General features: G+C 43.5%; 3 protein-coding genes across 7 annotated transcripts; 2 read left to right on the top strand and 1 right to left on the bottom strand.

Annotated features, from left to right (window-relative positions):
- Positions 1-37,815: 37,815 nt before the first annotated feature.
- Positions 37,816-47,146, top strand: LOC147461407 (respiratory burst oxidase homolog protein B-like). 3 transcript variants are annotated; one of them, XM_086508973.1, is made up of 14 exons: positions 37,819-38,817; positions 38,921-39,080; positions 39,188-39,236; positions 39,316-39,429; positions 39,594-40,040; positions 40,216-40,599; positions 41,600-41,695; positions 42,559-42,674; positions 43,183-43,285; positions 44,485-44,718; positions 45,516-45,647; positions 45,784-45,912; positions 46,159-46,237; positions 46,438-47,146. In XM_086508973.1, exons 1-14 carry the CDS (start codon positions 38,043-38,045, stop codon positions 46,557-46,559), a joined length of 2,940 nt encoding a protein of 979 aa, XP_086365099.1. In that variant the 5' UTR covers positions 37,819-38,042; the 3' UTR covers positions 46,560-47,146. The 3 variants fall into 3 exon arrangements, 2 of the variants coding, with proteins under 2 accessions (XP_086365100.1, XP_086365099.1); XR_015187592.1 differs by lacking the exon at positions 46,438-47,146 and having other exon boundaries at positions 37,816-38,817; positions 45,584-45,647; positions 46,159-46,178; XM_086508974.1 differs by lacking the exons at positions 42,559-42,674; positions 43,183-43,285 and having other exon boundaries at positions 37,818-38,817.
- Positions 47,147-98,701: 51,555 nt separating this feature from the next.
- On the top strand, positions 98,702-207,138 carry LOC147461406 (protein SEMI-ROLLED LEAF 2-like). Of its 3 annotated transcripts, none has more exons than XM_086508972.1 (17): positions 98,702-98,958; positions 163,828-163,902; positions 163,980-164,095; positions 164,212-164,326; positions 164,423-164,551; positions 164,667-164,714; positions 165,126-165,381; positions 165,482-165,915; positions 166,001-166,252; positions 171,700-171,849; positions 172,194-172,266; positions 172,719-172,846; positions 205,297-205,485; positions 205,558-205,698; positions 205,785-205,910; positions 206,050-206,241; positions 206,340-207,138. In XM_086508972.1, exons 1-17 carry the CDS (start codon positions 98,833-98,835, stop codon positions 206,481-206,483), a joined length of 2,694 nt encoding a protein of 897 aa, XP_086365098.1. In that variant the 5' UTR covers positions 98,702-98,832; the 3' UTR covers positions 206,484-207,138. The 3 variants fall into 3 exon arrangements, with proteins under 3 accessions (XP_086365098.1, XP_086365095.1, XP_086365096.1); XM_086508969.1 differs by having other exon boundaries at positions 98,821-98,958; positions 163,781-163,902; XM_086508970.1 differs by lacking the exons at positions 98,702-98,958; positions 163,828-163,902 and having other exon boundaries at positions 163,980-164,117.
- Positions 207,139-216,917: 9,779 nt separating this feature from the next.
- On the bottom strand, positions 216,918-252,082 carry WEE1 (WEE1-like kinase). The gene is made up of 10 exons (XM_086508968.1): positions 251,834-252,082; positions 251,694-251,754; positions 251,518-251,584; positions 251,187-251,441; positions 218,798-218,865; positions 218,614-218,723; positions 218,355-218,395; positions 218,069-218,220; positions 217,408-217,761; positions 216,918-217,324 (listed from the first exon to the last, which is right to left on the bottom strand). The coding sequence occupies exons 1-10, from the start codon at positions 251,974-251,976 to the stop codon at positions 217,226-217,228; spliced, it is 1,350 nt and encodes a 449-aa protein (XP_086365094.1). The 5' UTR covers positions 251,977-252,082; the 3' UTR covers positions 216,918-217,225.
- Between the last annotated feature and the right edge of the window lie 36,276 nt (positions 252,083-288,358).

The following is a 288,358-nucleotide window of genomic DNA, read 5'->3' as shown; positions in this document are numbered from 1 at the left end:
TCCATAGGGTAATAGGAAAAGTGAAAGGAGGCATCCGCCTATTGTTAAGGCTTTAGCAAAGGCGTGCCAAGGACATATTGGTGATTGGCCTAAGCTGCTACCTTTTTCTTTATGGGTTGATCGCACTACACATAGTTCAGTTACAGGTTATATGCCATTTGAATTTATGTATGGATAGAAAACCATTATGCCTACAGAGGAGGCAATTATGTCTTGGACTATAATGCCATGGGAAGTAGATATGTCTACAAAAGATTTGATTGCTTTACATATTTTCCAACTTGAGAGGATTCAAGAAGATATTGAGCACGCCTTAGAAAAGCTCAAGGAGGCAAGGTTCAAGAATAAAGCAGCATTTGATGAGAAGCATGGGCTATGGCCTTATACTATCAAAGATGGATATTGGGTACTTTTTTATGGCAGTAGCTTGGAAAACCAATACTCTGCTATGCAGAAGATGGTCAAGTGGTGGTTTGGACCATATGTTGTACTTCATGTTTATGAGACAATGCAACATAAAAATTATGTGAGCTCGATGGCACTGAGTTTAGAGTGCCTATTGTAGGGAAAAGGATCAAACTATTCAAGAAATTGGTAGGTGAGTTTAATTTTGAGGATCAAATATTATATTAGCGGCCAAGGAATGATGATGATATGTATGCATCGGATGGTTAGCACATGCCGGAGGATGTGCAGGTTCAGCGGGGGTGGATGTCATGCCGCTCCACTTCCATGATGGGAAAAAGAGAAAATAAATGCAACCTAATCTTCTTGAAGCCTACACATTTATTGAGCAGCAATCAGGGCTTGTTAACAGGCCTTGCAAGTTTAATGCTAAATGTATGCCAGATGCGGCTTTAAGGGGCCGTAACTTATGTTTTTTATGCCAAAAGTGGGTATGGATGAGGTGACTAAAAATGGAAGTTTATGGGCTAGAACTATAGTGCTTGAGGTGCTCTACGATCCTTTCTTTACGGTTCATCAATTGGAGATATGATGAGGAAGTTATGTCAGCTTGAAGTTTGAATTGATGCAGATCCATACCAGATTGGGCAACTACATATGAGGGGACAGAAAAGGAGTGATTGCATGGGCCTAAAGTGCTCACTTTGTAGAGCACGTTGGTCTTTTCAAATCAACAATCAGAGATCTAGTCGCCAAGTTATTACCGGTTTAAGTTTCCCCGAGGGCCAATTTTGTGCCAAGTTGGTCACCTCGATCGGTGTGCCATCTGGGAATTTTACAGCCTTAGCAAGGCTTGTATGCGTTCTATCAAGTTGAGAAGCCTATAGGAATTTATGGCTTGTCAGACAGAGTCCGGGTTGATGAGATAATATTGCTTGAGGCCGGTGTCAGTTGCCAGCACAGCTGAGCTGGATAATTTTTGGCATCCGAAATAAACAATCAAGTGCAAAGGGAATGACTTCTAGTAAATGCAATCACCTATATGTGCATCTTAAAAGCATGTGGAATTATCTGAGATGCTGATATGGGCAGTAGAATTCATGATGATATTGTCATTAAAGGACAAATGTTGTGCTTAGCCATGCTTTGCTCGATCAGTATACCAAATGTAGTACCTTACAAATGCACAAGAAGTTCTTGAAGGCTTCTTGTCCAAAATGTCTTCATTTAGAATGTGTTCACTGTTGCAAGGTCTGTATTGTTGTGGCAAGCAAGCACTGATCCCTTTTCACTAGTTGCATAGAGAAGGCCTCTCACAAGGCTTTGCTTTGGTTGATGTGTATAACTAAATGCGGTGCCCTTTACTTCAGGCGCCCAAGGAGTTTGGAGCAATGGCCACTCGTGTCAAAAGGCAATGTCCACCCAAGATAAATCCCATGGGACGGCCACCCACTTAATTAAATCAAGATGAAGTGTGAAGGAAAGAAAAAAAGGGCATGGCGATGGCGTGCCGGCAGCAACGAGTAGCGAGGGAGGAGAGAGAAGGACACGCTGGACCGTGCAGAGCTCGGACGAGGTCGAGCGTGTAGGGAGATCTCACCCGCTTGCCAAGGCCCTTGCATTCGGTACCACTGTCATCAAAAGTGTTCCTACATCCCTAGCAACAACGGCACCGTCATTGCTTAAGGGAGAAGGAGTTTTTTTTTGTTTTTTAATATTATAGTGAAGAAAAAGGATAGAGAGGAGGGATAAGAAGTGGAATAAAAGTGAAGGAAAGAGGGAGGAGCTCGGGCTATCGCGGGAGTTGGATCTCGGCAAGGAGAAGCAGGAGAAGTGGAGAAAGAGGAGCTTGGGGAGTCAAATCTCAGCAAGGAAGGGAAGGAGAAGAGAAGAAGGGATAACGAGAGGGGAATTGGAGCTCAGAGGAGGAAGAAGCCGGTCTCTTGGCTTAGGAGTCTTGGCAAAGAAGCAAGCAAGCAAAGGATCTCAATGCTCTCTTTGTCTCTCTCTCTCTCTCTCTCTCTCTCTCTCTCTCTCTCTCTCTCTCTCTCTCTCTCTCTCTCTCTCTCTCTCTCTCTCTCTCTCTCTCTCCCCCCCCCCGGCATTATCATGAATGGCATGAAGCAAGATAAGGAGGCTCATCCGATTAAGTAAAGCACGGCTAAAGATATCTCCCTTGGACTCGGCTTCGGCAAAGGACGAGATTGAAGCAGAATAAGAAGCTTTGCAAGGGAAGGAGATTAGGAGAGTCGAGGGCAACAGACATCCTCATAGCCAGTTTAAAGGTCTAATTGCAGGCATAAGCAGGAGATCAATCAATTTGTGAGGGTTAAGCTCCATAAGCTCAAGATTTGCTCTAGTAGGCTGCTAATGGTAGGAATTGTAATTTGGAAGCAAGCAAAAGAGCAATAAGGCAAGAAGGGGAGAAGATGACGTCTCTCTACTGTATTTGGGAGATACAAGGACATCAAGCAGGGAAATTTAACTAGATACTTGCATCCTAATTAGCTTCAAAAAGCTCTAATGGATAGGCATAAGTGGAAAATTTAAAGTCTTTATTGAATTTGAGAGCATTAAACTCTCTTAACTCTATCAGTGCTGTTAATGGCAAACATTTGTAATCAAATTCCATTGTGGCTAATTATTAGCAGCTTAAAGCATTCAAGTTGTCATTGTAAGCATTTATGATTCCATCGGTGTCTTTTGCTTTGTGTCGTGCATCTTGTCTCTCTTATTTTCTACAACGAGCAGCCTGGAGCTGGCCTGGCTCACCTCGTGAACCCATTAACCCCAACAACGTACATGATTTTTGTCAAAGAGTCCCTAAAAGGTCCTAATGTTTCATCAAGTGTAAATGGTAGGAATCAAGAAGAGTTAGACTTGTCTAATTTTCTAAAAGGATTCCAAGATGTGTTCATCGATAATATCCCTATGGACTTACCTCCAAAATGAGGGGATGACGACTATCGAATTGAGCTTCTACCAGGAAGCTCACCGCCTAACAAGCCTCCTTATCGAGTTTCCCAAGCTCAACAAGAGGAGATCATGAGGCAAGTACAAGAATTGGTAGACAAAGGGATGGTAAGGCCTAGCTCCTCTCCCTTTTGTTGTCCAGTCCTTTTAGTTCAAAAGAAAGATGGTAAATACCGTATGTGTGTGGACTATCCAACACTAAACCATATCACTATCAAAAAAAAAATTATCGTACCTCGGATAGAAGATCTATTTGTGATAAGCTACAAGGATCTACCTAATTCAGTAGGATTGACCTTAAAAGTGGCTATCATCAAATAAGGATAGTGAATGAAGATATCCTAAAGATCACGTTTCGTACAATGTTCGGTCTCTATGAATATCTAGTCATGCCTTTTGGCTTGACTAATGCACTAGCCACATTCAATCGTTTAATGGAGAAAATATTTAGACCCTACCGCAAATTCATTGGAGTGTTCTTTGATGATATCATCATCTACTCCAAGTCCTTGGAGAAACACAAGCAATATCTTCAGGTGATTTTTCAAGCATTGAGGGATTTTTCAAGCATTGAGGGAGAACAATCTTTTTATCAATCAAAAGAAAAATGAATTTTTCCTTCAAGAGATTCAATACTTAGGTCATATTATCTCTCAAGATGGTATTCATATAGATCCATCAAAGTTGGAGGTAATAAAAGCATGGCCTAATCCAAGGAATCTACATGAGCTAAGAAGCTTTATTGGTATGTGTGTATACTATAGATGCTTCATAGCAAACTTCTCTCAAATAACAGGACCATTACATGACTTAACAAAGGAGAACGTTAAATACTCATGGACTGCTAATGAGCAAAATGCTTTTAACCTCAAAGAGAAGCTTACCTCCCAACTAGTCCTTATGCTTTCGGATCTCTAAAAGTTATTTGAGGTCCAATGTGATGCATGTGGTGATTGCCTTGGATCAGTCTTGCTTCAAGAAGGGCATGGCATAGCATATGAGAGCCAAAAGTGCAATATGGATGAACGATTCTTGGGCATTTATGAGAAAGAGCTTTTAGCTGTTCTACATGCCCTATACACATGGAAGCACTATCTATTGGGGACTCCATTTTTTTAAAGAACGGACCACCAAAGTCTCAAAAAATTCATGACACAAACCAAGCTTTCCGACAAACAAATGAGGTGGGAAAATTTTCTTTCACAATTTTATTTTCATATTTCTCACATTGCTGGTAAGCACGTCAAGTGACAGATGCACTTTCACAACGACCAAAAGTTAATGCGGTGTCTATAGCAACTCACAATGATCTATCTTCTATGATAGATGAGTATGCTATTGACCCTGGCTTTAAAGCATAATGTCAGTCGTTGCTTTGGGGAAGAAAGAAGAACCATTCACCTTGCAGGATAGTTATCTTCTCCATGGAAATAGGCTATGTGTTGCCCACTCCCTTCGTGAGAAAGCTATGTATGAATCCCATGCTCTTCCCTATGCGGGGAATCATTAGGGAAAATATGAACCCTCTAGGGGCCCTTCGGGATTAATGTTAATTAGAGGCCAGCCAATGAGAAGAGGGTTGTGGACACACTCTATGCCCTCAAAAAAGTAGGGGGACAAAGTAGTTTTACACTTCTTAATAGCCTCTTACCTAGTGAGAAGGTGGGTAGGGAGGGCGTGTGGTGGGCCACATGGAACCTCCAACTTCCCTCCTTTTTTATCTGGTTTTGAAAAAATCCCAAAATTTTAAAAATTTCCAAAACCCAAATCTTATCTTCTTAAAACCTCCCTAAACCTAATTTATGGTCCTCAAAAAGTCAAAACGTGCACCAAAACCCCTAAAATTCAATTTTTTTCAAAAACTTTTGAAACATCAATTTTTACTATCCAAAGCCCCCCCCCAAACTAGTCCTTAGGCAAAAAGCTATTTTCTCACTCTAGAACCCCTTTTCAGACCCCTCTTTGGTTGCAACCATCACACTCACCCTCTAGTCCAACATTCTCTCTCTACACCATCTCCATTGAGCACTGCAACAAGAAAGCTCCTCTCTCCTTCCCTACCACCTCCCATTGCCACACCAAGCAAGGGTTATCCACCTTCTCCTATCACTTACTCCCACCTACATTGTAGCAACACGCAAGGTCCTGCTCCTCCTCCTAATTGTCTTTGTTCAACCATGGCCAACTCTACTCCGCAAAGGCTGCCAAAGGATGAGGTCACAACACTTGCATGCCACAACACAAGAGGTATAGATGATGAGTGGGTGCCACAAGAGTTCACCAAAGGTGTTTGGGTATACATGCAGCCATCTACTATTGGTGTTGACAAGCACACTAGTATGTCAATTTGTTGATCAATCAGATGTAGTCTGATAGTCAGTTGGATAGCTTTGTTGGATTGTAATAGTTCAGATTATGGTCAATTGGATTGTAGTAAATCGGGTATTTAACAGTTAGTGGTATTCCAAGACTGAGGTTGTTATAACCATATTCAGGTGAAGCAAGCATATAAGCTCACTCTACGCATGTAATGGATCCAACTGGAAATGGGTTGAGGTTGTTGTTGTTTCTTGATAAATATAGTGGATCTGAATTCTGTTTTGAGTTATATTTTTTCTCTATTATGTTTCTTCTTTGTATCACTTGCTATATCTGAATATAGTTTGAGTTATGTGAGGTCAGGAATAGTATTCCAGTTGATTTTTCTTTGTGTTGAAGAACCACAACACATTTGGCGATCCTACGGGTTATGTCCCCTTTTTTGAGGTCATAAGCAGTTGTTTGGTATTGTGCTTATGGATGTTTTTTTGGGATGATGCATGTCCGAGAGGGGTAGGATATTCTCTCACATATATACGCGAGGTCTCAAGTCAGAGCAGGCAACATAGATCCATTTCATTATGATGATATTCCTGATGTTGATGGAATTGATCCACCAACTGAATAACTGTTGTTAAATTCTGGTGTGGAGAGTTTTGGCGCAGTAGAGGGAAGGGCAGTGACGAAATTTGTTGGGGCGTTACTCTTGACAGGAGGACCTACGAGAAGTAGAAGACGACTCCACTTTGACCCATTGAGGGTTTCTAACAGGCAAAGACCTACAAGAATCCCAAATCCTATCCCCATGGCCTAGCCACCTCCTAATCCACAGATTAAAGAAGCAAAGTTCAAAGGAAATTCTAAGGAAGATGCAGATTGTCACGTGGTGCAATTTGAAACAAGATGGCAAGCTAGTGGATATCAGGTGATGTACACGAATCCTATCAAATTACAGCAATTTGCAGCTACATTTGAAGGTAAGGCCATGAGTTGGTTTAGCCAATATGGTATGGCTCACTTTGCTTCTTACAATGCACTTAGAGAATCCTTTTTACGAAGGTCCAAAAAGGAGAAAACTCGTACATACATTTTGAGAAAACTGCGTCATATCAAACAAGGTACCATGCTTGTGGAGGATTTGCTAAAAAATTGAGGATTTTTGTTGAAAGATTATAGGGTAATGAAAGACCCACTGATGAGATGCTAGCTGGCTATCTTTTGAAAGGTTTAAGGAGCGGTCTTAAGAATGTTGTGGCCAGTATTGATATTGCAGGTGGTTTTAATAACTTGGTACAGGCTACATCCAGAGTTGAGAAAAGACTTGGCATGACTAAGTCTAGTAAAAGAGGAAGCAAGGATTCTAAATCTGGTTCTGGTTCAGGTACAACTTCTTCTTCTGAATCTAATTTAGAGGATTCATCTGATGAGGAGGATCAAAAGAAGAAGAAATAGCCTTCTGATAAGAAAAAGAAAGATAAGACAAGTGCTAATGTTGATTTGATTCAACAGTTAAAGAGTATCGGATATTCACTAATTGCTCCTAAAGAGAAAAGGTACTATGAAATTTGTGAGAAGGATGGTCATACAACTGCTCAGTGTTGGTATAATCCAAAGCAGAGGAATAAACCACCTTCTAATACTGGGAGAGGTATTGCTTCAGCTGAGGCTAATCAAGTGGCTCCATTCAGAGGCAGACCACCTAGTCAGGGAAATCAGAGAGCACCTGGGAAAAACCAAGACAACAATCAAATAAGACCCCAAGGGGTGATGCCTTGTGTTTACTATGGTGATCCTAATCATTGAGTTGGACTCCGTTGTGCATTATGGGTAAAACATAGAGAAGAAAGAGGTATTCCGGTTGTTCCTTTTTAATCAAGAGAACCAGCAAAAGCAGGTCCTCCACAACCTCCCCAAAATCAGCCTCAGGCACACGCTAATGTCATTATCAATGATATTCCAATAATAAATTGGGTGTAGTCTGATAGTCAGTTGGATATGCTTTGTTGGATTGTAGTAGGTCGGATTATGGTCAGTCGAATTGTAGTAAATTGGATATTTAACAGTTAGTGGTATTCCAAGACTGAGGTTGTTATTACCATATTCAGGTGAAGCAAGCATATAAGCTCACTCTACGCATGTAATGAATCCGACTGGAAATGGGTTGAGGTTGTAGTTCTTTCTTGATGAATATTGTGGATCTGAATTCGGGGATTTGTGAAGACTACCACAATGCTTGTATGTAAAGATGCGCATTATGAAGAATTAGGAAGGCTTTTAGAAGACGACTACAGTTTTTGTGGAGAGCATGCACAATGGGGATAGGTACAGTTGTAAGGTTGGAGCTTCAAGTATGGGGATGTGCTATTTAAAATCCCGCACCTCCTTGTACATACGATTTCACTATGATCGTTGGATGTGCAAGCTTGGAGTGTGGACTCCCTTACAGAGTGTAGACAATGCTATTGCAAGCTTTGACATTGCAGTGAGGATGCCCAAGATGCTTTGGAGGCTGTCCAAGTCAACAAACATTGGACTCTTAGTAATGTGCGAGAACATTTGGCTATTATGGGTTTTGAGACCCTTCAACAAGCACAATTTTGTTTGCAAGGTCACAAGGTGAGAATCCTTCCACCACATTTTCAATACATCATAGTTTGGCGATCATTGGCTACTTATTGTAATGAATGTCCGTAGATTGGGAAGAGAATGGAAGACAAATTGAAGGTCGAGGAGGACCGGGGCATGGATGGAACTATGCTATCACTCTTATAGCTTTGTAACTGTTGCAGTTTTGGAAACAATTCCCAATGTAATCAACATGATTTGCTTTGTGGCAAATTATGACTTTTAATATAATTTTTCACACTGAGATGAAAGTTCATTTTTGGTGAAAGTGCCTTCTTTAAAAAAGGGACCATTATAAAAGGGGGGATGCATAACTCATTCACACTTTTCACTTTCACAACACTTGAGCTCCTCCACTCTCTGCCTGCACCCCAGGCTGGACATGGACACCTCCACAGCCTCTGTATCTGCACCCACATCCACCCCTTTGTCACGCTCATCCTCTTCCTCGAGGACACCAATTACAAAGGGAAGTTGGACCTCCACACCTTCTTTACTCCTCTCCCCGACCTTGACGCCATAATTTCCCTTCACATGGATGCATTCGCTGAGATTTCATTGTTCATGGAGGAGCACATCATAAAATATTCCATATCTAGCTCCTCACATGTAGGGATCTGGGTGCCTTACGATCTTTTGCGCTACATACACAAAGATGATTGCCCATTCTCCAAGCGGTTGAGACGGTTCCAAGAAATTGCCATCGACGCAGGACATTTCTTGGACGAGCAAGCCCCAGGGGTGTCGACACTCAAGAAGTGCAAGTTGGGGGTGGAGTACCTTTCTCGACTGGCAACATTTATCTTCTTTGTGAGCAACGAATGTGATTTGGAGGATCTTCGCCTACCACACCTTCAGGTTGGGTCCTTTATCAAGGACACCAAGGAGCATGAGGTTGTCCCCATGAACCTTGCAGCGGAAGGACAGACACTTTGGCTCGAGTACCCTAGGGGGCTCGAGGAGGTGGTTGAGAAATCGATCGTTGTGGTTGGACCTAGTGACACTCCAGTGCCACTACCATTGACGGCTGAGGCTATCCCAAAGGTAGAAATCAGCGGCTTCTCCTCAGTGGTAGTGGATGGGGAGGAGTATGTGTTTATGCATGACTTAGAGAAAGCATTTGGTCTACACATGGATGAATGCTTGAGCATGCTATGCAGCACAAGCACCAAATTTCCCTTAGACAATGCGTCAATGCCCTTGAAAACAAGCTCTTACCACTTGCCACTTGGGGACTCTATTACAGACACTAGTGCACTTGTTTGTGCGGAGGTCCTAGGGCAGCAGAGCAGTTGCATGTGGATGAGAAAGAATTCCACGCCAGGCAAGCCAAGATTGAGGCTGCTAGGATGCCTACTCCACTGCGTAACACCCCCTCTGATTATCCAAAGCTCGTTGGTGCGGTGCAAGGAAGCATCAACTTGGGTGGAAAGGGCAATAGGGAGGAGGACAACAAGGAGCAAGAGGTAAACTCTATCCTAATTTTTATGTTTTTTTTAACCCTTCATTGTCTTTTTTCTTAACCTCGACTGGTTTATGATAGGACATCCTGGAGGTTGATGAGTTTGCATAAAGGACGGGCGGCAGGAGGACGCGGGCTTTGGACGTCAGTCTTCCCTTGCGCATTACCTAGGACAACTCCCCCATGGCGATGTTGCCATTGTACATAATGAATTTACTTCCCAAGGCCATTTTATGACGCGGTCGTTGAAAGCTTTGAGCAAGGTTTTGTGTTTGTGCACCATTGCTCAAACTGCCCATCTTGTGTTCCTAGTGCGTAGATCCCTTGTATGCACAGCATTTGGCACTGGCTTTCATGGTAAAGTGCTTGCCCAGATAGGGATGCATTCTTTCGTTGTCTCAACTGACCCTGAGGCGATAGCGTAGTCCCTTCTGACTAGGGAGTTGCCTTACGCGCAAGAGAGGCACCAAGAAATGGCCAAGAAAATTATGAGCTCCTCGGATGTATGATGTAAAATCAACTTTTTAGAAGTAATACAATATACTTAATTTGAACGGTTTCTCTATCTTGTACATTCTTTTCAATGTGATCTCTCAATCTTGTAAATTGCTGAAATTGGTGATGTGTTTCAATAAGTTGTGTCTTATTTGCTTAAAGTAACAACACAGTAGAAGTGGATGCACGTGATATCTGCTTTCAACTTACCTTAAATCTGGGGACAATACAAAAAATAACTGAGTGAAAAGAAGTGGAATTTGTACTGTCATGTTGCATTAAAGTTTGCTTTCACTTAATCTAAACTTTTTTTGGTATCTTGGGGGGTAGAGAAGGCCAGATAATGCAAAAAAAAGGGTGGCCACAAGGGCGCACAAATGGCTCATTCAGAATTTTTGGATGGCTGTCCTATGTGCCCCTGTGGCCACCCTTTTTTTTGCATTATCTGGCCTTGTCTGCCCCCCAGGAACCTGGAAAAGGTGAGATGAACATGGGATTAAAATTTTCAAGCACATTATGCCTTCCTTCAACTCAACTTACTAGTTCCCTGCACCAAAAGGACAAATCACATTGGACAGTATAAAAATCTAGTATCATGCATAAACAACTAGTTTGACTATATATCAACAGTTTTGTAACCTAAGGGGCAAACAAAGGTAGAAAATGCAAAAAAAGGGTGGCCACAAGCACGCGCAGGTGAGCCATCCAATAGTTTTGGATGGCTCACCTGCGCGCCCTTGTGGCCACCCTTTTTTTGCATTTGCTAGCTTTGTTTGCCCCTTAGGTTACCAAAAATGTTGATATTTCATTTAAATTTACCTCTTGATGGCCAGAAACACTTAACTTAAGACAGATGGATAGTCCGAAAATCCAAATGACTATGGAGATAGTAGACAAACACAATAGACAACTCATAATCAAAATCAGTGATTACAAAGAGAAGGGTGCTCAATACAAAAGAGGACGTGTAACTTCGGTTAATGCTCAAAGTCTCGTCGTAATCGACGTGCAAGCTGCATATCCTTTAGCTGTATTGTCACTCTCTTTGCATGTATGGCGCATAGGTTGGTATCTTCCAACTACGATATGATGTGGGCCTCTGCAGCTTCTTGAAGAGCCTCCAACGCTATTGCTTGCATCCTATACTGATTTCCATAGCTTTGAAGCACCTCCTTCATCGTGAGAGCAAAGGGGGCATGTTGAATTAAAAGCTCCATAGTCTTCTGGTAGTGCCGGATTTTTGTAAGTGTCCTTGCTATTTTTCGATGCTGTTGAGGTTGCCTTGGGGGCATTTGCACATTTGTTGGTTGGCGGCGTTTAGGCTTCTTGAAAAACTTTGATTTGTGCCTATTTACATGCTTTGGGCTGGATTTGTAGCCTCTTCAGAGTCATCATCTTCCCTTGCCTCCCGATTTTGTGTTGTGGGGAGAGCTCCCTGGCCACGAGGCAATGTCTTCCCCCCAACGAGCACCCGATGTGTACGTGGTATATCAGATCGCTGCCATGGTGGCTCTATCTTTGATTCAATATCTGTATGAACCTCGAGCTCTAGACGGTCCTGCTTGCAAATTGTGGAATGGCGGGTCCTCCCTATCAGACTCTGGTGTTTGTTGGGCCTGCTCTTCTCGCCAATGCTGGGCACGTAGCTTCACTCTACATCGAGGGTTTGTTGTTGAGCAGGTGAAGTATCTTCTACCCTCAATGTCTCTTGGGCCCGACTACCATGCCCACTACTAAAAGAGTTCCTCGAATGGCCAGATATTCGTGGTCGTTTTCTTGTGCCTTTAAGCCTGCCGGCTTCTCACATCCTTGGAGGGTGTTTCTATTGGCAGGCGGATGTTGTTTTGTGGTTTGTTTGGTGCACGCCATTGGGTATAGTAAGAGCTCACCTGTGCTTAAGAAATGAGTGATTTATGAGAGCAAGCAATATTTACAAGGGCCCATTTTAAAAGGGCCCTGTTCACACCAATTTTGGAAAAAAACTATTATTTTTTAAATGGATGCACCAAACTTTTTTTTTAAAACATGTCAAGAGTTGAACCCTGCGTTCACGTGTAGTCACTCGCGTAGAATCCATTTAGAACCTTGTTGCACTCTACATTGGCGCCATGCAGCATGCTTGGTGGGGCCTTGCGACATTTGCCACTTGTTGTTGTGCTCTTGAGGACTCCATTTCCGCACTTCCCTAGCAATCTTGGATTGTCGCGCACGCTTCATTGTGAGATTACAAGAAAATGTTGTGCAAAAAACCCAGTTGAACATCTTCTCCAAATAATTGGATTGCACCATTCCACCACCATGTCGAGTATTTTTGAAGTACACCCCCCTTGCTCGATAATGGTACTTCTACATGCCTTGAGTGCTAAAAATCTCAAGCGAACCATATCTGTGCATAAAAAATGCACCATGTGCAAACAAGATATGTTGTTCACATGAGTAAACGATCCACATTATTTAATGAAAACACTCCCCTTGTAATAAGTTCACCACGTTACATGGCTTACCATGTAATGTGTGATGTTATTTTCACCCCAAGAAAGGGTGAAGACCTTGGTAAAATCCGCCAAGGCTTCTTGAAATGATTGGCGTTGTTCTTCTGTTGTGCTGGTAAGATCCATAAGATTGAACATTTTATGAAAATGTGCCCAAACTTGCTTGCGCTTGTTTGCAAGCTCCTGATTTGAATCATCGTCAGTAGTAGCTTTGCATAACTCCTTCCAAAGTTCCCAAAGGTTACCTGGCTACTGGTTGGAGTTGTTTTGAGTATCACATCGACCTGGCTTTCCTTGGGTTACTTTCTTCAAAAAGTGTCTAGATTTTTTTCCACTCATTGACACTTGTTGGGAAATTTCATGGGCCTCCCCTGTGTTCTTTGCAGCAACGATAGACACATTTCTGCCGTGACAGCCAATGGAATTCAAGAGTGCCTCCACCCTTTCGATCGCTTCCTGGGACTTTTCCAATGGCTTCATTGTGAAAGCATAGTCAATGTGGAGCTTCAATAGCCTATCAAAATTGCACATGAATGCGTGTAATGTACAAAAATTTACATTCAATAGAGAAGGAGTGATGCAGTGAACAAGAGCTGGCACATGAGTAAAGGGAAGTGCCATGTCCTGAGGACATGATCAGTCCACAAAGGGGAGTAAGCCCAAAAATGATCCCCCCTTGGGATAAAACAAGCCAAGATATAAAGTGCCACTAAGGTAGTGGACAATCTTCTTGACAACCTGCCAATGCTTAGACCCTGGGTGATGCATAAATCTGCTCACCTGTGAGATTGAAAATTGAATAACCAGCCTCGTGTTGCATACATAAATGAGACAACGTTACAAGAGGCTCTTCACATTAGCGACGCTCACACAGCGACGCTCAAAAAAAAAATCCCGGCGTCGCTATGAGCGTCGCTATAAGCGTCGCTATGAGCGTCGCAAATTTACAAAGAAATTTGCGACGCTCATAGCGACGCTCATAGCGACGCCAGCTGGGGTAAAAAAAATAACCGAGCACGCCCAAAAACTCAGATCTCAGATCTGAGTTTTTCGGCGCCCTCAAGCAAAGAGCAGGTAACGCTCTCCCTCACTCTCTCTCTCTCTCTCTCTCTCTCTCTCTCTTTTTCTTTTACACACACACACACACACACACACACACACACACACGAGGAGAGGAAGGAGAGCCAGGTATGCTCCTTCCCTCTCCTCATTCTCATGTTCCCTTCCCCTCTTTCTCTCTCCCTCGCTCTCTCTCTCACACACACACACATACACACACACATATAGTGTTTTTGAGAGAGAGAGAGAGAGAGAGAGAGAGAGAGAGAGAGAGAGCGAGAGAGAGTGCAAAAACGCACACACATACATAAACAAAGAATGCACACACACATTGAGAGAGAAAAAGAGAGAGAGAGCATGCATAAACAAAAAACGCACGCATTGAGAGAGGAAAAGAGAGAGAGAACATGCATAAACAAAAAACGCACACATTGAGAGAGGAAAAGAGAAAGAAAACATGCATACGATCCAAAAAAACGCACACACATTGAGAGAGAAAGAAAGAGAAACTAAGGGAGCGTCGTAGGAAACTAATTAAAATTAAAAGACCTAAAGATCTAGCCGACGAGGAGTTGAACTGAAGACCTATTATTCAAGAGAGAAATGGCATAATCAATCTATCATACTTGGCATGGGTGATAGAAAGGTTATACCATTTATCTCTTTTTATTGGCACACACATCCACACACGCGCACACACACAGGAAGAAGAGAGTTATAACGTCGTAGGAAACTATCTTAAAAGACGTTAAAGATTAGGTTATATGTAGACTTACATTAAATTAGATTTAGGTTTATTTTTAACTAGATTTACGTTTATTTAAGCTAGATTTAGATTTATGTTATATTAGATTAGATGCGGGTCTCCATAGACTGCGATGCCTGCATGAAGCGGGTGAAGAAAGCCCTCAATGGAATATAGGGTATTGCTGCCTTCACTCATAGTGGGCTCCGTCGATCCAAAAGTACTGGTGAAATGTCTTCAGAAGATAGGGAAGAAGGTGGATCTTCAGGGCGGCAAGAGTCACTACATCCCCGACACAATGACCATCTAGACAACCTCTAGTCATTAGACTTACGTTAAATTAGATTTAGCTTTATTTTTAGTTAGATTTACGTTTATTTAGATTTACGCTTATTTACGTTAGATCGAGTCCACGCAAGAATTACTTACGGTTTAGGGTTTAGAGTTAGACGAACAGTGAAAAGATCTACTGTGAAAAGATGTTAAGATGAAGTGAAGTGCTACAGCTAGAGAAGAGGCAAAGGGATTTTGTCCACTACATGCAGTATCATGTAGACGTGGGTGTCTAGATTTCTTGTACCCACAAATATAGGTATTGACCAATAAAGACGAGATTATAACCCGGTGGTTCTGATCTCCGTGCACCTCTAGACCGAGGTGTGCGGGGATTGGACATGACTAGAGAATGTGAGGTAAAGAGAGAGAGAGAGAGAGAGACAGAGAGAGAGAGAGAGAGAGATAAGACGAAGAATGCCAATAGAATATTAAATTTGTTGTCTAGGTTATAAGTTTTTTATCCTCATTATGAGTAGCGACGAGGATGTGGGACCGTCCAACCGAAACACCTATCTCTCAACGAGGGTCTTATGTCCTTGTAATCGGCGCGCTCCGAAGCTTCGGCGTCGACGAGACGAGCGTCACACTCGTCTAGACACCGGCGCTCTAGTGGTGGCGGTGGCGGTTGTTGTGGGGATTCCGCCACCGATGCCTCCACACCGCCTCGTGTTCGACGAGGCTCTTTACCCTCCCCTTCTTTGCCCGCCCCCACACCAGCCACAGCATCGCCGTCTACGCCAGGTTTTGCACGGCTGACTGTTCCTAGAAGCTACACACCTCTACCTACTCCGCCAGGAGCCACCCCACTCGACACTCCTCGCTTCGGGGCCCAGACGCCGGTGGAGACACCTGACGTCCGTACCCCCATCGACACGCCGCTAGAGACCCCTGCCGGGACACCCAGGTTCACGCGTCACCGGCCAGAGGGCTTGCCTTACTCCGTCGACATCAGCGGCGGCATCATCATGGATGATGACGGCAAGAAGGTGATCTCGCGCATGCGTGGTCTTTGCTCTCAGCTGTTTAGACACTATATACTAAACAAATGGAGTGAAGTACCAAGTGATTTAAAAAACAGAGTCATCAGCATACTTCATGATGAGTTTCCCGTTCCAACACGGGATCAGCGCTTCAATGAAGACCTGATGAAGATTCGAATGCGCGAATACTGCAAACACAAGCGTTCCGAAGTGCAAAAAGCAATCAAGAATGGGTGGAATAGGCCAGATTGGCTGGCCAAAGAAGATTGGAAGAATGCGAAGAAAGCAGCGCGCGAGAATCCCGACAAGTGGAAGCAACAAAAGGATGCAGCCAGAGCGCGAGTAGAGGCAGGGAGCTCGCACCACTTGGGGAGCGGTGGATGGGCATCATTTGAGGCCGATTTTGTAAGTCTTTTCACATTGCTCTTTATGCATGTTCGATAGTTTAGGGTTTATGAGTTTTTTAGTTCTAACATAATGAAATCTTTGTATGTTTTGACAGTGGTCGATGACAGGACGTGATCCCACACCGTACGAGCGCGAGTACGCAGGCAGGAAGGGCTTAAACGCCCTGATGGACATTCTCAGTTCTCGCGGCGGCATGGTTAGTATTAGGGTTTACTCTTTTTTTATTTTTTGTATTGTTTTATAAATGTCGTTATATGTTTATACTTACTGAAAACTGTCTTAATGTCTTTTTTTGCAGAATCCGACAGATACGCCGCTTGGACGCGATGAGACGTCTGATTAGACGACGTCAGTTTAGCTGTAGCTAGATAGCATTAGTTTAGGGTTTCTCATAGCTTATGTATCATGAGACGGATTTTATACGTCTTTTTAAACCATGTATATTATTACATTTGTCACCGCAATTCCTTTTGCCAATCAATTCTTTATGCCTATGATGTTGTACAATTGTCATTATTACATTTGCCAATCAATTCAGTTTGTCTATGATGTGTACAATTGTCAATTTTGCAAACAATGCGTCTTGTGGGTGACTATTTTGGGTCTATTATTTACCTTTGCACTTTTTTTAAAAAGTGAATCAAGTACAATATGGTTGATGGGTGGCAGGGCATTCAATGCCCTGCCACCAAAAAAATATTCTCTCAGGCGTCGCTATAAGCGTCGCTATTTATGGCTCTGTAGCGTCGCTATATGCGTCGCTATACTCTTCTGTGAGAGCGTCGCTATAAGCGTCGCTATAGGCGTCGCTATGAGCGTCGCTATATAGCGACGCCTATAGCGACGGCTATAGCGACGCATATAGCGACGCTCTCGTAGCGACGCTTTTAGCGACGGTTATAGCGACGCCGGGGGTTATAAAAACCCAGTGTATTTCCGTCGCTAAGAGCGTCACAAGAGCACATAACCTCTTGTGGTTAACCTACAGCAGTTTGGTAGAGACTGACATCAGCAGGATCACTAGCATCATGTAGACTTAACTGCAAACCTGTTTCCATGGGATTGGCAATAGGTTTGCAATCCTCAAGTCCAAACTTACATAGCAATGTCTCTATGTAACTTTTCTGACACAAGGAAATACCACCATCACACTGCTTAAATTGTATGTCCAAGTAATGATACAACAGCCCTAAATCTTTCATCTTGAAAGTAGCATTCAAATCAACCTTAAATTCAGCAATATGTCTCTCATTTGGTCCATGATCAGCAAATCATCTACAAGAACCACAATGAGAAGTACATCACCCTCACGCTTTACATACAATGTGCTTTCTACTGTACTGTATGAAAGCCTTGTTTGACCAAATGAGTGTCAGCTTTCTCATACCAAGCATGAGGAGATTGCTTCAACCCATACAAAGCCTTCTTACATCTACACATTTTTTCCTCTTGTCCTTTCTTCACAAAACCGCGAGGTTGCATTACATAAAATTCCTCAAATGTGTCACCATTCAAGAAAGCAGTATCAATGTCTGATTGATGTACATCCCAACCAAAATGAGCTGCCAATGCACATAGAAAACGCACAGTAGTCATACGACAAGTGGGAGCAAAAGTCTCTTCATACTCTATGCCTTTTTGCTGTGCATAACCCTTTTCAACAAATCAAGACTTATAGCGATCGATCTCACCATCCGGCTTGCGTTTCAACTTGTAAACCCACTTCGTACCAATGGCCTATTTGCCAGAAGCCAAATCACATAAAGTCCATGTGTCATTTTCTATAAGTGCGGCATATTTTGATTGCATGGCAGCCATCCAATTTTTTGAATTGCATGCTTCATCAAAAGACAAAGGTTCCTCAACATCATGTAAGTTGAACACAACCAAAGCATAACAATCTGATGCATAACATGCATGGCCAAAGCCTGAACGAGTGCAACTAGACAAAGGAGCATCAAATTTACTGTCACGCAATGTATGCACCAGCCATTTTGGCATACCTCTAGCCTGCTCATTTTCAGCCCTTTCTTGATCAAGTACATCATGTACATCTGCATCAGTAATAGGCTGATCTGTAACATTTTTAGAAACCCTCATAGACTGTACATTTGCCTTATTGGAATTTACATTTGAACTTCCACCACTGAAAAGAGGCAACAAAGTGTCATATCAGCTTACATTACTGTCTCTAGTACATGATAGCAAGGGCTGAACAGAATCTTCCACAAACACTACATCCCATGAAACCAAAATATGCTTTGTTTGCGGATGATACAACCTGTAACCTTTGCTTTCATCACTATAACCAACAAAAATACATTTGACAGCCTTATCATCCAATTTTTTGCATTGTGTTTGTGGCACCAAAGCATATGCCAAACAGCCAAAAACACGCATGTGCTCAATAGAAGTCTTTCTATTATGCCATGCTTCATATGGAGTAATAGACTGCAAAGCTTTCGGGACACGTGTTAAGTACATAAGTGGCACACATGATGGCCTCAAGCCAAAAAGAATGCGGCAAAGCTTGACTTTTGACCATATATCGTGCCATTTTCGTAGGTGACCTGTTTTTCCTCTCAGCAACACAATTTTGATGAGGTGTATAGGGCACTGTACATTGGTGTTTTATCCCACGACTAGCCAATAAATGCATTAAATTCATGAGACATATACTTCCCCCCTCAATCGGAATGGAGGGTGCCCATTGTACATTTTGAGACATTTTCAGCCATAGCCAGAAATTGTTTGAAGCACATAAAAACTTCGGACTTCGCTTTAAGCGGAAATACCCATGCATGCCTGGAGTAACCATCAATGAAAGTCACAAAGTATAGGTAATTTCTCAATGACGGAGTTTGCACAAGCTGCAACATGCATGTGGCCCTAACTGAACCATCCTTTGGAAACTTAGAACGTTGTATTTCACCCAAAATACAGTCTTCACAAACATGTTTGACAGGTGCTTCAAGAGGCGGCAAAGAAGCAATCATATCAGATTCTGCAAACGCAGCAAACTGGCAAAATTGAGATACCCAAAACGTGCATGCCACAATTTTGCATCTGAAACAACCCTTGAATCTGCAGCTACAGTTTCAAAATTTTGTCCACACTTGTCATACAAAGTGAGCTTATACAACCCATGGCACAAAAGGCCAGATGCAACAATTTCATCACCAAAATTGAGATCATGAATTGTACATCTATCATCCACAAATTGGACTACAAGTCCAAGTCTAGCAAGTGCAGATATAGACAAAAGATTCTTCTTGATCCCATGTACATAAAGTGCATCAATAAGTGTGAAGGAACTTTCATCTGCAGTAGTAAACACAATCTCTCCAACTCTTTGAATCGGATAACAGGCATTGTTGGCACAAGTGACTGAATTCCCATGAGGGACAGACTCAAGAGAGGTGAACAATTCATGATGTGAGGTAATGTGCTTTGTAGCACCAGTATCCAAATACCACACATGTGAAACTGTAGCAACCCACATGTATGCATCATGGACAACAGGATTGTAAGTGCACTCGACACTAAAAGCCCAATCTGCATCAACGTCAGCATCACAGTCTCCTTTCATAGAAGACTCAACAATGGCTACATTTGTAGTGGAACCAGCATTTGCAGTGGAACCACCCTTTTTCTTCTTAGCCTCTTTGGCCTTCAGCTTAGGACAATACTTGATCAAGTGATCATTAGCTTTACAATAATGGCAACGCATCTTCTTTTTGCCCTTATCACCAAAATTTCCAAACGAATTGCTGTCAACAGAAGCATTAGGAACAAAAGTTTTGCCACTCGCAGCAGAACCATAAGAAGTGGTTGTATTGTTATTACCACCCTTTATTTGAGAAGCAAAAGCCTGTTCAATTGCACGCTGGCTAGTCTTGTTTTTTCTGGAAAGTGACTCTTGCAACATCAATGTGCATAATGCATCAAACTTGTGACAACTTCAGGATTTCCTTGGGTCATAAGTCTCTAAGTACTAGCAAAAGTCTCGTAAGAATCTGGTAAGGCATCAAGAATAGTCTGCACAAGGGAACTGTCTGAAATGACTTCACCTGCAGAAATACGTTGGTCATTAATATCCTTGACACCGAAAAGGAAAGTGTCCATATCATCTTTCTCATGCATAATCTTTGATTCCAGATCTTTATGCAGCACAGCAATTTTAGCCTCATTACGGCTTGCATAAAGACAGGCTAGAATATCCCAAGCCTGTTTTGTAGATTTCATTGAACAAATGTGAGGAGTAATGGTGCGCTTCACAAACACGCAGTCAACGCATGAGCCTACGCATCCTTTACATCCCAAAGAGCTTGTTCTGTTGTAGGCAAAACAACTCTAATAGTAGCAATCCTTTCAGCAAGACCTGCAACATCCTCAACATCGCCTACATCCTCAGAACCAGGATGTACATCAATGCCCTACATAACATTCCAGATGCCCTTTGACACAAGAACATGTTGCATCATGTAAGCCCACATAGGGTAATTGTCCCCATCCAATTTGTCCTCAACAGCAAACATCTTGAACACATATGTGTTGTTGTCAGCCATGGTAAATGTTGCACCTGATGTGAAAACTGCACGAAAAGAGGAGAAACAAAGAAAGAACAACACGTGCTATATAGCAGAAACCGTAGAAGACTCTTAGGCACCTGTTATGAAGAAAACGGCACTGACAAAAAATTTGTACAAAATGACAAAATAGCCTGTGCAATACTGCCTGTAGTGGAAATGGAAGCCGAAATGAGCCCAAATCAAAAATCTGAGTAGACTAATCTCTACGACCTTTCCTAAAAATTTTGACCACCTTGAGTAGACTAAGCTCTACGACCTTTCCCAAAAATTTTGACGACCTGCGAACGCTAACCAAAGCTCACTGAAATCGAAGAAAGTGAGCAGGTGTGTCCTGGAGCTACTGGCAACTAAGCAAGGGAGGATGCAACCTACTCTGACACCAATTGTTGGAATTAGGGTTACAAGAAAATACACACAGCTTGGAGAAGATGAAGGAAGCTCAAGGCACACAACTGAGAGTGTGTTACTTAGTGTGCAATGGAAAGATAGATAGCCCTAGAGTATGTTACTTAGTGTGCAATGGAAAGATAGATAGCCCTAGAGTGATGGGCTTATATACAATGCACGGCGGAGAAAACCTCCTATAGAGGGAAAAAATGCGCGGTCCTAGTGTGTTCACACACATCACTACCACATGTATATGGTAACAGGTATGCCCCAATGTGGGAGAACACATCTTTGTTCGTGCACTTCTTTGTAAGGTTGACCTTTTGCGGAATGGAAAATAGGTTTACCACAATGCCACGCTCTTTGAGGGCATCCTTTAGGAGTCGAGAAATAGCATGATAGGCTTTGGTGCTAATCCCTACCTCGTCACAAGCTTGTTGCACGTCATCTTCACTAACCACATCTCTCAATTTGCACATAAGGTCCTTGGTGACTACATCCTTAATGTGCTTACCTCCAGGTGATTGTAAGATAGAAATCACATCATGGGTATTGAGACAACTAGTGAGAAGGTTCCATCATCTTGGCTTGTTCCACCGCATGTCTCTTGGATGAAGTTTCTAGCAACCAAAAAGATAAATGTTAGAAAATAATGTGAAGTAAGAATTATCATTCAAGTAAAGACCAAATCACCTTGTGGCTGTCACTCGTCGTTTGCGTGCTCCATCCCAATATGCAAGGGTTTCAATGGATGAATACGTGCATTTGCGTTCCTTGCACCAAGGGGTGTTTCTTTCAAATATGTGATGGTGTTGGCAAGCTTCATAATGTGGGAATCCTTTTCCTACATTTGTGTTGAAGGGTTTGAACCTCCCTCTCCAAAGAGGCGATACTATCTTGTAATGCCGTCGTCTTGAACTGAAGAGCTTGACATTCGTGCATCCACATATGCAAAGAAGCACCTGCACCCATACACAACCGCTTGCAATAGCCTAACAAGCCTGCTTCTCCCCTCCCAAGATATTGAATAAATATCGAAAGGCTATTAAAGGATGGATGGAAGCGGCTTATAGGATCGTAAGGGTACAAATGGTCGTCCACCCAAATGTCAACATTTGTCTCACCGGTGGTGCGACGTTCTTGTGATGACGTTCGATATGGGGCCTTTGGTGCAAACGCCGTGGGTAAGCGAATATGCATGCTTTTGGTGTACGGAGTACGTGGTGGTGGAAGCAAATGATTTTTGATGTCCATAAGCACCATGGCAGCTGTTGTGTGAGGAAACAAAGGATAAAAGATAGAGGGGGAGGGGGAGGAGAGGGAGGAAGATGGGAGGAGAGAAGGGAGGGAGGGGGCGAGGGAGAGATTGGGGAGGAGGAGGAAGGTAGAGGCCAGGTTCCAAAAGATTAAGGAGGCTATATCCATCTCTCAACAAACGCAAAAAGCTACTGCTAACAAGCACAGAAGGGCCTTAACGTTTAACGGAAATGATTGTGTCTTACTTAAATTTCCCAAGGCTTGATTGAGTCAAACGATGGGCAATAATCCTACGGGCCATCATGAGTATTATTCTAATTTATCAAAAAGATATTATGGTCCTTTTCAAAATTTAAAGCCAATCATTGAGATGGATTATCAACTCAAGCTGCCCAACCATTGGCTCTTACACAATGATTTTCATGTGAGCCTACTTAAGCCCTACAAAGAAGAGCCACCAAGTGAACCAATCATTGAAGACCCTCCCAAAATCAAAGACCAAGGAGAGGTGCTATAACCCAAAGCTATCCTTCGGCATGAAGACAAGGTATTAGGACATGGTAAGATTATCCGACAGTATCTTATTGAGTTCAAACTTTATCCTTTTGAAGATGCTATTTGGATGCAAGGAATACAGCTTAAGGATAGTATGAACCTTGTCACTGCTTACAATGCTACATTAGAGTAAGCAAATGTACAAATTTCTTCTAAATGACCAATTTTTTTCTTATAAGACTAATTCTCTTTTTATTGTGCACAAATTTAAGTAGTATTCATGCTTAGAATCATGTTTGTGATGATGACGTCTCTCAAATACCAAGTAGAATTTGTCACTCTACTTGGGAGAATGAAATGGATAAAGAGCAGACATGCTTGCGGCAGCTACGTCTCCCAAGCACCAAATGGATTATTCATCCATCTTGGAATCATGTCGTAGGGTAAAAAGGGATCCTCTACCCGCTAAGAAACATTGACTAATGACTAAGGCTTTATCTCTTCTACCTTATAGTCGAGGACGTCTATGATTTCAAGAGAGAGGTAATGTCATAAAGTCTAATATCTAGCCAACCCAAATGATTTTCTCATGTTAAACTGATCATTTAATGTGGGAGAATAGATGGAAACAAGGGTTAGAATATAGATATGTGCTTACGGGTCTATCTCAACATGGGGCCAATGGTAAAGGGGTCCAAATGAGAGATGATCTATCAAAGAGAAAGGTTAGCTAAATGAGCTTAAATACCTTAGGGTTAGTTTCATTAAAGACCTCTAATGGTTAGTGTTAAAAGTCCTTTGACCCTAGGCAATTGACCCTAGGCAAGCTAGGGTTGTGCTTGAGGTGAGAACCCAGCCCAAGCTTGAGGTGCTTGTCATGCTTGATGATTGAGATGCTTGAGGTGCTTGATTATTGAGATGCTTGAGGTGCTTGCCATGCTTGAGATGCTAGGGTTGTACTTGAGGTGGGAACCCGGCCCAAGCTTGAGGGCCTTAAGGACCAATCTTGTGGTGGGAACCGGGCCCAAGGTTGAGGGGCTTAAGGTGTCACAAAAGTCAACAAGGATCCCTACAAGGAGGGGGCAAGCCCTACAAGTAGGGGCATGAGAGAGAACACACACACACTCACAAGTAGGTGTCACAAAAGTCAACAAGGATCCCTACAAGGAGGGGGCAAGCCCTACAAGTAGGGGCATGAGAGAGAACACAGACACCCTCACATAAGGCAACCTTGGTAAAAAGAAAGCAGCTAGGACATTTGTCAAGCTCCTCTTCATGTTTCCTTCATGTTGTGCCTAAAGCCTATTGGTTGGGGGTGCACTATGTAATCATGTTAATGTATAATGTCAGTTCAAAAGGAAGGGTTTTAAAATGTAAAAATTTTAGGCAATTTAACAGAGATACGTTAAAATAAGGGGTTTTTATATTCAATTTTAAAATAAAATCCTAAAATAAGGGTCATTTTATTCGAGAGGGGTTTTTAATACCCTGTGGACACACGTTATATAGGGGGTATTGAATGGTGAACCCCACGAGGTTGGCCTCCCAAGGCATCCAATAATAATTTAGTTAATTTAAATTAATTGTTTATGCATTTATCAAGTCCTCTCTCTCAAAGGGGAAAGGGGGACACTTATCGCAAGGCTAGCATGCTTGCTTGATATGCACTCTGCATCTGATTGGCCAGGCTTGCATGGGTCCAATGAGCTTTCATCTTGAGCTAGAAGAGGGGGTCAACCAAAGCAAGGAGGGGGCTAGCTTGGGGGGGTATACTCTCTCCCCCCCCCCCCCCCCCCCCCCCCACACACACACACACACTCATTGTGTAAGTTGCAAAGTGCAAGAGCTTCATCTCCTTCTCCAAGCTAGTAGAGAAGTTGAGAGCCTACACCAACACTCTTGGCTATGAAATGCAAATCCAACCAAGAGCCATGCTTCAATGCTTAATCTTGCCATCTTCTCTATCTTCATTACTATGTTGTTATGTATGCTAAGCAAGAAGAGTGATGATAAGTGAGGAACTATTTTTTTCTCCTACGAATGTCTCTCCTTCCTCTTCCCTACCCTCATTTCCCGCTAGCTCTTTCCACCTTTGAAGGTGTTTGATGCCTTGGGACTGAGGCTGAGGATAGTTAATGATTTTTACAAAGTCTATGTTATGCTCGTGATGTATGAATCTTTCCATATTCATTGCATCACCTAGGTCACAAGGAACACAAAGATTGTATTGTACCAAGTTTCTCTTTATGGGAGAATCTATAATACAAAAACTTATTGGAGGGGGGACTGGCTCCACATAAATCCGATCCTCAACTGTTGTCAAGTTCTCTAAACTCTCTCTCTTGAAAAAATATTGTTCATGCCAAGTTAATTAAGTACTATGGCTATGTTGCTATCACTAATTAACTTCACCCTCTACGTTCTCAAAGTAGTTTCACAAAAATGTTCACTCTAATTCTCCTAAATCCGCTATTTTCAAAGTTCATAGGCCATTTCTATTACATTCTACATCCAAACTTATAGGATTTGAAATAGAAAGCAGATGTTGGATAAGAGTGGTATGATATCAATGAAAATACTATATGGTGTACTTCTCCAATGCACTTTGCAAAAAAGGAATTGAGATCAATTCTTATTGCTATACAATCACCATGTTGTTGTAAAGCTTTGCAAAATGGCTACTTTTGACATGAATGGCTCTAGTGCAAAGAAGCTCTACATTATGTACTCAGCATGTAGTAGACATCTGCATCCACATGAGTTTCCATTTGTTTGGTTTGGCACCGTGACTTCTTTTACGATCGCCTTGTACAGTTTGTAACATGCATGTAATAGTCTTTTTATGTGGCTGCAAATAGACGACTTTGTTAAATTCAATCACAACAATCACTGCATGCAGACCTTATTCCACATAAAACAAATTTCAAAATCTTAATACTCATCGTCTTAATTTTGAATGGATTCCTCAAATTGAGTTGAGAGTCGAGAGTGACTGCCTTGTCAAGCTCAATGCATATGAGGCTCCAATGGTTGTTGCTCTCATATGGAAAAATTATTGTTGTGACTTGGAGCATAGGGTAGTGGGAAAACCACCTCTCTTATGTGCCCTGAGGGGTATTCTTCATTCTGAGAAAGGCAGACATTTGTGGATCCAAGATATATATTTTGCATTGACGTTGTTGGCTCTGGATCAAACTACCAAGCAATTAATGGAAGTTGTTCTCTATTCTAAAGCATGAAGCTAAGTATGCTAAATCTAGTGAATGGGACTTACTTGAGGCATATATACACAATTGAATCTGTTATTTGTGCCTCTTGATCTTGCAATATATTAATATCCACTGAATCAATTTCTAGTCTCCTTGAACTATCTGCTAGTGGTATATCTGTAGGCATTCTATATTTCATTGATGATAAAATTTCATTGTTACTCACATCGATCTCATACGTTACTCTGTCGTAGCTTTTTATCTCTTCTTCCACACCAACTTTGTCTTTTTCTTTCTCTCTTAGTTTCTTGCTCTCCTGTGCACGTCAAATTTCCTGCTCATCTCTAGCTTCTGTTTTGACATAATGGGTGATCTCCATAATTTTCACATCTGACGTGGCCCTGATGGAGGTATGAGCAAAATGCCCATCATTTTCTTGTCTGTAAATTTATTGGGAACAAGCAATTTATCATACCTCCACCTTATTCTCTTTAGTATTTCATTATCCTTGTCCATAATGGTCAACATGAGTGCATGTGCTTCAGCAATAGTTATATCATTAAAGTATTCAAGAAGAAAATCCTTTGGTGCCTCTTGAAGTGCCAAAAGTGCAATGGCCTTCCATCTCATTGTGCAAAAGCATGCCTTTTCACAGATTGACCTGAGCATCTAGAAGGGAAGCTTTGGTACACAAAGCTCGATGCATTTCTGAGCTCTCCTAATCTCCTTAAACAAATTTAAGCTTCTTTGTATCTTTGTCATCCTTGGAGCCTTCAAAATCTTTAATGGCTTTTCAAGTCTCTTCTTCTTGCTAGACGACTTGCCCCCTGCATTAGCAACTAAACCTGGACCTTTGCCAACCTTCCTATAGCATTTGCCTTGGTTCTTGCCATTATCTCTCTCTCTCTCTCTCTCTCTCTCTCTCTCTCTCTCTCTCTCTCTCTCTCTCTCTCTCTCTCTCTCTCTCTCTCTCTCTCTCTCTCTCTCTCTCTCTCTCTCTCTCTCGCCCTAGCCTCTTCTGTCGTGCTAGTGTGAACCCTCCTTGCTCCACTATGGGCGCAAGGGTGGTGCCCTCAGGAGGAGGTAAGATGCAGAGCCACCCCCCCAACCCCTAAGTCAATCTCTTGATATGCTCTATGCACGCAGTAGACAGAGCCGACGGATTGAAATGCACACGCATAGTTTGCAGCACCAATTTGCACACAAGCTACTGTTCATTCTTCTCTGTTGTGTCCGCTGCTACCTACAGTCCTTTGCTCGATGAGCTCGCCACTGCCTGCAGTCCTCTCCTCTGCTCGACACCCCGTGACACAGAGCAATAGCTTTTATTTTTAATTTTACTTAAGTCACTTAAACTAAATGGCTCTGTCATAGCCGGCGTTCATGGCTGCAGCCACTCGAGCCTCTTCTTGAGGCAAGACTTTTGCCTGGGTTGTGGCGGTAGCCCCAAAGTTTGACGGTATTGCCTACCTATAGAATGAACTCAAGAAACTTCGCAAGGAAAATAGAGATTTTAAAGAGAGACTCATTGCGATCAAAGCTCGTCTCACCACAATGGAGGAAGGCAACAAAGAAACATAGCCGATGGAAGCCATTCTCACCGAAGCAAAAGGGGAAGTAGTGACCATGCTCACAAAGGAGTTCAAGAGTCAAGTACATGAGGAGGTCTATCGCAAGATTGAAGACAAGGTGGCATCCACACTACGCAAACAAAAATGGTAAGAAGATATAGCTCTCATTGTCCGCATTGGTGGGCTCCCAAGTGATTGAAAAGGGGAGGGGGACCTCAAGTTTAATGAGTCCCTTGCCCGAATTCAGGCAATAGTCCCTACAGGAGTACATTGGAATCAAGCAACAATCACAACCCTTGCACATGAACATAGCACCAACCATGTGGTCCTCACTTTCAAGACCAAAGTAGATCGAATCAAATTCCTTGAGAAATCGAGGCTTCTCAAAGGCACCACTGTTTGGTTTGCAGAAGATCTTACACCCTCCCAACTCAAGCAGAAGAAGGTAGAACTCCAAAAAGTGCGCACTGCAGGAAAATGGGTAGTTTACTGAGGAGGTAAAGCCATTGTCCAGGAGTTTTAAACTCCAAAACTGGCTACCCCCTCACCGCTCCCTCCTCCTTAGGTTTCATCCTTTTTGCCCTTCTGTGGACCCTTAGTCCTTAACTGAGATGTATTTAACAACCCCTCTCCGTAGACAAAACCCTTTGTAATATTTTGTTTTTCGGTCCCATAGGTCATATCTGACCTCCATGGACAATAATCTCTCTCTCTCTCTCTCTCTCTCTCTCTCTCTCTCTCTCTCTCTCTCTCTCTCTCTCTCTCTCTCTCTCTCTCTCTCTCTCACACACACACACACACACACACACACACACACACACACACAACAAAACATATACCTAAGATTGCACAACGGTGCGCGAGGGAACTTTTACAATGAAATAGTATTACCCGTGCATCGTTCGAAGGTGAAATGGTTTGTACGTTCGATAAAATGGTTTGTACGTGTGTTCAGATAAGGAAACTACAGAAACAAAGTAAAACTGAAGAGATAACATTGCGTTAATGCATGACAGTACATGATGTCTTGCCTCGGTTGAAAACAAAGACAATTGCAAGGCTTTTTGCATGCGATAGCTTCACTGCTTCGGCATTCTGATGGTACTCTCTCTTTTTTTTCCTCTCTTTCTGCCTTTTTGTTTCTCTTTGTGGGTTTGGGATGGTAAACACTACCTGTAGTGCTATGATGAAGCACTCAACTCCCTCCCTTGCTCCTCTCATAGATCAAAAGGCTATATCTAATTGTTCTCTCTCTCTCTCTCTCTCTCTCTCTCTCTCTCTCTCTCTCTCTCTCTCTCTCTCTCTCTCTCTCTCTCTCTCTCTCTCTCTCTCTCTCTCTCTCTCTCTCTCAAGCATATGTGATACATGTACCCAAATGTCCTAAAGTAAGTGGAACACCATATTAGTGAATTTGAGAATTTCCCAATTCCCACTTTTACCAAAAGCTTAAGATGTGACCACCTGGTCAAATCTTAGCCAAAGTTTTGAGAGCATGGCTTGAAAGATCTTTTCAAGTACTACCTTGTGGAAGGCTTTGGTCTTTAAGTACCTTGAATATGAAAGGGATATCATTTTAGTTTGCAACAAAGTAAGATCCGTGAAGATATTGTTGTACTCATCATAAGTTGTACCTTTTCCTTGGCCTTTGTAAGTACCTTGGATATGAAAGGGCTATCAAAGGAAGTTGTTGTGTGTGTTTTTGAGCTAAGATCTTCTCTTTCTAGAAACTTGCTACTATTGGTAGTAGCTTAGACTTTATTCCCTTCTTCACAAATATGGAGGAGATTGTGAATAGATGAATACCCTCCCTTGCTCATGCCAAGTGAGTCAAGTGTGCCCTATATCTCTGTGGCAAGCACTGCATTCTTTGAAATAAAATGGTCTATGAAATCCCACTGCAAAACCTTAAACTTTTTGTCATGGATTATATATTTTGCAAGACTATTGCTTATCAAGGGCTTCAAATGATTTCCTACATTGGCTGTGGAATCAATGTTTTCTTTGTCCGGGTAGACAGCATGTCTACAAAGAAATCAATACATAAGTCAAAGAAACCAATTGGTCTAGTTGAAATATTGAATAAAGATTGAACTCCTCACCTCGGTGCTTGGATTCTTTTTTAAGACCATCAGATCCAGCCTTCAAGGTTTCAAGATTTTGCAGTTTCTTCTTTTTCACACGAGCACCTAACCTCGTGCCTTTCTTTCGTAAGTTCTGTACCTTTTCTTGTAGGACCTATTATTACTGTGTGTGCTGCAATATGGTTTTTTGGTCATTACTATGCAAATGAGAGAGTCATAGAATCTCTTTTGCTTGAGCATGAAGCATGCATATGTGATTTTCGGCTTGGCCATTTAGAGCTTTGCAATAGTCAAGCAAGCCATTTTCTCCATAACCAATAAAGGCCAGTAGACTAGTAGGCTTTGTAAATTATGCAAGAGAGAGGCATTAGTTTTAGGATTAAAAAGATAGAGCTAACCATCCAAATGTCTACATGTTTTTCTCCCTCTGCTCCGAGTCTCTCTTTCTCTGCAACTACCACTTGTCCGTTGGTTTTTCTTGGCTTACATAATGGCTCATATTGAGGATCCAAGTCAATGTGTAGATGATATTTAAGATGTTTGGCAAGGAGGTTTGTGGGAGTGGAGGAGAAGGCCATTAGAACATAGTGCAAGGAAGACAAGAAAGCCATTAAAGATCAATGCAAGAAACGTTGCAAAGAGAAGAAAGCCGAGTGGATGAAACTGTCTCCAAGATGATGAGGCGTATTAAATGTAACTAAAAAGAGACATTCCCTCAATCATCATGGCCGTTATGACCCTAAGGAAGGAATCTACTTGGAAGTAAACTTTTTGAACAGTTGTACTAAGGACACCTTTTGTTGTATCACACCTACTTTCTAGAGAGAGAACACCAATTCTTTTTAATAAAAGGCCCTCCAAATGACCTCCAAAAAATTTTAATGGGGGATTTTACAAAATCTAATCATTTTGAATAATTAGATATTGCACCAAATCCTCATGAAAAAGAGAATCAGATGATACCAACATTGATATTTTTTAGATTTTTTTCCAATGCTCTATTTGGGAAAATTCAATTTTTAGGTATTTTGAAGCATTAGAAACAAGACCTAATAATGGAACAATTTTTAGCAAATCACAACAAGATACATAAGAAAATTTTAAAGAATATGCCAATTTTTTTGTCTCTAATATGTGATAGTGATGTGTGAACACGTTAGGACCGTCGAGGCATTTTTTCACTCACTAGGAGGTTTTTCCCTCGTGCATTGTATATACGTCCATCATTCTAGGGCTAACTTATCTTTCCATTGCACAGTAAGTAATAGTACTCTCTCTTGTGTGCCTTGAGCTTCCTTCATCTTCTCCAAGTTGTGTGTGTTTTTTGCAACCCTATATCCAACAATTGGTATCAGAGCAGGTTGCATCCTCCCGAGCATAGTCGCCAGCATTGCCAGCACACACCTACTCACTCTGGTAGATCTGGGTGAGATTTGGTGAACGTCAGCAAGTCGACAAATATTTTGGGGAAACTTGTAGATTTTCCATTCGGGCTTATATCAGCCCCCGTTTCCACTATAGGCAGTGCTGCACAAGCAATTTTTTCCTTTTTTGCAAAATTTTTGTTAGTGCCGTTTTTTTGCAAAATAGGTCCCTTATTATCTTCTTCGGGTTGTGCAATACAGCACATGTTAGTCCCACTCCGTTTCTCCTCTTTGCGGGGAGTTTTCACATCAGGTACAAACATTCTCCAAAACTGACAACAACACAGATGTGTTCAAGATGTTTGCTGCTAACCTCTAAGGATAGATTGGATGGGGACAATTACCCAATGTCAGATTACATGATGCAACATGTTCTTGTGTCAAAGGGCGTTTGAAATGGTTAGCAGGGCATTCATGTATGTCCTGGTTCTCAGGATGCAGGCATTGTTGAGGATGTTGCAAGTTTTGGTGGCAGAGTTGCTGTTGCAAGAGCCTTTTTTTCCTACAATTGAGCAAGCTTGTTGGGATGTTAGAGATGCAGAAGTTCATGAATTGATTGTGTTATCCATGAAGTGCACTCTTACTTCTCACACTCGTTCAACTAAATCTGCAAAACAAACTTGTGATATTCTGGTTGGTCTTTATGCAAGTCGCAATGAGACTAAAATTGCATTGCTTCGTAAAGAGCTGGAGTCAAAGATTAAGGATGAGGAAGATGAAATGGACACTTTCTTGCTGGTATAAAGAATATTAATGAGCAACTTCTTTTTGCACGCGAAGTCATTTCTGACAGTTTCCTTGTGCAGATTGTTATTGATGCTTTGCAAAATTCTTACCAGACTTTTGCTAGTACTTGGAGACTTATGACCCAAGGAAATCCAAAAGTTGCCAAGTTTGATGCATTATGCACATTGTTGGTTCAAGAGTCACTTAAGAAAAAGCAGGGCTAAACGGCGTGCAATTGAACAAACTTTTATTGCTGCTCAGAGAAAAAGTGGTAACAGTCTTCTGCAAGTGGAAAATCCATGTTCCTAATGCTTCTGTTGGCAGAACTCCGTCTGGAAATTTTGGTGAGAGGGCCAAAAAAATATGCGTTTCCATTATTGTAAAGCTAACGATCACTTGATAAAGTGTGTTCAAAATTGAAGGCAAAAGAGGTTGGTTCCACTACAAGTGCATCAATTGTAGAATCTTCTATGAAAGGAGATTGCGATGCTCATGTAGATGCAGAATGGGATTTTAGTGTAGAGTGCACTTATGATCCTTATGTTCATGATGCATGTATGTCAGTTGTTGCAGATTCTCATGTGTGGCACTTTGATAGTGGTGCTACAAAGCACATTACTTCTCACAGTGACTTGTTTACCACTCTCAAGGAAGTCCCTCATGGGAATGTAGTCACTTGTGCCAACAATGCCTCTTATCCGGTCAAGGGAATTAGAAAGATTGTGTTGATTGCTCCAAATGGCAGTTTTTTCACACTTGTTGATGCACTATATGTACCTGGGATTTTAAAAAAAACTTTTGTCTATATATGCACTTGCTAGATTTGGTCTTGTTGTGAAATTTGTGATGACACATGTACAGTTCATGATCTTGATTTTGGTGATGAAGTTGTTGCATCTAGCATTTTATGTCGTGGGTTGTATAAGCTCACTTTGTATGACAAATGTGGGTAGAATTTTGCAAATGCAATTGTGGATTCAAAGGCTGTTTCAGATGAAAAACTTTGGCATGCATGTTTTGGGCATCTAAATTTTGCCGGTTTGTTGCGATTGCAAAAATATGATATGGTTGCTTCTTTGTTTCCTCTTGAGGCACCTGTGAACCATGTTTGTGAAGGGTGTATTTTGAGTAAGATGTAGCATTCAAAGTTTCCAAGGGATGGTTCAATTAGGGCTACATGCAAGTTGCAGCTTGTACATAGTGATGTTTGTGGGCCTATGCAAACTCTGTCCTTAGGCAATCCTGTACTTCGTGACTTTCATTGATGATTACTCCAAGCATGCATATGGGCACCCTTCGTACAGATCAAGGGGGAAGTGTATGTCTCATGAATTTAATGCATTTTGGGATAAAACACCAATGCATAATGTCGTATACACCTCAACAAAATGGTGTTAATGCTGAAAGGAAAAAAGCGTCGCTTTCGGTGATGGCACGATGTATGATCAAGACACATTCATTTTGGCTTGAAGCCATCATGTGTGCTACTTATGCACTTAACATGTGTCCTACGAAAGCTTTGCAGTCTATGACTCCTTATGAAGCATGGCATGATCGAAAGCCATCTTTTGATCACATGTGTGTTTTTGATTGCTTGGCTTACGCTTTGGTGCCACAAACGCAACACTGAAAATTGGATGATAAGGCTTTCAAATGGATTTTTGTTGGTTATAAAGGTTAAAGGTTAAACCATCCACAAACGAAGCGTATCTTGGTTTCACGTGGCGTTGTGTTTGTGCAAGATTCTGTTCATCCTTTGTTGTCATGTACTAAAGACATTAATGTAAGCTCACATGACATTTATGATAGAGGCTTTTGCCTCTTTTCAGTGGTGGAAGTTCAAATGTAAATTCAAGTGAGGCAAATGTAGCCTATGGGGGTTTCAAAAAATGCTACGGATCAACCCATTACTGATGCAAATATACATGATGTACTTGATGTGGAAAGGGCTGAGAAAAATGAGCAGGCTAGAGGTATGCCCAAATGGTTGGTACATACTTTGCGTGACAGTAAGTTGGATACACGTTTTTCTAGTCGTACTCGTCCAAGTTCTAGCCATGCATCTTATGCATCAAATTGTTATGCTTCGATTGTGTCTAGCTTATGTGATGTAGAGGAACCTCATCTTTTGATGAAGCACAAAATTATCAAAATTGGATGGCTGCTATGCAATCAAAATTTGATGCACTTATAGAAAATGACACATGGACTTTATGTGATTTCCCTCCGGGCAAAAAGGCCATTGGTACGAAGTGGGTTTACAAGTTGAAGTGTAAGCGGGATGGTGAAATTGATCGTTATAAGCCTCGACTTGTTGCAAAAGGCAATGCACAACAAAAAGGCATAGATTATGAAGAGACTTTTGCTCCCACTTGTAATATGACTGCTGTGCATTTTTTATGTGCATTGACAGCTTATTTTGGTTGGGATGTACATCTATAAGACATTGTTACTACTTTCTTAAATGGTGACATATTTGAGGAAGTTTATGTAACGCAGCCTCGCGGTTTTGTCAAGAAAGGACAAGAGGATAAAGTGTGCAAATGTAAGAAAGCTTTGTATGGGTTGAAGCAATCTCCTCGTGCTTGGTATGAGAAAGCTGACACTCATTTGGTTAAATGAGGCTTTCGTACAGAAAGCACTTTGTATGTAAAGCGTGAGGGTGATGCACTTCTCATTGTTGTTCTATATGTGGATGATTTGCCGATCACTAGTCCGAATGAGGCACATATTGTTGAATTTAAGGCTGATTTGAATGCTACTTTCAAGATGAAAAATTTGGGGCTGTTGCATCATTACTTGGACATACAGTTTGAGCAGTGTGATGGTGGTATTGCCTTGTGTCAAACAAGTTACATAGAGACATCGCTATGTAAGTTTGGACTTGAGGATTGCAAACCTATTGCCACTCCCATGGAAATATGTTTGAAATTGAGTCTCCATGATGCTGGCGGTCCTGTCGATGTCATTCTTTAGATGCCTTCTTTATGTATGCAACACGAGGCCCAATATTCAATTTGCAGAATCACAAGTCAACAAAGTTATGCATAGCCCAGAGTCTAAGCATTGGCAGACTGTCAAGTGGATCTTTTGCTACTTGAGTGGCACTTTACATGTTGGGTTGTTTTATCATAAGGGGGATCATTGCCACCAGATTTACATGTTTTTTTAGACTCAGATTGGCACGCTGGTCGTTATCACACGCAAGTGTCCATGAGTGGTTTTTATTTCATGCTCGGCAGTTCATGCATATCTTATGAGCAAGAAGAAACCTACTCTGGCCACTTCCAGTTGTGAGGCTGAGTACAAGGCAATCTTCATAACTTATGGCTCATATGCCTTATGGATGATTTGGGTGTTGGACAGGACACTGCCAACATCATCTACACTGACATATATTCAGAGCGCATTGACAGTTGCGAGAAATCCAAATTTCCATGCTCACACAAAGCACATTGAGGTGCATTACCACTATGTTAGAGAGAGACTCTCAGCAGGAGAGATCAGCTTGCCTTATGTGCCAACACATGACAACCTTGCATATCTTTTCACAAAGGCATCGTCTCGTGAGACGTTCGAAGCTTTCCGCAAAGCTTTGGGCTTACTCCCCTTTGTAGACTGATCCTGCCCTCAGGGCATGGCACTTCTGTATACCCTATGTGCTAGCTCTCGTTCACAACATCACTCCGAGGGGGGATCTGTTACCATATACATGTGGTAGTGATGTGTGTGAACATACTGAGGACCGTCGGGGGATTTTTTCCCTCACTAGGAGGTTTTTTCCCACGTGCATTGTATGTACGTCCATCATTCTAGGACTAACTTATCTTTCCATTGCACACTAAGTAATTCTACTCTCTGTAGTGTGCCTTGATCTTCTTTCGTCTTCTCCAAGCTATGTGTGTTTCGTGAAACCCTATTTCCAACAAGGGTGGATCCGTTCTTAACTTGGGGGGCCAGATTATTTGACTCTAAATTGACTCTTTTATCCTACATGGTTTAATAAGTGTCCCATGGTTGATCCCCCGAAGAAAATAGCGCCCATCACGTAGTCCATAGGCACAACTCTCTACCATCAACAGAAAATAGGAGGTTGTAACACTTAATAGCATAGCATACACGAAACTCTCCAAGTCTAATAAGAGTTACCAATTTGAGGTTAGCAACTTAAGGACTAGCAATGGCAAGTCCTCCCACAATGTACTCGTCATCCCACAACCTACTATCTCACCTTCCCCGCCTTTAGCCCATGCAAGCATAGCATATAACAAATGGTGAATGCTTCTTGATGCTAGATTCTACAATCACAAAGAAACTTTAAGCCTTACCCAAAAACTTCATAAACTTCTTTATCCAAATGGGTTTAAAATGTGAAGAAGACTTTGAAAAAATCTTCGACTTGTCCAAATTTAATTATTGTCTTTTCTAGAAAGAGAAACTTTTCTCAAAAAGTAAAATATTTAGCGCTTGATTTGGAAGAGTATTGAATGTTGTCAATGTTCATTTAGGTATCATTAGAAGCTTGATAGCTCTATTATTCTATTAAAACATGGGTTTCTCATGAAAGAAGTATGAACCTATTCAAATATTAGTTGACTTACGTTTGCGAGAATATTTAAAAATTTTGTGGAAAGGCACCTTTAGTCTTGATTTGCTTTGGTACTATTGTATATCAACTTGTACTATGTGTTGGGCATGTTTCCTTGATGAATGGGTTTTGGATTGAAGTTTGAATCCTTGAGAATTCATAGCAATTTATGTACCATGCATGGGAATAGTGTAGGCTTGCTAGTACAATTGTACAACAATGATCCTATGACCTGCTACATGGACGGGTCACGGAACTCTAAGAATGGTCCGTTGTTAAATAATCTACTTGACAATGCCATAGAGTCAGTGTTCGGGAAAAATGTGTCTCAGCTTAATATCGTGTCGTTTTCTATTTCAAAACTGTTGGTTGAAGGCAAGGGGAAAAGGAGAAATTCCACCCCAAAATAGAGAAAATTAGTGTAAAAACCCCAAAAATAAACCTAATTTTTTAAGATTTCCTCTTGGAAAATTCAAGAAAGGAAATTTTGTATGTTTGGAAAAATGATTTTTCCCAAACATTGCATAGAGTAATTCCTAAGTCAAAAGATAAAACCAGCCTAGTAGGGAACAATGCTTTTTTTGCCAGCCATACTGCCAGTGGTAAAAAGGACACTATCTAAAATCCTCCAAGCTTTGTGTCTAAATATGAAGGATTTGGTGGTTTTTATATTAAAATGTATAAAGTTCAACAAGATGGGATTGAAGTATGCCTGGATTTTGTGATTTAAATCGATAAAAAATACTATAAAGGTGAGTCTATAGTGAACATTGCTAGTGACAAATTCTTGCGTGACACCAAGGTAGCTTGTGGGGGTAAGTATGAGTAATATTCTAGAAGAGAGCAAAGCCTTGGGCATAATGTTTCACCATTTGCATTGTGGCCCACACACTATGGACCTTTGTTGAAATTTACTGTCTTTAGACAGGTTGTTCACACCGTGGAGGAGGGAAAGGTGGAATTCCTTGATAACATCACAAGAAGTTTTGGACAGATTCTCACAATGATTCCCACATTATGACTTAACGGAACATCCTGAGCTTCTGTGAGGGAGGCATGGCATACCTAGCTAGGTATGCATTATATGAAAAACACTGAAAAAGTCTCCCTTTTCCTACATGAGAAAAATTCTAAATCTTCTTGTGCAAGGTTGGGACCTCTAGCCTATATAATCATGATCCCAAACATTATATAATGGGTGGAGGAATTTTCTTAGCCTTTTAAGACAATACTGGTAGAAGCTGGCATGCACGTCGCTGCATTTTGCATGCATTGATTGTTTGACGGCAATGAGGGGAGTCGATTAGCAGCTTGCAGGCAGTAGTAGACCTATGCTTGCCTGCTTGTAAGTCTCTCTCTCTCTCTCTCTCTCTCTCTCTCTCGTCGCGTTACTGCCAAGCGCTCGAACCTACAATGAAGACAGGATCTGGGTTTGGCTCTTTAAGAAGGTTGGGCTCTAATTTATTGAGAAGCCCAAGCTTTGATCATCAGGAAATTAGCACCACCATTACTCTGCCTCCAAGCGATCAACACGTGAATGCTCGCTTCAACCAGGTCCAGCCTGCTGACATAATTAGAGTAGATTGCATGCAGAATACTAACTCTCATCACACAGACCACCTTGATGATGATTATGTTGAGGTCTTGCTCGATGTAGACCTCCCCATCCATGGCTACACTTCTAATTTGCATGATCTGGATCACCCAGAATCCAGGCTCCTCAATCTTCACATCCTCAAAAGCCACTCTCAGAACGGTCGCCGCGACTCATTCCCGCTGGCTTGGGAACGGCCATCTGGCCGTGGCACCGTCGCCCGCACCACTTCCACTCGCATCAGAGCCCTCTCCCAGGACTTCATCACATACTCACATGACCTCAAGAATGAGGCTTTCAAATGCTTCACTGTCAACAGCACCAATGTTAATGCCTCCAACAGCCACATTTTAGGAGAGAAATCAACCAGTGTAAATGTGTCCATTCCTGGCACTCGACCTGCGACGGGGCGAAGGCTAAACCGAACAAAATCTGCTGCTCAGAAAGCACTCTCCCAGCTTCGATTTGTAACAAAAGCTGCAGAGTCTGAGATTTCGGATACCGACTCTCTGTGGAAGGCAGTGGAGACTCGCTTTTTCGAGCTTGCATCCCCTGAAGGCCTCCTTGCACGCGCCGATTTTGCGCAATGCATAGGTAATCTCCTCCGACATTGACAGCATTGTAGCTAATTTGAGCAATATTGCTCTTCTGAATTTGTTTCCAATGCAGCTAATGACTTAAATTGTACTCGCATCAGGTATGAAAGATTCTAGCGAGTTTGCGGGAGAGCTGTTTGATGCACTTGCCCGCAAAAGGGGGCAAAAAGTGCAATGCATCACGCACGATGAACTCCATGATTACTGGCTCGAACTGTCGGATCAGACATTCGATAATCGCCTACAACTCTTCTTTGAAATGTAATTTTGCAGTTTAGCTCTCTTTCATTCTTCTCAAATGGCATTTATTCTTTAAGGTTTACTTCGACTCGTTGATTGTATACCGTATTTCGGGTTTTGCCTACTAGGGTTGACCGTAATGCAGATGGCTACATCACAGAAGACGAGGTCAATGAGGTGTGTCCTTAGCCTAGCAGTGGAATTGTAGCTAGAATTTCAGGCATTAAATGCTGAATTTGAATGCAATTTGTGGCAGCTTATCAGGCTGAGTGCATCCGCCAACAAACTATACAGATTGAAGGAGCAATCAGAGGAGTACGCGGCCTTGATTATGGAAGAGCTCGATCCGGATGCTGTTGGGTATATTGAGGTCATTTGCAAATATTTTGATTTGTTCTCCCCACTCATGCATGCAAGAAAATGAGATCTTTTGCCAACTGAAGCAAAAAATTTGATTATCGGTGTCATGTGATTGACTTCGGCTTCAAGGAAAGTGTGCACACCGTAACACCTTCAATGCTTGTAACACTGCAGATATGGCAACTAGAGTCCTTGCTACTACAAGGACCTCCTGGGTCACAATATGGCATGTTTGTGAGCAACAGCCAAAATATGAACTATAGCCAGGCATTGAGCCAAAACTTAGCATTGACGTCTCGAAGGTCAAGCGCTGTCGCAAGGTGGGCCCGGCGTAATCGCTATCATCTGGCCGAGAACTGGAAGAGAGTATGGGTCTTGCTCCTCTGGATTTCAATCATGATTGGCCTCTTCACTTGGAAGTTCTCGCAGTACAAAAATAAGCGGGGCTATTTTGAAGTGATGGGGTACTGCGTGTGTGTCGCAAAGGGCGCTGGGGAGACATTGAAGCTTAACATGGCTCTCATTCTTCTGCCTGTCTGTAGAAATACATTAACCTGGTTAAGAAGCTCCACTAAATTGGGCAGCATCATCCCATTTGATGACAATCTCAATTTCCACAAGGTAGGCGAGATATGCTCTGGTTTCAGAATTGCAAGACAGTATAACACATAATAACTCTTTTGAAAAGCAAGCATCAACATACTCAGATTTCACATCCGAGGATAGATTCTTGATCGTGAAATCATCCTCTTGTGCCATTCTTCACTAACGTGAGAAACTGGTGTTTATAGTGCAGATGATTGCTGTCGCGATTGCTTTGGCGGTGACTTTGCATGCGGGGCTTCATCTAACATGCGATTTTCCTCGAATCGCATGGGCACCAGATGATAAATTCAAGCTCATTGCGAGTAGTTTCGATGGTGTGAAGCCATCGTATGGCTTCTTCTTGACAAGTGCAGAGGGGGTGACCGGCATCATCATGGTGGTGCTCATGCTGATTGCTTTCACTCTGGCAACACGTTGGTTCCGGCGGAGCTTGGTGAAGTTGCCCAAGCCTCTGCAGCGCATGGCGGGCTTCAACGCCTTCTGGTTCTCTCATCACCTCTTCTTCATCGTCTACGTCTGCTTGCTCGTCCATGGCGTCTGCCTCTTCCTCGTTCACGAATGGTACCAGAAAACGGTAATCTGCAAACCCTTCTCAAAATTACAAGCTAAGTTTCGAACTCGGGACTTAAAATGTAGGGCATTATTTGAAAATTCGATGAAAGGGATGTAGCATAACTCACACACACCCACAACAACAATTGGGGGATCAATTGTGCGAGTCAGGGGTCCATTACATCACAAGAAGATTTAGAAATTTTCTCATGTAGGAAAACAAAGTCTTTTTAAGTGTTTTTCATACAATGCATAACATCATGAGCTTCTGCTCGAGAGGCATCGCATACCTAGCTAGGTACGATTGGGGGCAGGGGACCACCGGCCCGGTGGGGGGGCCGGTGGTCCCCTGCCCCCAATCGTACCTAGCTAGGTCCACCGGGCCGGTGGTCCCCTGCCCCCAATCGTACCTAGCTAGGTATGCGGTGCCTCCCTCACATAAGCTCATGATGTTGAGGTAAGTCACAATGTGAGAATTATTGTGAGAATTTGTCCAAAACTTCTTGTGCATCTAGTTGAGGATACTCTATAATCTATACTCTAGTCACATCATCTCTTTATACAACTATCCATGAACACGATGAAGTTGATGGTGCTCATCTCCTTAATCTGATTGTGATGACACAAGATATTAAGCATTTCCATTTGACGATTGAGAGATAAGTTTTGCAGAGATTGGAAATAAAACCACATTTTATCACAAGAAGATTTAGAAATTTTCTCATGTAGGAAAAGGGAGCCTTTTTCAGAGTTTTTCGTACAATGAATAACATCATGAGCTTTAGCTCGGGAGGCACCGCATACCTAGCTAGGTACGATTGGGCGTAGGGGACCGCCGCCCCCCCCCCCCCCCCCGTCGGGCCGGTGGTCCCCTGCCCCCAATCGTACCTAGCTAGGTATGTTGTGCCTCCCTCACAGAAGCTCATGATGTTTAGTTAAGTCATAATGTGGGAATTATTGTGACAATATTCTGTCCAAAACTTCTTGTGTATGATGATCTTGATACAAAGTTTATTGTGCAGACTTGGATGTACTTGTCTGTTCCTGTTGTGATATATCTCGGGGAAAGGCTGTTGCGAATGTTTAGATTTGGACATAAAGGTGTGGAAATTCAAAAGGTATATCTTTACCAAAACTTTTGAAGACCCGTTGTTGATCCTTCTCAAAACTTGGTAAGATACACCACTTTATTGGAGGTTTGTTTGATTTGGTATTTTTACAAAACATTAAATCTAAGGTGACTTTCTACGATGGTAGTTCATCATTTCTAGTTAACAAGAAGATGCACATCACCAACACATCAATCAAATAGCTATCAACTTGTCTTGTAGAGATCTGTGTTTGGCTACAACTTACGATACACATAAAAGTGTAGTCTTATTGCGTTAGATCGGCAAGAAACTCTTCTGTTTAAATCGTTGTAACGTGCAGGAAAAGCACACTAAGCAAAGGATCAAACATTGATATGGGAAAGGATGTGCATTATTTATAGGGAACTACTCACAACTTACAAGGATTTAGGTGTTTTGGAAGTGTGGAACTTAAGGTTTCTAAACTCAATGAAAGGAAATGAAGGAACACTGATCCACAAGAAGTTTTGGACAAATTCTCACAATATTTCCCACATTGTGACTTACCTCAACATCATGAGCTTCTGTGTGAGAGGCGCCACATACCTAGCTAGGTACGATTGGGGGCAGGGGATCGTCGGCCCGGTGGGGGGGGGCCGGCGGTGCCCTGCCCCCAATCATACCTAGCTAGGTATGCGGTGCCTCTCGAGCAGAAGCTCGTGATGTTATGCATTGTATGAAAAACACTGAGAAAGACTCCGTTTTCCTACATGAGAAAATTTCTAAATCTTCTTGTGTGCATGAAGTGGCCATGCTCAAAACTGCATTGGAATTCATTAGCAAGGTTTTTAGTCGACATTAATAGGTCTCTCTTAAAAATTGGAAAAATAATTTTGAGTTGTGAAATGTAGGTGGCTGTGTATCCGGGCAATGTGCTAACATTGCACATGAGTAAACCGCAAGGGTTTAAGTACAAAAGCGGGCAATACATTTTCCTCAATTGTCCGAAGGTGTCAACCTTCCAATGGTGAGAGGAATTCTTATGAAAATATGGAAGAATATGTGTGTGTGTGTGTGTGTGTGTGTGTGTGTGTGTGTGTGTGTGTGTGTGTGTGTGTGTGTGTGAGAGAGAGAGAGAGAGAGAGAGATGGTTACATCATCACGAGCAGTGTTAGAAAAAAACCGGGGTCCAGTGTATTTTAATCGGTTGAAATCCTAAAATCCCGGTTAGATTTTGAGCTTGCCTTGAAGAAAACCGGGCAATTTTCACGAGTTTTAGTGTAATTACCGGCAAAAGCTTCAAATTTTGACCTAAAAACCGAGAGAATTTCAAGTTTCCCCTTATTTTCTTCGGTTAGGAAAAAATGTTTTTTTCTAGCCCTGATCACGAGTAAGTACTCGTTCTAATCTAGAGGTGTTTTTTCATATAAGTGGACTTTTAATGGATGTAAACTTTTAATAGGGCTTATTATAAGGTTGAGATGAGGTTTAGTATAATACAGTAACGTTGTTGTGTGCGAAAATGTACGCAACAGGCACCCCTTCTCCATCACGTCGGCTCCAACGGATGACTACGTGAGTGTGCACATTCGGACGTTGGGCGATTGGACTCAAGACCTTAAGCGCATTTTCTCCGAGGTCCTCTTTCCTCAATTACCCCCCTGCCCCACATCATATAACTCACATTTTTACTGGCATCCAAAAATCTAAATGCATAGGCCTTGAGTTCAATACTTATCAAAAGAACTTAGGAGCGCTCTCTCTCTCTCTCTCTCTCTCTCTCCAAATCTTCTTCTAATTTCTCTATGTGGTCGCACGTGTATATGCATGTGTATGTGGATAAGAAGAGCACATGTATGCACAATAAGTTTTAGACAAATTTCTCATTATAATTCCCACAATGCAAATTACGACAACATCATGAGATGCTGCGAGAGAGGGAGTGCATGCATAGCTAGGTGCAGTTCGGGGTAGGGCCGGAGTGCCGGCCGAGGGTGGGGGCTTGCTTTCCCCTACGCCCAACTGTACCTAGCTAGGCATGTGCTCCCTCGTGACTTGTGTTGAATCCTATAGTGAAAAATCATGAGAAAAGTGCTCCTTTCTCACATTGGAAAATGTCAATCCTATAGTGAAATATTATGAGAAAAGGGCTCCTTTCTCACATTCTGTCTCTCCTTGAGTTCAAGACTCATCACGATAGATCTTTGAGGTATGTTAGCGTTGTTCCTAGGAAGTTAAAATGGCACCTAGCATTTGCACTAAAGGCCAAAAAGGATTTCTCCAAGCTTTTGAATTATTATTTGTCCTTATGCAATGCATTAAAGAAGTGCAATTATAAATGAGTGAATCCACAAAGACACAGACATGAATGCTCAATAAACATACGGGCATCAATCTTCAAGCATGTACACAAGAAGATTTAGAGATTTTCTCATGTAGGAAAACGGAGTCTTTTCCAGTGTTTTTCATACAATGAATAACATCATGAGCTTCTGTTCGAGAGGCACCGCATACCTAGCTAGGTATGCGGTGCCTCCCTCATAGAAGCTCATGATGTTGAGGTAAGTCACAATGTGGGAATTATTGTGAGAATTTGTCCAAAACTTATTGTGATAAATAGTACAATGTGCATTCTTTGAGGCAGAATGACCTCCAAGTGTGCCTCAAGATTCTTGACCTTACCCAATGTCTTTTCACAATGCACATATAAAATACTAGTTTTGGGCATGATCTATTAATAGCATCATACTGCAGAGCAAAACACAATTAAAAAGTCTAGACAAGCATGTTGCTATCATGTGAACTTTGTATGAATGAACTTGTCAATTGATATACAGGTGTGTGAGCCTCCAATGACGGGCAAAAGTGGCCTTCTAAGAAGAGATTGTGTATTGGGTGAACATGAGAGAATCATGCCCTCCATCTTCATTGATGGGCCTTATGGTGCTCCCGCTCAAGACTATAAAAAGTATGATGTCATGGTGCTTGTTGGCTTGGGCATAGGAGCTACCCCTTTCATTAGCATTCTCAAGGACATGTTACACAACCTCAAGCTTTCAGGAGGACAACAGGTACTTCAATGGTTCTCTCTTAATTTTTAAACTAGCCATGCTTCTTATATCTACTAACATAATATGGCGGAAGGGGGAGCCCTTTACACGTGTCGCAATTTGCAACCTGAAGGCTAAAGTCCAAAACTAAAAGAAACCCCTTTGCACGCGATAAAGAGGGAGAGAGGGGGAGAGAGAGAGGCTGCCGAAGGCGGCCGGCCGTACTAGTGGATCATATGGATTGCCCTTAACAATAAACTCATTTGACCTTATTTAAAACCACGTCCTATTTCACAAGTGCCATATTCTCACAAGTTCCCTTGATTAGATAGCTCTATGTCTTGCCAATTTTTAAATAATCAAGCATTATAGATGCCTGCTACAGAGAGGGTGGCAACTCATTGGTGACCCCACATTCATGTCTACTCTCTCCTCACCTGATATCACTTGCTCTCGCTTCTACCTCCACTTCCCTATCATCCTTTTACTTAAATTAAGGCCTCTACTCAATAATCTCAATATTTCATTCAAATTTTGCTCATATATAGACCTCCTTGATGTCACAAAATCATTGGCGATAAACCCCCGCCCCCCCCTCCTCTCTTAATACTTGACTTTAAGGTTCACTATTTGACATTTGTTGTTGTGAGCTCACTTTGAGTGTAGTACTAGTTGCTTGCAATTTTATTCGATGAGTGACTTGTTCATTTGTCTACAATTGGCTTTGTTGTAATAAATTAACAATGTCTATGGTTGACAATACTTTTAGAAGGCTAGCTACCACACAAAAAATTATGAATTGTACTTCTCTTTTGAAGATGAACAACTGGAGTGGGATCAAGAATAGTAATGAGTGTAACCGTGCTTACTTCTACTGGGTGACAAGAGAGCAAGGTTCGTTCGATTGGTTCAAAGGCATCATGAACGAGGTTGCAGAGAGCGATCAAAAGGTAGAATTGATTAGTGGAAGGTTTTAATTTTCAATTGTGCATGATATATTGTTGAGTGCTTGGAATATCAATTATTGCATGTCATGACTAGGTGTGCATTGTTTGATATGTTGAATGTGTTTTGATTCCTTTGTAGGAAGTGATTGAGATGCACAACTATCTTACAAGTGTCTACGAGGAAGGTGATGCTCGGTCTGCCCTCATCACGATGTTGCAAGCATTGAATCAAGCCAAAAATGGGGTCGACATTCTCTCGGGCACAAGGGTACATTCGATTCTCTCATACCAACCAAATCTAGAGCAAAATCTTGGCCTACCTAAAATCAACATGGGTCATAGGTTTGAGCTTTACATACATCATAAGCCTAAGATTTACTGATTGAATCCATATTTTCTACCTAAACTTGTTTCTCTGATGGGGACCCTAAATATGCATCGAATCTTTCAATCCTTCAATTATTAAAGCTTGGTATCTAAAGCCTAGTGACAGGAATTGGGTGACTTGTATTAGGTGCGCACCCATTTAGGAAGGCCCAATTGGAGGAAGGTGTTCTCAAAGATGGCTACCAACCACAAAGGCCAACGCATTGGTAAGTAAGAAGAAGACCCATTGTCAACAGACAAGTTCTCACAGCTTTTTTATGCTTTGAGTCTTCTTTCAAGAAATCTCTGCGCAAGATTTGAGCTGGGAAGATGAATGCGACCCTAGGGTTGGTAGAAAGAAGGGACGTTAGAATGAATTTGATTGGTCAAAGGGGTGGTAGAATGAATTTGATTGGTGAATGGGCAGGTGTGTTTTACTGTGGGGCACCCGTGCTGGCCAATGAGTTGAGGTCGCTGGCCAATCAATACAACGAGAAATATACCCGGCCCTATGGAACACGCTTTGACTTCCACAAGGAGAACTTTTGACTTTTGTCTGCTGTGCTCATGCTTCATTGGTCAGAGGCTTGGGACTTGTGCACGTCAGAGCGAGCAAGCTGGCTCGGGTCGACATCAGAGTGCAGAGGGCTGGTCTCAGGCTTCATCTCAGCAAAGCAGCGTGCCGGCCCCATTGGATCAGTGAATACAGCAGAAAATGTTGGCATGGCCAGCTGGCTGCATGAGCTTGACAGCGATGGCAACTCACTGTTTACTGCGTCCGGTAGCCGCGTGACCATAAAGCAGCTACAGTGCGACACCAACCCACAGCCATGCACGCAATCATTGCTGTGATCTAAGGCGGCGGACCAGCCGTCCGCCCCAGCTCAAATCCCTCCTCCAACACAAAGCTCACGCCTCACACCGTGAACGTGCCTATCTCCTCCAAAATAGTAGAGGAGCCAATCAGGAGACATCTAAGTTGAAAAATTTCATTACATTTGTCATGAAAAGACGAATTATATATTTTTTTTATTTTATTTTTTATTTTTATTGCCATAAGCGCATTAGAATATACTAGAGAGAAGCAACCATATACATATTTCAAAATTTACAAATGAACAAAACTTTTAACATCCCCCTTGATGTCCACCTTGGTCAATAACTTCATTTACTCCAATCTTCTATCCGTCTTTGCGTCCTTGCTCCAATCAGGTTCTCCTCATGTAAACAAGGTGTTACCGTTAGGACGTTACTATCGTAACAAGTACTATTATAGTAGTAATGTACCACTAATTGGGGCATACAATTGTTAGAACCCTATACATTCACACTCCACACAAGCTACCTATGTGGATGCAACTCCTTATGCCACTCGCAATGTCCACACAATCCTCTTCATCTATACACAATTTGTAAAAATTAACAAATCCTAGGGGAGTTGTCCTTACATTGTTGTCCATTGGAGTGTCATTATATAATTTGACGTAATTAATCTAATTTCATTGTCATTATGAATTTACTCCAAACATCTTTCTCCATAGCATGTGTACTAATTCAAAGGGTATCATCCTAACATAGCAATTAGATCTTAGCTTATTGCTTAGCCACCCTCTCCATACTACATCAACTAGCATCTCCTCTCCCTAGTTCATTGAGACACTCTTTTGGCATTCGTATTTGGAAAATTACATAACAATTTTTGTTTTAGCTATTTCAATTAAAGCTTACTAGAGCTTCTGTCTAGCACGTAAGCATTTTGGGAACATGAACTTTTAGGTGGCCTTGCATTGAAGGAAGCTTTTTTGGTGACATACTATAAACTTAGACTTGATTTCAACAAAAGTATTGCATCTTTGAGTAGGACAAGGACTCTTTCTGTCACCATATTATGGTAGCAATGTGTGTAAACACTCGGCTTGTATATACCCCATCACTCCACGGCCAAGTCTTAACTTTGCATTAGCACATTTAGTGCATACTACTACTTGTTTTGTGCTCTTGAAGTTCCCTTTCATCTTCTACATCTTTGCATACATTTCTACAATCATATTTCCAACAATTGGTATTAGAGCAACCTTTGGCATTCTAAGCAAAGTCACACAAGTACCTTTCTATCTTGCATTCTTAGATTGAAGTGAGTTTTGGTGAGTGTTTGCTAGGCGACATAACCTTTAGAAAATCTCTTTAAGCTACGAATCGCTAAAATCCAATTCCAACTCATTTTACCCTCCATTTCCACTACTACCAGTACGACACAAGCAATTTTGTCCATTTGTATAGGTTTTTTTATAGTATAAATGTTTGCAACCGAGATCCTTCATAGCCTTTTGTGGGTTTTACTATAAAGCTCATGCAAGCATAGATTAGTTTTGTGGAGTTTTTCCTCTACGAAGGTAGCCTTTGTGTCAAGTGGTCTCGACCATGGCATCACACACACACACACACACACACACACATATATCTATATATATATATATATATATATATATATATAGAGAGAGAGAGAGAGAGAGAGAGAGAGGAGAATTTTGGATAAGCCCAGATTCACCCTTAAAGGAAAGCGCAAGGTATAGACTCATGGTAGTTACCCGCAAGACAATAAAACCATCGGCTCCATCAATGCCCAATAATGTTTTTTGTCTATTGTGTCTTGAGGATAAGCTGAATGGGACAACTATCCCCTTTGGCTATACATGATGCAACATCCCCTTGTTGCAAAGGGCGTTTCAAACATTGTGCATGGTTATGATGTAAGATCAAGCTTTAAGGATGTTGGTGCTATAGATATTAACGCAACTTCTAGCAATTCTATTGATAAAGTTGTTTTTCCCACTATTAAGCAAATGTGTTCAAATGCTAAGGATATTCAAGCTTGTGCATTTTGTTAAGCGTTTTATTATTAAACACCCCGGGGTATCCAACTCAAATTATGTAAACGTAGCACAAGAGTTCACTTGGAACGGATTTTAATATTTCAAAGAGTTACAAATTCTCATGTACAAGAGGGGGTTGAAAAATAGAAAACTAAAAAAAAATTATTCTTTTATGAAGGAAGAAGGGTCTTTTAATTCTTGAAGAAGAGTGTGTATAGAGGGGTTTTATAATTACCTCTTAAAAGTACATGCTATGGGTTGTTTTGAAAGGTGAGTTGCCCGGGCTCAACAATTCCCTCCTCTAGAACAACAAAACATATATGGGATAGATTGGCTTCTTTGTATGCATATCCTAGCTTGACAGAAATTGCTTCCTTGTAATGTGTCTATCTTTGCTGCAAAGAACACAGGGGAGGCCCATGAAATTGCCCAACAAGTGTCAATGAGTGGACAAAAATCTAGACACTTTTTGAAGAAAGTAACCTAAGGAAAGCCAGGTCAATATGATGCTCAAAATAGCTCTAACCAGCAAGCAAATAACCTTTGGGAACTTTGGAAGGAGTTATGCAAAGCTACTACAGACAATGATTCAAATAGAAAGCTTGCAAACAAGCGCAAGCAAGTTTAAGCACATTATAAAATGGTCAAGCTTATGGGCTTACCAGCACAACAGAAGAACAACGTCAATCATTTCAAGAAGCCTTAACAGATTTCACCAAGGTCCACCCTTCCTTGGGGTGAAAATAACATCACATATTACATAGTAAGTATGTTACATAGTGAACTTATTACAAGGGGCTGTTTTCATTAAATAATGTATATTGTTTTCTCATGCGAACAACATAGATTGTTTGCGCATAGTGCATTTTTTATGTACAAATATGGTTTGCTTGAGATTTTTAGCACTCAAGGCATGGAGAAGTCCCATTATCGAGCAAGGGGGGTATACTTCAAAAATACTCGACATGGCACTGGAATGGTGCAATCCAATTATTTGGAGGAGATGTTCACCTGGTTTTTTCACACAACATTTTCTCATAAGCTCACAATGGAGCGTGCATGACAATCCAAGATTGAAAGAGAAGTGCGGAAATGGAGTCGTCAAGAGCACAACAACAAGTGGAAGATGTCGCAAGGCTCCCCCAAAAGCATGCTGCATGGTGTCAATGCAGAGTGCGACAAGGGTCAAAGTGGATTTTGCGCGAGTGACTATACGTGAACGTAGGGTCCAACTCTTAACAACATGTTTTTTTAATAAAGCTTGGTGCATCCATTTAAAAAACAATAGATCCATTTTTTCAAAAATTAGTGTGAACAGAGCCCTTTTTAAATGGCCCTTATAAATATTGCATGCTCTCATAAACCACTCATTTCTTAAGCACATTTGAGCTCTTACCATACCCAATGGCACGCACCAAACAAACCGCCAAGGAGCATTCGCCTGCCAACAAAAACACCCTCCAAGGATGTGAGAAGCTGGCATAGCTTAAAGGCACAAGAAAGCGACTGCAAACACCTGGCCGTTCCAGGTACTCTTCTAGCAGTGGGCATGGTAGTCGACGGGCCCAGGAGTCACCTAGGGCAGAAGATTCTTTACGTGCACAACAACAAACACCTCGACGTAGAGTGAAGCAACACGCCCAACACTGGCAAGAAGAGCAAGCCCAGCAAACACCCAAGTCGTATAGGGAGGAGCCACCGCGCCACCAATCGCAACTAGGACCACGGCTGGTCCATACAGATACTGATGAGAGACAGAGCCACCATGGCAACGAGCTCAGATATCATGCACACACCATGTGCCCATTGGGGGGAAGTCACTGCCTCGTGGCCAGGGAGAATAGCACAAGATCGGGAGGCAAGGGAAGAGGATGACTCAGAAGAGGCTATAGATCCAGTGCCAAAGTATGTAAATAGGTGCAAATCAAAGTTTTTCAAGAAGCCTAAATGCCACCAACCAACAAATGTGCAAATGCCCCCAAGACAACCTCAGCGGCGTCGAAAAATAGCAAGGGCATTTGCAGAAATCCGGCACTACCAGAAGACTATCGAGATTTTAATACGACGTGCCCCCCTTGCTCGCACAGTGAAGGAGGTGCTTCAAAGTTATGGAAGTCAGTATAGGATGCAAGCAATGACGTTGGAGGCTATTCAAGAAGCTGCAGTGGCCCAGATCATTTCGGTGTTGGAAGATATCAACCTATGCGCCATACATGCAAAGAGAGTGACAATACAACCAAAGGATATACAGCTTGCACGCCGATTGCGGTGGGACTTCGAGCATTAGCCGAAGTTACACGTCCCTTTTTGTATTGCACACCCTTCTCTTTGTAATCATATGACTTTGCAAAGACAAAATGATTAAGAGTTGTGTCTACCGTCTTCAAATTCATTTGGCTTTTTGGATAATCCATGTGTTTTAAGTTTGGTGATTCTGGACATGAAGACTTAAATTTAAATCAAATATTAAATTTTTTTGGTATCTTGGGGGCATACAAGGCCAGATAATGCAAAAAAAAAGGATGGCCACAAGAACGCACAGATGGCCCATCCAATAGTTTTGGATGGCTCACTTGCGTGCCCTTGTGGCCACCCTTTTTTTTGCATTTTCTAGCCTTGTTTGCCCCTAGGATACCAAAATTGTTAATATTTAGTGAAACCATATGTTTATGCAACATGACACTATAGATTTTTATACTGTCCAATGTGATTTGGTATAGGGAACTATTAAGTTGAGTTGAAGGAAGTGATAATGTGCATGAAAAGTTAAATTTTAGGTTCATCTCACCATTTTCAGGGTCTTGGAGTGCAACAATGGCCAAAATATGAAAAAAAAGGGATGTCCACAAGGGCGCGCAGGAAAGCCATCCAAAACTGCTAGATGGGCCATTTGTGCGCCCTTGTGGCCACCTTTTTTTTTGCATTATTTGGCCTTGTCTGCCCCCTAGGATACCAAAAAATGTTAAGACTTAGTGAAAGCAAATCTTTATGTAACATGATAGTATAAATTCCACTTCTTTTCACTCATATGTTGTTTGTATTGTCCCCAAAATTAAGGTAAGTTGAAGGGAGTGATCATGTGCATCCCACTTATGCTGAGTTGTTGCTTTAAGCAAAGAAGACATAGCTTATTAAACACATCACCAATTTCAGCAATTTACAAGATTGAGAGATCACATTGAAAAGAAGTACAAGATAGAGAAACAATTCAAAGTATATTTTATTACTTCTAAAAAGTTAATTTTATATCATACATCTGAGGAGCTCATAATTTTCTTGACCATTTCCTGGCACCTCTCTTGCGCATAAGGCAAACCCCCAGCTAAGAGGGACTGTGCTATTGCCTTAGGGTCAGTTGAGCCAACGGAAGCGTGTATCCCTATCGGGGCAAGCACTTTGCCATGGAAGCCAGTGCCAAATGTTGTGTATACAAGGGATCTACGCACTAGGAACACAAGATGCGCAGTTTGAGCAATGGTGCACAAACACAAAACCTTGCTCAGAGCTTTCAACGACCACTTCATAAAATGGCCTTGGGGAGTAAATTCATTATGTACAATGGCAACATCGGTAGGGGGGAGTTGTCCTAGGTAATGCGCAAGGGAAGACTGACGTCTAAAGCCCATTCGCATATCACCTATCCTTGATGCAAACTCATCAACCTCCAAGACTTCCTGTCATAAACTAGTCAAGGTTAAGAAACAGGACAATGAAGGGCAAAAAAAATAACATGGAAATTAGGATAGAGTTTACCTCCTTCTCCTTGTCCTCCTCCTCCCTGTTGCCCTTTCTAACCAAGTCGATGCTCCCTTGCACCGCACCTACGAGCTTTGGATCATTAGAGGGGGAGTTAGGCAGTGGAGTAGCCATCCTAGCAGCCTCAACCTTGGCTTGCATGGCCTAGAATTCTTCTTCATCCACGTGCAACTGCTCCGCTGCCAGGACCTCCGCACACGCAACTGCAATAGTGTCTGTAAATAACAGAGTCCCCAAGTGGCAAGAGCTTTCTTTGAAGGACATTTGGCACACTATCTAACGGAAATTGGGAGTTGGTGCATAGCATGCTCAAGCATTCATCCATGTGCACACCAAATGCTTTCTCCAAGTCATACATAAACACATACTCCTCTCCATCCACTACCATTGAGGAGAAGCGGCTGATTTTTACCTCTAGGATAGCTCATCCATCAGTGATAGTGGCACTAGAGTGTCACTAGGTCCAGCCACAACGATGGATTTCTCAACCACCTCCTTGAGCCCCCTGGGGTACTCGAGTTGAAGTGCGTGTCCTTTCGTTGCAAGGTTCATGGGGACAACTTCCTGCTCCTTGGTGTCCTTGATAAAGGACCCAACCTGAACGTGTGGTAGGTGGAGCTCCTCCAAATCAGGTTCCTCGCTCACAAAGAAGATGAATGTTGCCAGCTGATAAAGGTACTCCACCCCCAACTTGCTATTCTTGAGCGTTGACACCCCTGGGGCTTGCTTGTCCAAGAAATGGGCTGCATCGACGGCAATTTCTTGGAACCGTCTCAACCACTTAGAGAATGGGAGATCACCTTTGTGTATGTAGCACAAAAGATTGCAAGGCACCCAGATCCTTGCATGTGGGAAGATAGATACATAATATTTTATGATGTGCTCCTCCACAAACGCTGAAATCTTAGCAAATGCATCCATGTGAAGGGCAATTGTGGCATCAAGGTGAGGGAGATGGGTAAAGAAGGTGTGGAATTCCAACTTCCCTTTGTATTTGGTGTCCTTGAGGAAGAGGATGAAGCATGACAAAGGGGTGGATGTGGGTGCAGATGCAGAGGCTGTGGAGGCATCCATGTCTAGCCCGGGGTACAGACAGAGAGTGGAGGATCTCAAGTGTTACAAAAGTGAAAAGTTTGAATAAATTATGCAACCCCTTTTTTCTAATGGTCCCTTTTTTTGAGAAGGCACTTTTCCCAATTAAAAATAAATAAATCACTTTCACCAAAACTGAACTTTCATCTAAATGTGAAAAATTATATTCAAAGTCATAATTTGCTAAAGCAAATCGTATTGATTACATCGGATATTGTTTCCAAAACTGTAAGAGTTACAAGCTATAAGAGCGATAGCATAGTTCCATCCATGCCCCAATCCTCCTTGACCTTCAATTTGTCTTCCATTCTCTTCCCAATCTACGGACATTCATTACAATAAGTATCCAATGATCGTCAAACTATGATGTATTGAAAATGTAGTGGAATGATTCTCACCTTGTGACCTTGCAAACAGAATTGCGCTTGTTGAAGGGCCTCAAAACCCATAATAGCCAAATGTTCCTGCACATTACTGAGAGTCCAATGCTTGTTCACTTGAACAGCCTCCAAAGCATCGTTAGGCATCCTCACTGCAATGTCAAAGCTTGCAATAGTGTCGTACGTCTACGCTCTGTAAGGGAGTCCACACTACAACCTTACACATCCAATGATCATAGTGTAATCGTATGTACAAGGAGGTGCGAGAATTTAAATAGCGTATCCCAATACCTGAAGCTCCAACCTTACAATGGTACCTATCCCCATTGTGCATGCCCTCCACAAAACCCCAATCCTCTTCTAAAAGCCTTCCTAATTCCTCATAATACACATCTTTACATACAAGCATTGTGGTAGTCTCAACAAATCCAAACTCTTTAAAAATGTGCACCAAACAATGAATAGGAAAACACCAACTCAAGCCCACATACATAGAAGCTTTAGAGTATTTCAAAGAGTTTTGGACATCTATTATCATCTTTTCTTGAAAGATGCTACCGACCACAAATCTGGTTGTGGCCACTCCATACTTAATAAGAAAAATACTTTGATGGGTTCAAGCTTTCCAAACTCTTGTGTAGAAGTAGGCACAATATAGGAGTGACAATAGAAGAAATTCCTTCTTTGAACTAGTTTGGTTGGGCAAAGATGTGCAAAAATTGTTGCTCCAATATCCGCATGTATAGCATTGAATATGTCGTAGAGACTATGTAGTGGCTGCTCCTCCACCAATGTGGATGGAAATATGACTATAAATGCATGGCAAATCTTAAGTATGAATCCATAAAAACATTACACTGTGATTTCACACCCAGCTTTGTATTCTCAAAATATGTACTTAAAATGGGTTGAAAATCGAGGTGGTTGTTGCAATTGCATGCTTGACATTGAGAAAACATGTTGCACAATGGCTACGGTCCCCATGTCTTTGCGGTTCTTGAAGCCAAGGAGTTTTCCTTTCCAATGATGATCCAAGTTTGAACGATTTTGCACACGGTGAGGGCCAATAGTAGATGGTTGCATGTATACCCAAGCACCTTTGGTGAACTCTTGTGGCACCCACTCATCATCTATACCTCGTGTGTTGTGGCATGCAAGTGTTGTGACCTCATCCTTTGGCCACCTTTGCGGAGTAGAGCTGAACATGGTTCAACAAAGAAAATTAGGACGAGGAGCAGGACCTTGCTTGTTGCTACAATGTAGGTGGGAGAAAGTGAATGACTTTGCTTGGTGTGCCAATGGGAGATGGTAGTGACAGAGGAGGGGGAGGAGTGTTGTGACAATCGAAATAGGAGAAGGTGGATAATCCTTGCTTGGTGTGGCAATGGAAGGTGGTAGGGGAGGAGAGAGGAACTTCCTTACTGCAGCAATGGAGATGGGGTAGAGAGAGAGTGTTGGAGTAGAGGGTGAGTGTGATGGTTGCAACCAAGGAGGGGTTGGAAAGGGGTTCTAGAGAGAGAAAATCATTTTTTGACTAAGGACTAGTTTTGGGGGGGTTTTGGATAGTAAAAAATGATGTTTCAAAATTTTTTGAAACTTTTTTAATTTTAGGGTTTTGTGGTGCACGTTTTGACTTTTTGAGGTCAAAAAATGCTTTTTTGACCATAAAATAGGTTTAGGGGAGTTTTAAGAAGATAAGATTTGAGTTTCGGAAATTTTAAAAATTTTCAAAATTTTGGGATTTTTTTCCAAATTTGGATCAAAAAGGAGGGAAGTTGGAGGTTCGTAATCGCCCACCACACCCCCCACCTTCTCACTAGGTAAGAGGCCATTAAGAATTGTAAGACTACTTTGTCCCCCTACTTTTTTGAGGGCATAAAGTGTGTCCACCACCCTCTTCTCATCGGTTGGCCTCTAATTAACCTTAATCCCAAAGGGCCCCTAGAGGGCTTATATTTTTCCTAATGGTGAGTGATTCTTGCATGCTTCGATATCACACATGGCTTATACAATGTCAGAAAGTATTTCAAATGACTGAGAAAGCGGAAGAAACTAAAATCCAACCTTGGATTTTAAACATGACAAATCATAGTCCTTGTCACCCAATCAATGCATTGTTATCACACATGGCTTACACAATGTCACAAAGTATTTCAAATGACCGAGAAAGCAAAAGAAACTAAAATCCAACCTTGGATTTTAAACATGACAAATCATAGTCCTTGTCACCCAATCAATGCATTGTTTAGTGTGATCAAATTGAGTCCATTCTTGGTGAAGATCGTCAATTCCTATTTATCTCATTCTATTCACAAAGTCTACATTGGGGAGGTTGCACTAGCCACCACTGATATATTGAAAATAAAGCATTGCTTGGTCTCTTTACCTTGCTTTAGAAAATGGATTCCAGAGTCTATACGAGACACCGCACCAAGTGTTGACATTTTGAAAAATTAAGCATCACTCAATCTTTTTAATTTGCCCTAAAAACGGCTTTTGTGAAAAAGAAAATCATACATGCACTGTTTTTTGAACCTTGGCAATGCATCCAATCCATAGCTTTCCTTGGAGATTTCAGTGTGGGTGGGCTGGCCTTCTAAACCTATGCTATCAAAAGGACTGGTGAGGTTATACTATTAGAAAATATAGACCAAAGAGATTTAAGAAAGACTTATCATACATCTTTTACTAATGTTCCATTTCCTCCGCTACGCTTGAAAGTTCTTCTTTCCCTAAAAAGTTGCTTGTACCCCTACTTTTACTAAGGAGCACATTGTAATTCTTTTGCTAAACACATTTTGCAATGTTTAAGACCGGTGGTGTGATGAGGTCTTGTGACCCACTTTACCATTGCCTTCACATGATCCCTAGGGCTTTTAGATGTACGAATTTGAGTGGGATGCACTCTAGTCTTCTTTCATTACCTTCACATGCTTATCCAATAGGTGGTGCTTTGAGCATGCTTCCATTGAAATTCATATGATTGGCACAACCAAAATTTTGTGACTTTGGATACAACTGATTCACAGTTTATACTTTCTGTACATAAGCTCTACTTTACACACACTAGGAATACAATGTTAAGTGTGATTGCCTTCGTCCAAAAGTGAGGATCATATTGGGCTCCGTTGCATCCATGTCTTTGTAATTTCCAAAATTTGGTGAAAATTCATAAATTAAAATCAATATCTCTCTCTCTCTCTCTCTCTCTCTCTCTCTCTCTCTCTCTCATCAACAAGGGCTTACACTTGTTCAAAGTTTACAAAGTGGAGGTGATGAAGTAGAGCTTTCAAATGTGGTGGTTACTTATAATCATTTCGAATCATCAACACAAAAAGTAAAATAACCTAATTTATGAGAAGAGGTTGGCTCAATCATTGAGTTTAACTTCTTTGTAATTGGTTGGAGGATCATTGCATAGACAAAAAATCAAGGCTTCCATCTATATCCATATGCAAATTAAAGGTAAATCCTTCTATCCATACTCATGACAATTTTATCAATGTTTTCCAAGAAAACTTCACCCATAGCTATGGCTATCAACCTAACTTGGAAGAATTTATTTTTTTTGTGTGCATTTTGGGTAGCTTCCCTTCAAGCAATCAGACTTACATAACATGTTGGTTTTAAAGGAATTCATGGCATCAAGTATGATGAGATGTTGCTTACCCACCCAATCATACTTACATAACACGTTGATTTTAAAGGAATTCAAGGCATCAAGTATGATGAGATGTTGCTTACCCACCCAAAGTGGGGACATATGGCAGACAATCTTTTTGTGGTGTGAGACAGTAACCATAGGGTGAAAGCATGGATGAACATGCCCAAGTGTCTTAATCTATTGCAAGTTGGTGTGCTTGTAGTATCCATCTGCAATTACTCTCCAAAATCAAGATCCACACGTTCACAATATGATAGACATGCTAAAAATGTGTCAGCAACCGATGGTGGGCAATAGAGCTTAGATACCACACACATTTTGGAGGCAACCTACAAGGAGAAAAATATTTGGAAGTGGTGTGGAGGAAAGATGTGTAGGGACACACCGGCTATGATGGGTGAAGGTGTAGAATAGCGTGGGAAGAGAGAGGGAGAGCGAGCAGAGAATGAGAGAGAGGGAGAGAGCAGAGATTTTGACAAAACTGATGATTTTTTTTTTAACATTATATAAAGGCTAAACTTAGCCGCCAATAACCATGTAGACTCCATAAAAACGAGTGGTGTTTACTTGTGCTTTGATATGGCTGTTTCCCATGGGTTAGATAAAATGTGGCTTAAACCTGACAAGATAAACATCCTATCAAAGGGCTAGCACAATGACAGCAATGTAGATTAGATGTAGCTCATAATGTCCATAGTACCTCATGTTAAATGTCACATTTTTTTCTTGGCATATTCATGCAAGCTAGGGACATTGTGCTTGATGTGTTTGTGGACACGGGCACAATGGCACGGCAATGTCCTAAGATACATTGGCATTGTGTGAGCCTTGACTACGATGCAAAGTTATTTTTGACTTGCTTGTAAGGAACATATAATTTTCCCTCTGATCTCAAAGGCCAAAAGTTTATAGGTCCTACCAGCTGAAGGAGAGCTCTGGACAAAAGAGATTCACAACCAACAATAAAAGGTGAGAAAAATGTGCCATCATTGGTAGGACCATCTAGATCTCACATCTAGACTTTTGAGACATCCCTTCCTGAATCATCTACTCAAGCATTCTATAATTCCCAGCCTCCTCCTCCTTACTAGTGTTGACCACTTTTGTAATGTTTGGCGTTTGACTATAATTGAGTATTTATGAAGGGTTTGTTTCAGTGTCATAAATAACTGAGTTATCTATGAAGGGTTTGTTTGAGTGTCAATGTTGTCATTTTTTTATTCATTATGTTGTAAGAAATTGAAAAATATGAGTTGTCTTTAATGTAGTGGCAGTGTATATGCATAAATAGGTGGTACACTAGCTACCTATTTTGGGGGCTAGTAGCAAGGAGGTGGGATGTTTGGTAGCTAGGTGAGGGAAAATTACTTGAATATTTTTTAAGAATTGAATCAAAGGCTTCAATTTCAGTCTTTTGAAATTGTAGAACTTCACTACGTGTGTGAAAGTAGTGGGGGCTAGAAAAGTTATCACGCAATCATGAAGGATGCTCATCAATGATTGTAAAGGGCATGCAACACTAGTGGCTAGGTGACTCCCCCAACCAAAGCAAAGGAAATCAAGTCAATAGGGAGGAGGAGGAAAACCCATTTCTCCATCTCCCTCTCCTCCACCCTCAGACTCCCATTTGTCCACACCATCGACATCCCTTGTTAGGAAAAGCACAAAGAAGGGGTTCACTATTCCTTCATGCAAGGCCTCCACTCCTTCAAAGATGGTTGATGTTGTCATTCCCAACATAGAGGTAATACTCCAAGCATACATGTGTTTTACTAATTCTTTGAGCCTTATGTATTACTAGTGCATGCATGCATTCATGTATTTTAATGTTGGTTGTCTTAGCACATAGTACATTGTTGTTTTCAAGGCCCATAAGCTTATAGGCTTGCTTTGAAGAAAACTCAAGTCAAAGGCTAGATGTCCATGCATGCATTCAAGATCCATAAACTTATATGCATGTATTCAAGCTTGCATTTAAAATCCGGGGTAGAGGCATGCAAGCATGCATAAAAGCATACATGTATGTGCTTCATGCATTGTTAGTTTGACTTTTATTGGTTGGTTGCCCATGTTTTCATGTCTTAGCTTTTTCCCTGTTTTTTACATGGCAAGATGCGTTGGTGCACTCCTTATGTGCCTTTTGAAAGGAAGACATTTTTTTCCATGAACAAAGCCCAAGCACATGATGTATATGACCTTACCAACTCCAAAGTGGATGCACGATCCCTAACTGAGGCAGATTTCCCAAACAAAAACTAGTTGAAATGCTTTCAAGAGGTGCCAAAGAGGCAATAAAGTAAAATGTTGAGATGTGAAGCTATAGTTCTAGAACAGGTTTTATACATTGTTCACATTTGTGTATCAAGAACCTCCAAGAAATTATGGTATGGAAGTGACTAAATCGTTTTTCAAGGGATTTCTATATGAACAATTGAAGTGACAAGTCGATTGGGTTTTGTTTTTGAAGAGTATGATCACACATATGGATCCGGCCAAATTGCAAGCAAAGAAGCAAAGATGGCCAGTTTTCCATTCCTCCTTTGCCCCTTAGAGTTCTCATGATGAATGACAAGGACTCTAGATCACTTAGATGCAAGCCAAGAACTCAAATCTCTAGAGTGGATGTGGCATTCACAATATCCCTATCCTCTCACAAACACCTTCAAAAGATACGATTCACATTCAAAGGCCACCGCTTGCACACTTCTCAGCACACACATGCTAGCAAGACTACCATTTAACTCACACACTCTGCCAATGCTCAGTTCTATGCACCCAACACACACCACAACTCAATTTTCACTCCCTTTGCACCACAAAACGGGCCATGGGCACACACTTCCGTCGGCATCGACACACACAAAGAGCAAGACAAAAGAGAGGGGAAGGGGAAAACGACACTAGAAGCGAGGGGAATGGCCTTCAACTACTTAGCAAGGGCATGTGAAACCACCAAAACACCACAAATGGCGAGCTCGTACAAAGAAAATAGCCCCAAGGTCTCACACTTGACTTTTTTCACTTCACTGTTCACAAACAAGGGGGGGAAGCCCTTAAAATGATTAAAATACAGAGGTTTATAGGGGAGCTTTACCCTTTTTTGGTAACTTAAATTTGATTCGTACATTTGAAAGCTTTATTTAACAATTCACAAGGCTTAAGCCTCCTCGAATCAGCTCCTCTCTCTCCTACCCACATTGTCACTTTCTCAAGCTCAAGGAGGGGGGGCACGAGCGCTAGCTCCCACTTTGCTTCAAAAGCGTCGGGGGACAATGGCCCCCAAAAAATTGGGCCCATTGCCATGTCATCAACATTTGCGAGCCACCCATCGGTCCACTACCATTGGTTACTATGGTTGCACCATCAGGGCCACAGCAAAACCGTTTGGTTGCGCCCCATGGGCCATCTCCGCCGCTACGTGCAGCACCTACACGAGGTCGACATGGCCACACCACACCAATGAAGTCGCTTCCCTTTGAGATGACCACAATAGGCCACAAAATTGCATATATACCCTTCGTTTCAAGCCTGCACACTTGCATATGGGGAAATTCCACCTACCATGTGGCGCTCTCGCAGGTAGCCCATGCCCATAAACCTCATAAAGTTTCCCTTAAAAACTTTAATACAAATCTTTTTCTGAACTGTCACCTTTTCATGTTCAGTCACCTAATTCCCAAGAAGTGAAGTGCTCCCAAAATCCGCCAACCCAGAATTCAACTTGAACAATCCCTTCCGCACTTGGGCTTCAGCGAGCATGCCCTTCGAGGCCGCAAAAAAACGGGAAAAGTTACTTGGCATCTTCTCACCACCAATTGCACCTAGTGTCAACTCGGCACATCTTGACAATCAAGACCCCTGATCAATGAGTCGTCAAATCTTGCCAATCCCACATAGTGTGCACTATCTTTTGAAACTCTACCGAGGCCCAAGAATCGCTAGATGGCACAATTTCCAATGCGACCAAGTGAGCATTCTCACCGCCAATTGCACCTAGTGTCAACTCGGCACATCTTGACAATCAAGACCACTGATCAATGAGTCGTCAAATCTTGCCAATCCCACTCAGTGTGCACTATCTTCTCGAACTCTGCCGAGGCCCAAGAATCACTAGATGGCACAATTTCCAATGCGACCAAGTGAGCACTTACCTGGCCCCCAACAAATCTTCAATTGGCCATAACTTTCCCTTTGGAGATTCGATCAATGAACCAAGAAAACTGGCATGCTCCACAATTTGAGCTCTTTGTCCCTATCCACTTGCACCAGCTCTAACCACATGCCCTGTCCTTCGAGGATATGCAAGACTTTCCAACTTTAGATAGCTCTATCTCTCCTACACTTCAAACACTTTAACTTGGCACCCTAACTGGCCCTTTCTAGAGCCTTCTTGGCCTAAAAAACCACATTAGACATACATTTCCACTGGCCTTGTCTTGCCCAGGTCCTCCACACCTGCTTAAGCCCTTTGCCGAACACATGTATGCACCCATAGCATGTCTTGTCACCACTTCTAGCTTTGACTAATTTTGCATGTACCATCATTGCCCACCCCCTTGTCAAACATTTATCTTTAAACCAAAAGAATATTTACAGAACTTTGAAGACTGTCACACTGAACAAACGACCAAAAGCACTCACAAAACGATAATCATATGTACAGGCTATGTATAGAGCATTGTCTCCTTTGCACACTGCATGCTTTTAGGTGGGATGCCCACCCCCTTTGGCTATAATTTGATGCACTTCAGGCACCACCCCTCTATCAAAGTACAACTTAAGCGCACACCATTTACCCTGTGCCTAAGAAGCTTACCATTAGCCCTCACCAGTTAATAGGTCCCATTCGGAAAGGCCTCTTGCACCTTGCACGATCCCGTCCACTTCTTTTTGAACTTCTTCCAAAAGGTGAAGTCCAAGCAGCTCTCATAGTTCATCAATAGGTCTCCTTCTTCTATCTTTTTGTCAAGCAAGCTCTTATTGACTTTGGCTACTCTCTTCCCCCACTGCTTCACATAGTAGTCCGTTGTTGCTTCCCTATCCATCTGTAGTGCTTCAAGGCTAACAATCCTATCCTGTAGAACCTCCTATGGGGTAGCATAAATGTGCCACATACCCTTCAAAGCACCTAGTTTGTGCATGCACTGGCAGCACTGCCTCCTTACCATAGGCCAACTCAAATGCAGTAAAGTTGGTCGCCACTTTGTAAGATGTCATGTATGCACACAATCACTTCTCTAGATTCACCTTCCACTCTGTCCCCTACTTGTATACATACTTCGTCAACATCTTGATGATCTGCCCATTGGCACTTTCCACAAGACCATTTCATTGGGCATGATAAGGCAAAGAGAACCGATGTTGAATTTTTAGCTTCTCACTAATGCCCGCATAAGCTTGCTCATGAATCCTTAAAATGAGCAACCACGGCACTCCAAAATGGCAACAAATTTTATCAAAAATGAACTGGGCTACAATTTGTGCATTTACTTCTTTCATAGCTTTGGCCTCAACACACCTGGTGAGGAGGTTGATAGCTACCACAACATACTTCTTACAACTTGTAGACTTAGGAAGTGGACCGATGGCATCCGACCCCATTTTTCAAAAGCATTCTGAGGGATGATGGCCTCATGTGACTCAGCTACTACCAAACGCCTCTCTCCCATAGTCTAGCATCTGTGGCAGGTCTTGCACCAATTGTGCACATCCTTCACTACTGAAGGCCACCAAAAACCTACTCTTAACACCCAAAACAGCACTTGGTCTTTTCCTTGGTGTCCGCTCTCCTCATGATAGTGCTCAAGCACCAAGCTAATTTCTTCCTTGTAGAGAACTTTCCTCGGCACCCCGTCTCTACCATAGGTTATTAGGTCTTCGCCTACCATTGTAAATTTGTGAGCTTTTTGCACAATTCTTCTCCTTTGCAGCTTGGATAAACCTTCAAGACACTACCCTGTGTTCAAAAAATCTTCAACCTCCTTCAATGATTTCCTACCTGTAAGTGGTCGGGGCCACTTATATACTTGCAACATACACCTGCACCTTGCTGCTTGTTGCTAGCTGGTTTGCCTCTTGATTCTACTCTCTCTTGACATGCTTAAATTGGATCTTCTCGAAGAACTTTAGTAGATTCTTAATAGCAAAGAACCAATGCTTCAAGGAATCACGCTTTACCTTCAATTGGGCACATCTTTACCATTAAATTGTTCCATTTTCTCTACCACTGATTGAAGCGCTTCGGTTGAGGAAAGCTCCCTCCTTTCAATAGCTTGTTGTTGCTGCATAAACACAGCAAAGGCTTGAAACATTTGCATTGTGATGGGATCAAACCGCACCCCTTGATGCTCTTGTTGCTCCATAGCTTTAAAGATTTGATTTGAGACCTTCAAGGAAGATTTTGAACCTTCACCCTAGCCTACATCGCATCAAATTCACCAAAAATGTGTCAAGAAGTGCACAGTGCGGCTAGGAAAGCACTGGGCCTCCAACTGTGAGAGTTTGAAGCAAAATCAAGCGAGTCGTAAGAGATTTGAAGAAAACAACACACATAAAACAAGAAAAACTCCAGACATGAAAGCTTCACTTTGAAAAAGAACCAAGATCAACTCAAAACTCTTCTGTGTGTGAAGATTAGGTGTAGCCTCGCTCCCAATTGCATAGATGCAATGCTCTTTCGTCCTGATAAAAAACCCTAAATTAACAATTTAATTATTTGTCATGACCATTTCATGGAAGCTTCAGAACTTCATTAGAGAAGCCTAAGTAGTTAGTTGAGGAGGGGAAACGCTAATTGGTAGCCTCATAGCCTCAAACTTGCAATGGAAGCAGCACAAGACTACACAAGGACCCTGGCTTGGAAATGTTGTATCTCCCTTTTTATATGTCCAAAAGAAATGATTATTGGCTCTAAAAACTCACACACAGCTTGGGAAACAATAGCACCATCGCTAATGTGGAATTTTGAGCCATTTTTTGCTATTTTTAGGCTATTATTATTGACCATTTTATGTCCATTTTTAGCCCTTTTTAGCCCAAAAATACCCCTTTTTGTCCCTAAAATGCCCAAATGAGCTGGGAAAATCCCTAGATTTGTTAAAAATTTCCTTTGAGCTCAAAGAGCATTCTGAACCTCATTTTTCCACTTGTAAACAACTTTTTGGACACATCTTTTAGGAAAAATGAGTGTGCCACTCGTGGCATCCGTTTTCACATATATCACACTATATACATTGTAGCATTTGGTCCCACGCATCAAAAGAATTAAGAGTGAGGTAGATAATTTTAGTTTCACATTATACACGTGCCACTACACAATAGCGTAGTTCTTGTATGAGAAGGTTTTTATAAGATATGGGCTACCTATCGAAATAGTGAGCGACAGAGGGACTCACTCAATAGACAAAATGATTGAATTCTTGCTAAAAGATTTCATGATAATTTATTGTAAATAAGCCCCATATCACCCACAAGCTAATGGACAAGCAGAGAGCACAAACAAGATTTTATGCACGGTGCTAACAACAATAGTGAGTGAATCAAGAGCAAACTAGGAACAAAAGTTACATTTAGCTCTTTGGGCATATCAAGTTGCTTACAAGACATCAATTAGAATAACACCTTTTGATATGATATTTGGGCTTAATGCCATGCTATCCATGGAATTCTTGATTCCTACACTTTGCATAGCCAAAGACTTAGAGTGGACCGGACATGAACTATCAGAAAGGATAAACAAGCTAGAAAAGCTAGATAAAATACACGTACTAGCTGTCACTTCCATTTACATGCAAAAACAACTCATTAGGAATTCCATGATCAACATGTGATCAACAAGGAGTGTAAAAAGGGTGACTACATCTTAGTCTACACCTTTAAACAACACTCCAAAAAGTTAAAAAGCGAGGTAATGGCCCATTTTTTATTAGTGATAACTTTAAACAACAATCCAAAAAGTTAAAAAGCGATGTAATGGCCCATTTGTGATTAATGTCATATCATCCAGTGGCACCCTAAAACTTGCAAAACATTAGAGGGAGAAGAGATGTCCGACTGGATTAATGGATGTACATTGAAGAAATATCATCTAGCAATAACCACCAAAATGCTGGAAAAGATTCATAAAGCAATAGAGTGGAAGCAAAACGCTCAAGCCAATTGAGCACAAGCATAGGAGGAAGCAAAGTTGTGGATTTTAAATTGCACGGAATGACAAAACAACGTCCAATTTCAACAACTTGCAACACCACCTCCTCCTATTGAAGCAATTCAGATAGAGTCAAATTGGCTTGGAGGTGTGGATATATGCATCCGCATATAGCTAGCAGATAGATCATCTTAGAGAGCACTTATTGATATTGGAGCACGAGCCAATGGCATGAAGTATTCAACATACCTAAAAATATCAGATGTCCAATTGACGAATAATCAAATTGAGCTCAAATTGCGAGCAAAGGGATGATGGTCAATTTAGGTCAAGCCAACGTGTCAATCAACGTAGACAGTCATCAATGCCCACAATGGTTCCATATAATGGTAGATATTGATCTTAATGAGGCAATGATTTAGGTGTTTCATGGATGCGCACGTACAAAGCAGTTCTAGCTTGGCAGAAGGACACCTTAAAGTTTGACCTTAATGGCACCTCTTATGTCACTCCTGCACAAACCAATCATATTTGGGACATACAACCCATTAATCCAAAACCATAGCCAAAATTGCAGCCTAAAGTTGACCAATCAAGCACATATGGGTGAAGAAATCCGTCACGATAGACAAACCAAAGTAGATATGGTTACCAAAGCCAAAAACTTTGCAAGTGCTCCAAACCTCACAGAAAAAACCAAAGGTAAACTCTAAAAACCCTCAAAAGAGTTCTACTTGGAAGTGGCATCCCAAATAGCCGACAACACCTAATCCAAGCCAACCCAAGTATAAGTGGATTTCAAAGTGCATACTAGAAAACAAACCCCAAATTTCTAAAACAAACTGGCAATGGAGACCAAAGCTTACATGATAACCAGTTCATATGTCTCCGCTACCAAAGTACAAGTGGGTACCAAAGCAAATATCAACCACAGATGATGGACTAACAGTATTCACCAATCCAACAAGCAGGACATAGCGCGCCATCTTCAAAAGATTTTATTTGGACCAAGTAGTCTAGATGGAGCCTTGCTAGAAAAATCCACTCAACAATCCGTTTAGTACCCGCATCTTGCATATCATATTGTTACCCCTTGCATATCTTTCATTGGCATAATAGGGTCACATTACATAGCCTTGCATAGACATGTTGTTCACGCCCATGCACATAGCACAAACCTTTGTCCTAGATGACTCAAATAGGAAGGGGGGAGTAGTAGTAGATTTAGCAACCTATTGCAAGATCTTAAAGCTGCAAAATGTTGAGAATTTATGTGCATAATGTTTAAAGTGTGTTTTTTTGTTTAATTTTTTGCTTTTTATCAAGATTTACCTCTTATTAGGCATAATAATGAGTCATATTGCCAATTTTCAGACATGATGCCTAGAAAGAGAGTATGTATATATAAGTGTGTGGAATAATTTTGGCTACATTTTTTTCAAATAATAATAATTTTCTTTAATTTTTAGCTAATAAAGATAAAAAACAAAGTGGGCCAAGAAAGTCAAAATCAAGTTCTGAAAGCAAACGTCGAATCAACAAAGCAAGAGCTTCAAGCATGTCAAGTTTGGAAGGATTTGGCACAAGTCAAATTTAGGGCCAACTTGTGACGGATCAAAATTACAAAATCAAGAGTAATCAACGACCAAGCATCCAAATGATGAGCCTTCTAAACCGCAAGTGATATATCATAAAAAATTAGGGCAATTATGCACTTGGCACTCCAAGTAGGCCGGGCACATATAGGCAAATTAAGGCTCATTTCCATATGTCAAAGCCAAAGAGAGAGAAATAGAGAGCTTTGTGACCTAGAGCTGAGTTGCCACAATTTTGCCTGCCACGAGCATTTAAAGCTACCACACACCACCAAATTCAATAGGTATGCTCCTCTATTACCCATGGGCAAATGTATGTAGCTCACACTGCACAAAAAACACCGAATCGGCTGCAAGAATCAAAAACAAAGTGGATTGTTAGCAAACTACCAAGAGCTCTTAGAGGGGTTGGGGGGTGTCAAAAAATATTGAAACTCCAAAAGATTTCACCAGGCAGCTCCGAAAGCAATATAGAATCTAACCATGCCATCAAAGCCCAAATTGGGTATGGAACATGGATTGCCATCCATGTTCCTTCACCTCCAAATACAAAAAGATTTCACTAGGAGATACCCCTCAATTGTGCATATACACTGCTGCAATCACAATTGCAAAATCCTTCCCAACGTGGATCGTGATCCATGTACCCTTCTATGCTAGAATCCTACAAAATTTGACCAGCATCTAGACCACAGCTTAGGATAGTCACCCTGCAATTTCAGGCAAAAGTGGACTCCATTAGACCCAAAAACCCCAAAAGTTTGGAAATTCAATCTGCAAATACTCAATTTGACCCATGCAAAGATTAATTAATTCAAACTTCGAAAAAGTGTGACCAATAGCTTAGGGGACTTGTTAGGAGCCTTCCCCTCAAGTTTGATGTTAAATGGGTCCAAACATCGATCATGATCCATGTCCCCAAACATAGATCGTGATCCATGTACCTTTTTCACAATTCAAGACCAAAACCTAGCTATCAGTTTCCAAATGTCCAACAAAGCCTAACCGTGAAGTTTCAAGTCATTTGGACATCAAAACCCTTGTGAAAATGCCAGCATTCTTTAAGTCTATGGAAAATTTCCAGATTTTGTCTTAGATCCCACACCAATGATCCAAATCACACAAGTTTTCAACCATAGCATTCTAGAAACATGCTAAATCAAAAGGTGAAAATAGATCTTGAAAATGTGTTCCAACATGGATTGTGATCCATGTAACTCTGACCTAGAATTGATGTTCAACACTTTGACCTAGTGCCTATAGTTGTCTCAATCACACTGGTGAAGTTTGGTCAAATTTGGAACTATTTTGATCAAGTTATAGTCATTTTTCATTTTATAGTCAAGTTTGCATTATTTCAACTTTTCAACAACTTCTCAATCAATTTCCAGGCCTAAACATAAAAAATTTTGGTACCCGGTTGCCTCGCCCAAAGGCTCAGAAGGAATGTGAAGCGGCACCATACAAGCTTGTAGTTATTTCCTCAAATGAAAAGGCACACATAACAGATGAGGAGCTTGCTCAAATATCGGTAAATGTTTTCATTGGTAAATTGCAAGCAACAAATGGGACAAAGGTAAAGACCACAATTTTTCCAAAGGAGCTGCGGATTGTGCATCAAAAGAGGGAAGTAATGGAAGGGGCATGATGCTTACAATTAGATAGCTTTTTTTGGCTACCTCCATGGGACTTCAAAAGAGCACACGAGTGTATGAGATCCATTCACTACAATGGAGAAGCTACACTCACTGACAAGGATGGGGCAATTGTTCAAGTAAAGATCACCACAAAATTATTAACCAAGCCCTCCACTTACCAGTTGGGAGCCACAACCTCCTCCATAAGACAAAGGCAATAGACAATGACAAGGTTTTTGTCAAGCAACAAGGGCACAATTTAAGATACAAAGGTCTTATCTACTTTGAAACAAAGTTTCCCCTCAGGCTCATCTCTCAGCACCTCAAAGTCCAAAAAATACAAAGCCAAATCTCCATATAGCAGTAGTAATGGCTAGAAAAAAGAAGATTTACAAGGTGTGACCTAGGCAACTATCTTCTAGAAAACCAGGTTGAAGCAAACTTGAAGGGGAGTGACCGCAACAAGATATACATGAATGCAAGACCAGTGCTAACACGGATTGCATACCAAGAACTGGGCATGATTGATGAGTTGCTCAAAGCAGAATCACAGTTAAACCTCTTACACAAAGCAAAGCACGTAGTGAGATCGGTGGGGAGCTCATCCACCATACCAACAGAAAGAAGAACGAGAGGCCACAGGTTGAGAGCAAGTCATTGAGTCACATTTTTGAGTTGAGCGGAGAGATCAAGGGTAAAAAGTATGACATCCCTTCAGAGTACCACTCTACTGAAGAAGAGGAAGACATTAACATTCGTCTAGTCATAAAAAGAGCACAAGCTATTGACCAAATCCCTAAAACTCAAGTCTAGAGATCCATGGAAGAAATTTAAAGGCTCAAGAAGGAACGACTAGCAAACCTAGCTGCTGGAAAGAAGAAGATTGATGAAGCTTCCCCTGAAGATCGATGAAGCTCCCCCTGAAGATGACATTGAGCTTGACAAAAAGCTCAAAAAATTAGAGAAGAAAGACTTGAGAAACTCAAGGAGAAAAAACACCAAAAAGCGTCTATTGAAGCCCAGTTACCTAGGTTTTTCAAACAAAAAATCCATGATATGCTGAAGAGGAAAGCCAACCAAAGAGAAGAGGTGGACTCAAAAAGACCAAAGATGTCTAAGCAAGAGTCTTCACTGGACTCGCCAAGAAGGTTCCAATCCATGCCAAGAGATTCTCCATAGGAAACAGCTACAACCACAGAGCAAGAGGAGAAGAGATTAGAGACAAAGCATCATGTCGCACCCAAACAGCACTCTCCTCCTCTTATTGACCAAGAACAAGAAAGGAATGAAGACCGAGAGGCAAACAAAGAGTTGAAAAGGGAAAAGATGGAGTCTCACGCTGTTAAGGAAGATCAAAGCAAGCAAGAATAAGAACATAGACAATCTGAGATGTAGCACGAATAAGATCAGATGAAGAAATAAAAAGCATTGGGAGCTCACAACAACAGACAACCCAAGTACGACAAGAGGTACCACCTCTCTCATGAGCTATGTGGAGGTAGCAGACAAATTCCTCGGAAATTGTGAGCTTGAAGGTCATCTTGAGATGATAAGGTTACAGTTCCAATGCCAAAAGGAAGTCTCTAAGTTACAAGAGTTGGATGCAAGGGATGCCATGGTAGAGACCAATGCAGCAATCCGAGAGATAGAGCGGCTCTGATGGGAAATTGACTCCCTACAAGAAGATAAAGAGAAACTCCAAGCTGCTATGGCAAATGAAAAACAAGATGTTGAAAGCATATTTTAGGATCTAGAAAAACAAATCGAAGCTAACAAAGATATGCAAGAGCAGCAGCAAGCATTAGAAGGGGGTTTGGAGTGGGATCAAGAATTATTTGAATTATGTGAGTCTTATGATTTGGTAAAACACACGCTCTAAACCCTCCTGACCCTTCAAGATGTGCCTACTCTAGCCTCCACATCTCAAGCATGGATGGCAATTGCTGAGGAGATCAAGGCCCTAAAAGCTGAGCTCACACAAGAAAAGTTTCAAAGTCAAGTACTTATAGCTGGTTTAATGGAAAATAGCACCCAAAGAGAGCAAGAGATCAAGGAAAAACCGGTAAAAGCACAAGCAAATCCGACCAGCCAAGCTGAGATGCATACAAAAGAGCTCAAAGCTAAAGAGTTAGAAATCAATGCTTTGCAATCAAAGTTATTGTGCTTATTACACAGACACAACATATGATTGAGTTTGAGAGTACAGATCTACCCCCACTGGACATCCCAAGCACATCATCTAGGGGATATTTGCATGAGTTTGAAGAGGAAATAGAGCACACGGATGCCCAAGATGCACTGAAGAATTGGATAGATGGTATGCCAGAGGGCCCGCACAAGGAGTACATGCAACAAGAATTCAAAGTGTTGGAATCGATCGCACTCTTAATGACCAAACCAAATGAAGTGGTAAAGAATTTTGGCTACAAAATGATGGCCCTCCCTCTCATGAAACAAGAAGACTTATTGTGGAAAAGGAAGCTCTTACCAACACTAGAACTAAATGCAAAGGGAGGCTACGAGCCTGTGCCAGTGATAGTGGATCAAGTGCTTCTCATCCTGCAAGCCATCCCTTATGGAGAAAAAAGTGGTTTGAGAAACGGCCCTAGGATGAAACCACTTACAAAAATGCACTGCAACACCCCAACCTACTGTCCAATCCCTTGACGATGATCTTGTGATACCTACTTCATGTGGAGAAGTACGAGGCCCTCAATTTTGAACTACTCTATACTCTCAAAGCCTTTCAATAGCTACAAATCAATGGAGGCATACATATGTGATCTTACATGCTAGATTCTTAAAAAGATTTCCAAGATGATATCACATGCACATAGGCATTTGAAGACATTGATATAGTAGAACACCCCCTGGCAAGTGTTCCTTAAAGGAATTAAGGGCATTAGCTAGAATTTGGAAGCAGAAAATCCCTCCAAGAATATTCTCATGGGGCTGTATGCGAAGGTAATGTTACTCCCCTCTCACTACATCCAAACGTTTGAGGAGGCCTTTGTGACAACATTCTTTGAGATGGATTTCATCATCTTTAATCCCCTAACAAAGGATCTACATGTAAGGCACATAGCCTACAAGAGCACCTTATTGAACAATCCATTTAAATATTTTTTTAGTTAGTCCAAGCCGATATAGTTTCTCAAGCTTCCAAGTTCACCCGGATCACAAAGACATTAGAGAAGAGGTAGTTGGATTACTATAGAGCAGCAACAAAGGCTTGCACGAGGACGTGCAATGGCTAGGAAGGAGGGAGTGTTTGATAGATGCAGCTGACGGGCACCCTCCTAGCCAACCACACCTTGCCCAAGTCTAAAATTTTCATGTAATCCCATAAATCTCTGTAAAAGAGACATTATAATTTCTGAGTCTAATGTTGTATAATCTGAGATGTATTCTTTTGTCATGAGCCGAATGCTGTATAATTTGAGATGTCTTCTTTTGTCAAGAGCTTAAAGGAATCGTAAGCCAACCATTGGCCATATGAAAATCTCTAGGTATAAATTTCAAAATCCATAGTCTCAAAGGTCACACTGTAATAATATCTGAAATTTTTGAGGAGCTTTTGTATGTACAACTGTGAGCGGCCACTCAGCAACAACTTGTAATTGATTTTTTTCATAATTTGGTAATCAACGTTCTATCCCAAGAAGTACATTGTGTTCCTTGTCTCATGCCCTTTCATTTAAGTATAATCATTCTCAGTTTTGTTGTGGTTTGTGACTACCTGTCTATGAGCTATATCTATAGATTTGAGTGCCAAAACGGTTGTTTTTTGGCATTTTGAGCATAGGAGAGTGTTCCTAGATCTTAGGGCGACCTATCTACTCTGTTATATTGTAGTTTTCAAGACTTGAACCATGATGGATTGGGATTTTGATACCTTGTCAAATAACCTCCAGGCGTTGTAGATTAGTGCGCTTAGGTCTACTATACCTTCCCCTAAACCTTCTTTGCAATCCGAGTTAATTTGGTCAACGAAATGGTGTTATGACCTAGAGCAAGTGAGATAGGACATAGGTTGATTTTCCAGATTGAAGAGTGATAGTTTGTTGGTTGTGATGATAGATTAGTTCCCTAGGTTCACTTCTTGAGGTTGACACCCTCAAAGAATCTCTGTGCCCCATCCGAATCACTTCCCTCAAAATTGATGTTATGTTAGTGCCAGATAGCTATGCTACAGACGTCCGATCGTGGCGACCTCCTAACAATAATATATCTATTCTAATTCAATCTTTGTATCTTCCCTTTTATTGATACCCTTTTGTATATAGATTCGTATAAGAAAATGTTTACGTGTTTACAAGTGTCCCTCTCTCGCCTTTCTTTTCAAGGTTTTTAGCTTTTGGGGTGCTCAATATGGATAGCTCTTCTCACCATTCCCCAATAAGCAAGAAGTAACCTATTCATTGCACACGATTTTCATGTTCCTACTAGACCAGAGCTCACTCAAATGTCCTATTATGGTTCCATACCTAGGGTCCATGGCATCAGCACACATGCTACATCCATAGCATGAAAACCTATGTGCAATGTCTCAATGTAGTCATCCTTTCATATATAGTCATAGATGTTCAAAGTCTTATCTCTCTCTCTCTCTCTCAATGCATAAGGGGCTATCCACACCTCTAAATGGAACATGGTGTTTGAATGGGGATCTATTGTTGAGATTAGGCATTAGGGCTTACTGAAAATGTTGAGATTAGGCATTAGGGCTCACTAAAAATCTTGGCCATTGGATGAAATCTACTTTACCACCTTCTTCCAATTGCTAATATAGTCATTGGTCCCCAATGCCTCATGTGAGAAAAACTATAAGCACACTTGCATCACTACCTATCATGCACACTAAAGGCCATACATCATTGTTCCAAGATTTTGAATTATTGTCTTTCTTTGTGAAATGCCTTAAATTCCATAGATTCTTTTATAAACAAGAAGGCATACTCACAATTGTGAGTGGAGATGCTATATTAACTCAACAAGGAATGTAAAATGATCCTCAAGCACTACATGTGCCTTGAAGGGACAACATTTCCAAAAGGGGTTGTACAATTTATAAGCAAAAGACCTACTTTATCCTTGTCCATCAATTCATACCAAAGACCAGTGTTCCCCTTATCCCCTAGAGGGCACCACTCAAGTAGCCTATGCAATCTAATGCATGCTTCCATTCGTTGGATTGCACAATAGTCCTTAGTCTTGACCTTATTAAATGTATAATCTGGGTGCTTTCATGCACGATATCATTGAACTAAGCCACCTTTAAGATTCTCTCAAATACTCAAAGGTTTTTTCCTTTCCAAATTTGCTTCAGATAATAGTGTCTGGTTACTTGTGTGCAAACTAGGATTGCTTGGTTCTCAAATTTTCTCCCCCCAAAACCAAGTTATTCCTAAAGAAGAGCACATTCCAAGTCCTCTACACCTATTTGCACATTTTGGTGGCTAGTTCTCCATGAGGAAGGGTAGTCTTTGAACAGTTGCAAGCGATCCTCTTAAGCTAATGTGCACCCAAAATTATTGTCCGTGCCAATACCTTTGGCAAGAATCTTATTCCTAGTGCGATAATCCCTGAAGCACCTTCAAAGTGAATAGCTTCATTGTGCATGGCCATTTCACTTACCAAGTGTTGTTTATACTTTGTAGCCACTTCTCCTCAAACCAATTCACCCTCCATAATTTGATGAGTGGAGTGAATCAATCCACTTTGTGAATCTGTTGGTCATATTTTACCACAATTTTGAAAAGTACAAAAAAATGTCTTTGGGCCAATGCCCCCAGCTTTCCAACGGAGCTCTATCATCTCGATAGTAGCAAGAATAGGATGCTTGCATAGGACTTTTGAGACTGTACTTATCAAAATCCTTCCATTTAGGTTCAAACTATGTTGCACCACCAAGTGGTCGATATCCTTCCAATACAAGTTGGTGTTATTCCAAAAATGTGCCAGCTTGGAGATCCCTTTATATTGCTCACTTTTTTTGGCAACTTTCCTCTAGAAGGTATTTAAGAGCCCCTCCTAGCCTGCAGAGCCAAGGGAACCAATGGAGCACCTAAAGTATTTCAAGGTCCCCCCCCCAAATTTAGTGATGAAGCCACTTTGTTGCACTTTCTTACTATCTGGCACATACAACCCCCTAGTTTGGAATTTTGTCATGCACATTCACCTCCTTCCATGTGCATTTGCAAGGAGAGATTTACTTTTTCAATTGTATCCCAAGCCATGACCACCCAGTTCTACCTTTGATTTGTTAGGGAAACTACTAGCTTTGCACACATGACTTCTGCGTGCAGAGCTTGGTCGAGGATCCCAATTCCACCTTGGTCCTTGGGTCTCGCCACCCATTCCCATTTTCCTCTATTGCCATAGAGTTGTGTCTTTCATGTTATTTCTCCATAGCAACCATTTGATGGGTTTCAAAAATTCTTTCTAGTTGCATTTGGCCATTTTCAACATAGGCAAGAAAAGGGATGTGTATGGAATCATGAAATAGTTAATCACACTATGAAAAGGGAGTAGTGTATACTTCCACCTTGTCATCTTAATGTTGGGTTTTTTCAAGACCTAGTCAAATAGTTGTTTGTCTGAGATGTCAACCTATAGTGGTGCACCGAGGTGCTTGAACACTTTGCCTTTTAAGAAATCTCCCCTAACCACTCGGTGGGGTCCAATGAGTTGTTTTCAATGAGTGCAATCAATCTTGATTTTTTCATGTTGCACTTAGAGCTTGAAGCAGTTGCAAAACTTTGGACAATCTCTAGTGTTCCTCTTAGCATCTGGGGGTTGGATTTTATAAAGAGCCACTAATTATCATTAGTATTTTGTTCTTCCCTTCATGACATCAGTTTTACTTCTTGCAATTTTCAACTTTAGGGGAAAACGGTCTTATATACTCTAGGTGTATCAACACTCAGCACCATAGATGGTGGAAGCCAATCCACTTGGTGTGAGAAGTAACACCTGTTTAGACCGGAGGCCATGTTGGCATACTTGAGGATAGTGTAAGTTAAGCTAGGTGAGCTACTCATGGACCAACGGTACATAATTCACTTTGCCCATTTCTCATAGAGCGCTTTTAATTTTGCTTTTTTGAACCTACCAAAAGGCTAGAAGAGTCCATTGTGTCCTTTTTGGCCTCTACTATATTAAAGTCTCCCATGATGCACCGATCTCCTTCCACATGCATATCCCTTAGATCCACCCATAGTTTGGTTCTTCCCTTGGAATCATAAGCATCATATAAGTTGATAATTGGGAGATATTTAATTTTCCTACTTGATCCTCACACCAAGGACTCTCATTGAAGCATGCTTCAGCACCATTTGTGGTTCTCTATCCCTATCTACAATGGTTAGTACCACATGGAGTGGTCCTTCCCTGTAAAACACTAGCTTATTTCCTGTAGCATGATTTTTTGCAACTAGCGGTGTCTAGGTGACCCTCTTTGATCACCCAGTAGTTTGTAATTGACATTCTTACCTCCTCCCAAAAAAGATCACTCTTTCGTGTTGATTTGAAGCCCTTCACATTCCAAGATTGAATATTTGATCCCTCCATCATTGGGAGAGTGGGACAAATTCCTAAACTCTCGAGCTAACTTCTTTTATATTCTGCTTCTTATCATCTTCCTCCATGTCACTTTGAAGGGATCCTTTTTCCGTTTTGTCTATCCACAACAATAAGCAATTGATAAGTAGACATTTTGTGGTATTCAGGTCCATTGGATTATTGGCCCAAAGCACCTCAAAGAAGTTTTCCATATTGACAAGAGCTTTTAGACTGTCATGAGGGTTCTCTTTAAGGTTAGCATTATGTTGTGCCAAAGATTTAAAGCGCTTACATTTGATATATAGTAGAGACTTTTTGCTAGGCATCATCCTCTTTTCTAGGAGAATGAGACATGACAATTTTTTGAATAGGCTAAGCTAGTAATTTCCTATGCAAATTGGAGGAAAATTGGAGTGTGGGAGTGGCCTTTTTGCTGCTATCAAATACTCCTTGTGTTGTTGTGGGTGTTTAGACTATGTGTGCACATCTTGCTTGTATCAAATGATGCTTCCTCACTATCAGGCCCACCTCCACCTTACTTTACAATCTTGATATCCATGTTAGATACCATCTGCTCTGTGATGGCACCTTTTCAGCTACAACACTTATTGCCACTTTGCACTCCTGGCTTCTCCAAAAGCTCTCTTATTGCATACAACTCTCCTATAGAAAACTTGATTTAAATTAGAGAGAGCTAAGCTTTGTGCTCCCTCAACTCTGAGCACCTCTTTGCTTGTAAGTCACCTTCCCTTGTGCTAGGTAACTCAGACACCTTCACTCCTCCCTTGCTCACCACAACTTTGTCACCTTGAACGTTCTTGGCACAAGATGGCTTGTTAATCGCCACCACAATTGTCCCTTATCCACCTTGTTTTGGGAGGTCGGTAGGATAGGACCCCTAGATTATCATTTCAACATCATTGCCCTTGTTTCTTGCCACAAAGGAGAGTTTTCCATGTGTTTCCATCCTTTAAATTGTGACTTACAGTTGCCTTGCACAAGCTTTGCTTATTGCCAATTGCCAGAATACCTGGCTTACCACTTACAGAATCTGTCCCAAGCAAGAAAACATGGATTGCAACTCATAGCTACGAGAAGAATATGGAGACCGAAGTCTTGGCTTATAGTTAAAAGAAGGAAGACGTAGGCTAAAAGGGGAACCTAGGCTTAAAGAAAAACAAAAGGCAAAGGCAAACTATGATGGGTCACGATTCAAGCCTCTAGATAGATCGCAATCTGTTAGTGGTGCTCACTCCAAACCTCAAATGCCACCAGCACAAGCTCAAGCAAGGATGAATACTTCTAGCATGAGCTTTAGCACTCAAGGGGCAACACGAGCACTCTCGTTCACATGATACAATGAACGTTCTTGAGCGCTATCAAGGTTTCTTAATCGCATTTGAACCCATGACCTAGGTCACAATGGTTGAGTGCTCAACCAACCAAGCTAGCTCCTTTGGACAACACATCAATTCTTAAAACATTGTCTATGAGCGAGCGAGTGAATCCACAAAAACACACTCATGAATGCACATTACATATATGGACATTAAGCTTCAAGCGCACAAGTAGTACAACAAGCATGCTTTTTTAGGCACAATGACCTCTAGTGGTTCTTAAGAGTTTTGACCTTGTCCAATGTCTTCTCACAATGCGCACATAAAGTACTAGTTTGGCCATGATGCAGTAATAGCATAGCATGGTATTGTATAGCAAAATGCATTGAAAAAGTCCAGACAAGCATGCTACTATATGAAATTTATATGTATGAACTTGTCAATTGATATACTACATTTTCATTTGTAATATAGGCTTGTTCTGCTTCCATACCATTTGGGGTTGCTTTGGTTTACTGTTAGAAGTCCTTTGAGGATGATTTGATATTATCGGTTGTTGGTTTTTTGGGCATCCATACCCATGTTATTAGACACTTTGTAAAAATTTTACCCAAATATGAGCTTTGGACTATAGCCATGCAAGAACTTCTAAATCAAACTCTTCAACAGGAGTTTGGTTAACATCTCTATAACTATTAACCTTCAGACTTACTCTCATGATTGTTTACTTATGACGCAAGTAAATATGATCAAAACCTCAATCTCGAACCATTTAATGTTGTGTCATGAATTGATGACCCAAAATAACATCAAAATAGTTGTCTTGCCCAAAATCTACTATTGCAAATATATGTTCGTAATCCCATAGGATTTAACCAATATCTGCTCCAAAATTCCCCTAGACTTTTCCACATAACCATATGCAAACTACATTGTCATGTGTGTCTTGGGGAGAGTTAGTCTTCTCTATTTTTCCCAAGCTTACTTTGTAGCCAGGGTCGAAGATAGCCAAGTCTTTGAAGCCTGTGTATTCCACAATCAAGATTGTGTTTCCTTCCTCACTTTGACAATAATTGCCCATGTTATTAACAGGTGTTGGCTCTCTATTTTACTCGCTCTATCAAGAGGACCGTTTTCCTCTTAATAAGTATACCCTAGACCTCTGAGCTAATTCTCCTCTTCCTCCTCATGTCGTTGTTTGGCTCTACTACATGTTGTTCTTCTTCTATTGATTTTCACACTTTATAAAAGTTTTCACACAAAGTTAGACTTTTCAACTTGCAAAATTTGGACCATAAGATTACAAGCTTACATTCTCTCTAAGCTTACCATGTTGGCTTCCTAAGGATACACAAGAAAAGAAAAAAAAACTATGACTTGTGGATTTCACAAGGCTTTAGACATACTAATTTTTAAAATTCAGATTTTGGAAATTAGTGCAAGGAATTACCAAAAATTTGAGGGGAAAAAGTCAAATTTTAATATTTTTTGAGACCACAGTAGATCTGAAGCCACTACTAGAATGCCAAAAGCAAACAATGCCATTATACTATAACTTGTTTTTGTTGGTTTAATTAAATCACAACACAGAGTGTGATTATTGGGATTAATCAAAAGCAACCAAAATAGGGTCTTCTCGGGCTCCTTTAGCACTAGATTTTGAATCTACCAACTACTATTTTTGTCCTACCTTGACACAAATCGGTCAAGCATTTTAACGACGGATTGCTACACCACACCTACGTATATTGATTATTTTTGTGTACTACTTTGCTTGCCCACATATTTAATTATTTAAATGAAAAACTCATGGTGCACTTACCACCACAAGTAGCCATCATCACTAAGCAACTAGTCAATTTGCAACAAAGTTTGCATATGAACATTTCAATTCTTCTACCTTGGTCATTGGATCATCTATCTACAATTGATTGCTTATAGCAAACATCATCATAGTTCCTTACCTTTTGGTGGCAGCTTACCCACATACTTGAATAATCTTGGTAGTTCGAAATGTCTTCAAGCCACTCAAATTCATACTATGAATAATAGGTGTCTCCATAAGAGGAGGTCATAGGCTTATCTTGTCCTTGTTGGAATTAAGGTTGCAAGGATGCACACACAACTTGGAGAAGATGAAGAAGTTCAAGGCACATAGCAAAGATTGTGTTTTTTAGTGCACAAATAGGAAGATAACTTAGCCCTAGAATGATGATTGTATATAGAATGCACGAGAAATAAAAAACATCCTAGTGAGATCACTACCTCATATATGGTAGCAGGTCCCCCTAGGAGTGATGTGATGAATGAGAGCTAGAGAGCTAGCACATAGTGTACAGGGAAATTCCATGCCCTAAGCACATGATCAATCTACAAAGGGAAGCAAGCCCAAAGCTTTGCAGAAAGCTTCAAACTTCTCATGAGACAATGCCTTTGCAAATAGATATGCAAGGTTGTCTTGTGTTGGCACATAAGCCAAATTGATCCCTCCTATTGATAGTCTCTTAGTGATATAGTGATAATGTACCTCAATGTGCTTTGTGCAAGCATGAAAAACTAGGTTCCTTGCAACTGTCAATGCGCTCTGACTGTCAGTGTAAATGATGTTGGTAGTGTGTCCTACCCAACACCCAAATTGGCCATAAGGCATTTGAGCCATACACACTCAACCATAGCTATGAAGACTACCCTATACACAGCTTCACAACTAGAAGTGGCCTTAAAGGTTTCTTCTTGCTCAACCATGATATGCATGAACTACCAAGCATGAAACAAAAACCACTTGTGGATACTCATGTGTCATAACAACCTACCCATTTTGAGTCTAAAAGGCAAGTGGCAATGATCCCCCTTGGGATAAAACAACCCAAGATTTAAAGTGCCACTCACATTGTGAAAGATTATTTTGAAAGCTTGCCAATGCTTAGACCCTAGGCTATAAATTTTCTCACCTGAGAGACTAGAAACTAAATATATGGCCTCGTACTATATACATAAATAAGGCATCCAACAACACTCTGATAAAGAGTGACATCCGCAAGATCTCTAGCATCATGAAGACTTAATATCCATTGGAGTAGCAACAACAGGTTTGCAGTCCTTAAGTCCAAACTTACTTAGTAATGTCTTTATGTATTTTCTTCACACAAAGAAATAGCTACATCACATTTCTCAAACTATATGCCCAAATTAAGATGCAAAAAACCCCAAGTCTTTCATCTTGAAAGTAGCATTCAATTCAGTCTTAAATTTAGCAATGTACATCTCATTTGGACCAATAATCAACAAATCATCTACATACAAAAAGATGATGAGATATACATCGCCCTCATGTTTGACATACAAAGTGCTTTCATTTGGACTGTTACGAAAGCCTTGATTAATCAAATGAGTGTCAGCTTTCTCATACCACACATAAGGAGAATGCTTCAGCCCATGTAAAGCTTTCTTACATTTTGCACACTTTTGATTCTTGTACTTTGTTTGCAAAACTACGAGGCTATGTTACATATACTTCTTCAAATATATCACCATTCAAGAAAGCGGTAGCAATGTCTAATAGATGTACATTCCATCCAAAATGAGTTGCCAATGCACATAGCAAAGGAACAGTAGTCATACAACAAGTGGGAGCAAAAATCTCTTCATGTCAATGCCTTTCTACTCTGCATAACCTTTTCTAACAAGACTGACCTTTTAGCGATCAATCTTGCCATCTGGTTTAAGTTTCAACCCACATTGCATCAAATGCCTTTTTTTGTCAAGAGGCAAATCACATAAAGTCCATGTTTCATTTTCTATCACATTTCAATTGCATTGCTACCATCCAATATTTTGAATTATATGCTTCATCAAAAGAAAGAGGTTTCTCTTTATCACATAAGATAGAAACAGTCAGAGCATAACAATCTGAACAAGTATGAATAGAGATAGGTGCATCCAATTTACTATCATGCAAAATATGCAGCAGCCATTTTGGCATACCCCTAGCCTCTTCATTCTCAGCCCTTCCGTATCATGTTTTATGTTTGCCTCATTGGAACTTACATTCAAGTTTCCACCATTTAAAAGAGGCAAAAAAGTGTCATAAATGTCATGTGAGCTCACATTATTATCTCTAGTACATGATAACAAAGGAGGCTAAACAAAATCTTTTACAAATACAACATCTCATGAAACCAAGATACGTTTTGTTTGCGGATGGTATAACTTTGTAACCTTTGCTTTCAGGACTATAACCAACAAAAATGCATTTGACATTCGTATCATCCAAAATTTTGCGATGCGTTTGTGACGCCAAAGCATAAGCTAAACAAACAAAAACGCGCATGTGATCAATAGATGGCTTCTTATCATGCCATGCTTCATAAGGAGTCATAGACTGCAAGGCTTTGGTCGGACACATGTTAAGTACATAAGTAGCACACATGATAGCCTCAAGCCAAAAAAAAATGTGGTAAAGATTGGCTCTTGTGAACATACATAGTGCCATCTCCGTAAGCGACCTGTTTTTTCTTTCAGCAATACCATTGTGCTTATGTGTATATGGCATTGTATTTTTTTGTTTTAATTCATGGCTAGCTAGAAATGCATTAAATTCATGAGACCTATACTGCCCCCCTCTATCTGAATAGAGTGAGTCCATAGTACAATTATAGAGACATTTTCAGTCATAACTAGAAATCGCTTCAAACACATGAACACTTTGGACTTAGCTTTAAGTAGATACACCCATGCATGCCTAGAATAATCATCAATGAAAGTCACAAAGTATAGGTAATTACTCAAGGAAGGAGTTTGCATAGGCCCACAAACATCACTATGCACAAGTTGTAACCTGCATGTAGCCCTTATTGAACCATCCTTTGGAAATTTTGAATGTTGCATCTTACCCAAAATACAGCCTTCACAAACATGCTTGAAAGATGCTTCAAGATGCGGCAAAGAAGCAACCATATCAATTTTTTGTAAACGCAAAAAACTAGCAAAATTCAGATGCCCAAAATGTGCATGCCAAAGTTTGGCATCTAAAATAGCTTTTGAATCCACAACTACATTTTCAAAATTCTACCTACACTTGTCATACAAAGTGAGCATATATAACCCACAACACAAAATTTCAGATGTAACAATTTTATCACTAAAATTGAGATCATGAACTATACATTTGTCATCCACAAATTTGACAACAAGCCCAAGTCTTGCTAGCACAAAAATAGATAAAATATTCTTTTTTATCCCTAGTACATAAAGTGCAACAACAAGTGTGAAAGAACTACCATTCACAGGAGTTAGCACAATCTTTTTGCCTCCCTTGACCAGATAAGAGACACTATTGGCACAAGTGACCGTATTCTTCTAAGAGACGGCCTCAAAAAAATCACGATGCAAAATAATGTGCTTTGTAGCACCACTATCAAAGTACTAAACATGTGACTCTGCAACAACTAGCATGCATGCATCATGGAGAGAAGGTCTAAGTACACTACATTAAATGCCCACCCTGCATCTACATCAACATTACAATCTCCATTTCCAAAAGATTCTACAATAGTTGAAGGAAAAAGAAGCCAAGAAGAAAGAGGCTAGAAGAAAGAACTACCATTCACAGGAGTTAGCACAATCTTTTTGCCTCCCTTGACCAGATAAGAGACACTATTGGCACAAGTGACCGTATTCTTCTGAGAGACGGCCTCAAAAAAATCACGATGCAAAATAATGTGCTTTGTAGCACCACTATCAAAGTACTAAACATGTGACTCTGCAACAACTAGCATGCATGCATCATGGAGAGAAGGTCTAAGTACACTACATTAAATGCCCACCCTGCATCTACATCAACATTACAATCTCCATTTCCAAAAGATTCTACAATAGTTGAAGGAAAAAGAAGCCAAGAAGAAAGAGGCTAGAAGAAAGAACTACCATTCACAGGAGTTAGCACAATCTTTTTGCCTCCCTTGACCAGATAAGAGACACTATTGGCACAAGTGACCGTATTCTTCTAAGAGACGGCCTCAAAAAAATCACGATGCAAAATAATGTGCTTTGTAGCACCACTATCAAAGTACTAAACATGTGACTCTGCAACAACTAGCATGCATGCATCATGGAGAGAAGGTCTAAGTACACTACATTAAATGCCCACCCTGCATCTACATCAACATTACAATCTCCATTTCCAAAAGATTCTACAATAGTTGAAGGTAGTAGATCTAGCCTCTTTCTTCTTGGCTTCTTTTTCCTTCAACTTAGGCAACCGTTTTGTCAAGTGATCATTAGCCTTGCACTAATGGAAACACATCTTCTTCTTGGATTTTTTGCCAAAATTCCTATACAAGTTGCAGCCAATAGGAACACTAGACACAGGTGATTTGCTACTCACAAAAGAACCGTGAGAAGTGGTTGCATTGTCATTACCACCTCCTCTTTGAGCAACAAAAGCGTGTTCAATTGCATGTTGTTTTGGCCCGTTCTTTCTTGAAAGTGACTCCTATAGTAACAACAATTTACATAATGCATCAAAATTGACAACTTGTTGAGGGTTTCATTGGGTCATAAGTCTCCAAGTACTAGCAAAAGTCTGGTAAGATTCTAGCAACACATCGAGAACAATCTGCACCATTCTTTCTTGTAAGTGAATCATGTAGTAGCAACAATGTACATAATGCATCAAACTTGACAAATTGAACGTTTCCTTGGGTCATAAGTCTCCAAGTACTAGCAAAAGTTTGGTAAGAGTCTAGCAACACATCAAGAACAATTTTCACTTGAGTGAACTATCAAAAATAGCTTCACCTGCAAAAATGAGTTGCTCATTGTTATCCTTGATACCAGCAAGAAAAGTGTCCATGTCCATGTCCTCTTCCTCTTCCTCATTTTGACTTGCATAAAGACCAGTCAGAGTATCCCAAGCCTATTTTACTGATTTTGTTGAGCGAATGTGAGGAGTAATAGTGCGCCTCATAGATAATGCAATCAATGCATGATCTTGTGAATCTCTTAAAAGTGGAATTTAAAGAGGAAGAAAACCCACCGGGCAATATCATGGGAAGCTACATTAATACTCATACTCCTTTGATGTCAACCTGGACAAATGAAATCGCTTTCGACATTGCACCCTTGTTGCCCTATCGAGAGGACCATTTTCCTCTTCATGGAGTATACCTTAGACCTCTACATAGTATGAGCTATGCCTCTCTTTGTCCTCAAGTTGTTGTTTGGCTCTACTGCACGTTGCCCTTCTTCTATAGATTTTCACACAACAGTTTTGGTTTTGGGGAGACTAATATTTAAAAATTCAAGGAATTATAGAAAATTGGGGAAGAAAACTCAAAATTAAATGTCATTCAAAAACTCGGCGAATCGAAAGCAAACAATGCCGTCATATTGTATCTTGTTTTTGTCAGTTTTACAATCAATTGAATTACTGCACATAGGATGTTATTTCGGACCAATCAAAAGCATGCAAACAAGGTCTTTTCGGGCTCCTCTAACACTAGATTTTGAATCTAACAAGTACTATTTATTTCCTACCTCAACACAAATTGATCAAGCATTTTGACAATAGATTGCTGCACCACACCTAAGTATAATGATTATTTTTTCATACTACTCTTATTGCCTATATATTTAATTATTTAATTTAAAAACTCATATTGCACTTATTAAAAGCACTCATCATCACTAGCCATCTATTGTGGAAATGTGTGCATGCTAAATATTTGGAGACACGCTTGCAGCAAAATGTCTCTCAAGTATCGGGTAGACTAGCCATCTACTACAGAAAGGTGTGTAGGCTAAATGTATGGAAACAAGCTTGCGGTAGAGTCTATCTCTCATGCACCAAGTAGAGTAGCCACGTATTGTTGAATGGTGTTGTTACTCAAATGAGGATCCACGAGCACCACTTCCTTGTTTCTCTTAAGATGACTTATAGTCGAGGACAACTAGAAGTCATCCATGAGCACCACATCCCTATTTTTATAAAAATGACTTATAGTCAAGGACAACTATGATGTAAGGATAGGGTATGGTCACCATAATTGTATTTTGGTAAGAGCCCTATCAAAGCTCCATTACTGGAATTCAATTTTTAGCATTCTACAATGTTTTAAGAAAAAGAAAATAAAGTTTGAAACTTAAAACATTATTTTCTCTTTCTAAGCAAGAGGGAGAAAATACTCCATAATGTCTAAATCAAAGATGTAAATGTAATGGGAATGGGAATGGTCATGCCAGACTCTAAATGAGCTCTATGGTTTTAGAACATTCAAAAGCCATTAATGATATATCTATGTGACTTTGAGTTTATTTTCTCACTTTTATTTAGAGAGATGATATTCGCAAAAGTTTTCTTTCAGTTTACGGAATCAATGAGAATGGTCATGCCAAAGTTTGGGGTCATGAAACTTTAGAACATTCAAGAAGGGACTCAAAGAACTCCAAGAGGTAAGTAAATCAAGTCAAGGATTACCATGATTTCAAGAGAGAGGTAATGTCACCAATTATGCTTTTTACACTATGTTTTTTTATGATTTATGAGTGCTTTTTAAAGAATTATGTTTAGAATGTACTTTTAAAATGTAACAAAGTTAGGGAGAGATAGACTATTATCATCACTCACATAATTGAATAAGAGATTTAAAACAACATGTTCAAAACATAATCAGTTTCAAACACGGAGACAATTACATAACCACAAAAGGAAACTTAGAGAGAGAGGGAAAGAGACAACACAGTATTGAGGGTGAAGAATGGTCGACCCCCCCCCCCCCCCCTCAGTAGGGTTTTTTGTAATGTGAAAGCTTACAACAAAGCTAATACAATCATAATACATCATCTTGCCAATAAGCTAGCCTTTTCATCATGTGCAGTCTCTGATCAAGCCAACAATTCTGGTCTTCTGAGATGAGAAACATATACTCACAATCATCTCTTTGAAGAAGTATCTTCTTCTTCTTCCTTCAACATCTCTTCTTCATTATGTAGAAGCATCACAAAAACATACATAGGTCTCAAAAATATGTGCATATTTCTCTTTGACAGTTGTCCATGCACGATTCAAACATGGCACATAACTTTTTCATCATCTTCTCCAGGATTGGTGAGAATATGTAGCACGCAAAGATGCTACTACAAAAAATAACAGATATGATTAAAACATGAAACTAATACCAGAGAGCATTCTTTTGAGTCCTATGTTGTGCAATTCTCACAACTAGAGCTCAAGCTATGGCCCATTTTGTGAAGAGTTGTACATAAGCAGCAATCTATCTTCTATGATTCAGAGAGTCCTTTGCATGCGAAAACTCCCTTACATTTCATTTTTGAAGCCTTTATGCTTCTTTCGATAGCGTCTTTATATATATTCTTAACCAAAATTACCATGCATGCTATAATTTACTAAAAAGCATGTGAAGTATTTAAACCTATAAAGCGAGCTTTTAGCCTTCACAAATTTCACATCCGAAAGTAAATTTTCAATCGTAAATTTTTCCTCCTAAAGAAAATGTCAAAAATCATACTTGCTTTTCAAAAAGCACTCTTTGCTTTTTTTTTAAAGAAAACACTTTTGCTTTTATGGGGAAAAAACTTTTAAAGTACATTCTAAATATAATTCTCATAAAAAGCATAATTGGTGACATTACCTCTCTCTTGAAATCATAGTCGTCCCCAACTATCAGTTACTTACCTCTTGGAGGTCTTTGAGTCCCTTTTTGAATGTTCCAAAGTTTCATGATCCTTGACTTTGGCATGACCATTCTCATTGATTCCATAAACTTAAATAAGACTCTCACGGATAAATTAAAGTGAGAAACTAAAGTCAAATTAGCTTTAAGTCACATAGATATATTATTGATGGCTTTTAAATGTTCAAAAAATCTATAGCTCATTTAGATTCAAGCATGACCATTCCCATTACATTTACATCTCCGATTTATGCATTACGGAGTATTTTCTCCCTCTAGCCTAAAAAGAGAAAATCATATTTTAAGCCTCAAACTTTATTTCTATTTCTTTCAACATTGTAAAATGTTAGAGATTGAATTCCGATAATGGAACTTTGATAAGGCCCTTACCAAAATACAATTTTGGTGACAAATATTGTGCTTGCAATGTGTTGCTTGAAATGTATACCAAGGGGCATGTATCGAAGAGTGTATTCAAGAAAGCATGCAAGTTCTTAATGATCTTTGATATGCGATCTCTTGGAAAATGCATGTAATAGGGTATGTCCAGCTAGAAAGATGAGAAATCTCTGAGCTCTTTTCATAGGAGGTTAAGTGAGACAAATCACATATTGGTTGCATCTCAAAGGTATATGGCATTATGCATCAAGAAGTTGGCATAAGAAATCAAAACGTGGTCTCTTGGTATGTATCATTGTGCTTGGCAATGCATTGGTTGATATGCATATCCAATGATGTATATTCAACAAAGCGTGGAAGTTCTAGTTCTTGATGAACTTTCTCTTTGGGATGTTTATAGTGTTTTCTTCTTCTTCTTCTTCTTCTTCTTCTTCTTCTTCTTCTTCTTCTCTCTCTCTCTCTCTCTCTCTCTCTCTCTCTCTCTCTCTCTCTCTCTCTCTCTCTCTCTCTCTGGGAGTCTCTACACTAGCTTCATATACATCATATCATCCTTAGATGAAAGGAAGGAGGAGGGTTGCTGGGATAGGAGAGGTGGGGTTTGCTATGAAAGGAGATGTGGGAGGGGCAACCAACAAGGAGGATACATGAGGGAGCAAGGCCAGAGGGGATGGGAGAGGCACGTAGAGGGAGACACAAAACTCCCAACCCGCTTGCCCTTCAAGTTTCTCCAAAATCTTCCACATGCGCCTGCCTTTTCTTGGACTTGAAAAAATTGATGCTTGACTTCCCATGTTCTTTTGTTATTTTGAATCAATGCATGGTATGTATGCAAATGACTTTGATAGTTGTCTTTGTCCATAGTTGCATCTAGCTTTATCAAGGACTTTCAAGCATCTTGACATTCTCTATCAAATTTCCTTTTGTGTGATCTACCTTTCATGATATCATGGACATGCTTTAGAGGAATACCAAATTTGGTTTGTATCATGCTGGTAAAGATCTCCAAGATGCTTCTTTCATGCCTATAGAGTTTTCATCATGCGGAGCAAACAGATGTGGCATGGATGCAGGTAACAAAGGATTGTGATGTGATCTATCCAACCAAACTTAAGAGGAAGTGCTCCACGGACTTTATGCTTGAGTGATGTTCTTGCCATCATACTACATGATGCAAACCTTTGAGGAGGCATTTTATACAAGCTTTTTCACAAATCAAAGATTTTCGGCTCTGTCATCACTAATCTTTGAGCAAGGTTTGTCAGCTATTCAACAATGGAATAGAGGAACAAGATTACAATGCAATTCATGTCCATTGAAGATAAAGAGCTTCGCCTCAAGTATCAGCAAGGCCTGGAGCATCATGCAAAGAGGATTGAAGCCCAAAAGCCCGACCACTATCGGCTTCGCACCCTAAGTAGCTATGTTGCAGATGACACACTCAAGGAGAAGGGGAATGTTATTTGCTCAGCTAACAAATGGACATCATTCTTATTTTTACCCCATTGATTGTATCACAACTTTTTGTATTTATGAAAAATCTCGCAAAAATCATAAGCCGTTGTATTATCATTGATTGTAAAAGAGTGTAAAGGGGCCAAGGACTTAACTAATTCAGTTCCTAAGCCTTGTTATTGAGCCCAAATAGCTAGGAATCCATTCTTTAAACCTGGTCTAAGGTATGAAAGCCAACTTTTGTAATTTTGAGCCTAAGTTTTTGGATAATGAAAGTGAGCGTACGATACAGCTGAGTACTGTGAGTTCTATGTTACTTTCAATTGCTCATGTCTCCCTCGTGCGGTATTGCATTGTGAATCCAAGCATACCAATGCACTTGCAAGTGAAAGCTCTCTCTCTCAACATAAGTTTCTCGCAATGAAGTCGTTTTTTTAAGCATGCTTGTCTACGAGATATTCTCACTCCCTACGCACAATACATGCATCTAAACTGATATTTTACCATAGGTATAGATAGAGCACGTCCTCAGGAATCCATAGAGTTCTTCAAAAGCCAAAACTGATATATCCAAAATAGGCTATTTATCTTAGGTGCAATTTTTTCCAAGTGTCAAAAATGACATTTGAGTATATGGGGACATCGGGGATATTCTACACATTCTAGGCAGTAAGCTTCATTGCATTCGCTGCATCGTAGCTATACCAAATCATTGGATAAAGCTTGTGGTAAGGAAAGTTGCTTTTTCATGTTTGACACACATCTGAGACCAATTTAGGCAAGAGCACATAGGCCTTGGGGTTTTCAGGAGATTAGCTATCTCTTGTAGCCTCCATTCACTAGTCGGGTCATATGTCCCATGGATTGACATTTTATGTCTAAGGTTCTCGCTTTGCTAGCATCAAAATGGTGAGGCTTGGCAGCCAATCGACACCAATAGCCACTGCTGCTTGCTCTAACATGAACTATGCAAAACCGCCCAATGGGCCACCCAAGGGCGCCAGAACACCCAATCAACCTCATAGGATCTAGACCAAGCTATCTTCAAGTTTGGTTTCTTTGGTCCCAGTTTTGATTGATATAGCAATATCAGATCACCTTTCTCTGAACTCTTTGACCTTGATTTTACTATCATGCCATTGATATTGGCCCCATTGTAGACTCCTAGTAACAAAAATCTTGATAAGTCTCTGAGCCTTATCGTACCATTGGAGAACACCCGATCAACCTTATATGACCCAAACCAAGTTATCTTCAAGTTTGGTTTCTTTGGTCCCAACTTTGACTAATATAGTAGTTCTAGATCACCTTTCTTGAATTCTTTGACCTTGATTTTACTATCATGCCAGTGCTTCCTCCTTTGTTGGACTACTTACTATTCTAGCATTTCTCCTTGTGTGATCTCATCCAATTGCAAGAACTCGTGCAATCTCTGCTTCAGATTTTGGTTAAAATCTATTTCATGTTCAACTACCAGTCTCAAACTAGGAATTGCAAATTCAAATGGAACTACTACCTCTATTCCATACACCATTTTGAAAGGTTTCTCGCTTTATAGGCAGCCCGATAACCCTTCAGCACAAGCAAACAACTTTCTTGAAAGATTCCCATTTAGTCTCCAATTGTGCATCATATTGAAGCTTTGTCATCAATTACTTTGCTCAATCAAAATCCATACAAAGAGATCACTTCTCTTCCCTTTGGATAAGATTATCATGCTTACTTGTTTCTCCACATGTAAGGTCAATACATAAAGTCCAATGGTCTGGTTCTAGGGTCCAAGCGTAAAACTCTTTATGTGATACCTGATGACTTTGAAGAGCAACATAGAGTCAATCACACTATCCCCCCTATGTTTTCTACATTTAAATCCATCGGTTCCACTCCATAAAGATACACAATTGGCAATGAGCTTACCCATGCTATTGCACATGTGTTCATATCCCCAAAGATGATAACATCACCTTTGGCTTTCAAATAAGCAATGTCCTCCTCTAAATCAGCAAATGGATCATCTTTATCCATGCAAGCATAAAAGGGGGAATCGTGATGAGGAATGTAGCAACCGGCTATAAAAATGGGTGCTCTTTTTGGTGTCATAATTTTCAAACATGCATAACATTGTGCTTTTCATCTTTCACAATTGATACAAAATCTTCCAACATTTTCTTAATCATACAATATGCTACTCCTCCTTGGCCTCTTCATTGCTTGAGATTCTTTGACCACATCAATGAATGTACATTGTAATCCTCCTTGGGTTCAAGCCATGTTTGGTTGTCTAGCCCATGGGATCATACCATGTCACAAGCTAATGCAGACCACTCCTTTAGTCTAGAGCTTTTCATGGTAAAAGGAGCGGGGAATGCTAGTTCAAGTTCTCTATATATGTAAGAGGCTTCTTCAATAATAAAAATAGTGTGGTTTTGTCTTGGTCAATCAAACTCTGCTCTCTCTCTCTCTCTCTCTCTCTCTCTCTCTCTCTCTCTCTCTCTCTCTCTCTTTGCTCTCCCTCCCACCATGGGCAAGCTTTTACTCCACCGTCATACCTTCCAAGTGGTATCAGAGCCCGGGTGGAGGTGGGGGTAGCATATCAAAACGTGCGACAATTTGAGGGTGTTGGTGAGTGCAACATCTCAAGATGCTATTAGGTCGCCTAGGCAAAAGCTAGGCAATGAGCTCCCTACACACAACGTCCTGAAACACTACGCAAGTGCTCAAGGTAAGCGTAGAGGCAATTCTGCAAAGTGTTCTAAAACGCACTAGTGAAAAAGCAGTGAAGGGAAGATGCCACTTGCAGGTGCCTTCTAAAACGCTACATGGTGGTGGAAACGACACATTAGCCAAGGATCCAAGCATTCCAAAACTTTGTCCAGCACGAGGTCCCAAGCAGTAAGCAAAGTTTGTTGACGTTTATAGCAAGCTTTTTAATACACCCTCCACTTACTAAGAGGCAACTCCCACTCGAAGCTCAACAAAGCTTTGCTATGCACATGGTGCAAATACACACAGAGCCCTCTTTCATTTTGGCTACAATGTCAAGCTTGCTTTCTTTTTTAGAAATTCTAAAGAAACAACTTCAAATTGGTTTCTTTTGGAGATTTTGACGTTTACAGCAAGCTTTTAATACACCCTCCTCTTACTAAGAGGCAACTCCCACTCTAAGCTCAACATAGCTTTGCTATGAACATGGTGCAAATACACACAGAGCCCTCTTTCATTTTGGCTACAATGTAACCCTTGCTTCTTTTTTAGAAATTCTAAAGCAACAACTTCAAATGGGTTTCTTTTGGAGATTTTGTAGCAAAATTTTCTGTCGTGCAATGTTTTTTTTTGTGATTTTGACATCGTGCAAAAGTGTTCGGTTTTGCATTTGATACAACAGAGGTTTATGGCTATATGTACCAAATTGGGAATACCCAATGAAGATAAAGAAGGTGATAGTATCTATTATAAGGTTATGCATGCAAAATTAATCATGTTTAGGGATTACAAACTCTTCAACAACATCAATGGTTGCAAGCACGCAAGAAGTTCCGTTACAAGAGGAAACTACATTACCATTTCCAATTACAACAAACCATTGTTATCATCATCTCTTTCTTGTCATAGTTTGTTTTTAATTTGTCAGTTGTTATTTTTTGTCCAGTAAATTTTATATGGGTATAGACACTACCACACTGAAAAGTGGTAAGACCTCCCAAGTTGTCAGTTTTGGTTGATTTCTTATTGTTCCCACTCCAATTGTTATGCGAGAGAAGTACACACACCCCGATGAACAAGAAGTACAACATTGGCTTTGCTTGTTTGTTCATCTATGCCAACCCCCGCATTCCATGGGTATCCATTGCAATTCCAAAAACATAATTTCAGTTATATCTCGACCTCATAGGCCGTGATTTCCTATTTCCTCGAGGGACTTGCCTCCTCCTTGGGCACGTTTTCTTCTTGAGAGATCCCCTTGTTCTTCTTATTCCTATCCTCATATGCCTTGTGATGTACATTTTGGTGCTTAATAGTGTGATATTCACAAACAAAAAATTTTGTATCCCTCAAATAAGTCCAATTATTATCAAGGATAATCTTTGGTTTAGTCTCATCCGGCATGGTGCATATGGCCGTTCTCCCAAGCAAGGAGCTCCTTGCTTACCCAATGTATGTGCTTTGTAAACCATAAATCCTGACATGCCAAAGTGGGTTTTGAAGAAATCTTTGATAACAATGGCAAGACAAGGAGGTGTCTCTAACTTCTCTTTGAGAATCCCACGAATGACAATGTTCTTGGAACATCACTTTCATTCCTTTAACTCATTTACATCCACATTCTCAACATTCTTTGTTTGGGCCATAGCTTGTATGAGAGAGGAATTAGGAGCCACATTGCTGGCACATACATTATCCCAATACTTGTTTGCACACATTTTTCATGTCGCATACATCACCGCTCAGGGTGTTAAATTCATTCTCTTTCAATACATGGTCATAATCCACTTTGCTAATGCGCTTCTTCAAAGCATTCAAGTACACAAGAGAGTGTTTACATTCTTTGACTTCCTCTTCAAGTTTCATCAAGCGTGTTGTTGGAATTTCAAGAGAAATAGTGGCATACCTTCCTTCCCCTCTTGAAGATAGTCAAAGAGAATGGTGTTTAAGATAATGAATGTGTGTGTGTGTGTGTGTGAGAGAGAGAGAGAGAGGGGCGGGGCGGGGGGGGGGGGGGCTCTCTCCAACTCACGTATCCCGATTTGTAGTGTAAATTTCTCGATTAAAAATGAAACCCAAAGCTTGGTTATAACTCGAGTTGACCTTGATTTCAAAGTCTAAAAGTGTGCCTAATAGTAAGAAAAAAAAAATTGAAGCTTTTTTGGTTTACTTAACGGCAAGCTCGAAATTTGTAGAGAATTTGTAATTTTAGTCAGTTAAAAGAAAGAAAGACCTGGATCAAGGCAAGGCCATACATGTCGATGTCCAAGAAAAGGATCTTCATAGAGATCCCTTTGTGGTTGGTGCTCTTATTCACATGTATCACAAATGTATGTGCATTGTAGAGGTAGAGGGTGTTTTTGGAGCCTTAGGAATGTTGGGAGTTATGGTGTTGTGGAACAAAATACTTTTAGTCTATGTTGAACATGGTGAAGTAGAAAAAGCTTTACAACTTTATAGGCAAATGCTAAAGGAGGACCCTCATCCAAATAGGTCATTTATGGCTATTGAATCTTCTTGTTGCACCTTAGGAGAGACTGGTTGAGGCTATTGCTATAGGGCTTGGCATGTGCAGAGTGGATTTTATCTTCACTCAAACAATCAGTTAGAGCAAGCGGGTACAATAGAGAGAGTTGAGCAGGAAGGGGGAGGAGCAGAGAGGACCAACCCACTTCTCCATTTTCTTAGGCAAGGAAACGCTGGAATTTTAAAAATAAACCTTGTTTCCTATTGGCTTCTTGGCAAGAATCCCAAGCAGGTAAAAGGGGTTAATAAGTGCAAGTGGCACTACATAAAGGTAAAGTATATTTTTACTTTATACAAGGGGCAGGTCACCTATTCTGTGTAGTGAGAGTCGCCTAACGAGTTTGTCAATACCCATATAGAAGGGATAGTAACTCAAAGTTGTTGGGTTATAGATACTCTCATGTGAAAATTTGTTACATAGGTAGAGCCAAGTAGGCCAAGTAATGGAGAGAGTTAAGGCCTTATGGAAGGACAACTAATTTGTGATAGTGTGAGATTATGAGGAGAAAAACTTTCCTTAGTAGTGTCCGCCAATGATTTAAATAAAATAAAATAAAATTTGATGAGGTTCGTCTAACCACGAGGAAGGCTAGTAAAGTCTTCGTATGGATCATTTGCAAGCTTGCAATGTGAATCGAATAGGAAATTTTGGTTGGAGCTTATTGCCTATCAGGTTAAGCACCTCTTGAAGCTATTTTCAATTCCGAAGAAGGAGTTTGAGTACCTATTGAGGAACTTGACGTTGCCAGTTCTTAGAACATTGGGTAGAATTTCTAACGCAACAAAAAGCATAAAAAAAAGGGTAAGAAGGTTCTAGTGAAAAGTGGATGGTGCTTAGTCCCTCGATAGATACTCATGTATGAGGTTTGTATTTTTGCCATCCACCCAAATGTTAGCCCCCCAATTTAAGGTGTTGGAGGCAACTTAGTTGGCCACCCATGAGAGTTGGTCCCTCATAATGGCACTTGATTAAACAAGGTTACATGATTGTTGCTAAGCTATTAATACATGCAACTGGCATGCAAAGTGCTTAAAATAGTACTCTTAAAAGGGTAAACGCCTCTTAATTTCTCTTTGGATATCCAACATTTAATTTTAATTCAAGCTGACTCATGATATAACCCAGATAATTTATATGATTTCAGTCACTCGCAAAGTATATCAGCGAATTAGAAGTTGTGGTTTACCCGTAGGCTCAAGTAAGAGTCTCGTGCAAGATACTTACGGGCACATTTCTTCAAAAAAGGGCGCATGGGCATATCGACTCATTACACTATCATGCGTGACAAGAGGTCTCGAGTATAGACACATGCATAGAAAGTAAATAATGGAACTTTGTTAGTTTTGTTTCATAGAGTTCTCCTATGAAGTTAGCCAAGGAAGTACATGGGCAACGATAACCAAGGAAGTCCAAGGGCAAGGATAGCCAAGGAAAAGGATTTTTTTTGTGGAGAATCTATTAAGTTGTGGTCATTGCTATTGCAGGATGGTTATATTATGATAAAAAGAAACTTTGTTTGACTCTTCATCTAGACCACAACAGACAAGTCTAAGAAAGATAAAAGGATGTGACGTCACAACAGTAAGTAGGTCATTCTCATGATAACACCATTTGTTTTGGTCTAACATATCAATGTTAATTGCATGGATTTCTTTACAAAGTGATAAGTGGCATGGGACACATTTGTCAAGTATCTATTTAGGTGAATAAGAATTCTTGTTGGATTTTATTTTCTTTGTTTTGGGCCAAGTAGACCATAATCTTGCATGATAATTTCACTTAGTTGCATGGATTGCTTTACTATGTGGTATGTATGGGACACATTTGTGAAGTATCTTTGTAGCTAAGCACAAACTTAATCTTCCAGGAAATTACTTATCATCGAGGACAATGCATCTTTGGAAGGGGTGGAGCAAAAAGTGACAAACTTTCCACTCCATAGAGATTCATAGACTAGCAAGTACTTCAGATATTAGGATTATTATGATTATTACAAAATTCTTCATATAGAATAATTTATGATCTTTGATGGGGTTGTTGAATTCACTAACATGTTTTCACTAACATGTTTAGTCCTCAGTTGTAGCTATAGACAACGCAAGGGGCAATATGAAGTCCAAGTTTGAATTTGTAGATATTGCAAGGGGCAATATGAGGTCCAAATATGGGCAATAAACCAAGTTAGAAATAGGTTAAGGCTGTGAGAATCTTAGACATCTGGTAAGATCTGGCATAATTATAAAGTGACATGCAGTCAAAGGCCAACAAATTTACAAGATCTAGGAACAGTTAGGGTCTTTGGACAAGGTGTAGGTCCTAATGATCGACCAAGTGCAGTGTATTAGTAGGCTGGATGGTTAGGCATGCCAAGTGTGCGTTGCAGTGCACAAGGATAAAGGTGCCAAAATTAGCCATGGATCGCAGCAAGTAGCTAGGAATCCGGCCTACGCTCGGGGGTACTTATAAGAAGGTAAAGTGGCAAGCATGGGACATAGCACTAATGAGAAAGTCGAGTGGTAATGGGAGCCTCAAGGGCTAGTTCACATTGGCTGTCCTAAAAATGGCAAGACCTTTTCCTATATAAGCAAAGGCTGGGTGGAAAGTTACACACATTTATCTCATCTGTGTGTGTGTGTGTGTGTGTGTGTGTGTGTGATTTTCTTTAAGAGCAAGGGAAATTCTCGAGTTTGTCGGCTTCGTGAGAGAAGTGCCTCTTACGTTTGGTTACCTAAGTTTCAAAAAGAATGAACTACCATTCAAAACATCTAGAATGTAAAATTGAAGTGTAATAGTGTATTTTGGACCTTTTTTGTGATAGAATCTAAGAGAGCTCTCATGCAGAGAGTTAGGTGTAGAAAGTAGGAGGGCCTTTCCTTAGTGATCTCCACTTTAGGAAGAAAAAGAGCGTATGTTCTATTAACTGCTCAACCTTCACTCCACAGAGGAAGGGACTCACAACCCAAATTGTGAACACCCCCCTTCCGTTGACAATCATGCAATTGTAGCAAGGCAAACCGTCACCTTTGATTTGAAATGCAAGATGGTGACTATGGTAGCAACAACAAGCATCCCCAACCTTGCTATTCGGCATCTCCATCGCCACCTTGCTATCCGACTCAATGGACTCTCTTCATTTTTCCGGGCTACATGGGGCATCCCTCTCAACCATCCCTATTAAGCTTAGGCTAGATTCACATTGCATGGATGAGCAAGAACTACAGGGGTGTGCATCTTTGTTGGCAAGTAGAGATTGGCATGAAAATGAGGTGGGCCTTTTCAGACGCACTAGAAAGTTGGGTAGCTTTCCCCCCTCGAAACACTACTGCTTCCACGAGCTCTTCAACAAGAATGCGAAAGAGTTTATGTGCTTAGGGGATAGCCAATAGGTTGAACAAGAACTGTAGTTGTTAGGCTATAGTGAAGCCGAGTCACCCCATGGTGTGAGTTGGAGTGGTGGAAAATGTACCTCTCTAGCGCAGTCTTTGAACGCAGCCTTACCCGATGCAAACCCTTGGAATCTGTAGGGAAATAAATGATTTTACTCACTTTGAAGTCATTAGTTGTGTTGAGCAATTAAGGTGGTGGTCATACGAGGCATAACTATTAGCAACTTTACGAAATAACTACGCCCCAATGATGGTCACACAACGCAGGTGCTGGCTCCTATGCATTAGGATTTGCAACTATGACATAGTTGCACAAAGTGATTAGCAGGTAAGCATCACTCCCCAGTTTGTGGGAAATGAACCCCGTTGACCTCCGGATGAGCGCCGGCTGACCATGAGGAATCATAAGTTGCCTTTAGTTATTAGAAACGGATAACTATAGCTCGTGTGACCACGCGCTAAGCTTCAGAAGAGTGTGTCCACACTGCCGATACCCAACGTGCTGGCAAATTAATTCAAGAAAGGATCGTGCCGGTTTCTTTGGCGGGGTTGGTCTCATCGCCAGCTTTGGTTTGAGCTGCGCAGTACTCTGTGTTTGCGTCTCTGAGCAGTTGGCCACAATGGGTTTCATGTCCAGAAAGATCCTGCCTGCTTGCGGAAGTCTCTGCGTGTTCTGCCCTGCTTTGAGAGCCAGATCTCGGCAGCCTGTGAAGCGCTACAAGAAATTAATTGCAGATATATTTCAGGTTTGTTTGACCTTCCTTCTTCTTCTTCAACAGAGTCAGGGTTTCGTGCTGATAAGGCAATGCTTTTGAGCGGAGAATTTGCGTGTTGTTGAATCTTATGCTATATATTGCAGTGGATGAAACTAATACTCAACACCACATTTTTCCTTGTTTGCGAGCTTGAGTTGTATTATCACTGTCTAATTCTTTCCCGAGACTTTAAACTATTAGGCACTCTGATGCTGTCATTCTTAATTTCCATTTTGGCTTCTTATGATGGTCACTTCAAATAAATCTCTCTCTCTCTCTCTCTCTCTCTCTCTCTCTCTCTCTCTCTCTCAAATAGGGCCCTTGATACCTTGTCGTATACAAAAAGCCTGATGGAAAATAACAATATATAGCTAGGGTGGAAAAATTGTGGAATTTTTAAGGAATACAAACCCATGTACAAACCATAGGGGAAAAACCGCAATGATACATTATTGCCAAGTAATGAGGTTACAATGGTCGTCTGATAAGGCAGTGAAGTACTGCAGCAACACCACAATTGAACTTGAAATAACACTTGAGTGAAGACACACAGAGGGGTAGAGTTCCCCTCTCAAAGATATTGGCCTTTTTTTAATGTTAACGAACGGTTGTAAATCGTAATACAACTATTCTGTGAGCCCACTCACAATGATCACATTAAAAAAACTGGTCTAAAGACTCTGGCCGTTGAAACCCATGTAGGGTAGTTGCAATTAAAGTAAGTGTAGAAATGCCATGTCAATAGCCATCGTACGAAATGTACAAATTGCCACTCATTGGTGTACAAACACCATGTTAGCAGTTTATGGACCCTATGCCCGTTTTCTTGCCGCAATCTGCTGGTTGTACGGGTCAATACGGCTTGCTGCAACGGGTCGGTACGAATAGTGACTATATGCATGGCCATCCATACAAGACAGTTCACGATCATCATCGCACTGGTGATTCCCAAGAGAATACTACAGCCATTCTTCTCATAGAGGTCTCTAGGTAGAATACTGTTAGTCCCAGCACCCTATGTGTTGATTTCTTTGCAAGAGAGGGGTGGTGCTCATCTACCATGCAGTAGGCATTGCACAAGACACAACAACTGAACACCTGTTCCTAACACAATTGTTATTTTGGCATCTCAAGTGAACTGCCCAATGTGATCCCATTATTTAGTTTGGCTTTTAGGTATTTATTTTACTTATTTGTCAAAGTCTGGGTAGGGCAATTTACTGCGGTTGGTATATAAGCAACCCTCAACCCCCATTGTATTATCATCATTTCATTGCCAAGGTTGGTTGGTTCATCTCTCTCTCTCTCTCTCTCTCTCTCTCTCTCTCTCTCTCTCTCTCTCTCTCTGTCTCTACGCCGCATCGTCGACTTTGACATGGTATCAGAGCTTCGTGCTCGCTGACTTTGGTGGAGCAAGACATTCTTCAAAGGAGAAGATTCACCGCAAAGAGAACCTGTAAAGAGAACCATCCCTCTTCTTGCTGCGTCCATGTCACAAACGGGAGCGCATAATAATATAAAATACATTCGGATAAATAGGATTTATCACTTATTACTGAAGCTAGAGGATATAGAGAGAAAAAAATAGAGAGAGAGAGATAGAGAGTGAGAAGATCGACACAGTACTGGGGACCAGAAGATGGGCTGGTCCCCCCCCGTAATAGTATCTTTATTACTGAGGAGAAGTCTATACAAGCACTTGAACCGAACGTATTACCACGTTCGTTCTAGAATAAGACTTGATGGTTCCTGGAAGCCTCAGCTTCCGATTCCTAGGGCAAAACCCTATTCCAAGGAACTTCCGTTCCTTATTCCAATTCCTCGAGAATCAAGGTTCTCGTCTTTGGATCTCACCTTCCAGACTCAGGGCATGGCATCCCTGCAACTCTTTTCCAACTCTCTTTCCAAAGTCCTCTTCCCGCAGAACAACTCTGCTTTCCCGGACACGAAGTCCTTACTTGGAAATCCCAACTTCCGGATCACAACTTGAGAGACTACCTCTCTCCGATCCGTGGATCTACTTCCCAAACTCGGGTACGAAACCCTTGGGCTTATCTGGCTCTAGTTCCTCAGAGCGCTTTTCTCGTGCAGAGGCTCATACCTTCCTCTGCTCCTACTCCCTCACTAAGAGGAAGTACACCTGCAAACAAATACTCAGAGTTCATAACATGAAAATCGTTACCTTCAAAGCCTCGACGCTCGAAACGCAACTCCGTTCTCGAAAAGCAATTCCCTGGAAGAGATCTCTCCATAGAAAATCCTCTCTTCCAATCCTACACACAAAAGAGGTGTGTTCTCGGGTTCCTTCTCGTAAATCAGCCCCGTCTACCACGTTTATGGGCTGAAAACAGAGAAAAACAGCAACTTGTCGCGATGGAAACACGCTTCGTAGGCACTTCTTCGCGAGGGAACTCGCGCACTGGGTCTTGGCGACATCTGGTACACTTGGGGCAGCCATGGGCATCACCGGCAACGTCTTCTTTACGGCTGAAATCTGCAGCAGCATCTCCTCCTTGCAAAGATTGGTCCCCCCTCTGAGTGAGGGCATGTGATGCTTTTATAGCTCCTAGCCACGGACATGAATAGCTGCTCGCGTAGAGATCGCGGCCTTTTTTTTATTTATTTAATAATCATATATATATTTTTTGTTCTGCCAGAAAATGAGAGAGAGAGAAAACGCTGGCTGATCTGTTGCCTTATTTATCAGATGGCTGCCCACTTATTAAGTGGGCGGTCGGTCACCTTTAAAAATGGTCTAAATCTGTCCAAAAACTCAATAAAACCTTATAAGTTAAAAACAATGCTTTCACAGCACTTCCCAGGCGTCCCTGGATGCAATCACATGCACAGTTGCAATGCAGACATAGACTTCCTCGCGGGAAAGCATCTGCTTTCCCGAAAGGCAATCCCGCTTTCTCAAAAAGCATCTGTTTTTCCTCAAAGTTCCTCTGAACCCATCTTCATTCAAGTGCTTGCTTTTTCCTTGTGCACAATTCTAACGCAGTTCGGAATTTCCTCCCGACTATGGATATTCCCTTTCGGATGCACCCGTCACCCACCTTGTGACGCATCAGGAATACCCATCACCTAGTCCTTTCCTACCGAACTTACGGTACAATCTCCTTCACGATGCTCTATGTCACCCATCCTATGACGCATCAGAGATGTCCGTTCCCGGATGGTCGGATACTTCTTTCCGATGCTCCCTATCACCCATCCGATGTGACGCATCAGAAGTACCCGTTCCTGGTGGCCTTACAGATATTCCCGTTCTCAGTGTTCCCGTCATTACTTTAAATGACGCACTAGGAATACTCTGTACTCGGATATCTCCAGTGAGAAAAGCCCTCTGACTTAAAATTCCAATAATTCATTTAGAATTATTTTTTTCCTTGGTGTTCCAAGCGAGAAAACCCTCTCACTTATAAATCCAATAATTCATTTAGAATTATTTTTATGTAAGATAAAGCCAATTTAGCAACATCCCTCTCACTTATAAACAATTGTCCTCAACTGTAGAGGTCCAACTGAACTGCCGGGGAGAAACTGAAAAGATTCCAAATCTTGCTCAATGGTGAGTTGAGCTGGTCCTTTCTCAAAAGAGAACTTAAAAACTAAATTAAATAGAAATTTAAAAATTCATTAATTCAATACTTACCTTACCGGTTCATGTCATTCCTCTAGTACCTCGAGGATATCCTTCACCAATCATCAAACTTACAAGCCATGTAAGAACTCGTCATTCACGTCTTTCCAATAGATCGGAAGTTTCTTCATCCAAGAATCTATTAACTCAAGTCTACCTTCTCAATCCGAGAAGAATAATCCTCCTAGAAATCAATCTAGGTATCTGTCCTTGCGCATAATGCTGTGCTGCTAGTCCTGAGGATATTAAACCTCTTGTGTACTCCCACATAGGGAATGCCCAAATCATAGAGTATTAATCTCGATGTCTTCCTTCACAAACAAAGTCTGGGATTACCTTAAAGAAGGTTCTTGTTTCGGGCCGTCGCTCAACGTAGGCGGACGGTTCCAATCCAAAGATTCCTTGTGCACGGCGGCACTTTCTTCTAATCTTTTCCTCCTACGAGTTATTACCACCAACAGTGTTTTCTCGACGCCCATTAGTGTCTCTTCCTTACAAAATCATAAAAAATGATTCACCTTGCAAGCATCAATGACGACTTGCAAAATCTCAGGCAGATAGGATTCTAGCCATAGCATTTTCTGAACGTACGTTCAAACCCGGTTCACAATAGAGCGAACCCACTTTGAATCTTAGGGATGTTCTCCCATATGTAATTCTTACCATTTTGAAACGGTTGGCGAACTATATTCTTACGAACATAATAGTTCGAATTTATTCCAGCAGCGTGTAAATGCTACTTGACCTGCTCATGGAGAAACATATACCGCAACCAAAAGTTGCTACTGTAATGGTAAAGGCACATAGCGTACTCAATGATCAACGACCGTCTGAAAACCTCTTCTCCGTAGAGAAACTCAAATTCCTTCTACCAAACACATCTCAAATAGAGATTGTCGTGTCGGAATATTCTTGCGCGCAAAAAGGCGCTCAAGAGAGTATAACAAACTCTCGTCCAGTTCCTTGGCATAGGTCTGCATCTTCGTGTGTTATCCATGTACTCAAACGTGTATATAATTCTTAAGCTATGTTAAAGTTTCGGTGAACCTAGGAAATTACCTTCCCTTCATAAGATCCTTAGAGCGAAGACGCTCAACTTGATGATCACTTGGCTCGATCTTAGAGCAAAACCTGCTCATCAAATAATCTAGGATTTTAATCCTTGGATTCCTCAAGCACAGGCCGTAGTCGTCTCTTGTTCCTTCCCTCCTAAAGAGAGTGTTCATTCACTTGTGCAAAAAACACTACCATATCTTCCCTTACCGGGTAGGGGTGTTGGTTCATAAGGTACTCAAGCTTAATGAAAGCTTTTCTTTGCTGGAAAGCTCAGAATGGTTCCTTCATAATTTCCTACCCGCAGTAGCATGTAATCTGTTCGAGAATTACCGGATACCAGATCAATTATGGACCTTCCGGATGGTTAAGCAAAGTAGTTCATCGTATAAAACAATGTTTTGACTCAACCCTACTCTCATAAGCACCCAAGAGTGATCAGTCTTGGCTAGACTTATGCAATCCTCGTGCGAAAAAGAAAACGCGCTTTGTAACTTCCTCAAAGACGTAACTTTGATCAGACCTGCCCTCTCACTTGAAGTTTGAGGGTCTTCTATTCAAAAAACTCAGGAGTTAGATTGAATTCCCTTACTCCAAACTTTCTCCGGATAGCAATGTATCCTTCGAGGAGAGGTAACAAAAATTTGTTGTTTCTGGGTTCAATGGTTCTCGTCCCACTGCGGGGATTGTATTCTATGTACATCAAGGTGTACACTTTCAACTTTTATTGCTGACTCCACCATCTGCTGCAAAGTATCTTGCAGATGGGTTTACAAAATTCGGGCAAAAGTCCTTCGTTAAATTTGTTCATCTTTCCTTCCTCAGAGAGGATCGAGAATGGAGCTACCTTGGCAAGAGTGAACCACTACTTGCTTTGACTCGCTCGTGTTCCTATTGGGCAAACCAATCCCAATCTTCTTGAATGCCTTCCTCAAAGCGTAGAGGAAAAAAATTTGTCGGAAAATTCAGCTTTGAATTGAATCCAAGTCTTGTTGTAAGTTCCTTGCAGAGCTTTGGTATACCACCAAGTACTTGCAATCCCCTTGAGGTGTTTGGTCACAATACCTCACCTTCGACGCTTCTCAGAAATTGCCGTTTGCAAAGGCAACTCAAACTGTCGAATAAAAGATATAGCTTTCAGGACATCTTCCCTTCTATCAAAAGTATCAAACTTCACTGGAGTGTTCTTAGTCTAAAGACCTTCTTCATATCCTTCCCGAAATGACGGGATTTCTTGGCTACGGTTATGGTTTGATGTTCATGGATATTTTCTTGATTCTGAAGGATTTTGAGCATTCCGCTCCTTGGATTCTCTAGGTTCTTGAGCATCATGCTCTTGTCGCCTTCTCAGAGAATCCCAAGTCTTGTGTCGACTTCTTGCAGAGAGAAATTTTTTTTCCAACTCTGCGAGCTTTTCCTACAGGACTTAGGTTTCCGCCTGCTTACTTCTCTCTTGGCTTGTCATGGCTTCTTCCCGTATCTTCCCAGAGTCGTCCTCCTTTACAGAGAAAGAGAGGAGACCATGCTCTGATACCACTGTCACAAACGGGAGCGCATAATAATATAAAATACATTCGGATAAATAGGATTTATCACTTATTACTGAAGCCAGAGGATATAGAGAGAAATAAATAGAGAGAGAGATAGAGAGTGAGAAGATCGACACAATACTGGGGACCAGAAGATGGGCTGGTCCCCTCTCGTAATAGTATCTTTATTACTGAGGAGAAGTCTATACAAACACTTGAACCGAACGTATTACCACGTTCGTTCTAGAATAAGACTTGATAGTTCCCGGAAGCCTCAGCTTCCGATTCCTAGGGCAAAACCCTATTCCAAGGAACTTCCGTTCCTTATTCCAATTCCTCGAGAATCAAGGTTCTCGTCTCTGGATCTCACCTTCCAGACTTAGGGCATGGCATCCCTGCAACTCTTTTCCAACTCTCTTTCCAAAGTCCTCTTCCCGCAGAACAACTCTGCTTTCCCCGACATGAAGTCCTTACTTGGAAATCCCAACTTCCGGATCAACTTGAGAGACTACCTCTCTCCGATCTGTGGATCTACTTCCCAAACTCGGGTACGAAACCCTTGGGCTGATCTGGCTCTAGTTCCTCAGAGCGCTTTTCTCCTGCAGAGGCTCATACCTTCCTCTGCTCCTACTCCCTCACTAAGAGGAAGTACACCTGCAAACAAATACTCAAGAGTTTATAACATGAAAATCGTTACCTTCAAAGCCTCGACGCTCGAAACGCAACTCCGTTCTCGAAAAGCAATTCCCCGGAAGAGATCTCTCCATAGAAAATTCTCTCTTCCAATCCTACACACAAAAGAGGTGTGTTCTCAGGTTCCTTCTCGTAAATTAGCCTCGTCTACGACGTTTATGGGCTGAAAACAGAGAAAAACAGCAACTTGTCGCGATGGAAACACGCTTCGTAGGCACTTCTTCGCGAGGGAACTCGCGCACTGGGTCTTGGCGACATCTGGTACACTTGGGGCAGCCATGGGCATCATCGGCAACGTCTTCTTTACGGCTGAAATCTGCAGCAGCATCTCCTCCTTGCAAAGATTGGTCCCCCCTCTGAGTGAGGGCATGTGATGCTTTTATAGCTCCTAGCCACGGGCATGAATAGCTGCTCGCGTAGAGATCACGGCCTTTTTTTTTTTAATATATAATAATCATATATATATTTTTTGTTCTGCCAGAAAAAGAGAGAGAGAAAACGCTGGCTGATCTGTTGCCTTATTTATAAGATGGTTGCCCACTTATGAAGTGGGCGGTTGGTCACCTTTAAAAATGGTATGAATTTGTCCAAAAACTCAATAAAACCTTATAAGTTAAAAACAATGCTTTCACAGCACTTCCCAGGCGTCCTTGGATGCAATCACATGCACAGTTGCAATGTAGACATAGACTTCCTCGCGGAAAAGCATCTGCTTTCCCGAAAGGCAATCCCGCTTTCTCAAAAAGCATCTATTTTTCCTCAAAATTTCCTCTGAACCCATCTTCATTCAAGTGCTTGCTTTTTCCTTGTGCACAATTCTAACACAGTTCGGAATTTCCTCCCGACTATGGATATTCCCTTTCCGATGCACCCGTCACCCACCTTGTGACGCATCAGGAATACCCATCACCTAGTCCTTTCCTACCGAACTTACGGTACAATCTCCTTCACGATGCTCTATGTCACCCATCCTATGACGCATCAGAGATGTCCGTTCCCGGATGGTCGGATACTTGTTTCCGATGCTCCCTGTCACCCATCCAATGTGACGCATCAGAAGTACCCGTTCCTGGTGGCCTTACAGATATTCCCGTTCTCAGTGTTCCCGTCATTACTTTAAATGACGCACTAGGAATACTCTGTACTCGGATGTCTCCAGTGAGAAAAGCCCTCTGACTTAAAATTCCAATAATTCATTTAGAATTATTTTTTTCCTTGGTGTTCCAAGCGAGAAAACCCTCTCACTTATAAATCCAATAATTCATTTAGAATTATTTTTCTGTAAGATAAAGCCAATTTAGCAACAGTCCATCTCTATCCTTGTGGCAGGATCGCAAAACACAAGGCAGTGCATTGGTGACGTGGATCTTGAAGCGTTGTAAAACGCTAGGCGCTGACTACTCTTGTGGCGGGCTGTGCATCAACGGCGGGCGTTTCAAAACGCGACTGGAGAGTTCCTGCAATAGCGTTTTTAAACGCTGATTGTAGTGCTATGAGGCAAGCCCCATTGTCGGCAGCGTTCTGAGATGCAAGCGCTAGCGCTATTTGAAGACGCCCCCTCCTCCCTGCAGTGTCTTGAGCCGCTAGCAATGGCCTTTGTGCCTCTTGGCAGCAGCGTTTTGATATGCAGTCGCCAGTAGCACTTGGCATGGGCTCCATGGCACTGTGTTTTGAAACGCCTAGGCAGTGGGAGTTTGGAGAGGAGGCTTGGCACATCGTTTTGAAACGCCTGCAGTGGAAGCTTTGGTGTATGCTCTGCATGTCAACATGGAAAATCAGCATTTTTAGCTTGCATCTCAAGATGCCGGTTGCACGGAAGAGGAATCTCGTCAGTGTTTTGAAACGCCCATGGCATGGAGGCAGTTGGAACGCCTACTGTAGGCACCTTGTGCAGTACCGTTTTGAGACGCCCTTGGGTGCTGCAACAAATACCTTTTTGAAGCAAGGAAAGCCCACAGTGGGAGTTCTCCCAGTAGAGCGTTTTGAAACGCTGTCTGAGAAAGGCATGGCCCATGTGGCGGTCAATGCAGTGCATAGGGATTTGAAACTCAACAAAGGTCTTGCCTTGGCATGTCGTGCAACAAAGGAGTACCAAGACCAACACCAACAAATGGCTATGGACAACGGATCAACCACCATCTAGTTAGCGGCGTATGCTTTACCAAAATTCTCAAGGAAATCGGCAAATTGTTTGGCTCGAGATTGCGAAGCCTAAAGCGAATGGACGAGTTCACAGTTAGCTGCCTCGGTACCCATGAGGGACGGCAACAGTTGTTATAAATGTGACACGACGCTTTGTTTGGCTGGGGAGTTTGAAGCCAAAGGCAAAAGCAAAAACTCACAGGAAGACAAATGCAAAGGCAAGCTGGACAGAGATCACGGTAATAAAGATTTGATAGAGGAGATCGGCATGCCACATGTGGCGGCAGTCACAGTGGCCTCGACATCAGATTTCTAGTCCAAGTGCAAGTGTCACTGTCACAAACGGGAGCACATAGCAATATAAAATATATTCGGATAAATAGAATTTATCACTTAATATTGAAGCCAGATGATATAGAGAGGAAAAGAATTTACATGTTTTTTTAAAGTGTGATACGAATAAAGAAGTACCGAAAGGGGCGCCAGTCTTTGGGGCCTACAGGGTGTCGCTATCTGCTTGGGAGCACTCTAGCTCTCAAGCAGTGTTTTGTTTTGAAGTGTAATTTCGAGTCACAAGTTTATTCGTGAAGTTCCTCTGTGTCGTAAAGTTTATCAAGTAATGATCGGGTGAAAGCTAAAGTCTACCACCCTACGGGCCGGTTTTACCTATGGGATACGATGTGCTATTGGTGAGATGCGCACATCATCGCATCTCTCTCTCTCTCTCTCTCTCTCTCTCTCTCTCTCTCTTGCTTTCTCCCCTTGGACTTAGCTTTCCGCATCGTTGACTTTGACAACAAAAAGGTCTCAAGGACGATCTTTTCATCGAGGAATGATTGTCAAGTCATTCCTTTCCATCCAAAGTACTTGTGATCCCTTTCGATCTTTCATTTGCTGGCACATGATGCTTTCACCAATAGATGTTTTGCTTTGTATTCTACTCAAAATGTCATTGCAAACCATGCAACTTTTTACTTGACAAATCAAAAGTCTTCAATGTCCAACTTAGTAATAGACTTGGACACTCCAAGCCAAAGGTATACTGCAACACATGTGAGAAATTGCAAATAACTGAGTAAAACTTGAATAGAGAGAGAGAGAGAGAGAGAGAGAGAGAGAGAGAGAGAGAGAGAGAGAGAGAGAGAGAGAGAGAGAGAGAGAGAGAGAGAGAGAGAGGACACCCCACGTGATAGGCTATTTTGGCATCGGCTGGGGATTATATTGTACTCAGTAATATACAGCCCTGACTTTTTCCACAAAAAAAATGGACACGGCACGGCGGAGTTCCACGCCTAGATGCATTGGCCCCAAAGACTGGTGTCCCTTCTCGGTATTTCTTTATGATTATGCTTCGTAAATACAATGTCCAAGGTTCCTCCTCCTCTTAGTGCTCCCAAGCCAAATGTGAGCAGCAGTGAGGCCCACTCTAAGTGTAACGAACTTGGGCACCCCAAATCTAGATTTTGTCGCGACATGAGAGAGAATCCCTTAAAATACTTCACAACTTCAAAATCACAGTTCAATTTGGTCGACCGGCCCGGCGTAGTTCCGTGCCCAGAGAGATTGGCCCCAAAGACTGACCCCCCTTTTGGTTTCTTTTATATTAATCTTTGAGCAAAGTACAACTCCAGCAGGGTCCTCTACTCTTAGACTCTGCGTCCAGATGCTCTCAGAAGTGAGTCCCTTAGGGCTCTTTTATTCTTACAAGGGATGCCAAAAGAAGAGGCCCAAAAGCAATTAAACTCAAAAGCAAATAGTCCCTAAAGCAATTTGTTCCAAAAGCAACTGATCCCAAAAATCTGCCTAGAAAAAAGCATTAGCGCAATTTGCGGAATTCCGTACAACAGCCACGTCAGCATGTCAGTGCGATATGCAGAGATCCGTACTGTTGTCCGTACAGTTTCTGCCACATCAACACGTGTCCATACGGTTTCTGCCACGTTAGCACGTGTTCGTACTGCCACGTCAGCAAATCTGCTCATACAGTTTCTGCCCGCGGGTGGTCATGCCACGTCACCATGTTGTGACACTAAGTACCAACGTACTAGACCACACATCCAACACTTGCACGAAGACGACAATCACTAAACATTCATATCATATTTGTATTACTATCCCTCTCGAGATCTTAGATGAGAATCAGGATCATTTTAACTTATTTAGCAATCACATTCAGACCGCGTTGTTCTTTTCACGGATGCCTAGATCTACTAAATCTCGTTACTATCACATTCACATCACCCCTTAGGTGACTAGAATAAAATGCTGCAGTAATTTCATCTGTCTAACACGTACTCAAACAATACACACATGAAAGAGCACCTGTAACATATTCGTTTTAGGAATTCCATTTCAAATGTATATCTTTAGATAAAGTAATTCAACAGAATATTGTTAGCCTTTCAATATCCTTGAAATCTTAAAAGAAATTAATGACTTTATTCCCATCGAGATAACGTGTGACAATGGAGTGGACTGACTCCCCTCTTGTGCAGCCCGCACCGCACCAGATTCAACTTGTGTTGATTCATCGGTAACTTTTGGAATAGTCGGTGCTAAACCAAAAGCTTGAAGGTAAAGCTCTAGTATCTGAGGTGTATCTGTTAAGTCCTCCTCCTCCATCCACTTGGCATCAAGAGCGGGATAATTCGTGAACTTAACCAAGTACCGTCGTGTCAGCTTACGTTTTACTTTCCTTTCCTTTTCTTGTGAGGCAGGACGTGTTCTGAAATGAGTATCTGTTCTGTCTCTTCTACTTTGGTTGCTCGTCTGGCTCCCTGTCCACTTGCACTTCATCTTTGATAGGTCTCAATAGACTCGTCACTCACATGAAACGCATTGTGAATCTTCCAAGTATCTGGTAACTTTAGTGTGAAGGATACATCATTTATCTATTCTTGTACCTGGAAGGGTTTATAGTATCTCATACTTAGCATTGGAAAAAGGCTCTTCTTACCCTTTCGCTTCTGTAAGAGTGCTTTCTCAAACTTGAGTAGCACCAAATCATTTTCCTTCAACTGCAAGTCACGTCGATGCTTGTCGGCTGACTTCTTATGCTTTTCTCGAGACTTTTCCAAAGCCTCCTTTACCTTTGCAAAAGCGGTGATCTGCTTCAAAAATGTCTTTCTTGGTGCTTAGAATGGGAGGAATCTTTCTGACATCCTCGACAATCTCAAATGGTGCCTTTCACGTAGTCGTATGAACTGTGTTGTTGTAAGTACTCCACCAAGGGCAAAAACTTTCTCATTGAGTCTTCTGATCAGAGATGTATGACTTCAACAAGTCTAAAACCACTGAGTTGGCTATCTCTGATTGCCCATCTGTATGTGGATGAAAGGATGGCGAGAATTTAAGATGTGTGTCTATATTCTCCCATATCGCTCTCCAAAACCAACTCGTAAAGCGGGGATCTGTGTCTGACACGATAGATTCAGACATACCATGTAATGTGAAAATTTTGGAGACAAGCAGCTTGGCCAAATGTTGAGAAAGATGAATGATTTGAACTTAGTGCATCTAGACATCTGTTAGAATGATTTGAACTTAGTGCATCTAGCCATATGGTAGAGATCAACGAGATCTGGATGTGATGGCTAAGTGAATGAAATCTGAATGTGAGCTAAATGAGATTCTAGTGCATCAAGATGTCTATCTGGATGAGATGACGGAATACTGTTGTGAGTGCATCAAGAGTTCCGAAAGGATGAGATGAGTGCACAATGATCTAGGTGCATCAAGAGTTCTTGACGGAATGAGATGGCTAGATGGAATGATTGAAACACGTGTTCAGTGTGAACTAAATGTCTAATTTTGTGAATTGCATGCTTAGTGCTATGTGGATGTACTGTGTTGTGGGGATGGTCACGGATATGGTTTGCTTTGTTGAAATGTGAAATGAAAGGATATGAATCTGATTTAGTAACAAGATTTAGTAGATCAAGACATCTTGAAAGATCAGCGCGGTCGGTCTGTATGTGATTGCTAATTGTAACGATGTGATTGCTAAATGGTTACAATGATCAAGATTTGTATCTGAGACCCTCGATAGAAATGTGATTGATTAGTGATTGATGTATTCGTAGAAGTGTTGGATTGGTGGAGTCTGATGCATTAGTACATAAGAGTCAATGTCTACTGAAGGGAGTTTCTGTCCTTTGGCTGCTTTTGCAGGTGTAACAATTCTTCCAAGAGGGGGGGATGTCACAAAGTGATGATGTGGCATGCCCTATTGGAAGAGAAATGGCTGAGTGGACAAGAGGAACTGAACCCAAAAGATGGCTATCGACTGAAAAAACTTATGAGCACTGGCCGTGGGGCCTAAAACCCAAAAAACCCAAAGCTTGAACTCTAAAGATGCTTTCCGTAAAATGCGCTGACATGCTGACGTGGCAGCATGTCAGCGCGTGGCAGCTACTGTACGGTTTTGCAAATTGAGCTGGCTGTGCCACGTGGAAGGTTGTACGGATTTTCGCTTTCCGCTGGCAGTTTTTGGAGTTTGTGGTGCTAGCTTTTGGGGGCAGATGCTTTTGGGGTTTACTGCTTTTGAGAGAAGTGATTTTGGGCTCTGCTTTTAGGCAACCCTTGTAATGTTTATAAGGAACCCAGAGCCTCACTCTGCAAGCATTTGGACGTAGAGTCTTAGAGCAGAGGACCCTCGAGGGTTGTACTTTGCAATGAGTAATAATAAAGAAATACCGAAAGGGACGCAAGTCTTTGGGGCCAATGCATCTGGGCGCGGAACTCCGCCGTGTTGTGTCGACTCTCTCTCTCTCTTTAAGTTCGGTGATTTTGCAGTTTCTGTTCGTGTGTCGCTATTAATTTCTCGCTTGGAGTGTCCAAGCCTGTAAGACTATGTGTCCCAAAAAGTGTATTTCTGGTAAGAAAACTCACTCTTTTTCCCATTGACCACCAATTTGTGTTGCGGTAGTGCTTGAAAAACTTGTAAGAGACGGTGTCTGTGTTTTGCTTCACTTTTGGAGAACACGATGATATCGTCGAAAAAGGTGTCCACAAATGATATGTACTGTCTAAAAGTTATGTCCATCATCTTGTCAAATGTTGTAGGAGCATTTGTAAGACCAAAAGGAATCACCAAATACTCGTACAATCCAAAGGCCTCCTTAACGCAGTCTTGAATACATCTCCAAGAGCGATCTTGATATGATGATAGCCACTTTTCAGGTTGATTCTACTAAAACACGTAGAACCTTGTAGCCTAGCAAGTACATCATCGATCTTGGGTATTAGAAACCTGTTATTGATGGTGATTTTATTGCTCTGTAGTCAATGCACATTCTCCACGTGTCACAAATTGATGACGTGGCAGGTGACGACTGTACAGACAGAAGACATGGCAGGTAGACCCGCGTTTCACACTGACAGGTGCCACATGGCAGCAGTACGGTTTCCTGCAATATGCGTTGACATGTTGACGTGGCTGTTGTATGGAATTCTGTAATTTGCGTTGGTTACTTTTTGGTGGTTTTTGGGGCCAGATGCTTTTGGAACAAGTTGCTTTTGAGTTCAACTGCTTTTGGGGCATCCCTTGTAAGAATAAATAGACCCTTGGGGCCTCACTCTGCAGAGCATCTGGACGCAGAGTGTGAGAGCAGAGGTCCCTCGAGAGTTGTAACTTTGCTCAAGCATTAATATAAAAATAAATACCAAAAGGGGCGCGAGATTTTGGGGCCAACACCTCTAGGCACGGAACTACGCCGGGCCGTGTCGACTCCAATGATTAAAGTGTAAAAAAGTTGTGAAGTATTTAAGTGATTCTCTCGTGTGTCGTGCCAGATTTTCGACTTGGGGCACCCAAGTTTTGTGACAGTGGTATCAGAGCTTTAGGCATGTGCTTTTCTCAAAGCATAATGGTCCTGCCAATAAGTAGACATATCACTTGGGCCTACTTCGGAAATTGTTATTAAAGAATTTTTGTGCCCCGACCCCGGACTTATTAGCCACTCTTACTTCATCGCGCATCGGGCACGCTCCTATCTTCATCGCTCTGTCTTACAGGGCATAAGCCATAAAGAATCTTACACATGGACTCTCGTGGAGAATCTGATAGAGATGACACCTTTCAGTGGGCAGGCAAAGAAAAGTTGAAACCCGGCGCGGGAATTGAAGAACAGGATGAAGAATAGGGAAAATTTTCAGCGGGGAAGTTTTCCAGAGCACCTTAAAATCTCTTCGACGGTTGTTGGGTATGCGACAGAAGGCAAAGTTGATCCTCTCAACAAGCTCTACGCATTGACACAAACAGGTCTTATATCCAATAACTTTGGAAAATTAGGGTTTTTGCAGAAAATTTCTGTCAGGTGCAGCGGAAGAGAATAAGGATTTGCTTGGATCTAGTACTCCGCACACAAACACAAGGGAGTTTTCACTTCACTTGAAAGAACTGAAAGAAAGAGAGAGACAAGAGACGACATAGGGATGTCGGGTCCCAACCCTCAAGGGCCCCCTTGCTCTGTTGCCAGAGCAAGTACTTTCTTTATTCTTGCACAATGCTGATACAATGACTAAATGCTGAGATACTGATGCTAATGGATATTGATGCTACTGATGCTGGGTACTGATGGTATTGATGCTGCGTACTGGTATTGAGGTACTGCCGGGTCTATGTCGATGGCGGGTATGTTGGTCTATGTCGAAGACGATGATGTCGACGATAAGGTATTGATGGGTCTGTGTCAAAGACGATGATGTTGTCGACGATGACGACGACGGCGACCGTCCCGGACACGATGATGTCTTCGTGACGACGACGACGACGATGTGAGGCTAGGGCTGAAATCTGAAAACGCCAGGGCTGAAAAATGAGATCGTTGGAAATCTACTGTGATCGGGTACTGTGCCGACAACGACGACGACTGCTATTCTAACGGCTAAAAACTGAAAACGTTGGCTGATCTGTAAGACTAAGAACTGGCGCTGATGTAAGGGCTGAAAATGCGGTATTGTGTCGTGGCCATGACAATGGACCTGCGATGACGATGACAATGTCGACGACAACGTCAAGGCTGAAAAATGCTAAGGCTGAAAATTGAAATCTGTCGCGATGGATGGCTTTCTGGCGAGGATTTGCTGCCGGAAATGGAATTGGGGATGCGACGAGGCTAAAATGATGGTACTGTTGCAAAAATGCTACTAACTGAAATCTGCTCCAAAAGCGCTAGTGCTGTTGGGGTACTGCTGAGAGAGAGACCACTTGCCGGGTGCAACACTTGGTGCACCACCTTCTGTTGCCTCCTGTGCCTCTACTGAGTGCCCAAAGGGTTTCTTTTATAGATTCTTTAGCAATTTGCCCTACCTACTTTTCCAACAAAAGTCACTTATTAATAAATAAGTGTACTTTGGCAAAAAGGATTCTATGCTTTGGAAAATGCTCATGGTGAAATGACTGTACTATGCAAGAGAGGGTATGCAACTATGACCGGCCTGGGCATGCACCTCCTACTAGAGGCTCACAAAGTGCCACGCTCAGTCCTAAGCTAGGCTATGATTGATGCTAGACTATGGCAGAAGCATGTCCACATGGTGCAAGTGAAGTGTGCACGTGACAATTTCAGTATGTGTGGAATTAATGTTTTTGGAAGCTCTTGTTTTTTGTGTGTAGATAACTACTAGGAGTAAGGAACATGCATATGAAAGCATTTGTAAGCTCCAGAAAGCATTTGTAAGCATGGAGCTGGACATCGACTCTTTTGCAATGAGGTGAATCATTTGTTTGAAATTTTTCCTGTTTTGCAGTTAAAATCGAGGATGACATGGCAAGGAATTTGCATCTCAAACAATCGAGAGCAACGACAGCTCCGGAATGAATCCGTCGATTCAGGATAAAAATCATGAATTTTGTTTTGAAATTTGAATGAATGATGACGCATGAGGAATGCTGAATGATGATGAATGATTCTAGTGCATCAAGATTCCCATATGAATGAGATGACTGGATAGTATGGTGAGCGCATCAAGAGTTCCTGCTAGATGAGATGGCTACACAGGGATCTAGGTGCATCAAGACTTCTGGACGGATGAGCTGACTAGATGATTGAAACACTGTGCTCAATATGAACTAAGTGTGTGAATCAAGAACTTTAGAAATAGGAATTTCCAAAGATGACTTTGAATTTGTGTGAAACTATGACAGCTCCAGAATGAACTTGATAACGATAAGAATCATGAATTTTGAATTATGATGAATGATTGAATGGAACTGTTGTGAGCGCATTAAGAGTTCTCGAGGATGAGATGGCAACAAAACTAGAACTGAATGATTGAAACACTCTGTTCAGTATGAACTGAGTGTCTGATTGATGGATTGGAATTCTCGGAAATGATTACTCACACATGTGATTGTGTTTGAGTGTAGGATTGAAAGATGGAATGATTGGCGAAATGACTTTAGCATTTCGGTCTCGAGAAATCTATGGACATGATCGCAATATGGGATTAGTTAATTCGACATTAGTGAGGTCCGGTGCTGATCTAGATGTGATTGCTAAATACGTTGCCAGGAATCATGGTCCTAGATCAGAATGGATTCTATATGATATGATTTGAATGTGAAATGATTGTCATCTTTGTACAAGTGTTGGATTTGTGTCGTCTTGTGCGTCGGTACTTAGAGTCGGTGTCTATTGAGCTGGTTTATGGCTTATGTTTGATGTTGCAGGCGTAATCGAGAATGATTACAATTCTTTCAAGAGGGGGAATGTCACAAATTGATGACGTGGCAGGTGACGACTGTACGGACATATGACGTGGCAGGCACACCCGCATATGACGTGGCAGGCCCGCGATTCGCGTTGACAGGTGCCACGTGGCAGCACTACGGTTTCCAGCAATATGCACTGACATGCTGATGTGGCTGCTATACTGAATTCTGTAATTTGTGCTGGCTGCTTTTTGGCAGTATTTGGAACAAGTTGCTTTTGAGTTTAATTGCTTTTGGGGCCCCTTGGAAGAATAAAATAGACCCTTGGGGCCTCACTCTGCAGAGCATCTGGAAGTAGAGTCTGAGAGGAGAGGTCCCTCGGGAGTTGTAACTTTGCTCAAGCGTTAATATAAAAATAAATACCGAAAGGGGTGTGAGATTTTGGGGACAACACCTCTGGGCACGAAACTACGCCGGGCCGTGTCGACTCCAATGATTAAAGTGTGATAAAGTTGTGAAGTATTTTAAGTGATTCTCTTGTGTGTCGTGCCAGATTTTCAACTTGGGGCACCAAAGTTGTGTGACACCACGATCCATCTTTCTTTAACACTAGGAGCATTGGTGAACAATAAGGTGATATATTGGGTTGAATTAGACCCTTTTCAAGAAGTTCTTTCACTTGGTTCATAATCTTCTCATTCTGGGCTCTGCTTACTATGTAAGGTGGTCGATTCATGGCGTGTTGCCCGGAATCGAATCAATCATATGATCTTCAGGTCGTTGACGAGGTAACTCTCTAGGCAAACCCTCAGAGAAACAATCGGCTTCAGCTTGCAGAAATTCTTGTTGTTCTTTCTCTAAGTCTGACAAGTTTTAATTGAGTTCATTCAAGTAGATCAAGTAAACAAAAAGACTGGATTTCATTAATTTTAAAACGATCGAAGCCGATACAAGTGGGACAGACTTGCCCTTTAATTCTACATCAAGAATAATTTCCTTGCCCTTCTCATTCTTCAACATGGCCTTTCTTACCTGATAGTCGACCACGGCGCTATCATGGAATCCCCAGAAGAATGTCACACTCTTCTTATGTCACTAACTGGTGACGTGGCTGCCCAATGCACACACACACAAACAGTCCAGACCCACCTCCGACTGGCATACCCGCGGTGATGCTGACGTGGTAGGCAGTGTACGGACTTGTCCGGGTTTTGCGGCGCAGTCCACGGGACTGTACGAAAGTGCTGACGTGGCAGTTGGCGTACGGAAAAAGCAGGGCAGCTTTGCGACAGTTTTTGCTTTTTTTTTCTGGCTACGCATGTCACAGGTTAAGAGCTATGGAGTGCTTCCTTTCCCTCTCATGTACAGTGTGGTGCTAGGAGTGATGCCCTGCACACTACACACTGCTCTCTCTCCCCCCTACGTGCAGTTATGTGATGCCCCACAAGAGGGCTCCTCATTTGACTGATGTACAGTTGTGTGGGTTCATGCTTTTGTGCTGAGGCAAGAGCCTCCTTGAGCAGGAACAGGGGTAGCTAGCTGCTGCTCCAAAGCAGGCACTGGTGAGGGTCATAACCTCACCGTACAGGTGCAAAATCAGCGCTGTGTATGCGCTGTAAATTCACTGTTTTTCAGCCATACGGACGCCAGGACCATTGGGAATCGTGCCCCACTGGCAGAGGACAGTTAGGGGACTGTTTGGGGCTGAAAACAGGGCAAAAACCAGTAAATACAGCGTGCTGAATTTACTGTTTTTGGACAGGAATCAGAGGGTATACGACAGTGCAAGCGAGTTCCAGCAGGGGAATTGGTTTCGCGCAAGTTTTGGGGCTGTTCTGCTGCCGAAATTTGGCCAAATCAAATGGTATCTAGGTGGATACACGTGAAGGATTCCCAGGACCTTACCTTGTAATTTACCCTCCTAAAGAATAAAGAAATACCGAAAGGGGCGCCAATTTTGGGGCCTACAGGTTGTCGGCGTCTGCTCGGAGCATTCTAGCTTCCGAGCCGTGTGTGTATTCAAGTGTTAACTCCCGTCGCAGGTTCTCTTTGCAAAGTGTTCTGTGTGTGTGTTTAAAGTAAAGAATTTCGGGTGAAAGCCAACGCCTACCGCCCTACGGGCCGGTTTCATGGTTCCGTTGCCGGGACATCAATCACTTTTTCCTCAAAGAGTGAGCCTGGATTGTTCAGGGTAAAGACACACAGTGCAAGAACACGGGGATTACACTATGGCCGACAAGGGGAAGGGAATTATGGAAGAGGGTCCCTCTCCAAAGGACAGGCAGGAGATTCCTATGGTTTTTGAGACTGGCGAGAGCTCACGGCCACGTCAGTCTGTACCTCCTGTCAACGTGAATGTCCCTCCAGTAGTACAGGGCTTTATGACAGGGCAACTTGAGGATGATGCGTTTAAGACTCAGTTAGTTGCCGCGGTGAATGTCTTTTCGCAGCTGGTGCAAAATCCGAGGTTTATGGAATTCTTGCAAGCGCCACCAGTGCAACATCAAAATAGGCAACCTACGCCGCGTACGGAGCTTGTTGAAGCTCAAGACCAGGTACTTCATGAGGCGCAGGAGGAAAGGGAACACTCGCATGTTGCGGAGTCGGGGGCTCCAAAGCAGGTTCCTCCCGTGCTTGAACAGGTGGCTAGAACGCCTATTCCACAGGTTATGCCAGTTCAGCCCGCCACCTTTCAGAGCCAACATGCTGTCTTGAATGGACAGGGAGCTGGATACCAGGCTATGCACTCAGTTTTTCCACCACCCACGGTACATCCTGGGTATTTCGGGGGTGGATTAGTGTTCCAAAGTATAGCTGGTTATGCGTCTGGAAATCAGCCGTACATGCCAGGAACAGTGTTCGGGGGTATGCAAGGCATCATGCCAAACCCCATGTATGGTAGTATCGGCATGCAGCAAGGTTTCCACTGCAACCAGGGCCAATTTGGGGTGCCACAGGGTCATTTTGGCATGGCTGGTTTTTCTGGACAGCAGCCAGATATCGCACCTCTGACGCAAAATGTGAATGGCCAACATGTGCCGATCATGCCTACTACAATGCCCATGTTGCAGACCATTCCGTATGACAATTTGGGGGCACTAGAGAAGCCGAAGGCTTACAAAGAAGGTGGTGCAGCGGTAAAGTTCAGTACCTTCAGTGGTTTCGAGGATAAGACAAAGGCACTCACTTTCCTCCAGCAGTTTGATACAGCTTATGCGGGAGGGAATTTTACAGAGGCCTCGAAGGTCAGGAAAGCTGCCACTTTCTTAAAGGACAATGCGCTTACATGGTGGACGACATTGTTAATGCAAGGACAGGCACCCGCCACTTGGGTTTACTTCAAGCAAATGTTTGCATCTGCTTGGCTATCAAATGAATTTGAAGCCGATGTCCTGACAGATTGGCACCAGCTTACTTCAGCTTCGTGCAAGAGCTTGCTGGAGTACAATAGGAGGTTTTGTAAAGCGTTACTCTCAGTGACCTCCTACAGATTTGTGCCATTGACAAAGCAGATAGAGAAGTACTGTTGTGGGCTGCCTAAAGGGCTTCGCGATTACTGTACAAAGAACAGAGTGGCTACCCTTACTCAGCTTATGGAAGTTGCGAACACTGGTCTTGCCTTGTTGAAAGGAGAGGACAGTGGATTTCCGAGCAGTGACAAAGGAGGGCAGCAAAAGAAAAATTCAGCGAAGAAGCCCTTTGCGAAAACGGCTCCTGATGCGTCACAGGGGTCAGAAAAGGCCACCAAAGACAAGGATTCAGCCGGGACTTCTGGAGCGCAGGCAAAGAAACAGAAAAGGAAGCCTTTTGTACGCAAGTCGCTCGAGGAAAAGAAGGTCCTAATGGCTGAGAACAAATGCTTTATATGCGAGTAGCCTGGTCACTTCTCTATCAATTGTCCACAAAGGAAAAGGCCAGCTGACTCAGAGGATAAAGAAGACGAGAAAGGCAAGAAGCCAAAACCCACGGCAGGTTTAGTGCCAGACATGGTGGGTGACAGGCCCAGCACAGATGCCAGTGAATTATGCAGGGCATGGGGTAAAGTTAGGGATCAAACGGCACTCATCTTCTTTGATCCAGGTGCCAAAGCCAACTTTATCTCACCAGAGTTAGCTATGAAGCTCGGCATCAAAGCTGAAGAGATGGGGTACACAGCAGAAGCAGGGTTGGCATGTCCTGGCCACTCAGAGTGTGTTACTCCCATCATTGGAAAACTGCGTCTGCATATTCAGTCGTATGTGGACACTGAAGAGTTTTACATCATGCCGCTGGAAGGTTGTGACGCCTTGTTGGGGATCTCGTGGATGTTCCGAGTGCATGGAGTCTTGGATGCCTACAACAAAAAGATCACTGTACAGCATAGGGGCAAAACTCACATCTTGGATGTAAAGCTTAAAGGAGAGTCAGTCCCTATTGTATCTGCTTCTGCTATCACTTCTGTAATAAAGAATCATCTTTCTGTGTACTTGATTTTTGCACGTGATGTCTCAGATAAGGATCAGTCAAATTTATCTGTGTTAGATAAAGAAAGGTCAGCATTTTTGCAAAAGTTTAGTGACTGTTTTTCTGATTCATTACCATCGCAATTGCCGCCAGAGAGACCTGAGGACCATCGGATAGATTTGGTGCCAGGGTGTAGCCCACCAAATAGACCTCCCTACAGGGTTAGTGCGGCGCAGCAGAAAGAGATTATGGGCCAGGTTGAGGAGTTATTAGAGAAGGGGCTGATTCAGTCTAGTTCTTCACCCTTTTGCTCCCCAGTGCTCCTAGTGCAGAAGAAGGATGGCTCATGGCGCATGTGTATTGATTACCGTGCGTTGAATAAGAATACCATCAAGAATAGGTTTCCTATTCCTCGCATTGATGATATTCTCGATCGTTTAGAGGGTGCTGCAATTTTCAGCAGGATAGACCTTAAGAGTGGGTACCATCAGATTCGTATAAGGCCAGAGGATGTGCACAAGACTGCGTTTAGAACGACATTTGGTCTTTATGAGTTTCTAGTGATGCCGTTTGGGCTAACAAATGCTCCTGCCACGTTCAACAGAATGATGGACCGGATTTTCCGCTCGCATCAACAGTTTGTTGGAACATTCTTCGATGACATGATTGTGTATTCGAAGAATGAAGAGGAGCATAGGCGTCACTTGACCATTGTGTTCGAAGAGCTACGCAGTCACAGGTTACTTGTCAATCCTAAGAAAAGTGAATTCTTCCTCGAAGAGATCCACTTTCTGGGCCACATAGTCTCAAAGGATGGTGTTAGAATGGATCCCGCAAAGGTCGAAGCTATCAAGACATGGCCAGACTTGAAGACTGTGCACGATGTCAGAAGCTTCTTGGGATTGTGTTCCTACTATAGAAGGTTTATTAGAAATTTTGCAGAGATAGCATCGCCTCTTCACGCATTGCAAAAGAAAGAGGTCACTTTCAGATGGACCCAAAAAGAGATTTCAGCTTTTAGTCTCTTAAAGGAAAAGTTGACTTCAGATCCAGTTATTGTTTTGCCAGATCTCAGGAAGTCATTTGTGGTCCAGTGTGACGCGTGTGGCAGTAGCATCGGAGCAGTGCTAATGCAAGATGGACGGGTAGTAGCCTATGAAAGCCGAATTTTGCAAGGGCCAGAGAGGACTATGCAAGTCTATGAGAAAGAGCTCTTAGCCGTTATTCATGCGCTTTCTAGCTGGAAGCACTACCTCTTAGGTGTTGATTTTGTTGTCCAAACAGATCATCAGACCTTGCGATACTTCTTGACACAGTCAAAGTTATCCGAAAAGCATATGCGATGGGCAAACATTCTTTCCATGTTCCACTTCCAGATTATGCATGTGGAAGGTAAGAAGAATGTTGTGGCTGATGCGTTATCAAAAAAGCCACAAATTTCAGCTGTGTCAATTCCTTATCATCATGAGTTAGATGACATGAAGGAACAGTATACTGCTGATGAAGATTTTGCAAGGATCTTTGAACAGTTACAAGAGGGGCAACATCGCGAGCACTACCTCCTCAGAGATGGTTTTATCATGATGCATGGCAGACTTTGTGTCACTAGGCCACTGCGACATAAGGTCATGGAAGAGAGTCATGTCCCACCGTATGCAGTGCATCGTGGCATTGATGCAACAGTTAAAGCGGTAGAGACGTTCTTCTATTGGCCTACCTTGAGGAGAGATGTGGATGGCTTTGTGCGAGCATGCGTAGTTTGCCAAAAGGTCAAGTTTGACAGGCAAAAGGCACCAGGGTTGTTACAACCACTGCCGATTCCGGATAAGCCATGGGAAAGCATTGCTATGGACTTTATCTTTGATCTTCCAAGGACGCCAACAGGGAATGATGGTATATGGACCATTATCTGCAGATTCAGTAAGCAGCCCCATTTTATCCCTGTCAGGAAGAAGATAAAATCTGATCAGATGGCACGCTTGTTCATGTACAATGTGTTTAAGTACCATGGTATGCCACAATCGATTATCAGTGATCGTGATCCTCGCATGACCAGTTTGTTCTGGAGAGGATTGTTTGAGAACATGGGCACTACGCTCAAGTTTTCGTCTTCGTTTCATCCACAAACTGATGGACAGTCAGAAGAGGCCAATTCTACTGTCTTAGATCTGCTGAAATGCTATGTGTCAGATAATAAGGGCAAGTGGGAACAGTATTTGCCTATGCTTGAGTATGCGTACAATAATACGGTGCATTCGTCTACTGGCAAAGCACCTTTTGAAATTGTTGAAGGCGGCAAAAAGGTTCCTCCCATTTTGCATACAAAGGACAAGATCTTTGAGGCAGATCGATATGTTGAGAACATGGATGAGATGTATAAGAAAATTAAAGTTGCCTTGGAGAAGACTCAGGCAAAGCAGAAAAAGGTTGCTGATCGTCACCGTCGTGAATTGCTATTATCACCTGGTGATTGGATTCTCTTAAGGTTCGAAAAGGCAAGGTTAAAGAAGATGAAGGGCAAGGAACGGCTGTTTCCTAAGCTCAGCATGCGTTACTATGGGCCTTTTCAAGTGCTTGACAAGATCAGCGATGTGGCTTACAGGCTGAAATTGCCTGATGCGTGGAAGATTCATAATGCGTTTCACGTGAGTCTTCTAAGACCCTTCGTGGGTGATGTGCCAGAAGATATGCCAGTTGAGGATCAACCAAAAGTTGAGGAACTTGATGAGATCCTGGTACCTGAGCAAGTTTTGGCACATAAGGACAGAAAAGTTAAAGGACAAGTTGCAAGACGTTATTTGGTGAAGTTCAAGAACTATCCACCTATGGATGCAAAGTGGATGGAAGAGCATGAACTGTCAGAGTCACCAAATGTATTGCAGCTCTACCTTGAAGCCTTTGGGTTACAGCCTACTTATGCCCCAACGCAACGTGTGCAAAGGAGGGGTAATGATAGAGCTAGTACATCAAATGTACATATGAATTCAGTGCCATAGATAGAAATGGCAAAAGTATGAAGGCCTCATTAAGTCATTTGTATCTATGTATGTTACGACCTTTCTTGCGGATACATGCGATGATAAAAGAGTGTTGATAGCACAAGATCATCAGTGGCGTGTATTTATGGAATGCAATCGAGGACGTTTGCGATTTCAAGAGGGGGGTATGTCACGAGGACGTGGCAGTTATTAACCATGTCATAGAGATGTGGCAACTGCTAACCTTGGTTGTTGGTTTCTTTCCAATGGGGTTTTTTTTATTTGTTTTGAGACCCTCTTTTTGAAGTAGCAAACGGTCGGACATTGTATGGCCAATGTGAACGGTAGATTCACCCGCAGACGGGAAGTGGTCGGCACTGGAATTCGTATGGTAAGAGGATGTCTAGGCTCAGAGCAAGATCATATAGGTCCCCCCGTCGCACTTAGCAAGTTGGTGGATACCAGGAAGTGAACTCAATTAAGGCGTAAAGTCAAGGTGGGACTACCAACAAAAAGTATCCGACAGTTGGGCCACATTGCTCTTTTGGATGCGGTCCCAATGAGGATAGATGGTCAGAAGACCAGTGGGAGCCCAACGGAAGCATCTCCTAAAATTTAGGGAACTGCTATTTTGGGCCGTGAAATGTGTTCGCGTCATTACCTCCGGTATGACTAGGGGAACATTTTATATCTCTGCCGCGAAGTCAACTGACGCGTCGGTTGGGATATTTTTAAGCAGCGAACCCGAAACGGGAAAATGCTTGAAAATGCGCCAAGTGTCACATTTTCGTGAACTTTCCTCTTGCAGAAAAATGGGCGCTGACTTTTATGCTGGGAGAGGCCTCATTTCAGCTTTTGTCACAGGTTAAGAGCTATGGAGTGCTTCCTTTCCCTCTCATGTACAGTGTGGTGCTAGGAGTGATGCCCTGCACACTACACACTGCTCTCTCTCTCCCCTACGTGCAGTTATGTGATGCCCCACAAGAGGGCTCCTCATTTGATTGATGTACAGTTGTGTGGGTTCATGCTTTTGTGCTGAGGCAAGAGCCTCCTTGAGCAGGAACAGGGGTAGCTAGCTGCTGCTCCAAAGCAGGCACTGGTGAGGGTCATAACCTCACCGTACAGGTGCAAAATCAGCGCTGTGTATGCGCTGTAAATTCACTGTTTTTCAGCCATACGAACGCCAGGACCATTGGGAATCGTGCCCCACTGGCAGAGGACAGTTAGGGGATTGTTTGGGGCTGAAAACAGGGCAAAAACCAGTAAATACAGCGTGCTGAATTTACTGTTTTTGGACAGGAATCAGAGGGTATACGACAGTGCAAGCGAGTTCCAGCAGGGGAATTGGTTTCGCGCAAGTTTTGGGGTTGTTATGCTGCCGAAATTTGGCCAAATCAAATGGTATCTAGGTGGATACACGTGAAGGATTCCTAGGACCTTACCTTGTAATTTACCCTCCTAAAGAATAAAGAAATACCGAAAGGGGCGCCAATTTTGGGGCCTACAGGTTGTCGGCGTCTGCTCGGAGCATTCTAGCTTCCGAGCCGTGTGTGTATTCAAGTGTTAACTCCCGTCGCAGGTTCTCTTTGCAAAGTGCTCTGTGTGTGTGTTTAAAGTAAAGAATTTCGGGTGAAAGCCAACGCCTACCGCCCTACGGGCCGGTTTCAATGTGTGTTGCGGAAAAAGGGATCGGATCCTTTATAGAAGAAGAATCATCTGGGCTCTAGTACCACCGTAATAGACTTGGACACTCAAATGTGTATGCTGTTGGGGTAATAAACTGGCAACTTACAGGTGATGTAAGGTAGGCCCATTGATACCGCAAAACTGACAGCTTGGGTGTAGCATGATTCTAATTTGCGCAAGGGCAGGCGTTGCAGTGCAGCAATAGCGTGTGACCACACGGCCTTGATGGTAGGGCTGGCACGGCAGCGTCGACTCGCGATGGCAGCAACAAGTTAAAATAGGCCTGACAGCAGTAGCAAGCTATCCATGCGGCGACGGCACAAGAGGCGCCCAACTCTCTCTCTCTCTCTCTCTCTCTCTCTCTCTCTCTCTCACACACACACACACACACACACACACACACACACACACACACACACACATGTTTGCTAGCGTGAGTGTGCCACATCTACTACGCTTTTTCATTGTGCTATTCAAACATGGTATCAGTCTTCAGGGCTTCGGGCTTGTGGTCCTATGCGACCACGATGGAGACGGAAGAGGAGGAGCTAACAGAAAGGGAGAAGACGTGAGAACATAGGACTGACCTTATCTCCTATATTACTAGTGACAAAGGTTGGATTTGTACCTGATTGCAAGACGTTGGTGGCTTTAGTGACCACCAACCTTTGCTTTTTGCGGTTTTCCAATGCAGCTCGTCCCTCGTGCCTCGCGGTTTTTAGTAATGTTTTTGGTTTTCCAATGCAGCTTGTCCCTCGTGCCTTGCGGTTCTTAGTAATGCTTTCCAATGCAGCTCGTCCCTCGTGCCTCACGGTTTTTAGTAACGTTTGCCCTTAGTATTTTTTTATAAATATTGGATATTGTGCCTTATATTAAAAAAAGTTTTTGCTTTATAAGGCTCCACCAGCGTTGATATGTGTGGGTGTCACAAATGGAAGCTCACATGAATAATCAATAGAAATAAATAATAGAATCTAGAAAAGAGAATAGGGAGAAGAGTGATTTTGGTGATATATTGAAGTAATTGCATTCACCCTAGACCATCTAAAAAGAGCGTTTACAGCCACGTTTTTACAACCAGACGTAGAAGAATATGGAAATGAAACATGGATAGAAAATTGGCCCATCTCATCTATTTCTCGAGTACTATTCATTGTGTGTGAAAATCTTAGACTTTGATGATCTATCTTGATCACAAAATCGGCTTAGAAGATAATGCTTCCAGGCAAATAAGGCATGTATCATAGCCATAAGCTCCTTCTTGTAGATAGAGGCATGCAATTCTACATCCTTAAGCCTTATACTTTGCATGGGCTTCTTGGTTCAGCACTGCATCTATGCAATCGATTGAAGCGTGCAGTGTACTTGAAAGGATTTCCTGATGAATAGCTCATGGCTCGGACTAGGATGGTTATTTGCGGGGGGAGTGTTCAGTGACGATTGTATGTTTTTGTGTCTTGTAACTTGCATATTCAAGCATCTGTGTTGCATCTTGGTAACTTTAGTTCATCGAGACACCCGTTACAAATCAACGCGGTCTAGGTGTGATGGCTAATTTTGCTACGCCAGAATATCAAGAGCTTCGATATGGAATAAGAAAACTGAATGACCCTCGGACTTTTTTTTCCTAACTTGAGATATAATCACGGACGATTACTCTTCTTTCAAGAAGGGGGGTGTCACAAACTGTTGACGTGTCAAGCCATTGAAGACCTAGAGGGTTAGGACTCCCTAGCCCTAACCCTAGCCACAACCTATAGATCTTGGTTGAGGGGCCTAAACCCTAGCAGAAGGAGAAGAAGAAGAAGTCCTCACCAACTTACAAATCCTTGTGGAGTGGCCCGATTATTAATATGGGTTAGGGCTTTTAATCCTAGCCCCCCAACAACTTATGGAACCCCGACCAATGGGGCTCAAAATAAAGCAGACACACATTCACACAATAAATTGCGTAGAGGGATGATGGCGTGGCAACTGTACGGACTTTTATGTTGACATGCTGACATGGCAGCTGTACAGATTTTTGTGATTTTTGCTGGCAGCTTTTAGCGCTAGCTTTTGGGACTAGACGCTTTTAGACTTGTAAACTGCTTGTGGATGGCCAAGGGCCTATAAATATGTACAAGGGCTCACTCTTTGACATTCTACCCGCGGGAGATGCGGAGCAGTCCGCTAGTGTTGTACCTTGTTGAAGCAATATAAAGAAATACGGAAAGGGGTGCCACAGTTTGCGGCCAATGCACTGTGGGGGTGAAACTCCACCACTCCGTCTCTCGTGTGAAGTGTCTCTCTTGTTAGATTTACACCACTCTGCTGCCTCACAGGTCTAGGGCATACTTGTATGGCTAGTATGTCTCCGGGCTGGCCACCTATAGTCTAGGTTGCTCCTGGTCCCGGCCGCCCGATCTTGGGGCCGGCCGTCCACTTTGTCCGGGCGCCCACATATATATCATTTTCCTGTTGGGTCGTGGGGATTTTTATCAGGCCTTGCCCTACCTCCCCTTGGGCACCTATTTATAGGGCTAGGGGGTAACCCACTTCCACATCTCACAGAGATCATATACGGATTGTACTAAGGGTCTTCTTCTCATGGTAGTCATGGGAGGCTGATCGCCCCCTTTTCCCATCTCTGGCATTTATGTCTACTCTCTTAGTTTCAGGAGCCTCGGACGAAGCTCTGACTCTTTGACACCTTGGTGGCTTCTGTTGTCACAAAGTGATGACGTGGCTACGGACAGCAGAAACCCTAATTTTTGCCAAAAACCCTAATTTCCGGAAATCGCGGAGGCGGGGGGAAAAAAAAAAGAGCGACGCAAATCCTAGCTTTTTGCTAAGCAAGGATTTTGGATGAGAGAAAGAGTAGAATTGCTTTATTTTAACTCTCATTGAGAGAGAGAGAGAGAGAGAGAGAGAGAGAGAGAGAGAGAGAGAGAGAGAGAGAGAGAGAGAGAATTTGCTTTGCTTTCAAGCTTTTGGGACTTTGCTTTGGGCATCCCTTGTAACCTTTAAATTAGTGGTGAGGGCCTCACTTCTCAGAGCATTTAGACGCAGAGTCTGAGAGTGAAACCCGAGCCACTCTCTTGTACTTTGTACTGATTAATACAAAAAGAAATACCGAAAGGGGCGCCAGTCTTTGGGGCCAATATCTCTAGGCACGGAACTCCGTCGGGCCAGTGCAAATCTATTGTGATCTGTGAATTGTTTTAAAGTGGTTATTTGGTGCTGTCACGATTGATTCTTGACTTGGAGTGTCCAAGTCTGTTACAGTGGTATCAGAGCATGGCCGATTTCTCTTCTACGTGAAATCCGATCCCCAATTTTTTTTTTCCGCGGCACCTATGGCTTCACGCAAGGATCAGTCGACTCCCTCTGCATCTGGAGATGCGGGAAGGGATCACAACGAAGATTCCGGTAGAGAGTGTGGCCTGCCTCGGCCTACTTAGGCGGAGCGGCGAGAGATGGAGCGTCGCCAATTGATCGACGATGCAACGAAGATGATGCTCAATTTTGCGAAGGACCCAAAATTTGCAAAATATATGAGCGAGACTTCTTTTTAGGAAGTGCATGAGCAGTGGCAGAAAACCACTACACCACCCCCGAAACCCACTCTCAAGAATTAGAAGAGGTGGTTGATGCACGGAGCGCCCAACTTTTTGACGCGCAAAAGAAAGCCAAAAAGCACGGCAAAAATCAGAAGAAAAGCACTGACTTCCCGGGATACTTGGGTCGTCAGTCAACTTTTGATAAGGCAAAGAAACAGAAGAAGCGTGTTCGATTTGAAGGAGTACCCAACTTCTTCTTCTTCTGACAGTTCTTCTAGCTCTTCAGATTCAAGCGAAGAAGACAGAAAAGGTAAAAAGCGATGCAAGAAACAAAGCTTCGGAAAGGGCAAGAAAAAGGCAAAGAAGGCTAAATCTCGCCCAGAGCCTGACATGAGGACTTGTCTACAGACAGCTCAGATTTTGATGATGGAAACTTCTATGCGAACAAGAAGAATTTTTACAAAGCCAACCAGTATGACTTTCTCGAAGATAAAAGCAAGAAAGTCAGAGAGTTTAAGGAAGGTGGCCACTCGATCAAGTTTGGTACTTTTTCAAGATACTCAAATGCTTCGAAGGCTTTGTCTTTTATACAGCAGTTTGACATTGCTTTCGCGGGAGGACGCTATTCAGAGCACTCCAAGATTCGGAGAGCTACCTCTTACCTTAAGGGGAATGCTCGTACTTGGTGGTCCACACTTCTCTTAAACAAGACTGCGCCAGTTAAATGGCTGAAATTTAAAAAGCTTTTTATTTCTTCTTGGTTGACGCAAGAATATGAACGAGATATACGAGCTGCTTGGAACCATCTTCGGATGACCAAGAAAGATACAATCAATGCTTATTGTGAAAGATTCTGGAGCTCTTTTCTACCCGCCTCTTCATTCAAGAAGATCTCGTTCAGAGAACAGATTGAGCGGTTCACCTTGGGTCTACCTACAGAGATCCGAGATCACTACTTGGAATAGAAGCTAGCTTCTATTCAAGAGTTGATGAGTCATGTGAAGCGGGGCTTTGCCATTCACTCTGGCAGTCTGACCTACCCCACAGATGAGGCCATGACACAACGAGCCGAACAGACTTCTGGGAATGAAAGTAGAAAGAAAAAGAGCAACCCAGAGAAAAAGGATACACGACCCAAGCTTACTCCTGAGGAGAGAGCTCGCTTCATCAGAGAGGGGAAGTGCTTTGGATGCGGGGAACATGGACATATCTCCGCGAAGTGCCCTAAAAAGGCACAGAAAGGACAGAATGATAAAGACGACGACAGGCCTGAGAGTTCGAGAGCAGCTGAGGAACGTGGCAGAAAAGGCAGATAGAAAAGCAGAACTGGTACCACATGGCGTGGGACCTGCACCAAATCTAATGAATGAAAGTACAAACTTTGCCGCTTTTGGGGCAAAGTGAAGGATTAGGAAGCTCTTTTGAAGGAGCCAAGGCCAACTTCTTTTTACTTGGAATTGGTGGCTCGATTTGGAACAGACTGCCGCCACAGGCAGAGGTAGTTCGACTGGCACTCGGATGAGATGTTGCCATTATAACTCAGGATCCCTTGGTACCACAAGAACTACGTCGTGGTTGACTACCGGGCCGAGAAAGCGACTTTGATAAATGAAGGGCTTAGAGATTGTAGTTGATGAACTTCAGTTTCTTACTCGTTCTTTTGGGAGAGAACCGAACGATGGATAAAGGTTGAATATGTTTTGACCTGATCAAAAGAACACCACGATTTTTCTCCACACTCATGCCGATTTCTTTTTTAGAGGGCTTGAAGATCAAACCATTGATCTAATACCTGGAAGCACGCCACGAACCGGCCACCTTACCGTGTGAGCCGAGTACAGAATGAAAAGATTATGAACCCAGTGAAAGACCTCTTGGAAAAGACCGTATTACTCTCCACTGTTGTTGGATTTGAAGAAAGACGGATCTTGGAGAATGTGCATCGATTATAGCGCTCTCAACAAAATCACCATCAAGAACAGATTTCCGATTGCTAGGATCGATGATATACTCGACAGGTTACAGGGATCCTCTGCTTTTTTTTTCCGAGAAAAAGATCCTTCTATTAGTTACTGAAACTGCCCATAGGGCTACAACCACCTCTTCAAGAGAGGGCTACAACAACCATGGTGGGAGACTCTCCTAATGGAAAAAACCAGCATATGTACAATGGGGCTAAATCAAGAAATGGGGGGAGGGAAAAGCCACACAGGTGGTCGGTAGTGCCATCAGAGTACACCCTGGACCATGGTGTAGAAAGGCCCAAGACGCTAGAGTCGTAGGAAAGCCTCTCTGCGCTCCCGCATGTGGTCGGAGCTGCCTTGTAGTCCCTCGAACTGTCCTCTGAGAGTGTGGATCAGCTCTAGCCAGAAGTCACGAACAGTCTCTACTGGTGGCACGGGGCGAGCCTCAAAGATGCGGAAGCAGCGGGCCCGCCAAATGAACCAGAGTGCCAGGCCACTGATGAGCTCCCAACACTCCTCTCTCTCACTGCACCACTCCTGTGGAGTAAGCTCTGTAGCAGGCTGGAGTGTAGGTCGCCCCTCCTGCATCACTATCATGCTGCTGGTGGAAGATAGCTCAAACTGAAGTGCCGGGCCTGAGAGGGTGGACCAAGCCGCTGCTCCCCAAGTGTACTGTCGAGCCGTGGAGAGAGCAGGCATGAGCCGAAGAACTCGTAACCACACCTGCTGGGCCGAGGGACAGTCCCAAAGACAATGACGCTGACTCTCCACAAGGTGGTCACAAGCTGCACATGCGACCGAGAGACCACTATGCACTAGCCAGCTCCCGACTGCTGTAGCTCTGTGTGCGACCAGCCACTGAAACAAGGTGACTCGCCTCGGCTGTCTGGAGTCCCACAACCTCTCCCAAAAAACTGCCAAGAACTTAGCTGTGAGCCCCTCCTCCTGCCAATGAGGTGCTGCAGCGGGGCGGGCCTCTCTCTGTGCTGCTACCCAGTCGAACAGTGTACTGAAAGAACGGGACTCCTGGGTGGTCTGCAGAAGAGAAGGGATCCCTCCATAGCCACTCACCAGGATCCCACTGTACTCGTGCCAGTGGACAACGCTCCGAAGCCCACAGCCTCTAGTGTCCAGTCTCAAGAGCTGCTGGGTCAGGGTCTATGACAACGGTCCTCCCACAGATGCCCACTACTCGGATCCTCTGAAAACAACACTCTGCTACCTGCGGGGCCTCTACTGCAACTCGCTAAAGGCGTCCCCCACCCTGAAGCTCGAAGAAAAGAGCTGGGACAGTCTTTGAGCAGGCCCTGACTGAGATGAGAACCTCCAGTCGTGTGAAGGCTCCCATCCACCGGGGTGCTACTGGCTCGAGGGGCGTGAGCCACTCAGCTAGAACTGACTTTGTGATGTCCTAGCACATGCTCTGCACCGCACCCCTCTCATGCCTTGTAATAACTGAAGGCACTGGACCTTCTCTGACAAACCTGTGAACTCTAGCTAGTCACCTAAAGAGCGCGCTGGACCTGCTGCCATGGGACCCTAGGAAACATGAGGCCGACTACCAATCAAGTGGCCTCTCTAAGTGCTAACCATGGGGTTCCAGACGAGGGGATGCCGTAGGCGCTCCTCCGTGCACGTAGGCTGTCTCTGCTCCAGGCCACGCCGCAAGTGCTCCCAAGATCGAAGCAGACTCACAGTGAAGCGGTCCTCCAGTCTCCTGCTCTGACCAACTCTGCGCATCTCTGTAAAGATCCATCTGGTCGAAGGCTGCCAAGGGCCTCCTGCATGAGGCACCCTAGCACGTAGCCGCTGTAGCAAGAACTCCTTCCAGGGCTCCTCACCTGGAAGAAGTCCTTTGATGATGAACTTCCCAAGAAGCGGTCCTCTAGTCTCCTGCTTTGACCAACTCTGCGTATCTCTGTAAAGATCCATCTGGTCGAAGGCTGCCAAGGGCCTCCTGCCTGAGGCACCCTAGCACGTAGCCGCTGTAGCAAGAACTCCTTCCAGGGCTCCTCACTTGGAAGAAGTCCTCTGACGATGAACTTCCCAAGAAGGGCTCTGCTGTGCTGTGCTGGATCAATGATCCCAAGCCCTCCCTGTGAACAAGGAAGAGTGATGACCTGCCAAGCCACCTTGGCTCGGGCTATCTGAGTGTCACGTCCTGACCAAAGGAAGTTCCTGATCAGCCTCTCTACTTGGCTGATACAAGAACTCGAGAAGATCCAGCAGGAAGTGATGTACCACATAGTCGCCAACAACATCTGGTTGGCAACTACTACTTTGCCAGCCAAAGAAAGTCGTGCTGAGCTCCAGTGTAACAACTTTCTTCTGATAGACAGGAGAAGGGGAGCAATCTGCTGCTCGGGAGACAAGTCCAAACCAACCTGACAGCCCAAGTACCGAACTGCAGTCCCTGGGGGGATCCACCTGAAACCCTTTCCTGGCATCCAATCTGGCACAGGAGCACTACCAACCGAGAAAGCCACTGTCTTTCTCCAGTTGATCAGTGCGCCCGATGCACAACAAAAGGTCCCGAGAGCCTGCTCACACCTGTGGAGGTTGGCCTCCTGGCCATTTAAATTTTAAGTACAAGGCTGAGTCGTCGGCAAACTCAGCGTCCAGTAGCTCATCTCCCCGAATAGGGAGTGCTAAGCCCCGTAGACCAACCTGCTGCGACACCAAAAACCTGCTTATCGCCTCCGCATAGAACAGAAAGAGGAAAGGGGCAAGAGGACAGCCTTGTCTGACCGAGCGTGTAAGCATGAAGCGATCACCTCTCCCTCCTGTCAAGAGTACCTGACTATGAGCCTGCCTGTACAAAGCTGACACCCCTCTGATCCAAGAATCTGAGAAGCCCATCCTGCGTAGAGTGCCCTCTAGAAAGTCCTAGTCAACTCTGTCGTATGCCTTCTCAAAATCGAGAAGAAGGATCACGAGGTCCTCACCACGGAGCCGTGCCAGGGCAGAGGCCTCCCAAAAGGTAAAGATGTTGTCAAGGATACTGCGTTCCTTGACAAAACCTGTTTGAGTCCCATGTATCAGACTCTTCAGAAGTGGCTGAATCCTCAAACTCAGAGCCTTGGCAAGAATTTTGTAGGCTGAGTTGAGAATGGTGATGGGGTGCCACTGTCGAATCTCATCCAAGGAACCACCCTCCTTGGGAATGAGGTAGATCAGGCCCTCACTCATGCTGTCAGGATCACTCGTGTGCAAAATGTATTGAAAAGCACTGGAGAGATCTAGGCCAAGCAGGTCACAGTACTCCAAGAAAAAACTGGGAGTCAGCCCATCCTCACCTGGACAACTACCACAGGGGAGGGCCCTAAGAGCCGTGTGGAGCTCCTCAAGCTGAAGTGGCAGCTCAAGCCTCTGACGCATCTCCTCAGTCACAAGACAAGGCATCTGTGCCCAAACCTGCTCCCTGCATGCATCCTGACGCGCTGACTGGGACTTTGCAGACAGTAACTCACGGTAAAAGTCAGTAGCAACTGCACGCATTTCCTTGGGCTCAGAAGCAACTGACCCATCAGGTCTCCTCAACTGACTGACCTTGGCACGCGAATGTCGAGGTCCCACTGCCTCAAAGAAAGCACCAGTCACTCTGTCGCCCACCTGGGTCCATTGAGATGCCCGTCGATGGAAAGCAAACTCATGTTGCCTCTCCTCTGTGCTAGCAAGCTCTTGTCGAGCCTGCTGTAACTGCTTCTCCAACCAGGGACTGTCTGGATGGGGACTGTCTGGATGCTGCTCTTGCATCCTGTAACGAAGCAATGCCACGTCTGAGACGCTGCTCCTCCTCTCTCACTGTAGCCCGGCGAGCCAAAGACTCCTGGAGAAAAAGACGACTAATCTGTGCTAGGCTTGCGGCCACTTTGTCAGCAGGAGAGTCCTGCCTGTCCAAGCCCTCTGTCCAGAGAGCCTCTACCCTCTCTCTGAGTGCTGAGTCCAACAAGACCCTCTCTAAGATGCGAAGCATCGTGCTCCCACTCCTCTGCCTGTCTGCTACTGTGAGGATCACTGGTGCATGGTCCGAGAAGGAGGTCCCTGCCAGGATGCCCACTGTCCCTCCCAAGTCACTGAAGTGGTCACTAGTGTAGAAGCGATCTATCCGCGATAGATTCACTCCTCCCACTCTGCAGTCCGATCGAGAGAAGGCCAGGTTGTCTGGGGGCCTCACAAAACCAGAGTTCTGCCAAGCATCCGAGACCCTCAAAGTCATACAAAGCCTCTCCCAAGCTACCAACTCAACTCCATGCACAGTAGCATGGCTACCACCAATCCTGTCAGAAGGGTCCTCCAACATGTTGAAGTCCCCCCCTATGCACCAATGCTCTGCCTGCGGCAGAGACTCAGCTATCTGTGACCAAAACGCTGCACGAGCACTCGCCACATTGGGCGCATAGATGTTCAGGAAACCCACTAGGCCACCCTGAACCTACATAGTAATCCACTGAGCCCTGCCTGGCACAATGAGGGATCCTCGTGCTTTAGCAGGATTGACTTGAAGAGTGGATATCATCAGATCCGAATCGCGCCGGGAGACGTCTACGAGACAGCCTTTCGGACGACTTTTGGGTTATTTGAGTTTTTGGTGATGCCTTTTGTCTTAACCAATGCTCCTGCGACATTCAACCGGATGATGGACAGGGTTTTTCAAGAGTACAGGCTATTTGTTGGCACTTTCTTCGATGATATCATTGTTTTCTCCAAGAATGAAGCAGAACACAGAGATCATATGCTTCAAAGATACATTTTTTTTGGGACACTTTGTCTCAGCAACAGGAGTGCAAATGGATCCGGCCAAGATAGACACTATCGGTGATTGGCCCGATTTGAAGAATGTCCATGAAGTTGAAAGCTTCTTGGGACTGTGTTCGTACTACAGACGGCTCATTCGAAAGTTTGCAGAGGTTGCTTCCCCTTTGCATATCTTGATACAAAGGAGTCCCTTTCTCGTGGGGATCCACAGAGGTGACTGCCTTTCAGACATTGAAAGAGAAATTGACTACAGGACCAGATTTGACTTTGCCGGACTTGCAGAAGTCATTTGAAGTATTTTGTGATGCTTATGGTCGTAGTCTGGGTGCGGTCTTGATGCAAGAAGGCCATGTCATTGCTTACGAGAGCCGATTGTTCTCTAGGCCGGAGATGACATCACAAATTTATGAGAAAGAGCTTTTGATGGTTATCCATGCTCTTACTCAGTGGCGGCATTACCTACTCGAAGCGGATTTTACTGTCTTTATAGACCATCAAAGTTTGCACTACTTCTTGCCAAAGAAGCAGCTTTCGGAAAAGCAGATGCGGTGGGCGAACATCTTGTCACAGTTTCACTTCCAGATTGTCCATGTGCAGGGACAAAAGAATGTGGTGGCAGATGCTTTGTCTCGGAAGCCGTTGGTTCTGGCTATTTCCGCGATACATCATAGGAGCTTCGAGGATATGGTCAATCAGTATGCCACATATACAAATGTTGCAGATATTTTCACACGGATACGGGATGGGGAGACAGTAGCTGGATACCCCCTTCGGGAAGGCTACTTGATGAGAAAGACTATGTTGTGCGTTACACAGCCGTTGCGGGAAAAGGTTATGATTGAATGCCACTGTCCACCTTTTACGGGTCACCGCGGCATTGCTACCACCATGAAGGGGTAGAGAGATACTTCTTTTGGCCGAGACTCAAAAAGGATGTGGAAGAGTTTGTGCGCAGTAGGCCAGAAGGTCAAGTTTGATAGGCATAAGGCACAGGAATTGTTACAGCCTTTACCCATACCCACCCGCCCCTGGGAAAATATTGAAATGGATTTCATTTTTGATCTCCGGAGAACACAGAATGATCACGATGATTTTCCGATTACATGGCACGTCTGAGACGATTGTCTCCGACATAGACCCCAGATTTATGAGTTTGTTTTGGAAGGCAATTTGGGAGAACATTGGCACGCGGTTGCAGTTCTCGTCATCGTTCCACTTGCAGACTGACAGGCAATCTGAGATTGCCAATTCAGTGGTTTTAGATTTATTGAAGTCTTGTATCTCGGATCAGAAGACTCAATGTGAAAAGAACTTACCTTTGGTGGAATTAGCCTACAATAATGAGATACACTCTTCGACGGGGAAGACACCATTTGAGATTGTTGAAAGTGCTACGAAGGTTCCATCCTTCCTGAGCACGAAAGATTAGATATTTGAAGCGGATGAATATTCGCGAGATTTGGATACAGCTTTTGCCAAGGTTCAGGAGACTTTGCAGAAGTCTCAAGAACGACAGAAAAAGACAGCGGATCGCCATCATCGCGACTTGAAACTGAAGGAGGATGATTGGGTGCTCTTACGTTTTGAGAAGGCACGCCTACGAAAGAAAAAGGGAAAGGAGAGGCTTTTTCCAAAGCTTAGTATGCAATACTACGGACCTTTCCAGATAACTGAAAAGATAAATGATGTCTCCTTTCGATTGATGTGCTTGATGATGGGGAGTCTGATGAGCAACCCGAAGTGGAAGAAAACGAGGAGATCCTTGTTCCTGAACAGATTTTGGCACATAAGGATATGAAGACTAAAGGTAAAGTCCTGCATTTGATGCGAAGTGGATGGAGGAGGAGGACCTAGCAGATACTCCTCGGATCATGAAACTTTACCTCGATGTTTTGGTTTAGCATAGTCTACTCCAAACGGAACCCAAAAATTCAGCTTGGTCGAAGATCTGGTGCAATGGGATGCACAAGAGGGGAGTTACTCTGCTCCTTTGTCAACAGATGCCTTCATTTTGATACTAAAGTCACTCATGTCTCTTTTAGCTTCAGGGATATTGAGAGCTGACAGGATTCTGCTGGATGACTTTATGAAATGGAATTCCTGATAATGATACTGATTTGTTCTTGACTTCTTTTGAGTGCAGGAACTGATAGACGAAATGACTGCAGCATTTTGGTCTGATTGATCTCGAATAGACATGGTTGCAATAGGAGTTAGTCAATCGGACATCGATGAGGTCCCGATTGGACCTAGATGTGATTTCTAGCTACATTGCCGATAAATCATGGTCTGAGATCCGAATGAATGTTGAATGTCATGTAATGTCCTGTGAATGTCATGTGATGTCTTGTGATGTCGTGTGATGTGACTGTCAATTTTGTACATGTGCTAGATGTGTGTTCCTAGTACGTAGGTACTAACAGTCAGTGTCTGCTAAGACGGTTTATGGCTTTTGTCAGTTTCGCAGGCGTAATCGCGGTCGATTACAATGCTTTCAAGGGGGGGGTATGTCACAAAGTGATGACGTGGCTACGGATAGCAGAAACCCTAATTTCTGCCAGAAACCCTAAAATTCTTGCAAACCCTAATTTCTGCCAGAAACCCTAATTTCCGAAAATCACGGAGGCGGGAAAAAAAATTTTAAAAAAATAAAAAATAAAAAATGAGCGACGCAAATCCTAGCTTTTTGCTACACAAGGATTTTTGCTTTCAAGCGTTTGGGGCTCTGCTTTTGGGCATCCCTTGTAACCTTTAAATTAGTGGTGAGGGCCTCACTTCTCAGAGCATCTGGACGTAGAGTCTGAGAGTGAAACCCGAGCCACTCTCTTGTACTTTGAACTGATTAAAACAAAAAGAAATACCGAAAGGGGCGCCAGTCTTTGGGGCCAATATCTCTAGGCACGGAACTCCACCGGGCTAGTGCAAATCTATTGTGATCTGTGAATTGTTTTGAAGTGGTTATTTAATGTTGTCGCGATCGATTCTTGACTTGGAGTGTCCAAGTCTGTTACATCTGCATTGCTCTATGGAGCTGAGATATGGGGACCTTCATTGGATCACCATGGGAGGCCGAGTCGCACTGATGGATTGGGGAACATGGAGAAACCTCTCGTCTCTATGATCTCGCGGCTCATTAGAGCCAAGGCATCAGTACCACATGCCATTATCCGAGCAGAGCTAGCGCCCCCCCCATTAGTGGTTGAGGCGCTCACCACATCAGTCTCCTTCATACACCGCATGTGGGAACTTCCTAGAGACAGATATGCTCGCATTGCACTTGAGTCCTCTTGATAGTTAGCCATGCAGGGAGATACAACATGCTGGTATGGGGAGATGACATCATGGTTTCAGGCGCATGGGTTCAACATAGACAGGTTGCCACCCTTTCCGTACTCATTGGATGCACCATCTCTCACTCTTACACAGTCCGAGATCACCAGGCTCATCCACCAAGACCTGACCCAGCTAGACACCAGGAGGACATGTATACAGCCGGCGCAGGAGCTAGGCACGGCGATGGCTTTCTACAGAGAGCATCTTCTCGAGCTTACGGAGGATGGTCTTGTGACGAGACCCAGATACATGGACACCCACTTGTCTCATGGGATACGATGTGCTATTGGCCAGTTACGCACATCTTCTCACCCGTTGCGGATTGAGACTGGGAGATACAGCGGAGTACCAGCAGAGGCCAGGACTTGCCCCTTGTGTGACATGGAGCCTGAGACAGAGCTGCACTACACATGCCGCTGCCCCGTCTACTACGAGGTACGAGGCCACTTCCATTGCTTGTTCAAAGAGGGTTTTGGACTACTCTCTAGAGCCATGGGATATGAGGATCAGAGATGCTTGGGTTTGTTCTTGCTCGAGCTGCGCAGACACAGAGATAGCCTTATGAGTGGAGAGGCTAGCCAGTCTCAGAGACGGATCACAGATTTCTTTAGAGCAGACAGTGGACAGCCGCAGGAGCTACTACCACAACAGAGCTCACTTTCGTCTCACACCAGCGGCACACTGATCGACCGAGCGAGTGAGCTAGGGAAATCTAGGCGCCCACAAATGCGGAGGACTACACAGCATCGACGGAGGCTTCATCAGAAGATTCGGAGCACTCTGGCCTGGCATGCACGACGCCCAGTCAGACTACAGACCATGGAGGAGATTGATGAGATCCGCCAGCGCCCAATGCTAGATCTCCTGTGATTTAGCTATCCCGGCCAGCTGCCCATTTTGCTTAGTTCACATCGACCAGTCTAGGATCCCATAGTATTTTTTTGTTTTGTTTTGTTATGTTGTTAGTTTTGTTACTTTGACTTTGTTTCAGATCCACCACATTGTAACTTCTGGTCTCATAGGTCACTTAGGCCTTTTGAAGACGTTAATATAACATTTCATTTCATTTCTCTCTCTCTCTCTCTCTCTCTCTCTCTCTCTCTCTCTCTCTCGCTTCCCTACACGCGCACTCTCACATGGTATCAATCGCCAAGGGACATGGTATCATCAGCTTAGGCTTTCCATGGCCTGGGACAATGCATCTCCACATCAGGTTCTCCTCCCAAGATCAGCATAACCAGCATTTTGCAAACAACCAGGCGCGCGTTGAGACCTGCGTTTTTTGTCGCGGAGGGTCCTCCTCCACCTGCGTTTTTGCAGATCAGGTCAGCGTTTTTGCATCAAGCTGCTAGCGCTTCACTTCTGGGATCATTTCATCGCCGGAAACCTCCTCTGCTCCATCTGCATTTTTCAGCCAGATCTGCGTTTTTGGGTTTTCAGCCCATTTTCAACGGTTTTATTTGTCACTTTGTGTCGTTGACACCTTCCACAAGTTGCTGGGCACCTAGGGTACCCATCCAGCCTTTGTTTTTTCGACAAACAGAAGGTTTTCGGTGCCAAAAAATGCAGCAAAAGTGGGCTGCAAATTGACCTACGTTTTTGCAGTAGGAGGGCAGCGCTCAGCTTTTGAACCCCGGATCTCGCCACCACCTACCCGGCTTTGCATCTGGTGCATTGCCGGCGAGTATCCTTTCCGTCTTCATCAGATTTCAGCCATATACCACTGCTGTTTTCAGCCTGTTTTGGGTTGCTACATTGATTCCCCACCCTCCCTACACCCTCTGCACCGCTCCGGATCCTACCGGGAGCGTACGAGCACCCTGAAATTCGCTGGACAATAGCGTTTTCATCACCTCGCAGTTGCGTTTTTGGGTGGACAGCATCTTCTTGGCTTGTGTTTTTGACAGAGGATGAAGTTACCTCCTGACAGGACACCCCTTGGTGGCGGTCCGTGCGGTCTCTCAGTGACTGATGTAGTACACGATATCTTCGACATCGGCTTGATCATCTACGGGCGTACGATCCTTGGGAGATCCATTCATTCCAGCCATCATTCGGCGGTTGCACATTCGAGAGGGGGTGGTGACTTGTGGTTTGCTATGGACACTGAAACCGGCCCATGGGGCGGTAGGCTTTGGCTTTCACCCGAAATTCTTTACTTTAGACACACACAGAGAGAACGTGCAAAGGAAACTTGTGACGGGAATTAACACTTAAGCACATACACGGCTCGGAAGCTAGAATGCTCCGAGCGGATGCCGACAACCTGTTGGCCCCAAAATTGGCGCCCCTTCCAGTATTTCTTTATTCCTTGAGAGGGTGAATTACAAAGTAGAGTCCTGGGAATCCTTTACCTGTATCCCGCTAGATACTACCCGATTTGGCCAAATTTCTGCAGCATAACAGCCCCAAAACTTGCGCGAAACCAATTCCCCTACTGGAACTCACTTCCACTGGCGTATATCCTTTGTTTCCTGCCCAAAAACAGTAAATTCAGCACACTGTATTTACTGGTTTTTGCCCTGTTTTCAGCCCCAAACAATCCCCTACCTGTCCTCTGCCAGTGGGGCACGATTCCAAAGGGTTCTGGCGTCCAGATGGCTGAAAAACAGTCAATTTACTGCGCATACACAGCGCTGAATTTGCACATGTACGATGAGGTTATGACCCTCACCGGTGCTTGCTTTGGAGTAGCAGCTAGCTACCCTTGTTCCTGCTCAAGGAGGCTCTTGCCTCAGCACAAAAGCATGAACCCACACAGCTTTACATCAGTCAAATGAAGAGCCCTCTTGTGGGGCATCACATAACTGCACGTAGGGGAAAGAGAGAGAACAATGTGTAGCGTGCAGGGCATCACTCCTAGCACCACACTGTACATGAGAGGGAAAGAAAGCACTCCATAGCTCTTAACCTGTGACAAATGCATAAAGAGGCTGCTCTCAGCTTAAAATTCAGCGCCAACTTTTCTTTGAGAGGCAAGTTCATGAAAATCTGCCACTCGGCGCATTTACAAGCATTTGCCCATTTCGGGGCTGCCGACTAAAAATCTTCCAACTGGTTGCCAAGTTGACTTCGCGGTAGAGTTATAAAATGTTCCCCGAGTCATACCGGAGGTAATGACGCGAACACATTTCACGGCCCAAAATAGCAGTTCCCTAAATTTTAGGAAATGATTCCGTTGGGCTCCCACTGGTCATCTGACTCCTAGCACCACACTGTACATGAGAGGGAAAGAAAGCACTCCATAGCTCTTAACCTGTGACAACTGCAAAAAGAGGCTCCTCTCAACTTAAAATTCAGCGCCAACTTTTCTGTGAGAGGCAACTTCATAAAAATCTGCCACTTGGCGCATTTACCCGTTTCAGGGTTGCCGCCTAAAAATCTCCCGACTGGTTGCCCAGTTGACTTTGCGGCAAAGTTATAAAATGTTCCCCTAGTCATACCGGAGGTAATGACGCGAACACATTTCACAGCCCAAAATATTAGTTCCCAAAATTTTAGGAAATGATTCCGTTGGGCTCCCACTGGTCATCTGACCATCTATCCTCATTGGGACCGCATCCAAAAGTGCAATGTGGCCCAATTGTCGGATACTTTCTGTTGGTAGTCCCACCTTGACTTTATGCCTTTATTGAGTTCACTTCCTAGTATTCACCAACTTGCTAAGTGCGACGGGGGGACCTACATGATCTTGCTCTGAGCCTAGACATCCTCTTACTATACGAATTCCAGTGCCGACCACTTCCCGTCTGCGGGTGAAACTATCGTTCACATTGGCCATACAATGTCCGACCGTTTGCTACTTCAAAAAGAGGGTCTCAAAAATAAAACAAAAATCATTGGAAAGAAACCAACAACTAAGGTTATCAGTTGCCATGTCCTCGTGACATAGTTAACAGCTGCCACGTCCCTGTGACATACCCCCCTCTTGAAATCGCAAACTTCCTTGATTTCGTACCATAAATACACGCCACTGATGATCTTGTGCTATCAACACTCTTTTATCATCTCATGTATCCGCAAGAAATGTCGTAACACATAGATACAAATGACTTAATGAGACCTTCATACTTTTGTCATTTCCATCTATTACACTGAATTCATATGTACATTTGATATGCTAGCTCTATCATTACCCCTCCTTTGCACACGTTGGGTTGGGGCATAGGTAGGTTGCAAGGTAAAGCTGCAATACATTTGGTGAGCTGCAATACATTTGGTGACTCTGACAGTTCATGCTCTTTCATCCACGTTGCATCCATAGGCGGATAGTTCTTGAACTTCACCAAATAGCGTCTTGCAACTTGTCCTTTAACTTTTCTATCCTTATGTGCCAAAACTTGCTCAGGTATCAGGATCTCAAGTTCCTCAACTTTTGGCTGATCCTCATCTGGCCTATCTTTTGGCACATCACCCACGAAGGGTCTTAGAAGACTCACATGAAACGCATTATGAATCTTCCACGCATCAGCCTGTAAGCCACATCGCTTGTAAGCCACATCGCTGATCTTGTCGAGCACTTGAAAAGGCCCATAGTAATGCATACTGAGCTTAGGAGACAGCCGTTCCTTGCCCTTCATTTTCTTTAACCTTGCCTTTTCGAACCTTAACAGAACCCAATCACCAAGTGATAACAGCAATTCACGACGGTGACGATCAGAAACCTTTTTCTGCTTTGCCTGAGTCTTCTCCAAGGCAACTTTAATTTTCTTATACATTTCATCCATGTTCTCACCATATCGATCTGCCTCAAAGATCTTGTCCTTTGTATGCAAAATGGGAGGAACTTTTTTGCCGCCTTCAACAACCTCAAAAGGTGCCTTGCCTGTGGACGAATGCACCGTATTGTTGTATGCATACTCAAGCATAGGCAAATATTGTTCCCACTTGCCCTTATTATCTGACACATAGCATTTCAGCAGATCTAAGACAGTAGAATTAGCCTCTTCTGACTGTCCATCAATTTGTGGATGAAACGAAGACGAGAACTTGAGTGTAGTGCCCATGTTCTCAAACAATCCTCTCCAGAACAAACTGGTCATGCGAGGATTACGATCACTGATAATCGATTGTGACATACCATGGTACTTAAACACATTGTAGATGAACAAGCGTGCCATCTGATCAGATTTTATCTTCTTCCTGACAGGGATAAAATGGGCCTGCTTGTTGAACCTGCAGATAATGGTCCATATACCATCATTCCTTGTGGGCGTTTTTGGAAGATCAAAGATAAAGTCCATAGCAATGCTTTCCCATGGCTTATCCGGAATTAGCACTGGTTGTAACAACCCTGGTGCCTTTTGCCTGTCAAACTTGACCTTTTGGCAAATTATGCATGCTCGCACAAAGCCATCCACATCTCTCCTCAAGGTAGGCCAATAAAAGAATGTCTCTACCGCTTTAACTGTCGGATCAATACCACGACGCCCTGCATACGGTGGGACATGACTCTCTTCCATGACCTTATGTCGCAATGGCCTAGTGACACAAAGTCTACCATGCATCATCATAAAACCATCTCTGAGGAGGTAGTGCTCATGATGTTGCCCCTCTTGTAACTGTTCAAAGATCCTTGCAAAATCTTCATCAGTAGCATACTGTTCCTTCATGTGATCTAACTCATGATGAAGGAATTGACACAACTGAAATTTGTGGCTTCCTTGATAACGCATCAACCACAACATTCTTCTTGCCTTCCACATGCATTATGTGGAAGTGGAACATGGAAAGAATGTTTGCCCATCGCATATGCTTTTCAGATAACTTTTGACTGTGTCAAGAAGTATCGCAAGGTCTGATGGTCTGTTTGGACAACAAAATCAGCGCCTAGGAGGTAGTGCTTCTAGCTAGAAAGCGCATGAATCACTGCCAACAGCTCTTTCTCATAGACTTGTATAGTCCTCTCTGGCCCTTGCAAAATTCGGCTTTCATAAGCCACTACCCGTCCATCTTGCATTAGCACTGCTCCGATGCTACTGCCACATGCATCACACTGGAACACAAATGACTTCCGGATTCTGGCAAAACAATTACTGGATCTGAAGTCAACTTTTCCTTTAAGAGACTAAAAGCTGAAATCTCTTTTTGGGTCCATCTAAAAGTGACCTCTTTCTTTTGCAAAGCGTGAAGAGGCGATGCTATCTCTGCGAAATTCCTGATAAACCTTCTATAGTAGGAACACAATCCTAAGAAGCTTCTGACATCGTGCACAATCTTCAAGCTTGGCCATGTCTTAATAGCTTCGACCTTTGCGGGATCCATTCTGACACCATCCTTTGAGACTATGTGGCCAAGAAAGTGGATCCTTCCAGGAAGAATTCACTTTTCTTAGGATTGACAAGTAGCATGTGTCATCAAAGAATGTTCCAACAAACTGCTGATGCGAGCGGAAAATCCGGTCCATCATTCTGTTGAACGTGGCAGGAGCATTTGTTAGACCAAACGGCATCACTAGAAACTCATAAAGACCAAACGTTGTTCTAAACGCAATCTTGTGCACCTCCTCTGGCTTTATACGAATCTGATGGTACCCACTCTTAAGGTCTATCCTGCTGAAAATTGCAGCACTCTCTAAACGGTCGAGAATATCATCAATTCGAGGAATAGGAAACCTATTCTTGATGGTATTCTTATTCAACACACGATAATCAATACACATGCGCCATGAGCCATCCTTCTTCTGCACTAGGAGCACTGGGGAGGGTGAAGAACTAGGTTGAATTCAGCCCCTTCTCTAATAACTCCTCAACCTGGCCCATAATCTCTTTCTGCTGCGCCGCACTAACCCTGTAGGGAGGTCTATTTGGTGGGCTACACCCTGGCACCAAATCTATTCGATGGTCCTCAGATCTCTCTTGCGGCAATTGCGACGGCAATGAATCAGAAAAACAGTCACTAAACTTTTGCAAAAATGCTGACCTTTCTTTATCTAAGAAAGATAAATTTGACGATCACTATCTGAGACATCACGTGCAAAGATCAAGTACACAGAACGATGATTCTTTATTACAGAAGTGATAGCAGAAGCAGATACAATAGGGATTGAGTCTCCTTTTAGCTTTACATCCAAGATGTGAGTTTTGCCCCTATGCTGTACAGTGATCTTTTTGTTGTAGGCATCCAAGACTCCATGCACTCGACACATCCACGGGATCCCCACCAAGGTATCACATCCTTCCAGCGGCATGATGTAGAACTCTTCTTTGTCCACATACGATTGAATATGCAGACGCAGCTTTCCAAAAATGGGAGTAACACACTCTGAGTGGCCAGGACATGCCAACCCTGCCTGTGCTCTGTACCCCATCTCTTCAGCTCTGATGTCCAGCTTCATAGCTAACTCTGGTGAGATAAAGTTGGCTTTGGCACCTGGATCAAAGAAGATGAGTGCCGTCTGATTCCTAACTTTACCCCAAGTCCTGCATAACTCACTGGCATCTGTATTGGACCTGTCACCCACCATGTCTGGCACCAAACCTGTCGTGGGTTTAGGCTTCTTGCCTTTTTGGTCTTCTTTATCCTCTGAGTCAGCTGGTTTTTTCCTTTGTGGATAATTGGTAGCAAAGTGACCAGGCTGCTCGCATATAAAGCATTTGTTTTCAGCCATTAGGACCTTCATTTCCTCGAGCGACTTGCGCACAAAAGGCTTCCTTTTCTGTTTCTTTGCCTGCGCTCCAGAAGTCCCGGCTGAGTCCTTGTCCTTGGTGGCCTTTTCTGACCCCTGTGACGCTTCAGGAGCCGTTTTCACAAAGGGCTTCTTCGCTGAATTTTTCTTTTGCTGCCCTCCTTTCTCATTGCTCGGAAACCCACTATCCTCTCCTTTCAACAAGGCAAGACCAGTGTTCGCAACTTTCATAAACTGAGTGAGGGTAGCCACTCTATTCTTAGTACAGTAATCGCGAAGCCCTTTAGGCAGCCCACAACAATACTTCTCTATTTGCTCTATCAATGGCACAAATCTATAGGAGGTCACCGAGAGTAACGCTTTACAAAACCTTCGATTGTACTCCAGCAAGCTCTTGCATGAAGCTGAAGTAAGCTGGTGCAAATCTGTCATGACGTCAACTTCAAATTCATTTGACAGCCAAGCAGATGCAAACATTTGCTTGAAGTAAACCCAAGTGGCGGGTGCCTGCCCTTGCATTAACAATGTCGTCCACCATGTAAGCGCATTGTCCTTTAAGAAAGTGGGAGCTTTCCTGACTTTCGAGGCCTTTGTAAAATTCCCTCCTGCATAAGCTGTATCAAACTGTTGGAGGAAAGTGAGAGCCTTTGCTTTATCCTCAAAGCCACTGAAAGTACTGAGCTTTACAGTTGCACCACCTTCTTTGTAAGCTTTCAGCTTCTCTAGTGCCCCCAAGTTGTCATAAGGAATGGTCTGCAACATGGGCACTGTTGTAGGCATGATCGGCACATCTTGGCCATTCACATTTTGCGTCAGAGGTGCGATATCTGGCTGCTGTCCAGAAAAACCAGTTATGCCAAAATGACCCTGTGGCACCCCAAACTGGCCCTACTTGCACTGAGAACCTTGTTGCATGCCGATACTACCATACATGAGGTTTGGCATCATGCCTTGCATACCCCCAAACAATGTTCCTGGCATGTACGGCTGACTCCCAGGCGCATAACCAGCCATACTTTGGAACATTGATCCACCCCCGAAATACCCAAGATGTACCGTGGATGGTGGAAAAACTAGGTGCATTGCCTTGTATCCAGTTCCCTGTCCATTCAAGACAGCATGCAGGCTCTGAAAGGTGGCGGGCTGAACTGGCATAACCTATGGAATAGGCGCTCTAGCCACTTGTTCAAGCACAGGAGGAACTTGTTTTGGAGCCCCTGACTCCGCAACATGCGAGTGTTCCCTTTCTTGGTGAGTCGCATTAAGTACTTGGGCTTGAGTTTCAACAAGCTCCGTACGCGGTGTAGGTTGCCTATTTTGCTGTTGCACTAGTGGCGCTTGCAAGAACTCCATAAACCTTGGATTCTGCACCAATTGCGAAAAGACATTCACCGCGGCAACTAATTGACTCTTGAACGCATCATCCTCAAGTTGCCCAGTCATAAAGCCCTGTACTATTGGAGGGACATTTACATTAACAAGAGGTACTGACTGACGTGGCCGTGAGCTCTCGCCGATCTCGAAGACCGTAGGAATCTCCTGCCTATCCTTCGAAGAGGAACCCTCTTCCATAATGCCCTTCCCTTTGTCGGCCATAGTGTAATCCCGTGTTCCTGCACTCTATGTCTTTACCCAAAACAACCGAGGCTCACTCTTTGAGGAAAAAGTGATTGATATCCCGGCAATGGAACCTTGAAACGAGCCCGTGGGGCGGTAGGCTTTGGCTTTCACCCGAAATTCTTTACTTTAGACACACACAGAGAGAACGTGCAAAGGAAACTCGCGACGGGAATTAACACTTAAGCACACACACGGCTCGGAAGCTAGAATGCTCCGAGCGGATGCCGACAACCTGTTGGCCCCAAAATTGGCGCCCCTTTCAGTATTTCTTTATTCCTTGAGAGGGTGAATTACAAAGTAGAGTCCTGGGAATCCTTTACCTGTATCCCGCTAGATACTACCCGATTTGGCCAAATTTCTGCAGCATAACAGCCCCAAAACTTGCGTGAAACCAATTCCCTTGCTGGAACTCACTTCCACAAGACATCTAGCGTTTTGCATCAGCACAGCAAGACACCTGGCGTTTTTGCAGATGGACCCCAGATCAGCCTAGCGTTTTTGGGAGCAGCATTTCAACCTGGCGTTTTGCAGCTCCTCCGCGGAAGATCAATAAAGAGGACCAGCGTTTTCAGTTTTCAGTAGTCAGATCCCGTAGTACGACCCCCGAACCTCGCAGATCTCACCTTCCCGCAGTAGATCCTCGCCGCACGGTCAGATCCCACGAAGTTTGCAGTTTCAGCCCGGAAAACGCAGATTTCAGCATCTGCGTTTTCAGCGCGTCGTCATCGACATTGTCATCGACATAGAGTTAGAATTCAGTAGATAAAGATTTGCAGATTTCAACCCTTAGAGTTTTCAGATTTCAGCCCGTCTAGTCGTCGTCGACATCGTCAATAAGTCCAAGCATTGTAGAGATTTGTGCAATCAATAGTAGACCACTCTCGCCATAGAGAGTGGGGCCTTCGGAGGAGTGTTTTGACAACATTCTGGTGTCATGTTCTCTTCTCTCTCTATCTCTCAGTCTCATGCACCTTCCAGTCACAGTGTTCACCCACTTTGTTTGTGTCCATTGCACTCTCTCACTAAAGGAATGGAAGGCTTTCCCTTCTGTAAGTAAAAGGAACCCTTGAGCACAGTTCGGAGCACTCATCTTGAGCAAAGTTCAACATTCATTCCGCTGCACCTTACAAAACGCCCCCGAACTCTAGGATACAGAGCTTTGAGACTCCCATCGCATGTAGATCAAGGAGATCCATACTCGCTGCCACCAGGTAGCCCATGAGAGATTCGCTTTGATGCTGGTAGACCGAGCTGCAATCATGCACGCAGCCCTTACACCACACCCACCCATGTGTAAGATCTAATACACCCCTAGTTTGACGTAGGATGGAGCTAGTTAACGTGATGCAGTTCATGATTGTACTTCCGTGAGCATATAGATATACACCCATACCCCCTAGAGATAGAGCCCCCCTCCCCGCCCTTATATACCATGTATCTGGTATCCTAGCCTCCCATGGATCACCCCCTCCCCCCTTACCATAGGGTTACTTCGAACTTTTGTCTGTGGTTATTTTCAGCCTCTTCTTCGTAGGTTTGTTGTAGTATTCATTTTTACTTAAGAATTTGTTTGTTTACAAGTTGTTATGTGGAGTCTGATCTCTAGGATAAGTCTTTGAGATGTCTTATCCTTTTTAGTTTATAGTTGAGTACTTGTTTCAAGGTTTAGCCAAGTAAGCTGCTTCAACTTATTTTGCGTATGCCTTTTCTAAAAACATTTTTAAGTGAATAATGGTTTGTTTTATCTAGTTTTGTTTAGCAGCAAATAAAGTGATTTAGTTCCCCCCCCCCCCCCCTTTTCTTGTGTCCCTTGCTTTCGTAGTTTTGTGAGTGTTTTATCCCCTCTTATAATTCGTGTAGACTATTCTAAACTTATGAATAGATACCTTTCTTGATAGATGGATGACACACACATGTATATTTGATTTGTCTCATAGGCCGACTTTGGCCTCTAATAGAAGTAAAAATCTCTCTCTCTCTCTCTCTCTCTCTCTCTCTCTCTCTCTCTCTCTCTCTCTCTCTCCCTCGTCGGATAATTCTTTAAGGTCTCTTGGGATAGTTTCTTACGAGTTAAAATTCTCTTCTTTTTCTTCTTCTTCTCTCTCTCATCATGGTTCCAGATACATGGGTTTAGCATGGACAAATTACCTCCCTTCCAGTACTCCCTTGATGCACCATCGCTGTCTCTTACATGGGTGGAGATTACTAGACTCATTCGCCAGGACCGCACCGTGCTGGACACCGGGAGGACATGGATAGAGCCGATGTAGGAGTTGGGCACGAAGATGGATTTCTATAGAGAGCATCTTCTCCAACTTGCACAGGATGGGTTTGTGATTCGACCCAGCTATATGGATACACATCTCTCTCATGGGTTACGGTTAGATACGGACATCCTCACACCAGCTTGGGATCGAGACTGGTAGGTTCACAGAGATACCAGCAACCAACAGGATATGCCGTCTAGGCCCTATGCCACACAAAGCCAGAAACGAAGATGCCTTATATATGTCAGTGCATAATGTATTACGAGATACAGTGCCGAGAGCCAGGCTTATAGGTAGACTACAGGACATGGGTGTACCCACAAAGCTGATTTGGGGGATCTTGGCTTTATATAGGACAGTGGTGGGTCGAGTACGCACTACTGAGGGCATGTCTGACATGGTCTACTCCACTATTGGGGTGAAGCAAGGATGCCCCCTTTCTCCGACTCTTTTTGGGATGTATGTGGATGAGTTTTCAGACTAGGAAGACATAGGTGCTCAGCTAGCAGGGACAAGGATTCCGTTGTTGTTATATGCCGATGATATTGTGCTGATTTCAGATTGTCCAGGAGGGATGTAGCGTCATTTGGATGCATTACAGGTGTTTGCCTAGGATAGTGGAATGTCAGTAAACCTTGGTAAGACCAAGGTAATGGTGTTTAACACCACGGCACAGTGGGTTAGGAGGTCATTACCCACCTTTACATATGGTTGAGACACTATGGAGTTTACAGATGCATATACCTATCTTGGGGTGGTCTTCAGTGGCCCAATATTCTCCTCCAGACAGCTAGCGCTACAGGGTGATACAGCATGTTGGCATGGGCAGATGACATCATGATTTCAATTACATGGGTTCAGCATGGATAGATTGCCCCCGTTCTAGTACTCACTGTTGCTAAATTGGCTTTATCTTACAGAAAAATAATTCTAAATGAATTATTGGATTTATAAGTGAGAGGGTTTTCTCGCTTGGAACACCAAGGAAAAAATAATTATAAATGAATTATTGGAATTTTAAGTGAGAGGGCTTTTCTCACTGGAGACATCCGAGTACAGAGTATTCCTAGTGCGTCATTTAAAGTAATGACGGGAACACTGAGAACGGGAATATCTGTAAGGCCACCAGGAACGGGTACTTCTGCTGCGTCACATCGGATGGGTGACAGGGAGCATCGGAAAGAAGTATCCGACCATCCGGGAGCGGACATCTCTGATGCGTCATAGGATGGGTGACATAGAGCATCGTGAAGGAGATTGTACCGTAAGTTTTGTAGGAAAGGACTAGGTGATGGGTATTCCTGATGCGTCACAAGGTGGGTGACGGGTGCATCGGAAAGGGAATATCCATAGTCGGGAGGAAATTCCGAACTGTGTTAGAATTGTGCACAAGGAAAAAGCAAGCACTTGAATGAAGATGGGTTCGGAGGAAACTTTGAGGAAAAACCGATGCTTTTTGAGAAAGCGGAATTGCTTTTCGGGAAAGCAAATGCTTTCTCGCGAGGAAGTCTATGTCTGCATTGCAACTGTGCGTGTGATTGCATCCAGGGACGCCTGGCAAGTGCAGTGAAAGCATTGTTTTTAACTTATAAGGTTTTCTTGAGTTTTTGGACAGATTTAGACCATTTTTAAAGGTGACCGGCCGCCCACTTAATAAGTGGGCAGCCATCTGATAGATAAGGCAACAGATCAGCCAGTGTTTTCTCTCTCTTTTTCTGGCAGAACAGCGGAAAAAAAAATGAAAAAAACATTTATAAAAAAAAAAAAAAAAAAACTTCCACGATCTCTACGCGCGCAGCTATTCGTGCCCGTGGCTAGGAGCTATAAAAGCATCACATGCCCTCACTCAGAGGGGGGGACCAATCTTTGCAAGGAGGAGATGCTGCTGCAGATTTCACCGTAAAGAAGACGTTGCCGGTGATGCCCATGGCTGCCCCAAGTGTACCTGATGTCGCCAAGACCCAGTGCGCAAGTTCCCTCGCAAAGAAGTGCCTACAAAGCATGTTTCCATCGCGACAAGTTGTTGTTTTTCTCTGTTTTCAGCCTCTTCCGGGGAAGAATAGAGTTGTGTTTCGAGCGTCGAGACTTTGAAGGTAACGATTTTCATGTTATGAACTCTGAGTATTTGTTTGCAGGTGTACTTCCTCTTAGTGAGGGAGTAGGAGCAGAGGAAGGTATGAGCCTCTGCAGGAGAAAAGGGCTCTGAGGAACTAGAGCCAGGTCAGCCCAAGGGTTTCGTACCCGAGTTTGGGAAGTGGATCCACGGATTGGAGAGAGGTAGTCTCTCAAGTTGTGATCCGGAAGTCGGGATTTCCAAGTAAGGACTTCATGGCCGGGAAAGCAGAGTTGTTCTGCGGGAAGAGGACTCTGGAAACAGAGTTAGAAAAGGGTTGCAGGGATGTCATGCCCTCAGTCTGGAAGGTGAGATCCAAAGGCGAGAACCTTGATTCTCAAGGATTTGGAATAAGGAACGGAAGTTCCTTGGAATAGGGTTTTGCCTTAGGAATAGGAAGCCGAGGCTTCCAGGAACCATCAAGTCTTATTCTAGAACGAACGTGGTAATACATTCGGTTCAAGTGCTTGTATAGACTTCTCCTCAGTAATAAAGATACTATTTCAGGGGGGGACCAACCCATCTTCTGGTCCCCTGTACTGTGTCGATCTTCTCACTCTCTATCTATTTCTCTCTATATCCTTTGGCTTCAGTAATAAGTGAAATTCTATTTATCCGAATGTATTTTATATTGTTATGCGCTCCCGTTTGTGACAGTGGTATCAGAGCATGGTCTCCTCTCTTTCTCTGTAAAGGAGGACGACTCTGGGAAGTTACGGGAAGAAGGTATGAGAAGCCAAGAGAGAAGTAAGCAAGCGGAAACCTAAGTCTTGTAGGAAAAGCTCGCAGAGTTGGATTTTTTTTTTTCCTCTCTGCAAGAAGTCTACACAAGACTTGGGAGTCTCTGAGAAGGCGACAAGAGCATGATGCTCAAGAAACTAGAGAATCCAAGGAGCGGAATGCTCGAGATCCTTCAGAATCCAGATAATATCCATGAATGTCAATCCAGAACTATAGCCATGAAATCCCGTCATTCCGGGAAGGATATGAAGGTCTCTAGATCTCAGAACACTCCGGTCATGTTTGATACTTTTGACGGAATGGAAGATGCCCCAAAAGCTACCGCTTTCATTCGATAGTTTGAAGTTGCCTTTGCAAACGGCAAGTTTTGAGAAGCTTCGAAGGTGAGGCATGTGACCAAACACCTCAAGGGGATTGCAAGTACTTTGTGGTATACCAAAGCTCTGTAAGGAACTTACAACAACAATTCAAGGCTGAATTTTCCAACAAATTTTTTTCCTCTACGCTTTGAGGAAGGCATTCAAGAAGATTGGGATTGGTTTGTCCAATAGGAACACGAGCGAGTTAAAGCAAGTAGTGGTTCACTTTTGCCAAGGTAGCTCCATTCTTGATCCTCTCTGAGGAAGGAAAGATGAACAAATTTAACGAAGGACTTTTGCCCGAATTTTGTAAATCCATCTGCAAGATACTTTGCAGCAGATGGTGGAGTCAGCAGTAAAAGCTGAAAGTGTACACCTTGATGTACATAGAATACAATCCCCGCAGTGGGACGAGAACCATTGAACCCAGAAACAACGAATTTTTGTTACCTGTCCTCGAAGGATACATTGCTATCCGGAGAAAGTTTGGAGTAAGGGAATTCAATCTAGCTCCTGAGTTTTTTGAATAGAAGACCCTCAAACTTCAAGTGAGAGGGCAGGTCTGATCAAAGTTACGTCTTTGAGGAAGTTACAAAGCGCGTTTTCTTTTTCGCACGAAGATTGCATAAGTCTAGCCAAGACTGATCACTCTTGAGTGCTTATGAGAGTAGGGTTGAGTCAAAACATTGTTTTATACGATGAACTACTTTGCTTAACCATCCGGAAGGTCCATAATTGATCTGGTATCCGGTAATTCTCGAACAGATTACCTGCTACTGTGGGTAGGAAATTATGAAAGAACCATTCTGAGCTTTCCAGCAAAGAAAAGCTTTCATTAAGCTTGAGTACCTTATGAACCAACACCCCTACCCGGTAAGGGAAGATATGGTAGTGCTTTTTGCACAAGTGAATGAACACTCTCTAAGATCGAGCCAAGGGATTGTCAAGTTGAGAGTCTTCGCTCTAAGGATCTTACGAAGGGAAGGTAATTTCCCAGGTTCACCATAACACAGCTTAAGAATTATGTACACCTTTGGATACATGGATAACACACAAAGATACAGACCTATGCCAAGGTGGGTTGTCTACCAATTGAATTTTTTTTCTGCTAAACGGAATGAGATGAACCAACTTTCTTTTCAGGAACTCGACGGGAGTTTGGTATACTCTCTTGAGCGCCTTTTTATGTGCAAGGATATTCCGACACGAGAATCTCTATTTGAGATATGTTCGGTAGAAGAATTCTCTACGGAGAAGTGCTTTTACCATTATAGTAGCAACTTTTGGTTGCGGTATATGTTTCTCCATGAGCAGGTCAAGTAGCATTTACACGCTGCTGGAATAAATTCGAACTATTATGTTCGTAAGAATATAGTTCGCCAACCGTTTCAAAATGGTAAGAATTACATATGGGAGAACATCCCTAAGATTCAAAGAGGGTTCGCTCTATAGTGAACCGGGTTTGAACGTACGTTCAGAAAATGCTATGGCTAGAATCCTATCTGCCTGAGATTTTGCAAGTCGTCATTGATGCTTGCAAGGTGAATCATTTTTTATGATTTTGTAAGGAAGAGACGCTAATGGGCGTCGAGCAAACACTGTTGGTGGTAATAACTCGTAGGAGGAAAAGATTAGAAGAAAGTGCCGCCGTGCACAAGGAATCTTCGGATTGGAACCGTCCGCCTACGTTGAGCGACGGCCCGAAACAAGAACCTTCTTTAAGGTAATCCCAGACTTTGTTTGTGAAGGAAGACATCGAGATTAATACTCTATGATTTGGGCATTCCCTATGTGGGAGGACACAAGAGGTTTAATATCCTCAGGACTAACAGCGCAGCATTATGCGCAAGGACAGATACCTAGATTGATTTCTAGGAGGATTATTCTTCTTGGATTGAGAAGGTAGACTTGAGTTAATAGATTCTTGGATGAAGAAACTTCCGATCTATTGGAAAGACGCGAATGACGAGTTCTTACATGGCTTGTAAGTTTGATGATTGGTGAAGGATATCCTCGAGGTACTAGAGGAATGACATGAACCGGTAAGGTAAGTATTGAATTAATGAATTTTTGAATTTCTATTTAATTTAATTTTTAAGTCCTCTTTTGAGAAAGGACCAACTCAACTCACCATTGAGCAAGATTTGGAATCTTTTCGGTTTCTCCCCGGCATTTCAATTGGACCTCTGCAGTTGAGGACAACTGTTTATAAGTGAGAGGGATGTTGCTAAATTGGCTTTATCTTACAGAAAAATAATTCTAAATGAATTATTGGATTTATAAGTGAGAGGGTTTTCTCGCTTGGAACACCAAGGAAAAAAATAATTCTAAATGAATTATTGGAATTTTAAGTGAGAGGGCTTTTCTCACTGGAGACATCCGAGTACAGAGTATTCCTAGTGCGTCATTTAAAGTAATGACGGGAACACTGAGAACGGGAATATCTGTAAGGCCACCAAGAACGGGTACTTCTGATGCGTCACATCGGATGGGTGACAGGGAGCATCGGAAAGAAGTATCCGACCATCCGGGAACAGACATCTCTGATGCGTCATAGGATGGGTGACATAGAGCATCGTGAAGGAGATTGTACCGTAAGTTTTGTAGGAAAGGACTAGGTGATGGGTATTCCTGATGCGTCACAAGGTGGGTGACGGGTGCATCGGAAAGGGAATATCCATAGTCGGGAGGAAATTCCAAACTGTGTTAGAATTGTGCACAAGGAAAAAGCAAGCACTTGAATGAAGATGGGTTCGGAGGAAACTTTGAGAAAAAACGGATGCTTTTTGAGAAAGCAGAATTGCTTTTCGGGAAAGCAAATGCTTTCCCGCGAGGAAGTCTATGTCTGCATTGCAACTGTGCGTGTGATTGCATCCAGGGACGCCTGGCAAGTGCAGTGAAAGCATTGTTTTTAACTTATAAGGTTTTCTTGAGTTTTTGGACAGATTCAGACCATTTTTAAAGGTGACCGGCCGCCCACTTAATAAGTGGGCAGCCATCTGATAGATAAGGCAACAGATCAGCCAGCGTTTTCTCTCTCTTTTTCTGGCAGAACAGCGAAAAAAAAAATGAAAAAAAAAATGAAAAAAAAAATTATAAAAAAAAATGAAAAAAAAACTTCCGCGATCTCTACGGGAGCAACTATTCGTGCCCGTGGCTAGGAGCTATAAAAGCATCACATGCCCTCACTCAGAGGGGGGGACCAATCTTTGCAAGGAGGAGATGCTGCTGCAGATTTGAGCCGTAAAGAAGACGTTGCCGGTGATGCTCATGGCTGCCCCAAGTGTACCAGATGTCGCCAAGACCCAGTGCGCGAGTTCCCTCGCGAAGAAGTGCCTACGAAGCGTGTTTCCATCGCGACAAGTTGCTGTTTTTCTCGGTTTTCAGCCCATAAACGTCGTAGACGGGGCTGATTTCCGAGAAGGAACCCGAGAACACACCTCGTATGTGTGTAGGATTGGAAGAGAGGATTTTCTATGGAGAGATCTCTTCCGGGGAATTGCTTTTCGAGAACGGAGTTGCGTTTCGAGCGTCGAGACTTTGAAGGTAACGATTTTCATGTTATGAACTCTGAGTATTTGTTTGCAGGTGTACTTCCTCTTAGTGAGGGAGTAGGAGCAGAGGAAAGTATGGGCCTTTGCAGGAGAAAAGCTCTCTGAGGAACTAGAGCCAGATCAGCCCAAGGGTTTCGTACCCGAGTTTGGGAAGTAGATCCACGAATCGGAGAGAGGTAGTCTCTCAAGTTGTGATCCGGAAGTTGGGGTTTCCAAGTAAGGACTTCGTGTCCGGGAAAGCAGAGTTGTTCTGCGGGAAGAGGACTCTGGAAACAGAGTTAGAAAAGAGTTGCAGGGATGTCATGCCCTGAGTCTGGACGGTGAGATCCAGAGGCGAGAACCTTGATTCTCGAGGATTTGGAATAAGGAACGGAAGTTCCTTGGAATAGGGTTTTGCCCTAGGAATAGGAAGCCGAGGCTTCCAGGAACCATCAAGTCTTATTCTAGAACGAACGTGGTAATACGTTCGGTTCAAGTGCTTGTATAGACTTCTCCTCAGTAATAAAGATACTATTACGGGGGGGGACCAACCCATCTTTTGGTCCCCAGTACTGTGTCAATCTTCTCACTCTCTATCTCTCTCTCTATCTATTTCTCTCTATATCCTTTGGCTTCAGTAATAAGTGATAAATTCTATTTATCCGAATGTATTTTATATTGTTATGCGCTCCTGTTTGTGACACTCACCCTTCCTATCTATCACACGGACAGAGATCACTAGACTCATACGTCAGGATTTGATTCTGCTAGATGCGAAGACCATGTGGATACAGCCGATACAGGAGCTGGGCACGAAAATGGCTTTCTATAGAGAGCATCTTCTTCAACTCACAGAGGACGGATTTGTGACGAGGCCTGGATACATGGATACACACTTATCTCATGGGATACGGTGTGCTATTGGCCAGATACGCACATCCTCGCATCAGCTTGAGATCGAGTTTGGTAGATTTCAAGGAGTACCAACAGAGGCGAGGATAGGTCATTTATGTCATATTGAGCCAGAGACAGAGCTGCACTACATATGTCACTACCCTGTGTACTATGAGATCCGTGGCCGCTTTCATTGCTTATTCAGAGAGGGTTTTGGACCACTTTCTAGAGTCATGAGATACCCATACCAGAGATGCCTAGGCCTGTTTTTTACTCAGCTGCACAGACACATGGAGAGCTTGCTAAGGACATCAGGGGAGAGCAAGTCTCAGAGGCAGATCACAGATTTCTTCACACTAGACAATGAGCAGCCAGAGGAGTGCTCACCACAGCACAGTTCAGCTTCAAATCACACCTACACCAGAGGTACGTTGATCGACCGGGCGATTGACCTAGGGAGATCCAAACAACCACGATCACAGGGGGCTTCACAGTATCGGAGGAGGTTGCAGCAGAGGACACAGATCACCCTAGCTCAACATGCAAGGCGCCTAGTGAGAGTACTGACTATGGAGGATATTGACGAGATTTGCCACCGACTGATGAGGGATTTCCTTTGAAACACCCCCCCCCCCCCCCCCCCCCCCCCCCCCGCGATCCGCCTACCATTTTTATATCACCCATTGTAGCATCCCACCCATTGTATCAACTCTCATTTCTTCCCCCTCCTCCCCCCCCTTTTTTAGTTGTACTCAGACATTGTACTAGATTCACCACTTTTTGGTCTCATAGGTCACTTTGGCCTTTTGTAGACGTTAATATATCATTTCATCTCTGTTCGCAGGTTCAATTTCAGGAGCCTCGGATGAAGCTCTGGCTCTTTGACACTTCGGTGGCTTCTGCATTGCTCTATGGAGCTGAGATTTGGGGACCTTCGTTGGATCACCATGGGAGGCCGAGTCGCACTGATGGATTGGGGAACATGGAGAAACCTCTCGTCTCTATGATCTCGCGGCTCATTAGAGCCAAGGCAGCAGTACCACGGGCTATTATCCGAGCAGAGCTAGCGGCCCCCCCACTAGTGGTTGAGGTGCTCACCAGATCAGTCTCCTTCATACACCGCACATGGGAACTTCCTAGAGACAGATATGCTCGCATTGCACTTGAGTCCTCTCGACAGTTAGCCATGCAAGGAGATACAACATGCTGGTATGGGGAGATGGCATCATGGTTCCAGGCGCATGGGTTCAGCATAGACAGGTTGCCGCCCTTCCAGTACTCATTGGATGCACCATCTCTCACTCTTACACAGTCCGAGATCACCAGGCTCATCCGCCAAGACCTAACCCAACTAGACACCAGGAGGACTTGGATACAGCCAGCACAGGAACTGGGCACGAAGATGGCTTTCTACAGAGACCATCTTCTCCAGCTTACGGAGGATGGTTTTGTGACGAGACCCAGATACATGGACACCCACTTGTCTCATGGGATATGATGTGCTATTGGCCAGTTACGCACATCTTCTCACCAGCTACGGATTGAGACTGGGAGATACAGCAGAGTACCAGCAGAGGCCAGGACATGCCTTTTGTGTGACATGGAGCCTGAGACAGAGTTGCACTACACATGCCGCTGCCCCGTCTACTACGAGATACGAGGCTGCTTCCATTGCTTGTTCAGAGAGGGTTTTGGACCACTCTCAAGAGTCATGGGATACGAGGATCAGAGATGCCTGGGTTTGTTCTTGCTCGAGCTGCGCAGACACAGAGATAGCCTGATGAGTGGCGAGGCTAGCCAATCTCAAAGACGGATCACAGACTTCTTCAGAGCAGACACGGGACAGCCACAGGAGCCACTCGCACAGCAGAGCTCCCTCTGGTCTCACACCAGAGGCACACTGATCGACCGAGCGATTGAGCTGGGGAAATCTAGGCGCCCACGACTGTGGAGGACTACACAACATCAACGGGGGCTACGTAAGAAGATTCGGAGCACTTTGGCCAGGCATGCACGACGCCCGGTCAGACTACTAACCATGGAGGAGATTGATGAGATCTGCCAACGACCGATGCTAGATCTCTTGTGATTTAGCTATCCCAGCAAGCCGCCCATTTTGCTTAGTTCACATCGACCAGTCTAGGATCCCATAGTATATATCTTTGTTCTGTTATGTTGTTATTTTGTTACTCTGACTTTGTATCAGATCCACCACATTGTAACTTTCTCGTCTCATAGGTCACTTTGGCCTTTTGAAGACGTTAATATAACATTTCATTTCATTTCATTTCTCTCTCTCTCTCTCTCTCTCTCTCTCTCTCTCTCTCTCTCTCTCTCTCTCTCTCTCTCTCTCTCTCTCTCTCTCTCTCTCTCTCTCTCTCTCTCTCTCTCTCTCTCTCTCACCACCGACAGATCAAGGAGATCCGGGCCCGGGAGCGCCGTGCCACTGAGGAGCGAGTGGCCCAGATGAGGGCCGACCCGACAGCTTTCATCCAGGTAGCCTTGGCACCAGACCCGCCCATGTACCACATCTTACATCCCCCCATTAGTACAGGATGGAGCTAGATAGCTTGATGCATTCTCATGATTGTACTACCTTGAGCATATAGACATGCATATACCCCTAGAGATAGAGCTCCATCCCTCCTCAGATACCCCACTACCTACATTCAGTTCAGTTTTGTATCAGTTTTGTTTCATTTGTCTTTCCGATAGACGGATGACATACACACCATGTACATTTGATTTGTCTCATAGGCCGATTTCGGCCTGACATAGACGTTAAAAATCTTTCTTTCTTTCTTTCTTTCTCTCTCTCTCTCTCTCTCAGACGCATGGCTTCACCATGGACAGGTTGCCCCCTTTCCAGTATTCTCTTCAGGCACCCTCGCTGTCTCTTACACGGGTGGAGATCACTAGACTCATTCGTCAGGACCTGATCCAGCTCGACACCAGGAGGACATGGATAGAGCCGCCTCAGGAGTTGAGCACGAAGATGGCTTTCTATAGAGAGCATCTTCTCCACCTCACAGGAGATGGGTTTGTGATTCGACCCAGCTACATGGACACACATATGTCTCATGGTTTGCGTTGTGCCATTGGTCAGATACGCACATCCTCACATCAGCTCGAGATTGAGAATGGTAGATTCAGAGGGATACCAGCAGACAGCAGGATATGCCGATTATGCCAGAGAGAGCCAGAGACAGAGTTGCACTACATATGTCATTGCACAGTGTTCTATGAGATACGGGGGCGTTTCCACTGCTTATTCAAAGAGGGTTTTGGTCCTCTATCTAGGGTCATGAGTTATGAGGATCAGAGATGTCTTGGACTATATCTACTTGAGTTACACAGGTATAGAGACACTTTACTGGGGAGAGCTAGAGAGAGGCAGTCCCAGAGACACATTACAGATTTCTTTTCACTAGATATGGGACAGCCAGAGGAGCAGCCACCACTGCAGAGCTCGTCCCACACTCATTCGACCACTACTGGCACTCTCATCGACCGAGCATTGGAGCTACAGAGATACAGACGACCGCGACTGAGGAGAGGAGCTACACAGCATCGACGGAGACTACAACAGAAGATTCGAGCCATACTCTCTCGACATCCAGAGTGCAGATGAGGATGGATCCTCACCATTTCTTCCATCTTTGTTTCACACACTGTTACATCCAGTTTACCGGGTACCTATTGTATCAGCTGCTACACCCACGTAGTTTTAGATTGTAGTAGTAGTAGTAGTATTTTGTTCCACTTCTAGTTCTTTTCTAGTTCTTTTGTACCCAGACATGGTATTAGATTCACTATTTTGTAACTGATTGGTCTCATAGGTCATTTTGGCCTTTTGAAGACGTTAATATAACATTTCATTTCATTTCATTTCTCTAATCGACCGAGCAATCGAGCTGGGGAGATCCAGAGGCCCACGACTGCGGAGGACACACAGCATCGACGGAGGCTGCATCACAGGATTCGGATCACTTTGGCCCAACATGCATGACGCCCGGTCAGACTATTGACCATGGAGGAGATTGATGAGATCCGCCAACCGATGCTGGATCTCTTGTGATTTAGCTATCCCAGCTAGCTGCTTAGTTCACCAATTGTAACTTTTTGGTCTCATAGGTTGTGTTGATGTATGCTCATGTGTGTGTGCGTGTGGTGTGTGTTGTGTTTGGGAGCATATGTTATTACCTAGTTCTACACCCACTATTGGGCACTGACGACGTTAGTGGGGATGCCGTGGTATTAAGCCAATACTATGCATGATGGAGCTGATGGTTATATTGTCTTGTGGGTGACTACCACGGGTCTATACCTTGCACTTTCCTTCAAAGGTGAATCTGGGCTTATCCTCGATTCATCTAGGTATATGAGGACATGCAGACTTCACATTGTGAAGTTTTCGTCCGAGTTACGACCAATTGATATTGTGTTAATTCTTTCTATCTTTTGTGGTGTGTATGCCCTATCAACTACCTCATTTTTGTGCTAATTCTTCCGATTTAATGCTTCTTTTAGTGCTAGGCTTCATTATGGCTGAGTCTGCCCTTGATCTCCGGAGTCTTGACAGAAAGTCAGTACGCTGAACTTTGTGTTGATGTATGCTCATGTGTGTGTGCCTGTGGTGTGTGTGTTGTGTTTGGGAGCATATGTCAGTACCTAGTTCTACACCCAATATTCGGCACTGACGGCATTAGTGGGGATGTCGTGGTATTTAGTCAATACTATGCATGATGGAGCTGATGGTTATATTGTCTTGTGGGTGACTACCACGGGTCTATCCCTTGCACTTTCCTTCGAAGGTGATTCTGGGCTTATCCTCGATTCATCTAGGTATATAGCATTTATGACACCAGGTTTGAAGATTGCCTTTTGGGATGAGCAACCTGAAGTCAAGGTGAACATGAACAAGGTCCTATGGGAGCAGTTTTCTCAACATGGCACATGTTTGGCATTTCACAGCAGGAGGTTTGAATGTGCCCAAGTGCCAAAACATGAAAGAACCTTCTTTTGGTATCTCTCATTTTGTTTGCAAAGACAGGGAATTGTAGTTTTTGTTGTAAAGTTCAGTGTTCAATGTAATTTTTTTTATTTTTTGGGTAACTGTTGGCCTTTGATGTGTGCCATCAGCAACTTATTTTTGGTGATTGCTTGAGAATGTCTCGTTTTCGGCCAAATATTTGGAGAAATTACCGCTTTACTGCTTTCTTTTTAAATCTGTCAGGTTGGGTGCTTAAATGCTCAGAAACATCTTCACTGTATATTTGTTAGGAGGAGCTTCCAAATGACAGGAAAATATCCAAACTTTGTGATTATGCATCCAAGAATCCGCTGCGTCTCCCAAAGGTAATCCATTATACAATGGGGAAAATCATGTTGTCACTCTTTGTATTCTATATCCATACAGCTCTTATCTTGTGCAGATTGCATTGATGCTTGAACAGAGAGGCTATAAAGCTCTTAGACATGGACAACTTGGAGTTATCAGGGTGGTTGTGGCTGTATACATCAAGCTCTTTTCTGCTTGCAAAGTTCAGATGTTAGTGGAAATTGATTCCAGGGTGAATGCTAAATGCTTTTTGAAGTCAAAAGGATGTGATGCAACAACTACTTTACCGGCTTGTTACAAGTTTATTCTGACTGAGCTTTGCGCAGGCCATTGTATGCAATGAGCTCTCTCAATATAATCAGAGCGCTTTTGGATGAGAATCAGCAGGATGAATTACGTGTTCTTGGGTGCACTTTACTTTTTGAGTTCGCATATAATCAGGTTTTGACCTTTTCAATGATGCTATTTAAATTCATGTGATATTTGGGTTGGGGCAGGGTTATCATCATCATATGCCATATATTTACGATGAAGCAGGTGGATGGGACCTATATTTATCAGCTTGATGCTCTGCTGTTAAACCTGTGCTCTCTTGCAAAGGAATTTCGGGAGGAGCGAAGGCAAAGGCAGTTGCGGGCTGCCGGTCTTCGAGCTCTCTCAGCCCTGGTTTGATTTTATTATTCAATCTACCTTCGATTATTTTTTTTGTAACTTTATTTGCCTCTGTGAAGAACCCAGGAGGTACTTTCATTGCTACCATTTTTCCTTGCTGGCTATGCAGATATGGTTTATGGGAGAGCATTTGCACATGCCATCGGAGTACAATCATGTAAGTGATCATTTCCTTTTCTGGAAATGGCGACTGTTTGGGCATGCATACTGGCTTATGAATTCTGAAGTCAGTTACTGTATAAACTGTACAAGTTGCTGGAAGGGTGAAGTAGGTTGCATGGATCTCTGTTTTGAAGTGCTTTCAGATGGTTTTGTTGGTCCCCATCAGAGAATTTCAGAGTTTATTCTCGTCTTTAACTGGTTGATCAATGGAGAACTGTTTGAGCATGAATACTGGCGTATGAATTCTGAAATCAATTACTGTATAAGCTGTACGAGTTGCTGGAAGGGTAAAGTAGGTTGCATGGATGTCTGAATCTTAATACAAAAGATTGGGGATGTCATCGATACTGCATCGCTGAAAGCAAATTTGAGGGACTGCCATAAGTTGAATACTGAATGTTCGCAGGTTGTTTTTGTGATCATGGATAATTATGGGCATCCTTTGGTTAGTGCTGATGACAGTACTGGTGTGGTTGAGATTCCTAGTGTCTGGGCACAACTGTGTATAGAAAAAATAGCTCATTTTTGCAAAGAAGCAACTACTACACGGCGATATTTGGAGCCGTTGTTCTTTTACTTTGACCTTGGCAAACACTGGTCACCTAAGCAGGACCTGGCCCTGACAGTTTTACAGCAGATATTACATTTCGTCGAAACTTTCGGTATGCCTCGAGCAAAAAATTTTAAGAACACGGGTTCAGCTAGGCATTTTACGTTGGTGAATGGACTTTCTGTATCTAACAGTAGCTTCATTTTTTGCAGGAAATGACTCCTTTTTACTAGCAGTTCTAGTCAAGCACCTTGACCATAAAAGTGTGAGCCAGGATCTACAAATCAAATGTGATATTGTAAGCATTGCAGCCAGTCTTGCACGACAGTCAAAATCCAAAAGTACTGCTATCGAAATTGGTGTTCTCGGTGACATTTTACGGCACTTACGAAACACGTTAATAGCAACAACAGAGCCGTCTTTGCAACCTATGCTTGGTGACTACACAGATCTTCAATTGGCTATTCAGAAGTTTTTATCAGAAATTGTGAAGAAGATAAGCAGTTCAGTGGCAATCTTTGAGACGATGGCTTTGACACTTGAAACACTCCCATTGGCTGCACAGTTTTCTCAAAACACGATGCATTCCTTGTTGATTTTGGGCAGTATAATGAACGTGCAACCTCTTTCCATACCAGCACAGCAGGCAAGTATCATGATTCTTCCATCTGTTATAGGTTTCTTCATGGAAGTGTTAAACAAAGCAGTGATGCGTGTGTACTGCTGTGCAGTGTTTCCCTGAGGCTTTGCTTCAGCAACTGGCTTTAGCAATGGCCCATCCAGACAGTGATACTCGTCTTGGAGCACACCAAGTATTCGAAACCATTTTGAACTCACTGTCACTTTTGCAGGAGGGAAAGGACTTTACTGCTGTGTCTGATCAAAGACCAATGTATAAAACGGGGCTCACAACTGGCTTACCTTTGAACTCGACACCTGTGCAGCCTGGATTTGGAAGAGACATGGATTCAGATTTAAATTTTGTAAGTTCTTCCAGGAAAACAAAGCTTGTGGCTTGCACAAAACAGCCTCAACTTTTTTGAAAGTGGATCATGCCAATCATAAAAATAACCTGGTCTGATTTATGAATGCCATAGAGTTCATGAGGGGACAGTTACTTGAAGAATACAGTACATCTTAAAAGTGCATCTTATTTAATGCTAAGGACCAAAGACTGCTTAATGCGATACACCAAGAGGTCAATCTTATCCTACAAGAAAGCATCCTGACATAGAAGCTCTATAAATTCAGAGTCTTATGAAATGAAATGAAATGAAATGTTATATTAACGTCTTCAAAAGGCCATAGTGACCTATGAGACCAGAAAGTTACAAGGTGGTGGATCTGATACAAAGTCAAAGTAACAAAATAACCTAACAACAGTACAAAACAAAGATATATATTATGGGATTCTAGATTGGTCGATGTGAGCTAAGCCGAAAACTAAGCAAAAAAGGGCGGCTAGTTGGGATAGCTGAATCACAAAAGATCTAGCATCGGTCGTTGGCGAATCTCATCAATTTCCTCCATGGTTAGTAGTCTAACCGGGCATCGTGCATGCCTGGCCAGCGTGCTCTGAATCTTTTGACGTAGCCTCCGTCGATGTTGTGTAGTCCTGTGTAGTCGTGGGCGCCTGGATTTCCCCAGTTCCCGCTCGGTCAATCAGTGCCTCTGGTGTGAGACGGGGGGGAGCTCTGCTGTGGGAGTGGCTCTTGCAGATGTCCCGTGTCTGCTCTGAAGAAGTCTGTAATCCGTCTTTGAGACTGGTTAGCCTCGCCATTCATCAGGCTCTCTCTGTGTCTGCGCAGCTCGAGCAAGAACAAACCCAGGCATCTTTGATCTTCGTATCCCATTACTCTTGAGAGTGGTCCAAAACCCTCTCTGAACAAGCAATGGAAGCGGCCTCGTATCTCGTAGTAGACGGGGCAGCGGCATGTATAATGCAGCTCTGTCTCAGGTTCCATGTCACACAAGGGGCATGTCCTGGCCTCTGCTGGTACTCCGTTGTATCTCCTAGTTTCAATCCGCAGCTGGTGAGATGATGTTCGTAATTGGCCAATAGCACACCGTATCCCATGAGACAGGTGGGTCTCATCACAAAACCATCTTCCGTAAGCTGGAGAAGGTGGTCTCTGTAGAAAGCCATCTTCGTGCCCAGTTCTTGTGCTGGTTGTATCAGATGGAAATGACTTTCAGATGCTTTTCAGTCAAAAGGAGCATTCATAAGTGGACAAGTTTACACATGTTCATGAATAGAGAGTTACTGCCAACTGAAAACTTGGATGCGTCCTCACCACTTTGCAGTATATTTTCTAGGTTATTGTTTGTGTTTGTATTCTTGTGCAGCACTGGCATAATCTACACAAGAATCTGGATGAATGTACCCTGCACGATATCTAACACTTAGTTGGCAACCAATACACGACTTCATATAAGACCACAGTGGGTGCCATGGATGGGAAATCTAAGGAAGCAGTGGCAGCTTTTCAAGAAGAGGTTCTGCAACTTCCTACACTCTCCCAGTCTATGTCCTTTGAACCTTTTTATGCCTTTTCCTAGGCAATATGCAGAAAGATGAGATTTGAGATGCTGCTCGCTACTCACTGCTTTGCCATGTGCCACTCCCACCCCACCCCTCCCCTCGCGCTTAAGCTGCCCCTCCCCGTGCTCACACAGCACCCTCCTCAGCTTCCAGCCCCTCGCCACCCCCGCCCCCCCTTGCTGTGCTCACCTCCCCACTGCTGCTTGCTTCACCATCTCCTCCTTTGCCACTCACCCCCTCTTTCCCTATGTTCGCTCACCCCCTCCCTCTCTGCTTGTGCTTCCCCTCCGCACTCCTGCCTGCAAACCCCCTCACATTCGTTTGACCTCGCACACTACAGTAGTCGCAGAGACAGATGGAGACCTCAGCTCTGCCAGAGAGGTTGTAGTCCCCCTCGCCTGCCCCCGCGGAGGCCTCCACCTGACTCTCTCTATTGCTGGAGAGAGAGCGAGCCTCGACGTGGAGGTTGATCGGCCCTAGACAACCTCCGTCATTTGCAAGATTGTTGGCACCCGTCCCAGTTGTGGGGAGGGGTGTAGACCTATCTCTTAGCTGAGGTCAGCAAGCTTATCGATGTGCAAATTCTTGGCTGAGTCTACTACCAGGTAGAGTTCGAGGGGCCAGACATGGTGGCCAAGGGACGTCAAATGAGTCCCGTGGCTTCAAGAGCTTTGAGGGCGTATTTCAGACCATGGCACCATGGTTTAGACTCGGCAATTGATGGGACTTCATAGGGAGCTGACTCTCTAGTTTCGGTCTACTTCCGAAGTTCCGTGGCTTATGCGTGAGTACCTCCCCGTACTGCCTCAGATGGGGGATCTTATTGGTGCTTTCCTTGAGTCCCCAAGGATAGTTGCGACAGTGGTCATGGAAGTGACAGGTATACCATCTATTCAGGTTCTAGTTTGTATGCCCTCCCAAGGAGGTACTTCTTCCAAAGGTTGGAGTTGGTTTGATCAGGCAGTGACTTGAGTACTTGGGGTTTCCCAACGAGTGTTTCACTTGCCATCAGATAGGACATTTGGTGAAGGCTTGCCCTCGTTGGTGACCCCGATTAGCGTGATAGCCTTAGGTTCACACACATCAGCAGCTGAGTTAGCAGCAGGACGCTACTGCCCCAGCTAGTTACCTCGAGCCATCGACCTCCTTGGTCCAGGATGACCAAGGCGACAGGAGGTATGAGATCGAGTACTAACATTACCCTTGCCTGCCACCATGTCTCCACCACCCCCGCCGCCGCCTCCTGTCACCCCGTAGTCTCCCCCGCCACCACCCACAGCCTCTACCTCTGCTCCTACCCTCTTCCCCCGTCTCATCCGCTCCACCTTATCCTCATCACCCCCACCCTCCTCCATCCCTACTCGCGTAGACACCTTCATCACCATCCCCTTCTTCTCTAGCGGGTGACTAGCCTCTTTTGGCCTCCTTTGCTAGAGCTGGGCATCCTCTGGCGCGGTGTTTGTAGGGAGGGGAGGGATTCTACACCTCAAGAATTGCAGATTTAGATCTCCCTCCTCTGGGCAGTACCTGGAGGGCTGGTAGCCTCTGACACGAGTCGTAGAGGACAGGTTTGACTACTCCTTCACGTGCTATCTTGGAGGTACAGAGGTAGATGTCACGCCTTCCCCTGTTAGAGTTGACATTGTCCTGGTGCTAGACAGAGGGGAAGAGGCTATAGACGCAGCCAATCGTTTCTCATTTCCCTTGTGCACATGCTCTCAGGACATAGTGGCCATGGAGTTTTGGAACGGGAAGTTTTCAAACAGGTTTCAATGGTTTTGCCAGGCTTCGGTGCATGTTCTAAAATGCCAGCCGAGAGGTTTCGTACAAAACTTCAAGATAATTAATGCCATATATACATGGCCACTACATGCTCATGCACATTGCACAACATATCAAAGCAAGATAGGAATTACATGTATTATGCGCTAGAGAACTCATGGCTTACTTGAAACTTCAAAATAGAAAGGTGGAAACCACAAAAGTGAAAATTTTGGTATTTAAAGAAACACGAGGTGTCAGAAACGTTTACCCAAGATCTTTAGTGGAAGAAACCGGTTTCGTGGCAACTATGTCTTGGGATACGTGTAGCTCAGCAAGCCTAAGTCCCCAATCTATGTGATGGCGTTCTAAGCTTTCCAAGTTTTAACTGTAACTCATGCGCTGTGGCATGTATTTTGCCACTTGTCTCTGTGGTTTCTGGTTTGGATGTGCTAGGGATTGGGCTTCTTGTGGTTGTACCTAGGCGCGAGTTATACTTTCTTGGCTGTTGAGCCATGCAGTGCCCTAGGGTAAAGGCCCCATATTAAGGACATCCAAACTAAAATCGCTTAGTCTTCTTCTATGCTACAGGTTTTTGTGTAAGTTGATCCGATCGAGGGTTAAAGGGGGGAAGTATTCATAGGAGTTTCCGTCATTCATCCCGATGCACCGGTCGGAAAGCTATGGCGGCACTGTAAAGAGCACGTGTAAAAGTTGTGTCCCACAGAGGAGACAGACGCACCTGAGCCATAAAAAGTACAGTCTATGCTGAGTATTGAACCCGTGCCCCTGCAAATGGAATGATGGCACGTCAGCTAAACTGTTCCGCCTTTGGCTTTTCAGTGTCCTCAGGAAGGAATAGGTTTGTATTAACAGTTTGTCCCACTTTCAGAACATGTCCACTTATTGGGGCATTGAACCTACCTAATAGGCTAGCACTAAGCTTGTCCCAGTTTGTAGGGCTATTCAGGTCTAATGCCGAAATTCTAGATCATGTCCCCATTTATGTGTGTTGTTGGTGGCCAGATGTGGGTCGAGCAGCAATAAGCAGTGCCCCCCGCCCCCCTCCCTTACGCATTTGTGTTTCCCTGTCTAGCTTATTAAGGCAATCTCTTCCCTACTCTCCTACACGGGCTCTACTTTCAGGTTGTGCAGGTGTTGTAGGGGCCCAGGCTGCCCCGGTTCTACCCTCTCTTCAGCTCCTTGGGTCTTCACCAAGACCTTCAAGAAGCCGGAAGATGGCAGATATTGCAACAATTGTGGCAAGAAGGGCTTTTATTGGTAGAACTGTCCTAAGCACACTGGAGAATCTAGGCTGCAGCAAGTCTCAACCTTTTGTCCTTCTGGACCCCAGATTCTTACATTGACATTGGGAGGTCGAGATAGTGCTTACTGGTTGGGGATTGGATTCTAGACAGTGGTGCTTCACGGCACGTGACGCCTCCTACAAATAGCATGTCAACATGTGGAGGCATTGCGATTCCATGGTAATTAAGGAGGAATTGGGAACCTTTTCATAGCGAAAGTACTCTGGAACTTAACCCAAACAGCAAAGAGGGTATGCATTTTTCTCAAGTTCTCTATGTTTCCCAACTCGGATTCCATCAGATGTTTTGGCAGAAGGCATGCAAGCTTGGCATGGAGGTGGTTGTCATTGAGCATTCAATGTCTATTCTGGACCTTAGCTCCTAAAAGGAAGTGAAAGGGGCATGGAAGAGCATGGTCTCTACGAGCTCCAAGTTTTTTTTCAGTTGCAGGATCTCTGACAGGTTAATCCATCTTCACACCTTACCAAATGAAGGTCATTTTGCTTACTGGAAAACTCTCCATGCATGCTCTGCAATTAAAACATAATAATTTGGACCTCTAATTTAAGTGGTGTTGCTGTACTTCGCAAACATGATGCATTTGTAAGCTACGGGACTTGGGCAGGATTCCATTTTCCCAACTAACATTTGTTTTATTGATGTGCGAATTGTTGTAACCTGTGAACATGTCAATTGTAAGGCAAACATATAAGACACTATTGCTTGCACCTTTTTTTTATGGTCTTTGTATCTTTGAGGAAGTAAAAAGGAACATTGAAACTTTGGTTTTAATATGAATGTTGTTTTCTTATTCTGACAGGAGAATGCTGCAATAAGATTGGCTGAGGATCAAGTAGGTTTACTTCTCTCATTCCTATGGAGGGAATTGAACTTGGATAACAATATGCCAAGAAACTATCAGGCCATTTTTTGCACATTTACCTTGATGTTACAACTCTCACCAGCAAGGGTTAGTCTTCTGTTTTATATGTAAAGGATTTTCCATGGTCTCTTCAAAGTTATTTTTGTTGGTCTCTGCTCTGTTTCTGCTGCAAAATATTTAGTAAGGTTCTGCATGGCTCCACTCTGGTTGAAAATATGAATCGTGCGTAAATTTTACCTGGCTAGCATTTCTGCATATCTCCTGTCGTACTATGAACCTTTTCTGGTAGGTTAATTTTAACATCATATCTCAAAGCATTCGCTTTCTTGTCGGGGATTTTTTTAATAATCATCGTCGCTGCTAAACTAGTACTATTTTGTTGTTTTATCAGCTAGCAGACTATTACTTATTTCTCTAAAAAACTTGTGCAGATATCAAAGGATATTTTTGCTCGTGTGTTTCAGTTGTCACTCTCTTTAAGGACCGTATCAATTCAAATAGATGGTACGGTTAGAATCCTCTAAACTCCCATCTGCAGATAATTTTAGTATTGAACCCTTTTTCAATTTCAAAAGGCATCTTTAAACAAGCATTATTTACACTTTTATCAGAAAGTAAACCAATTGCGAGATATCTGCTCCTGCAATATAGATATCATCAGAGTAGCTGTCTCGCATGGTGGTCCAGCTAATAAATCATTTTGGATTGGGGAGAGGGGTAGCACAGGTTTTCAAGTTTTACAGTTAAATGGTTTGAGTAGAGGGGTTGCGCAAGTTTTCAAGTTTGACAGGTAAATGTTATCCTCTCAAAAGGTTTTCAATGTATTTCGTGTTTAGCTTGAATGCAGGGCATACATTAATTAGCTTACAAGTAAAGAATCTTTGTCTTGCTGCTTTGTATCCTCTAGCTGTAATCTGATGTAAATGTTTCAACAACGCAATGCTTAATTCTTGCAGGTCATTTATCACCAGCCAGGAAAAGATCTCTTTATATGCTTTCATCTGCAATGCTCACCTTTGCCTCAAATTTCTACAACATGGCTGGAATAGCAGATGTAATGCAGGTTCTTGTGGAAAGAAGCCAAGTAAGAAGACAGCTTTTAGTTACTATGTGAACAGTGCCAAAATAGACACTTATTCTAGTTTTCATTGCTTTTATGTATAACATCTGTGATTTTACCACGATTAAATGATAATATTCAGGTTGTTTGTTAGAGTGGCATTAGTCATGAGCGTGTGTAAAGATTGGCAGTATCTTTCATCTTTGGTTGATTGTGCTCTTCTTCTATTAGCTGTCTTGAAGTCAGGCCTCATCTTCTGTAGTATGGATTTTATCCAAAACCACCCTCAAAAAAGCCCACCATCCCGTAGAACAATCTAGGTGTGTGCCCTGCAAAGCCAATTCCCATGGGAGCGTAATTTAGACTTCCAAGCTCTGTTAAATACTGGCAGACCAAAATTTGCTCCAACACGTGCATTCATGCATCTAGACAGCTGCCACTCCAACAATGAACAAGCAGGCCCTGTGTGTTAAGCGGCACAATCAATATGAGATCTCAAATGCAGCGGACTTAATGTCAGTGTTAGTGATGAAGGAGTTTCAATCAGGGGCGGTCTCTGAACTCCTCACTAGAATGCAGCTTGTATTTGAAAAAACCAGGGCGCTTGTATTCATACAATGCATTACAAGGGAAGAAAGCACCACAAGGAGCATCCCGGCTGCCTCCCTCTGATGAGGCCTCCATTCCAAAATGACAGCTCTCAAAATAGATTTCCAGTGTCCGCCTTCAAGAAAAAGACAAGCTTGGCAAGTTCATCTCCAAATCTTGTGGTGGAGGATCCCAGGGCCCCCCTCCGTGCTACTGTAGATAGAGAATGAAGACTAGCTGTGCATATAGAAGAACTACTGTCCACAATCACTACCACCAGGCTCGGGATCCTGGCTGGAAGAAGGGGTGGCCTCTGAAGATGGTATGCGAAGAGATCTGGTGAACTCAGAGAAGGAAGGGACATTGGCAAAGGGTGATGAACGGTGGCAGAGGCTAAAGAGAGCTGTGTCCATCAGTCGAGTCAACTGAGGCCAGCCCTGAGATCCTACACGAGTAGAGTGGCGGGTAGATGCAAGGAAGTGGTACTGCCCATCGCGAAGATCCTCAAGTGTCCTCAAATCTTCAATTTCACCATGTCCTTGGAATATAGGTCATAGATTGTAGCACGAGAGTGACACCTGTGAGTTCATTTGACACAGTCCCTAGAGTGAGATTGATGCATAGGTTATATGATTTAGGAGTTCCCACTGACCTTACATGCGGGATCATGGCATTGTATGAGACAGTGACAGGCAGAGTATGCATAGTAGAGGGCTTATCAAAGGTGGTTCACTGTTCGTTCCACCATTGGAGTGAAACAAGGATGCCCACTCTCACGTATGTTGATGAGGTTTCAGAGTACATTGACAGAGATGAAGATAGAGGCGCACAGCTATCAGGTACTTGGATACCCCTATTATTATATGCGGATGACATTCTGCTCATAGCTGACTCACCACAGGGGTTGCAGAAGCAGCCTGATGCGTTACGGACCTTTGCACATGATAGAGACCTGCCCTTAAATCTTGTCAAGACCAAGGTGATGATCTTCAACACTTAAGCACAGTGGGTGAGGGCTTGAGCACCGGGTCTCATGTATGGGCAGGAGGTGGTGGAGTATGTGGAGTCCTACATGTATTTGGGAGTGCAGTTCAGAGGGTCTTCCTTCTCGATGAGAGAGGCAACAGCAACAAAACTAACACAAGGGCATGCAGCATTAGGAGGCATAGAATGGATGTGCTCACAGGTGCAGTTCCTTGAGCCCTGGGCCAAGCTATGGCTTTTCGACACATTGTTGACCTTCACATTATTGAACGGGGTGCAGATTTGGGGCTCTAGCTTGGACTATCACACTCGGACGGTGGGTCGGGCCTATGATGGATGGAGAACGATGGAGAGACCTCTGACCTCTGATGACTATGATATCCAGGTTGATCAGATGTAAGGCCACAGTCCCGCGTGAGATTGTCAAAGCAGAATTGGGGGCCACACGATCGTGGTAGAGGCACTTACGAGATCGGTATCTTATATACATGGTTTATGGGAGCTTCCACGTCATCGATATTCCAGATTAGCATTAGAGTCATCACGAGACCTTGCTATGGGAGGAGACTCTTCATGTTGATATGCATAGAGGGTCAGCTTGGTTTGAGATGCATGGCTTCACTATGGATAGACTACCACCTTTTCAATACTCATTGGATGCACCATTGCTTGCACCGTCACGTTAAGAGATTAGCAGGACTCTCGGACAAGATCACACAAGTGGACACGAGGATGACATGGTCACCTGGAAAGGAGCTAGGGAAGAAAACGACTTTCTATAGAGACCATTTTTCCACACCACTAAGGATGGCTCATCCTATGGCCACGGAAGAGCATTAGTGGTGCAAACACGATCCACTTCTTGCACATATACAGCCGCTAGAGATCTTATCTGAGATGGGAAGTCTGGCTCATGATAAAATGGGGCCAGATGTTCTATGTTCAAACCATGCACAATGAAACTGAACCCCCGTGTCACACAAGATTACCATTATCTAGTCTCCATAGCCTCTGCTAGCTGTCTGAATGAACACACTATCTGGAATAGAACCTCCACTAGCGTGGGTGGGGAAGCCAGCTCTGCTACTCTACTATGATGTGGGACAGAGTGCTTGTCAGGGAATAATCTGTGGCCTCTCTGTCCGTGTCCACCATGAAGCTGTTAGTCTAGGTGCCCAAACAACTACAGCATACATCATAGTAGCTGTGACTAAAGTATTAAATAGCCACCCCTTTTTGCTGGGCTCTTGAAAATCTGCCTCATGGCATTTGCCGCTTAAGTATCAGTAGAGCTGCATGTCCTCTCATCATGAGGCTGTGGCAACCACTAGCCTTAGCTGTTGGTTTCTTTCCCTTGATTTTTATTTAATTTTTGGGACCCTCTTTTTGAAGTCACAAATGGCTGGGCATTGTGTGGCGAGTGTGAAACGGCCGATGGCCGAGAGTTTCGGGAAGGGCAAGTCGCCACGAGATGGTCGGGCCAGTCGGCACCGGAATCCGAGCAGTAAAAGGGTGTCTAGGCTCACTTCAAAGTCATTTAGGCCTGCCGCCCCTCGCCACACTTTATAAGTGGGTGGGTACTAGGAACTCACTCAAAAGAGGCAAACTGGACACATGGCGGCTCCATATGCATTTTCCCAGTCCAGCATGAAGAGGGGGCTCCCAGAATGAGAGGAGGCTGTTTTGTACTCCATAAGTGAACACCCTTCTCTCCTCCTTTGAATATAGAATCGTATTGCCCCGCTCAAGGGCTTTCCATCTGTATGTACAATTGTGTGGGTTCATGCGCGTATGCTGAGGCAAGAGCCTTTGGTCCAGGTATTGGATTAGTTAAATGCTAATCACCCGCAGGTACAGGTGAATTCGGAGAGATTTCATACAAGAAATCTCGTCCGATTCAAAGGGCAAGTAGCCCTACAAATGCGGAAGTACGAGGGCTTGCTACAGATGCAACCGGCACATGAAACGGAGCCCAAAACAGTAAAATACAGCTTGCTGTGTATTTTTGCAGGTTTAAAGCTTTGACCCTAATTGATCCCTAATACCCCCAGGAGCTTCGGGGAAGTGATGGGATCAGTGTACAGGTGATCCGGTGCATTGTCAGGGCAGAAAACAGAGAATTCAGTGTGCTGCAGATTCTTGCCAGGTTTGGAAAAGTGTCAGTATGCGCTGGGAAAGTCACCTTTGGCATGGGGATTTTGTCTGTGAAGCCTCCTACTGTGGTTATACTGCCAAAATTGGGATAGAGTAGGCTAGGCCATTTCAGCCCGATAAAAGCGGGACAGCTTGTAGGAACTTGTAGATTTTCTCCCAAGTTTTATAAAAATAAAGAAATACCAAAAGAGGCTCCAGTCTTTGGGGCCTACAGGGTGTCGTCGTGTGCTTGGCAACACTCTGGTTGCCAAGCCGTGGTTTGTGTGAAGCGTTAATTCTAGCAGTTTATTCATGAAGTTTTCCTGTGTGTCGTAAAGTCAAGTAAAGTTTATCAAGTAAAGATTTAGGTGAAAGCTAAAGTCTACCGCCCTACGGGCCGGTTTCATGGTTCATCGCCGGCACAGAATCACTTTTTCTTAAAGAGTGAGCCTTGGTTGGTTTGCGTTGAAGACACAGAGTCTAGGAACTCATAATTACACTATGGGTGACAGGACAAACGACGTCAGGGAAGTGGGTTCCTTTTCAGAGGACAAACAAGCTGTTCCTCCTCCAATGTGTGGCGAGAGTTCACGGCCACCCCTGTTTGTACCTTTTGTTGATTTGAATGCACCCCAAGGTCAAGGGTATATGACTGGGCAACTAAACAAGGATGCGTTCAGGACACAACTGGTTGCCGTTGTGAATGTGTTCTCTCAATTGGTGCAGAATCCTAGGTTTATGGAATTTCTGCAAACGCCACAAGTGTCACAGCAGACAGCCAACTGTCTCATCCAGTAGAGCCTGTTGAGGCTCAAGCCGAGGTCCCTTAGGCATCTCAACAAGGCACAGAGTGCACTCATGTTGCGGAGTCAGTTGGGGCTCCAAGACAACTTCCTTTTGTCCATGAATAGGTGGTTAGGACGCCTATTCCATTCATGCTCGCCATCGCTATCTCTGCCAATCCCTCCAGCCCTCCTTGCGTTGCTATCAGCAGGGCCTCCCCCCTCTCCTCCCTCGCGCCCACCCCCCCCCCCCCCCCCCCCCCCCCCCCCCCTCCTCGCGCTCCTTGCAGCAACCCACCAACCCCCTCTCCTGCCTCACGTCCCTCCCGTCCTGCTCACTCACCCTAAGGTTCAGGGAGAGGGTCCCCTTCACCATAGTGACATAAAAATGCATCTTGGCTCTCCGAAACCTCGAAACAGCCGAAACATTTCGGCCAAATGGACGAAACGAGTTGATTTTTTTCTTTTTCCCCCCTTTTGAGCAGTTGACCTCAAACCACCCGTTTGGGGATTTTTTTAAGCCATGTACAAAGGCCGCCTCAAAAAATCAATACCTTGTTCACTCGTGACTCAAGTCTCACATCTAGATCTTGGTATTTCACATGCCTTGATAGGTGAATTTGTATGTCTATTCAATGTATAATTATTGGTACATGCATGTAAAATGAAACTTGTGTTTTGCTTTCTTTGAGCTTCGAAACAAAATGTTTTACAAACCTCGAAACCCCGAAACTGTTACTATATGCATGTGGTAGTGATGTGTGTGAACACACTAGGACCGCCGGGGCATTTTTTCCCTCTTTAGGAGGTTTTTTCCCCCGTGCATTGTATATACACCCATCGCTCTAGGGCTATCTATCTTTCCATTACACACTAAGTAACACACTCTCTATTGTGTGCCTTGAGCTTCCTTCGTCTTCTCCAAGCTGTGTGCTTTTCTCGGCAACCCTAATTCCAACAATTGGTATCAAAGCAGGTTACGTCCTCCCGGGCTTAGTCGCCAGCTGCTCCAGCACACGCCTGCTCATTTTCTCCAATTACAGTGAGGTTTGGCAAGTGTTTGCAGGTCAACAAATATTTTGGGAGTGCTCGTTGAGCTTAGTCTGCTCATATTACTGATTCAGACTCATTTTGGCCTCCGTTTCCACTACAGGCAGGTTTGCACAGGTAATTTCGTCATTTTGTGCAGAATTTCTGTTAGTGCCGTTTTTTGCATAACAGATGCCTTCCAATCTTCTACGGTTTGTGCTATATAGCACATGTTGTTCCCGCTCCGTTTCTCCTATTTTCGGGCAATTTTCACATGAGGTGCATCATTTACCATGGCTGACAACAACACAGATGTCTTCAAGATGTTTGCTGCTGAGGACAGGTTGGATGGGGACAATTACCCTATGTGGGCTTATATGATGCAACACGTTCTTGTGTCAAAGAGCGTCTGGAATATTGTGCAGGGCATTGATGTACGTCCTGGTTCTGAGGATGTAGACGATGTTGAGGATGTTGCAGGTCTTGCTACAAGGATTGCTGCTATTAGAGTTGTGTTGTCTACGGTAGAACAAGCTCGTTGGGATGTAAAGGATACGTAGGCTCATGCATTGGTTGCATTGTCTGTGAAGCGCACCATTGTTCCTTACATCCGTTCAGCAAAATATGCAAAACAGGCTTGGGATATTCTAGCAGGTCTTTATGCAAGCCGCAATGAGGCTAGAATTGCTTTGCTGCGTAAAGAGCTGGAGTTGAAGATTATGCATGAGGAAGATGATATGGACACTTTTCTTGCTGGTGTCAAGGATATCAATGGGCAACTTATTTCTGCAAGTGAAGTCATTTGAGACAGTTCCCTTGTGTTTATTGTTCTCGATGCCTTACCAGATTCTTACCAGACTTTTGCTAGTACTTGGAGACTTATAACCCAAGGAAATCCAGATGTTGTCAAGTTTGATGCATTATGCACATTGTTACAAGAGTCACTTTCCAGAAAAAACAGAACTAGACAGCGTGCAGTTAAACATGCTTTTATTGCTTCTCAAAGAAAGGGTGGTAACAGCAATGCAGCCACTTCTTATGGTTCTGCTGCGAGTGGCAAAACTTCTGTTCCTAATGCTTCTGCTGGCAGCAATTCGTCTGGAAATTCTGGTGATAAGGGCAAAAAGAAGATGCATTGCCATTATTGTAAAGCTAATGATCACTTGATCAAGCAGTGTCCTAAGTTGAAGGCCAAAGAGGCTAAGAAGAAAGAGCGTGGTTCCACCACAAATGCTGGTTCCACTACAAATGTAGCCATTGTTGAATCTTCTGTGAAAGAAGACTGTGTTGCTGATGTTGATGCAGAATGGGCTTTTAGTGCAGAGTACACTTACAATCCTGCTGCCCATGATGCATGCTTGTCAGTTGCTGCAGATTCACATGTGTGGTATTTCGACAGTGGTGCTACAAAGCACATTACCTCACATCGTGAATTGTTCACCTCTCTCGAGTCTGTCCCTCATGGGAGTTCAATCACTTGTGCCAACAATGCCTCTTATCCAGTTCAGGGAGTTGGAAAGATTGTGCTTGCTAATGGCATTTCTTTCAGACTTGTTGATGCACTTTATGTACCTGGGATAAAGAAGTATCTTTTGTCTGTATCTGCACTTGCTAGACTTGGACTTGTAGTCAAATTTGTGGATGACAGATGTACAGTTCATGATCTCAGTTTTGGTGATGAAATCGTTGTATCTGGGCTTTTGTGCCGTGGGCTCTATAAGCTCACTTTGTATGACAAGTATGGACAAAGTTTTGCAAATGCAGTTGCAGATTCAAGGGCTTTTTCAGATGCAAAACTTTGGCATGCACGTTTTGGTCATCTGAATTTTGTCAGTTTGCTGCGTTTGCAGAAATTTGATATGGTTGCTTCTTTGCCGCCTCTTGAAGCACCTGTCAAACATGTTTGTGAAGGCTGTATTTTGGGTAAGATGCATCGTTCAAATTTTCAAAGGATGGTTCAGTGAGGGCCACATGCAGATTGCAGCCTGTGTATAGTGATGTTTGTGGGCCCATGCAAACTCCGTCCTTGGGCAATTACCTTTACTTCATGACTTTCATTAATGATTACTCCATGCATGCATGGGTATTTCCGCTTAAAGCGAAGTCCGAAGTTTTTATGTGATTCCAACAATTTCTGGCTATGGTTGAAAATGTCTCGAAATGTACTATGGGCACCCTCCGTTCCGATCAAGGGAAAGAGTATATGTCTCATGAATTCAATGCATTTCTGGCTAGTCGTAGGATAAAACACCAATGTACAGTGCCTTATACACCTCAGCAAAATGGTGTTGCTGAGAGGAAAAACAGGCCACTCACGGAAATGGCACGATGTATGGTCAAAAGTCAAGCTTTGTCGCATTCTTTTTGGTTGGAGGCCATCATGTGTGCCACTTATGTACTAAAGAGGTGTCCTATGAAAGCTTTGCAGTCTATTATTCCATATGAAGCACGGCATAATAGAAAGCCTTCTATTGAGTACATGCGTGTTTTTGGCTGTTTGGCATATGCTTTGGTGCCACAAACACAGCGCAGAAAATTGGATGATAAGGCTATCAAATGTATTTTTGTTGGTTATAGTGCTGAAAGCAAAGGTTAAGGTTGTATCATCCGCAAACAAAGCGTATTCTGGTTTCACGGATGTAGTGTTTGTGGAAGATTCTGTTCAGCCCTTGCTGTCATGTACTAGAGACAATAATGTAAGCTCACAAGACATTTATGACACTTTGTTGCCTCTTTACAGTGTTGGAAATACGAATGTAAGTTCCAATGAGGCAAATGTACAGCCTATGGGGGTTTCTGAAAATGTTACAGATCAGCCTATTACTGTTGCAGATGTACTTGATGAGGAAAGGGCTGAAAATGAGCAGGCAGAGGTATGCCAAAATGGCTGGTGCACACTTTGCGTGACAGCAAATTGGATGCACCTTTGTCTAGTCGTACTCGTTTAGGCTCTCACCATGCATCTTATGCATCAAATTGTTATGCTTTGGCTGTGTCTAGCTTACCTGATGTTGAGGAACCTCTATCTTTTGATGAAGCACAGAATTCAGAAAATTGGATGGCTGCCATGCAATCAAAATATGATGCACTTTTAGAAAATGACACGTGGACTTTATGTGATTTGCCTCCTAGCAAAAAGGCCATTGGTACGAAGTGGGTTTACAAGTTGAAACGTAAGCCGGATGGTTAGATAGATCGCCATAAGGCTCGACTTGTTGCAAAGGGTTATGCACAGCAAAAAGGCATAGATTATGAAGAGACCTTTGCTCCCACTTGTCGTATGACTACTGTGCGTTTTCTTTGTGCATTGGCAGCTCATTTTGGTTGGGATGTACATCAATCAGACATTGTTACTGCTTTCTTGAATGGTGACATATTTGAGGAAGTTTATGTAACACAACCTCGCGGTTTTGTCAAGAAAGGACAAGAGGACAAAGTGTGCAAATGTAACAATGCTTTGTATGGGTTGAAGCAATCTCCTCGTGCTTGGTATGAGAAAGCTGACACTCATTTGGTCAAACAAGGCTTTCGTAACAGTCCAACAGAAAGCACATTGTATGTAAAGCGTGAGGGTGATATACTTCTCATTGTGGTTCTTTATGTAGATGATTTGCTGATCACTCGACCAAATGAGAGACATATTGCTGAATTTAAGGCTGATTTGAATGCTACCTTCAAGATGAAAGATTTGGGGTTGTTGCATCATTATTTGGGCATACAGTTTAAGCAGTGTGATGGTGGAATTGCCTTATGTCAGAAAAGTTACATAGAGACATTGCTATGTAAGTTTGGACTTGAGGATTGCAAACCTATTGCCACTCCCATGGAAACAGGTTTGAAGTTGAGTCTACATGATGCTAGCGATCCTGCTGATGTCACTCTTTACCAAACTGCTGTTGGCTGCCTCATATTTATGTATGCAACACGAGGCCAGATATTCAGTTTGCAGTCTCACAAGTCAGCAGATTTATGCATAGCCCAGGGTCTAAGCATTGGCAGGCTGTCAAGAGGATTTTTCGCTACCTTAGTGGCACTTTACATCTTGGCTTGTTTTATCCCAAGGGGGATCATTGCCGCCAGATTTACATGCTTTTTCGGACTCAGATTGGGCTTGTTGTTTTGACACGCGAGTGTCAACAAGTGGTTTTTGTTTCATGGTTGAGCAAGAAGCAACCTACTGTGGCCACTTCGAGTTGTGAGGCTGAGTACAGGGCAGTCTTCACAGCTATGGTTGAGTGTGTATCGCTCAGACGTCTTATGGCTGATTTGGGTGTTGGACAGGACACTGCCAACACTATCTACACTGACAGTCAAAGCGCATTGGTAGTTGCGAGGAACCTTTCATGCTCGCACAAAGCACATTGAGGTGCATTACCACTATGTCAGGGAGAGGCTCTCAGCAGGAGAGATCGGCTTGGCTTATGTGCCAACACAGGACAACCTTGCAGATCTTTTCACAAAGGCATTATCTCGTGAGAAGCTCGAAGCTTTCCGCAAAGCTTTGGGCTTACTCCCCTTTGTGGACTGATCATGTCCTCAGGGCATGGCACTTCCCTTTACTCATGTGCCAGCTCTCGTTCACCTCACTCCAGGGGGGATTTGTTACCATATACATGTGGTAGTGATGTGTGTGAACACACTAGGACCGCCAAGGCATTTTTTTTTCTCTTCAGGAGGTTTTTTCCCCCGTGCATTGTATATACGCCCATCACTCTAGGGCTATCTATCTTTCAATTGCACATTAAGTAACACACTCTCTATTGTGTGCCTTGAGCTTCCTTCATCTTCTCCAAGCTGTGTGCGTTTCTCTGCAACCCTAATTCCAACAGAAACGTTTCATGTCACATTGACCTTCATAGAGTCGGTAGAGGCTCCACAGGTTGGAGAGTGTTGCTTTCAGAGGATACGAGTTATGGACATCTATGGGAGGACTTGTGTCATAGATCCTGACCCAGTAGATCTTGAGACAGCCACTGTCGGCTTTGGGCTTGGGGAGAGCTTCCCTCTGGCACGAGTGCAGTGGGACCCGAGAGAGTGGTTCTGGCAGGATCCTTTCTCTTCAGCCGATCACCTTGGGACTCCCTTTTTCCAGTACACAATTCGCTTGGGGCGTCGCATATTGGCAGCACGGAGAGAGGCTTGTCTTGCTACAGCACTTTATTAGCAAGAGGATGTCAGGTTTTTGGGAGCGGTTGTGGAATTGCAGGCAGCCGAGGAGAGTTACTATGTTTCAGTGGCTAGTTGCACACAGAGCTACAGCAATTGGGAGCTAGTTAGTACACAGGGGCTTCTCGGCAGCATGTGTAGCGTGTGGCCATCCTTTGGAGAGTTGGCGTCCCCCCCCCAAGCTATAGCAGGTTTGGCTTCAGGTTCTTCGGCTGATGCCAGATCTTTCCACAACTCAACATGGAGTGTTGCAGCCTACTCCACTCTCACGGGCCCTGCGCTTCATTTTGAGTTGGCTTCCACCAGCAGGATGATAGTGATCCAAGGGGGTTGACCTACACTCCAGCTTGCCACAGAGCTTACCCCGGCAGCAGTGAGAGAGAGGTGTGTTGGGAGCTCCTCTTGGCCTGACACTCTGGTTTATCAGGAGGGCCCGTTGCTTTTGCATCTTCGAGGCTCGCCTTGTCCCACCGGCAGAGACTGTTCGTGACTTTTGGTTGGAGCTGATTCACACTCTCAAGGGTCAGTTTGAGAGACTTCATGTAACAAACTTGGACACCCCAAGTCAAGATTCTACCGCGACACAGCAGAGATTTACTTCAAAACAGTTTATAATTCACACTTGAGTCGACACGGCGCAGCGTAGTTCTGTGCCTAGAGATAGTGGCCCCAAAGACTAGCGCCCCATTTCGGTATTTCTTTCTATATTAATTTGTGGTCAAAGTACAAGAGAGTGGATAGGTGCTCACTCTCAGACTCTGCGTCCAGATGCTTTGAGAAGTGAGGCCTTGCCCACTTATTTATTGGTACAAGGGATGCCCAAAAGCAGAGCCCCAAAAGCATTCAATTTTAAAAGCTTTCAAAAATAAAGCAACTGGCCCAAAAGCTGCCCCAAAAACATCTCAGCGTAGATTTGAGCCAACGCAAAAGCAGGAATTCCATACTGCTGTCCGTACGCCTGCCACGTCAGCATGTCAGCGGATTTTGTGACGCAAATTCAGGGATTTCCGTACGGATGCCACGTCAGTAGTAGTCAGCGTAAAATCCGGGGGTTTCCGTACTGTCTGCACGTGTCAGTCTCGTCCGTGTGTGTGTGTGTGTGTGTGTGTGTGTGTGTGTGTGTATTTGGGGCAGCGCCACGTGTCACCAGCGTGTGACTACTATCTATCCTTTTTGTTGATTTCTTTCTTATTATCTATTTACTTTCACTTTTTGGAAACACCCCTCGGGAAATCTAATTGCCCTGCATTGCATAGCTAGTGTGGAACTGTCCAGAGGGAGTCCAGGCCTGAGGGCAAGAGAGCACTAAGGTTGGACAAGGACTATGGTTAGCCAAGTGGGGTCATTGACTAGCCAAAGTGGAATCCTTTGCTACAGAGGCTACATTCCAGTTCTGGATGTGGCCGCAGTGTACAAAGAGGGTCGGATGACCTAGAAAGATACAATGGCAGCATCTCCTAAAATTTAGGGGACTGCTATTTTGGGACCTGAAAATGTGTTGACGTCATTACCTCCGGAATGACAAGGGGAACATTTTCTTACTCTGCCGTGAAGTCAACTGGGCAACCGGTTGGGATATTTTTAGGCGGCAACCCCGAGACGGGAAAATACTTATAAATGTGCCAAGTGGCACCTTCTGGTGCACTTGCCTCATGCAACAAGAAGTGGCGCTGAATTTTAAGCTGGGAGAGGCTCATTTTCAGATTTGTCACAGGTTAAGAGCTATGGAGTGCTTGCTTTCCCTCTTATGCACAGTGCGGTGCCAGGAGTGATGCCCTGCACGCTACGCGCTGCCCTTTCTCTCCCCTTTGGCAGTATGTTATGCCCCTCTAGTGGGCTCTTCATTTGACCAATGTACAGTTGTGTGGGTTCATGCGCGATTGCCGAGGCAAGAGCCTCTTCCACAGGTACTGGATTAGCTAGCGGCTAATCCCCCCGCAGGTACAGGTGAATTCGGAGAGGTTTCACGCCAGAAATCTCGTCCGATTCAAAGGGCAAGTAGCCCTACAGGTGCGGGAGCTCGAGGACTTGCTACGGATGCGACCGGCACACGAAACGGAGCCCGAAACAGTGAATTACAGCCTGCTGTGTATTTTTGCAGGTTTAGGGTTTTGGCCCTAAACGGACCCTAATACCCCCAGGAGGTTCGGGGACGCAAGGGGACCGCTGTACAGGTGATCTGGCGCATTTTCAGGGCTGAAAACAGAGAATTCAGCGTGCTGCAGATTCTCGCCAGGTTTTGCAAAGTGCCCGTATGCGTCGGGAAAGTCATTTAATGCGTGGGAATACTGACTGTGAAGTGTCCTAGTACAGTTATGCTGCCGAAATCAGGCCGGAACAGTGGAAATTCAGCCGAGTTTGTGCGGGGCAGCTTGTAGGGAACCACAGCGTTTATTCCCTCTTTTGAACAATAAAGAAATACCGAAAGGGGCGCCTAAGTTAGGGGCCAATCTGTTGTCGGTCTACTCATACAGGTGCAATCTAGTAGCCTGTATCCCTCTCCCCTTTGTTGTGTCCCCTTTGTTGTGTCTTGAAAGTACAGGTAAAATAGACGACTAATAATGGGTGAAAGCTAAATCAAGGTTTAAAGTAAAGTCTACCGCCCTTTTTGGATTGAACAGGCCGGTTTCATGGTTCCATCGACGGGATTAAATCACTTTTTCCCATAGAAGTGAGCCTTGGTCAGATTGGGCTTGAAGACACAGGGGATCATAGACCAGACACAGGGAATTGCAATTATGGCTTACAGACCAGATGATGTGACTGAAGAGGTTTCCTCTTCGCAGGGTCAACAGACACATGGAGTGGGTGAGTCCTCAAGACCACCACAGACAGATGACGATATATTCAGGACCCAGTTGGCTACTGCTGTGGCTATGTTCACACAAGTAATGCAGAATCCGAGGTTTTTAGCCTTTCTGCAACCTCTTGCTCCGTCTCAGCAAGTTGGGTCACTGGATCATATTCAAAAGCCTGTTAAGACTCGAGCACAGGTGATTCATTCCGCACAGTCAATGGAAACACCTGTACACTTGACGGAGAACATGCAGTCTCCACAACCTATGCCTAAGGTGCAACAACAGGTGGCTGAGATGCCAGTCTTTCAGGCTGTACCAGGTCAGCCCGCCACCTTTCAGCAGCCTATAGCTGGTTCTAATGGGCAGGGAAGCAACTTACAGGCTATGCAACAGGTCTTCCCACCACCTTCAGTACACCCTGGCTATTTTGGAGGTGGATTCGTATTCCAGAGCATGACTGGTCATGCACCTGGAAATCAGTTTTACACGCCAGGAACAGTGTTTGGCGGTGCTCAAACGATGATGCCTAACCCCATGTATGGTGTCACAGGCATGCTACCAGGCTTTCAGACCACTCAGGGCCAATTTGGGATGCCACAAGCAAATTTTGGTATGGCTGGAATTACAAATCAGCAGCCAAATATGGCATTTCCAGGTCAAGTTAATAGCGGCCAAGGAACACAAATGAACCCTAATAGTGTTCCCATGTTTCAGTCACTTCCATATGACAATTTAACGCCGCTGGAGAGGCCAACTCCGTACAAAGAAGGTGGCAAAGGTGTGTCATTCACGACCTTTACAGGGTTTGATGACAGGAAGAAGGCTCTCTCATTCCTCCAGCAGTTTGACAAGGCCTATGCAGGGGGAAACTTTACAGAGGCTTCAAAGGTCCGCAAGGCAGCCACTTTCTTGACAGGGAATGCGGGACAATGGTGGACAACTTTATTGCTTCAAGGGCAAGCTCCGTCCACATGGATTTACTTCAAGCAGATTTTTGCAGCATCATGGTTATCTGATGACTTTGAAGCAGATGTCATGACAGAATGGCACCAGCTAAATGCTGCCACTTGCAGAAATCTAGATGATTACAATCGGAAGTTTTGGAAAGCTCTACTTCCAGTAACTTCCTATAGGTTTGTGCCATTGACAGAACAGATTGAAAAATACTGTTGTGACCTACCCAAAGGATTGAGAAAATACTGCACGAAGACAAAAGTCACTACTTTGACGCAGCTCATCAAAGTAGCAAACACTGGCAATGGTTTGCTCAAGGGAGAAGATTGTGAATTTAACATTGGCGTCAAGGCAGGATCAGGCAAGAAAAATTCAACCAAGAAGCACGTTCCCAATGAGGCTCCTAAAGGGACTCAGGAGTCAGCCAACGCAGGGAAAGACAAAGCTACGGCTGAATCAGAAAAAGGACCAGCAAAGAAATGGAAAAGACGTTTTCCTCGCAAGTCAGAAGAGCAAAAGAAGGTCCTGAGGACAGAGAACAAATGCTTTATATGTGAGCAGCCTGGCCACATTGCTTACAATTGTCCTACAAAGAAAAGGCCAGCTGATTCTGATGACAAGGAAGACAAGAAAGGAAAGAAGCCCATGGCTGGTCTAGTGCCAGATATGGTGGGCGACAAGCCAAATTCAGATGCAAGTGAGCTTTGCAGAGCATGGGGAAAGGTCAGGGATCAAACAGTGCTTATCTTCTTTGATCCAGGTGCCAAAGCCAACTTTATTTCCCCAAAATTGGCTTCAAAGTTGGGAATCAGACCTGAAGAGATGGGGTATACAGCAGAGGCAGGTTTGGCATGTCCTGGCCATACAGAGGCTGTGACACCCATCATTGGAAAGTTGCGTCTACATATCCAGTCCTATGTAGATGCTGAAGAATTTTACATCATGCCATTGGACGGATGTGATGTGTTGTTAGGTATTCCTTGGTTGTTTCGTGTACAGGGAATCATGGATGCCTACAACAAAAAGATCACTGTACAGAGCATGGGAAAGACTCACATTCTGGATGTAAAGCTTAAAGGGGAGTCTATTCCTACTGTATCAGCTTCTGCTATTACTTCTGTAATGAAAAAGCATCTTTCTGCGTACTTGGTTTTTGCACGTGAAGTGTCAGATTGTGATGAATCAAATTTATCTATGCTAGATAAAGAAAGGTCAATGTTTTTACAACAGTATAGTGACTGTTTTTTCGATTCATTACCGTCTCAATTACCGCCAGAGAGACCCGAGGACCATGCGATAGATTTGGTGCCAAGCAGTAGCCCACCAAATAAGCCTCCGTACAGGGTTAGTGCGGCTCAGCAGAAAGAGATAATGGGCCAAGTACAGGAGTTGTCAGAAAAGGGGCTGATTCAGCCCAGTTCATCTCCATTCTGCTCTCCAGTGTTGTTGGTGCAGAAAAAGGATGGCTCATGGCGTATGTGCATCGACTACCGTGCACTGAACAAGAATACCATCAAGAATAGGTTCCCTATACCTAGAATTGATGATATTATGGACAAATTAGAAGGAGCAGCTATGTTTAGCAGGATAGATCAGAGGATGTGCACAAGACTGCTTTTAGAACAACGTTTGGCCTTTACGAATTTTTAATGATGCCCTTTGGTCTCACAAATGCTCCTGCTACGTTCAATAGGATGATGGACAGAATTTTCCGTCCACACCTGCAGTTTGTTGGTACATTCTTTGATGACATGATAGTCTACTCAAAGAATGAAGAGGAGCATAGGCATCACTTGGCCATTGTGTTCAAAGAGCTACGCAGTCATAGGTTGCTCATCAATGCAAAGAAAAGTGAGTTTTTTCTGGAAGAGATTCACTTTCTGGGACACATTGTCTCAAAGGATGGTGTCAGAATGGATCCTGCAAAAGTTGAAGCGATCAAGTCATGGCCAAATTTGAAGACGGTGCATGATGTCCGAAGCTTTTTGGGACTATGCTCCTATTACAGAAGGTTTATCCGAAATTTCGTTGAGATTGCTTCACCTTTACATGCTCTTCAAAAGAAGGCAGTCACCTTTAGATGGACACAGAAAGAGATTTTAGCTTTAATCTCTTAAAGGAAAAGATGACTTCGGATCCAGTCATTGTGTTGCCAGATCTTAGGAAGTCATTTGTGGTCCAGTGTGACGCCTGCGGTAGTAGCATTGGTGCAGTGCTAATGCAAGATGGCAGGGTAGTAGCCTATGAGAGCAGAATTTTGCAAGGGCCAGAGATGACCATGCAGGTCTATGAGAAAGAGTTACTGGTTGTGATTCATGCGCTCTTAAGTTAGAAACACTACCTGCTAGGTGCAGACTTTGTTGTCCAAACGGACCATCAGACCTTGCGATACTTCTTGACACAGACAAAGTTATTTGAGAAGCATATGCGATGGGCAAATATCTTGTCCATGTTCCATTTTCAGATTGTGCATGTGGAAGGCAAGAAGAACGTTGTGGCTGATGCCTTGTCAAGGAAGCCACAAATTTCAGCTGTGTCGATTCCTTATCATCATGAACTTGATGATATGAGAGAACAGTATGCAAATGATGAAGATTTTGCAAGGGTCTTTGAGCAACTAATGGATGGACAACGTCATGAACACTATCTTCTCAAAGATGGGTTCATGATGATGCATGGCAGATTGTGTGTCACAAAGCCATTGCGACGCAAAGTTATGGAAGAGAGTCATGTCCCACCGTATGCAGGGCATCGTGGTATTGATGCTACAGTTAAAGCGGTTGAGACATTCTTCTATTGGCCTACATTGAGAAGGGATGTGGATGCCTTTGTGCGAGAATGCCTAATATGCCAAAAGGTCAAGTTTGACAGGCAAAAGGCACCAGGGTTATTGCAACCACTACCTATTCCAGATAAACCGTGGGAAAGTATTGCTATGGATTTTATCTTTGATCTTCCGAGAACGCAGACAGGAAACGATGGTATTTGGACCATTATTTGCAGATTCAGCAAACAGGCTCATTTTATTCCTGTCAGGAAGAAGATAAAGCCAGATCAGATGGCACGCTTGTTTATGAGCAATATTTTCAAGTATCATGGCATGCCACAGTCAATTGTTAGCGACCGTGATCCACGCATGACAAGTTTGTTCTGGAGAGGTTTGTTTGAGAATATGGGCACAACGCTCAAATTCTCTTCGTCATTTCATCCTCAAACAGATGGGCAATCAGAAGAGGCAAATTCTACTGTCCTAGATCTGCTGAAGTGTTATGTGTCAGAGCATAAAGGAAAGTGAGAGCAGTATTTGCCATTGGTGGAGTATGCATACAATAATACAGTGCATTCATCAACTGGCAAGGCACCTTTTGAGATAGTTGAAGGTGGCAAGAAAGTTCCTCCCATACTGCATACAAAGGACAAGATATTTGAAGCAGATAAGTATGTTCAGGACATGGATGAAATGTACAAGAAGGTCAAAGTGGCCTTAGAAAAGACTCAGGCAAAGCAAAAGAAAGCAGCTGATCGTCACCGTCGTGAAGTGGTATATTCACTTGGTGATTGGGTGCTTTTACGCTTTGAAAAGGCAAGGTTAAAGAAGATGAAGGGCAAGGAAAGACTGTTTCCAAAGCTCAGCATGCGTTACTATGGGCCTTTTCAAGTATGCGACATAATCAGTGATGTTGCATATAGGCTGAAATTGCCTGACAGTTGGAAGATTCACAATGCGTTTCATGTGAGTCTTCTCAGACCCTATGTGGGTGATGTGCCAAAAGATATGCCAGCTGAAGATCAGCCGGAAGTCGAGGAACTTGACGAGATCTTGGTCCCTGAACAGATTTTGGCACACAAAGAAAGGAAAGTGAAAGGCAAGGTTGCTAGGCGTTTTTTTTTTCCGAGAAAAAGATCCTTCTATTAGTTAATGAAAGCTGCCCATAGGGCTACATCCACCTCTGCAAGAGAGGGCTACAACACACATGATGGGGAGACTCTCCCAATGAAAAAAAAACAGCATATATACAATGGGGCTAAATCAAGAGATGGGAGGAGGGAAAAGCCACACAGGTGGACAATAGTGCCATCTGAGCACCCTCTGGACGATGGAGTAAAACGGCCCAGGGCGCCAGAGACGAAGGAAAGCCTCGCGGCGCTCCCGCATGCGGTCGGAGCTGCCCTGTAGTCCCTCAAGCTGTCCTCTGAGAGTGTGGATCAGCTCTAGCCAAAAGTCACGAACAGTCTCCGCTGGTGGTACAGGGCGAGCCTCAAAGATGCGAAAACAACGGGCCCGCCAGATGAACCAGAGAGCTAGGCCGCTGATGAGCTCCCAACACTCCGCTCTCTCACTGCTCCACTCCTGTGGAGTAAGGTCTGTAGCAGGCTGGAGTGTAGGTCGACCCCCCTGTATCACTATCATCCTGCTGGTGGAAGATAGCTCAAACTGAAGTGCCGGGCCCGTGAGGGTGGACCAAGCCGCCGCCCCCCAAGTGTACTGTCGTGCCGTGGAGAGGGCAGGCATCAGCCGAAGAACTCGTAGCCACACCTGCTGGGCCGAGGGGCAGTCCCAAAGACAGTGTCGCTGACTCTCCACCAACTGGTCACAGGCTGTACATGCGGCCGAGAGACCACTATGTACAAGCCAGCTCCCTACTGCTGTGGCTCTGTGTGCAACCAACCACTGGAACAAGGTGACGCGCCTCGACTGTCTGGAGTCCCACAGCCTCTGCCAAAAAGCTGCCAAGAACTCAACTGTGAGACCCTCCTCCTGCCAATGACGTGCTGCAGCGGGGCGGGCCTCTCTCTGTGCTGCAAGTATATGACGTCCAAGCCGAACAGTGTACTGAAAGAAAGGGACTCCTGGGCGGTCTGCAGAAGAGAATGGGTCCCTCCATAGCCACTCACCAGGATCCCACTATACTCGTGCCAGTGGACAGCACTCCCAAGCCCATAGCCTCCAGTGTCCTGTCTCAAGAGCTGCTGGGTCAGGGTCTATGACGCAAGTCCTCCCACAGATGCCCACAACTCGGATCCTCTGGAAACAACACTCTGCTACCTGCGGGGCCTCTAGTGCAACTCTCTGTAATCGTCCCCCACCCTGAAGCTCGAAGAACAGGGCTGGGACAGTCTCTGAGCAAGCCCTGACTGAAATGAGAACCTCCAGTCGTGTGAAGGCTCCCATCCACCGGGGTGCTACTGGCTCGAGAGGCGTGAGCCAATCAGCTGGAACTGACTCTGAGATGTCCTGACACATGCTCTGAACCCCTCTCATGCCCTGTAGCTGGACAACCTGCACCTCCTCTGACAAACCTGTGAACTCTAGCCAGTCACCTAGAGAGCGCGCTGGACCTGCTGCCATGGGACCCCAAGAAACATGAGGCCTACTCCCAACCAAGTGGCCTCTCTGAGTGCTAACCATGGGGTTCCAGACGAGGGGCTGCCGTAGGCGCTCCTCCGTGCACGTCGGCTGCCGCTGCTCTAGGCCACGCCGCAATAGCTCCCAAGAACGAAGCAAACTCACAGCGAATCGGTCCTCCAGTCTCCTGCTCAAACCAACTCGGCGCAACTCTGTAAAGATCCATCTGGTCGAAGGTTGCCAAGGGCCTCCTGACTGAGGCACCCTGGTACGAAGCCTCTGCAACAAGAACTCCTTCCAGGGCTCCTCGCCTGGAAGAAGTCCTCTGACGACGAACTTCCCAACAAGGGCTCTGCTCTGCTGTGCTGGATCAATGATCCCAAGCCCTCCCTGAGAACAAGGAAGTGTGATGACCGACCAAGCCACCTTGGCTCGGGCAATCTGAGTGTCGCGACCAGACCAAAGGAAGTTCCTGATCAACCTCTCTACCTGGCTGATGCAAGAACTCGAGAAGATCCAGCAAGAAGTGATGTACCACATAGTCGCCAACAACACCTGGTTGGCAACTACTACTCTACCAGCCAGCAAAAGTCGTGCTGAGCTCCAATGTAACAGCTTTCTCCTGATGGACAGGAGAAGAGGAGCAATCTGCTGCTCGGGGGACAAATCCAAACCAACCTGACAACCCAAGTACCGAACTGCAGTCCCTGGAGGAATCCACCTGAAACCCTCTCCTGGCATCCAATCTGGCACAGGAGCACTACCAACCGAGAAAGCCACTGTCTTTCTCCAGTTGATCAGTGCGCCCAATGCACAGCAGAAGGTCTCCAAGGCCTGCCCACATCTGTGTAAATTGGCCTCCTGGCCCTCTAAGTACAAGGCTAAGTCGTCGGCAAACTCAGCGTCCAGAAGCTCATCTCCCCGTATAGGGAGTGCTAAGCCCCTCAAACCAACCTGCTGTGACACCAAAAATCTGCTCATCGCCTCCGCATAGAACAGAAAGAGAAAGGGGGCAAGAGGACAACCCTGTCTGACCGATCGTGTGAGCATGAAGCGCTCACCTCTACCTCCTGCCAAAAGCACCTAACTGTGGGCTTGCCTGTACAAAGCTGACACCCCTCTGATCCAAGCCTCTGAGAAGCCCATCCTACGTAGCGTGCCCTCTAGAAAGTCCCAGTCAACTCTGTCGTATGCCTTCTCAAAATCGAGAAGAAGAATCACAAGGTCCTCCCCACGGAGCCGTGAAAGGGCAGAAGCCTCCCAAAAAGTGAAGATGTTGTCAAGGATACTGCGTTCCTTGACAAAACCTGTCTGAGTCCCATGTATAAGGCTCTCCAAAAGTGGCTGAATCCTCAAACTCAGAGCCTTGGCAAGAATTTTGTAGGCTGAGTTGAGAATGGTGATGGGACGCCACTATCGAATCTCATCCAAGGAGCCACCCTCCTTTGGAATGAGGTAAATCAGGCCCTCACTCATGCTATCCGGCATCACTCCTGTGTGTAGAATGTACTGAAAGGCACTACAAAGATCTGGGCCAAGCAGGTCCCAGTACTCCAAGAAGAAGGTGAAAGTCAGCCCATCCTCACCTGGACAGCTACCACGAGGGAGGGCCCTAAGGGCCGTGTGCAGCTCCTCAAGCTGAAGAGGTAACTCAAGCCTCTGCCGCATCTCTTCAGTCACAAGACAAGGCATCTGTGCCCAGACCTGCTCCCTGCATGCATCCTGTCTCTCTGACTCGGGCTCAGCCGACAGTAGCTCACGGTAAAAGTCAGTAGCAACTGCACGCATATCCTCTGGCTCACAAACAACTGACCCATCGGGTCTCCTCAACTGATTGACCTTGGCATGCGAGTGCCGAGGTCCCACTGTCTCAAAAAAAACACCTGTCACTCTGTCACCCACCTGAGTCAACTGAGATGCCTGTCGGTGGAAGGCAAACTCATGGCGCCTCTCCTCTGTGCTAGCAAGCTCCTGTCGAGCCTATTGTAGCTGCTCCTCCAACCATGAACTGTCCAACCATGGACTGTCTGGATGCTGCTCCTGCATCCTCTGTAGTGAAGCAATGCCTCGTCTGAGACACTGCTGCTCCTCTCTCGCTGCAGCCCATCGAGCCAAAGACTCCTGGAGAAAGAAGTGGCTAAGCTGAGCTAGGCCTGAGGCCACTCTGTCTGCAGGTGGAGCCTGGCTGTCCATGCCCTCTGTCCATAGAGCCTCGACCCTCTCTCTGAGTGCTGAGTCCAACAAGACCCGCTCTGGGATGCGAAGCATCGTGCTCCCACTCCTCTGCCTGTCTGCCACTATGAGGATCACTGGTGCATGGTCCGAGAAGGATGTCCCTGCCAGGATGCCCACTGATCCCCCCAAGTCACTGAAGTGGTCACTAGTGTAGAAGCGATCTATGCGCGATAGATTCACTCCTCCCACTCTGTGGTCTGATCTAGAGAAGGCAAGACTCTCTGGAGGCCTCACAAAGCCAGAATGCTGCCATGTATCCGAGACCCTCAACGTCATACAAAACCTCTCCCAAGCTGCTAACTCGACTCCATGCAAAGTAGCATGGCTGCCTCCGATCCTGTCAGAAGGGTCCTCCAACATGTTGAAGTCCCCTCCTACACACCACTGGTCAACCTGTGGCAAAGACAACAATCTGTGACCAAAACTCTGCACGAGCACTCGCCACATTGGGCGCATAGATGTTCAGGAAACCCACAAGGCTACCCTGAACCTGCATAGTAATCCACTGAGCCCTGCCTGGTACAATAATCCCTCTGCCCACAATGGCCTGCTGTAATGAGTCCGCAATAGTCATATATACTCCGGGAGCGGCAGGGAGAGTTGGCCGAGCTGGGCAGCGGGCTGCAAGTGCAGCGGACAGCAGCAGGGGTAGCGCGAGGGGAAGGGGGCAGCGCGAGGTGGACAAGCGGGAGAGCAGCGCGAGGGAGTGAGGGAGGGCGATGGCGCAAGGGGGGAGAGGTGCGAGCAACAGCGAGCCTGATCGTTTTGGGACTAGGTTGCTAGGCGTTACTTGGTAAAGTTCAGAAACTATCCACCAATGGATGCTAAGTGGATGGAAGAAGGTGAACTTGCAGAGTCACCAACTGTGTTATCACTTTACCTGGAAGCCTTCGATTTGCAACCTACCTTGACCCCTTGAGTTTCAAAGCTACATGGATTGTCAGTGTGACAATGGCTTCTGAAACAAATGATGTACATGGTATTTAAACTGAGCTCAAATGAAATACCTGTTACATGAATGTTAGAGCTGTACAGATTGTCAGTTTGGCAATTGCTCTTATGGAATGTCCAAAAGTTTGGTTAGTGCTATAGAAGTGAGTATTTCTTGTCAGTTTGTCAAGGATACAGTGATTGCTTCTATTAAAGAGTACATGTGTAACTGCATTCTTAAACTGTCGGTTTGGGTATGCTCGAAAGTGTTACGGGATCCAACGTGTACTATAAGACAGTGGCAAAATGTGTAGCTACCATTTTGTCATTGGAAAGTTAGTGACTCAAAGCAATGGCAGAGTGCGAAGCTACCCTATGTCATTGGGACAGGGTTCACACGTAGGCAATACATGAGTCGACGAGGTGTTGAATACACCAGGGTTGACAATGAGCATGTATGTGTCGTATATGTGTCGACAGGTGTTGAATACATCAGTGTTGACAGTAAGCATGTACAACATAGATGCAAACGAGGACGTTTGAGATTTCAAGAGGGGGGTATGTCACCAGCGTGTGACTACTATCTATCCTTTTTGTTGATTTCTTTCTTATTATCTATTTACTTTCACTTTTTGGAAACACCCCTCGGGAAATCTAACTGCCCTGCATTGCATAGCTAGTGTGGAACTGTCCAGAGGGAGTCTAGGCCTGAGGGCAAGAGAGCACTAAGGTTGGACAAGGACTATGGTTAGCCAAGTGGGGTCATTGACTAGCCAAAGTGGAATCCTTTGCTACAGAGGCTACATTTCAGTTCTGGATGTGGCCGCAGTGTACAAAGAGGGTCGGATGACCTAGAAAGATACAATGGCAGCATCTCCTAAAATTTAGGAACTGCTATTTTGGGACCTGAAAATGTGTTGACGTCATTACCTCCGGAATGACAAGGGGAACATTTTCTTACTCTGCCGTGAAGTCAACTGGGCAACCGGTTGGGATATTTTTAGGCGGCAACCCCGAGACGGGAAAATACTTATAAATGTGCCAAGTGGCACCTTCTGGTGCACTTGCCTCATGCAACAAGAAGTGGCGCTGAATTTTAAGCTGGGAGAGGCTCATTTTCAGATTTGTCACAGGTTAAGAGCTATGGAGTGCTTGCTTTCCCTCTTATGCACAGTGCGGTGCCAGGAGTGATGCCCTGCACGCTACACACTGCCCTCTCTCTCCCCTTTGGCAGTATGTTATGCCCCTCTAGTGGGCTCTTCATTTGACCAATGTACAGTTGTGTGGGTTCATGCGCGATTGCCGAGGCAAGAGCCTCTTGCATAGGTACTGGATTAGCTAGCGGCTAATCCCCCCGCAGGTACAGGTGAATTCGGAGAGGTTTCACGCCAGAAATCTCGTCCGATTCAAAGGGCAAGTAGCCCTACAGGTGCGGGAGCTCGAGGACTTGCTACGGATGCGACCGGCACGCGAAACGGAGCCCAAAACAGTGAATTACAGCCTGCTGTGTATTTTTGCAGGTTTAGGGTTTTGGCCCTAAACGGACCCTAATACCCCCAGGAGGTTCGGGGACGCAAGGGGGCCGCTGTACAGGTGATATGGCGCATTTTCAGGGCTGAAAACAGAGAATTCAGCGTGCTGCAGATTCTCGCCAGGTTTTGCAAAGTGCCCGTATGCGTCGGGAAAGTCATTTAATGCGTGGGAATACTGACTGTGAAGTGTCCTAGTACAGTTATGTTGCCGAAATCAGGCCGGAACAGTGGAAATTCAGCTGAGTTTGTGCGGGGCAGCTTGTAGGGAACCACAGCGTTTATTCCCTCTTTTGAACAATAAAGAAATACTGAAAGGGGTGCCTAAGTTAGGGGCCAATCTGTTGTCGGTCTACTCATACAGGTGCAATCTAGCAGCCTGTATCCCTCTCCCCTTTGTTGTGTCTTGAAAGTACAGGTAAAATAGACGACTAATAATGGGTGAAAGCTAAATCAAGGTTTAAAGTAAAGTCTACCGCCCTTTTTGGATTGAACAGGCCGGTTTCACCACGTCACCCATTTGTGACATACCCCCCTCTTGAAAGCATTGTAATCGCCCTCGATTACGCTTGCAAAACAAACAAAGGCCATAAACTGTCTTAGCGGACACTGACTGTTAGTACCACGCACTAGGAACAACACAACTAGCACATGTACCAATCGACAGTCACATCACTCGACATCATAGGACATCACATGACAAATCACATTCAAATATCATTCCAAATCTCAGACCATGATTAATCGGCAACATATTTAGCAATTGCATCTAGATCCAGTTGGGACCTCACAGATGCCCGATTAACTAATCCATATTGCAATCATGTCTATAGAGATTTATGAGACCGAAATGCTGCAGTCATTTCGTCTATCAATTCGTGCACTTGAACAAGTCAAGATTTTGTCAGCTCAGCAGTATCCTTGAAACCCAAAGGGACATCAGTGACTCTATATCAAAATATCGGGGCAATCTGTCGACAAAGGAGCGGAGTGACTCCCCTCTTGTGCAAACCCGCTGCACTAGATTCGCCCATGCTAAAATCAAGGTTCTATTGGAGTAGACTATGCTAAACCGAATGCTTCAAGGTAAAGGTTCACAATTTGAGGATATCGGCTAGGTCCTCCACTTCGCATCCAATGTAGGATAGTTCTTGAATTTAACCAAGAACCGCCTAATCACTTTACCTTTGATCTTTCTATCTTTATGTGCCAGTATCTGTTATGGAACGAGTATCTCCTCACTTTCCTCCACTTCCGGTTGCTCATCTGGCTCTCCATGATCGGGCACATTGCCTTTAAAAGGCTTCAAGAGACTCACATGAAAAGCATTGTGAATTCTCCAAGTATCGCGCAGCTTCAGTCTAAAGGAGACATCATTTATCTTTTCTTTTATCTATAAAGGTCCATAGTATCTCATGCTAAGCTTTGGAAAAAGCCGCTCCTTTCCCTTTTTCTTTCTCAGGCGTGCCTTCTCAAAACGTAAGAGTACCCTATCGTCTTTCTTTAATTTCAAATCGCGACGGTGTCGATCTACTGTCTTCTTGTGTCTTTCTTGAGATTTCTCTAAAGCCTCCCGGACCTTGGCAAAAGCAGTGTGCAAGTCCCTCGTGTACTGGTCGGCTTCAAAAATCTTATCTTTCGTGCTTAGGAAGGATGGAACCTTCGGAGCACCTTCAATAATCTCAAATGGCGCCTTCCCTGTCGAACAGTGAATCGTGTTATTGTAGGCAAATTCCACCAAAGGCAAAAACTTTTCCCATGGATTCTTCTAATCCGAAATGTAAGACTTCAATAAATCCAGTACGACTGAATTTGCAATCTCAGATTGCCCATCTGTTTGTGGGTGGAAAGATGACGAGAACTGCAACCGAGTGTCAATGTTCTCCCAAATAGCCTTCCAAAACAAACTCGTGAATCTCTGTCAAAGACTATTGTCTTAGGCAGGCCATGTAATCTGAATATCTAGGCAATGAACAGTCTCGCTAAATGATCCGGCTTGACTGTTTTCTTCACTGGAATGAAATGAGCTTTGTTGGTATACTTGCAATGCCCACCTCTCTCAGTTTTGCCAAAGTTGCCCCTGAATTTACTCCGTACCATCCACGATCACAAATAGAGATCTCATCAACGTGCAAAGCTGGAATCCACCAAATATATGTGCACCATCGGCTTCTCCTTATATGGGCAAAACTGAGAGAGGTGGCCACCAGACGGCCATTTTTTGCCGGAATATCCCTTTTCGCCGGAATATCTTGGCCAAACGACGGCCGGAAGACAATCGGAAAATGGTCGTCCTGCGGGGCCAGGGTGGCCGGTGGTCGGCGGCTAGTGGTCTTTGGCTGGTGGCCGATTTCTAAGAGGACTTGTCTACCCAAAAGCGGCTACACATGGGCGCATGGGAGAGTCTTACTTGGACTCTAAGGGCGGCTGCACATGGGCGTTTAGAGGCTCCCTTACATCTATATAAGGAGGCCTTCTCCCGAGTAATTCGCTAGAATGGTGTGCACACTTGACGCACACAACACATCCTTGTGTAAGGATTGTTAGTCCCTTGTATTCCTACTTGCTCTAGTTGTCTAAACCGCCATCTAAGCTCTACCTTGAGAGCGCATGGGTGGATGACGCCATCTCTTTGTAATAGCGTGCTAATCTAATGTTTTTGATTTGCCACTAGTCTACTTTGCATCGTATCTCTCTCTACTCTCCCTGCTACTAGATCCTTATTGTATTCCGCATTTCTTACACTTGCTTGCTAAATCTGTCAATAACAGTTCAAATACCATCGTGCCCACTTTGTGTCTTCAGAAGATCAAAAATGAAATCCATTGCAATACTTTCCCAGGGGCGGGTGGGAATGGATAAAGGTTGTAACAATCTCTATGCTTTATGCCTGTCAAACTTGACCTTCTGGCATACCAAGTAACTGCATACAAAATCGTCCACATCCTTCTTGAGTCTCGACCAAAAGAAGTATCGCTCCACACCTTTCAAGGTGGTATCAATGCCGCGGTGACCCGTAAATGGTGGCTAGCCGCATTCAATTAGAACCTTTTCCCTCAACGGCTGTGTAACGCACAACATCATTTTCTTCATGAAGTAGCCATCCCGAATGGAATATCCGGCTACTACCTTTCTATTCTGTATTCGACTGAATACATCTGAAAAATCTGGATCTGTGGCGTACTGATCGACCATGTTCGAAGCTTCTATGATGAATCGCGGAAATAGCCAAGACTAACGACTTCCGGGACAGCATCTGCCACCGAGTTCTTTTGTCCCTGCACATGGACAATCTGGAAGTGAAACTGTGACAAGATGTTAGCCCACTGCATCTACTTTTCCGAAAGCTGCTTTTGTGACAAGAAGTAGCTTAAACTCTGATGATCAGTGAAGACCGCAAAATCTGCTCTAAGTAGGTAATGTCGCCAGTGAGTAAGAGCATGGATAACTGCCAAAATCTCTTTCTCATAAATCTGTGCTATCAATTCCTGCCTTGAAAAAATCGGCTCTCATAGGCATAAAGACCGCACAGACTACGACCACAAGCATTACAATATACTCGGAATGACTTTTGCAAATCTGGCAAAGTCAAAACTGGTCACCATGAGAAATGGACTCCTTTCTGTGTCAAGAGATGCAAAGGGGAAGCAACCTCTGCAAACTTTCTAGTGAACCGTCAGTAGCCCAAAAAGCTTCTAACTTCATGGACATTCTTCAAATCGGGCCAATCACGTATAGTCTCAAACTTGGCCGGGTTCATCTGTACTCCTGCTGTTGAGACGATGTGTCCCAAAAAGTGCATCTCCGATAAGAAAAGTTCACTCTTCTTGGCATTGATCACCAACTTGTGATCTCGCAATGCCTGAAAGACCTGTAGCAGATGTTGTCTATGTTCTGCTTCATTCTTGGAAAAGACAATAATGTCATCAAAGAAAGTGCCAACAAAAAAGATCTATACTCTTTGAAAATCCTATCCATCATTCGGTTAAAAGTCGCTGGAGCATTGGTAAGGCCAGAAGGCATCCCCAAAAATTCATATAAAGCGAAGCTCGTCCGAAAAGCTGTATTGTAGACATCTCCCGGCACGATTCGGATGTAATGATATCCGCTCTTCAAATCGATCCTGCTGAAACAAGAGGATCCCTATAGTCGGTCAAGAATATCATCGATCCTCGGAATGGGAAATCTGTTCTTGATGGTGATGTTATTGAGAGCTCTATAATCAATGCACATTCTCCAAGATCCGTCTTTCTTTGAAACCAACAACACCGTAGAGCAGTAAGGTGAAGTACTCGACTGGATAAGACCCTTTTCCAAGAGGTCTTTCACTTGGTTCATAATCTCTTCATTCTGGGCTCGGCTCACACGGTAAGGTGGCCGGTTCCGTGGTGTGCTTCCAGGTATCATATCAATAGTATGATCCTCAGGACGAGCTGGTGGCAACTTGCCTGGCAAGCCCTCTGAAAAGCAATCGGCTTGAGTGTGGAGAAAATCTTGGCTTTCTTTTTCAAGGTCAAAACATATTCGACCTTCAATCATCATTCAGTTCTCTCCGGAAAATCGAGTAAAGAAACTAAATTTCATCAAGTACAATCTCTTTGCCCTTCATTTGTCAAAGTCGCTTTCTCAATCCGATAGTCAACCACAGCGTTGTTCTTGTGGTACCAAGGTATTTCGACGAGGAGGACGTCACAACCTTCCTAAGGGCATTACGTAGAAGTCCTCGTGCCCTAAATACCCCTAACATTGCAAACGAAGTTTGCCAATGATCGGTGTAATGGCAACATCCCGTTCGGGTGCCGCTAGAACTGCCTCTACCTGTGGCCTCAACCTGTTGAGTGTAATTCCAAGTCGAGCCGCCAATTCAAGAAGTTGGCCTTGGCTCCTCCATCAACAAAAAATGAGGGCTTCCTGATCTTTCACTTTGCCCTAAGTGCGGCAAAGTTTTGTACTTTCGTTCATCTGATTCGGTTCGGGCCCCACGCAATGTGGTACCAGTTCTGCTTTCATATGCCTTTTGTGCCACATTCCTCTGCTGCTCTAGAACTCTCCGGCCTGTCTTCAATCTTTTCTTGTTGTGCCTTTTTGGGGCACTTTGCGGAGATGTGTCCAAATTCCCCACAACCACAACACTTCCCCTCTTTCAGATAGATAGCCCTTTCTCTAAGAGTCAATCGGGGACGTGTATCTTTCTTTTCTTTGTCCTGGGAACTCTTTCTCTTTCTATTTCATTGTGAGAGGTCTGTTGGGTTCTCTGAGTCAAGATCTCATCAGTGGGGTAAATCAAATTTCCCGAATGTATCGCAAAACCCCGTTTCGCATGACTCAGCAATTCTTGAATAGAATTCGACTTCTGTTCCAGGCAGTATTCTCGGATCTCTGTAGGGAGTCTGTAGCAAAACCGCTCAATCTGTTCCTTAAAAGAGACCTTCATAAATGAAGAGGTTGGTAGAAAAGAGTTCCAAAATATAAGCGTCCAAAGAATCTCCCTTGGTCATCCGAAGATGATTCCAAGCGGTTCGTATATCTCGACCACCATGTTCGAGCATCTCGGAACCCAGAAAAGGATTCAAATTTTATCGACTGTCCACCTTCTTTAAATTCTTTTGTTTTTCTTGCTCTTGTCTTCGAGGAAGTCATATTGGTTGGCTCTGTAGAAGTGCTTCTTTTCAAGAGTGTTTGTCCATGTCCTTCTGTGAGTACATGTCCCGCTTTTCTGCACTCGTCTATCTTTTCGGCTTTCCTCCGTACCTGAGAGGAGAAGCGATGGCCACACGCCATCTCGAGTAAATCTTATCAATTGGGTAATTCTTCAGGTGTTTCGTCAATCTCGGGTCCTTGGAGTACTTAATCAATCTGTTCACACATATGCCAATCTGCAATTGACGTTTGTACTCCTTTCTAGCAAACTTGTCTGAAAAAATTTGCCCAAATCTTCATTCTTTTCTTCAATTCCCGTGCCGGATTTTCAACTTTTCTTTGCCTTCCCAATGAGAGGTGTCATCTTTGTCAAATTCTTCACGAGAACCCATGTGTAATCTGGGATTCTTTATGGCTTTATGCCCTATAAGGCACAGCGATGAAGACGGGAGTGCGCTCGATGCGCCCACTCTCAATGCGCGATGTATGAAGGGTGGGAGTGGCTAATAAGTCCGTGGTCAGGGCAGTCCGGGGTTCTTTCACAAAAGCTGTGTGCGCTGCAAAAAGGATCGGATCCTCCATAGAAGAAGAATCTTTCTATGCTCTAATACCACTGTAACAAACTTGGACGTCCCAAGTCAAGATTCTATCGCGACACAGCAGAGATTCACTTCAAAACGGTTCACAATTCACAATTAGGTCGACATGGCACGGCGTAGTTCCGTGCCAAGAGGTATTGGCCCCAAAGACTGGCGCCCCTTTTGGTATTTCGTTTTGTATTAATCTGCGTTCAAAGTACAAGAGAGTGGGTAGGTGCTCACTCTCCGACTCTGCGTCCAGATGCTCTGAGAAGTGAGGCCTAGCTCACTTATTTAATGATACAAGGGATGCCTAAAAGCAGAGCCCCAAAAGCAATAGTTTAAAAGCTTCTCAAAATAAAGCAATAATCCCCAAAAGCATTGCTAAAATCAGCCAGCGTAAAAGCAGGGAATTCCGTACGCCATGCCACGTCAGCATCTACGCTTTTTGCACCACAAAATCCAGAAGAATCCGTACGGTAGGCCACGTCAGCATTTCAGTGCATATTGCGGGTCCGTATTGCCACGTGTCAGCATGTGTCCCGGGTCTGCTGCCACGTCACCCATTTGTGACACTTCAGAGCAGCTCCAACCTCATGCGGGAGTGCAGAGGGACTTTCGTGCGACTCTGGTGCCCAAGGCTTTTCTTCACCATGGTCCAGCCACCAGTGTGGCTTTTTCCTCCTCCCATCTTGTGATTTAGCCCTCATTGTACATACTTTGTTTACTCACTGGGGGAGTCTCCCAATGTTTTTGATGTAGCCCTCTTTAGTAGAGGTGGTTTGTAGCCCTATGGGCAGTTTTATCAACTAATATAAGGATCTTTTTCTCGGGGTAAAAAAAAGGTACCACACCATGTATCAAATATTTCAACAGTGGTCTCCATAGTGAAATCTGGTGAACGTGAATCAGAACGGCAGGTGATGTGGGTCTGAAAGGGACTCTGGATGCAGAGGAAGCCTTACATTCACCACTCCCACCTCATGCCAAACACACAGGCACGTATGCACCCTCCCTCCCAAGGTCTCCACTGTGGAATCTGGTGAACGTGAATCAGAGCAGCAGGTGATGCGGGTCTGAAGGGGAGTCTGGATGCAGTGGAAGCCTTACATTCACCACCCCTACCCCACCCCAACACACCCGCACGAACAGTCTTTTCCTCGGGCTCATAGTGTTTAGAGAGCCGCATTCAATTTGATGTCTAGAAGAGGACGTAATGCGGGCTTTATCATTTTGCAGGGAAATCTCTTGACTCCCTACAGGCTGAGAATCAGCTTTTCATATTTGCTTTATGCCCCAGGTTCACTAGATATGGGTCTAGTACCTCATGCTGCTATGTTGCTGCATGCTCTCTAGCCAGCATCGCTGCATGATGAGTGGGAAGGCTCACGTTTTGAGAGGTTAGCTCCATAGCGAACAGGAGCTCATCCATTCTCTTCATGGTATTTGGAGGTGTCTACTGGCTCATTCAATGCAGCCGCACAAGGCTGACTATAATTTCTCCAATCATGGGGAGGACTTCCATTTTCTGCAGATCCATTGCAAGAAGATTCAATTGGCATGCTTGTCACCTGAGTGATATGTCTTGCTCTTTTAACTAGCCAGTTGCCTTGAGGACTGGTCGGATTCTACAATGGCATTGAAACTATTGGTCTGACTGATGGTATTCTCCTGTGCATCTTCCACAGTAATTCAGTCCTTGATCTCCTACTTATACCTTATCAACAAACCTTTCTTATTGAACTAGAACTTGGTTTAATGAGGTTGTCTCTGTGGCTCAGATGGATCCCTACTTGACAATTTCAAAGTGTGGATTGAGGGTCACAGATGGAGAGGATGCAAGCCATTACGGGACATCTGCTGACAATGCTACTGCATCAATGGTTTTGGATCAGCTCAGGAAGGATGTTGAATTTTCTAACGAGTCGTTGGTCTCATTAATTTTGAGCAGTTCATCCACAATTTTTGAGGTAAATTTTCTTTGACTGCTTTATACACAGGGTTTCGACATGACTCTAATGAAGTTGCATCTGACTGGTCAGTTGGACCTTGCTTGCTTGAGAAGTGAATTGCTTCAAACATTTTCTCCTGCGCATAGTGGATTTGCATTCGATTTGGATGCTGATTCAAACAGAGTTCGACCTTGGATTGCGGTTCTTCACAAAAGTAGCTCATTTGATGAGGTGGTTAGCCTTGATATTTGAAGCAATTTTGCCAGCATGTATTTAAGAGCAATCCATTAGCATGTAACCACTGATCTCTTCTGCAGGCCAGGAACTCCAAGGATGATTTTATCGGTGACAACGGTTGTGCGGAATTACACAAATTTCTAACAAACAATCCTGTGTATGAGCCTTCGGCAGACGTCATTGGTGTCACCCAGCTCTTAAAATCGGTAAAGCTCTTACTCCAGTCTATTTCTGACAAGTCCTATGAAAGGTGTCGGAATCGAAAATGTAAGAATGAAACATATAGAGAAGCGAGCTTTTTCCAAGGGTGGCACTCATGTCTCATGTATGGTCCTGTTATTACAGGCACTTGAAATGGCAGGGCAAGTAGCGAAAATCAAAGTCGCATCATCTCCTCTTCCATTTTCTGCTGTAGCCATGAAGTGTGAAGATTTTGGCTCCAGTGCAAGACGAAAGGTGCCCATTTGGACAAACATAGACGAATATAACCAGATGTTTCCATTAATGTCATCTCATCATCACTTTGAGCTTCCCCAAGTAATTATGCTCTGCAATAAATTTCTTTGAATACACTAGCTCATAAAGTTGAAACCATTCTAGAAATGACTTTGATACCGTCTCGACATTGTTTTCAGGGGAAGGGTCTGCCAGATACAAAAGATTTGGATGGAGTAGCTTATGCTTCTCTGACAAAGCCAGATCACAAGAAACCCTGTCAGACTTTGCAGCTGCCTCCAGTCAGTCACTATGACAATTTTCTGCGAGCAGCAGGATGCTAATTTAAGGCTCCTGGCATGGGTGGTAGCAAATGTGTGGTCCAGCTGGCTGCATAGGAAGTCATACAGACCCATAAAATTTTAATCTACAAACTACTATTGGATGCAAACTACAAGTCAGCTTCATGAGAAACTATAGAAGAGATTGTCAAGCCCATAAGAATTCTGGACTTATCTATTGGTAAGAAACGTCTCCCGTTCTTGGCCACCATTTTCATCTCCATTTCTCGACCACCACCACCATTGATTTGTTCTTGTGCTATTGGGGCAACATCAAACGTGAGAATGACCATCCACATCAAGAGTGGGGATCTGCATAAAGTCAAGATCATTTGGCCCACAGGACAGTTGAGGTTTCCAATGAGCATCCATGGTTTTAGGATTCAATGTCATATTTGTCATCTCAACTTCTTATATTTTGCTATGTATTTCTCTCATTATAATCACATTCTTGAACAAAAGGAACTTGTGATGGATATGACTCAATGGCAATCTTCTTCTAACCTGTACTAGTAGTGGCTATTCTACAAAATTGCAAGCAAAGAAATTCTTATGGAAACGTTTACTTATGCCATCAGAAAAAAAATCCTTGACCCATTCTCCTGTCAAGGATAGTAGTTGGCTAAAGGTCGTTAATAAAGTAATTTTTGATAAAGGATTCATGATGTCACTCAAGCTGGTCGCTAGGTTTTGTTCAAATTCGTAGTCAATCAAAGGTACTTCTGCAATTCGGTTCATTAATTAGACCCAAAGGAGAAGAAATTCAAATACCTATACCTACTTATTAAACAGCAACCAGAATTGCTTTTGGAATTTTTGAGAACAGGCCTTTGTTACGTTATAAGTGCTCAATAAAGTCATGAACAAGCTTTAGGTAACAACATTGCTTACCACCATATTTAGCCCCATGACTAATTTAAGATTCTTTGAAATAGTTAGGACAAGAATCTTGTGGAGGCAAGGTTTTGAGAATGAGCTGGTTGGAAAGCCATATTAATAACACTCCATTTATATATGTGTATATATGTACATGTGTGTGTGTGTATATTGTGAAGCTAAAGTGTGTATTCAGCAAAATGATAAGAGGAAGCTTGCTAAGTGGTAGACATGTGCCCAACAATAGGCCTTTATGGATAAAGGTTGTGCTTCGAAGAAATTTTTTAAGTAGTTGCATCATTCGAGAGTCTCGTAGTCGATTAAACGGGTTATGCTTCTTCGGGTGCTTGGACTTCTTCGAAGTGGAAATTGGCTGAGGTTATGGTTTCACATTACCATACGGTGTTTGCTGCCCATCTCAGCCTTCTTCGGCAGCTTGTGGAGCGTGTGAATTGTTGCTTTCTTATGTTCGTTCAATTCTATCTTCGCAGGAGGCACAATGCTTTGAGGATCTTTTCTCTGTCCTCGAATTGCATGGTGCCTTGCTTGCATTGGGCCAGTGGAGATCTCTTGGTTGGGACAGACTTACTGTGGAATTTTTCCTCTCGTTTTGGAATGCCCTTATACAATCCTTAATCTTCATGATAAATGTGGCATGGAAAAAACAAGATCTACCAATTTCATGAAAAGAAGGCTTACTTAAGTTGTTGCCCAAGCAAGCGCTTTGTGAGCAGTTCTCTCATTGGCGGCCCATAACTTTGATGCCGGTGATATACAAGATTTTGGTTAAAATGTTGGTCCACTGCATCAAGGACTATTTGTTTATAGGTCTTCATCAGGCTCAGTATGGTTTCATTCCTCGTCGTCAAATCATGGACAATTTGGCCAATCTTATGATTGGCATGGAATATGCTAAGTATACGCAACAAGATGTGCTCGTCATGCAAGTTGATATTGAAAAGGCCTTTTGACACTGTGCATTGGGACTTCATTGTTGCCACAATGAGATGCCTAGAATTTGGTCCTAAGTTGGCCAATGTGGTTTATTTCTTGTATGATTGTAGTACGTCTTCGGGAATGCTGGACGGGGAATTGACAGAATTGTGGCCGCTTGGTTGTTTGGTTAGGCAGGGTTGATGTATCTTGATCACTTGACCTCTGCGCAGCATCTTCATGGTTTGTAACTACCATCAGGTCATACTTTTATTGGGCAGGCTTATGCAAATGACTCGCTATTTATGCCCTGCAATCAGCAAAACGATGTTCAAGAGATTATGAACGCTTTGGAATTGTTTGCGCTTGCGGCTGGTCTTAAAGTCAATTTTCGTAAATCAAAGCTTCTGCCGCTTCGTTCTTGTGATTGGCATGCTCTGTTGTGGCTAGGAGAGATTGTTCTTTCAAATGTAATCACTAGGCATTTGGGTTATCCAATTGGATGGAATGTTACTCACAAGCAGAAAGTGAATTGGGTTATGACCCGCCTGAATGTTAAACTGCATTACTGAAAGCTTTCTACCTGGCCGCTATATGTTCGCCTGCGAATTGTTCAGAGTATCCTCGTGCCATATGTTCGCCTGCGAATTGTTCAGAGTATCCTCATGGCATATGTTCAGTTCCTTTTGCCATTGTTACATTGGCCCCATCATTGTCTTGACTCTCATGTCGGCCATTGTCTCATTTGTGGCGAACGCGTGCTCACAAAAAAGGTTTGCGCTTAATATCGATGGCAAAACTTTGTACACCAAAGCGCTTTGGTAGTTTGAATATTTTGGACCTGCGTAGGCATGTCATTGCTAGGAAGGCTATGCTTTTGCCTACACTTGAGCAACAATCTCAGCCTTGGACTCTTATGTTTGCACACTTGAGTCAGCATGTGGTTACATCCTCATTTGGTCACTGGCAATCATCCATGTGGGAGGCAGTATTTGGTAAGATGGATGGTCGTATTCTTGGATGCCCACTTTCTTCCACCTTGCTTTCTGCATGGAAACAGGTTACGATTCATCTTTCATGGAATGCTCGGAGGGAAGGAAACTCGCTTCGTGTGAAGAGCCTTCATTGGAGTCGGGCTTTTTCTCTTACTTTGGTCAACCGCTCGCCTCGCCAGGCGTATTTCCTCTCTTGCCGTGGCATTCGAGTGGTTGAGGATGTGGTGGATGTAGATGGTTTCACTTTCGAGTTTCCATTTGCCGCTCGCCGCTTTGGATTGGGCATGCACTATTGCCAGTTTTGGAGAGAATTACAGCAAATGTTGACAGCTTTCTTGCCGGTTTCACCTTTGGCTGATGGTGATCGCAAGTCTGACTGGAAGCTTGGGGAAATGCCATTTCAAGATATTTCTGTTGGCCGGGCATATGCTCTTCTTCTGCCTCGTCCATGGATTGCTGATCATTGCAACGCTATTTGGCACATGCATAAATCAGATATTTGATGGCGCGGGATTATATCTGCAATATGGGAAAGTCGTTTGCAGTTGAAAGAGCGTTTGTTTCTTTGGCGGTGTTTACTTGGTGTGCTCCTAGTGGGTACCTTTCTTAGGATGCGCCGTATCCGCTCTTCATCATGTGTCCGTTGCTTATCTGCCGAGGAGGATGTTTGTCACCTCTTGTGGGATTGTTGTGTCACTCGAGAATTCCTTCGTCGGGTTTCTGCGTGTATGCGGCTACGTTTTCCCATGACGGTCTTCCATAAGCAGTTATGAATTTTTGGTATCTTCTCGTCGGCGTTGCAGTGCTTTGCAACCTTCTTCATGTGGGTCAGCCTATGGCGGACAGTGTAATGGCTATATGTTCCATCGCATTCATACAGATCCACTACCTTTCTTCAAGATTTCCCTTCGGCAGTCTTTGTGGTTTGGTGGTGATATCACAGCAGAGATACATCAGCTTTCTTATGAATGCTTTTAGATATTTTATACCGCCGAACACTGTTGTGTTCCTTTCCTTGTACATCTTTTTGGTGGGTTTTCCTCTCTTTGAGGTTTCCCACAGATGGTTAAATCAAATTGATTTACAAAAAAAAAAAGTGTGTGTATATATATATATATATATATATGCTATCTAATGTTCTAGAATGCAAGATCGAAGGAGCTTTAGATGTTCATATTTGTATCAAAGCAAAAATTGCATGGTTGCTAACTACGGAAAGCTGGTGTTTAATCTTTTAGGCCAATGGATTGATCGTTCATGTAAAGGTTGCATGGTTGTCCAAGTAAGTTCAATGATACTCAAACATCTATATTCAAATCATACACACAAGAGGAAAAGTGAGTGATGCATTGAAGAGTTTCAACTTTTTCATTAAAACTTGTAGGCATCTTATACTTGAATGAACCAATGTGACTCTCATACCAACAGAGAGATCTATGTGTTGCTTCAGTTAGGGAAAAAGCTAATGGACACTCAATGGCTTGGTTGTTTTTTTTAAACAGGAAATTGTAAGGTTGGCATGGTTTTTCTTCCTACACCTTTTTTTTGCTTTTGTTCAAGTTTACAAATTTCATAAAACTAGCAAATGTGGAGAATACAAAACTTATAAAAGAAGACCTTGTTATTGTTCAAGCTTCAAGTAGATGTTTCGAGTTGCTATATCCCATTACAAAGAGCCTTCAAGTCTTGTTAATAATTTTGGTGTAGTTTCAAATATACATATTTGAAAGCCATTTCGTAAGGTGTTGGAATCGAATACTAAAGAAAGAAACATACGCAGGGCAAGTTTTGTCCAGGCATGCCCCTCTTCTCATTTCTACTCTAGCCACTGATGTTGTGGCACGCGAAACATAGTTTTATAAGAAACACAAGAAGCTTTGGACAGTGTCTCACAATAATTCTCACATTGTGACTTACCTCAACATCATGAGCTTCTGCGAGGGCCGGGCCGGTGGTCCCTTGCCCCCAATCGTACCTAGCTAGGTATGTGGTGCCTCTCGAGCAAAAGCTCATGATGTTATGCATTGTATGAAAAACACTCTACATGAGAACAATTCTATATCTTCTTGTGAGAGATGGTACTATGTTACTGAGATCGTTACAAAACGTGGTCATGCAAAGCATAGTCGCAAGTAACATAGTAGGAAGGGGCTTAATCACATCAAATCAGAAATTACAAGGAATCAAATGATATACGGTGCCAGGTATTGGGCAACGCAGCAGCCAGTTGTGCGCGCAAGGCGGTGGGTAGATAAGCACTGGACGTGAAGGGTGAGGGCGATGTGCAGCTAAGGAGGAGGTCGCAAACTTTAGATTTGCAAGCTTTTTTCTATGGCATGGGTTGGCAGCTCCAAGCAGCTCTCTCTCTCTCTCTCTCTCTCTCTCTCTCTCAGGCATCAAAGCATGCACGAAAAGCAAAAAGAGAGAGCCTAAGAGCCCACGGCCAAGATTGTTGTTGCAGAGGATCCAAGGATTGCATTGGAGCAAACGATGAGGTGATGGAGAAAGAGAAGCTAAGTCGATTGCGTTGGAGCAAACGATGAGGTGATGGAGAAACAGAAGCTAAGTCCAGCTCGGTGATTCATTCTCTCCCACCCATCTCAGAGGTGCACCATCTATGCTCCGCCAAATTGCCCTCTTTAATTTATTCACGCCATGGCGTTGCGGTGCATGTCACTACTAGGGAGGGGCCTACTGCAGAATGCGCGTGTAGTTAGAAGTCAGAGTTGGCAAATCTTTAAGGGAATCTTTAGGGCTCAACCATGATATGCATGAACTGTCAAGAATGAAACAAAAACCACTTGTGGACACTCGCGTGTCATAACAACCAGCCCAAGCTAAGTCCGAAAAGGCATGTAAATCTGGCGGCAATGATCCCTCCTTCGAATAAAACAACCCAAGATGTAAAAAGCCACTCAAGTAGCAAAAAATCCTCTTGACAGCATGTCAATCCTTAGACCTTGTACTATGCATAGATTTGCTAACCCAAACTAAATATATGGCCTCGTATTGCATACATAATAAAGGCATCCTACAGCAAAGATTGACATCGATAGGAACACTAGCATCATAAAGACTCAATTTCAACCATATTTCCATTGGAGTAGTAATAGGTTTGCAGCCCTCAAGACCAAACTTATATAGTAATGTCTCTATGTAGCTTGTTTGACACAACGCAATACCTCCATCACACTGCTTAAACTGTATGCCCAAGCAATGATGCAAAGGCCGCAAGTTTTTCATCTTAAAGGTAGCATTCAAATCAGCCTTGAATTCAACAATGTCTGTCTCATTCGGAAAAGTAAATCATCTATGTATAGAATGATGATGAGAAATACATCACCCGCACACTTAACATACAAAGTGCTTTCTGTTGGATTGTTACGAAAGCATCATTTAACCAAATGAGTGTCAGATTTATCATACCAAGCCTGAGGAGACTGCTTCAACCCACACAAAGCTTTTTTACATTTGCACACTTTATCTTCTTACCCTTTCTTGACAAAATTGTAATGCTACATTACATAAACTTTCTTAAATGTATCACCATTCAAGAAACCAATAACAATGTTTGATTGATGTATATTCCATCCAAAATGAGTTGTCAAAGCACATAGAAAACGAACAGCAGGAGCAAAGATGTCTTCATAATCAATGTCTTTCTATTGTGCAATAACCTTTTGCAATAAGTCTAGCCTTGTAGTAATCAATCTCACCATCCTGCTTACATTTCAACTTGTAAACGCACTTCATTCCAATGGCCTTTTTTCCAGAAGACAAATCACATAAAGCCCATGTATCGTTTTATTTGCGAATGGTATAACCTGTAACATTATTGTAACCAACAAAAATGCATTTAACAACCTTGTCATCCAATTTTTTGTGTTGCATTTGTGGCACCAAAGCATAAGCTAAACAACCAAAAAACGTGCATGTGGTCAATAGATGGCTTTTTATCATGTCATGCTTCATAAGGAGTCATAGACTGCAAGGCTTTGGTAGGACGTGTGTTTAAGTACACAAGTAGCATATGTGACAGCCTCGAGCTAAAAAGATGTGGCAAAGCTTGACTCTTGACCATACATCGTGCCATCTCCGTAAGCAACCTGTTTTTTCTTTTCAACAGTACCATTTTTGTGAGGTGTATATGGCACTGTACACTGGTATTTTATCCCACAATTAGCCAGCAATGCATTAAACTCATTAGACATATACTCTTCCTCTTGATATGAACGGAGGATGTTCATTCTTAATATCCGTTTTGTCATCCTTCTCTGCATTTACCCCTTCATTACTGCCTCCTTGCTTCTCTAGCCCTTCCATCGGGGATTTCATTTTACTAGGGGCCTGTGCTGCCGGAGCTGCAGTATCATTAGACACTCCTTGGCGAAGTGTCCAAAGTTGTTGCATTCAAAACATGCCCCAAAGCATGCTCCAAAGTTTAGCGGAATAGTAACTAGCCCTGCTCCGACATTGATAACCATGCTCTTAGGTGGCGTTTTAGACACATCCCAGCCTATGTAAATCCACATTGAATAGTTGTCCCCATCCAATTTATCCGCAACAACAAACATCTTGAAAGCATCTGTGTTGTCAACCATGACGATTGACTGCACTTGATGTGAAAACTACCTAGAAAGAGAAAAAGCGAAGCAGGACTAACATGTGCTATATAGCAACACAAAGAGGACTCTGAGAAACTTGTTCTGCAAAAAATTACATTGATAGAAATTTTGCATAGAAGGAAAAAATTGCCTAGGCAGTGGAAACGGAGGCCGAAATGAGCCTGAATTAAAATTTTGAGCGACTTGATTATTTGTGCTACTAGGTACTAAGAATCGTCACCACCGCATAGTGCATCCGAGGCTCGAGATTTAAAGCACTTTCAAGGCATTCAAGCATGAGCTACAAGGAATTCAAGCATTCAAGCTTTGGAGATAATTATATGTATGCAAATATTTGAGTGACCAAAGCTCTCACATTGCACCTATGTCCAAAGACATAAAACAATGCTCCTACATTATTTTTCTGCCTCTACGATGGATATGCACCAAAACCGGCTTAAAACTATGTGCACCATCATCATCATAACAATCCTTGAGATTCTCAAAAGCAAAGAAAATTAAAGCATAAAAGATGAGGCCATCAATGAAGTACCTAATAGAAGGATGACACACATTCGTGAAGTGTTTAGACACTGCCTCAAACCACATGGTTTGGAGGTAAGACCTACACTACCTTCTTGCATCTAGTTTATCATTGAACCTTGTGTAGTTACCCAATGTAACCCATACTAGACTCTATGAACAGAATCCATCTTTCTAATGTAAGCTTCAGCTTAAAGGGACCTGCATGGAATACACAAAATACACAATTGCTATTTGATTCTGCATGTTGACGTATAGGCCAGGCCGTTGATTGCTTGCTACCTATGAGCATTATGGTGTAGGGAATGGTTCGCTATTGACCATTCCCTATTTTACAGGCGACCCCATTTGGCGATTGGTGGGGAGCCGAGAGCCATGGGGGAGCCTTTAAAATAGGGAATGGTCAGCAATGGATCATTCCCGACCGTCAAAGGCCAAGGCGAGGGGAGCCAGGTTACAGCGATTCAGCTGAATACAGTCGTCACAGGCAGTGCGTTTGCACACCATTGCAACAGAGAATTCTGAGTGCTGAGTTGTCGACAGGAGAAGCTGTTCCAAGCGTTGATGTGGCTTGCTGTCAATGGCCTGTAGACTGAGTGCGCCCTCTTGCATTCTGCATGCTGAGTTGGCAACCATCCAAGGACTATCCGCCATGGAATGGACAATAAACGGACGCCCGCAATCTGCAGCCCCCCTCCCCTGAACTTTGACGGTGTAGGGAATGGTCCGTTGCTGACAATTCCCTACTTTAAAGGCGACCCCATTTGGCGACCGGCGGGGAGCCAAGAACCATGGGGGAGCCTTTAAAATAGGGAATGGTCAGCAGTGGACCATTCCCAGCCGTCAAAGGCCAAGGCAAGGGGGGGCTAGGTTACACTGCAATGCAGCTGAGTACAATCGTCACAGGCAGCACGTTTGCACACCACTGCAACAGAGAATTCTGAGGGCTGAGTTGTCGACAAGAGAAGCTGTTCCGAGCGCTGATGTGGCTTGCTATCAATTGCCTGCAGACTCTGAGTGCGCCCTCTTGCATTCTGCATGTTGAGTTGGCAACCATTCAAGGACTGCTGGCCCATATTCCGCCATGGAATGGACAGTAAACGAACGGCCCCGATCTACAGCCCCCCTCCCCTGGACTTTGACGGATACTAACATGGCTCACGCTCATTGATATTCTCACTATTGACGTTGCAATCGATCATTCAAGGAAGTGGAAGATCATTATTGCTACTGATGTGGTGTGCATCCCAAGGTTGCAGAGCTACATTCTGTAACCTTGAAGTGAGCTACGATGAGAGGTCACCAACTATTTGAAGCATTCATAGCTGGAGCATTGCATGTGTGCTAAATTATCTGCTAGGAGTGACATTGTGCAGGAGTTTTTCGTAATAGTGATCATAAGCCTGCAAGATAAGATGCAAATTCACATCACCTTTTGAGACAGTACCAGCTAGGACTCACACCTTGCTACCCATTCTTGTCCTCCCCGACCTGCAAGACAACAAGGCAATCAAAAAACATTTGAAGAAGCCACCATTACTGACCAATAAAAGTGAATTTACTGGCAATAACAAGGCCGGGTTCAGACAAGCTGGCAAAAGAGTTGTTCACAGGTTCATGACTCCCACGTGTCCAACATTCATTGGAGCAAAGTAGAGAGCCTATTTCCAGACCCACAAAAAGCTCAGCGAGCCGCCCCCTCTCCCCACCCACCCGCCCGCCGGCCGGAAGAGAGGCCACCTTTTCAACACAAGAAATTGCACATCAAACAAGGATCAATGGCGTACAGGCAGTGAGACGAACGAGTAGGCTAACACTCATTGGATGCCTTCTATGCAGAAAAAACAAATTTAAATTACCTCCGCCTCTTGTGATCAAGGGGGGAGGTGGCACTTGAAAAAGAGAGCAATTGCCACCGGCTCCATCTGAACCCACCAAAGAAGGTTTTATTTTCTGCATTTGACATGGTGGATCTTGGAGACATACTCATGTCTTGGTATTCACACTCAATGGTATCATCAGAAAGGTGTTTATTACTTCATCAAACAAATTTTATCAAGGCTCTGCACATTCAACTACTACTGCCCTAAGTATTCTCTCACAATCCTAACTATGAGAGCCATGACTCTCTAATACCATGCAAGATAAAATAGCAACAATGTGGGATCCATTTCTTTTGATGTATATGTTCATAGCATTTTTGTGTAATTTGATCCTATGCAGAGCTGGCACCAGTCACAAAATCTTTAACAAATCTCGGACAAGGAAAATGCCATTTGTTTGTGGAAAAATCAACTGACTGTTGACACTTCTAGAAATTTGTCTTGTGGGCAGGCCAGCATCAGCCTTTAATGCAATTAATTCTCTTTTCTTGCACACAATGAATGTGCACAGGCAATCAGTTTTTAACAACAGCACTTCTCTTGGTTTAATTGTTAAGCAGGTAGATTGCTGCCATTCATCCAACCTTGATGTACAAAAAAAAGTTGAGAAGTCAGGCAGAGAAGAGTTCAATTCCCATCCATCCATATCTATCTCTCTCCAATTCAACCCTCTTTCTTTGGAGGCCAAAATTTTCTACTATACCATACATACAGTTGGTAAAGAGAGTCCAATTCTCAAAGGCATGGGGTCCAATATACAAGGATATGCAAAAAACACTACACACTCTACAGTGTTTGCAATTGCTCCGAAGCTGTGGGAAAGGAATCAACTTGCAGAGTCTCCCCCTCTGCTAATGTAACACTGTTGAACCTTCAACACTCCCGAAGATCCTCACTGGCACATCCAAAGATTATTTGGAAGCTACCACATTCCCCAAATTTCGCAACAAAGCACACTTCAGTAAATCTTGTGGAGACGGTCGAGCTTCTGGATTTGGGTGCATGAGGGCCTATGACAACAAAGTTAATGTAAGTGTAAAGCATTCCCTCTTATTGATAAAATTGCAGAACTAGATGGACTAATCAAACAAACCTTTAGTAGATTCTGAAAAGGAAGAGAAAAGCCTGGAAGCAATGGTAGCCTTCCTTGCCTTATAGCCTGAAACTGAGATCCTGAAGAAGGCAAAGGTAAATCCCTTGCAAGCTCAAATATGGTGGCCCCCAGTGCAAAGACATCGGCCTTGGGCAGGTGACGATAATCATCATTTATGAGTTCCAGTGGCATGTAGCGAGCATCACCCTCCTCAACACTTATGCTACCATCAAGTCGCGTTGCTCTTCCAAAATCCCCAAGCTTGAGTTTGCTTCCGGAGAAATAAATATTTGCAGGTTTGACATCCAGATGAGCCAGGCCGCGAGAATGAATGAAAGCCAAGGCCTCAACAACCTATTAAGAGAAGACAAAAGAGAAAGTTGCATCTCCTAATAGCTTCAAAGAAAATAAATTCTTTACATGCATGGTGCAAGGAAACTCTAAATAGAAAACATAACACACATTGCATGCACGCTCAACCACCTCTTTATATAGAAATGCAAAGTCTTTTGACTTTCCACTTTCATGAGGCTTTTCATTTCCTACACTCACCCTTCACTTCTGCATTTGAGATGTTTTGAAAGGATTTTCATTTTATAAGATTGTGGAGACCGAATGTACCCAACGCACCAAGACATGATTTGGAAAGGAGGGAGCTAACCTGCCGCAGAGCTTCAAGAAGGAACTTTTCCTGAGTTCCCATGGATGCTGGCTTCTTGTTGCTCAAGATGCCTTCGCAGAGCTCCATTTGAATGTACAACTGGTCATTTTCAAACCATGCAGTGTGATATCTGACAACATGTTCATGCAAACCTGAACAAAAACAAACGCATATTGGGAAAATTCAGAATCTTCATATAAAATGACCAACTTGTTTTGCTTTATACCCTCTATTTAAAGCCCCTGGCAGTATATTGTCAGCAAATCGTTGACAAAGATTATATTACCTAATGCTGCCAATGCCTGAACCTCTGTCAAAGCTTGTCTTCTGTTCACATGCAACAAAGGTAGAACCCTATCAAACAACACTCAATTTGAAAGAAACAGAACAAGTGCAAGCATTGGTTAGCCACTATAATGGTAGCTCTCAAAATAACCAGCAAGGCCGCAAGGATTCATGTGTAGTTATAATGTCCCCATTATACTATTGAATCTTTGATCAAATTAGGGGAAAATTGAGCAGGATGTAGAGAAAGTCACAAGCACCTCTCACTATCTTGCCGAAGCTGACGATGAGATCGTTTTACAGCGTAAAGGCAGCCATCAATTCGCTTGAGTACTTTGAAGACGCTGCTGAAGTTTCCCCGCCCTATTTCCTACACATTGAAATACAGGTGCATTAGTGGTTGCCGTTTTAAACACCTTTGTATGGAATAGTAATGTAGTCCACCTCAATCTCGTGAAACTCTTCTCGATAGCGTGATTCACAGTTGGCTCCTAAAGCTGGTAGAAATTGTGCTGCAGTTACAAGGAAAGGTATTAACTTTTTGGTATTGCAGCTGAGAATTGAAACATCATAAAATGTATCTATCAAATCTATATTTACGGAGACTAGCTCTAATCATAATAGGCAGATTCCCAGCTCTTAAAGAAGCTAATAAGATCGGAGGACCATCACTTCAAAAGCACCAGGGTATGTATGTCGTCAAGGTCCAGAGTCCAGAAACTTAAAAGAACCAGTCAAGAATAGGTGCACAAAAGACTCCAGGAAACCCAGAAGACACAGCATATGAATAGACTGTCAAGTAAAACAGACAACTGATGATCAACACTGACAAAGAAAAATCACAAATCATCCAAAATATGGGCAACGGAACTCGCCACATCAACAAAGGAGCTGCTAGGCTTCTCCTGCTCTCACGGATAATATATAGCAAACCATATGACCACATGACATTATTCGAGCAGACTTCGTTGCACCTCCTATGGTGGGGGTGATGGTGGACGGTTCTCCTTTACGTCACAGACATGCCTCTAGGCTTGCTTTAAGGACTGGAAATAAGGACTAGGTAACAGAGATCCTTAAAAATGGATCGGCAAGAAAAAGATGTGTCCCCCTATTGCTGAAAACAGTAGCAGATCTAGGGCGACGGGAGAAAACATGTCACGTTGAAGTTGTTAGTGCCCTGGCCCAGATCAAAGAGCTTGAATCTCTGACACCACATGAAAGCGCACATGTATGTGCGTGTGTGTGTGTGTGTGTGTGTGTGTGTGTGTGTGTGTGTGTGTGTGTGTGTGTGAGAGAGAGAGAGAGAGAGAGAGAGAGAAATGAAATGAAATGAAATGTTATATTAACGTCTTCAAAAGGCCACAATGACCTATGAGACCCGAAAGTTACAAAGTGGTGGATCTGATACAAAGTCAGAGTAACAAAATAACAAAATAACCTAACAACAGTACAAAACAAAGATATATACTATGGGGTCCTGAGTTCGTCGATGTGAGTCAAGCAAAAACTAAGCAGAATAATGGGCGGCTTGTTGGGATAGCTGAATCACAGGAGATCTAGCATTGGTCGTTGGCGAATCTCATCAATTTCCTCCATGGTTAGTAGTCTGACCGGGCGTCGTGTATGCCTGGCCAACGTGCTCCGAATTTTCAGTCGTAGCCTTCGTCGATGCTGTGTAGTTCTTCGCAATCGCGGGCGCTTCGATTTCCCCAGTTCAATCGCTCGGTCAATCAGTGTGCCTCTGGTGTGAGACGGGGGGGAGCTCTGCTGTGGGAGTGGCTCTTGCGGCTGTCCCGTGTTTGCTCTGAAGAAGTCCGTGATCAATCTTTGAGACTGGCTAGCCTCGCCATTCATCAAGCTATCTCTGTGTCTGCGCAGCTCGAGCAAGAACAAACCCATGCATCTCTGATCTTCGTATCCCATGACTCTTGAGAGTGGTCCAAAACCCTCTCTGAACAGGCAATGGAAGCGGCCTCGTATCTCGTAGTAGACGGGGCAGCGGCATGTATAGTGTAGGGGCGAGGGATAAGGGGGCGAGAGAAGAGGGGCTACGGGGCGAGGGCGAGAGGGTGCGGGTCTAGGGTCGAGGGGCTAGGGCGAGGAATAGGGGGTGAGGGCGAGAGGGTGAGGGTGGTTGAGGGATAAGGGGGCGAGGGTGAGGGGCTAGGGGCGAGCAAATAGGGGGTGAGGGCGAGGGGCTAGGGGCAAGGGATAAGTTAGGTCAAGGGCGAAGCAGGCCAAGGCTAGGGCGAGGGCGGGAGTAAGGTCAAGGCTAGGGCCTAGGGCCTAGGGCGAGGGGATAGGGAAAGCACTAGGGCTAGGATTAGGGCTGGGGTTTGAGAGGATAGACAAAGTCGAGGGTAGAAAAAATAACGAGGGAGTTTTAACATGTAGGAACTATCCCAGAGATCTTAAAGATTTAGCGACGACCAATACATAGACTTGATTAATAGAAAGCATGGATAATTTCGAGGTACTGAGAAAGAATGAGCAGTGGCAGATAAAACGCGAAGTACTTTCATAAATACCCCACTCAATGATACAAAGGCATTTATGCATATCAAAGAACTGTGATTCACTTGAGAGGCAAAAGCTGAGAAAAGGTACTGAGTCGAGATTGAGGACTGAGGGGATTTGGTTATGTCCAAGACAGACAGGGATTGAAGACAGAGGGAGTGAAGGATAGAGTTGATCTAAATCCAGAATCAAACCTATGAGCTTAACAGAGTCTGCAGAAGGAGAGTTGTCTAAGGAGAGGGTATAAGAGATAAGATAAAACGGAACAGCAAGATGCGGAAGATAGTCATTCTGAGGCTATTTAAAGGTTCAGGGGTCGGCGAAGCTCAATACTTGATTGTCGCACGATTAGACCCTTGAGCGGCTTCTTAAGCATGATAGCATTTGATCCGAGATCCATTGACTAAAGGCAGAGAAACTCCTTCGAGAGTGGCTAATTGTAAAGCGCCGTGGGGTAAAATCTCCATCACCTTATATGGTCCTTGCCATGCTGGGACCAACTTCTTTGCTTTTTTCAGAAACTTGGCCTGATAAAGTAGCACCAGTGCTCCTTGTGTTATTTGCGGCTTACTGAGATGGCGATCATGCCAAGCTTTACGACGAAGCTGCTCTGCTTCTAGAGCCAGTGAAACCAAACCTCGACTTTCCTCCAAAAGAAAAGACGAGAGACAGATGCCAACCCCAAATTTCCATTGGCACGAAGACTCCCCACTCGCGGGGATCCTGAGTTGAATTCGAAAGGTGCTATCGCTTCCAAACCGAAAGCCAATTGAAATGGGGTGTGATTGGTTGTGGCTTTGAAAGAAGTTCGATATGCCCAAAGTGTACTGTGGATAGCTTGAGCCCAAGTCGAGAGATGAAGATGACATGCTTTCCTCAGGAGTGCTATCAGAACCTTATTAGTGCTCTCTGCCTGCCCGTTTGCTCTACGGTAATAGGAACAAGATTTTCTGTGAAAAATCTTGTAGTTGGCCAGCAAGATAGAAATTGTTTCATTCACAAAGTGACTACCCCTGTCATCACTGGTGATTTCCAAGGGACATCCAAACCTGCACAAAATATTTTCGTAGAGAAACTTGGCTACCGTAGTGCCAGTGCAGCCCGTTGTTGCAAGTACCTCTGCCCACTTTGTTGCGTAGTCGGTAGCCACCAAAAGATACTTCCGATTGCCGAGTTGGGCAGAGGGAGTAATTGGGCCTACAAAATCTATGCCCCATCTCTCAAAGGGTTGCCATGCCATAGAGACCTGCAGAGGACGGTTTGATTGTTTGCTTGGTTTAGGGCCACAGCGCTGACATACATCACATACCTTTACATAGGCAATTGCATCACGGAAAATATAGGGCCACCATAAGCCACACTGGAGAATCTTCTGTGCAGTAATATGGCCAAGGTAATGGCCACCAGTGGAACCACTATGGGCATCCTCTAAAATATACTCGACTTCATGAGGGGAGACACACCGCCGCAAACACCATCCTGTCCTGATTTGTATAGTTGGCCCCCAATGAGAGTGAAAGGCCTAGACTTCAACAACAGGCGTCTCTTCTGCAGGGGAGAAGCATTCTCTGGGTAGAGGCCAGTAGAAAGCATATGCAAAACATCGCCGTACCATTCCAGAGTGGTATCCACCTTAAAGAGACTGCTATCAAGAAAGTGGTCATCAACCCCTGTTGCTTCTTCACCAGTGTGAACGCGAGAAAGGTGGTCGGCAAGGACATGATGTTTGTCGGGCCTGAGTACCACTTCGAAATCGAACTCTTGAAATAAGAGTAGCCATCGCCATACTCTACCTGCAACCTGCGGCTTGTTGAGCAGATATCGCAGGGCATGGTGATCAATAATAACTGTGAAGTGGACCCCTAATAAGTAGTGCCGAAATTTTTGCAGAGCATACACAATAGCTAAACCTTCCCTTTCTGTGGTGCTATAGTTGCACTCTGCCTTGGTGAGTAGGCGACTTGCATAGTGAACAGGGCGATCCAGGTTATGCTCCTTACTAGGTTGAGTCAGCACCGCACCCACAGCCAGTTGACTGGCATCTGTATGCACATGAAAGGTGAGAGACCAATCGGGAGCTACTAAGATAGGCGCTTCAGTGAGGCGTTTTTTAAGGTATGCAAAAGCTTCAGCCTCTGCCTTTGACCATTGAAAGGGAACAGCAGCACTGGTTAGGCGGATCACGGGTTGAGCCACCTGTGCATACATGCGTATAAACCTGCAATGATACCCTGTGTGGCCTACAAAGCTCTGTACCCCTTTTGGGTTGATGGGAGGTGGTAGCTTTAAGATTGCCACAATCTTCTCTGGGTCAGGCGCTAAACCTTTAGCAGACACCACATGGCCTAGAAGTGTGCCTTCACTAACCAAAAAATGACATTTGTTAGGATTTAGCTTTAGGCGTGCCTCTCTACACCTGAGGAAGACAGCAGAGAGCTGAGCGAGGTGTTCCTCTAGGTTTTCCACTGGGGTTGAACATTGAGCACCTGAGAAGGTCGAAAAATCGTCCATGAAGATGCGAAGATGATCCGTAAGCAGAGGACAAAAGATGAGATATACCGCCCTATTGAAAGAAGGTGGGGCATTTTTCAACCCAAAAGACATTCGAGTGTATATAAAAATACCCCAGGGAGTCGTTTTCAGCTGATCACCTGGATGGATGCCCAATTGATTGTATCCACTAAACCCATCCATGAAACTGTACAATACATGCCCTGCTAAATCTTCGAGCACACGCTCAGTGAAAGGTGTTGGGAAACCATCTGGGATAGTTACCTTATTCAGAGCACGATAATCGACGCACACACGGATTTTGTTGGATTGCTTCTTAGGCGCTATCACCATGGGTAATAACCACTCAGAGTGCTCCACAAGTACTATGATCCCTACCTCTTGCATTTTTTCTAACTTTGCCTTGATCGCCTCAGCATACTTCGGGTTGAGCTTGTAAGCTCGGCCTCTTACAGGCTTAGCCCCTTCAACTAGAGGTATAGTGTGGACACCCAATTCTGGTGGAATCTCCTCTAAATCCTTGTATGTTCAAGCAAAAACATCTTTAAAAGAGTGTATGAAAGAGACTACCTGATTGAGTAATGAGGGATGCTCCCATAACCAAGCTGCTAACAGTACGTGCTGAGGGTTGTCAGGATCTCCCAAGTTGACTTCTCTGACCGGGTGTTGACTTCTCTGACTGGGTCTGGGGTTGCAGTTGGAGAGGGTGCTTCTGAAGATGAGAGGTGAGTTGCCTCTTGGAGCTTCAAGACATCATGTGCAAGTGTTTGATCGATTGGAAACTCTGCATACTCTTCTTGTAACCATCCCTGGGGAAGCTCCTCGAAGGGTAAATCTTCAGATGCAGACGACATGACAGAGTGCTTTTGAAGGGGGTCCGACTTGGGAGATGCTCCAAGAAGGGGGAAATCTTTGGCTAGTGCATGCAGAGGAGATTTCTTCCCCCTTCGGTGATGTGTTATAGGTTCCCCAAGACCGAGGGCTTCCATCGGCGGGTCATTCGACGCATGAGAATTTGGGGCTGACCCACTTACTTCTTCGACTACTGTACTTTCTGCTGTAGGACTTTGGACATCAGTGTCCTCCTGAGATTTTGAAGAGAGAGTGTTACTGGCGACACGGGTAAGTTTTGAGTAGAGACCATGTAGCATGGCATCGAAGTGGTAGCTTCCAACCACTGTAGCAGGTCCTCGTCAGACCCGTCAGGTGGGATGGGCTGCTCAGGGTCGGGGTTGGACTGTACTGTCAATGAGCCGTGTTGAACCACTGGATCCATCCCTCCTTCAAGCCGGATTGGTTGCATTTGGGAGCCGGGAGTGTGTATCCACATGGCGTCGTTTCTCCAATCATGAAGTGCCTTAGTATGCCGCAACCATGGTCTACCAATCAGCAAGGGAAATCCTCCCTCCACCTGAGGAAGACTGACCACCACAAAATCCAAGCTAAATGTGAAGTCTTGTACCTTCAAAGGCACCTTCTCTACTATGCCCACAGGATAGACTGTCCTCTGATCTGCCAATGTAACAGTGAACGGAGCAGGGCGAGTAGGCTGCAAACCTAAGGCTGACATGGTAAATTCAAGCATTAGATTGATTCCAAACCCACCATCCACTATGACGCCTGAGAATGATTGCCCAAGAATAGATACAGTAAGACGTGGACTTTTATAGTCGGTGAGGGGAGCAACTGGATATGAAATCATGTAGGACTCCAGGGGCTGCACAAGTAGGTGTCCGTCACTAGGCTCTATACCAGGGTACAAAGATTGAATTATTGAGAGGGTGTCACTTCTAAGAGTTGCATCTAGCCGAAGCATCTCATAAAGAGATACTTGCTGAAAGTTTTTTGTTTTGTTTTCAGAGTCGGGCGGGGCAAGCCCGGCCGCTCCCCTTATCCACCATAAAAGTGAACAAGAGGAACGACCAAGACTATGCCCCGAGAAACCGAAGGCAGACGCTTTTGTCACTAGTTTCCTCTGGACTCAGGAGGCCAGAATTATCTACACTCTTAGGGCGATGACTTTTCCCTTGAGAGACCCATTTCGGTGGGTGTGACAACGACCAAGTACCTCTGTTCAGAGACCCAGGTACTGCGGGACTTGCTTCGGTCTTCCCTTCGGAGTTGCCTCCTCCAGGTAACTTATCGCTCACCTCACTAAACTGCCTTTGAAACCCGACGGTTTTCCCCTAGGAAATGCCATACCCACTTGGAAGGGCGTCGACTCACAGGTGGCGTCCGCTGAGGCTGGTAATGTCTCCCATTATGCATTTCCCAACCCCTTTTAGGTGAAGTTGACCCCCCCGGGGGGGAATGGCACTTGGGTGCTCTCGTAGCTCATCTGGCTTCTACAACCTGGGGCTCCTCGGAAACTTTGACCTGTTGCAAGTCAGCTACTGTTGCCAGGAATGCTCCATCAATGTCCGAAAGCATAGAAATTGGCCTATTCTTTGCACCATTTACGGGTGCGACATTTTGAACAGGTTGTTGAAGTGTTGGACCGGATGGTCCAGTTGGCATACTTAAACCCAGGGCTCCTCTTTGTGCTCGAGTGAGCACCCCAATAGGCTCTGCTACTTGTTGTGGCTGAACTGTATGTGTAGCAGGTGCTGGCTGAGGGGTGGTGTTCACTGTGATTAGATTGATTTTCGGGAATGTAAACTCTTGTTGATTTTGATTTGGGCCCGAAGATGAGGATGCCCTTTGTTTGGGACAATCTTTACTGTAGTGGTCCTTAGACTCCGGACAATGTCTGCAAGGAGGAGACCCTTCAGGTAAAGGACACTTACTTTGGTAATGCCCATATTCACCGCATCTGTAGCATAGGATTGGCCGATTAGACGGTCACTGCTCTTGTTGTTGCATGGTGCTGGAGGCTGAGGTGTAGAAACTTTGGGGAACTGAGGGAGTCCTGGCATGATAAAAGTTGTGGGGTGCAAAGTTGTTGTGCATACCTTGCTGCATAGGGGGTGTTGTCAGCAGAGGAGACAACGGGTTTTGATGGCCGTAGGGTTAGACCATGTTGGATGCAGGTGCTAGCCCTTGTTGGAGAGAAGGACCTAGATTTTGTTGTATTTGCCGCAATCCTTTGATATAGTAACAATCCTTATCTTCGTGCCCAGATTTTTCGCAGAAGTGGCAATAAGCCCGAAGGGGACAGTCCTGTGGAGGATGTCCAGGAGAGCGACAAGAGCTGCACCATACCATAGCTTTGGTCTCCTGCTGAGACCGAAGCTCTTCTAGTTCTCTTTTGATTTGATCGAAAGCCTCCAGGTGCGATGGTTTCTCTTGTCTCAGAGAGATTGATTTCTCTTCTTGGAGGGCGCGTTGTAGTTTGAGGGCTTCGAGTTCCCTGCGCAAGGAAGTCAAAGGATCAGCAGGACTTCCTTCGGAGAACACAGAGGGAGTATCTAGGTGAGGAGAGTTGTTGAACAGCTTCCTAGCCCCCTCTATTCTAGTAGCAGCTGCGATGAATTCCTCCAGAGTGGCGTCAGGTCGGAGGCTCTCCCGGAGTTTTTGCTGAGAGGTTTTTGGAAGCGCCTTCTCCACCCACTTCTTAACCATGAATTCAACGGGTTGCTGGGGAAGCTTGGCAACCAGAGACTTGGTTTTGGTCATAAGCTGCGCAAAAGTCTCCTTTGGCTGGAGCACCATGTTGGCCAACTCATCCAACACTTCTCTTGGTAGTCGCCCGGCCTGAAAGTTGCACAGAACTGTTGTCGTAAGTCTGCCCAAGTTGCAAAATGATTCTCTGCAAACTGGCTGTACCATTTGTCTGCTAAGCCGTCCAAGGTGGAAGGAAAAAGTACCAAATAAGCATCTTCCCTGTTAAGACCACGTCCTCTACAGAGAGATACGAACGTCCGTGCATGGTCGTCCGCATCTTCCGAGGAGAGTCCTTTGAAGGTGGGGAACTTGATGTTTACCTTGGCCAACACGCTAGCCAACGCCTCCATGGCCCCTTGTTGTAGCAGAATAAGAGAGAGCTTTACTGGAGAAGGTGATCTAGAAGATGTGGAACCTAATGAAGGAATGGGGAATGAAGGAATGGGGGATGGCGTATGTGGAGGTAAGGTTGATGAGGTTAATGGACTTCTACTAGATACCACCGGGCGTCTTCTGTTATAGTGCTTCAGAGGGCTCAGTAGTGCGCTTTGACGCTCAACTGACCGCCTTGTATGTGTCATGCAGTGAACAGTGAAGAGCACAGGTCTAACACAGAACAAGTGAGGATACTGGGTAGACCACCTGGTCCAGGACCAGTGACTAGACCACCTAGCTGGCAGGACGAGCAAGACGAGGAGGATGAGGAGGGCTGGAACAAGGCGAGGACTAGACCAGGACCAAAGACCAAGGACCAAGGGCGAGGACTAAGACGAGGACCAAGACTTGGACCAGGGCGAGAGAGACCAGACTTGCAGACTATCTACACAGTGTAAGGCTTAAGCAAGTGTGCAGAGCCAGGTAACAACCGATTAACTTCACGATTCTATCTCCACAAGAGTGAGACTTCCTTTGAGGTCCCACCGTGATCGCCAAAATGAGAGCACCTGTAGCGCGGATAACGTGTCGTGCTCTCTACAGTGGGTGGTCCTCAGTGCAATGTGCGTGACAATCTCACTCAAACAGACTAAATCTCCCTCAAACAGATGAACAGAAAGGAAACAATAGACGTCAACAGAGCTCGCAAAGACACAACAGCAGACCAGAACATATAACTCGACTATCTCAAAGACTGATACAGACTCTGGCGTGGCAACACACTCAGCTCCAGCCCAGGACTCTCAAGTACAATGGGGGTGTTGAGGCTCAGATGTGCCGGGATGGAGCACGTCGATGCAGACGTGCTCGGTGTAAAGACCCACTCTAGATGACTACTACGTACGAAAATAATCCACTTGCCCAAAACGACTACTCATATGTACAATCATCAAGAGCCACCAACGGCTCATAAAGAACATCTAAGTCTATCCCCACTGGGTGGCGGTGGTGACCTGGCCACGATGTCCACTAGACCACCCTACCACGTGTCTCTGCCCAAGTGTGAACCGACCAAACCAAAGACCAACTGACCAAAGCCCAACTGTAAACTACTGTCATATGAAAGTGAAAGTGACACTGTAGCAAGCTACAATCGGAGCTCAGCTTTATGAGAGATGACATCAGGAAAGAGATGTACGCAAACGCAGAGAGTTATAAGAATTCTATGTATGCAGATATGAGGAAAGAATTGGATAAAGCGATGCTTGATAAGCATACTGAGATGTATCTATATGTGAAAGGGGAGATGCAGGCTCTAATGCGGGCAGAAGTGAATGTAATGGAATGTATTATGCAGAAAAAGTTGGATGAGGCACTTGCAAGCTTTGAATCTTGGAAAACCAATGTGGAAAAGTACATGAAGGAAAAGGATGCAGTGATTGAAGAGCTTAAAGGGGAACTTGCAGCTTGCAAAATTATGCCTAAAATGGAGGGGGGAAATCAACCCTCGATGTTAAAGGAGTTCGAAGAAATTAAGGAGCAGGTGAAAACTCTGCGCGAAGGGGAAAAACAAAACTCGAAACGGGCTTCCTCATGGGCGGAGCGCCTTTTTAAAACACGGGAAAAGGTTGACGAAGTAGAAAAATGGATTGAGGGTGCAAAGAAAGGGAAGGCCCGGATACCAGAAGCCGCACAGACTTCTACCATCATCAATATGACCATTGAGGAGGAACAGAGGAGGAAGAATAGAGCCCTCCATGTGCGTATCACAAGTATCAAAGACACCGAAAATGTAAAAGAAGAAGTGAAGGAACTCTTGAAGCGCATGGGCATCCCGGAACCTATGCACACAGGTGCTTGGAGAGTAGGAAAGAAGGGAGTGGATGAGAAGGGAAACGTCAAAGAGAGAGCACTTATCTTGCGTTTCCCGACTTTGGAACCAAGGAAGGAATTCTTGAAGAAGAGACCAACACTTAAGAAAACTGGGATATCTATGGGGGATGACCTTACTTTAGCACAAATAGCACATATGCAAGAGTTGATGCCAAAGATCAAGGCAGCAAGGGAGAAGGGAAAAATTGCCTTTTATAGAGGAGGGAAAGTAGTGGTTTTGGAAAGACACACAGCATGACGGTGCGAGACATATGGGACAACACTCCGGATGGCGCCATGGAATCGTAATGGATCATATAGGCTGGATGTGGGTGCCTTTGAGGATAGCTTTAGAGATAGAGACATTGTCTTTTACTCAGAGACACATCAGAAATCTGGACAGTTGATGCCACGTGTGACTGGTTATTCATAGGAGACAACTTGTCGGCTAGACACTACATCCTAGCATGGGAGTCGAGGTTCAAGAGGGGTAGCAGTCTTATTCAGGGAGGAGTTGCAGCCGCTAATACAGATTGTCCGGAGAGATGATCAGGCGAGATACATGTGGGTGAGACTGAGAGCTGAGACGGGCAGATTCTTATATATTGCTATATGTTACTTTCCCCCTAGCACATCAGTCTATACCTCACCTAGAGGGCAGTCCCCTTTCTCTATACTTGATGATGGCATATGGGAGTTCTCTAGAGATGGAGATATCATTCTCTTGGGAGACTTTAATGCCAGGACGGCCAACTCCCAGACGATATTTTATGATACCTCGGAGGAGATGCTTAGAGAGATGGATATATCGGAGATGGGGCTTGACAGACACTCACAAGATAGAGCACACAAAGTATGGGAGATATCTCATGGAGATGACGACTACGCATGGTTTGGCCATACTTAATGGTTTAGAGATTTTTCCTTCGTCTAGGGGGTTCACATGCTTTCCACACAGACATGGGGCTAGTACAGTGGACTATGTCATGACTTCACCGAGCTTCATCTCTAGTATTCAAGATCTCAGTGTGGGACCTAGACCTGTTGGAGTAGCAGTGGACCATGCTCTCTTGACTTTTTCACTCTCTTTCCAGTACAATGTCTCTCAGACACCACGGAGGATTGCACACACACAGTATAGGAGATCACCACTCTATTGACGGAGATCTTGCATGGGGCAACAGCAGAGGCATACCCACACACTCAACCAGATCAAAAAAGACGTTCTGGGAACATGCCTCAAAATAGTTGGTATAATGAGGAGTGCAAAGAGATGAGAGTTAAGATTCAGAGCGAGGTTATACTTGGAGTCATTACATATAGACAGTCTCGGATTGCCCTTCGACGTTTAGTGCGACGAAAGAAGCGGGCCTTTTATGGAACGTGATTTGTATCAGCTCTTTTTGAGTCGAGATTCAAGTGAGGCCTGGCGTCTCTTTCATGAGCACTCACCTCCTCCAGTGATTACTTCTCCCGAGATTTGGGGTCAATATGCAACATCATTATATACAGTACCTGGGCAACCACCTTTACCAGACCCTCTAAAACCATGTCCAGCCACTAGTACCTTCTTTACCACTGAGATGGTGAAGAACGCCATTGACAAGATGAGGACTAGGAGAGCATATGATCATGATGGTTTGGTGGCAGTGTCACCAACAAGTGGCAATTTCATTTTTGTTTATTTTCTCTTTCTGTGGGGAATTTCGTTTGTTTTACCTTTTGGAAACACCCCTCTGGAAATCTAACTACCCTGCATTGCATAGCCAATGTGGAACTGTTCAGAGAGAATCCACGCTTGAAGGCTAAAGAGCACTAAGGTTGGACAAGGACTATGGTTAGCCAAAGTGGGGTCATTGGCCAGCCAAAGCGGAATCCTTTGCTACATAGGCTACATTTCAGTTCTCGGTGTGGCTGTAGTGTACAAAGAGGGTCAGATGACCTAGAAGAATGTAATGGCAGAAACTCCTAAATTTTAGGAACTGCTATTTTTGGACGGCAAAATGTCTTCGCGTCATTACGTGTAATTTGACATGGGGATCATTTTGATACTCTGTGGCCAAGTCAACAGAGACTGTAGGTGAGATATTTTTAGACTCGAGGGTCTAAAGCGGGAAAATGCACAAATGAGTGACACTTGGCACTCTGAGGCCAATTTACTACTTAAAGAGAAGGCAAAAACGTGATTTTCAGCTGTGAGCTCATTTTTGAGTGTTGTCACAGGTAGGAGAGCTTCAATGGAGTGCTGGCTTACCCTCTATGTACAATGAGGTGCAGGATGTCATGACCTGCATACCTCTCACTGCTCTCTCTCTCCCCTATTCTTTATGGTTATGCCCCTCTAATGGGCTCATCAGATTGACCATGTACAATTGTGTGGGTTCATGCGCGATTGCCGAGGCAAGAGCCTCTTGCACAGGTACTGGATTAGCTAGCGGCTAATCCCCCGCAGGTACAGGTGATTCGGAGAGGTTTCACGTGCGAAATCTCATCCGATTCAAAGGGCAAGTAGCCCTATAGGTGCGAGAGCTCGAGGACTTGCTACGGATGCGACCGGCACGTGAAACGGAGCCCGAAACAGTGAATTACAGCCTGCTGTGTATTTTTGCAGGTTTAGGGTTTTGGCCCTAAACGGACCCTAATACCCCCAGGAGGTTTGGGGACCGCTGTACAGGGGATCTGGCGCATTTTCGGGGCAAAAAACAGAGAATTCAGCGTGCTGAATTTCCATCACTTGGATATGTGGATTTTTGGTTGTGAAGGTTTCTACTACAGTTATGCTGCCAAAATTGGGTCAAAAAGAGAATTCTCAGCCCAATAAAAGTGACACCATAAGAGTAGATCACGGGTTAATCTCCAAAGATCAAGATGAAGAGCAGAGAAAGATTGTTTATGATGCTCAGTATGCAAATCAGTGATATTGCATAAAGGCTGAAATTGCCTGAGAGTTGAAAGATTCACAATGTGTTTCACGTGAGTCTTCTCAGACCCTATGTGGGTGATGTGCCAAAAGATATGCCAGCTGAAAATCAGCCGGAAGTCGAGGAACTTGACGAGATCTTGGTCCCGGAACAGATTTTGGCACATAAAGAAAGAAAATAAAAGGCAAGGTTGCAAGGTGCTGTTTGGTAAAGTTCAAAAGCTATTCATCTCTGGATGTCAAGTGGATGGAAAAAAGTGAACTTGCAGAGTCACTAAAAGTATAGTGCATCATCAAAGTACAAGCCAGTACTCCAGACTCTGCACCTTCTCCAAGAAGCATGCCAGAGAATGAGCCCTAACCTCATATTTAAAGACCCTAGGCCCCAAAAGTAGTTTACAATAAAAGCCTTCAAACTCAAAAGCATCTAGCCCAAAAGCAAAGCCAAAAAGCTACCAACGTAAATCACGGAAATCCGTACAACCTGCCACGTCATCAATCAACGCAAAACACGAAAATCCGTACAGCTTGCCGCGTCATCATGCCAGTGTAATTTTTGGAAATCTACCACGTCATCAGTTTTTGTGTGTGTGTGTGTGCAGGACCTGCTTTATTTTTATTCTTTGTCACTTGGGGCCCCATCGAACGGGGTCTCCATAAGTCGGTAGGACTTCTTCTTCTATTACTTGTTCTTCTTAAGGTTTAGGCCCCTCGGCTGGTCAGTAGGTCGATACGTCAGTAGCTTGTTACATCTCCCCTTCATGAAATAGAGTAATCGTCCTCGATTACAGCATATCTGCAAAACAACTCAAGTTAGCTCAAAAATTTCCCAGGGACAATCAGTTTGCTCTTTTTATTAAGGAGTTAGCTTCTCCTTTCGGTTGTTTTGATCAAGGAGTTAGCTTCTCCTTTCTGCTCTTTTGATCAAGGAGTTAGCTTCTCCTTTCGTCCAGATCCGAACTCTTGATATTCCGGCGTAGTAAAATTAGTCATCACACCCAGACCGTACTGATCTTCCACGAGTGTCTTGATTCACTAAAATTACATACCCAGGCAATCTCATCCAATCAGGAATATGCAGTAGTTGGCACATCACAATGCAACACAAATGCTCACATATGCATGTTACAAGACATAGAAACATAAAGTTGCCGATGAACACTCCTCCCGCATAACCTAATAAGGTCCGGGCCGGGAGATATTCAACGACTCCCTCATCACTCATTCCGCATAACCTAAAAAGGTCCAAGCCGGGAGATATAGAGGCCTTTTACAACCAAACGTCCCCCAAACCGTATCCTGCGTCGTCTGGAGGTGTTGAGAGTAACCACTGCTCAAACTTCTTAATACTCCTCCCGCATAACCATCCAGGTCCGGGCCGGGAGTCACAACAACAATACTCCCCCCATAAATAACCACAAGGGTCCGGGTCGGGAGTCACAACAATACTCCCCCCGTAAATAACCACAAGGGTCCGGGCCATGAGTATGAACAAGCATTCTCAAACATAATTTCTCACTACTCCACCCGGGAGTAAAATCACCAATCATTGAAACCAGTATTAAAACCAAAGTCAAACAATTCAAATCGACACCAGGACAGGTTCAAAACAGATACCATCCATTTCAAACAAATTCCAAACAGGATCACCAAACAAGTTCTCAAACAGATTTCAAACTTAAAAAGCAATCTCGACATCAGTCGAGCTCGAAAAGTCGACTCACTTTCCATCCTGGAACCTGCACCAAAAATTAGGGTTAGGTTCATTCTGTAAGGTCGTAGCTGAGCACAGCATGGTCCATCAACTCTTGGACAAACAATGTTTCTTTGACGGCGATGGTAGTCCCAAGATAGCAATCGCACTGGACCTCCAAGGTCATCTACTCGTGAAGAGACATCTACTGAGAGATGTCGAGAAATTTCAAGTTATAATCTGCTAGGTTTTCCATGGCAAGCATTTCATGATACCCCACTCTGTCAGAAGTTGCACTCCGAAGAAAGATGTCAGAAACCATATGACTTCGGGCAAAAAAAATTCTTGAAAGCTTGCCAAGTACTTGGAGTATGCTGCTTGGTAGCTGTAGACATCAACATCTGCATGGCACTGCTTCTGAGAAAAAACAGTGACTTGAAACAAATCTAGATCCTTCTCTTGCGAGTGATCTTAATTGGCTTATGCCTTGTAAGACACTGCGATGAAGACGGCGCCCGATGCACGATGAAGTAAGGGTGGGAGTGGCTAATAAGTCCGGGTTGGAGGGCAAAGATACCCCCAATAAAATTCCAATAGCTCTGTCTGCTCTTTTGTAGGACCGGTGTGCTTTCAAAAAAGCACACGCCTGATGCTCTGATACCACTGTCACAAGAGGGGCACCACGTGCCAATAGAAAAGAACAGACTTGACAGACTTTTAGCACTTTAATAATAATTGAACTGAAAGAGAGAGACGACACGCGACACGGAGTAGCGGAATTCCACCCCAGAGAGTATTGGCCCCAAACCTTGGCACCCCTTTCGGTATTTCTTTATATTGCATCATCAAAGTACAAGTTGGTACTCCAGACTCGGCACCTTCTCCAAGAAGCATGCCGGAGAATGAGCCCTAACCTCATATTTAAAGGCCCTAGGTCCCAAAAGCAGTTTACAGTAAAAAGCCTTCAAACTCAAAAGCATTTGGTCCAAAAGCAAAGCCAAAAAGCTGCCAACGTAAATCACGGAAATCCGTACAACCTGCCACGTAATCAACCAACGCAAAACGCGGAAATCCGTATAGCTTGCCGCATCATCATGCCAGCGTAATTTTTGGAAATCCACCACGTCATCAATTTTTGCGTGTATGCAGATCCTGCTTTATTTTTATTCTTTGTCACTTGGGGCCCCATCGAACGGGGTCCCCATAAGTCGGTAGGACTTCTTCTTCTCTTACTTGTTCTTTTTAGGGTTTAGGCCCCTCGGCCGGTTAGTAGGTCGACACGTCAGTAGTTTGTTACACTTCTTTCTTGGGATTTTTGTCACTCTTCAAGAACACGATTATGAATTGACACGCCCAAAGGGGACTTGGGTTACGTGCGACCCCAACAAGCAAAAAAAATCATGTGGTTCTTTTCTTGAGTGATACAGAACACTGCCAAAGCACTGATACCAATGTAAGGTGAGTAGAAGTGAATGTTGAACTTTGCTCAAGATGAGTGCTCTGAACTGTGCTCAAGGTTCCTTTTACTTACGGAAGGGAGAGCCTTCCGCTCCTTTAGTGAGAGTACAAATGACCACAAACAAAGTGAAAAGACACTGTGAATGAAGGTGCTGAGACTAAGAGATAGAGAGAGAAGAATACGACACCAGAATGTTGTCAAACCCTCCTCCGAAGGCCCCACTCTCTATGGCAAGAGCGGTCTACTATTGATTGCACAAATCTCTACAATGCAATGGACTTGCCGACGATGTCAATGACGATGAGGGCGACGATGAGACGGGCTGAAAACCGAAAACGCTAATGGCTGAAATATGCAAATCTTGTATCTGCTGAATTCTGACTCTATGTCGGTGACGACGGCAATGACGACGATGCGCTGAAAATGCAGATGCTGAAATCTGTCAATAGCGGGCTGAATCTGCAAACGTTGGCTGATCTGACCGTGCGGCGAGGATCTGCTGCAGGAAGGTGAGATCTGCGAGGTTTGGGGGCTGTGGTGGAGTCTGATTGCTGAAAATGCAAAACGCTGATGCAAAGGGTACTCCTGTCGCCGGGAATCTGCAAAACGCTAGGTGCTCTGCTGTCCCAAAAACGCTAAGGCTGGTCTGATACTTGATGCAAAAACGCTATGGATTTTGTTGTGTCCTGCTATCACCAGGCTGATCTGCAAATGCAAACGCTGGGCTGATCTGCAATGCTGAAAAATGTTGGTCCTTGTTGGCTGAAAACGCTAGGTTGCCTGTAGGGGGAGTTTTATTGAGAAGGTGCTCTGTTGGACACTTGGTCCCTGGTGCTTCTTATGCCAGAAAGTGCTAGCGCTAGGTTTTCTTATATATTGGCTTGGCTAAATTGCCCTACCCAGTTTCCCAACAGTCACTTATTAATAATAAGTGAAAATGGCTAAAATAGGGAAAATAGGTATGTGCACTGTAAAAATGCTCCTGATGGGTTTTGATAGTAATCTGATGATCATGTTGTGTGCAACCAGAGGATATGCATCCACTCTAAGTGCCTGGACATGCATGGTCTGCGAACAGACTCACAAAAGTGCCAAAACACTTCCTAAGCTAGGCTAATTGAACCCCTGTCATGAAGTAGCTTGTCCATGTACACACAGGGTTAGATGTGCACGTGACACTCTCCCTCTCAAGCTCTCAAGTCTATACGACACACGTTTGCCATAGTAAAGCTGAATGGTCTTCAAATCAAGTGTTTTGTGAGTGTTAGAGTCAAAGGACTTTGATACTACTTCTATTCAATCACACAGAGCTTAAAATTGCATTATTTGGGTGTTTTTATGCCTCCTATTCTGTGCCGTTCTCGTTCCGGACCCCTCCCCATTCCCCCATTCAGGGTAACTATGCGTTAGATTTCACCAGCTCCTGAACTGTCGGTGGACCAAGTGACCCACGTCACCTGCAAACGCCATTGTTTGTCTTATTTGGGAGTGTTTATTAAAGCACATCCTTTTTCAAGCTTGTGTGCGTCACGAGACCGGCACCACATGCCAACAGAAAAGAACAGATTGAACAGACTTTTAGCACTTCAATAACAACTGAATTGAAAGAGATAGACAACACGAGACGGAGAGTGGCGGAATTCCACCCCAAGAGAGAATTGGCCCCAAACCTTGGCGCCCCTTTCAGTATTTCTTTATATTGCTTGAACTGAGAACAATGCCGGTACTCCACCCTCTGCACCTTTGTACTGAAGCGTGCCAAAGAATGAGCCCTCTGCACATATTTAAAGGCCCTTGGCCCATGAAAAGCATCAAACTCAAAAGCATCTGGTCCCAAAAAGCATCTTGGCCCAAAGCTGTCAATGCAAACTGTGGAAATCCGTAAAATCTGCCACGTCAACAATCAACGTAAAACGCAGAAATCGATACAAGTGCCACATCAGATGTCAACGTAAAATGCGGAAATCCGTACTGGCTGCCACATCAACAGCCAGCGCAAAATTCGAAAATCCGTACAACATTGCCACATCATCAGTTGGGAACGCAATTCTTTTGTGTGCTATCGATTTTGAACTCTTTAGATCGCTTAGGTCCCATTGGACGGGGTCCCATAAGTTGGTGGGAACTCCTCTGTAAAAAAATAGGCCACTCGGTAAGACTTTGCAAGTTGGTTAAACTTCTTCTGCTGCTTCTTCTAGGGTTTAGGTCCTTGGTCGGGATCTACAAGTTGGCTCCGTTCTTCAGTGGCTTGACACGTCAACAGTTTGTGACAGTGTTCCCATGAGCTCGCTCATCTTGGTGATCGTATTAGGTGAGGGCCTCTTCCCACGGCTCCACATAAGGAAGATTTTAATCTCCAAAGAGCTGTTTCACATAGCAAAGCAAGAGCATCTCAAACACAGTTTGAAGCACATTTCAAAGCATTCAAGCACAAGGAATTCAAAGCAAGTTAAAGCATTCAAGCTTTAGGTAAAAGTTGTAATGTATGCAAAAATTGAGTTGCCAAAGCTCTTGAGAAAAGTGCAACTATTTATGCTATGCATGCTAAACCTAATTTTAAGATTGTAAGGGGTTATAGACACTGCCAATATCTATTGGTAAGACCGCCCCATGACCGAAGCACCAATATCATCATACACATACTCAACATGTGCTCCCTTGATATATATGCATCTAACACGGATCAAACCATGTGCACCCCACAGATACACCATCACTTGAATCCTCTAGGTTCACGGTCTCCCCATGAGCATCACCTCTAACATACTCTGCAAGCATAGATTTGGTGCACCTACTCCTGGCTAGATCTAGATTTGAATCTGGATCTCAGATGAGAAACCCTGCCACCACTACATGTTCACAAGGCCAATGGCAGGCTTCCCGGCGGAAGTATTACACCGTAGAGAGGGTCTCCACATACTATCACAAAGATTGTGACAAACACTAACTTTATTTGTTGGTTTCCTTCCCTTGATCTTTATTTAATTTTTGGGACTCCCTTTTTGAAATCATAAATGCTTGGACATTGTATGGCCAGTGTGAAACGATAGTTGGCCGAGAGTTTCACTCGCAGGAGTCAAGGCCAGGCAGCCACGAGATGGTGTGTCGATCGACACTCAAATCTGACCAGTAAAGAAGTGGCTAAGCTTATTTAAAGTCTTTTAGCCCCCTCGGCATGACTTATAAGTTGGTAAGTACTAGGAAATTAAACCAAATGAGCAGATTGGACACATGTCAATAGGTTTGAAGCTTTAATATAAAGCTTGTCTTCTTCCCTTGTCTCATGTAGGGCGATGATTTGCTCTCGCGCATCTCTCTCTCCCCTTTGCACATATGGTAATGCCCCACTAGTTGGGCTTCTCAAATGACCATGCAGTTCTGTGGGTTTTATGCACGTTTGCCAAGGCAAGAGCCTTCTGAACAGAAACCGGATTAGCTAATTGCTAATCCCCCACAAGTACGCACAATTCCATCCCGACAAATTGCGAAAACAGAGAGTTTTCTCGCGTGAAAACTCTTCCAAACTGTCCCATTGCATGCGGAAGCTCTTGTGACACACGTAGACTGCTCAAAACGATCCAAAACAAAGAATTACAACCTGCTGTGTTTATTTGCAGGTTTCAAGTTTCACAAATCGGCTTTTTCTTTTTTTTTTTAACTGGGTTTCATCAAGTGGGACGGACTCGCCTTTCAGATTTCCATCAAGTACAATCTCTTTGCCCTTCTCATTCTCCAAGATGGCTTTCCCCACCCTATAATCGACCACAACATTATTCTTGGGGAACCAAGGGATTCCTCGCAGGACGTCACACCCTTCCAAACGCATGATGTAAAAGTCCTTGTGCCCTAAATACCCCTGACAATGCAAATGCAGTTTGCCAATGAAAGGTGTAATGGCAACATCCCGTCCAAGTTCTGCTAGAAATGCCTCGATCTATGGCCCCATTTCCTCGGGTGTAATTCCAAATCAAGCCACCAATTCGGTTGAAGTTGGCCTTGGCTTCTCCATCAAAGAAGATAAGGGTTTCCTGGTCTCGCACTTTGCCCCATGCTGTGCAAAGTTCGGTATTTTCGTTTATCTAATCAAGGTCGACAGTCCCCACAAAATCTGATACCAGTCCCGCTTTCGTCTTTCCTTTTCTTCTGCGCTCAATTGCTGCTCTATAACTCTCTGGCTTATCTTACGGTGATCCTCTTGTTCATCTTCTTTTCAAGAGTTCTATCCCGCTCTTTCTATGAGTACAAGTTCTGCTTTTCTGTCATTCCTCTTGACCGAAGAGGAGAATCAATGGCCTCACGCCATCTCGAGTAAATCTCATCAATCGAGTAATCCTTCAGGTGTTTTGCAAATCTTGGGTCTCTGGAGTACTTGATTAATCTTTTCACACATGTGTCAACTTGCAATTACGTTTGTACTCCACTCTAGCAAACTTTTTCGCCAAGAATTTGTCCAAATCTTCATTCTTTCCGCGTCGGATTTCAACTTTTCTTTGCCTACCCACCAAAGGTGTTTTCTCTGTCACATTTAAGCAATGCCCGATGCGCAATGTTAGGTGCAGCGAAATGAATGTTGTCTTTTCTCAAGATTAGTGATCTTTACAGCTCAAGGTTCCTTTTAGTTCTTAGGGAAAGAGAGAGCTTTCCGTCTTGTAGAGAATGTGGTGATCACGAACAAAGTGAGTGGATCTAGTGCGTGCAAATGAATAAGACTGAGAGAAGGAGAGAGAAGAGATACGATACCGAGGGGTTGTAAAACCCTCCTCCGAAGGCCCCACTTTCGTCGGCGAGAGTGGTCTATTCTTTGATTGCACAAAAGAGTACAATGCGTATGCAATGGACTGATGCAATGGGACTATGCCGATGACGACGACGGTGATGATGACGATGACGACGATGGCTGAAATCTGAGATCTTCTAATCGCTGAATTCGGTGGCTGTTTCGAGGCTGAAAATGATTGTTTTCTTGCTATGGTTATGGCTGAAAATGATCTCTTCCTTCGGGGTTTATGCTGCAGATGAAAACCCTGATGCATTGTACCTGCTGAGCTGCGTTTTAGGGCAGATTTGCACCTGCTGAAAACGCTGCCAATGATGAGAAACACCTGCTGAAAAACGCTGGTCTAGAGGGCTGAAATCGCTGATGATCTGATGGCAAAAACGCTGGGATGGGCAGCAAGGTCTAGCGTTAGTGCTTGATGAGAAAACGCTGAAGTGACTTGCTATGATGGGGCTGATCTGCATGTGGTAAAAACGCCAGGCAAGGTCGATTGTTGGCGATGCTGGATCTAGGGACTGTGGGAGGAAACGCCATGCATGGGAGGTGGATGGCGATGGGTCATAAGGGAGGGGGTACTGCTGAGAAGTTGCCTGTTGAGCGGGAAGCTCCTATTGCCTCTTCTACCAGAGAGTGCTAACTTGGGTTTGCTTATATATTAACTTAGCAAAATTGCCCTACCTACTTCTGTAGGAAAGTCACTTAAAAATAATAAGTGAAAATCCCAATAAATAGGAAAATAGGCTAAATGCATTGGAAAATTCCCCTAACTGATGCTAATGGATTCTGATGGGAATTCCGATGATCATGATGTGTGCAACCGGAGGATATGCATCTATGCTAAGTGATTAGGCATGCACGGTCTACGAATAGACTCACAAAAGTGCGAGATCACTGCTAATCTAACTTGATCGGACTGACTGAACCCTTCTGTGGTGTAGCTTGTCCACGGACACATAGGTTTGGGATGTGTCACGTGACATCCCCTCCTTTTCAAAGTGAGGTACTGGTACTGAACTGTATGGCGTCGAGGGAGATCGCCAACAGCATCCGGAATCCTGGAAGGGACTCTTCGCCGGCCCACTCTGTTGTGTCGGTCAAGCGGTACTTGAACTTCATAAAGGTCTGCAACGCTTGCTTCTTTGGGCCGCGCCGAAAGCGACTCAAAGTCTTCTGAATCTCCTTTCTTGCGTCAACTTCGTCTAGAGATCTGCTTCTTTCGTCTTCAAGAATCTCCATGGCTGAAAATTCCTGAAACCATCTCCAACACAAAACCATGAACATACCCATTCCATGTAAAGTGAAGGAAAAAAATCTTGTGTTCTCTAAAGACTGTGTATGCAATGTCGATGAACATAGAGACGGAGTGACAACCCGTTCATCAAACACATGCAAACAATGAGATCGAATCTTTTCTGTTTGATCGAAATCAATCAACTGTGGCAAATCACAATGGAAATGCCCATGCTTGATACTCATACAATCATGTGCTCTTTCGGAAACTGTGTCATGCCAAGGAAGAGACATGGAATGTGACTTCTTAACATACAAACTTTGCGGCTTTTCATGAACAATCCGCATACATTCGTGCTCATCCATGAGAGAAACGTGCTCAACATACAGTATGTCATGCCTAGGAAAAGGGATCACATAACGATGCTGACTAAAATACAGGAAACCTTCACAAATGAAACACTCGAACAATGCGTGCGTATCAATCATGCGAACACATAATACTTCTTGTGATGGTTCTTTGGACCAAGGCTCGAGAGCCAAGATCGCTTCTTCGGGGTCTATTGAATCGTCTTGTGGGGGATCTGTGGACCTCGACTCGAAAGCCAAGATCGATTCTTGGTGATTGATCGATTTTACAAAGAGGTTAGCTTCGCTAGAAAAAGCATCCACTAACACATCATCCTTGTGAACAATCACATCATCTTCATGCAACTCATCATGCTTGTGATAAATCACATCTTGATCATGCAAATTATCATGCTTGTCATTGGCATCCAAATCATTATGCTTAGCAATATTATTTAAATCATCATGCTTATCTTTGTCATCCAAATCATTATGCTTATCATTGTGCTTAATATCATCATGCAAGTCATTGTCAATCAAATCATCATCATGCTTCACACAATCATGCAAATCCTGTGTGTCATGCTCCATCTCTAATCCTTTCAACCTTGTCCTGCATATTAGCAATGAGAGATGGAGAATGATCAATGTCCACTCCATGAAAGACAATAGGAGAATCACTTTTGGCATTGAGAGTTAAAGTGCTAGCCTCCCAATCAACGAGAGGGTTGATTTCACGAAACCATTTCATGCCTAAAATCATATCACATCCTGAGAGAGGAGAAACAACAAATCTTCTAGTGAAGGCAGTCTGTTGAATTGCAAACAACACATCTAGGCACTCCTTCGTGATGAGAGCGTCCATACCAGGACGAAAGCCAGAGACCTCGATAGGAGATCTCGGACTAACTTCGAGGCGGGCTCTCTCAACAAGAGAGGGGCTGATCACATCATGCATACTACCTGGGTCAAACAATATGAAAAAACGGTGCCCCGACGTACGACCATAACATTTAATGAGAGAATCATCAATGGAAGGGTCCTGAGAAACTTTGGGCACAATCATGTTCATTCATTGCATTGACAGATGTAGTGGGTGCTGTGGGTTCTTTAGATTCATTCGATTCAAGCTTAGGACATGTTCGTTTTATGTGACCCTTAATGTGACAATGAAAACAACGACCTTTCTTAGAATAAGTGCTTTGTTCTTCCGAAGTGATGTAACCTCCTACAATTCCTTGTGCTACCTTTTCATCTGGAGTAAGCTTAGGTTTAGCAATTGCGTTAGCCTTACCCTTAGATTCATTGGAAGAATTCTTTGATGAGATACTGTTGGTAGAGTGGTTAGAAGAGTTACCATTCTTACCGTTCTGAGGAGTCTGCAAGGTACTTGTGGAAGTCTTGTTCTCCTTAGGCTTTCCCTTGTTGTGCTTCATCTCCTGTGCGAGAGCAATCGCTACCGCCTTGTTGAGATCGATTGGATTGAATGCCTCGACATCGTACTTAATATACTCGTCCAATCCAAAGAGAAAAGCCTCTTTGCGCTGATCATCCGAAATGCGTAATTGGATACCTAGCTACAAAACACGATTAGAAAAAGACATAACCGGCATACCATTTTGCTTGAGAGCTCGTCAATCGTCTTTCAACCGTGCAAGGTACTGAGGTGGCATAAACCGCGCCTTGAGCTTGTCTTAAAAATCAGCCCAACTAAAAGAGAGGGGCGTGAAATCGTCGGCTGCCTCTAGGTGCGCGGCTAGCTGTGCCTCTTGCCATGCGTGGTACCAATTGATGGCATCACCGGCAAGGTACATAGCTGCCGTCAATACTTTGCTATTCCCTATCTTCTTAGTTGTCGCAAAATAAGCATTAAATTGATGCAACCAAGAATGAATCACTGTAGCATCCATCTTACCGTCATACTTACTGAAAGTCAACTTTTCTGTAACTGGATGGTTGGAATCCGCGTCGTGGCTTGCGCCACTTGACAAACTTCCACGATCTTTGGGCGGATCGCTCTTCGAGGCTAGGATGTGGAAAATAAACTCTTGATGACGAATCTCCCTTTGAGCCTCACGTTCATCGCGCTCGCGTTCAAAAGCAAGTTGATTTTCTTCTTGTTTTGCGGCAAGAGCAATGCGCTCACGCTCCTGAGCAAGGCGCTTATCGTCCTATCGATCCATCATGGCCATCATTTGCTTCATCATTGCCTCCATAAGGTCTGGCGTAGATGGCGAAGGGGGAGGGTTGGAAAAACCTCCTGGTAGGGAGAATCCTTCATCGCCTCTCTCATGCTCATCACCTGAAGGCAAAGTATCCATGCCGCTTCGGGTGACGACCATGCACTATGATCTTGGGGTCTTAAGCTCGCGAGGAACTTGGTTCTTGAGGGTCTTGAGGTTCTTGAGGTCCTTGATTCGTGAGAATCTTGGGTTCTTGAGGGTTTCTTTTGCTTGCAAATCGCGTTGGAGAAGGATCTTCTCTTCACCCGAGTTCTACTCTTTTCTGCGGACGCACCCCTTGGCGGCCTTGCGCTCACACCAAGGTTGCTTTTTCCCACCTCACGTCGATTGGCCAACCGCTAAGTGCACGGTCCGCTCTCAATGAGTGAAAAGAGACACAAGGGGAGGCTGGACAAGCCCTTCTTTCTTGGGATTCCTGTCACTCTTCAACAAAACACGTTTAGGAATCGCCACGCCCAAGTAAACTTGGGTTCGTGCGATCGCAACAAGCAAAAAAAAAATTCTTGTGGTTCTTTGCAGAACACTTCCAAAGCTCTGATACCAATGTTAGGTGCAACAGAATGAATGTTGCCTTTTCTCAAGATTAGTGATCTTTACTACTCAAGGTTCCTTTTAGTTCTTAGGGAAAGAGAGAGCTTTCCGTCTTGTAGAGAATGTGGTGATCACGAACAAAGTGAGTGGATCTAGTGCGTGCAAATGAATGAGACTGAGAGAAGGGGAGAGAAGAGATACGACACCGAGGGGTTGTAAAACCCTCCTCCAAAGGCCCCACTCTCGTCGGCGAGAGTGGTCTATTCTTTGATTGCACAAAAGAGTACAATGCGTATGCAAAGGATTGATGCAATGGGACTATGCCGATGACGACGACGGTGATGACGACGATGGCTGAAATCTGAGATCTTCTAATCGCTGAATTTGGTGGCTGTTTCGAGGCTGAAAATGACTATTTTCTTGCTGTGGTTATGGTTGAAAATGATCTCTTCCTTCTGGGTTTATGCTGCAGATGAAAACGTTGATGCTTTGTACCTGCTGAGCTGCGTTTTAGGACAGATCTGCACCTGCTGAAAACGCTGCCAATGATGAGGAACACCTGCTGAAAAACGCTGGTCTAGAGGGCTGAAATCGCCGATGATCCGATGGCAAAAACGTTGGGATGGGCAGCAAGGTCTAGCGTTAGTGCTTGATGAGAAAACGCTGAAGTGACTTGCTATGATGGGGTTGATCTGCATGTGGTAAAAACGCCAGGCAAGGTCGGTTGTTGGCGATGCTGGTTCTAGGGACTGTGGGAGGAAACGCCAAGCATGAGAGGTGGATGGCGATGGGTCATAAAGGGGGGGGTACTGCTGAGAAGTTGCCTGTTGAGCGGGAAGCTCCTGCTGCCTCTTTTGCCAGAAAGTGCTAACTTGGGTTTGCTTATATATTAACTTAGCAAAATTGCCCTACCTACTTTTGTAGGAAAGTCACTTAAAAATAATAAGTGAAAATCCCAATAAATAGGAAAATAGGCTAAATGCATTGGAAAATTCCCCTAACTGATGCTAATGGATTTTGATGGGAATCCCGATGATCATGCTGTGTGCAACCGGAGGATATGCATCTATGCTAAGTAATTGGGCATGCACAGTCTACGAATAGACTCACAAAAGTGCCAGATCACTGCTAATCTAACTTGATCGGACTGACTGAACCCTGTTGTGGTGTAGCTTGTCCATGGACACATAGGTTTGGGATGTGTCACGTGACACGCAATGTACAAAGGGTGGGAGTAGCTGATAAGTTCGAGGTCAGGACACGAAGATTCTTTCAAAAAAAACCTGCATGTGCTGCAAAAAGGATCGGATCCTCCATAGAAGAAGAATCTTTCCGAGCTCTGATACCACTGTAACAGGCTTGGACACTCCAAGCGTGAAATCAATAGCAAAACACGAATAAAAACTTCAAAATCAATAAGCTTTAATAGAGAGAGGAAGGGAGAGTCAACACGGCCTGGTGAAGTTCTGTGTCCAGAGATATTGGCCCCAAAGTCTGGCACCCCTTTCAGTATTTCTTTATCATTAATCATTGCAAAGTACAACTCCCGAGGGACCTCTGCTCTCAAACTCTACGTCCAAATGCTTTGCAGAGGCTCTTTTAAATAGTACAAGGGATGCCGAAAGCAATCTGTTCAAAAGTTTCAAGTTCCAAAAGCATCTAGTCCAAAAATTGGAGCCAAAAGCTGTCAACGCAAATCGCGGAATTTCGTACAACTGCCACGTCATCAATCATCACGTTTTTCTGATTTTCATACGACCTGCCACATCAGCATGTCAACGATTTTTCTGCATCCGTACAAACGTCCAATCAACGTTTTTTTAAATCTCTTGTGTCCCTTGGGCCCTGTCAACAAGTACCCATAAGTTGGAACAACTTACAAAGTGACTTTGGTGTCCAAGTAGTGATGCCACGTCATCGGTTTGTGACAACATATACTCTCATTGTAGTGACTTGCTTCCTTTAAATCTTCACCAGAATTGTCTTTTCCACTTGTGCTAGTAGACATATACCCATTATTGAACTGAGCAATCAATATCCAATACACAACATGAGACCAATACTCAAGGGAAGAGTAAAGGAACCACCTAGGGGAACTACAACATGTCCATGAAGAATGTTGGGGTGATCTGTAACATACCAAAAAGCTAGGCAAAAAACCGCAAGGGAAAAAACCTTCTATACTTGCAACCCGTGGCAAGATCTACACCCGAGGGGCTGTCCCCAAGGTTGGAGCTCTCCAAAGGAAGGTATGGAAGAAGCATCCACATGTTGCTCATTGCGGGAGTAGGAGCTAGATGTCTCCATCAACTGCAACACATGCACTGGAACATGCACCTTATCTACTACATACCGAATAAACAAGAGACTACCGAAGTCGAAACTGGAACTCCAATTCTCAGATGGAAAGAAAAAATCAAAGAACATCCTCTGCTTCAAGAAGGAAAGAGGTCCCCCTTTGTCATCCATAATCCACAATCTGGTTCAAAAGTGCAACCAAACCATCAACCTGCTACCCATTTGTTAGGTAGCTCCAGCAACAATTCCAAGAAAGAAGTGCATTTGCAAAAGGCACAACAAATTTGCCAATCCATCTCCTCGAAGAAAAAACACATATATATATCTTCATAAGTTCAGAATAGTCTAAACTCACGAATTATAAGAGAGAATAAAGCATTCATAAAACTATAAAAACAAGGGACACAAGAAAAGAAAAGAAAAAACAAAAATAAACAAACAAACTAAATCACTTTGTTTGCTACGAAACAAAACTAGATAAAACAAACAATATTAACTTAAAAATGTTTATAGAAAAGGCATGCGTAAAATAAGTTGACGCAACTTACTTGGCTTAAAACGAGTACTCAACTTTAAGCAAAGAAGGATAAGACATCTTAAAAACTAAACCCTAGAAATCAAACTTAACACAACAACTTCTAAAGGAACACATTCTTAAGTCCTCAGGTAAGCTAAATACGAAATCAAAAAATGAATACTACTACAAACCTACGAAGAGCAAAGATCCAAACTTGACAATATGTGACCTCAACTTCGCTGCTTGTCCAAACAAGAAGAATAAGATTATCACCTTTATCATGCATAGCTTGGACAACAGCTATGACATCCCTACTCACGTCGTCAGTGCCCAAGAGTAGGTGCAGGTTTATATAGAGGCCATTCATGCTTTGAACGTACTCTACAAAACCAACGAGCTGAGTTTCTATCACCCTCCGGAGGAACTTAGCCATGATAAAGGCTAGCAATTGTCAAGCTATAGTGAAAATACTAGAAGCGCTAAAGATCAAAACAACAACATAAGGTGTTATTAAGTCAAACAATAAGTGGGCTTTTTAGCTCCCCACTTCTATTGAATTTACTACTGATTATCTTGAACATTCCAAAGGAAGAAACATTAAAAATAAACTTACTACGATGCAAAAATGAACGAACGTTTTTCATGATTCTTTTAAATGAGTATCCTTTTTCAACTAGTAAAGAAATAAGATGGCAAGATTGAACAACAAAAGCAGATTTACTAGAACAAAGACAAGAAAATCTAAATAGTTGAGAGTAAATGACACCGCACTTAGCTAAAAGAGAAATCTACAAAGAAATGTGAGGCATACGGATGATATTTAGATTGGCATATTCTGGTTCAAGGCGCTTATCATAGATATCTACTTCTAATCCCAAGGGAGTCTGAAAAATCTTAAGGTCTAAAAAGGCACAACAATCACTATTTGTGGTATAGTTAAGTTCACAATCATAGAAACCTACTCCAGAAGTGTTGAAGAAGATCCTAATGTTGTCCAAATGGCAAACACTTCTCTCTAAAGAAGCCAAAAATGAATAGCTCCTCCTCTAGATCCAACAACCGCATGCTTGTTCCCCTTGGGAAGACACAGCAACATCACTCCATCTAGGAAACACAAGCAATCCAGCACTGTTACACATCCTGAAACCTTCATCGGTTCCCCTCACTCAAGAGAGGTCGGCGGGTATACAAGGGTAAAGACAGAGAAGTCGTTGATGAGGGTCCATAGCCTCCTCCACATACCCAAATCAGCCCCAAACTAGAGAAAAACCAGGAAAAATTAGCAAGCTTCTTCTCTCAATCGAGTCCAAAACGACACCGGATTTGTCAAATCCGAGCATCCAAGGTGGTTGTATCACTTAGGGCTCTGATAGTATGTCAAAGGTGGCAGCAAAAGATGCAATGAAGACAAGAACTCGCTCACGATCCGGTGGACACCTTGACTCCCATCTAGAACACCTACCATGCCACATACAAAAACAAGGCACCTGTGAAGAAGAGAGATCACTAAGATAGAAAGAGATAGGACAGCTGAGAATGAGAGAGAGAGAGAGAGAGAGAGAGAGAGATCTAGGAAAGGCTCTCCATGCTAATAACAAGCTGCTCATACAAGTGATCAAGGATGGTCCGGCATAGAACTGACATGCCCAATGGATAGACCCAAGGTAGACACAACTATGACTGCTACTGACACTCCCAACTGCTCTTGTACACGAGACCACTGACACGGTCTCCCCATCAGCACTACCTCCAATATGCTCTACAAGCATAGATCTGGTGCACCTCCTCCTTGCTAGATCTGGATCTCGGATGAGAAACCCTACCATTGCATGATCACAAGGCTTGTGAAAGGCTGCCTTCAAGAGATACTACACCGTAGAGAGGGTCTCCACACACTACTCTGCTGCCCAGCAAAAGCGCTGGGGCTGATCTGAAAAACGCCAATGAGCAGGGCAAAAACGCTAGGAGGGGATCCTGCAGTGGCTGCCAGCCAAGGCTAGATCGGCACCCAAGGGGCTGCCCCCTAAGGGCGCCCCCTCTATGGGCTCTATTGCTATGTGTAAAGAGGTGACCCCCCCCTGCTCCCTATATAGGGCCACAAGCGGGTTGCCTAACCCAATCTTCTGCCTTTACGACCTAGGAAAAAAGGAGGAACTATGAAGGGAATGGCACCAGATGCCCATAGGGCTGAAGGGGAAAAAAAGGAGAGCCTGGGATAAAATATCCCAAGCCAACAAGAACCTATATGGCCATGGAACCAAGCCAAAACCCCGAGTTGAACATGGCTATACACATCCCGACATGAGAAAACACCCTCACTCTGGCCACGCTCAGCCACAAAACAACCCTTACTCCTAACACCTGTTTTTCTGAGAGAAACTGGGACCGACTAAACGAATCCAAAGAGACGTCTAAACTCTTAACCCTTTGCAACTCAATGTGTCTACATTACGGTTAGTATTGTCATACTCAACCATAGCACGAAACTGCTCAAAAAATTAAGAGAACCTCTCGTCTATCACTCTAATGCACAATGGCATAGATTGAAGCCATTTAAGTGCTTGGTGATTTGTACGTACCACAAACTAACGCCTATAATGAAATGTTGCCAATGCTTCAATGCAATGATGCATGAATGACACACAAAATTGCCTTAGCATACACAAAATAATTCATCTCGACACTATTTAGTTTACAAGAAGAAGAAGAAGAAGAGTATTTTAACGTCGTAGGAAACTATCCCAAGAGAGAAATGCAACCAGATAATCATTTTGTTGAGACACCACTCCAATAGCAATGTTGCTAGCATCTATCCAAACCTCAAAAGACTGGTCTCAAGAGGCATGGTGCCTCTGTGAAAGCTAACTTGGGAGTTGCAAAAGCACTCTTGGCGGCTTCAATCAAAACCATGCATTGATGGCAAGAATTTACTCCTTTTAGCATGTCAAACATCGGGGCGAAGCATTGGAACGGCAACGCGTGCAAAATTCTTCATAGCGAACAATATGCTTGACACACCCAAGAAATGATCTGACACAATCTGCAATCAAGCATTGATGACTCTCTTACCTCCCGTTTGAATATCATCCAACAAAATGATATAGCCCAAATAGCTCGATGGGATTAGAAAAAATTCAAACTTCATGACCTCAAGTAGATGCAATTAGCATCTGAACATACTAAAATATAAATGGCAAGCTACTCAAAGCAAAGAATATGAGAATGTCATACCAAAAAATGAAAACAGACTTACCGACCAAATCGGGAAAATACCCATCATCATATGATAGAACATACAAGGTGCACCAGTGAGACCAAACGGTATGACAATCAACTCATAATGACCATGCCCTATCCTAAAAGCATTCCAGTCAATGATTTGCCTTGCAATCCCAACCTAGTGGTAGCCACTCCTCAACTCAATCTTTGTAAGCACCTTTGCCCCATTGAGACTCTCTAAGAAGCAATGGATGTGTGGCATAGGATATCAACACAGCCATCATCTTGTTGAGAGCCCTATAATCCACACACGATTGCAATGAGCCATTCATGCAAACATCTTACCGAGCATATAAATTTGCATAGATAACCCTCACCACGAGTTCACTCAACAACAGCTACACTACTAACAAGTTTAAAAATACTTTTGGGAAAAATGAGCAACCAAAAGGCAAGTGCCTTGATCCTCTTGCATCATCTAAACTTGTGTCAAACACAGAAGACTACACAGCTTCATATCCGAGTTTTTAGGGAACAAAATCACAAATCCTGTGTACTGAACGACCAATGGCCTGCTTAACAGGAAAAATCTTGGCAAAATCCCTAAAACAATTATGACAATCCGAAGCACAGAAACCCGTCAACCTTGAAAGTGAAGCATTTTGAAAAAATCTGATTCTTAACTTGTAGAGCTAAGACAGCAGTGTGAAAAAAAACCTTGTTTTGGAGGAAGTTTTCCTTCGGTATGGCAATGCTCGTAGTTTTCCCTTTTGAAGGGATTCTTGACACAAGGAGGAGATAAAACGCGACGCCTCATGCTAGCAATCCTGGCCCGGGAGTTGGGAGGAAGGTGCTCAGCAAGAGGTTGTGTTTTACTTTGAGGTTCTGACTCAGAAGATGCAATGTCTTGAGAATCTTCCAGAGGATTGTCCTTAATTAACATGATTTGCGGCTGCGGCGGCATTGCTGAGTCTAATGCAGAAACAAGGTAACATCAGCACAGTCAAAAGCTTTGTGTTTACCATAGCCTTTAGAGAAGCACAGATACCTGGTCTGGGCCTTTTGCTGCGAACTGGACTGCATTGGATGGGTGGGGGGATGGAGCTGACATTTTCCTGGATGTAGAGAAGAAATACAATATAAATGCACTTCAAGTGGGAGCAGAACATTGGCATACATATAAGCTGATTGAGAAGATAATCGCCCAAAAGTACTCTTGAATACCTTGTTGCCTTCCAAGTCCAGCGAGAACTGACGCTCTACTGGCGTAAGAAAATCGGGTGTACTACATTGCAAGAGGTAAGAGGAATCAAATGAAGGATGTAAGAAACCATGGGAGGAAAGGGAAATGACTCATGCCTTACCAAAAGAAGTCTTGACTGCAGATTTCATCAAGGTCGTCCTCAGCAAAGGAGCAGAGAATCTGGTCGAGATGAGGGCGAGACCGTAAGCTCACCTGACTCAACTTCTGGCTCAAACACAGGCCCCCATCACACCCCGCTTCCATTGGAAACAGGAGGCGCCTAATGTGTGATCGTCTCTCTCTCTCTCTCGCTCTCTCTCTCTTTACATATCGTACATTCAACCTGCCTCCTCAAAGGAAATATCGAAGCAGGTCCTTAATCAAAATGATTGTGCGCGTGAAGTAAATACTCACTCAGATGGGTTAATGTCAAATAGCCAAAACAACATAAAATTGAACTTTTTTGTTAGAACCTTCACTAAGTAGGATTCACAAGGAGTCACCAGCAAGAGGAGAAGGGAGGGAGAGAGGGAATAAGGTAAGGGGGTCACTTAGGTTGGTCTTGAATATGCGTTATCCTTTGGCTACTAACGTCCAGCACGCAACAACCCATCACATCGAACTTCTAGTTCATCTGTTTCATCATATCCTCTTAATCTGCTACATGAGGACGAGGTTTAACTACCACTCCCACTTGAGTAGGCATGTAGCTACAGTAGTTCTATCGCTCTTCATATCACTCTTGATCTCTTCCTCATCGTAGATCTCACAATTAGGCATCTTGTCTACAAGATCCAATGTCATAAATTTGATGCTATACAAACTAGAATGCCATTTCTTGTTCAAGAGCCCTTCTAAGAATAAAGAGACTAATAGTTCTTCCCTTGACTTTTCTTGCTCACGACATCTTGCAACATATTGTCTCATACGGCTAGACAATCTCTAACCGTCATTCCCTATCTTTTCTCAAAGCTAAAGATTTGACCTACAGTGTCCAATTTTAGAAAAGCATCTATATTTTTTCTTAGAAGTGTTTGAAGATTTGTTACACTGTTTATTCCTAGAGTCCGAAACCAAGTCAAAGCTTTGCCCTCAAGGGTCAGCCCAAAACCCTTATATTGTGTATGAAAATCATAAACTCTCTCAACTCACAACACTTGGTTGAAACTGGCAATGATCATAAGGACCTCCATTTCCATTGTACTTTTTTTATCCACTTATGGTAATGTGTGGACCTAATTTCCTTGCATCTACTCATGCTCTGCTATGCACTATAGGTGCTAGTCCCATTGGCTCTAAGTTGTGGAATAAACTGCTACTCCAATGTGACTCTCTTGGCTTTTTATTAGCCTGATTGTCACACATTTTACTTGGATTAGAGGTGTTAACACTAGTTTGGTACCAAAACATGACACTTAAGTGTCCTTTTTTTACAAATTTAAATTAGATGCTACTTGCATTAGACGGTTTATTTAAGAAAACCCTCTTGATATGCTTGAATATGTTAGCTAGAGGGTTTTTTAAAAATATAACCTTTCATTTTAGAATCTACCATGATCTAGAACTATACTAATCAAGTTGACCTTTGTAAGACTCCGATTGATACTTTGAAGAAATCAACTTTATAAGCTCAAGAAAAAATGAAGCAACCTTATAGAAAATTTTAGGTGACTTTTCCATAATTTTGCTATAGATAATTGAAAGTTTCACGTGAAAAAAATGAACTCTGGAGTATATAAAATAATGGAAATTTTCATGTATTTGATATGGCCATTTCAAGCATATCATTGTATACAAAGAAAAATATGTTTTTGATATATTTGTGAGTTCTAGAAAGTGACACATTGCTTGCCATTTCCATTCAAAACTTAAGTTGGCAAGTAGAAGGGCTTTGGTATGCAACAAATATTGGATCATTTTAAATATTCAAAACCACATAAGAGAAAACTTTGATATTTTCATTCTTGAGACATAAGCATTCAAAACCTCAAATTATATCAAACTTTCCATGTATCACCTAAATGTATCAAAGTACGTGGTACATACATAATTGGGGTGCCTAAAACCTTAGTTTAAATGTTATTATGGAGAACTCGAGATTTACAAGAGTTTTTGCACGATCGAAAATTTAAGATAGAGTTCAAGCAACAAGATTTAATTGAGTTAGGGAGCCCAAAAAATACGTAGTTTCTTGGTTTAAACGTATAAAGTCATTTGTAGTTGCCAAACTGCATTAGAATAGTACCAATTTCATGAGGGGACCTTTCGAAGACCAAAATTATGTTTTTATTCAGCACGTGCTCAAGTATGAAATTATGTCTATAACTTGCATGTGACTTGGAAACTTGTGTTTGAAGTGCATTACATTGTTTTGTAACACTGAGTTCTAACACTTGGATTTTATAAACATAAAAAAGGCCATCTCTACAAAAAGATATAAGAATTTTATGAATTTTTTTGCAAAACAGCCTGAAATTTTACTAAAATTTATGACTTAGAACTTATTAGAATTCTCTCCATACGGATTGTACTTTGACATGGAGAGACATCCAATGTTTTCTTTTTATCATAACCAACCTATGGTAGAAGCAAGGGGTAAAAAAATTCTTTCTAGCTTGACAAATAAATTGCCAGAACTTGGTTAGAAAACAGGACACTTCAGTGTCCATTTACAGAACTAGTGTTAAGTCCCCATTAATTCAATCCTTTGGAATGAAATGTTGTGTAGATCCATATTCATTGTTCATACTCCCAAAATAAGCTTGCGATGGTTGAGGTTCTACTTTTTTCTTGTTAAGCATACAGAGTCTAATATAATAATGCTTGAAAGTTTTTTCTCTATTTTGGTTTTCCTTCGTAGTGTTGAACCCATTGTTGTACTTAGCCCTAATGTTGGAATGAGGCAACATATTTTCTTTATCTTGCATGAAGATGTACAAGATCTTGTTATCTTGGAGTGGCAATTATAACCCCCATTTTTGCAATGGTACACTCCCAACAAGTTCTCGTTGTTGGTCCTCAATCTCCACACAATTTCTGAGTGTGAAAAGACATAGCCCTCTAGATCCATGGGAGGTGGTTTTTCAAGGACCTTATGGGGACCTCCTCCATTGGCTCAAGTAGGTCAACTGTTAGAGTTTTGGCATCTCAAGTGAACTACCCAATGTGATCCCATTATTTAGTTTGGCTTTCATGTATTTATTTTACTCATATGTCAAAATTTGGGTAGGGCAATTTACTGAGGTTGCTATATAAGCAACCCTAAGCCCCCATTGCATTTACAATCAGTTACTCATTGCCAAGGTTGGTTGGTTAAGGAGACTCTCCCTCTCTCTCTCTCTCTCTCTCTCTCTCTCTCTACCTACCTACCTTCACAAGGGAAACTTTCATAACTTCTACCCTCTCCATTTCTCTCTTCTCTCTCTCTCTCTTTCATAACTTTCCTAACTTTAGGATGTGGCTGTATGGCATGGTGGCGTATTTCTGAGTGTCTTGGAGACCTCCCCACGTGCCATTCGGACAATTGGCAATAATTCAACCATACTTATCTCTCTCTCTCTCTCTCTCTCTCTCTCTCTCTCTCTCTCTCTCTCTCTCTCTCTCTCTCTCTCTACACATTCACCGAGATAGACACCCCATGTCTATATGTAATGAAATTGGCCTATTTAACTTGAGAATAGCAGAAATTAACGAGTACTTTTGAGAAATTACTTTGTGAGCCTAGCGGGTGAACATAATTGAAGATAGCATCGTGATCATAGCAATTAGTTAACTTGGCATGAACAATACTTTTACAAGAGAGAGAATTTAGAGAACATAAGGACCTCCATTTCCATTGTACTTTTTTAATCCACTTATGGCAATGTGTGGACCTAATTTTCCTTGCATCTACTCATGCTCTTCTATGCAATGTAGGTGCTAGTCCCATTGGCTCTAAGTTGTGGAATAAACTGCTACTCCAATGTGACTCTCTTGGCTCTTTATTAGCCTGATTGTCTCACATTTTACTTGGATTAGAGGTGTTAAGTCCCCATTAATTCAATCCTTTGGAATGGAATGTTGTGTAGATCCATATTCATTGTTCATACTCCCAAAATAAGCTTGTGATGGTTGAGGTTCTACTTTCTTCTTGTTAAGCATCCAGAGTCTAATATAATAATGCTTGAAAGTTTTTTCTCTATTTTGGTTTTCCTTCGTAGTGTTGAACCCATTGTTGTACTTAGCCCTAATGTTGGAATGAGGCAACATATTTGCTTTATCTTGCACGAAGATGTACAAGATCTTGTTATGTTGGAGTGGCATTTATAGTCAACAAAGTTTTGTTGAACCCCCATATTTGCAATGGTACACTCCCAACAAGTTCTCCTTGTTGGTCCTCAATCTCCACACAATTTCTGAGTGTGAAAAGACATAGCCCTCTGGACCCATGGGAGGTGGTTTTTCAAGGACCTTCTCCATTGGCTCAAGTAGGGTCAACTATTAGAGTTTTGGCATCTCAAGTGAACTACCCAATGTGATCCCATTATTTAGTTTGGCTTTCAGGTATTTATATTACTCATTTGTCAAAATTTGGGTAGGGCAATTTATTGAGGTTGTTATATAAGCAACCCTAAGTCCCCATTGCATTTACAATCAGTTACTCGTTGCCAAGGTTGGTTGGTTCAAAAGACTCTCTCTCTCTCTCTCTCTCTCTCTCTCTCTCTCTCTCTCTCTCTCTCTCTTAACTTTCCTAACTTTAGGATGTGGCTGTATAGCGCGGTGGCGTATTTTTGAGTGCCTTGGAGACCTCCCCACGTGCCATTCGGACAATTGGCAATAATTCAACCGTACTTCTCTCTCTCTCTCTCTCTCTCTCTCTCTCTCTCTCTCTCTCTCTCTCTCTCTACACACACATTCACCAAGATAGACACCCCATGCCTATATGTAATGAAATTGGCCTATTTAACTTGAGAGTAGCGGAAATTAATGAGAGTACTTTTGAGAAATTACTTTGTGAGCATAGCGAGTGAACATAATTGAAGATAGGAACACGATCATAGCAATTAGTTAACTTGGCATGAACAATACTTTTACAATAGAGACAATTTAGAGACATGACAGCATTTGAGGATCAGATTTATGTGGAACCGGTCCCCCCTTCAGTAGGCATTTGTATTATGTTTTTCTCCCATCAAGAGAGACTTGATACAATACAATCTTTGTGTTCCTTGTGACCTAGGCGATGCAATGAAGATGGAAAGATTCATGCATCACAAGCATAACATAAACTTTGAAGAAAGCATTAACTATCCCAAGCCTCAGTCCCAAGACCTCAAACACCTTCGAAGGTGGAGAGAGCTAGCAGGGAATGAGGGTAGGCAAGAGGAAGAAGAAACATTTCATAGGAGAAATAATTAGTTCCTCACTTATCATCACTCTTCTTGCTAACATACATAATAGCATAGTAATGAAGATGGAGAAGATGGCAAGCTTAAGTATTGAAGCATGGCTCTTGGTTGGATTTTCACTCCATAGCCAAGAGTGTTGGTGTAGGCTCTCAACCTCCACTTGCTTGGAGAAGGAGAGGGAGCTCTCGTACTTTGCACAATGCACAATGAGAGTGTGTGTGAGTGTGTGGGAGAGTATAGCCCCTAAGCAATCCCCTAGCTTCCTTGGTCGACCCCCCCTTGTAGCTCATGATTGAAGCTCATTGGACCCCTCCATGCCTAGCCAATCATAAGCAGGAGGCATTACAAGCAACAAGGGTAGCCTTGGGACAAGTGTCCCCCTTTCCCCTTTGAGAGAGAGGACTTGATAAATACAAAATCAATTAATTTAATCTACTAAATTATCATTGGACCCCTTGGGTGGCCAACCAATAGGCTTCAGGCACACCATGAGGAGGAACTTGACAAGTGTCCCTTTTGCTTTTTTTGTACCAAGCATGCCTTGCGTGAGTGTGCGTGTGTTCTCTCTCATCCCCCCTCTTGCAAGGCTTGCCCTCTCCTTATAGGGAATGGATTTGACTTTTGCACACCTCAAGCCACTCAACCTTGAATTGGGTTCCCACCACAAGCTTGGCCCTTAAGCCCCTCAAGCTTGGGCTGTGTTCTCACCTCAAGTACATCCCTAGCATGACAAGCACCTCAAGCATCTCAGTCATCAAGCACCTCAACCATCAAGCACGACAAGCACCTTAAGCTCGGGCCGGGTTCCCACCTCAAGCTCAGCCCTAGCTTAGCTAAGGTCAAAGGACTTTTACACTCATTATCAAAGGTCCTCAATGAAGCTCATGCTAAGGTCTTATGCTTCATTGACCAGCCTTGCTCTTTGATAGACCATCTCTCATTTGGGCCCCTTTACCATTGGCCTCGTGTTGAGATAGATCTATAAGCACATGTCTATATCTTAACCCTTGTTCTCGTTTATTCTCCCACATTAAGTGAGTTGTTTCATATGAGAAAATCATTTGGGTTGGTAAAATATTAGATTTTATGACATTACCTCTCTCTTGAAATCATAGTCGTCCTCGACGATGAGGTAGAAGAGATAAAGCCTTAGTCATTAGTCAATCTTACTTTGCGGGTAGAGGATCCCTTTTTACCCTACGACATATTTCCAAGATGCATGACTAATCCAAGCTTTGCCAATGTGCCCTTCTTTTCGGCATGTAAGAGTTTTTGTCTTGTACTCCTTTTGAAGCTATTTGAGAACAAAACTCGAGGGGGGGTGCATAGATCTATTAACTCCTTTTGATCGAATTGCACCCGTGGCGGACTATCCACAATGGCAATGGAAGTCGTGCTAGGTGAGCCTGCATATTGTGTTTGATGGGATACATTGACTTTGTATTTACGTGAAAGCTGTTCATCCAGTACATAGATGAATTCACCCAAATTGTTGAGCGTCCTCTCAAGAGGCAAATTCATTTCAATATCACTCTTCGATGACTGCATCTAAAGTTGTAAATTGCATCGGAGAAATTAATTCTAAAAGAAATGATTCATATATTATAAATTTACCATTGTAAAAAAGATAAGAAAACTCTTTACCCAAGAAAAATAAGGAGCAAGCCATAATAATATGCTAAACAAATAATTAAGCCAAGATTACATTGTACAAACTAATAAATTGTTTATATACTCACGTCTAATAATAACAAAATATTTAATAACAAAATATTTGTTTGTGACTGTGTGATCACGTGAATATTACTTTAGTGCAATAGATAAAAGATAAAATTTTGGTCAATTAATTATTATTATTTTTTTCAATGTTTTATGTGTAAGGGAGATGTGTGAGCAATCGGGTGTGCTAACGAGAGGGGGCAAGAAGCTGTAAGTCGAAGGGTTGGGGAGGCGAGTAACGGGGACGTGCAGGCGATATTACACCCCACCCCCTCCCCCGCCATGCGGGCGACGAGGAAGGGGGGGGGGGGGGGGGGGGGGGGGGGGGGGGGGGGACGTGTGCGTTAGCGCTACGGGGGAAGGAGGCGGGTAAGGGGGAGGCGGAGCGGGGTGGGGTTTGCGGGCAGGGATGCTACCGGGGGCGAACTGGTTTGCCGGTAGGGACACTACCTGGGGCGGGGGCGGAGGCGAGGGGCTGGGCAAGGCGGGGCGGGGTTTGCCGACGTTGGCCATGGGTGGCCATGCGTCCCTGCCAGCGTGTTGGGCATAGGCGCCCATGGCCAACATGAACGGCCACGCGTCCCTGGCCAGCGCGTTGGCGATGGGCGGCCACATGCTCCCACGCGGGGGCGTGTGTCCGCCCGTGGCCAACGTGTGGCCAACGGCAGTCCACACACACACACACTCTCACGCTAGCGAGTGTGTGTGTGTGTGTGTGGACACGCACATGAGGCAGTCCACGTGGCCACGTGGTGGCAATGGGTGGCCACGTGGACTGCCACGTGTGTGTGTGTGTCCACACACACACGTTGCAAGTCAGCATGTGTGTGTTTGTGTTACACACACGCACGTTGCAAGTCAGCATGTGTGTGTGTGTGTGTTACACACACGTGATGGCATGTGCGTGTACACATACACACGCACGTGTGTACAGCGCGTGTGTGTGCACACACACACATGCCAACGTGTGTGTGTGCACACACACACGAACGTGCACATCCATGGATACGCACACACACACGTGTGGATATGCACACACACACCTTCACCCACCTCTCACACACACACATAGATAAATTAATTAAATTAAAAAATCAAAGTTAATAAATAAAATTGAAAGCTTTATAAAGAGCATTGACACACTCTTTTCACTTTCCTCATCTCTATTTTCTTATATTGCGCAGATCTCTCTCTGTCAAGTCTTCTTTTGCTCACTTACCTTTCTCAAACTCTTACCTACAATTTTTCATAAATCATACTTATATCTATCTTCTTTAATTCTTTAGTGCAAGTATGAGAACAAGAAATCAATCCAAAAATATTGGTGCCGTTGATGAGGTTGATGTTACTACGTCACAAGAAGTCCCTCCGTGATGCACTTAAGATACCGAACAATCTCAAGCCTTGAGTTCTTTAGATCGCATTGTGTCCATCATAACTGGAGTGGATGGAACAACACAATCAAGTGGCGGACCCAGTCATCGTGTGGAAGCAGCTACCACAATTGAAGATGTAAGAGATGAAACGTTTGGAAATGTGGTCGACAAGCACATTCCATTGGGCTGGGTGGATTCTCATAGAGCTCCATACGATGGCAAACTTCCACGCTTGCCTCTATATCGACTTCTTTCAAACCCCGCCATCGGCACGCATGATGACCATGTGGTGGATTCGCAACTCTCCTTTGTAAACAAAAGCTACCAACCAACCATGGCAAGATTTATTGTTAGTGAATGGATTCCCGAGGAGGATCACAAGCAATTTTCTTGTCGTGGTCACCCTTCAAGGGATCTTGCAATGTCATATGATTTGGATGAGGGGCTTCGTCAAATCCCCGAGCTTTGCCACATGGTCGAGAGGTACTTTGTGGTTTGGGATGGTAATCACAGATTGGAGGCATGGATGTGGTGGATGAACGAGAATGACATCCCAATTGAGAAGGCACCAAAGGTGAGCGCGTTCTAGTTGATTTTCAATCCCATGAGACAACGGAGTTTCTATTGGTTTTGGGAATGATCAATAGATAAGCCCAACTTTTTTTGTGTGAATGTAAATGCATCTTATTTTTTTGACAATGTAAATTACAATCGAGTGTTAAAACAGGGCCACAAGGGTTTCAATGCCTCACACAACTGCTCATGATATTTTCATGATGAGAAAGCTAGGGTTGGTGGACCCTACTTCACTTTTGCAAAAATTTCCTGAAAGAGCGCGTTTGGCAGCAGAAAGGGCTTTGAATTTTAGGGGTCCAAACAAGTCAAAGTGGCTAAAATTGCCAATGGCTATCCTTGCGCAACTCATTTGGAAGGTATGCTTTAAACCAATGCTAAATAAGAATATGTTTTGATTGCGAAATCTTATTATGTGTATTTTGATTGAGTCCTTGGCAAATGATAGGAAGAGTTCGATGCTACGTATACTAGTAAAACGGAAGGGCTGCTATCAAAAGGGAGTTTTGACTACGAGTTGGCACCTGACGCGTACGAGGAAAGCATCAATCTAACGCTATCTCAAACGGAGCAATATTTTACGCGCAAAGGGATTAAGATAGCTACCATTGCAAATCCAGAGAATCGCAACGAATTTTTCAAAAAATGTATATCATTTACAGGTTGGGGCGAGAAGACCACGAAAATGACACCCTCGAGAGTGGCAGAGGTTGCGGGTGCCCGCATTAGCCCGAAAGAGTAAGTAAATGTCATTTAAATCATCCGATATATTTCTCTTTTTATCATGTAGCAACGAAAAATAAGTCTCGCTTTTTCTTTGCCAGGAAGTGCCGCTTGCTTGATTTGCTCCAAGGTGGTGATGCATCCTTGAAGGAGAATGGCATAGGGTTGAGGAGAAGGCATGGATCCAGTGGCTTCGATATCACGTTGGTGAGCGGGATGGAAACACACACAGCGCCTCTATAACGACCCGACACACACTCTTGGGAAGATACACACACACACACTATGGGGCACCACTCGGCTTACACAACCAGCCTGGCCGAGACAGGAAACACACAGACGGAGTGAGAAGAGAGAGATTTTCCACTTGCCCACTCAACACTCACACATACACACTCACACACCGACTCTCAATTCAGCTCAAAGGAGGCAAATTGCTGTTGTTTAGACTCAATGAAGCTCAGCCCAACACCAATGGGGCAAATAGTTTACACAGTATTGAGGAAATATACCAGATACAACCACAAAGTCAAGCAGAGGCTTCACTCACCGGAGAAGATTACACAGAAAAACAACAAAAAATCTATAAAGAATTTGGCAAAATGGACAACGCCATTGTGTCCGGAACGCCCAAAAACCCCAGTCTACAATGTCAAAGTGCTCAAATCCGACCTCGGATGAGCACTTTAGGGCCAAAAAATGCTCCAAAAACAGCAAAAAAACACACTTGCGGCTGTTCCTCCTCTCTTCTCCACGTTTTTTCTGGTATTCTCTTTGTTTTTTCAGTTCCCACACTTAGCTTTATTAGTTGGGCACCCTTGGCCTTTTAGATGACCTCAAACGGACCCCGAACAGGCCAAAAACTGACCTCGCAGTGCATAGTTGTCACCTTTTTGCATCATCCGCACACCTGGCACTCATTTCTTTTCAATAATGCGTTTCGCAACCACGTGAAGTGGCCCCAAAAAGTGGTCCTAATGATGACCTTTCTGCATAAATCTCACAAGAAAACACCCACGTTGTGTCCGTCCTCATCCGCGTGCAAATATTGACCCCGTTCACCCTCCTGACGCCACTAGATGCCATCTGACGCACTTGCTTACCTCATGTCGTCGGCCCGCGGATAGCTTCCTCAAGAAGTTTTATGCACTATAAACTCCTCATTATTGTAGAAAAAACATACTGGTACTGGTGATAGTGAAAATCGATGCACTATGTACATGTTGTCCTACCTGTACACATGTGGGCCCCACGTAACCACCTGGCTCTGGAAAATGGGCAATTCTTTATTTGATGCACCATGCATATGTATGTACATATGCGCAATCCCTTGCTCCAAAAAACTCCTGACATAATTTGCCCCTCCCCTAGCCTGCTAGATCATTCATGATCAGCAGCAGCAAAGAGAGATATGAGACTCGCGCATCACAGGTCTCCTCATCCCTCACCAACACTGCTTTATCCACAGACAGCTCATCTTGCTCCACCATCATCAATCTAGCATGATACAATTTAAGACGCAATCCATTTACCCTTGACTTATGTAGAGCACCATCCAGGTTAGCCAGCTGATATGTGCCATTTGGAAAACACTCCACTACTTTGAAAGGGCCTTCCCACTTAATTTGAAACTTCTTTTGGAAGGTGTTGTCTAGCTTACTGTTGTAGCGCAAAACCAAGTCATGTTTCTTGATACCCTTACTTTTGACCTTTTCATTTATCTTTGCCAAAGCCTTATCCTGCATCTACCCATAATGCTCCAATGCGCTCATCCTATCCAACTGGACCTCTTGTAACTGCAAGAGCCTCTCTTTGAATGCATCACTAGGCGGCCCAAGCAACTTCTCTAACATCTTGACCGCAGGCAACTCTACCTCCACAGGCAATAGTGCTTCCTTTCCATACACCAAATGAAATGGAGTAAACCCTGTACCTGTCTTCACCGAAGTACGGTAAGCCCATAATGCACTAGGCAATTCCAAATCCCAATTCTTTCCTTGGTGCTCTGTCACTTTAGAAAGAATTTGTACCAACTCACCATTGAATCTTTCATTTAAGCCATTACACTGCGGGTAATAAGGAGTGGTATGCTGGTGCCTAATCTTCATCTTTGTGCATAAGAAGTCTAGCAGTTTAGCTCTAAATCCTGGCCCCTTATCTGAAAGTAGCTCTAATGGCACCCCAAACTTGCAACATATTTCATCATACACAAATTTTGCCACATCCTTTGCAGTGATCTGTTTTACTGTTATAGCCTCTGCCCATCTAGAGAGATAGTCCACTGCCGTCAAGATATAGCTTTTGCCCCTGCTTGTGATAGGTAACAGGCCTATTGCATCAATCCCCCACTTTTCAAACACATCAAACGCCATAATGGTTTTTCGTAGCTCTGGCTTCAACACTCTCTTCCCAAATGCTTGACACCTATTGCAAGACCTACACAAATGGTGAACATCCTCGTGCAAACTAGGCCATACATACCCCTCTTGTAAAATCTTATGCAAGGTGATCTTTAGAGCAAAATGGCCACCACATGCGCCTTCATGATTCTCTTCCAACACTCTGTAAAGCTCCTCCCGCCAAGGTACACGTCTCAACACGAGATCAGCCCCTTTCATGTATAAGACATCACCAATCAATTTGTACCTGTATGCTCTACGCATAAAGCCATACTTCTTAGACTTCTGAATCTCCTTTGGAATGATTCCTGTTAGCAAAAACTCCTCTTCTTGAGCCAAACTTTCCCGACCATGATAAAGAGGTAAAGTGGTCCTCAACACAAATAGCTCCCCAATCATGCCTTGAGCTGCTTCATGTGCCTCTCCATTTAGAGCATGTTCAATGTGTCTGATGCTCCATGCTTCGAAATTTTTTAACAGGCCTTTAATTATGAAGCACATTTCCTTCAATGAGGTGTTCTTGCTCTTCCACACACCCAGCACTTGCTTCACCACTAATAAGGCATCACCTTTTATGCTCAACCTTCGAACCCCATGCTTCAAACAAATGTGTAATCCGGCTTCCAGAGTAGCATATTCAGCCTCATTGTTACTACGAGCATCCAATTTGAACCCTCTCTTGCATACTAGCTTCCCCTCTGGATCATAAAGTGCTATACCCCCTGAAGCTGCATCATGGCTCTTTCTGTATGAACCATCAAAGAACAACACATGTGCATTGCTGATTTGTGGCACTTCTTCAACTACCTTTCTCACCACCTCTTCCTTAACAATAAGGGGATTCTCCTTGTAGGTCAACAAATCAGCTAGGGTAGCCCTTGTACTATCTTCCACTAGAAAAGAGAACTCAAACTCTTGCAGCTCAATTACCCATTTCTTCACCACATTTGACATGTTAGTACCATTAATTAACTGTGGCAAAAAGGCATAACTCTTCAAGAAAACAAAAGGCCGTGGGAGCAAGTAATGACGAAATCGTCGACAAGCAAATATTACACTGGCCATCACTAGCTCTACTTCCGAGAACTTTCTCTCCGCTACCAACTTCACTCGATTTGCACAATACACTGGCCTCATATAATGGCTGCCCTTCCCCTTTTGCAATAGCATGGCTCCAATGGCATCATCCACTACTGATGGATTTACATAAAACACTTTCTCCCAATCAGGAGCCTGCATGGCTGACAACCCCCCTAACACCTCTTTCACCTCTTGAAACACTTCTTCACACTTGTCATCCCATTGCAATGGATCATGCTTTGCCACTTGCTGTAATGGATAAAGAAGCTGCGAAGACAATGGAATAAACCGTGCCATGTACTTCACTTTGTGTATAAAAGTTGCCAATTGCTTCGTACTCGTAGGTGATGGAAGAAGAATAATAGACTTAACCTTATCTGGATCAGCCTCAATGCCATTTTCTGACACCATATGGCCCAATAACTTCACCCTTGGCTGTGCTAGATAACATTTCTTTGGATTTAGCTGTCCTCCACATTCATCATATCGAGCCAATACCATCTGCAGCTTCTCATGGTGTTCAGCCCTACTGCTATAAACACAGAAGTCATCCATAAAAGCTTTAACACAACTACCAATGAATGGTTCCAGCACCCAATTTGCTCTCTCTTGATAGAAGGAAGGTCCATTTGACAACCCAAATGGCAATACTGTGTAGCAATGGCAGCCCCATGGCGTAATAAAAGTGGTCTTTGTGCGGTCTTTAAGAGCAATCTTCAATTGAAAATAGCTTGAAAAACCATCACACACACACACATTGTACCTCTCATAACTTGCCACTGAATCCAAGATCTGATCGATGAATGGAAGAGGATATGGGTTTTTCTTAGTGGCTGCGTTTAAGGGTTTAAAATCTACACAAATTCTCCACTTCCCATCCTTCTTTGGACTGACTACAACTGGACTCACCCATTCTGTGGTCTCCACAGGGACTATGAACCCTGCCTTCAACAACTTGTCCACCTCTTCTCGCAAGGCTTCCATTTGCTCTTGACCCATCCTTCTTAGCCTTTGCCGCACTGGCTTAGCACCTTCTTTCAGCTCTATATGCATCTCTTCACCCTTGAACCCTCTGATCTCTTCATATGAAGTAATGAACAAATCAGGAAAACTAGCCAGCATATGCAAATATATATCCTTCTCCATAGCTGAGAGGTCTCCACTGATCATTTGTGTCATCAATTCTTGCTTCTTTGACAACTCAACCTTGGTTTGCATCAGCCCTTCAATCACTTCATAAGGCCCTTCACTTTCATCTTCAACCTCATTCGCAAATGCAACTAAACCAAACTCCTATATTTTTTTGTCCATCAAAAGAAATGCAACATCAGCATCCTCATCACTGCTGGTAGTGCTATCACTATCCTCATCTGTCACCGTGGAAGAGTCTTCATCACTAGACTCATCCTCATCTTCATAAAGCTCCTCTAATCATTTCCTTGTGTCCATATTATAAAGCTTCTTGGTACCTGTCTTTCCATAGACGTTAATCGTACCATGTCGCCAATCTTGAACAGCTCCCACTGCACGTAACCATGGTCTGCCCAGTATAATAGGATATGCTCCCAACCCTGCTAGCATCACATGAAAATCAACCACTGCCTTTGCATCATATGCCTTCACTTCTAAGCTCTTTACAACACCCAAGCATTTTACTTTTTGATGGTTTGCCAATCTGATCCGAAAACCTGACACCCCAGCCACTGTGAGACCCATCTTCTCAACGCATGAGTGTGTTATGACGCATATTTGGGCTCCGCCATCCACATAACCTTGTCCCAAATTTTTCCTTTTATGCCACACCTCTACTATTGGACAAATGTCTGGTAGCTCATCCATTGCCAACACCTTTACTGAACCTCTCTGTGGCTCTTTCTCCATTGGGTTAACCATCCTCTTTCACTGTCGCTTTAGCTTAGGCACCATCTCTATAAGCTGCCCAAAAGTAACATCTGCCTTCCTGCTCGTCAGATCCTCCTTCAAGTCATAGCTTAATTGCCCATCCCCTAGTGGAAAATCTGAAACATGAAACTTTCGACGAGCTCTCCTTTTCCTCTTGGCCTTGACATCCTCGCCTTCATGGCTCTTTCCTTTCTTCTTACTAGGACCTGGGGTACTTCTTCCTTCCTTATCCTCTGTGGTCCTCTTCCCAATAGGCATCACTAATGTATCCTCTAGCTTTGATGCCTTCTCCAAGGTGACTACACTTAGCACTTTTGTCTTTCCCTTTTCCTCTTGGGTTAATCCACTGGTTCCTTCATCTCCCTTAATTTCGATGCCATAATCATTTGACCTAGTTAACACCTGTCTTGGCAATGGATACATGTCTCCCCCCATCCTTGGTGGCTTATCACATTGCGGGCTGATGTGACCCAACTCTCCACAATTGTAACATGTGGGTGTCTGCTTCCAAAACCTACCATTGCTTTGTCCAACACCATTCCTAGGTCTTTCTTCACCTCCTGGCTGATTTGCATACCTCCCTCGACCTCGATTATTTCCCACTTGACCTAGCATGTTTAGGCTGAGATTCTTCATCAAATCTACCACTTGCCTCATGTCTTGCCTTAGCCCATCATCTTGCACCGATGTAGTGACCACTGCTGGCATAACCTGAGTAGTAACAGGAACCACTGGTTCATGATGAACCCCTGACATGCGACCTTGTAAAGACTCTATAGGCTGAAATTCAGACCTCATTGGCAAAGACTCCACCCCTAACTGGCTCATTTTCCTCAACTTCCACTCTTTGTTCCTTGCTACCTCTAGTGCATCTTCATATGTTCTAGGCTTCTTTAGCTCCACTCTCCAACGTATATTCTCCCAAAGACCAGCCAAGAACCTGTCCTTCTTCATCATGTCAGGCGGGGGTACCTGTGGTGCTAAGGCCTTGCACATCCGCTCCCATGCCAATGAAAACTTACGTATGTACGCATCTACTGGCTTACCTTCCTTTTGCACCAAAGCCTGTACTTCTTGCCACACTTTGTCAGGATCTTCTATCTTCACAAACTCCACTTCCAACCCATGTCGTAGATTGTCCCAACTCAACCTTACAGGTGGATCAACCACACGCAACTCCTCTTCAAATGCTTTAGACCAAACTCTTGCATCACTCTTCAAACAAATTTGGAGAAGGCGTAACATCTGCGCAGGGTCATGAATCTGGTTGCTAATGCAGGCAACCTCCACCTTTTCCAAAAATTCTTCCACATCTTCATCACTTCTTCCATGAAACTCCGGATAAGAGAAAGCCATGGCTACCCAAGTTTCAATGCTTTGAGAACCCCTTTGAACACACGTGCAAGAACCCAAAACTTTTGACTACCCAATCCCTAGAAACTTCAATGGAGCTCAACTTTAGATAAGGACAAACACATGCACATCAAATGAGTTTTCATAGTTGATCATCGGAATTATAACAGGCAAAGGACATTCCAAGATCTCTCGTAATCTTCTTGGCCCGAACATAAAGACTATGCGCTGCTGGAAAAAAATCTTCCTGGACACATGAACATTTATCTGGATTCTTTGAGTTAAATGAAATGGAGTGAATTGAGGGCCACTTTGATCATCCATTAAAGCCAACCATGAAGCTCCCAAGAAGGCACACCTGACTTAACCTTTGACTTTTCCAAAATTTCAGCAGCATAACAACATAAATGGCTCAAAAGACCAAAAAACCAGCCATCATAACTTGGAAAAATTTTGGCAGAGTTTCCCCAGAAATAGAGCAGTAGGAACCCAAAATATAGACTGTATATGTATGCATAAACTGTCAACAATAGAAGCCGAGCATCAAGTAGGACTCACTAGTACATAGCCTATGGCGAGGTCAACAAAAGGGTGCTCCAGCTACCTGTATCACCGAAAGGATCTCCACATTTGAGAATCCCCCAGCTCAATAAAAACCTCACGCTATCGACCCTCACACGAAGGCTAATGCAAATCGCGTATAGTCAAGTCTCAGAAATGACTATCTTCCAGACCAAGTCTCAGAAATGGTTGGGACTGCCAAATACAACCAAGTATGGCTCCACAAATGCGTACAATGGCAGTTTCCACAAGTAACGTACAATCCAGCAGACAATGCGCTCAAATAGGCGCCAAGTGATGCATACCCACAACAACTGCAAGTGACATCACTGCTAGTATATCACTGTACTCCAACTACATGTACCTGTGTGAATCTCCTATACATGTACCTGTCCCTGTAACCTGTAACCTGTAATCCCCAATCTCGAAGCTCGAAGCTCGAAGCTCGAAGCTTGAAGCTCGAAGCTCGAAGCTCGAAGCTCGAAGCTCGAAGTAGAAGGTACTAGTAGAAGGTACTTGAAGAAGATCCTCCGTGGGGGCGCCAAAAGAATGGTGAGCGGGATGGAAACACACACAGCGCCTCTATAACGACCCGACACACAATCTTGGGAAGATACACACACACACACACACACACTATGGGGCACCACTCAGCTTACACAACCATCCTGGCCGAGACAGGAAACACGCAGACGGAGTGAGAAGAGAGAGATTTCCCACTTGCCCACTCAACACTCACACATACACACTCACACACACTCTCTCAATTCAGCTCAAAGGAGGCAAATTGCTGTTTTTTAGACTCAATGAAGCTCAGCCCAACACCAATGGGGCAAATAGTTTACACAGTATTGAGGAAATATACCAGATACAACCACAAAGTCAAGCAGAGGCTTCACTCACCGGAGAAGATTACACAGAAAAACAACAAAAAATCTATAAAGAATTTGGCAAAATGGACAACGCCATTGTGTCCGGAACGCCCAAAAACCCCAGTCTACAATGTCAAAGTGCTCAAATCCGACCTCGGATGAGCACTTTAGGGCCAAAAAATGCTCCAAAAACAGCAAAAAACACACTTGCGGTTGTTCCTCCTCTCTTCTTCACGTTTTTTCTAGTCTTCTCTCTGCTTTTTCAGTTCCCACACTTAGCTTTATTAGTTGGGCACCCTTGGCCTTTCAGATGACCTCAAACGGACCCCGAACAGGCCAAAAACTGACCTCGCAGTGCATAGTTGTCACCTTTTTGCATCATCCGCACACCTGGCACTCATTTCTTTTCAATAATGCGTCTCGCAACCATGTGAAGTGGCCCCAAAAAGTGGTCCTAATGATGACCTTTCTGCATAAATCTCACAAGAAAACACCCACGTTGTGTCCGTCCTCATCCGCGTGCAAATATTGACCCCGTTCGCCCTCCTGACGCCACTAGATGCCATCTGACGCACTTGCTTACCTCATGTCGTCGGCCCGCGGATAGCTTCCTCGAGAAGTTTTATGCGCTATAAACTCCTCATTATTGTAGAAAAAACATACTGGTACTGGTGATAGTGAAAATCGATGCACTATGTACATGTTGTCCTACCTGTACACATGTGGGCCCCACGTAACCACCTGGCTCAAGAAAATGGGCAATTCTTTATTTGATGCACCATGCATATGTATGTACATATGCGCAATCCCTTGCTCCAAAAAACTCCTGACAACGTATATTGGTGGCAATTGGAAAGGTTAGATTTAGTGATTATGTGCACCAGCTAGCAATTCGTTGATAATCTAACTTGTGACTTATTATTTGCTGCAGGAGAGTGCTTGAGATAGCCAAGAAAATGGAGGCCGAGAATCATAATGTTGATATCCAACATGAAAAGGCTGAAGGTAGGCATGGTTGCACACTTGCCCACACATTACTGACATACTGACACAAGCACTTTGACAAGGCCTTCAAGAAGTGGAGTGCTCGGATCAAGTCCACACAAGATCCCGAAGAGCAACCCCACTTTGCTTGCACGGCACGACGCTTGTTGTACAGGTTTGACATCTTTAATTGACAAATTAAGAATGTAGTAGGATACACTAATCTTGTTCTCGGTGGCTCAAAACATTGTGATATGTCTTGTAGATGGTGGAGAGATGCTCTCGTCTTTCCCATTCCCGAGCACCCCAGTGATGCATGGTGCATGTCGGAGAGAGAGGAGACGGACTTATATCATGACGAGTGGATAGACGACTTGTGGCCAAAGGAAGCGTGGCTCAAGTGTCCTTGGTGGCTGGACTACCCGGACAAGGAGTACCCACTCGAAGAGGAAGCGCTATACATATGTATCATTCTATATAGTTTTTACCTTTGCCATGCAGCAATACAACATGGGCTCAATAACTGTTCTTTTTTAATTAACAGCAGAGCATACTGTGTCACGGAAGAAAGTGGTTGTGATAGAGGATGCTCTATCTCCAAACACATCAAAGAAATAAGCCTCAAAGAAAGACTCGCAAGCACCATTGGCTGACCGGCAACGTGGGAAGAGGAAGAAGAGGATTGTTGTTTCCAATGATAGTGAGAGCGAGCATGTGGTTGAGGAGTATTAGAAGTCAGCGATAGTGCTCATAGCCTTGGTGCTATGAGCCACAGTGTACCGACACTTTCCTTCACTCCAAGACCAGTAGGGGGCATCCAGGAGTCCCCTCCATGTTCACCATCACATGGAAGGGCTGCAGAGGACCTATCAGACATGGCAAAAGTTGTGGGAGATAACCATCCCGGTACGTGAAAATGGTTAATGTTGTGTTGTTCTCTTTAGCATTGCTTGAAAGATATATTTGATCTTATGTTGCTACATACAGATATGCATGTAGAGCCACGCCACCTTGCAGTGCATGCTAGTGTCAAGGAGTTGGCAAAATCTATTCCAGATGTGTTGTGCAATGACAGGAAAGCCATGCTAATTTACAATCAAAGTTATGTCCACAATTTTAAAGCTAACAAAGATTGCATGCAGTTCTATGCAATCACTACGTAGATTCCTGGGCTCTCTATCAGGAACAGGGCAGATGAACCTTGAGATTGGGTGGCGTACGTTTGATGTACATGGCCTTCCCCTTACACACTAGGCCACATGCAGCTAGCACGGGAGGGGTTCCTTATGGAACCAATGGGATAGTGAGCTTGTGGATGCTGCATTCCTTCTGGCAATCGAGTTTCTTTTGGTTGATGGCATGGTTGTGGCGACATGTCGTGTAGAACATCTGTCCATTGTCACTTCGAAGGCAGAGGGAGCTCGTTTCCAGTTGTTGAGGATATTGTACATATGGCTACCGGAGTCTAGTTGCACGACTGTTCAGGACTATTTAGAGGGGGTATGTTTTTTTTTTAAATACTGAATAGTATTTTTGATGTTTGCATTTCAAAATAATAATGTTTTACTGTTATTCGTAGGTTGGTACTTTGTTGCTGGTCATTTTTTTACCCCCTAAAACCGGTGGGTGTCGGCTTCCGAGGTATGATCGAGCAGATGGAGAGATTGCAGCAAATGTACGTGGCTTCTCTGCAGATGACGACATGTTGTGGGAGAAGCTACCAGGTTCAGATTCCACACAATGGACGCTTAATCGTATGGGCAGGCCTTATCATAGAGGTGCTGAGAGGAGTCTAGCGTGTGCCAGGTGGTAGAAACTTTTTGGAAGTTTTTCTTCACGTTCCTATAAAACTATAGGTATAACAAATCTAAAGATTACTTTGTTTTTTGTAGATGGCTACTAGGTACCTTCACATACATGGGAGAGGCTGTGTTGGATTGTTTTACAGGAGTGGGGACATTGGTAGCACAATGTTTACTACTACGCAGGCATTGCATCAGTTGTGAGAAGGATTGGGTAGTTTTCAGTGCTTGTCTAGAGCCAGCTCAACGCCTACCTTCCGATTTAGGCTCGACATTGATGTTTCATAGGAGTGTCAGAGCTCAGGTAACTGAGCAACCGAAGCAGGTGATAGAGCAGCTTCATCCGCTGGAGCCACCTTTCCTGACACCACTCAGCAGTCAGGGCGGGGTAGTAGTAGCATCGTATCCCACTTTCACGGTCCCAGTTTTGGCATGGAGTGCAACTGGACCGTCTCCCAGTGCATTCATTGCCTCCACATCTGAGGCCCCACCCGGAGTTGATCCATTGCCTCTTTCACTACCTATAGCCCCCCCAGATATAGTTCGTACCATCTGCCATTTGGAGGAGTTCCCCACCATTTGGTGCACTGTCCCCGTTGGCACGACCTTTGTTTCCTCCCAGAGCATATGGCCCCCCAACGCCCTTCTTTCATCCACCTCACCCATGATGTATCCCCCCCCCCCCCCCCCATATTTATTTACTTTTGATGCAATGGAACACATAGATTTGGCGTTTGCTATATGAAGTAGACCATAACTGTGTGTAAGGAACTTTTGTTTGTCTTATTAATAGTGTATTGAATGCATCCATGGTGTTTTTTGTTTGAATGTAAGTTGGCCGTGAAACAATCAAATTTTAGTTGGAGAGAGAGAGAGAGAGAGAGAGAGAGAGAGAGAGAGAGAGAGAGAGAGAGATGGGTAGATTATCCCTTCTTTTGGAAATTCACTCGCTCGATTCTTAATAAGCGCTCGCCAAAAATTGCTCACCCAAAAATTGCGCCTGCTTCCACCAGCGAAGATTACAAGCTGGACATTATCAAAGGAGAGCAATACTTGGACGAAGGAGAATTGATAAAGGCTCCTTTTAGTATGAATTTTTTGAACTCTAAAATATGTGCAGTAATGGTGGGCATTTATGCTTTTACAAAAGGTACCATGACCTTTGAGAAACAAAACAGTGATTTCTACTTTGGAGCAATTTGGAACATTTACAAGCCATACATCAAGTGCGCTTGCAAGGCACTAGATCCCAAGGCAAACTGTCAAAGCAACATTCTCCGATTTGACCACTCAGTGTGGTACATCTTGAACCACCTCTTTGACCTTTTTCCAACTCAGGCAAAAGAATACTACCTCCCCTTGATCTGCTCTTGGCTGGGTGGACAACCCAGGAGATTGTCAGGGCACAAATAACATATTTACACTTCAGGACTTGTATGTATAACGCTTTGAATGAGCTAAAAAGGATGAGCCCGAGATCTTTCTCTCAAATCTTAGCACATCTAAAGGGACAAAACATATACTTTCACTTCTCAAGCCCTCCTTAGACCTTGAAGACTCCCCCTCTCTGAAGAGACCACTACTTTCTAGTGTAGGATATCTGTCTGTCACTTCCTTTTTGACTCCCTCTCCTCTTCCTGGCTTCTCATAAGGGAAAGGGAAATCTAGAAGCTTTGTAAGAGGGAAAGGAAAAAGCCGCTTAGTTCGCCAAATGTTTAACTTTTGATCCTTTGTAATTTTCAGATGAGTGCTACACCTACCAGAAAGCGTGTTTTGCTAAAAGTGGACAAGAATGTAGCAAGGCTTGTTCAGTGCCTTTTTGTTAACAAAATTTTGGATTTTTTTCCTCCCAAATCAATCTTCAAACATGGTTTTAAATCTATCTTTAGAAGTGACAGTATGTTGCAGTACATCACAATTGGATGGAAGCATGATCCATCACTGAAGAACTTTGTCTACTCTACTGAATTCCTCACTTTTGAGCTTACCCCTAAATGTAAGTGCTTTGAATTCAAGCAATTTTGTAAAGACTTTGATCAATTTGGATGGCATGTATGCACTAACGATTTGAATATTGCCTCTGACAAGGAGGTGAAAGAACTACTCAGTTGTGGGTTGAACCATATCCCCACCCAACCACTGAATCAACACTTGTCTTTTGCCTCACTACTTGATTGCTTGGCTGACATAAACAATGTCCTAACATTGGACAATCTAACCTTTAACAAATTGTCTAATAGTTTGTTTTCACATTTTCGGACGTGCATTGGAACAATTCCACCAGCTTGGTTGAGTAATGAGACTTCATGGGTCTCACCTTCTATTCCACAAAGGTTGTTTAACTTGAAACATGACTGGTTCATTGTCGAATTACACAAAGCACCACACATCCCTACTATCATTTGCAAATAGCTTGCAAAAACTACCAATGAGGTAATTGATTTCTTCAAGGAGCACTACAACGCTTTGGACTAGAGGCAAATGGTAACAAAATTCCTATTCTCTTTCCAACTTACAAAAGTCACAAGCACAAGTTTCGATGGATTTTTTATGCATCTAATTGTATCATGTTGCAAGCAACATCTATCATCACATTTTGCTTGAATCTCTTTCTTAAGGGTTTTTGCACTATCTGTGAAGAAAAATTCTTAACGGTCAAAGCCTTACTAACCAAGAAGTGAATACTTTTTGGTAGGTTCATAATGCAATTGAAGTCTTTTTGAATCTGCCTAAGCAAATCTTTTCCATGTTCTCAACTGATAATACACAATGTTATGAGAACATCTCACATTTGTCCCCTCTGGTTTGTTTTTTATACTTGATAGGATAGGGAAAATGGTCTTCAAGCATCGCCAAGGACTAGGATTTCAAAAAATATCTCTAGTCAGGAATCCAAGATGGGTTAGAGGCTCCTTGGAAGGACCTCCTACACATTATGGATTTGATCAAATGGCTTCTTCAGAACTATTTTGTCAAGTTGGGAAAGAATTGCTATAGGCAGGTTTATGGGATTTTCATGTTCTCCTGTGATGCGTAGCCTTTACCTCACCTTTTTTTAATACACTTGGATCTTGAAGAAATTGGAATCTAATGATATGGCGGTTGATTCGGACACACCTACGAGTACATGGATGGTTTCTTAAGTCTGAATAACCCTCACTTTGTAGACTGTCTCCCATAGATCTATCCTTCAAAACTCAAAATTGAGCCTAGCATACTAGAAAGTATGGCGTTCTTAGGAGATTTGAAAGTAACAAAGACAACCTTCATGAATATTGAACTTTCTCTCTTTTGTCCTTTTCACAGGGCTCTTTCGGGCTGAATTCTTGTGGAAACGAGATAAATTCAACCTCATCCACACAAATTTTTTAAAGAAAAAAAGCAATAGACCTCATAAATGTGCTTTGAAGTCTTATTTGGGGATGGTGTATCTCATCATGTACTCTTCATTTGACTCATTCACTGCCTTCCAGGCGATCCGTCATTTAATGAAGAAATACAAGTTTAATGGCTTCTTGCAGAATGAGCTTGTGGATACCATCAAACACTTTCCCCCTAAGCGCCTTTATAATGCAAACTCCTAATCGCCAAACCAAAAGCCACTTTACCCTAAGCGATATAATATACATTGCTGACTACTAGCGACCAAACCAAAAGCCGCTTTACCCTAAGTGATTTAACATGGACCGCCAACTATTAGTGGCCAAACCAAAAGCCGCTAATCCTAATAATCTAGATAGCATAAAATGTATTAAGATCGCCAAACCCTAATAATCTAACCTAAATGACAAGGTTTAAATGATCGAAGATGGTCAAATTAAAGCTTAACCCTAAAGCCTAAAACTATATCGATCTCTAACATATCGCATTCTAAAACTAACATTTACAACACCTACGACATGCCACAACTTAAAAGTACAGCAAAAGTTTTACATAAAATTACATAAAAATTAAATAATTATTTATAAATAAATCTAAACCAAAATAACTCCATAACTTTTTTTTATTAAATATTTTTTATTACCAAATTTCAATATGTTTGTTTGTGAATGATAACATTTAATCAAAATTTAAAAATAACGATTTAAAAAAAAATTTGTGTGTACGCGTAGTGTGTTTAATTATGTGTAAATATATGTGCATCTATATTTATTTATGTGTTTATGTGCATGTGTGTGTGTGTATGCACGAAAAGAAAACGACATGGGACTCACATGCGGCCTATGTGAGCACAAAGGGCTTGAGAGATTGCCACCAAACCTGCAAGAAAATACACACACAGACACACTATGTCACATACACACACAAATACACAACAATCTAACATAAATCTTTTAAAAAAATCTTACCTTATTGTTGCAAGGGAGTGTGTGAGTGGATATATTAAGCCGACTAAGCCCCATGGTAGCAGATCTAAAGCATGGGTGGAGATTAGCAACAAGGGAGCAAGAGGAGAAGAGCAAAGAATGGGGCAAAAATATAGAAATGAACCCGCTGGTCCTATTTGCAGGTGGCATTGGTAGAGGCATCATAATAAGTGTCGGTATCAGCATGCATATCATCATTGATATGTGCATCGCTGTCGACATCGATACACTTACTGAAATAAGCATCGATATTTAAAATTTTAATTTAAATTTTTTTTGGATCTCCCTCCAGTTTTAGCAATGCATATACTGATGTTCGCCAACGATGTTGGTAACTTGGCATCGGTAATGAATTTATCTCTTGTAGTGTGTGTGTGTGTGTGTGTGTGTGTGTGTGTGTGTGTGTGTGTGTGTGTGTGTGTGTGAGAGAGAGAGAGAGAGAGAGAGAGAGAGAGAGAGAGAGAGAGAGAGAGAGAGAGAGACTTGGGGGCGAGGGCGGGAGGGTCTCAACAAATGAGTGCAAAAGGAGAGAAATTTTTCTTCATTTTTCAAATCTCAAGATTTAGCATTAAAGAACAAACAATGATTGGATGGTATCCACTTACAACCATACGTGTCAGTGATGATGACTGTCGGTGGTAGTCATTCAAGAGTCATATGTGTTGAGCTTGACATCTCAATGAGAGAGAGAGAGAGAGAGAGAGAGAGAGAGAGAGAGAGAGAGAGAGAGAGAGAGAGAGAGAGAGAGAGAGAAGAAGAAGAACAACAAGAAGAAGAAGGTGTAGGAAAATGGTCCCTTGCTAACCATTCCTTGGAATCCAGCGGCTGCATGGCGACTAGTGGAGGCTGGTAGTCGTGCGAGATTGCTTTATCTCAAAAAATTTAAAAACCAACTAAAATCTAAGGCCTTTGCCACATTAACTACCATAAAAGAGAAAGTATTATAATAGTGAGAGAGTTATCCCTTAAAAACCTTTGCTATAAACTTTGCCTTCTAAGAGCAAATGATGGAACGCAATGAGAGATTGTCTGTGGAGGTAGAGAATAAGTGACTCTTGGCAACAATCCAAGCATGTGAATTAGTTCCCCTTACAAAGTTTCATTGATCATGTTACCACCTGTCTGTTGGAACCTTATCTACGAATCTTTCTTAATGTGCATGTGGCTTCAATCTGTATGAATAATTGAAGTCTTGAACTTACCTAGACATTCAAAATCAAAGTTCGAGGAAGAGAGCAGTGGAAAAGACAATGTAAGGTGATTGTACTAAAGGTGTTGAAACATAACCCTTAAGGTAATGATGATTGATCTAAGGCTAAACCGGTCGTCTTCACACTGCAATGTTTTCTTGAGATGGGTAGGTGTCGATGTGTGGATAGTTATGGATAGGGCACACATCCACAATGGGTGCCACACACCATCCAACAACAGGCAAGCCTAGATTGGCGATTTTCCATATCATCAAAACCATTAGTATAATTAGTATCATCCTCTACAAAACAACCATATGCATGTGGTGGTCGGTCAATGTCCATGTAATTATGATCAGCATTGGCTGGTTCTAATTCACCAATGGGTGTGGGGAAAATTTGTGTAGGTAGTGTTGGCTAATGATATGGTTGGTACTTGTGATAGGTGCAGAGACGACATGGTCAATGATGTGGAAGGAGAACCCTGGTCGATGACGACATACAGAGTAGTGAAGTCAAAGGGGCGAGTAGATGTCCTTGCCAACGGGGCAGGTGGGGCTAGTACAGTGGTTGTGGGTGAGTTGTGGGTAGCAAGCTAAAAGACAACAAGCTATTGATCTCCTACTTTTTGTCGTTGATCCATTTGTTGAGGAAAGCATTTAATGCAAGAAGATTGGAGCAAAAATTTGATCAACAAGAGCTACAACATGCCCTTAGAAAACTGTCTAATGATAAGATCCCTTGTATATGTGGATTAATCAAGGAATTCTTGGTGGAATTTTGTGATTAGTTGAAATATTTGTTTACCTCAGCCATTAATAACATCTAGCTAACTCAACACATGGACCCACTACTACTGAGGCAGAGCATCATCAAATTGTTGCCTAAGAAGACTTTTCCATCCTCTCTATCTGAATGGACACCCATAACCATGGCGGGTATAGTATATAAGCTTCCAGAAAAATCAATTGCAATCAGAATATCACCTTTTCTCAGAAAATACATAAATAAAGCACAATCAGAGTTCATCTGGGGAAGGTCTATCTTGGATAACATACTCACATTGATGCTTGGCATGGAGGCTACCCATAAATGTAATCAAAAATTGTTTTGTTAGAACTAGACTCTACCAAAGCATTTGATTTAGTCATCTAAGATTTTGTGGTGAATGTAATGAAGAGACTAGGGTGTAGGTAGAGAATATAAAATTGTATTCAACTATTGGGCTTGGAGGCAATATCTAGGGTTATAGTTAATGGGAGATTATCTCCTGCTATCAAGGTGGGAAGGTAGATCAAGCAAGGTTGCCCCCTCAACCCCCTTTTGTTTGTTGTTGCAACCCATCCCCTCTTCTACTTTCTTCATGCTCAAGCAAATAACAGTAATCTGAAAGGGCTACACGTAGCTGATGAACATGTTCTTACTTTGGGGTTTGCAGATGACACTATTACTTTCTTGCATACTACAATGAATGCTAATACTGGAAACTGTATGTCATATTTGCACTTGTATTCTCTTTGCTGATGGTTTAGATTTGAATCTTGGAAAATCTCAGTTGATTGATCTATGTGTTGTTCACTTTCATAGCTTGATATGGCAAGGAAAGAGAATCCCTAAGGGAACTGTTTTCAAACACTTGGGTTATCCTCTGTAAGAGAGGAGATGTATCCACAAAATAGCTCACACAATGGGTAGAGGAAAAAAATTCAAAGAAAAATGGTGCCTCTTGGCATTGTACTGAATGGTTCAGTTGTCAAAAAATGTATGTGCTTTGTTGATTTGGGACGGTAAAGCCAAATACAGAGGCAATTCATTAGGGGCCGAATCTTGCTTTTGGAATTTTGTGTTTGAAAAACCACTTGTTGTTCTCTTGGGGCAAAACGCATTAACCCTCTTCAAAAGAGGGTTAAGCTCAATCTATCAAATTGCTAACTCTAACAGCCATCTTATTACTTTTATGGTGGCCAGCAGACTGAGAAATGGTCTCAAAATTGTGTCGGGGAAGCTGTGTGCTAATGTACACAATTTGACGGTTCCATGCAATTAGGATGTTACTTAAAGATTCAGGGATTGGGCACTGCATGCCAGACACTACAACAAATTAGTGGTCATCTCATCAACTAAAAGGTTCTATCCGCACTTGATCCTACAACTTTAGATACACGTCAGATGCAACAAGATTTGGCAATTCAATCACTCTCAAAGTTGGTGGTTAAAAAATATATCGGATGTATGGCGTTCTTCAGTGAGCTTTAAACATAAAGACTTATTGTGGAGGATCATGACAAGGGCTCTCCCTATAGGTGAATTGTTGGCTAGGAAAATAATGTTTGATGGGAAATGCCTCAAATGTGGTCAACTTGAAACTATTAGGCACTTATTTTGGCATTGTCAAATTGCATTCATGGTGGTTATGTCTATATGATGTGTGTATGATGCAATGGAAGGTCAAAGTCTCCAAATACAATGATCTGCTCTTTGGAACTATTAAAACGTGATTAAAACTAGTGTTGAAGGTCTAGACCTATGTAATATGTATTGCTTCTCTCAGAGTATGGATGTTATCCTTTGTGTGTAATGCTAGAAATTTGGCTTTAGTTGATTCACATACTCTCCACAACTACTCTCTCTCTCTCTCTCTCTCTCTCTCTCTCCCCCTTTGGTGACTTGACTCTTGAGGATATGTATATGCATTGCAAGAACCTCTATGAGCAACCCAATGTTGATAAGATGGAGTGTTGTAGATCCCTTTCGTTTATGTCTCCCTTCTTTACCATTGAAGATGTATGCCGCATGCTTGAGAAACTTGCTACTCGCAAGGCAGGGGACCTTCAAGGTGTCAAGGCTGAAAAGATTAAATGGACAAGCAAGAAAACACGATATTGGATATGCGATATGTTTAACCTTGCACTTCAGCATGGCATGCCTCATGATTGGAGTGCAAGTTGGATCAAACATCTGCACAAAGCAGGAGATGTAAACAATGTGGACAACTATCACACTATAATGGTTGGTTCTTTGATGACAAAGTTATTTCGATGTATTATGGAGATGAAGATAAGTGAATGGGCTGAAAAGAATGGCAAACGTACGCTTGGTTAAGCAGGTTTTCGAAAACATCATAGCACTATTGATCACCTTGTCACTCTTCAAGTTTTTATGGAAGCATCTCAATTGAAAGGAAAAAAGTTGTATTGTTGCTTTGTGGATTTCAAGAAAGCTTTTGACATGGTACTGCGAGGAATCTTTGGAGACGTATGCAAAGCCTGAATTCAAGTGTCAAGAGAATTTATGCATGCAGTCTTTCGCATCTACCAAAAAGTGATATGTCGATTACGTATGGGAGATGGAATTTCAGAAATTTTTTGCAAGCACCATTGGTGTCAAACAAGGATGCCCACTTTCCCCAACCCTCTTTGGGCTACTCATTGATGAATTGAAATGCATGGTTCTTGATTTTATGTAGCAAGAAGGCATAGAAGAGGTTAAGATTGGAAATGGGGTGATCATGCTTTTGCTTTATGCCGATGATGTAGTGCTCTTGGCACATACCTTAGAAGATGCACAAAATCTTATGAGTGTCTTGGAATGCTTTTGCCTACATAGCGGGCTGATTGTGAATGGATCGAAAACCAAGGTTATGCTTGTAAATACCCTCAATGATGAAAATTCATGCATTGTATACAACAATGAGCAACTTGAAGTGGTAGATCACTTCAAGTACCTTGGCCTTGAGGTCCCATCCAATCATAAATGGAAGGATTGTGCAATGCGTCATTTGGAAGCCGGAAAGAGGGCTTATTATGCAATTGAGAACATGTGCAATGTTGGAGAGATCAAGTGTTGGGATCTCAAAAAGTACCTCTTTGACACATTGGTGACACCGGTGCTTCTTTATGGAGTGGAGGTGTGGGGTGGAAGCATCGGGAAGTCTACTTGGAAAGAGTTTGAGAATGTCCAAAAACGTTTTCTCACCGACACAAACACCCTACATGCTCCTACTTCTTGAGTCCGGATCGCTTCCCATTGAGGTCTTGGGCATGCAAAGGGTTGTGGAGTCATGCTTAGGACACAACGTAGCCCTCTGCATCGACTTCCTAGAATTGCATATGAAGCAAGTCAAAAGGTCCAAAAGACATGCAAGAGCAAAATACTAAGTTCGGGATGGATGCTTGACATCAAGAAATGGTTTGGAAGATGGGATGCATGTCACTTAGTCAAGGATGCACCGATCGACTCCCAAGTCAATGAGGCCTTCTTACAACACCAATGTATCATGGCTTGGGGAGGTTCTCGCTTCAGCCATTACACCACACACGTTGCCCCAAACTACAAATCTCTCTTCTTCTCCGAACGAGGTAACCGAACCTATCCCTACATCCTTGAGCCCATTCCGTTGAGTGCGATCTACACCATTGCCTCCATTTGTCTTAGCTCCCATTCTCTACACTGCGAGACAGGACGTTGGGGCACTGGCGAGGAGTGTCATCGACTTTTCACCTTATGCCCTCATCAAGTGCGAAGAGTAAGTACCACACACTACTTGAGTGCTCAGTTTTTGACCACATTAGGTCCTCTTTTCCCCATATATTCAGCCGTGAGCTCTCCCTACATACCTTCCTCTCCCAACCATGATGTGGACTCTCTATTGCGACGCTCATTTCAACCATTTTTGAGCATTGAGAGTCACTTATGACCTCCACTCACACCACGTGACATGTTCATTTGGTCCCATAGGTCATATTTGACCTCCAAGGACGATAATAGAACTAACTATCTATCTATATCTCTCTCTCTCTCTCTAAAACCTTGCTCTTTCTCATGGGGCATCTCCATTTGCAATGCAAAAGATGACCACTCCTTACAAAAATGATTCCCATGAACAAAAGGCCAAAGAAATCAATAGAGTGGCATGCACAACTTGCACTTGTCCTCAAATAGACGTGCTGACTCAAAAACAAGATTTGTGTTGTCAAACCACAAACATTTCTTGTCGTATGCTTAAAAGACTGACGTTCATAGCATTTAGGGGATGTTGCAGAGAGTGAAAGCAGAAAATCACTAGCCTAAGAGGCAGAGGCAAGCAAATGGAAAAAGGAAATTATGCCAACAAAAAAAAAACATGTCAAACATCAAGGTCTCTTTAATATAATAAACCCTATATTCTGTATTTGAAACCAAAACAAAAGACAAGCATAAGAAATGTTGAAGAATTTAAGATGGCCTACCAAAAGATAAGAAATAGTATTGTTAAGGATGTGTGTGTGTGTGTGTGTGTGTGTGTGTGTGTGTGTGTGTGTGAGAGAGAGAGAGAGAGAGAGAGAGAGAGAGAGAGAGAGAGAGAGAGAGAGAGAGAGAGAGAGAGAGAGAGAGAGAGAGAGAGAGAGAGATTTTTGATTTTTGGGGGGGGGGGGGGGGGGGGGGGGGGGGTCGACAAATGAGTGCAAAAGCAAAGAGAATTGTTTTCAATTTCAAAATTGAAGATTGCAAAACAGACAATGATTTGAAGATATCCACTTACAATCATCATTACTTTATCTCAAAACCAATCAAACACTCTGGCCTAATTTGCCACACTAGCCACCTAAAAAGAGGAAAGATTCTAATAGTGACAGAGTTCCCCTTAAAAATCTTTGCTAGAAACTTTGGCTTCTGAGAGCAATGAGACATTGTCTTGGGACTCGGGAGGTAGAGAGTAAGTTACTCTTGGAAAAAATTCAGGTGTGTGAAGTTCGCTTTACAAAATTTAATTAATCATGTCAACACCTCTTGGAACCTTTTGATTGCTCCAAAACTTTGAGGAAACTACGAGTCTTCGTTACAGGTGGCTTCAATGTCCTCAACTCATGACCAATGGAAGAGAACAATGGAAAAGATTGTCTGATGGGAAATGCCCTAGATGTGATCAACTTAAAACTCTTAGGCACTTATTTTGGACTTGCCAAATTGTACATTCATGGTGGTTATGTTTGTATGATGTGTGTATGATGTAGTGGAAGGTCAAAGTCTCAAAATACAACGATCTTCTCTTTGGAACTATTAAAACTGGTGCTGAAGGTCTTATAGACCTATGTAATTTATATTGCTTCTCTTAGAGTATGGATGTTATCCTTTGTATGGAATGCTAGAAATTTGGCTTTGTTTGATTCACATACTTTTCACAGTTACTCTCTCTCTCTCTCTCTCTCTCTCTCTCAAAACTTGCTCTTTCTCATGGGGCATCTCCATTTTGCAATGCAAAATATGACCACTCCTTACAAAAATGATTCCCATGAACAAAAGGCCAAAGAAATCAATAGAGTGGCATGCACAACTTGCACTTGTCCTCAAATAGACGTGCCGACTCAAAAACAAGTTTTGTGTTGTCAAAGCATAAACATTTCTTGTTGTATGCTTAAAAGACTGATGTTCATAGCATTTAGGGGATGTTGCAGAGAGTGAAAGCAAAAAATCACTAGCCTAAGAAGTAGAGGAAGCAAATGGAAAAAGGAAATTATGCCCACAAAAAAAACCATCTCAAACATCAAGGTCTCTTCAATATAATTAACCCTATATTCTGTATCTGCTGAACCACAACAAAAGACAAGCATAAGAAATGTTGAAGTATTTACGATGGCCTACCAAAAGATAAGAAATAGTATTGTTAAGGCTGTGTGTGTGTGTGTGTGTGTGTGTGTGTGTGTGTGTGTGTGTGTGTGTGTGTGTGTGTGTGTGTGAGAGAGAGAGAGAGAGAGAGAGAGAGAGAGAGAGATTTTCTATTTTGTGGGGGGAGGGGGGGGGGGGGGGGGGGGGGGTCGACAAATGAGTGCAAAAGCAAAGAGAATTGTTTTCAATTTCAAAATTGAAGTCTGTCGAACAAACAATGATTGGAAGATATCCACTTACAATTATCATTAATTTATCTCAAAACCAATCAAACACTATGGCCTAATTTGCCACACTAGCCGCCAAAAAAGAGGAAAGATTCTAATAGTGATAGAGTTCCCCCTTAAAAACGTTTGGTAGAAACTTTGACTTCTGAGAGCAATGAGACATTGTCCTGGGACCCGGGAGGTAGAGAGTAAGCGACTCTTGGAAAAAATTCAGGTGTGTGAAGTTCGCTTTACAAAATTTAATTAATCATTTTAGCAACTCTTGGAACCTTTTGATTGCTCCAAGACTTTGAGGAATCTACGAGTCTTTCTTTACAGGTGGCTTCAATGTGGCACTTATTTTGGAATTGCAAAATTGTGCATTCATGGTGGTTATGTTTGTATGATGTGTGTATGATTTAGTGGAAGGTCAAAGTCTCCAAATACAATGATATCTCTTCGGAACTATTAAAACTGGTGCTGAAGGTCTTATAGGCCTATGTAATATACATTGCTTCTCTCAGAGTATGGATGTTATCCTTAGTGTGGAATGCTAGAAATTTGACTTTGTTTTATTCACATACTTTTCACAGCTCTCTCTCTCTCTCTCTCTCTCACACACACACACACACACACACACACACACAAAACTTGCTCTTTCTCATGGGGCATCTCCATTTGCAATGCAAAAGATGACCACTCCTTACAAAAATGATTCCCACAAACAAAAGGCCAAAGAAATCAATAGAGTGGCATGCACAACTTGCACTTGTCCTCAAATAGACGTGCTGACTCAAATACAAGTTTTGTGTTGTTAAAGCACAAATATTTATTGTTGTATGCTTAAAAGACTGATGTTCATAGCATTTAGGGGATGTTGCAGAGAGTGAAAGCAGAAAATCACTAGCCTAAGAGGTAGAGGCAAGCAAATGGAAAAAGGAAATTATGCCCACGACAAAAAAAACTTCTCAAACATCAAGGTCTCTTCAAGATAATAAACCCTATATTCTATATTTGAAACCACAACAAAAGACAAGCATAAGAAATGTTGAAGAATTTAAGATGGCCTACCAAAAGATAAGAAATTGTATTGTTAAGGATGTGTGTCTGTGTGTGTTTAAGTATGAAAATCCCCTCATAATTGAACCATACTTAGACAATTGTATTAAATAATATATTAAATAGAAATATTTTAAAACCAGAAATCATCAACCTCAATTATCATTTCATATACACCAATACAACATTCTATATCTAATGGGTAATACAGTCATTTATATCAAAAATTTGATCTTTGATTACTACAATATAGTATCTTAGTATTGTATCTCTATGTGCCCACCCTTTAGGATGAGCTTCCACTACATCTACATGGAGAAGGATCCGGCTGGTACATTGGACGATCTTCTGTTTACTGCTATAGTTTTTGTTGTAATCCCAAGGAAAGAATCTCTTACATGTCACCATCCAAGAAACACAAGCCCATCAAAACTGACATTACTTGGGAAGACAGGTGTCAACGACTCCCTCCCCTTGTTATCAGCCTCAAAAATTACCCCAAAAACTAACAACATAACATAGATCAAATATTATGTTTAGAGAATGAGCCATTTATTTCCGATAATGTTTTCATCATTCATTTCCAGAAAAAATTGGACAACATCTCCTTTGTAAATTGGATCAATTCTCAAAAGTCAAGTCTACTACCATCTCCTCTGAGACCCTCACTTGAGGATTAAGGCTCTTTTAACAATCTTTGGACAGACTTCAAAGTAAATTATAACATCAATAAGCAATTTGCAATTGCGAATTCACCATTATATACTTACCTTCATCAAGTTTGAGTTCCTGCATAAAAAGATAGAAGTATAATACCTTTGTGTTCAGGACCAAGTTCATGTAAATTTATGGTACTATGTTACAGCCTTTATCCATTATGGTACTGATATGCATACGTTTCTAGTGGTTTTGAGCACTAGTTAAAGTAGTTCCCAACTAATAAAGTTGTGTATGGTAGCTCTGACATGACACTACAATATCTTCACGTTACCCATGATGGGCACGTTTTCCCGAAATACAAGTAATTCTTTAGTATCTGCTCATCCCGTTACAAAAATCGTCAATGCCATCCCACTGAGACTCTCACAAGAAGTTGTAGGCAACCCAGGTAGTGACAATAATTTCCAAAAACCATTTCCCAACTATACCATGTCAATTTATGTATACTTTTCCCTGCAAGTCACAAAGTGAGCAAACCAAACATACCAAATATATTGGACAATATGGAAACCAAGTTTTAAGTGATGTGTGCATATGTTCGACTGCTACAAAACAAAAATTGGGCTGCATACTATTTTATACAGATTGTATTTCCAAACAATTCTGTCAATCCCACTTCTTGCAAGATCATTACCAGAGATGTACGTATATCAATATATTTAATTGAGTTCGACAGATCAATAATATTTCAAGCTAGTAACTGAAAAAATCAAAATTATCCCAATCCATGTAAAACTAGATCTGAGTGTCGAGCTGCATTCCATGGGGATAACCCAATGGAATCTCGTTTTGCAGTCAGCAGGTCAAAAGTTTAAGAGAATACCCGAGCTAAAACCATGCTTATGCTCATCCCAAAACCCAGACGATGTTTATTCTCAGCATAAATTAAAAATCCACAAGGATTACCTACAGTCCATAGTATTTTCATTGCTAAATGCTAGTAAGTTAAAAGGCCAAAACACTAGCGGGAAGTCCAACAAATCAAAGAATAGACTTAGGTACCAACAACACTTCTCATTAAATTTCAGCTATGTGTATTACTCAGAGCAGAGCCTACAATATCTTAATATGTAGTCATGTCCAAAAAAAAGTCATTAGAAAACAATTCCAAGCTTAGGAGTCCATATGAACCAAAACAACAAGAATTATTATATTGACACACGCAAAAAGGATTTAAGCAGAGTAGTTTATATGAGCAAAAAAAACCATGTTCTTTTCAAAAGCCTTTTATATTGAGTAGGTACAAAAGCACCTACCTAAATGTAGGAAGCCGAAAGTGGTACAGTCCCAAACTGTGATACTTTTGCACTATAATGAATATGTTGGGAGGCCCAACACGTTGATTGTGTGTGTCATCTAAAGCCTTAAACTCCTGTGTTGATGTATGCATGGGAGGTCTTCAGTATACGCCATCCCCCAGGATGTACATGGGCTAGAATAAGCAAAGGTGAAGCCATATCTAGGTATGCATGTGGCCGATGTTTCTTCCTAAGAACTGGGCACGCAGCACTAGGATGCTCTCGTAGGGGTTGCGAGTTTTTAGCAAGTTTGTGTGTTTGAGCATACGTGTTAGTGTGTGTGTGTGTGTGTGTGTGTCTAGGTCTAGGCGAGCCAGGAGTGCCTTCATATGACGTGTTGTGTGTGTGTGTGTGTGTCAGACGAGCAGGAAATGGATCACAGAATTCGACATAGCCAAAGCCGGTGCACGCAAGCATGCGCGTGTATGTG

Source organism: Adiantum capillus-veneris, chromosome 3 (genome assembly GCF_014529385.1).
Source record: "Adiantum capillus-veneris isolate H3 chromosome 3, ASM1452938v2, whole genome shotgun sequence".
Classification (NCBI taxonomy): domain Eukaryota; kingdom Viridiplantae; phylum Streptophyta; class Polypodiopsida; order Polypodiales; family Pteridaceae; genus Adiantum; species Adiantum capillus-veneris.
The sequence above is the reverse complement of the archived record's forward strand: the minus strand, read 5'-3'. Positions and strand labels throughout refer to the sequence as shown.

Coding starts and splice junctions, on each gene's coding strand:
- LOC147461407 (XM_086508973.1), top strand. CDS start 38,043: ATGAAGACAGGATCTGGGTTTGGCTCTTTAAGAAGGTTGGGCTCTAAT. Junction 39,081..39,187: donor CTACAACTCTTCTTTGAAAT/GTAATTTTGCAG, acceptor TTTGCCTACTAG/GGTTGACCGTAATGCAGATG. Junction 39,430..39,593: donor ATGCTGTTGGGTATATTGAG/GTCATTTGCAAA, acceptor GTAACACTGCAG/ATATGGCAACTAGAGTCCTT.
- WEE1 (XM_086508968.1), bottom strand. CDS start 251,976: ATGGAAGCGGGGTGTGATGGGGGCCTGTGTTTGAGCCAGAAGTTGAGT. Junction 218,221..218,354: donor TCAGGCATTGGCAGCATTAG/GTAATATAATCT, acceptor GTTTTTGTTCAG/GTTTGCATGAACATGTTGTC. Junction 217,762..218,068: donor TTCTTGAAGCTCTGCGGCAG/GTTAGCTCCCTC, acceptor TTCTCTTAATAG/GTTGTTGAGGCCTTGGCTTT.
- LOC147461406 (XM_086508972.1), top strand. CDS start 98,833: ATGGGTTTCATGTCCAGAAAGATCCTGCCTGCTTGCGGAAGTCTCTGC. Junction 166,253..171,699: donor TGGATTCAGATTTAAATTTT/GTAAGTTCTTCC, acceptor TTATTCTGACAG/GAGAATGCTGCAATAAGATT. Junction 205,911..206,049: donor TCACCCAGCTCTTAAAATCG/GTAAAGCTCTTA, acceptor CTGTTATTACAG/GCACTTGAAATGGCAGGGCA.